At 46.8% G+C, this 283,942-nt stretch overlaps 2 protein-coding genes, 3 long non-coding RNA genes, 38 other non-coding genes and 8 pseudogenes across 93 annotated transcripts; 49 read left to right on the forward strand and 2 right to left on the reverse strand.

The window, feature by feature from the left end:
• Window positions 1–3,710: 3,710 nt before the first annotated feature.
• Window positions 3,711–27,119, reverse strand: RTL1 (retrotransposon Gag like 1). 2 transcript variants are annotated; one of them, XM_035261507.3, is made up of 3 exons: window positions 27,042–27,119; window positions 17,333–17,394; window positions 3,711–8,795 (listed from the first exon to the last, which is right to left on the reverse strand). In XM_035261507.3, exon 3 carries the CDS (start codon window positions 8,708–8,710, stop codon window positions 4,631–4,633), a length of 4,080 nt encoding a protein of 1,359 aa, XP_035117398.1. In that variant the 5' UTR covers window positions 8,711–8,795; window positions 17,333–17,394; window positions 27,042–27,119; the 3' UTR covers window positions 3,711–4,630. The 2 variants fall into 2 exon arrangements, with proteins under 2 accessions (XP_035117398.1, XP_009004805.2); XM_009006557.5 differs by lacking the exons at window positions 17,333–17,394; window positions 27,042–27,119 and adding an exon at window positions 14,140–14,292.
• LOC103795936 (uncharacterized) lies at window positions 7,602–13,743 on the forward strand. Its single transcript, XR_013521596.1, has 3 exons — window positions 7,602–7,732; window positions 8,171–8,290; window positions 13,608–13,743. It is a non-coding gene; the product is annotated as an uncharacterized LOC103795936 (long non-coding RNA).
• On the forward strand, window positions 14,252–23,518 carry LOC144577478 (uncharacterized). The gene is made up of 3 exons (XR_013521594.1): window positions 14,252–18,589; window positions 18,691–18,857; window positions 22,788–23,518. It is a non-coding gene; the product is annotated as an uncharacterized LOC144577478 (long non-coding RNA).
• Window positions 21,752–21,828, forward strand: LOC118145414 (small nucleolar RNA SNORD112). The gene has a single exon (XR_004730529.1). It is a non-coding gene; the product is annotated as a small nucleolar RNA SNORD112 (small nucleolar RNA).
• On the forward strand, window positions 26,479–35,009 carry LOC144577479 (uncharacterized). Its single transcript, XR_013521595.1, has 4 exons — window positions 26,479–26,626; window positions 29,832–29,897; window positions 30,669–30,864; window positions 33,841–35,009. It is a non-coding gene; the product is annotated as an uncharacterized LOC144577479 (long non-coding RNA).
• A 5,432-nt stretch (window positions 35,010–40,441) lies between these two features.
• On the forward strand, window positions 40,442–158,317 carry LOC144577477 (uncharacterized). Of its 50 annotated transcripts, none has more exons than XR_013521547.1 (46): window positions 58,323–58,423; window positions 65,139–65,248; window positions 65,481–65,655; window positions 68,495–68,567; window positions 69,972–70,058; window positions 72,657–72,722; window positions 74,675–74,739; window positions 76,885–76,941; window positions 77,667–77,728; window positions 78,026–78,107; window positions 79,197–79,281; window positions 80,969–81,054; window positions 81,938–82,020; window positions 83,026–83,080; window positions 84,708–84,896; window positions 85,018–85,101; window positions 86,057–86,130; window positions 92,082–92,235; window positions 93,512–93,910; window positions 97,766–97,913; window positions 98,787–98,863; window positions 99,606–99,701; window positions 101,190–101,323; window positions 102,705–102,789; window positions 103,615–103,698; window positions 104,585–104,663; window positions 105,874–105,938; window positions 106,520–106,561; window positions 106,827–106,913; window positions 108,367–108,450; window positions 108,767–108,977; window positions 110,566–110,652; window positions 111,487–111,568; window positions 114,431–114,516; window positions 115,383–115,470; window positions 116,581–116,667; window positions 118,722–118,807; window positions 121,326–121,366; window positions 122,372–122,443; window positions 126,873–126,924; window positions 127,395–127,474; window positions 130,377–130,544; window positions 132,053–132,170; window positions 133,698–133,848; window positions 138,724–138,944; window positions 139,837–143,676. It is a non-coding gene; the product is annotated as an uncharacterized LOC144577477 (transcript). The 50 variants fall into 50 exon arrangements; XR_013521548.1 differs by lacking the exon at window positions 58,323–58,423 and adding an exon at window positions 58,904–59,106; XR_013521545.1 differs by lacking the exons at window positions 58,323–58,423; window positions 65,139–65,248; window positions 65,481–65,655 and adding exons at window positions 65,847–66,708; window positions 156,046–156,115; window positions 157,816–158,317 and having other exon boundaries at window positions 139,837–139,924.
• On the forward strand, window positions 47,872–47,943 carry LOC118145368 (small nucleolar RNA SNORD113/SNORD114 family). Its single transcript, XR_004730486.1, has one exon. It is a non-coding gene; the product is annotated as a small nucleolar RNA SNORD113/SNORD114 family (small nucleolar RNA).
• Window positions 52,423–52,494, forward strand: LOC118145362 (small nucleolar RNA SNORD113/SNORD114 family). The gene has a single exon (XR_004730481.1). It is a non-coding gene; the product is annotated as a small nucleolar RNA SNORD113/SNORD114 family (small nucleolar RNA).
• On the forward strand, window positions 58,321–58,392 carry LOC118145359 (small nucleolar RNA SNORD113/SNORD114 family). Its single transcript, XR_004730479.1, has one exon. It is a non-coding gene; the product is annotated as a small nucleolar RNA SNORD113/SNORD114 family (small nucleolar RNA).
• LOC118145353 (small nucleolar RNA SNORD113/SNORD114 family) lies at window positions 65,845–65,919 on the forward strand. Its single transcript, XR_004730473.1, has one exon. It is a non-coding gene; the product is annotated as a small nucleolar RNA SNORD113/SNORD114 family (small nucleolar RNA).
• Window positions 67,801–67,877, forward strand: LOC118145364 (small nucleolar RNA SNORD113/SNORD114 family; annotated as a pseudogene).
• LOC118145357 (small nucleolar RNA SNORD113/SNORD114 family) lies at window positions 69,164–69,238 on the forward strand. The gene has a single exon (XR_004730478.1). It is a non-coding gene; the product is annotated as a small nucleolar RNA SNORD113/SNORD114 family (small nucleolar RNA).
• On the forward strand, window positions 71,023–71,099 carry LOC118145348 (small nucleolar RNA SNORD113/SNORD114 family; annotated as a pseudogene).
• On the forward strand, window positions 73,343–73,416 carry LOC118145352 (small nucleolar RNA SNORD113/SNORD114 family). The gene has a single exon (XR_004730472.1). It is a non-coding gene; the product is annotated as a small nucleolar RNA SNORD113/SNORD114 family (small nucleolar RNA).
• On the forward strand, window positions 75,504–75,575 carry LOC118145355 (small nucleolar RNA SNORD113/SNORD114 family). Its single transcript, XR_004730475.1, has one exon. It is a non-coding gene; the product is annotated as a small nucleolar RNA SNORD113/SNORD114 family (small nucleolar RNA).
• LOC118145331 (small nucleolar RNA SNORD113/SNORD114 family) lies at window positions 78,339–78,410 on the forward strand. The gene has a single exon (XR_004730453.1). It is a non-coding gene; the product is annotated as a small nucleolar RNA SNORD113/SNORD114 family (small nucleolar RNA).
• On the forward strand, window positions 80,484–80,558 carry LOC118145338 (small nucleolar RNA SNORD113/SNORD114 family). Its single transcript, XR_004730460.1, has one exon. It is a non-coding gene; the product is annotated as a small nucleolar RNA SNORD113/SNORD114 family (small nucleolar RNA).
• LOC118145330 (small nucleolar RNA SNORD113/SNORD114 family) lies at window positions 82,343–82,414 on the forward strand. The gene has a single exon (XR_004730452.1). It is a non-coding gene; the product is annotated as a small nucleolar RNA SNORD113/SNORD114 family (small nucleolar RNA).
• Window positions 84,038–84,112, forward strand: LOC144577581 (small nucleolar RNA SNORD113/SNORD114 family). Its single transcript, XR_013521757.1, has one exon. It is a non-coding gene; the product is annotated as a small nucleolar RNA SNORD113/SNORD114 family (small nucleolar RNA).
• LOC118145347 (small nucleolar RNA SNORD113/SNORD114 family) lies at window positions 85,519–85,593 on the forward strand. Its single transcript, XR_004730468.1, has one exon. It is a non-coding gene; the product is annotated as a small nucleolar RNA SNORD113/SNORD114 family (small nucleolar RNA).
• Window positions 86,464–86,538, forward strand: LOC118145333 (small nucleolar RNA SNORD113/SNORD114 family). The gene has a single exon (XR_004730455.3). It is a non-coding gene; the product is annotated as a small nucleolar RNA SNORD113/SNORD114 family (small nucleolar RNA).
• Window positions 87,686–87,760, forward strand: LOC118145350 (small nucleolar RNA SNORD113/SNORD114 family). The gene has a single exon (XR_004730470.1). It is a non-coding gene; the product is annotated as a small nucleolar RNA SNORD113/SNORD114 family (small nucleolar RNA).
• Window positions 88,604–88,678, forward strand: LOC118145370 (small nucleolar RNA SNORD113/SNORD114 family). The gene has a single exon (XR_004730488.1). It is a non-coding gene; the product is annotated as a small nucleolar RNA SNORD113/SNORD114 family (small nucleolar RNA).
• Window positions 90,448–90,523, forward strand: LOC118145372 (small nucleolar RNA SNORD113/SNORD114 family; annotated as a pseudogene).
• LOC118145356 (small nucleolar RNA SNORD113/SNORD114 family) lies at window positions 92,984–93,055 on the forward strand. The gene has a single exon (XR_004730477.1). It is a non-coding gene; the product is annotated as a small nucleolar RNA SNORD113/SNORD114 family (small nucleolar RNA).
• On the reverse strand, window positions 93,977–95,560 carry LOC108593612 (large ribosomal subunit protein uL30 pseudogene; annotated as a pseudogene).
• On the forward strand, window positions 96,162–96,229 carry LOC118145361 (small nucleolar RNA SNORD113/SNORD114 family; annotated as a pseudogene).
• Window positions 97,173–97,245, forward strand: LOC118145366 (small nucleolar RNA SNORD113/SNORD114 family). Its single transcript, XR_004730484.1, has one exon. It is a non-coding gene; the product is annotated as a small nucleolar RNA SNORD113/SNORD114 family (small nucleolar RNA).
• Window positions 98,252–98,326, forward strand: LOC118145365 (small nucleolar RNA SNORD113/SNORD114 family). Its single transcript, XR_004730483.1, has one exon. It is a non-coding gene; the product is annotated as a small nucleolar RNA SNORD113/SNORD114 family (small nucleolar RNA).
• On the forward strand, window positions 99,110–99,184 carry LOC118145342 (small nucleolar RNA SNORD113/SNORD114 family). The gene has a single exon (XR_004730463.1). It is a non-coding gene; the product is annotated as a small nucleolar RNA SNORD113/SNORD114 family (small nucleolar RNA).
• On the forward strand, window positions 100,027–100,101 carry LOC118145337 (small nucleolar RNA SNORD113/SNORD114 family). Its single transcript, XR_004730459.1, has one exon. It is a non-coding gene; the product is annotated as a small nucleolar RNA SNORD113/SNORD114 family (small nucleolar RNA).
• On the forward strand, window positions 102,553–102,621 carry LOC118145363 (small nucleolar RNA SNORD113/SNORD114 family). Its single transcript, XR_004730482.1, has one exon. It is a non-coding gene; the product is annotated as a small nucleolar RNA SNORD113/SNORD114 family (small nucleolar RNA).
• LOC118145332 (small nucleolar RNA SNORD113/SNORD114 family) lies at window positions 103,121–103,192 on the forward strand. Its single transcript, XR_004730454.1, has one exon. It is a non-coding gene; the product is annotated as a small nucleolar RNA SNORD113/SNORD114 family (small nucleolar RNA).
• On the forward strand, window positions 104,040–104,115 carry LOC118145341 (small nucleolar RNA SNORD113/SNORD114 family; annotated as a pseudogene).
• Window positions 105,253–105,324, forward strand: LOC118145339 (small nucleolar RNA SNORD113/SNORD114 family). Its single transcript, XR_004730461.1, has one exon. It is a non-coding gene; the product is annotated as a small nucleolar RNA SNORD113/SNORD114 family (small nucleolar RNA).
• Window positions 106,264–106,335, forward strand: LOC118145336 (small nucleolar RNA SNORD113/SNORD114 family). Its single transcript, XR_004730458.3, has one exon. It is a non-coding gene; the product is annotated as a small nucleolar RNA SNORD113/SNORD114 family (small nucleolar RNA).
• On the forward strand, window positions 107,225–107,299 carry LOC118145349 (small nucleolar RNA SNORD113/SNORD114 family). Its single transcript, XR_004730469.1, has one exon. It is a non-coding gene; the product is annotated as a small nucleolar RNA SNORD113/SNORD114 family (small nucleolar RNA).
• Window positions 109,207–109,283, forward strand: LOC118145358 (small nucleolar RNA SNORD113/SNORD114 family; annotated as a pseudogene).
• Window positions 109,996–110,066, forward strand: LOC118145369 (small nucleolar RNA SNORD113/SNORD114 family). Its single transcript, XR_004730487.2, has one exon. It is a non-coding gene; the product is annotated as a small nucleolar RNA SNORD113/SNORD114 family (small nucleolar RNA).
• LOC118145345 (small nucleolar RNA SNORD113/SNORD114 family) lies at window positions 110,956–111,027 on the forward strand. Its single transcript, XR_004730466.2, has one exon. It is a non-coding gene; the product is annotated as a small nucleolar RNA SNORD113/SNORD114 family (small nucleolar RNA).
• Window positions 111,904–111,975, forward strand: LOC118145334 (small nucleolar RNA SNORD113/SNORD114 family). The gene has a single exon (XR_004730456.1). It is a non-coding gene; the product is annotated as a small nucleolar RNA SNORD113/SNORD114 family (small nucleolar RNA).
• LOC118145354 (small nucleolar RNA SNORD113/SNORD114 family) lies at window positions 113,131–113,201 on the forward strand. The gene has a single exon (XR_004730474.1). It is a non-coding gene; the product is annotated as a small nucleolar RNA SNORD113/SNORD114 family (small nucleolar RNA).
• LOC118145344 (small nucleolar RNA SNORD113/SNORD114 family) lies at window positions 113,591–113,662 on the forward strand. Its single transcript, XR_004730465.2, has one exon. It is a non-coding gene; the product is annotated as a small nucleolar RNA SNORD113/SNORD114 family (small nucleolar RNA).
• Window positions 114,832–114,903, forward strand: LOC118145335 (small nucleolar RNA SNORD113/SNORD114 family). The gene has a single exon (XR_004730457.1). It is a non-coding gene; the product is annotated as a small nucleolar RNA SNORD113/SNORD114 family (small nucleolar RNA).
• On the forward strand, window positions 115,809–115,880 carry LOC118145340 (small nucleolar RNA SNORD113/SNORD114 family). The gene has a single exon (XR_004730462.1). It is a non-coding gene; the product is annotated as a small nucleolar RNA SNORD113/SNORD114 family (small nucleolar RNA).
• On the forward strand, window positions 117,443–117,512 carry LOC118145351 (small nucleolar RNA SNORD113/SNORD114 family). The gene has a single exon (XR_004730471.2). It is a non-coding gene; the product is annotated as a small nucleolar RNA SNORD113/SNORD114 family (small nucleolar RNA).
• On the forward strand, window positions 118,272–118,349 carry LOC118145371 (small nucleolar RNA SNORD113/SNORD114 family; annotated as a pseudogene).
• On the forward strand, window positions 119,112–119,183 carry LOC118145346 (small nucleolar RNA SNORD113/SNORD114 family). The gene has a single exon (XR_004730467.1). It is a non-coding gene; the product is annotated as a small nucleolar RNA SNORD113/SNORD114 family (small nucleolar RNA).
• On the forward strand, window positions 120,487–120,558 carry LOC118145360 (small nucleolar RNA SNORD113/SNORD114 family). The gene has a single exon (XR_004730480.1). It is a non-coding gene; the product is annotated as a small nucleolar RNA SNORD113/SNORD114 family (small nucleolar RNA).
• On the forward strand, window positions 121,783–121,857 carry LOC118145343 (small nucleolar RNA SNORD113/SNORD114 family). The gene has a single exon (XR_004730464.1). It is a non-coding gene; the product is annotated as a small nucleolar RNA SNORD113/SNORD114 family (small nucleolar RNA).
• Window positions 158,318–160,274: 1,957 nt separating the features above from the next.
• On the forward strand, window positions 160,275–162,831 carry LOC144577476 (uncharacterized). Its single transcript, XM_078335766.1, has one exon. It carries the CDS (start codon window positions 160,412–160,414, stop codon window positions 162,704–162,706), a length of 2,295 nt encoding a protein of 764 aa, XP_078191892.1. The 5' UTR covers window positions 160,275–160,411; the 3' UTR covers window positions 162,707–162,831.
• Window positions 162,832–283,942: the final 121,111 nt, after the last annotated feature.

Below are 283,942 nucleotides of genomic sequence, written 5' to 3' on the forward strand. Positions count from 1 at the left end.
GGCCCACAGTGGGATGAGCGAGTCCCAGCCTGAGTGGTGAGTAGCCCTCAGTTCCCGAAGCTGGCCCTGGGTGCACCAGCCCTGGAGGCTGGCACGCTGGGGATCTCATGAGGGTGGGTTGGGCTGGGAAGAGGAGTTGATGGCCAAGGACTCAGCAGGGTGGAGCCCAGGCTCCTCCATCCTGCACCAGCCACCTGGGGGTGGGCAGAGGAGGTGGGAGCTGGGTGCGTTTGGTTGTGGCCCGCCGGGGCCCGTGGGCCTGTGTGCCAGTGTATACGCCAGGCAGTCTGCTGGGCAGTCTGCTGTTCCGAGGACAGTTTTCACCTTTTTTTGTGGTGGCCGTGATGTCACAACCTAGCAAGTCATTTAACGTTAACCTTCCTTTTTCTTTCCCCAGGAGAAAGGTTTGTATTATTTTTCTTTCAAATCTTTTATTTTCATAGGATTTGGGGGATGGTTGCAGTTTGGTTATGTGAGTTACGTTCTTCAGTGGCGATTTGTGAGCTATTAGTGCAGCATACACCGTACCCAGTTTGTAGTCTTTTACCCTCATCCGCCTCCTCACCCTTTCCCCCGAGTCCCCAGAGTCCATTCTATCACTTCATCTGTACTTCTCCCCTGGGCCTGGGGACTGCCCCTCTTCTCTGTAAACTAAGCCCGCTCTGGCTGCAGGGGGCGGGAGAGCCAGTGAGGCCAGTTTATCGCTGTCTGTTGGCTTGGGGGGCCAGGGCCACTCTAGTGCTGGGAGCCCCCTCGTCAATATGTGTGTGTGCATGTGCATGCATGTGTGTTAACTGTGGAGAAGTATGCCCACCTTAGTGTGTGTCTGGATTCCCCACTGTAGGGCAGGGGTGATGGTTGCTGGTCCATTCTCTGTTTGGCCTCACCCTGCAAGGTGGTCTCGTTCGCCCCTACACCTTTGATGGCCCAGCAGGAAAGGAAGGTCCTGGCTGCAGGGACACCGGGGTTGCCAATCCACCCCACATTCGCCCGGGGAGCCCCTGCCAAGCAGGAATAGAAGCTTGCCCTTGAAGATCAGCCTCTGGGACCCTCTAGGAGTGGCCTCCAGGTGGCCTGATCTGGGGACCCTCTGTTTTGACCCCTGGCTCTAGCCCAAGGTAGTTTACTTTGAAGGACCTGGGAACCCCAAGAAGAATATCATCTGGGAACAGTGGGGGTTGTAGGAAGCAGTGGCCTTTGGAGAGGGGGTCTGGTTATTCTTGAAATGGCCCTACCTCTCACTACATTCTCCATCTGATGATGGGAAAACAGGCTGGAAGATGGACGGCCACTACCTGAGGTCGCCCAGCGAGTCAAGGCTGGGGCCTTCCAGGCCAGGTCACTAAGGGGCATCTGCACCTCTTGCAGCCAAGCCCCTGGCCTTGACCGATGGCATCCTGTCTTAGGCTGCCATCAGAGGCAGAGTGCGAGGGGACAGACGAGCAGATGAGCTCCTGGAGCTGCTGTGGGGTTCATCCCATCAGCTGCCATCAGAGGCAGAGTGCCAGGGGACAGACGAGCAGACAAGGTGTCCTTGAGCTCCTGGAGCTGCTGTGGGGTTCATCCCATCAGCCTTGTGACCGGAGGCAGAGTGCGAGGGGACAGACGAGCAGACAAGGTGCCCTTGAGCTCCTGGAGCTGCTGTGGGGTTCATCCCATCAGCCTTGTGACCGGAGGCAGAGTGCGAGGGGACAGACGAGCAGACAAGGTGCCCTTGAGCTCCTGGAGCTGCTGTGGGGTTCATCCCATCAGCCTTGTGACCGGAGGCAGAGTGCGAGGGGACAGACGAGCAGACAAGGTGCCCTTGAGCTCCTGTGGGGTTCATCCCATCAGCCTCGTGACCGGAGGCAGAGTGCGAGGGGACAGACGAGCAGACAAGGTGCCCTTGAGCTCCTGTGGGGTTCATCCCATCAGCCTCGTGACCGGAGGCAGAGTGCGAGGGGACAGACGAGCAGACAAGGTGTCCTTGAGCTCCTGGAGCTGCTGTGGGGTTCATCCCATCAGCCTCGTGACCGGAGGCAGAGTGCGAGGGGACAGACGAGCAGACAAGGTGTCCTTGAGCTCCTGGAGCTGCTGTGGGGTTCATCCCATCAGCCTCGTGACCGGAGGCAGAGTGCGAGGGGACAGACGAGCAGACAAGGTGCCCTTGAGCTCCCGGAGCTGCTGTGGGGTTCATCCCATCAGCCTTGTGACCGGAGGCAGAGTGGGTGGAGTAGTCCAAGTGAGAGGGCAAAGACCAGCCACCAGGAAGGGGCTTCCATCCTGGCTCTTTTCCTCAGCTCCTCTGAAGCCCATTCTGGGCCTTGATTTCCCCACGTTTATCCTGGGAAAGTGACAAAAGAAGTCTGTGGCGAGGGCTGGGAGCTCTGAGTGCCAGCTGTGCCCAGTGCTTTATTCCTAACTCAATCCTCACAGCAGCCTTGATGGGTTGGAGTGACAGATGAGGAAACTGAAGCTGGGGGAGGCCTTTCTGCAGCCCGCCAGTGGAGGTAGAGAGAGGCCCAGAGGTGTAGCCCCTGCCTTTGAACCTGGGGATCCTGACCATGATCTCCTGGTGCTGCTATCAGGGGTAGATTCTTCAGACAGGTGGATGGTGGGTGACAGCTAGGCACCCCTGGGGATCCGTGAAGGTATCAGGAGCCAGTGTGGGGCTGGGGAGTGCAGGGAAGGAACAAGGCCAAGCTTGCAGTGCCAGCCCTGGGCTCCTTTGGGATGTGTCCTTGGGCAGGGGCTCCTGCTCTGTGCCCAGTGGCCCTGGTCCTCATGGGGTAGGAGCAGGAGGCAGAGCCATGCTGCCTAGGGACTTCCATGCTCCCTTGCCTCCTCTCGGGGACAGAGTAGGGTCCCTTCCATGTGGGAGCTGAGAACTCTGGGGCTAGGTGGAAATGGCTTCCCTAGGGGATGGGGCTGCTCCAACTCAGGCGAGCTGGGCCCCTACAGTGGGGCGGGGTGCACTGGGAGGCTGGAGGCCACTCCTGGAAAGGAGTCACCCATGGCCAGGAAAAGGGGTCAGTGTGTGCTTGCCTGTAAAGTGGGAGCCCAGAGTGTGTGAGTGCCACCTGCCCTGCCTCCCCGACTCCCTGTGGGACCCCCGGCACCCCTACCCAGGGCAGTGCACCCTCACTCTCACAGCAGCCATTTTGCCACTTTGGGGACAGCATGACCCTTCAGGATGGGACCTTTTCCCTCTTGAGGGGAGAGGTTAGGGACTGCTTGGGGCCAGGGCTTGTGGGCCCTGCAATATGGGGCTCAGACCACACCTCATTTTCCATATGGCAAGGAGGCCAAGGCCAGAGGCGGGATTTGGGTTTCGAGGGTCCCTTTTCTGGAACCCTAAGGAGAGACAGCCCCCACTCCCCCGCCTCCCACTGCCCCGAGACACCTTTTTTGTCTGCTCCTCTCTTTGAGATGAGCTTGTGGGCGGTGCGCATCCCTGGTGACCTCAGTGAGGGTGGGTTCCCTCCCACAGCAGGAAGAAGTGCCCTGCGTCCTGGTGGGGGTGACTTCAGGAAGGTGGGGGAGGCCTGCTGCCATGTGCCAGGCCCCCATGGGGCTGTTTCAAGGGAAAGCCTTTCCCACTCCCACCCCTCCCACCCAGCCCTCTTGCCCCCTCCTCCAACCGCCTGCCCCCTCCCTCCTCCCATGCCTGTCCCCTCCCCTCCCTATCCACCCATCACCCCCAGTTTTAGGACAAATCCCACAGTCAGACAGTCTTTTATTTTGCTTTATTTGAGGAGTGCAAAAAGATTAGGGGGTGAGAAAGTTCAGGGGGCGGGGAAGGGTCTTCTCCCCCTGCAAAGCAGTATGGCCAGAGTCTCTCTGTGACTCTGACTCGGCAGGGTCCCCTGCGTGTCTGTGTGCTTTCTGGGACCCCCTCCCTTTATGGGGGCCCCGATACCCCTGCACTGTCAGTGTTCGATGTTGGGAGGAGGAGGCGCTCGCTCACCGCGTAGGTCTGGTAAGCGACACTGGTACATCGGGACACCCCAAAGAGCGGCTTTGTCCAGGTAAGTCCGGAGCTCAGGGCCAGAGGAAGGCAGGGTCTAGAGAGCTGGCGTGGTCGTGGTGGGGTGGGCTTGCTTGCAGGGTGGGATGGGGGTGAGGGAGGCACTACATCATCAGATGTTGGGAGGTTGGGGGGTGGGGGTGAGGGGAGCAGGAGCACCGGCAGTGGAGGTAGAAGAAGTCAGTGGAGCACCCGAGGTCAGTGTCCCAGGACGGCACAGGGTGGCCGTCACCAGGCCGGGTGGGGGCCCCCGCATCTGCTTGCTTGGCTGCGCCTGCTATGCCTGCTTCTTCATCTGGCCGTGGGTCATAAGGTCACCTCCTGTTCGCCACTGCTTTCTCCCTCATGGATGTCACCCCCAGGCACAGGCCGGGGACCTGGAGAACTGAGTACTGGCAGCCCAGGGCTGGCGCCAGGCCTCTGAGGACTGGTTAGTCTGTTGGCACACTGGCATTGCTGGTTGATGAGTCAGAGTTCTTGCCCTTCACTAGCGGGTTCCTCTTGGGTCAGGAGCGGCAGGAAGGGAAGCGAAGCAGCCTGAGGCATGGGGAGGCCAGGGGGCTTCGGAAGGCATTGGGGCCAGAGAAACAGAGGGGACTCTCTGATGGAGATGGGGAGGCGTCTTCAGTCGAGGTCAGCATCTTCGTCCTCGTCAGGCAGCTCTTCCAGCCTGGCCTGCTCACTGGGCTGGCTCCCCCAGGCAGGGACGGGCAGGGCCTGCCTGTAGATCAGGGTCAGGAACCGGCTCAGGGCCCTGGCGGCCTGCTCCCGGCTGAGCAGGTGCAGCTGGCCGTCCGCACTGCGGATGTGGAGCAGGCGGCTACTGAGGAACTCCAGGACCTGGGGGTCCATGAGGTGGCGTGGGCGGAGCGGGTGGGCCGCAGCCGCGTGGCTGGGCGGGGCCTCCTGCACGTCGTTGTCCTGCTTGTCCTGCGAGGTGTCTTGCAGGCCGTCATGCAGGCCACACTGACGGTAACGTTGCAGGTCGTCTTGCAGGGCTTCTCGCAAGACGACATCCTCATCGCCAACGACGTGCAGCTCCAGGTAGCGGTTCTCACGCAGGACGGGGAGGCCGCCCTCCCGGGGGGTGACTCTCACACCGAAGAACTCACACAGTGTCAGCCAGAACCCAGGGGTGAACTGTAGGCCTTGGTGGGTCTGGGGCTGCAGTGCGTTTCGCTGCCAGCGGCCAGGGCCCAGGAATAGCTCGGCCAGCTCCTGCGCTGGGATGGTGTTTGCGCCTATGAGGGCGGGCATCTGGGTGAGCAGCTGGGTGATGGCTGTCGTGATGCCACTGCCCGCGACGAGGGAGGAGTCCAGGAAGAGTCGTAGGGAGCGCCGGGGCTGGGGCCGAGCCACCTGCATGGTGGGTGCTGGCAGCAGTGGGAGGCGACGCCTCACCCGCAGTAGCACGAGGATGGACGCCAGGGCCAGCACGTTTTTCCAGTACAGGAGGCCTCGGAAGAATTGCAGAATCACGGCCCTGATCTGGGCCATGCTGAAGTGGGCGAGGAAGCTGTTGAGGAGCTGGCTGATGGGGATCACAGCCAGCAGCTCTTGCCGTAGGGCCTGTTCATTGGCGTCATCCTGGTCTTCATTCTCTTCTTCCCCGGATTCCGTTGACGGATCCATGGGGAACCCCCTTGAGGCCAGCAGCAGGGTCTGCCTGGCGGCTGTCCTCCTCCGGAAGGCTCTCCTCCACCGGAGGTTTCTCACGGGTGGCAGGGCTCGGCTGCCATTTTGTTCTGGCAGCTCCATGATGTCAAAGTTGAAGTGGGAGAAGAAGAAGACCCAGTGGCCGGGGAGAAGTACGGTGAGCCTGTCATTATTCAGAGAGGCTAGATCCTCTGTGTTGAGAAGGATCATGATGGGCTCCTCGGTGTTCTCCAGGTAGCGGCACCACACCATGAAGGCAGCCCGTATTGGAAGGATCTTCATCTCCACTTGCGAGTACTCGACCTCGATGGGGGAGATGCTGCGGGAGTAGAAGGCACAGCAGGCCCTCCTGCCGGTCTGCTCGTCAATTTGGATCAGGGAGGCGTACAGGCCCGTGCTGGTGACGCCGGTTTCCAAGTAGAATTGGTTCTGGGGCTTGGGGTGGTGGAGGAGGGGCGCCTTGCGGAAGGCCCTCTTGAGGCACTCGAAGGCCTCCTGCTCCTCGGCCCCCCAGTAGAACTGGTAGGAGCTCAGCAGCTGCCGCACCAGGGGCTCGGCGATGATGCAGAAGCGCTCCACGAAGTGCCGGTAGGGGAAGACGAATTCCATGAAGTTCTGCAGAGAGAGCCTGGAGCCAGGGGTAGGGTACCCTGTTATGATGGTCATGACGTTCTTGTTCAGTTTCACCCCTTTGGGGGTGACGACGAAGCCCAGGAATTCCACGGTTTGGCGGTGGAACTGGCTCTTGTCCAGGGAGCAGTAGACGTTGTGATGGCGGAAGCGGACCAGGACTTGGCGCACGTGGTGGAGGTGCTCCTCCTGGCTCATTGAGTAGATCAGGACTTCCTGGCCGTAGGAAAGCACGAGGAAGCCTAGCATGTCCTTTAGGATGAAGTGAATGACGTTCTGAGGGATGATAGGGTCTGGGGAGAGTGCGAACGGCTGGTAGCTCTTCATCTCTTGAAGCTCCAAACCAAACGCTGCTTTCCACACATCTTCGGTGCCGTGCACGTTCACGCTTTCCTCCACGATGGTCCCACGCAGCTCCAGTTTTGTGAACCACGCGGCTCCGTGTAACTGGTCAAACAGTTCCGGAATCATCTGTATGTAGTCCTGTCTGTCGGTCAGCATGTCCTGCAGGTCCCAGTATCCCTCCTGCAGCCTGGCTCTTCCTTGCATCCTGGCACGCACAGGTTCCCAAGGCGCGGTGGAGGGACATTCGGAAAAGGTCTCACTGTGATCACTGTCTCCAGCCTGCTGAAGCTCAGAGGGCTCTGATTCAGAAAGATCATCGGATCCGTCTGAGCTTGGCTGGTCGGAAGTCTCATCATCTGCTTCCTTCGGGTTAAACACGTCGGCCAGGTCTGAGTATGGGTGTGGCAGTCCGGGTAGCAGGCTCATGCCGTGTCTCTCCAGGGCAATGCATGGCGGGGGTGGGCGGAAGCAGTTCTTCAGGCAGTAGGGAGAGTGGAAGGTGCAGCGCCCTTTGATCCAGTCGACCTCTGGGGCATGGACTCGGAGCCAGCGGATGCCCAGGACCACGGAGAAGTTTGGTGAAGGTACGATGTCAAATTCGATGGACTCCTGGTGGTTCTGGTGGATGCACACCAGGGGCTCCGTGTAGAGCCAGACAGGCTCGTTGCCAATCAGCGAGCCGTCCACGGAATGGATCGGCTGAGGGTAAGGTTTCTCGTAGAGCTCCACGTAGTGCTCTTGGGCGAACTTCTCATCCATGAAGTTGCCGTCGGCTCCTGAATCTACCAGGGCCTGGACGGCAACGCTGTGGTAGGGGTTCACTCTCACCATGAGCAGCAGGAAGAGGTGGGCACGGTTGATACCCGGATGGACTTCGCTGGGCAGCCAGCTGCTGACGCTCCACCTCTCTGGAGCAGGTGAGTCGATCCAGGTCAGGTTCCGGGGGCGGGCCTCGGGGGGCAGCCTGAGCATGGCTCTTCTCTCTGCCAGCTTCTCTTCTATTTGCAGGATGAGCATGATCAGACTGTCCAGGGATTCCGGCTGAGGGACCCGGAATAGATAGTGCCTGATCTCCTCGTTGAGCCCCTGGCACAGGTGGGCCTGCAGGACTTCGTCTGGCCAGCCCAAGATGGGTACCAGGCTCTGGAACTCATCGATGTACTCGGTGGCCGAGCGGCCACCCTGCCTGATACTGAACATGGCGTCTTCTGCCACACGCAGTGCTTGGCGGTACTCAAACACCTCTGACATGGCCTCCAGGAAGGCCGGGAAGTCTCCGACCAGGGGGCTGTCTTCCTGCACTAGAGCTCTGGCCCATTCTAAGGCCAAGCCGGAGAGGTGGTTGATGACATAGCCGACGCGCAGACGGTCGTTACAGAACTTTCTTGGGTAGCTCTGTAGGGTCAGTTGGCAGAGCACGATGAACTCGTGGAATTCTCTGCGATCCCCGGAGAAGTGCCTTGGGGCGGGCAGTTGGCCTGCAGTGATCCCTTTGATCAAGATCTCCTCTGCTACTCTTTGTTGCTCTTTGAGGTCTTGCATTCGGAAGTACAGCGTGATGATGGACCTCACCATGGCCATAAGCTCCGCGGTAGAGTGCTCGGTCTGGTTTTGCCCTTCTTGAGGAGCCTCCTCCCTTCCCGATTCCTTCAGGTCAGTGTGAGCCTCTTGCTCTTCTTGGGCTCCCGTTGGGTTGACTGATGCTTCGTTCATCCTATCAGATGCTCCACTGAGTGGATCCCCCCTTGCCTGGTGTGAAGCGTTGCATGACTCCTCCAGGTCTTGGAGTAGGTCATTGGGTGGATCCTCTATTTCCTTATGTGGGCCACTGGATGGCTCCTCCATGTCTTGGAGTAGATCAGTGGGCATCTCTTCCCTTTCCTGGAGTGGGCCCCTGGGAGGCTCCTTCATTTTCTGGGCGGGGCCGCTGGCCGGCCCCGCCTCTCCCCACACGCCACTGCCCGATGCCGCCTCGGTGGTGCTGGATGAGCCCTCGGAGGACTCCATTTGTTTTGATGATGGATTCTTATGCTCCATCATCGTCTCAAATGAGTCTTCAGAGGGTTCTATCATTTCGTCGGATGACAAGGAGTGTGTTCTGAAGATGGGTAAGGCCGTGATGGCGTCCAGTCAGCCGCTGGGACTGTGGAGATGGAACCTGGTGGTGGAGGGGGGTGGGGAGTAGAGTAAAGGCAGTAGTTTAGGATCTCGCGAGGTGGCAGTGCCAGGTTCTCAAGGACAAATGAGATGCCCAACGCATCAGAGCAGAGAGAAACTGGGGAAGGCCTTCTTATATTCAAACCAGCCTCCTTGGCTGGTCATTTGGGGCACCCCCAGGGAGGGAAGATCTGTCAACCCCTGACCTGCCTCCCAGGCTTAGTCAGTCTGCTTGTCCTGTCCATTTCCCTCAATAGATGTTGGAAATTCACAGCCCATAAATTCTGTGGAGTGACCAGCGGGGCAGCCGCTGTGGCAGGCGGGCAGCTGGCAGGGTGCACAGGCTGCTCCGTTTTACCCTGGCACACGCACCTGGTCACCCCTCCTTTCCTGCTTTGCTCAACTGAGAATCACAGAGGTCACCTCTCAGCGCCATCCAAAGCCACCCCTGGCAGGCTCAGGGCTCTGGAGCAAGCCCAGCCACCTTGGTTGTGGAGTGGGAATCTCCAGCACAGATGCCTACTGTTCACCAGTGCAGTGGAAGAGGAGAAAACGGGCACTTGGCTGCTATCCCGTCAGTTGGGTCAGCAGCTCAAAATCGCTCTTATTTCCTTCCCCACGTTCAAAGTGGAAATTTTAGGGGGAGTGTAGAGGTCTGGATTCTTTTTTTTTTTCATAAAGTTTATGACATACCTACTATGTGCTGGATAATTGCATAATTGTTACTTGGTTCCAACTCAGACTTTTGTCCAATTTCTCTTTCTTGATTTGGTCTCCTTCCAATGCTATGTTCTCCCAAGTTCTGGGCTGATGAGGAGATCTTCAGATAATCTCCCTCTCTTCCTGCAATCTCCACTCTCCCAGGACTGCTCTCTTTGTGAGGCTTCCGGACTTTCCCACATCTGGCCTCAATTTCCCAGTGCAAGCGTGTTTGCATGCCTCTCCCATCTTATCCTCCCGGGTCCCCTTCTTCACTCCGGTGGGGCTGGTCCCCTCATTCTAGCAAGTATCTTTTTCTCTCTGTTGCTGGTTGCCTCTCCCAATATAGACACCTATCTGGCAGAGTTGGGACATTGAGTGTGGGCTGGGGGAGCATGCAACATCTTTGGAATCTGACGGTCCCGGAGTGAATTTTTAAAAATCTGATGTTGGGTGGTTTTAGCGGGCTGAGACAGAATTGAAAGAGGATGTCTTGGTTGGGGTTATTTGCACATTTCTTCTCTGCTTGGGAAGAGCAAATCTGAGTTTTGATGATCTGATAGATTAGCTGTATAGTTACTGCTCTTTATAATAAATTAAATGCCTTTTGTCACTTGTTAGTTTTCTTCTTAGCCACTGGACCCATCTGTAAAAAAAACATGCGTTTCCCCCTTCCATGAAACTCATTGGCTAAAATTCAAGCTTTCCAACAGAATACAAAATTCAGATCTGCTGTTTCTCAAAATGAAGCACACCCTCGTTAGCATGACACTTCAATCTGATCATGCGGTCTCTCTGATTAAAGCCTTCCACTGTTTATTTACTGTCTGCAATATTAAATCCAAACCTTCTAGCGTAAATGTATCTGACATGTAAACTCTTCAAAACCATTCTCTGGCTAAAATGTAATGGCCTTAACATAATATAAAATTCTTATTTTGTCATTCCTCAAGATAGAGATCACATTTTTTTAAAAGCATAGTATATAAATTAGCCTGGTATAAGAATTAGAGCCGTCGTCACGGTCATCATCACTACCACCACAGCAACATATACACAGCACACTGCGTAAATTAACTCATTTCCCTTCATTAAATTCCTCTGAGGTATGCATTAGCCCTGCAAAATTCCAAACCTCTAATATAAAATTCCGATTGAAATACAAAATTTAACTAAGTAATTCATCTGCAGACTCATCCATCAGGAGTAAAAAATCTCAGCATGTCTCTCACTTAAAACCCTTTATTGGTAAAAATTTAAATTTCTTACCAAGATGATTTAAAAACGAGATTATGCACCTTCTTAATATAAAGTCTACAGTCCTTAACATATTTACAAATTCAACCATGTGAATGATGGAATCCTTCAGTGTTCCTGTCTTCAACTCAAAATCTGATATCCTTGGCATGTTAGAAAAAGCTTGACTTCTTAACATTGAAGTTTAAACTGTTAGCAAGATGAATAAAGGTTATCTCATAATTTCTCTTTAAAACATACAAAAATTCATTTTTATTGCCTATAATGTAATGCTCCAACCACTTAGCATAAAATACAAATTTTCACCATGTCATTTACTTGCCAACTGATTGATATGAACCCCCAAATTTCATCAGGTCGCTCCTAGAACCCTGTATTAGCTTAATTCCAAACCTCTTAGCAGGATATAAAATTCTGACTGTGTCATTCTCAAAATAAAAAGGTCACACTTCCTTGCAAGATACACACATTTACTCTTACAACATCTGCTTAAAGCTTTATTCTATCTCTTAATTACCTATGACATAGGGTCTAATTATTTTTTAGCATAGAACAATACATTTTACCAGACAATTTCTCTGACTACTCTACCCAACACGAAATTTCATGTTACTCCCTTAAAATTTTCTTAATGGGCCAGGCATGGTGGCTCACATGGGCCTGGTGTGGTGGCTCACATGGGCCAGGCATGGTGGCTCACATGGGCCTGGTGTGGTGGCTCACAGCTGTACTCCCAGCACTTTGGGAGGCCAAGGCAGGTGGATCACTTGAGGTCAGGGGTTCTAGACCGGCCTAGCCAACATGGTGAAATCCTGTCTATTAAAAATACAAATATTTGCCAGGAGTGGTGGCTCATGCCTGTAATCGCAGCTACTTGGAGGCTGAGGCGAGACAATCATTTGCACCCGGGAGATTGCAGTGAACCGAGGTGGCGCCACTGCACTCCAGCCTGGCAACAGAGGGAGACTCCTCAAAAAAAAAAAAACAAACAAAACTTAATGGCTCAAATCCAAATTCCTTAGCATGGCATAAAAATGTGATCCTGTCATCCCTCAAAATAGTGTCCAGTCTTCTTAGCATACTATGTACATTTAAACATATAACTCCTCTTTTTAAAACCTGCTGTCTGTAAATGACCCAACTCCTCAGCATGGAGCCCTGCCTGGGTGCCCCGGTACCCAGGGGACGGACGCCTCTGCTGAGGAGTGGTCCGATGGTTATTCATTATCTGGTTCATCAAATCCAGACACCTTAACTTAAAATATGTTTACAATCCAGTATCTCTGGAGACAAAACTCTCATCAATTTACTCCTTAAAACTCTTTACTGGCTAACATCCAAATGCCTCTGTGTAAGAATTCAACAACGAGCTCATCCCCCACTCCAAATAGAACACTTGAATGCCTCCAGCTCTCACATAAAACCACATCTCCTTAGCATGTGGGAAAAATCTGATCAGATCATCTTTATCATAGAAATCCTGTCTTTTAGCTCTGCCAAAATGCAGGTGTTGGAGCCTGTAACTTCTCAACCGAAAACTTTTCAAAGTTTCTTCATTGCCTGTAGCATAAAGTCCCAAGTACTCATCACAAAGTGGAACAGTTTACCATGTAATTTTTCTTCAGTAGAGTCTATTAAAAATCCAAAATCTCATTCTGTTAATGCTTGAAGCCCTTTATTGGCTTAAATCCAAAGTTGTAAATATGATATAAAACTTTGATCATGCCATCCCTTAAAACAAAATTCACACTTCCTAGGACAATATATAACATTTGATCTTACAACTCATCTTTAAAATCTTAGTGTCTCTTAATTGTAAACGGAAGAAAAGTCAAAACTCTTAGCATAAAATATGCATTTTATTTCGTAATTTACTGCATATTATTTATCAAATGCAAAAAACTCACCAGGTCACTCTGCTAGAACGTTTTATTGGCGAAATCAAATTCCTAGGCATATGCAAAAGTCTAATCATGTTGGAGCCTCAAAATAAATTCCAAACTTCTTTTCATATTTGCAATATTGATCATGTAACTCCTCTGATTAAAATCTTTCAGCTTTGGTGTCAACATTAATCTCATGTCCTAGGCAAGCTCTACAGGTTGGAATTGGTACCCCCCCAAGATAGAAAGGCAGAAGGTTTGCGCATGACTGTTAAATTGGCGGCCGTGACTTTTGTTTTACGATTTCCAGTGTTTCCTTCTTGCTTGTAATATGAATCCCAGAGCCATTATCTGTGAAATATATTTTATCATGTTTTTCTGCACACTGATCTTCCACAAGCAAAAATCTCATCATCACATTTCTTAAAACCCTTTGGCAAAAATCCAGACTCCTTAGCATGATATAAAACTTCGATCCTGTCATCTCTCAAAGTCCAGATTTCTTCCCAGGAAACTCAAATCATGAAACTCTCGCTTAAAATCTCAACGGGTTTTCATCACTACAAAAAGCCTCACCATCTTAGCAAGGCACCCACTTTTAATCAAGGCAGTCCCAGCTTCAAACCTGTCAAATTCCATGTCTACTGCATCAAATCCAAATGCCTCAGCATGAAATGAAAATGAGACCAAGTATTTCTCACACTGAAAATCGTTAGATTGCTCTTCTTAAACCATAAAGCTTGAGTTCCTTTCGCACGAAACCAAAACTTTTTCACCATCTACAGTTTCCAGCTTCTATTTCCTGTTCCTCTTGCTTCCCTCTGAAAAGACTGAGTTTCCCATTTTCCAGCCTCCAAGCACATTTCGACTTTACTGTTCGAGGAGGTTCCTTCCTTTCTTTCTTTTAACCAAGTCCCTCTCACAGAATTCATTAATTCATACAGCAGCATGTCCTGATTCTTTTTCTGGGCCAGGCACAGTGTTGGATCCCCATGGAGGGAAATGGAGGCAGACCCACCTTGCAGATCATTACCTGGGAGGAGATGAGGCCCCGCCCTGGAGACGAATACCCTGATGGAGGTGAGTGGGGGCCTTGGAAGCAGGGCGAGGGCTTCCCTCCAGCCCTGCTGATCACTTGTCTCTCTGGGAGGTTTTGGGCATTGTTGGGGCCTGTCAGTCCTCCCAGTTTTGGCTTTAGGTGGGCACTACGGGCTTCCCATCTGGCTCCAACTGCCCACCAGCTGGCCTGCCAAAGCCTGGGCCCTGCCTCTTCTCTGGACTTTGCAGAAACCATATTCTCAGTCTTTCAAATGTGACTCAATTCGTGTTCTTCTCAAATCTCATGACAGTTTCTTTAAGAAATGTCTACTGATTTGGAAATTCCCACCTTATTTAAAATAAAAGCCCAGAATTTAGTGCACCTGGTTTGGGGTCAGAACTGCCTTTGAGGTCTTCGAGTGGGACCCTCTTCCCCCCAACACTCAGAGACAGACACCCCAGCCTCACCGCCGTTAGTGCCCAGCGCCTTGGTCGGGTCAGCTCCTTGCTTGCCTCTCAGCCAGTGGCCCATTGGGTCAGGGCTGCCAACGTGTGTCTATGAAGGGTTGGGTGTGGGGGGGGGTATGGGGGGGACAAATCCCTCAGCGAATACCTCTCTCTGTCAGCTCGCCTGTACAGTAAAGGAAATCTGATTTTAAAAATAGAGCTTGGAAGAGGAGATGAGAGGATATTTAGGAGCAGAGTTGAGCCTGGGGTGGGGGGCAGGGGTGGAAGAACTAGGGGAGAGGTGAGGACAGGGGAGAAGGGTGGGAGGCCGGGGGGCTATGGAGGAAGGTGAAGCTGGTGAGAATCGGGGAGGCTATGAGGATGGAATGGGGAATAAGGGAGATGTGGATTCTCTGGAATGCTGGCCATGCCCCCTCTCGTGGCCTCCAGAAATGAGCCCAGTCACACCTGGGGCGCCTGCCTGTCTGGGCTGCCAGGATGGGTGTCAGGCGAAGACCCCTGTCCATCTTGGCCTCCCTTAGGTGATGCTCAGAGCTCCTGCGGTTTGAGGGACATAGCTACGGGTCTTAGGGGTGAAGTGGCCTCAAAATGAATATCCCCCAGCAACTCCCTCTGCTACCTGGCCTGCCCTGGCCCCCTGTGGATGGAACGCGTAGCGTCATAGTGAGGGTGGGCAGGCAAGGACCCTGGGATGGTTTGTTATTATTGATTGATTGTTGTTATTTATTGATTTTGTTGAACTCATGTTAAGGTTAAGATGTGTCCATGGCAACGTGGGAGCCTTCCTGTTCATACCTGTTGCCTGGTATGAATAAGTGTCAAGGACAGGTCATTCCTCTGGTGCCACTTGCTAGGTGGGAGTGGGTGAGGAGGATGGTGAGATTCTTGGAGGCTTCCTGAGGTCCTCATGAGGAGCTTGGGTTGGGTCCTGGGGGACCTAGTGGACTGTGGAGTCTGCAGGGGCAGCAGCCTGGCATAGCTCATGTTAGAGTCCCTACCCCCGGGGACCCTTCAACCCTGCACACTCCTGCCTTGTGGCTAAAGACGACATGAGCCTTATGGGGTGGGAGGGCAGATGCCACTGGCATCTCGGCTCAGGGCAGCCCAGATTCGGACACTCCCCCTCTACCCCTATGGTCTGAACTGAAGTGCTTGAATGCCAGGCCCCATGGGCCTTGAACATCATTGCGGTGATGGGGAAACTGAGTCTTTGGAAGGAGGAATAGGGAGTTACAGTAGAACTAGGATGTCCCCAGGGCATCTCTAAATCCCAGACCACCCAGCAGGGTGGGGTCTTCTGCAGAGGGACCCCCAGCCCCTCACCTTCCTAAGCCATCGAGGTGACAGGCAGTGCCCGGGCCCCACAGTGCTCTTGCACTGTGTCCCTGCCCCCTCCATGCTTGACTGGCAGCTCCAGGGGCAGCTGGATCACTCTGCCCAGAATAACCCTGGGAAGGGGACTGTGCCGCCTGTGGGAGGGGCTGTGTGAGGGGTCACGGTGAGCTTGTCCTTGTCTTGCCCAAATCAGTGGGGCCAATCAGCTGCTCCTTAGCCTGATCTTGCCTTTCAAGGCAAGTGGGCAGGGACAGGCCTGCACCAGCTTCCTAGTCTAGACGGGCATCGACTGTCAGCGTGAGCTTCCTCTCCCAGGTCCTCAGTTTCCCCATGTCTGCAGGGAGGGTTTGGGTGGTGGTCTTCTCACTGTGCTCCTGTAGCTCTGGGGTTCCTTAGAGGTGCCTGTGGGGGACCGCTGGGAAACAGTAATGAGGGGAGATGGCTGGCCCAATCGGTGGAGCTCAGGGACATGCATTCCTGCCTCAGTTCTACCAGCTGCTCCTCTAAATTGGGGTCATTGTATTATTTCATTTAAACAGAGGTTGCCATATCCGAGCAATGGTTGAAAGCACAGACTGTGGTCTCTTCTGATGCTTGTCTTGATAGGGGTCTAAGAGTGGAATGCGCTCATCTCGGGTGGGCCCTCTACTCTCCCAGGAGGCTGTAGGCCTAGGAGTGAGGCTGCTCTTAGAGCGGGAGGGTGGAGGCTGCAAGGCAAACAAGGAGGGCCCCGCTGTGGGGCCTGGTGGAACGAAGCAGGAGGCAGATGAGATGCCGGCTCACCTCACAGAGCCTCGGTTTCCCGACTCACAGAGAGGAGCACCTCCTTTGGAGGGAAGATGGGCATGTTAAGCCCTTTGTAAACCGTAAATGCCGTAAGTCAGGGATTGCCGCTGGCGTTAGGGTTCTTCTCATTACTTACAGAACACCCGCTGTAATTGTAATGGTCAAGATTTGGACAGCATTTCATGCACGGTGTCAACTTAAATCTTCCCATTAATCCCACGAGGGGACGATGCCCTGCTTCCAGAGTGAGCAAAGCAGAGTCCCGGGGTGAAGCGACTCCTCTGGAGCCGTAATTATCAGCAACAACAGTGCTCGGACCCAGGCCATGGACACCCCCCCCCGGCAGGGGAGGCTGGTGGCTGGAGTTGGTGAGAGGTATGTGCAGAGATGGAATGTGACCCCGGTGGGCCGATTACATGTATTTATTAAGTACATCCTAGTGAGTCTCTGAGTGTCTGCTCCGTGTCAGGCATGGTTCTAGCCACTCACCCCTGAAACTGACTTCGCTCCTTATGGGTTGGGGGATGTGCCGCTGTCTTACAGAGTTAACTGGGATTCGGATGGCAAGGTGCTGGCACAAGGCCCCAGAGAAACAGAGGCAGGGTTTAAAGCCAGGTTTCTCGTCTCTCGCCTAGTAGACGGTGAGGGCAGGCACAGATACCCAGAGTGCGGTTGGCAGTTGCCATCTGGGGACCTGTTGGGCCAGAGATGCCGGCTTCATTCCATGGCATTGATACGGCCAGCCTCGTGGTCTGAGAGGTGTCCACACCACAAGAGTGGGGGTCTCAGTGTCTGCCTCCATCTACCCCAGAGGTGCGTGCTGTCACTCCCAACTCATTCTGGCTTATTTGGTGTTGGAGGAGGGAGAGGACAGCTGGCCCAGGACAGCTGCTGAAGTGTGTGAATCGAGGCCTTGAGTGCCCACCACCGTGTCATGGTTTTTTCTTACAGACAAATGAATCCTTTAACCCTTCTCCTGAGCGCCAGCCCATCCCGTCACTGCCCCCGCTCCCCTGCCCACCCGCCCACGCTTTGGGGGTGGTCGACATGGGACCTCCGCCCCACATCTTACCTTGGCTGCAGGCGCTCAAGTGGATCTTCTCCGGTCCTGTGTGGCTTGAACCTCGCTGCTTTCTGAAAAGTTATTGAATACATTTGTTTCTTTAATTACGAAAGTCCAGTCTTTTGACATGCATACATTTTCCACAGTGGCAGCCACAGTGCACACACAGCCTTCCAACCTGCTCTGCTTGCCTGCCTCTCTGTCGTGAGCTTCTTTTTTCCACGTGGCTACCTTGGGGACCCCCGTGATGTTTCCTGAGTGCTTACTATATGCCAAGGGCTCCTCGCAGCGTTTTACAGGTTTTCACTCATTCAGTCCTTCTGAGAAGCTGTGAGGGCCCTCCTTTCATGGTCCCCATTTTTCAGAAGAGGAATCCAAGGCCCTGGGTCATACATCCACCCACCTGGGCCCACACTCGCTGAGGCAAGGCCTCAGTCCAGCCAGAGCATCAGTTCTCTGGTGTCCTCACTGGCCTTGGCCCTGCAGCTTGCTTCTCAGCTCCTGGAAGCCTCCTGCTCTTGATGGATAACCATTTTGCTCTCTAGCAAATGGATGGAAATATTTCTGTGAGTCTGGCTTGGTGGGGTGGCTCATGTCTGTAATCCCAGCATGTTGGGAGGCCGAGGTGGGCAGATCATTTGAGTTTGAGACCAGCCTGGCTTATAGGGTAAAACTCTATCTCTACTAAAAATACAAGAATTAGCCAGGCATGGTGGCATGTGCCTGTAATCCCAGCTACTCGGGAGGCTAGGGTAGGAGAATTGCTTGAATCTGAGAGATGGAGCCTTCAGTGAGCTGAGATTTTGCCACTGAACTCCAGCCTGGCCAACAGAATGAAACTCCATCTCAAAGAAAAAAAGGTTTCTGTGAGTCTGGGCCCAGGTTGTGCTGGACGCTGAGTAAATCTCTCAGCTGCCTGAGCTGTAACTCCTTACCCTGACCCCGCCACCTGCATGGGCCATTCTAAGAGGCTGTGTCCCAGGGTGGTCGTCCCTTCCCACTGATCGTCCCAACCCCGGGGGTTTTTGTCCTGCTCCCTCATAGTAATCTGCAGTGGTGACTCCTTTGTCTCATCCTCCCTTGGCACACAGTAGGGCTGCTGGCAGCAGATGAGGCCTGGGACAAGGACTCAGAGAATCAGGATGCTCTTTGGCCATGACACTAAATGACCAGTTTCTCTTCTTGCCCTCCCAGGTGGTGTGAAGGGGAGATGGCTGCCTTCTCCTGGGAAGGGAGCAGATGCTTGGCCCAGGACCAAATCAGAAGGTCTGAAAAATGATATTTCTTTTCCTAATGTGTAAATTTACACAAATAGCAAATTTGTAGATTCCTTAGAATGGAACTAACTGGAGCCCTTCATTCTGCAGCTGAGGCTCACTGCCCCCAGTGGGCAGTGGGTCAGGGTGTTTCTGAGGCCAGGTCGTGGCCCAGCCCTGCTGCCCCCAGGATGGCCCCTGGCTTGGAGGGGTGTGGGGCCCTGTTAGTCTGACATTGAAGAAGACCAGCCTTCCAGTCTCGCTTGGTGGCCTGCCAGGTATGTGTGCTCTTTTCTCTTCCACCCAACATCCCCTTTTGGTAGGCGGGGTCTGAGAGGAGTTGGGGGTCATATAACCTTAACGTAGTATATTATCCCAAAATCCAATACCCCTGTTACTCTTGTCTGTCTGCTATGTGAAACCAAGGGCAGTGTTAAAGTTTATCACCATGATATACAGATGTGTGTGGGGACATCTGGGATGGGCTCAGGGGTCCACCTGGGGGTCAGAGAGGGCAGACTCTGCTTAGCAAAGATGGATGACTGCGGACGTGTGGCTGTAAATCATCCTCCGCCTCTCACAGAGGGTGGGGATGGGAACTTTCAAGAGTTGCCTGGATTGATACCTTAAAGGAAATAAAATATCAAATGCTTGGCACATAGCAATGCTCAACACAAGCAGAAAAGGCACTTAATTTAGGTGGGTCTGCCCCTAAATGGCCCTTTTGCAAGCCCTTCTCGTTTTTTGGAATCCAAAGGGAAGATGAGGGGAACGGGGTCAGGGCAGAGGGGCAGGGCGCCGTTAGGCTGCACGGGGCCTATTCTCGAGGCAGCAGCACGTCTTTCATGGGCACTGCCTGGGTTTCTGTAGGCTTTGAGAGGAATGGAGTATGGGATGCAGGTAACCTCAGTCTGGGCACTGCATTTTTGTTTACCTACCATTAAAATATTTTGTGTTTTCCGGGCGCGGTGGCTCACACCTGTAATCCCAGCACTTTGGGAGGCTGAGGCGGGTGGATCACGAGGTCAAAAGATCGAGACCATCCTGGTCAACATGGTGAAACCCTGTCTCTACTAAAAATACAAAAAATTAGCTGGGCATGGTGGTGCGTGCCTGTAATCCCAGCTGCTCGGGAGGCTGAGGCAGGAGAATTGCCTGAGCCCAGGAGGTGGAGGTTGCGGTGAGCCGAGATTGCACCATTGCACTCCAGCCTGGGTAACAAGAGCGAAACTCCGTCTCAAAAAAAAAAAAAAAAAGATACAAAAAATTAACTGGGTGTGATGGCACCCACCTGTAGTCCCAGCTACTTGGGAAGCTGAGACGGGAATCGCTTGAACCCAGGAGGTGGAAGTTGCAGTGAGCTGAGATCGTGCCACTGCACTCTAGCCTGGGTGACAGAGAGAGACTTTGTCTCAAAAAAAAAAAAAATTTTTTTTTTTTTTTTTAATATTTGCAAAACCATGACAATCACCCCAAGGTTTTCACAGGAACCAAACCCAGTCCAGAATAAAATAGCGGAGCCTCGAGTGCAGGAAAGGCGATTGAGAGCGAGGCCCGGCGGGCGAGGGCTGGTTAACCTGTCTCACATTTCTTCCGCACAAAGTCATGGTTGAAAGTAGGACTCTGCCTGGCAGAGGAGAAAGAAGTTCTGGAAGGCCCCTGTCTGCATTAGCTCCGTGAGAAGGGAGACATTGAACTCATGAACCAATAAGTGGTCTGTGCAGATGGAGACAGAATGAGCAGGATGGGGAGCCGACTGATCGGGGTAAAGGCGGCTGAGTTTTGCGTTCTTGGTATCTCACAGCCTCAGTGCCTCCCTATGTAGGCAGAGTATGCTTGTCACATCCTTGTCGAATGTGTAACTCGTACCTGTTTGAGGATTCTGAGAGCCTGTGACAGCTGCAGGGGACCTGAAGCTTAGTGTGCAAGCAGGAGTGGGGGACGGTGGGGGGTTCTGACTGGGAGCCAGGGTGCCTCCTCCAGACATGGGGGTGGGCAAGGGTGGGCAAGGTTGCTTCCGGTTTCCCTGGAGCTGGAAGGTTAGAAACGGCAGTGCCGTTTAGCCACAGTCCCTGTGGGTTAGAGTCAGGAGGAAACATGGTAGTCGTGTGTTTTGCACAGGAATCAAGCTGTCAGGGGTGCAGGGAGGCCCTAAGCTCTGTGCCAGCAAGCGTACTTGGCTGTGAACGCGAGCCGCCGGCCGCAGCTCTCCAGAGCTCCTCGTCCCCACGCCCGGCCCCATCTCATGTCACATTCCCCCGAGGTCTCATTCCACTCGGCTAATCTCCAAGAACTCCGGCCAGGGCATTGGCTTTCGGGTCCTCTTAAAGACCGAAGAGGAGAGCGCTCCCCTGTGGGTGCCAGGCAGCTTGGGAGGGATTTGGGGCCGTAGGTGGTGAAATCACAGCCCCAGGCACACACCTGCTGGCCCCATGTCACTGACAGTCTGCTCAGAGGCTCAGGGCTCCAGTTAGAGCACATGAATATTTTTTTAAAAAGATACTTGAGATAAAATAAATCCCCTGTGTGCTGCAGAACTCGCTCTGGGCACATGTACCCACTACCATCCGTCAGCAACCACACTCTTTGCTTTGTATTTGTAAAAACAAACAAAAACAGCCCACAAGTGAACAAACAACCCCCCACACAAAATGCTCATTCTAGTTATGCAAGGAATGCATTGATAATTAACACACTCACCGGTAAAACTCAGACACCTCAGATAAGGCTGACCTAAGGCTTCCCTCGGCCCCTCCCCAGCACCCCCAGCAAATTAACTGCTCTTCTCAGTCTCAGGTGTCTGCTTCCAGATATTTTCTCTGTGCATTTGCATATGTGGATGCATATACCTCTAAAATCTATTACTTTGTTTATTTTTTACATAAACTCTATCATAGCGTATATTTCCTCTCCAAGCAGCTTGTGTTTCTTCCTTCATGAATCTGCTTAGACATAATAAAGATCACTATTCCTTCTAACAGCACCCCAGTGTCCTTACTGCTGGCATAAAAGCCTCAGGTCCTTTTCCCCAGTGGGGGGGCAACTTGTGGAGGCAGGTGTAAGTAATTTCCGAGATTTGGGTTTGGGGAGTGGGCTCATGAGGGTGTATGACATTATGGCAGATGAATACATGATACAGTGCATACATTAGCAAAATCAAAGGGGGCCTTTCTGGACCAATGATGAGACAGTGTTTATGAACAAAGCATAATGATTAATCCAGTTTTACACAAAACACTGAGGTCCATTAGAAGACAATAGGTCTCGGCTGTTCATTCTTTTTAAGAGCTGTTTAATATTCCATGGTATGTATACAGCATTGTTGATTTCACCCTCTTCTGCTGTTGAAAATCCCAGCTGAAAGTGCTCCGGGGGAGGAGAATGAGCAGATAGAAGCTTCGGTCACGGTCTGAGCCGTCAGAGTGGGTCACCGATTCGTAGGTGTTCATTAAGGCATTTGTTTAGAAAAGAATACATGAAATAAAAATGGTCTTTATGCAGATCAGTGAGGGAGCGTGTCACAAATTGAGGTTTTAATTAATACGATTCTGCTCGACTGATGCCTGACAAAAGGGATCTAAGCTGTTCCCACTGTTGTTGCTGCCGGTGGCACTGCTGTGAGCATGCTTGCAGCTAAACCTGTAAACACGTCCTCCACTGTTCCTTCTCCCCGGCTTCTTAGCGATGGTGTGGTGGGTTAAAATTGTTTGCAAAAGTTTATTTTCATGGAGTGATCTTTCTACAACGGCATTCTGACCTTGTTCCTGTCTTGCTTTGGAGCCTCCATCTGACTTCCCGGAGTTCCCAGGATGGAGTCCAAAAAATAAGGCCTGATCCTGGCATGGAAGACCCTGTAGGGTCTGGCTTGGAACTCGCCAGCCTCAGCCCCTGCCCACTCCCGTTCCCTCTAGGTGCACCTCGCCTCCACAGAGCTACCTGCTCCTCTCAGGCTCCCTTGCTTCTTACGCTTCACGCGGTCATGCCTTTTTAGGCAGCTTCTTCAAGCCTTAAAGAGCAGGCTTGAAGTATTCCTGTCGGGGAGCCCAAAGTTACCTGTGGCCCCAAAACACCATGTTCAAAAGCACAGCAAAGCCCTGTCCCTGGAATTGGGATGCCTCATTGACATGTTCTTCCCAGTTAAAGGGAATGTTTTGCATTTTTCTAGAATTGATGAAAATTTAATCACCCCTTCCTTTGTCCCTTTCTAGAAGCCCTGGGCACCCCAGTGTTGCCTGGATCTGACTCTGCCTCCGTGAAAACTGCCTCGAATTCTCTCTTGCACCGAGATGGGCAGATGGGCAGTGTCCGAGGAGCATGTGGTCTGCCCTGTGGCGCGGGGTAAGTCTGCAGTGAGGTGGGGCCCAGGCTGGCATCCCCCCACTGCCTCAGCCTGCTCCATGCCAGCTTCCCCTGCCTGCTGTGTGCAGGGCCCCAGAACCCAGGGTTGTGGGGTCCACGGGCAGGAGTTGCATCTCAGTGTTGTGAGTTCTGAGGATGACGTTTGGGCTTGATTACAGCTGGGAAATGGCTGATTGCCATTATGGCTCCTCCTTGCCAGGGGTCTGGACCCAGAACAGGAGAAGGACATGTGATGACTAGAGTAACGGTGAGGGCTCTGGGGTAAGACAGGGCTGAGAGGGAGCGTGTGGACCTCTGGGACAGAGTCATAATTCCAGAAAGAGCACAGGCTTTGAGGGAGAGGGGCTATGAAGCCAAGGCAGCATCCCCGTTGGGAGCTTGTCAGGAGTAGCAGGAGCCACTGTCAGTGTTCTGGGCTTTTGGTCCCTTTTTTTCTCTCCCAGGGGAGGGGAGAAGAGGCATTGCAGGGAGCGAGCCACCCTGAGCACAGACCCAGCTACGAACAGACATTGGGTTGCTTGTCCTTGGCAAATCCCCAAGTGTTTCTGTGCCTTGGTTTCCTGATATTTAAAAAAAAAAAGACTCATAATCTCTCTCTCACAGGGCTATTGAGATCTCAATGAGGAAATAGCGCAAATAAATCATCCAGCAGGGTAGCCAACACACAGTACCCGGCAAAACTCGGTGGCTCTCTGCATGTTATCACGTCACAAAATGCTTAACCCCTCCTGGAGACAGGCAGCCGCTCCCTTTCAGGGCAGGGAGACCCAACAGAGGAAAACAAAAGCTCCAGAGAGAACGCCAGGGGGAAATAAAAGCTGGTGCTTCACCCCCTCCCAGACACCTTCCCAGGGAAACAAACATGTACCTTCCCCAACACCTGGGGGCCAGGGAAGGGGTATCCCACCGCTTTTCATTCGGCTTTCCCAAAAAGTTTGGGGAGAGTTTATTTTTACGTAAATAGCATAAAAAAGTCAGAGTCCTCCTTGGGCAGACTTTCCGAGCCTCATATTTTATGGACTTTGGCAAGGATCGCTCGGAAGGAACAGTGGTTACAGTCTCCAGAGGCTCATAATTCCTGGAAGAACTTCTGCTTAAACCTGACTTCTCCTAAACTTCACAGAAAATTCTCCCTGGGCTGGGCTCAGCCTAAATGAGCTTTTTGTGCATTGGTCCAGCCTCACCTAGTGGGAGTATGACTTGCACGTTGTCTTTACACAAAAGCGAACCTCCTCGGCCACTGTGCACAAAGGCGCCACTCTCCGAAACGTTTGATTTATTTACTTGGGAGCGTGAGCCTGGTCAGGCACGTCTGACACGGGGGATACTTCTCTGTGGCTCTGTGTACGGCTGCCCAGGTCTCTGCAGTTTCTTCCTGCGCTTCAGGCAGAAACCCATGCCCTGACTTCCTCCAGCACAGGGCAAGGGACCCAGAGCAGAAAGTGGGGTAGGGACACTGTCCCCTCCCTGGCCGGCAAGGGCTAAAGAGCTTGCTACCCCATGGCGGTTGCCTCTAATAGGGATTTGGGTGGGTGGCTTTTCATATCTATGCCAAAGCTCTTCAGAACCATTTCTGCACCACCAGCTATCCTGAACCAGAAATCCCTGTTCACAGAATTTCCCAGGTGGGTGCCTCTCATTCTGCACACCCTCCCCCATTTATGTAAACGTCACTCTCCCAAACATTTTCACATCTGCAGCTTCAGATTGACCCTTTCATAGGTTAAAACAGCAGCACCAATAAAACCAACATAAACGGAGGCTCTGAGAAACAGTTTTTCCTCAAGGGCTTGCAGTGCCCAACCGAGCTGCCAGGGCCGTCTGTCTGTCTGTTCCCAGGAAGGCAAACCAGCCTGCACGCTCCACCAGCAACGCGATGCTGCCCCCCCACGGCGGGTTGGGGCAGCTGTGGTGACCCCAGGGCTGATAGATTGGGTTGTCAGGAGCGGGACAATGAGGCGGCAGTGAGGAAGGGCTCCATCCTTTAATGACTCTGCCCTCCCTGAAATTTTTCTGCCCCACAGAGGTGCATCTCTGCTCCTGGGGACCCTGGGCATTTTACAGACAAGGAGCCCTGGCTGGCCTCACAGCCATCCTCCGTATGCTCACACACACACACGCACATAGGCACACACACATAGCTGAGTGCCTGTGCTGGGAACAAAGGCAAAAAAAACTCCTTTAGAAACTGCAGAACAGAGGCTTGTCTAGCAGAGGTCCCCTGATAAAGGCTCTGTCCACCCACAGTTCCTGGGAACTGAACCCCTGTGAATGGGCCAGAAAAGGTAGCTCCTGACCACAGTGTGGGCTGCATTCATCAGCAGGCAGGCCCCCCAGCCCTGCTGCTGTGTGAGGAGCTTTCACGAGTCCCCAGAACATGCAAGTCACAGTCTGGCAGCTGGTTGCCTGTGTGGCTGCTGTTCAGCCTCCAGAAAAGGGCTCCTCAAACTGCCAGACTCCCTCCCTCTACTCATTCCATCACTCTGCCAGCCTGTTGTCCCAGAGGGGACAGAGGCCAGCTCTGTGGGCCCAGGAGCCAGGGAAGGTGCTTGGCCACTCTAGGTGCCCTGGCCCTCGAGAGGGGAGTTGGCTGCAGGACAGTCCCCATCTCCCCCCACCAGCTCTGGGCACTCACCCCCATTCTCTGCTCTTCTCCCCCATTGCCTCAATGGGACAGAGCCACCCCGCCAACCATCTCTGTGCCTTTGCCATTTAGCCCAGGGCAAGCTACTTGGGAGAGGCTGCACAGCCTTGCACTGACCCCCCTACCTGGTCCCCTTTGGCCACCTCGCTCACTCGCCCGCTCGCCTGCCCGAGAGTTGGTGCTACGGGAGCTTCTTAAAGGCCTAAACATGTGGGCTGCCAGCCCGGGCAGGAAGCCATGCTGCAGCCTCCTTGGCCGTGCACCGGCCTGCCTGTCTCGGCTCGGATGCCTCCTGTAACAGGGAGCTCCCTCTTCCCCCAAGCAGCCTGCTCAGGGCTCGCATACGGAGCTGCTTTGCCGAGCCCTCCCCTGCCTTTTGCATCTGACTTCTTGACTGTGCAGCAGTCCCCTAGCCCTCTCTGCCCTCCGATCTCTGCAGGCTGCAGGCTCCCTCTCTTTTCAGTCCTCTCCTTTCTGTGCTGAATGGCAAAACCCCCCACCAATGGTGGAAATAGGTTTGGGGGCCTCTGGACCTGTGCTAACACCTCTGCCTCTGCTCCTCTAGACCTGGGACAGAGCTCTTTGCCCTGCTGTTCTGCAAGAAGCCCAGGGGAGGGCGCGGTGCTCCCCTCCTGTGGCCAGCTACTCCATGTCTATCTGTTCAGCAGCTTCTGAGCCCTCTCGGGTTGTTGTATGGCCCCTTTTCCAGTTGCCAGGGAGAACGCTCTCTATGCAGCCCCCTGCCTTTCCTGCAGGAGCAGCTGGACTCCCGGCTAGCCTGGTCAGCCCTGTAGCAGAAGCAGGAGCAGCAGCAGGCAGGGCTAGGGTCCCCTGAGCCCAACAGACCGACTTGACTCCCTGCTCTCTAGCTGCCAGACAATTCCCTTTACTTTTCAGAGTCTCAGCTTTTCCCCTGTGAAATGGAGATGAGAGTTTCTCTGTCACCGGCTTGAAGTGAGGACTAAATGAGATAAGTGAGCCTTGCACACATCAGACACTTCATCAGTGCTTGTGCAGTAGACGGTGGGACCCAGGGGGAGCGAGGTATGTAACAAGTGTTGCAAGAGAGAAAACAGCCTGGCCTTTCAATACCCTGCTCCGAATACAGACGGGGACCTCTCCTGGCAGAGTCCCCTCTGCTGGCTTAATCGCACAAATCAAGTCAGCCGGAGGCAGCCCCTGGCCTAAGGAACTCACAGAAGATGCAGCAGGCGGCAGAAATGACAGGCAGAGCACACATCTGCATTTAATAGACCGAGAATTTGCATTGTATCTAACAGCACGAGGGGTAAAGCATGAAGGCATAAAGGAACATTTTTCCCAGCAGCTTCCTTGAAGGGCCAGTTTAGACAGGGAGGGGTCTGGGGAAGAGAAACCCAGCGGGGTCCAGGCATCCCATAGACTATGGAATAGACATCCATCCACACACTCATCCCCCAAGCCAGCGCAGTGTGCCTACCTTCCCCGGGCCCAGTCCCGAGCGTGAGGCTGGGATGAAGTGATGCCGGTGGCTTCCTGTCCTTGAAGCTCAGTCGGTCTGGTGGGGGAAAGAAACAGGGACTAAGTCGAGGCGACCAAGAGGGGATGAAGGCGTGGAGATTTACGGAGCCCCATCTTGGAACCAAGTCCAGAACTGGGTTGTCTGAAAAGAACTCACTAGGGCAATAACCCTGCACACTGGTCTCATGGGCTCCATTACATTGATGAGGAAACTGAGGCACAGAAAGGCAAAGTCCTATACTCACCGTCTCTCAGCTGGTCTGAGGCCGGGCCAGGATGGAACCCCAGATTCTCCGAGGCTCCCCACCACACCCTGCTGCTGAAGGCTGCTCAGCGAGCCTGTGCCGAGTGCTGGGGGGGTGTGGGTGGGCAGGGGACGGATTGATTAGTTATAAGCACCTCCCAGCGGTGCTTGAGATCCCAGCTCCTCTGTGGCCCAATCCGTTTGAAGGGCAGATTCAAAATTAGGTGGTAGCACCTATGGGCAGAGGCTTATGAAAATGGCATTATTAACCTGATGTGGAGAGGGCCCTGCCTGTCTGCAAGTAGATTGCAGATAGAGACAGAGGGGGCTGGGCTTGTTTGTGTGGACAGTGAGTTAGAGAGGACGCAGAACATCCAGGGGCCCTCCGGGGCTTCCGGACAGGGAGAACCAGATCTGGAGGGGCTGGGGCTGGGCAAGTGGGAGAGGGAAGAGGGGGCACAGCTTAAGGGTGCCCCAGCACCTCAGGGAAATGCCCCAGGCTGGACTTGGAGGAGGCTCTGCAGCCTTGAGTCTGACACAGACAGGGACTATGGCCCTCCCCGCACCTCGGTTTCCCATTTGGGAGATAAGAGATGGAAACCAAACACCATTTCGAGAAAAGCCCCCGTTCCCACCACCTTCCCGGCCCCCCTCTTCCCCCACCACCACGATCGCGGTTGCCAGACACCTGTCTGCTTGTCAGAGCAATATTCAACAGGAGAGTTCCTTCCGTTCCTTCCTGGAGGGAGAAGGGAGAGGTGTGGACGGGGAAAGGGGAGGGGAGAGGTGCCCCCCCACTCAGAGAGGCCGCTGAGCGGAGTTCTGCATGGGTAGGAGTTGGGCCACCGAAGATTTGTGCCAACTCACGGTGCGGTGGAATCAGACAGTCTGAATTCTTCAGACACCAGCCAGGCGTCTGTGGCGCCCCCACGTGCCACAAGGGGGCTGCCTGGGCCACATTTTTGAGTCCGAAAAGTGAGGAGGGGGACAGGCAAGAGGGGCCGGCGCTTTTGCTCAGGCAGCGGCGCTTTTAACTGCGACAGATGCGTGCGGTCCAGGGGAGCCGGGGAGCCGGGGAGCCGGGGAGCCCGGGCCCGGGTTGGGGGCCGGGGGCTGCCGGGCGGCGGTGGTCGCGGCGGGGGGCGGGGGCTGCAGGGCGCGCCCCTCCCTCACGGGCGGCTGCGCTGCAATGCAGCAGCCGGAGAGGTCCTGTCCGGTGTCTTTCCAAAGTGGGGAATGAGACGAGGGAGGGAGGGAGCGCTGGCTTCCAGGCGCTGCGTGGTGGCCGGGCGCCCAGGAAGCCGAGGGGCCAGAAAGAGAAGAGTGGGGGAGGAGGCAGGGCGTGGCGGCTGGACCAAGGGGCAGAGGGAGGTGGGTGTGGATCCGGGGTCGGCGCTTGTCAGCTTGCACCCACGAAGGACGGAAAGGAGGGCTCGCTCCAGAGATACGGGGAAGAGTGGGGCCGAGCACAGCCAGAGCGGCTTGGCACACAGTTTTAGGGCAAAAGCATCAACTCCTATCTTTCAAAAAAATAAAAATAAAAATAAAAAAAGTAAAAGCCAGAAGAAAGACAAAGAAAAAAACAAAAAAGAAAGCATTTGAGAAAGCTAGACAGCTGAATCCTTCCCGGCATGACTGAGCCGGCCACCCGAGTCTTCCTTCAAAGCTTGTCTAATGGGACACTGCGTTGTCCCAGTAACCAAAGTGGGACCAGGGTCCCAGGGAAGGGCGACTCAGGCACCGCTCTGCCTTGAAGAGAGGTACCCTCAGGCCCTTTTCCAGCCAGGGAGGGGTCTTGGGGTCAGGGAGGGAACTGGAGGGCTTGGGGAGGTGGGCTGGGAGTGAGGGTGGCGTGAGGAGCACTGGGTGGGGGGTTCAGGGCTCTCTGGGCTTCTGCAGCACTCTGCACCCTGGTACATGGTCCTCAGTCCACTGAACGTGGAATGATTCTCTTCTCTCTGGATGCAGCCCCTCTAGTTCCCTTTTCACTTTGAGGGATTTGCCTCTGTGAATCAGTTCCTACTACCCGGCAAGATTTCTCTCCTACCCCAGGCCCCTTTGCTCTTGTGACTGGCACCCTCCACCCCCAGCCCTTTATCTCCCGCACTGTATGTTCACTTGTTGATTTAGAACTCCCTTTATTATAGGAAATTTCAAACAACACAAAAGTGGAGACGATAGTGCATATTCTTACACAGTTCGCTCAGTGCTCATATTGTCATCACCCAGAAACAGTGTTCATCAAACCCTGGCCCCTCTTGTTTCATCTAAACCCTAAACTCTGCCTCTGCTCCCACGCCTCAACTCCTACCCCTGGACTACTTCCAAGTAAATTTCAGACACCATATTGTTTCCTCTGAGCATTTTTTGTTTATATTTATAAATAAGAAATTTTCTTTCTTAAAAATATAACCACAATACCATTATCACAGATAAAAAATCAGTAGCATTTCCATAACACCGTCCGGCAAACACTCTCGATCGACTCCTACATTTCTTTTACAGTTGGCTTGGTCAAGTCAGTGTTGAAAGGATCTCCTGCTCTTTCAAGGGGATCTGGGGCTCTCAAAGGTAAGTAGGGACACAAATTTAGGGATTGAATATCTGCCTGGACCTTAAATGAGAAACCCAATCTCAGCAAACCTCAGTGTTTTCACTGCAAAATGGGGTAAATTCTGGGTCTCTGCTTGGGTCCTCGGGAGGGTTAGAACATTAACCCCTGAAGCCCCCAGCCTCACGTCTAATACGTTAGAGACACTCAGCAAACAGTAGCTGCTAGAGTAGTTCTTTTTCCCAGAAATCTTTAAAGGGGAGTTGGGCAGGGGCAGGAGGCATAACACAGCTGGCTATCGTCCATAAAACAAAGGTCCTGGCAGCCCAGGCTCCCTGAGTGATTAAAACAGCACTCCCACCCATCCCAAAAAGGGCAGCCTAGAGTGGGGGGCGTCTGGGTTCGCTTGGACCTCCTGGCTCACCGTTCAGCTGCCTGACCTCAGCAGTTGTGACCTGGGACCAACAGGGGACCCCGGCAGGTGCCTATCCACTAGATGGCACTCTCTACTCTGAGTCTGTGGGGGACCACCACCCCAAACCACCTTGACCACTGCCCAGCCCTGGGTGCCGCCAGAGAAACCACTGAAACATCGCAGATAATTTCTAAAAAGCACTTCTCAACATGTCATGCAAGATGTGGTGGCCTTTTTTTCCTTGCATAATTCCCAGCCAGATTGCAGAAGCAGAGGGAATGAACATTTAATGACTTTGCTGAGGCCAGACACGGGTATGTGTCCACTCTCTTTAAATCCTCACCCTGGCAACATCTGATTTCCCTTTATTTTACAGACTAGAGGACTTTGAGAGGTTCGTAACTTGCCCAAAGTCGGCTGGGAAGCAAGACTCAGGATTCCAACTCAGGTCTGTGTGATTTCTCTGCAAAATGGAGAGGTGGAAGGATGGATGTGAGGTCTGGTGGAGGGAGGATGACTGCATCCAGATACATGCATAGATGGAGAGATGGCTGGCTACCTGATGGAAGCTGGTAAGACGGATGAGTGGACTGAAGCACAGGTGGTGGAAGGAGAGAGGAATGAGAGAGAATAGTCAATTTCTCACCAAGATCAAAGGCTTACTTATCTTCGAAGAGAGGTTCCCTCTGAGTGGAGCTTGCTGGTGAAGCTCCTGCCTTCTGTTCTGCCTCTGAGCACACTGGCTGGCTCAGGTGGCTGTGGGACAACAGGTGGGATGGCAGCTTACAGGGATCAAGTCCCAGCCGTGGTGCTCCGTGAGCTGCTCAGTGGCAACTCCCTGTCTCTGCTGTTTTTACGCAGCGCTGAGGAAGAGCAGGCATCTGCCTTTCCACTTGCTCTCCTGGATGACTAAGCCCTAAGCCCCAACCGCATGCACAGCCCTTCATTGGCACTTGGCATAATTTTATCTCCTCTAAATCATCACAGCCAGCCTCCATGATAGCAATTTCCATTCTTAATTAAGCAAAAGGAAACCAGAGTTTAGGAGTGGTAAGTGACTTACCCCAAATCAGAGGGAGCCAGTGCAGACCCAGGATTTGAACTCTAGTCTTCTTTCCTTCCAAACTTATCCCCTCAACCTGTTTATTTCCTTTTCTTTGACCATGTCTGAAAAGCTCCGCATGCCTTGGGGTTCACTCATGTTGGACTCACTCTCTTGCTCTGTCAGTTAACTGAACTTCTCATCCAATCAAATCCAAGTTTATTTCCCACGTAATATCTCTAGTGTGTTGTATTTGTAATGATCACACAAAGGCCACACATATCACTGCAGTACACTTAATCAAGTCAAATTAGATTCCTGGCATCTCGTATTCTGACTGAATGCTAATGGTAGCGTTTGTAAAAGTGACCCCTGTGCCAGACGAGGAGGGTGAGGACGGGACGGAGGTCTGAGTGGCAATCAGGGAGCCTCGCTGCACATCTGGCTTAATGTTAGCACACGGGTTTTGAGAACCTATTCAGAATGTGTGGGCCCTGCCTCACACATTCCAGGTGCTAAGGTTTCGAACTCAGCTGCGCCTGTGAGTTTGGACAACGTATTTTATTTCTGTGCCTCAGTTTCTTCAGTCGTACCAGTGGTACCTTACTAATAGTGATAGTACCTTACAAGTTAGTCCTTGAGGATTAAATCAGGCAAACATATAAATTCCTTAAAAGAGAGCATTCCAGACTGGGCGTGGTGGCTCATGCCTGTAATCCCAGCACTTTGGGAGGCTGACGTGGGAGGATCACTTGAGCCCAGGAGTTTGAAAACAGCCTGAGAAACATAGGGAGACCCTCCCCAATCTCTACAGAAAAGCTAAAAAATTATCTGGGTGTAGTGGTGCACATCTGTGGTCCTAGTTACTTGGGAGGCTGAGAGGAGAAGATTGCTGGAAAGTCAAGGCTGTGCCACTGCGCTCAGCCTGGGCGACAGAGGGAAACCCTGTCTCCCCCACCCCCCGAGAAAAGAAGGCTTCCAGGTGATGAGCATTCAACAAGTATTTACCTACAGTGAAAATGACAGTCGTTATAAGTATTGTTATTGAGGCGTCATTTGATATCATTGTCAGATAAGAATCAATAGCTGAAGGGGTGCTCAGAGACGCCTGTGAGCTTGTCTTTGGAGAGAGAATCAATGGAATTGAAACAGAAATACTAATTTAAAACTAGAAGTTCTAGTGATGGAAGTAAGAGTTCCATCAGCAAAGGGACATGATCCATCTAAGGAAAGATTAAGCCCTAGGAGAGGCGAAACTCCTGTGGAGGACTTTCCTTGCCATATAGGGAGTTACACAGGGGTTGGATGGGAGCTGGTGAGAAGCTGAGTCGGTAAAAGGCAAGGTAAATCGTTAAAAGTCTCTTAATTAAAGCTTCTGAGGTTGAATGAAATTCGTTAACCTTCATGGTTTCTCACAGTAGTGGACAAGGTTTTCCAGTTCTCATGTATGATTTCATTAAACTTCTTTCCCTACCTGTTTTTTTGGGGGATAAAATAGTTATTTTAGAAACATTTCTTGACTTGTTCTTTTGGAGGCTGCCAGCTGGAAAAATTCTGAGACTCTTACCATGTGGGGCTTGAGGACCGGGTGGCCTCCTCCCATTCCCGGTACATCATGTCTGTAACCTGAGCCCAGGTGGCATGTGGCTGTGTGTGGGGTGGCTCTGGGGGGGCATCAGATACCCTAACATCTAGGTGGGAGGATATGGGTTTAGCATGTTGAGTTTCGCTGTGATCCCAGCATTGCCTGACTCCAGAGTCTGGGCGCGTCCTGTGAGAACTGTAACCCCTGCAGCTCCTCCGAGAAGGACAGTTGATTCACTCATTCAGGTCTAATGGTACAGCCTGGGAATTCCCTCTGCTTTGGGGGCTGCCTGTGTGGGAGAAACCTTCACAGCTCCTCATGATTTACTCTCACACTCAAGTTGCGGGCTGGCTGCAGGAGTTTGCTGCCAAAATGAGGCATGGGGAAGCAGTGGAAAGGGTGGCTCCGGAGCCACGCTGCCCGTGTTTGCCTCCTGGCTCAGCATCGCTTTGCTGGGGGGCCACTTACAAGTCATCTAACTCCCCCGAGTCTGTTTCCTTAGGTATAAAACAGAACTAGTAATGTCATTGCTCAGTCATCGTCATCGCAGTGACTTCCTCCCTCGTGCCACTGCCTGCCCCTTCCTGCTTTATTTTCCTCCCCAGTTCTCACAATCTTTGATCCCATGCATTATACTCACCTTTTCTGATGGTTTTCTGCTCCTATCCACCCACCAGGATGCGAATTCTCATAGGGTGGGGATCTGTCCGTTTTGCCCATTGCTGTATTCCCAGCACCCAGACCCAGTACCAGTACAAAGTGCATGCTCAAAAATTGCCGGGGGGAAATTTATAAGATACTGTGGAATTGTATCCACCCCAGAGGAGTGTCAATGTATGCAAAGTAGGCAGCGTGGTGCTTGGTACAGAGTATGCATTCAATAAATATTGGCTAATTATGATTATTATGTCTAATCCGCAGGGCTGTCGTGAGAATCAAATGAGATAATGTATGCTGAGGCATGCTGTGAACACTACGTGCTGGGTACAGGAGGTACAATATTAATGATCCTTGCTGCTTGGAGGGAACCTGTACTTAAAGTGTGATGCTTTTCATTTTCACACCACTTGGGAGGGAGGAAAGGCTGGTGGGAAGATTGCCACCTGAGGCTCGGGGAGGGGACAGGCCTTCCTCAAGGGACCCCACGGTATGAAGAAGGCAGGAGCCAGTCTCCACACTGGTGGTCTTCCCATGACTCCCTTGTGAAAGTCCCCAATGGACAGATTGATGTATATATGACAATATCCACGTACACCATAACTATACATAATATATAGAATTATTTTTAGGTCCCTGAGTTGCTCTGAGAACAGTTGTGCCAGGTGGTGCCCACCCAGGACAGGCGGGGAGGGTAAGAGGGAAACTGGCTGTGTATGGGTGGTGGGGCCCATAGTGAAGCCTCCTTTGGTTTCTTGGAATCAAGTTGGACATCAAGAATCTCATGGCGTAGACTTCCCCAAAGGCAGTCCCATTTCACAAAGTGAATTTTCATTTTCCAAAGCTCATCCCTTAGTTGGATTTCTGTTCTTCAGGGCACTTGTTTTAGCTCTGATGGCATGTCCAAAAAAGAACAGACCCCAACAATTTCCTGCCCGAGTCCCATCCTTCCCCCAAACCCTTGGCTTGACCTGAGCATTGAGCTAATTCATTTCTTTGATCAAACTGGGGACTGTCTGAGCAGTGGGGTGGGCGGCATGGGACAGGGATAGGGTGGGTGTGCACAGGTGTGCAAGGCGGGCTACTTGAGGGCTGGGCGATAGTTCAGGTCACCCTCCGGTTGGACCCACGAGGGCGCTGCGTTCCTCATTCTACAAATCGTACAAGTCGGGGCACAAGACAGAGAAGCCAGGTCACGTCTCTGCAGTTACACAGCTCACGAGTGCCTGCTGGGGTGGAACCTGGTCTGTCTGTCTGTCTAACACCAGAGCTGCTGCAGAGGGAGCCAAGATTTGGGTGAGGGAGGGACTCAGAGGTGGGGTGGAGGGTTTGTTTTTTTTTTAACCTGGTTGCCATTGGTGTATAATAAGGTAACTCTGCTTGGGGACTAGTGCTGTGACTGTCTTGCCTGAGGAGGAAACAGGCACAGAGAGGTTAGTTTGCTTTCCTGATGTTGCCCAGCTAGTTGTGGGTTGAGGTTGGATTTGGGGGGCACTGAGGTGTGAGCATATGTGCTGCAACCACTGCGCTCACTGGCTCGTGACATGAGCATAGGGGTTGAAGCCTCTGCCATCTTTGTTTGAGGATTTTTGCCAATTCCCCAGTGGTAGGTGTGCTCTGAAGTCAAGCTTGTGTATTTCACACTCTCCCTTGACCCTTCTTTTTAGCCTTCAGTTGAAAAATTCTGCAAGCCACTGATCCATGGAAAATATTTACGAATACATATATTACATATATGTTTTAAATTTATTTACATATATATAAACATATATTTGGAAAGGGATTGTATCCAGGAGATTTGGGAGTGATTGTTTAAGGTAGAAGGAGGCAGGGGCATGAGAGGGGGAGGGATGGAGGTGGAGACATCAGTGGTAATTGTCAAGGGTGGTTTTTTTTAATGTTTAAAGATGTTTATTAAAGTGTTATTATTTTTTTTTAAAGTGTTATTTTTTAAAAAATTTATTTATTTTACTTTAAGGGTGGTTTTAACAATCAATACACTAAGAGAGAGGCATGCTGGCAGCAAGGACAGGAGTGGGATGTAAACCAGGAATGGTGATTAATTCTCCACAATTGAGGGACATTAAAAAAGAGATCAGAAGGGTTTGTGGCTATTAATTTTGTTATTAAAAATAATCAAGGAATAAAGAAACAAGGTAATAAAGACCCCAAATGGGACAATTTTGAGAATGTGTTTTAGGCAAAGGATTATAACTAATCCAGGTCTGGTAACCTGACATTAACAAACAGAAAAGGCCTCACAGGCTATTTTCTTTCTTCTAATGGGCTTTATGTTCCATAGAATGGGCACGCTGGGGTTTCCGTGCCAGAGAAGGTGACTATGGGCAAATAAAACCTGGCTGCATGGGTGTTGATTGAACAGTTAAAAATGAATGAGTGCGTTAACAGTCAGGCATGGACCAGTGATGGCAATGTGTTCCCCACTCCTCAGCTTTATCATAGATCACGGATGAATAACGATTGTATGTATTTGCATTGTATGTATTTACGTTGCACAGTGTGACATTTTGATAGACACATATATTGTGACGTGATTACCTTAATCAAGCGAATTAACGTATCCATCACCTCATGCAGTTCCCTTTGTCTGTGTGTGCAGTGAGAATACGTAAGGTCTGGTAAGCACCTTTCTATTCTCTGCTTCCGTGAGGTATTACAGAACAAAACCCGGGTTCCAGGCTGTTGAGGCTGTGGGTGGGAAGTGTGTCAACAAGTATACAGAAGAGTCACTGGTCTTGGGCTGAATGGTGACCTGAAGCGTAGTGGCTGCGTAGTTAAAAATGAATTACACGAGTACAGAAGTGACGAAGTGAGAGTGCCAAGAACGGACCACAAAGACCGTGTTTTACCAGCTGAAGACTGAGATTTATCCGTTCATGTACAATTGTGGACTATTTAAAATAAAACAATACCTTTACCTTGGTGGATAGAGGTATTTGGATGTACTAATCGATATTTTCATTCTAGTTCAGTGGTGGATTCATCTGTGTTTGTATTTTAAAAAAATATGTGAAAACACTGAAAAGGGCGAAGATGATTGCTGCTCCAAGTCTGCGTCATCTGCATCCGTTATTCAGGAAGAATACCTGCGTTGGTCCCTTCTTGGGTAAGACTCAGAGGGATGTATGTTTGTGATAGTCATAATTCTTGTTTTTGATTAGAATGGTAAATACACTCATCGTAAGAATAAAAATTAATAAATGAACGATTACATGCAACGAGAGGTATGCTTGGACCAGTGGTGGGACTGTCATGGAACACAGATGATAATTAATCCTGTGCTTCTCACCTGATGGCCATTAAAAAATATCTAGGTTTTAAAATTCTTTTCAGTGTCAGCCTTGTGTTCCACAGAATGGAGGCTCCAGAGTGAAATTAATGATACTTTGTCAATGAAGGTCTTGACTGTGAACTCTATGGGAAATGAGCCGTGAGCCAACCAATGTAAGTAGTGTTTAGTGTTGGTGTTTTGAAGCTGGGCGGTTGGTTGATGGTTGTTGATTGCATTATTAAATGTGAATGGACACATACATAAAGGCAAAGATGACTCGCGTGATGAGAATGTCATGAACCAAGGGTGATTAATTTCATTTAGTGTAACTGTCACCAAATAAAAATAATATTACCGAGCTGTTCTCTGTAACAAATGAGCAAAGAAAAGGAACACACACGTCTCCTACATATATATCACACACATCATGTGTTATGTTTATACATGTATCTTGTATGTATCACTTACGTAATATGTGTTGTTTATTTTTCATATTTTCAGGCTGGGGTGGGCTTATATATATATTTATGGGGTAATTAAACATAAATAGATGCGTGTATAAAGAAGATCAAGAGAGTCAAGCATGAACTATTGAAGACAATGTACTGTGACCTAAGATTTATGATTACACAGCTCTACAAAGTTGTGAGACATTAAAACACGAATATTTATGCTGTTTCATTCATTTCAGCAGCATTCTGCTGTTAATTTATGTGCCGCACTTTTGCATCAACACTTCCCTAATGAAGAAGTTTGAGGCGTTAAGTCAGTGGCAGAGGGCCACATAACGAAGTGAGGTCTTGGTAGTTTTCTGTTGATTGAGTAGAATTCGTGAATGTTCTTTCATGATTTTTGTTTAAAGGGATAAGTAAAATTTAAAAGGGCCAAGCATAGATAATGAGGATGATATTTCATAGAAAGTGAGGCTTATTAATTAAATTCTACAGAAATAAAGGCCATTAAAAATGATCCAGGGTGTTCATTTGTCTAATAGTTGCTGTCTGTTGCACGGAATGGACAAATCATAGTTTATGTAGTCATGCAATATTTATGAGAATTTTCACTCTTATTTGGGTAGATAAGGTACTCAAGGAAAATGTAATTAATAGTTGATGTTCTTCAGTCTTGCCTGGACAGTTATTCAAGGGTGTTCATAAATAAGCAAGTGAATGAATGAACAACCACATGAATAAAACAAGAGAGGGCAAACATGGGACAAAGGTGACTGTATCTCATTTTACATGTAGTAAATTCTTTTTATTGTATGTAGCTTCAGCATCCGTTTTGAACCCAAGTTTAACGTTCTAATTCCAGAAGCAGGCTTACTCACCCTTGACACAATTTGCAGTTCTTCGAGTCCCCCCAGTTCTTAATGTGACAGATCCAGATATAACTACCTTGTACAGCCACTTCCAGGATACTGCCTCCCTAAGGAACAGCTAGACGCAGCCCACTTGACTTTCCTCACTGACCCCACAGCCTATGTGGACCACACAGATATAGTGGCTTGCTCTAAACTCACCAGTGAGAACTCTGAAGGAAGCCTGCTTGGGAGATGCCCTAGACCACAGGGCAGGCTTTCCCCTTCCTGGTGGCTGTGTGAGGCACACGGGACCTGTAAGTAATAAACCGCTTCTGTTGTCTCATTTCATGTGTTTTGTTGAGTTGCTTCCTGTGTGTCTCACCTGACCAATACACTTAAATCAAACTTCTTTCCTGGTTGGAGATCTCCTAGAGAGTGGCTGGTAGACTGGACATGGATCAGACAAGAATCATAAGGGGACTGCCAGTGTAAACGAGTTTCCTTTGAGAGGGACACCTGGTAATGGGTTAGGATACTTGGGTGTTACACTGTTTGCCAGGATAAAGACGTATCCCATAAAAAATACACTGTAAACACCCATGACCACCTCTCCTGGATCTCCATCAGGGCAGACCTAGAATTTATATTCACTCTCTTGAGACAGACCTCAAGACCATGTGGGAGGAAAGCACAATACTCATTATCCTCGAATTATGATTATTCCAATTCAGTTCATTGAAGGGCCTTTTAAAAATGCATTGTTTAGGCACTGAGTGTGGTGGTTCATACCTGTAATCCCAGCACTTTGGGAGGCTGAGGCGGGTGGATCACGAGGTCAGGAATTCGAGACCGGCCTGACCAACTTGGTGAAACACCGTCTCTACTAAAAATGCAAAAATTAGCTGGGTGTGGTGGTACATGCCTGTAATCCCAGCTACTCCGCAGCCTGAGGCAGGAGAATCGCTTGAACCTGGGAGGTGGAGGTTACAGTGAGCCAAGAGCCACTGCACTCCAGCCTGGGCAACAGAGCAAGACTCCATCTGAAAAAAAAATGTAAATGCATTGGTTAAAGAGTTAGTTAATATTCTGGTTTTTGCATGGGGACATGTTGGATGTTGATTTTAGTACTATAAATAAATAAATAATTACATAAATGTATGAAATAAAACAAAGGCCAAAACATGGACTCATGATGAGAATGGTCCAAGAATGAAAGGATTATAGTTAATTAAATTCTGACTGCCGTACAAATAATCTACCCTGTTTCACTCCCTTTGCCAGCTGTTTTGTATTTCATTTAGCCCATGTGCATAGTTTATTTACACGTTTGCCCATAAATAGAAATCTGGGCTATTCACTCTGAGTAAGGAGCACACGAAGAGATGAAAGATGATGTGAGCATTCTATTAGAGAGAGATTGGATTTATGGTTGCTCATTAAAACTTCTTTAGAAACTATCAAATTAAATCGAAGAGTGTTAGCATAAACCAACGATGGTGTTTCATGGAGTGGGGATTATGATTAATTCAATTAGGTTCATTAGAAAAAGTTCCAGACTATAACCACCCCCCCTTTTTTTTGCCTTGAGACAGGGTTTCATTCTGTTTCCCAGGCTAGACTTCCCTGGGCTCAGGTGATCTTCACACCTCAGCCTCCTGAGTAGATGGTATACTACAGCTGTGCACCACCATGCCCAGCTAATTTTTGTATTTTTTGTAGAGATGGGGTTTCCCCATGTTGCCCACGCTGGTCTCAAACTCCTGGGCTCAAGCAACCCCCTGGCCTTGGCCTCCCAAAGTGCTGGGATTGCGGGTGTGAACCACCATTCATGGCCGCAATAGAACTTTCTGCAGTGATGGAAATGTTCTGTAACGTGTTCTGTACAATAGGGTAGCTACTAGTCACGTGTGATTATTGAGTCCTTGAAATGTGGCTGGTGTTCATGAGTAACTGAATTTTTTATGTGACTTAATTTTGATTACTTTAAATTTAAATAGTCACATGTGGCTACTGTATCAGTCACTTGTGTCAGGTGTTTGGTTCATGGCAGTTTTTTGAATATTAAATATGAATACATCAATACAAAAATTAAATAAAAGTGGATTATGAGCCAGTTATTAGTTTGTTTTCACACTGCTGATAAAGGCATACCCAAGTCTGGGAAGAAAAAGAGGTGGAGGTAAGAGAAAATGAGGAAGATGCAAAAGCAGAAACCCGGGTTAAATCATCAGAACTTATGAAACTTATTCACTACCGTGAGAACAGAATGGGGGAAATCGCCCCCAAGAGATGAGATTTGAGGGGGGACACAGAGCCAAACCACATCATCCTGCCCCTGGCCCCTCCAAATCTCATGTCTTCCCATTTCAAAACCAATCATGCCTTCCCAACAGTTTCCCAGAGTCTTAACTCATTTCAGCATTAACCCAGAAGTCCACAGTCCAGAGTCTCATCTGAGACAAGGCAAGTCCCTTCGGCTTATGAGTCTGTAAAATCAAAAGCAAACTACTCTCTAGGTACAATGAGGGTACAGATACTGGGTAAATACGGCCATTCCAAATGGGAGAAATTGGCCGAAACAAAGTGGTTGCAGGGCCCATGCAAGTCCAAAATCCAGCGGGGCAGTTGAATTTTAATGCTCCAAGATGATCTCCTTTGACTCCAGGTCTCACATCCAGGTCATGCTGATGCAAGGGGTGAGTTCCCGTGGCCTTGGGCATCTCTGGCCCTGTGGCTTTGCATGGTACAGCCTCCCTCCTGGCTGCTTTCACAGCCTGGCGTTGAGTGTCTGTGGCTTTTCCAGGTGCATGGTGGTAGAAGCTTATGGATCTACCATTCTGGGGTCTGGAGGATGGTGGCCCTCTTCTCAGAGTTCCACTAGGCGGTGCCCCAGTAGGGACTCTGTGTTGGGCCATCAACCCCACATTTCCCTTCCACTGCCCTGGCATAGGTTCTCCATGAGAGCCTCACCTCTGCAGCAAACTTTTGCCCAGGCATCCAGGTGTTTCCATACGTCTTCTGAAATCCAGGTGGAGGTTCCCAAACCTCCATTACTGATTTCTGTGCACTTGCAGGCTCGATACCAGGTGGAAGCTGCCAAGGTTTGGGGCTTGCACCCTTTGAAACCATGGGCTGAACTTTACCTTGGCCCTTTTTAGCAATGGCTGAGGTGGCTGGGACTCAGAGTACCAAGTCCCTAGGTTGCACACAGCATGGGGACCCTTGGCCCAGCCCATCAACCCATTTTTTCCTCCTTGACTTCTGGGTCTGTGATGTAGGGGAGCTGCCATGAAGACCTGTGACAGGCCCTGGACACATTTTCCCCATTGTCTTGGGGATTAACATTCAGCTCCTTGTTACTTATGCAAATATCTGCAGCCAGATTGAATTTCTTCTCAGAAAACGGGTTTTTCTTTTCTACATCACCAGGCTGCAAATTTTCTGAACTTTTATGCTGTTTCCCTTTTAAAATGGAATGCTTTTAATAGCACCCAAGCCCCCCTTTGAATGCTTTGCTGCTTAGAAATTTCTTCCTCCAGATACCCTAAATCATCTCTCTCAAGTTCAAAGTTCCAAAAATCTCTAGGGCAGGAGCAAAATGCTGCCATCCTCTTTGCTAAAATATAACAAGAATCACCTTTGCTCCAGTTCCCAAGAAGTTCCTCATCTCCATCTGAGACCACCTCAGCCTGGACCTTATTGTTTATATCACTATCAGCATTTTTGTCAAAGCCATTCAACAAGTCTCTAGGAGGTTCCAAACTTTCCCACCTTTTTCTGTCTTCTTCTCAGCCCTCCAAACTGTTCCAACCTCTGTCTGTTACCCGTTCCAAAGTCACTCATACATTTTTGGGTATCTTTTCAGCAATAAACCCCACTCCTGGTACCAATTTACTGTACTAGTCTGTTTTCACACTGCTGATAAAGACATACCCAAGACTGGGAAGAAAAAGAGATTTAGTTGGACTTACAGTTCCACATGGCTGGGGAGGCCTCAGAATCATGGCAGGAGAAGAAGACACTTCTTACATGGTGGTGGCAAAAGAAAATGAGGAAAATGTAAAAGCAGAAACCCCTGATAAAGCCATCAGTTCTCATGAGACTTATTCACTACCATGAGAACAGTATGGGGGAAACTGCTCCATGATTCAAATTATCTCCCACCAGGATTTATGGGAGTATAATTCAAGATGAGATTTGGGTAGAGGCACAGAGCCAAACCATATCAGCCAATGATGGGAATGTTTTTTGAAACAAATATGATTAATCCAGTTCTGTACAATTGAGGTTCACTGGCAAAAAAAGTCATTCATGAAAAAACAACATAGGCTTATTCGTTTATTTGATAACTATTGAGTATTACATGAATGTGTACCCCATAGTTTCCATGAACATTTCTCTAATGTTGAAGGTCTATGTATCTTGATGGTAAAGGATCAAAAACTTACCGTCAAAGTCATAGCGTGTTGAATAGAAGCTTTGTGAATATTCATCATATGAAATTATTTACTTTAAAAATGATTGATAAACACTAGAGATTCCATTGCATAGGGCAAGGATCATAACGTAACATAGACCAGGGTTTGTGATGTTTAAGTCAATGCGAGTGTATTCCATAAATAAGAGATCTCTTGTGTTACACTTGTTAGTGAGGAACGTGTAGACAGATGCACCTCGTTGTCATTGTGTGTAAAGAAGGCTGAGCTTTGACCAATGATGAAAGTGTGTCATGATTCAAATATATCCATACGTTTCTGAACAGGTGAAGCCCATTATATAAAGATTTCTATTTCTCCAGTAATGGAGAAAAAAAATCTAAAAAACTAAAGATTATCTATCTATCTATCTAGTGTACTACTGTTTTTCTTGGTTTTAATGGTAGACTTTTGGTGTTTTCATTGATTATATTATAAAAATCAATAAGCGAATAGATTTTTAAAACTCAAAGATCTTAAATAGGTTATCTGTCTCATATGGTAAATTTTCTATAGACACAAAGGCCACAAGAACCACTTCCACTTACAAAAAGAATAGGAGGCACTGAGCAGTGCCACCTCACAGCAACTCCACAGTCCTGCTGGCCAGATGATGTGGGCTCTCCCTACCTGGCCTGTCACTCACATAAGAGGGGCACATAGACGGGTTCATCATGGTCCTCAATCTCCTTTTTATTTTAGGTGATCCACTCGATGATGTTCATTAAATTAATAATTAAAATAATCAATTGATTAAGTCAATTAAGAATGAAGTGAGTCAGTGTCGAGAAAGAGGGCCAACCAGGGGCCAATGTTGAGGATGTGGCGCAAGCCAAGGATTATGCTTAATCTAGGATCCTACAATTTTAATATTTAAAAAGTTTAAATCCAGTGTCTTTCACACCTGCTTTCTCTTCTACAGAATGAGTGCACTGCAGGCGATCTGCTGTTCCGTAATGATGAGGGCTGGGCTGCTTTCTCTGTGGGCAAGGAGCATGGAGGCTGATGAAAGGTCAGTGAGAGTCCTTGTTCTTGGTTTGGATGATTTGTTCATGGATGTTGTATTATTATCTAAAAGAAATAAAAGAAATATGTTATTTAAAAGAATTAAAAAGAAATAAAAAGCTCCGCATATTAAAATATTACAGAACATGCATGGACCAATGACGAGAATGATCCATGAATCAGCGTTCGTGATTAATCCAACTCAACGCCACTTCCATTAAAAATACAGTCAGGCTATTTTATTTGTGTTGCTGGACATTTAATATTTGTGTACATTCTACACCACTGTTGATTTAAGCAGCCCTCCATTGATAAAGACCTGTGTCATCAGCTGCAGAAGAGGGCAGCACATAGGAAGATTGGAAGTGATTATCAGTATTCTATTGGGCAAGAAGCTGGTGGGTTTATAGTAACTCATCGTGTCATCTTTGAAATATAGACGAATTAAAAGAAAAAAGGGCTGGGGGAAATAGGGGAGGGAGAGCGGAGGGTGGGGAGTTGGGGAGAGATAGCACGGGGAGAAATGCCAGATATAGGTGAAGGGGAGGAAGGCAGCAAATCACACTGCCACGTGTGTACCTATGCAACAATCTTGCATGTTCTTCACATGTACCCCAAAACCTAAAATGCAATAAAAAAATAAAGAAAGAAAAAGGGCTAGGTATGGGCAAGTGATGACTGCAGCATTGCCACGTATGAAGAATGTTGATCGAGCCATTGATCCATATGTCATGCTTAGATGCATTACAGGATGATATATAGTGTATTCTTTCTGTGGGAAATTAGGTTGTAGACATGCACTGTCTGATACCATCACTGCTAGCCACAGGGGCCATTGTGCACTTGGAATGTGACTAGTCTAATTGACATGTGATCTACATGGAAAATTATACTGGGTTTAGAAGCCTCAATATAAAAAGGGTAAAATATTTATAGAATTATTTATATTGATTAAATGTTACAGTGATAGTATATATTGGGCTAAATAAAATGTGCAATTATACAATTGATTTCACCTTTTTCCTTTTTAAAACTGTAGCTTCTAGAAAATTTACAAGTGTTTGTGTGGCTTGCATTATATGTTTTACTGCTCAGCACTGCTGTAATCCGATGAGAGGAATATTCAGTTTTCTGTTTTTCTAATCCATGGGTATTGATTGTATTATTATTGGCTAATCAATGATGAATCAATGACAAGTGAGAAAGCAATGGTAGCAGCTCACGCTAAGCATTAAAGTGTAGACTGGAACAAGGATTATTTTCCCTTCTTTTTTTTGAGACAGAGTCTTACTCTGTTACCCAAGCTGCGGTGCAGTGGTGCAGTCACAATTTACCTCAACCTCAATCTCCAGGCTTAAGCAATGCTCCTGCCTCAGCCTCCCTAGGATATAGGACCACAGCCACATGCCACCATGCCTGGCTGGTTTTTTTTTTTTTTTTGGTCTTTTTTGTAGAGACAAGGTTTCATCATGTTGGCCTAGGCTGGTCTCAAACTCCTGGGCTCAAGCTATCCACCCGCCATGGCCTCCCAAAGTGCATGAGCCATGTGTCTGGCCTATTATAAGTAGATTTTATTAAGCACCAAAACCCATAAAAATAATGGCTGTGGTTTAATGGTTAATTCTTTTAGGTAAGGGAGGCTAGTTCATTGAGGTAAGGAAGATAGGAAAAGATCATGTAGTAGTAATCGATGCTGTTCTGTTTTGTTGGTGGTGTCTTGCTAGTCTTCAGTTTTTTTGTTTCAAAGAAAATTACGAACATTAACAAATACCTGATTAAGTAGCTGACCAAATGGAAGAGGGTTAAGCATGGTGAGTGCTGAGTGAGGGCAGGATTAACCGACGTAGGGCCCCACTGAAGTCCACTGTAAGAGACACCCAGTCTCTCACCTTTATAGATGGGCCTGTAGTTAGGGAATAGGAACTGCAGAGTCTTGATCTTAACCTTTTATAGCTCACGGCATTGATTACATTAGTATTAATAAGTGAATTGATCAGTAAATCACTAAACAAATGGAACAAATGTATAAACAAACTTATTAAACAAATGCATAAGTGACTAAAAAAAGAAAGCAAAGCATGAACCAATGGAATATTATGTTTTTGAAGCATTGATGTCAATACAGTGCACACAAGCACAGGGGTGGATGGCGGCTCTTACTGAGAAGGGAGAGATTTTTATATAAATAAGAAAATGGAAGAGGACCAGTGCTGAGAATGTGTCAGGTGCTAAGAATTACTCTTAATCGGTTCCAGTCATTGAGTTCATTGAACAACAATGAGAAGGAAGATCTAGTCGCTTATCTCTGGGTAATGGGCAGATTGACAGATGTGACTGTTTTTTTCTTTTTTTTTTTTGCCACAGACTTTTAATGTGTAAAAAACAAAGTATTTTACAGCTCACTTTGTGTCTTTGTGTCACATTTTGGTAATTGATGCAATATTTCAAATGCTCTCGTTATTGTTCCATCAGTGATCTGTAGTCAGTCATGTTTATTTGTTTTGCGAGGACTTTTCAGAATTTTCTTTCTGTTTCCTTTTCTTTTGAGATGAAGTTTCACTCTTGTTGCTTAGGCTGGGGTGCAATGGCGTGATGTTAGTTTTATTCAGAGTTTTCTTTTTTTTTTTTTTGAGACGGAGTTTCGCTCTTGTTACCCAGGCTGGAGTGCAATGGTGCGATCTCGGCTCACTGCAACCTCTGCCTTCTGGGTTCAGGCAATTCTCCTGCCTCAGCCTCCCGAGTAGCTGGGATTACAGGCACGCGCCACCATGCCCAGCTAATTTTTGTATTTTTAGTAGAGACTGGGTTTCACCATGTTGACCAGGATGGTCTCGATCTCTCGACCTCGTGATCCACCCGCCTCGGCCTCCCAAAGTGCTGGGATCACAGGCGTGAGCCGCCACGCCCGGCCTTATTCAGAGCTTTTAACAGTTTCTTTGAATTCTCAGCTATGGATTGTAAGGGAACGAATGAGTAAGTTCATGTCATAATTAGTTAAAAGAGAACAAATGACAGACCAGTGATGGATATAAATTATAAAGTTTTAGGATAAAGTAATTTCTATACAGCTGATGTCCATGTAAAAGATATAATATCTAGGCTCCTAACTGCTTAATGTTCACAGATGGATTCATGTTATATTAAGTTTTGGATGCTTGCAGATTTATCCTTAATTTTTTTTCAGAAGATGGGTATAAGGTTAAATTAATCTATTACTAACTAGTAAATAAGCAAATAGATGAATACATAAAGAGGGTCAAGAATGATTTGTCAAACAAAATTTTATTTTATTTTAAAAATAAATAAAACTTAAAAAAGAATGAACATTGGTGAAAATATACCCTGAAGTAAAGTTTAAGATCAATATAATTCCGAACGAGTGGGTTCCATAAAAAATGGAAGAGGGTGCTTCATTCAGTTTACATTTGTTTAATATTTCATTTTTTACCACTCTTAATGTATACATTCTGCCATTGATAAAGATTTAGGTTTCTAAGCTATCGACAGAGAAAACACAAGGAAGGGGAAAAAAGTATTGTCAGTGAAGTAAAACAAGAGGTTCCTTTATGTTCTTTATTAAATATTTAAAATTTGACAAAGTTGAGGAAAGGCTAAAGAGAGAGGACCCTACATGGGCCACATCGAGCATGGGGCTGACGTCGAGCATGGGGCTGACGTCGAGCGTGGGGCTGACGTCAGAGCGTGGGGCTGACGTCGAGCGTGGGGCTGACGTCGAGCATGGGGCTGCCATCGAGCATGGGGCTGACGTCAGAGCGTGGGGCTGACGTCGAGCGTGGGGCTGACGTCGAGCGTGGGGCTGACGTCGAGCGTGGGGCTGACGTCGAGCTTGGGGCTGACGGCGAGCGTGGGGCTGACGGCGAGCGTGGGGCTGACGGCGAGCGTGGGGCTGACGTCGAGCGTGGGGCTGACGTCGAGCGTGGGGCTGACGGCGAGCTTGGGGCTGATGTCGAGCATGGGGCTGAGGTCGAGCATGGGACTGCATAAGGATGTCGGTTGCTCCATATGTGCAACAGGGAGCTCCACTGTAGAGGGAGAGTCAGTGGATTAGCTCTTGGAGAAATTAGCCTACATATCCCAGTTATAATATTCATATATCTTATTTTTGATTTGTTGCGATTCATGAATATTCATAGTGATTTTTAGTCAATTAATGAATTAAATCAATAAGCAAATGTATAAATAAATAAAAGTCTCAAAACTAAACCATTGATAAGTACTCTAGGGTGCTTGAATCAAGGATGTTGATTAAACTATATGACTCTGAGGTCCATTATAAAAACAAATCTAACTCACTGCCTCAGTGGGACATGAGCTTTTAGCTGCAGTGAGGAATGTAAGCATCTTGTGCTTGGGATTTTGCAGCTCTGATATGAATCCTATTATTAGTAGTAAATCAGTGCATGAGTAAATAAAGACACGCACCAATGAATCCAGCTAAGAGGGCTGGATATGCACCAGTTATGGGAGAACGTAATGAGATACATATTATTATTAAATATTTCTGAGAAGCTGAGTTCTCGTAAGTAAATAGTAAAAGGCTGTTACCACATTGGTTAGGAATGTGTGGACAGATGTATGTTTCTGGGTTGGCAGCTGTAAATCTTGTTCCGTATTTTAATATGAAAAGGGAAAAAAAGGAAACATAATTAATTGCTTACAAAACCGCCTACCTGAAAGATCAAGCAGGGGCCATCCGTTGAGCTTATGGGCAGATGTTAGTGTTATTTCGAGCTCTCATTCGGAGTATGCAGGTTCACAATTTTTGTTGTGAACACTTTTTTATCATCTGTAGCATCAGCAACGCTTCCATCATAGCAATGACAGAATGATAAGTATAATAATAAAATGATAAAAATGTCAGTGATGTAGCTAACGATTATTGTACTATATATTTAATCACTGCGATTTTAAAATTTTCTATTTTTATTTCAATAATTTTGGGGGAACAGGTGGGTTTTGATTACATGGGTAAGTTCTTCAGGGGTGATTTCAAAGATTGCGGTGCACCTGTTACCTGGGCAGTGTACACCGGACCCAATGTAGAGTCTTTTATTCCTCACCCCTACAAACCTTTCCCCCAAGTTCTCAAAGTTCATCATGTCGTTATTATGCCTAGGCAGCCTCATAGCTTAGCTCCCACTTATAAGTAAGAACAGATGATGTTTGGTTTTATTCCCAAGTTAATTCACGTGGAACAATGGCCTTCGGCTCCATCTGGGTAGCTGTGAATGCCATTATTTTGTTCCTTTTTATGGCAGAGTAATATTGTGCAGTATATATTTATACACACACATGTATTTGTATATACACAACACATTTTCTGCACATATATATACATACGCAATATATACATGCATACATACAACACATTTTCCTTATCCACTCGTGGGCTCATGGGCATGTAGGCTGGTTCCATATCCTTGCAGTTGTGAATCGTGCTGCTATGAACATGCACGTGCCAGTGTCTTTTTCGTAGAATGACTTCCTTTCCTCTGGGTGGACACCCAGTAGTGGGATTGCTGGGTTAAATGGTAGTTTTGCTTTGAACTCTTTAAGGAATCTTCATACTGTTTTCCATAGTGGTTGTACTGCTTTCCATTCCCAGCAGCAGTGTGGAAGTGTCTCCTTTGCACCACATCCATGCCAACATTGGTTACTTTTTAATTTTTTAATTATGGCCATTTTTGCGGGAGTAAGGTGGCATCCCATCGTGGTTTTAATTTGCATTTCTCTGATAATTAGCATTTTTTCATGTTTGCTGGCCATTTGTATATCTTTTTTGCGGAATTGTCTATTCATGTCCTTTACCCACTTTTTGATAGATTATTTCTAATTTTTTGCTGATTTGTTTGGGTTCCTTGTAGATTCTGAATATTAGTCCTTTGTCAGATCATGGTTTGCAAATATTTTCTCCTACTCTGAGGGGTGTCTGCTTACCTTGCTGATTACTTTTTTGCTGTGCTGAAGCGTTTCAGTTTCACTAGGTCCCATCTATTTATTTTTGTTTTTGTTGCATTTGCTTTGCATTCTTGGTCATAAACTCTTTGCCTAAGCCAATATCTAGAAGAGTTTTTCCAATGTTATATTGTAGAGTTTTTATGATTTCTGGTCTTAGATTTTAAGTCTTTGATCCCTTTTGAGTTGACTTTTGTTTAAGGTGTAAGAGATGACGATCCAGTTTTATTTTTCTACATGTGGCTTGCCAATTATCCCAGCAGCATTTGTTGAATAGGGTGTCCTTTCCCCACTTTATGTTTTTGTTTTGCTTTGTTGAATATCAGTTGACTGTAAATATTTGGCTTTATTTCTGGGTTCTCTATTCTTTTCCATTGGTCTACATGCCTATTTTTATGAGTATCATGCTATTTTGGTGACTATAGCCTTGTACTATAGTTTGACGTTGGGCAATGTAATACCTCCAGATTTGTTCTTTATGCTTAGTATTGCTTTGGCTATGTGGCCTCTTTTTTGATTTCATATGAATTTTAGGATTGTTTTTTCTAGTTCTGCGAAGAATGATGATGGTATTTGGGTGGGAATTGCATTGAATCTGTAGATTGTTTTTGGCATTATGGTCATTTTCACAATATTGACTCTATCTATGAACATGGGATGTGTTTCCATTTGCCTGTGTCATCTATGATTCCTTTCAGCAGTGTTTTGTAGGTTTCCCTGTAGAGATCTTTCACCTCTTTGGTTAGGTATATTCCTAAGCATTTTTGTTGTTGTTGCAGTTGCTATATAAGAATCAAAAGTTCTTGATTTCATTCTTAGCTTGGTTGTTGGAGTATAGCAGTTCTACTGATTGTGTGAAAGGGATTATTTAAATGAAGACAAACATAGATGAATAAGGTTACTTTATCATTTCAAATGTCCATATAAATAAAAGGGTAATGGGGTTCTGCTCACTGTGGATAAATAGCATGGAGTCAGTTACTTGTAATAATATTTTAGGCCATTTTGCATTTTTTTTGAAGAAAATAAAAATACTAATAAATTATTCCATTAGTGAATATAACACAAACAAAGAAATGAATAGGTTCATAAGTTAAGATCAATCACAGACCGTTGGTGAAAATGTGTTAAGAAGTGGGAACATAAATATATCCAATTCTAATCAAGAAAGACCGATAAAAAAGATCACCTTGGTTCTCACCTGGGTGGGTGGGCTTCAGTGACAGGATTTGGAATATGCATAGACTTTATTATTTTCTTAGGTGTAGGTTCAGGAATTTCACTCTATTTGCCTACATTAGTGATCAACAAAGACAATAAATCAACTCAGTGGCATTCTTGGGCTGATGGTGGGAATTTGACTAAAGCTGGAGTTTTTTAAAAATTTGGCACAACAGGATTTAGGTCCCTTTAAAAAAAATCTAAATCTGTGCTGCTTCTTGACTTTTCTAAAATCTGGTTTTTACCCCACATATTCAATATGCCAGATCTGACTTATTCGTAATACAGCGATGGAGATGTTGGCTGACGTGTAAGTGGATAAGGAGCAGAGAGGCACGTGTAAGTAGCAGAGTTCTTGTTCTTGCTTTGAAGGGGGCTGTTCATGTTGTCCATGGAATTAATTCAAAGGAATGAATAGCTACCACAAACAAAAATAGAATTGAACATGCTGGCTGGGCGCGGTGGCTCGCGCCTGTAATCCCAGCACTTTGGGAAGCTGAGACCGGTGGATCACGAGGTCAGGCATTCAAGACCAGCCTGGCCAACATAGCAAAAACCCATCTCTACTAAAAATACAAAAAATTAGCCAGGCATGGTGGTGGGCACCTGTAATTCCAGCTACTTGGGAGGCTGAGACAGGAGGATTGCTTGAACCCAGGAGGTAGAGGTTGCATTGAGCTGAGATCTCACCACTGCACTTCAGCCCGGGTGACAGTGTGAGACTCCATAGCAAAAAAAAAAACAAAAAACAAAATGCTGAGAGAATGGATGTTAAGTGTTCTCACCACAAAAACGACAACTATGGGAGGTAATGGGTATATTAATCAGCTAGCAATCCAACAATGTATATACTTCAACACATCATGTCGTACATGATAAATACACATAATTTGATCTGTCAATTAAAAAAATGCAGTAATAAAATCAAAACAAATGAAAGAATGCCATGCATGGAGCAATATTGGGAATATGTAATGAACCATGGGTTAAGATGAATTCATTTTAGTACAACTGAAATTGGGAATATGTAATGAACCATGGGTTAAGATGAATTCATTTTAGTACAACTGAAATCCCTTACAAACAAAATCGGAGGGGGTTGTATTCATTTTCACAGTTGATTTATAGTCTACTCTATTGTGCACCATATTTTAAGAAGATTCCTCTCTTGCTAAAGATCTAAGCTTTTAAATTGCTGAGGAGGGAGCACCTACAAATGTGGGACAAATTGCAAGTGTTCTGGTCTTGGAATGAGATGATAGGCTGTTCATTGAACTGCCTTTAAGTTACAAGGAAATTAAGTGAAAGATGAGTGAGGAAAGAGCAGGACACACGGGATGGGTAGGAAGCAAGGTTACTGATTAATCTACAGGTACAATCTGAGGCCCAATTAAAAAGAGATCTTATGTACCAGCTCTGTGGGAAATGAGCCTGGAATAGCAGTCAAAGGTCTTGTTCTTGGATGTTTATGATTCATAGATATTAAATTATTTTGTTGGTGAAACCATAAATGAAATAATATGTATAATCAGTAAACAGTGTAAAATTAAATACATGAGGAAAAATGTCAAGCTTGGATCAATGATGAGTAATTCTGAGGCATATAAGTCATTCATTTTGATTAAATCCTAAACTCTAAAGTCCATCAAAAAGAGACCTAGTTATTCTCTCTAAGGGAATGAAGTTTGGAGTAGAAGTTCAGGTTCTTGGGCTTCGATGGTTCCTGGGTAGGGACTGTAAGTGAATCAATGAATGCAATAATAAAGAAATGTGTAAGTGAAGGTAAAGGTTGTCATATGTGGGCCCTTTATGACAGCATGTCATGAAACAAGTATTATCAGTAATATATTTGTGTAATGTGTAATTTCAATATAATACGTAGGCAAAAGCTGTCATTTGGAGTACATAGGCGCTCCGGACACATAGAAGCACATAGGCAGACGTGTTCTGGATCCACAAGAGGTTGCTTGTTGTCAGCTTATTAAGAAGGGAAAGTATTTACAAAAACAAAAGATTACATGACTGTAATAGAAAAGGAGCAAGCATGTGCCGAGTTGAGGATGTGTTACATGACACCAGCTATGACTGATCTAATCATATCCATTTAATTTTATAAAAAACAACAAAAAATGGCAAGGGATAGAGTCAGTTATTTCTATGGGTAATGGGCATGTGGGTTGTTTTGTCTTGTTCTGTGTTCACATGTAGAGTCTAGGATCTGTGGTAATTACATATTGTTTTTTAAGTTGAATGAATATGATTATATCTCAAGGGCCGACTCTGGACAGTGTGGAGCATGTGATGTGGAATAAAGCTAATGACTAATCCCGCTCTACCCTGCTGATGGCCATATAGAGAAAGTGGGATCTAGGTGCTTCCGTCTTGGGTTAACTTGGGTTAAGTTCATAGACAGATCATAGAACATTCCAGTTCTGGGCTGCTGGTGGGTTTACTGTATATTTTACTGAGAGAGGGCCAAACATGAGGCAATATGGAGAATGTGTCATATGACCAGGGTTATAATTAATCCAACATTATTTAGTGAGTTTTATTTATTTATTTATTTATTGCATTTTCGGTTTTGGGGTACATGTGAAGAACATGCAAGATAGTTGCATAGATACACACATGGCAGTGTGATTTGCTGCCTCCCTATCCATCACCTATATCTGGCATTTCTCCCTGTGCTATCTCTCCCCAACTCCCCGCCCCCTGCTGTCCCTCCGCTATTGCCCCACGACAGACCCCAGTGTGTGATGCTCCCCTCCCTGTGTCCATATGTTCTCATTGTTCAACACCTGCCTATGAGTGAGAACATGCGGTGTTTGATTTTCTGCTCTTGTGTCAGTTTGCTGAGAATGGTGGTTTCCAGGTGCATCCATGTCCCTACAAAGGACACAAACTCATCGTTTTTTATGGCTGCATAGTATTCCATGGTGTATATGTGCTATATTTTCCCTGTCCAGTCTATCATCGATGGGCATTTGGGTTGGTTCCAAGTCTTTGCTATTGTAAACAGTGCTGCAATGAACATTTGTGTGCATGTGTCCTTATAGTAGAATGGTTTATAGTCCTTTGGATACATACCTAGTAATGGGATTGCTGGGTCAAATGGAATTTCTGTTTCTAGGTCCTTGAGGAATCGCCACACTTTCTTCCACAATGGTTGAACTAATTTACACTCCCACCAGCAGTGTAAAAGTGTTGCTATTTCTCCACATCCTCTCCAGCATCTGTTGTCTCCAGATTTTTTAATGATGGCCATTCTAACTGGCATGAGATGGTATCTCAGTGTGGTTTTGATTTGCATTTCTCTAATGACCAGTGATGGTGAGCATTTTTCATATGTTTCTTGGTCTCATGTATGTCTTGTTTTGTGAAGTGTCTGTTCATATCCTTTGCCCACTTTTGAATGGGCTTGTTTTTTTTTTCTTGTAAATCTTTTTAAGAAAATAAAAAGAGGATTTTGTTGGCTGTGGTTATGGTCTATGAATGAACGTGTAGACAGATATCGACAGTTCTTCTCCTGTGTCTTGGAGTTCGTTGTCATTGAGATGCTGTTCTAAGAGAATAAAGGAGGTTATTTATATCTAGATCAATTATTTAAGAGAAGGCCGAGCATGGGCCAATGAAGAACACGTGTTAGGAACCAAAGGTAATGATTACTCCGGTTATCCTCCAATGTTGTCCAGATACACAGAGCTCCAGGTTGCCCCTCCTTTGGGTAAAGCACACTGAAATTTCCATGGAGTAAGTCTTTAGAAAAACAGATATGTAATCTATTCCACGCTTAATTATATACATGAATTAATAAGTGAATCACTAGACAAGTAAATCCGAAAGATTTTGCATAAAATACCATAAAACAAAGGTTTACATCTATCGAATTTTACACAAGTGAGATCCACTGTAAGTGATCACCTATCTGTTGAATTTATGGATAGGGAGTGTGTAGACAGATATTTGTGGTAGATATAACTCTTATTCTCATGTGGACATTCACTGTACTATTTAAAAGCCAAAAGTACCCAAGTCAATAAATAAGGAGTGCCGCTTTTGGGCAATGATGAGGTGGCGCAAGTTTAAGATGAATCTAATACTGCAAAACAGGTTTTCATTAAAAATATCTAACTGCAGGGTCTTCCCTTCCTTTGGAAGTGTGTGTTTTACTTGACCAAGTGAGCACACCACGGTGAAGAACTGATGTAGTCATTCTCTAATGATAAAGATCTTGGCTTGTACCTCCGTGGGTAAGGACAGAAGACACTAATGTAAGTAGCAGCTACCGTTTACCGTTCCTGGACTGGGAAGTTGCCCGAATAACTGGATATATTCCTAAAGAAAACGAGGTAACACCAGCATGGACCAGGGATGAGGGTATGTTCAGAACTGGGATTTACGGTTAATATGACTCAGTACCAGTAAACTTCAGTGAAAAAGACGCAGGCTGTTTCATTCGTTTCCAGAGATGATTCAAACTCTGCTTTGTTTCTGTGTTGTGACTCAAGTCCCTCTCCATTGATAAAGATGTAGGCTTCTAGCTCCTTGAGCGGGGAGCACATAGGAAGATGGACAATATTGTCAGTGTTCTAGATGAGCAGTAAGGTTATGATTCCTTGGTGATTTATTGCACCATCTTTGTTACCTGAAAGAGGGCCAGGTGTGGGCCAGTGAGTAGCATGGAGCTGACATGAAACAAGGATGCTGATTAGTTTATATGTGCAAAAAGTGCATATATAGATATGTATCTGTGTCTGTATACATATATGCATATACCCACACATATACTCACGTATGTGTGTGTGTGTGTGTGTGTGCACGTGTCTGTCTCTGTGGTCAGTGGACATATGGACAACTATTAGTATTCCACATGTTCTTGAGCTTCTGGACTCATGAGGATTGATTATAATATTATTAATGACTCAATGAATATAGAAATAATGCATAAAGTGTTTTGAGTATAGCCAGTCATTAGTATTCTGAGCTGTAGGAATAAAAGATTTTGATTAGATTCTGTAGAGGTTTATTAGAAAAAAGAAACTAGTTATTTCTTCTGTGGGGAACGGGCTTACAGTAAAAGTTAGGAAAAGCCAAAGATCTGGTTCTCAGTTCTTCCTGTTGGCGAATTGCCTGAAAGTGAAGCAATGCAAGAGGAAATAAAGATGGAGAAATTAATGACAGCTAATTACGCAAGCCTGTAACGAAACAAGGATTATTATTAATTACTGTTATTTTCGGAGGCACTGAGTTTTATAACATAGGTTAAGTCTACCTTACTGTTTTTCATAAAAGACACATCTAATTTCATGACAGTCCCTGTTGTAATTTTGGATTGATGTTGGGTAGCTGGTTGTCAGTTTAATTTAGAAAAGAAACAAATCATTTACATGAAAAGTAATTGTTCCAATAATTGCCTAATTGAAAGAAGGCCAGGTGTGGACTAATACTGAGAATATGATCATAGGTGTTGTTAATGTAATTCTGTTCGCTGAATATTATTTAAGAAAACAATAATGATCTAGCCATTTACATCTTCGGACAGTGAACATACAAACAGGTATTAGTCAGTGTTCTCGTCCAGTGTTGTGGCTTTTATTCATTTTGATGTATTGCAAAAAGTGAATGAATAAATGAGTTTGTGTTTCAATTATTTAAGAAAATATGGAGGATTGGCCAGTGTGTCATCAAGCAAAGATAACAACCTACTTTTACAGATTAAAAAAAAAAAAAAAGAAATCTACGTGGATCCCACTTTGGATAAAGTGCATGTCAACAGTTGCATGAAATGGTATTTTACTTTTGGATTACTGTTTGGTTTTATTCTCTTTTTAAAAAAATGAGCAAATGATCAAGTTATTTTGGGGGTAAATAAAAGAAAGAACATACGTGAGTCAGTAAATGCTTAAATTAAGGTAAATCTTGGATCACTGTTTCTTGACACACTCTCAGCAATGCTCAAATATGGTCCCTTAAGAAAGATAAATGAGGTTTGGGTGTGTATGTGGCTAGGCTCTATACAGATGGAGAGTGGTAATGGTTGCACTTATTACTTCTGCATTGGATGGATTTAAGGGTTCATATGTTAAAAATTAAACAGTAAATCCATACATAACAGGTATGGTTACCCTTGAGTCAATAAGGAGAATGTGTAAGGAACCCAGGTTTATCATTAATCTAATCCCTCATGACTCAGGTCCGTTAAAAGAAGTTAAGTCTTTGCTGTTTGATTCTTTCTAAAATATATATTTTCCTTGACACAATGAGCATGCTACAGCTAATTATTCAATAACAATAAAGATACTGGTGTTTTACCTCTGTGGGTAAGGAGGTCAGAGACCGTTGTAGATAATAGTCAAAATTCATGTCCTGGGTTTCTGTGGCTTGTTCATCACTAAATTATATGAGAAGAATAAACGGGTAAATATATACATACATAAAAAGCAAACCGTGGAAGGACCAATAATGGAGATGAACCAAAGTTTATGATTCGTCTAATTCAGCCTAACTGAAGCCCATTGCAAATGATGGAGGGCGTTTATTTACTTTGCATTTTATTTCGTGCCATGGTTGATTTACACACATTTTCTTTAATGTAAAAGATCAAGGCTCTTCACTCCTGTAGGCAGATAGGAAGAGGAAGATGGTGTCAGTTAAGATGGGGGTTCACAGTTGTTATTCTATTCTATGATTATCTGTTGCTGTGTAATGAATTGTTGAACAATTTAATGGCTTAAAACAAGAATAATCGTTTGTTACTTCTCATGGTTTCTATGTGGCAGGAATCCAGGAGAGGCTTACTGGGGGCAGTTTTGGCTTGGGGTCTCTTGTGAAGTTCCAGGACAGATGTCAGGTGGAGTTGCAGTTATCTTAAAGCTTGACTCTACTAGAGGGTCTGCTCCACTCACATGGCTGCACAGTCGGTGTCTTCACAAATGAACTCTTCCTTCCTTAGGACTGCTTGAGTATCCTCACAACATGGCAGCTGACATCCCCTAGTGTAATCAATCTAAGACAGAGAAAGGTGGAACCTTCAATGTATTTTATAATCTAGCTCTGAAGTCACACACCATCATTTTCACATTATTCTATTGGTAATATCGGTGATCATGATTTAATATGGAAAGAAGCTACACAAGACTATGCATGCCAGGAGGTATGGGCCTTGGGAGGCATTTCGGAGGCTGGCTACCTCATACTATCTTTAAAATATGAACAAATTAAAGGAAGTGTGGATGAAATGCTAACATGAGATTGGTATGAAGCAAGGAAGTGTACTTAATTGTATAACGCTGAGCTTCATTCTAAAAAATGTAGTATCACTTCTATGGAGAATAAGCTTATAGATCTCAATAATATTCAAGGATCTTGTTCTTAGATTTTTTTGATTTGTGTCTATTGGCTTTATTATTAGTGACTCAATGAGTGAAGCAAATAAAGGTATGAATGAATGAATAAAAAAGGAATGCTAGGACTAGACCAATGATGAGTATTCTGGGGTGTCTGAGTCAATGATTTTGATTAAACCCCATAACTCTGAGGTCCATTATAAGAAGAGACCTAGTTAACACATATATGGTAAATGATATTACAGTAGAAGTTAGAATTATTTGGGGTTTTGTTCTTAAGCTTTTGAGGTTCATAGGTATGGATTGTATTACTAGAAGAGAATTAATAAATGAATCATGAAACCAATATGTAAATAAGGAAAGACAAGTAGAGCCATATGTGGCCTAATTATGAAAATGTATAACGTATTTATTATTAATATGCTTCTGAAGCACTCAGTTTCAACATAAATTGATGAAATCTGATACCTATATGAGTAAGGAATGTATATAGAGATAAGTACCTAGAAATTGAGGTTTGTCCTGCATTATTTAGGTGGTGCTGTTTGTTACTGAGCAAAAGAAAATATGACCTAGTCTGGGAGTAATGAGCAAGGGACAGCTGTTAGTGCCATTCAGATTTCTGATGCAGTCCGTGTGTTAACAGATACTGATGATCTCATGAGTGAATGTATTCAATTGCTTGAGGAAGGTAAAGCAGTGTTTGTTGATTTGGGGTAATTCTCTATGGTGCAGGGTTGTCTTTTTATTGCAGGATGTGAAGTAACTTCATTGGCTTCTACTCAGTAGATGCCAGTATTGACCCTCCTCCTAGTGTGACAAACGTTTCTGTAGACTTGGACAAATTTCATCTGTAGGGGCAACATTGTCCCTAGTTGAGAACCACTGAGGAACAACATGGACTGAAGAGGGGTGTGTGTTAAAAAAAGTGTGAATTATTTATCCTGTTGTATCTTACTGATACTAAGATAAAGAAAAACAAAAGACCTAAAACTAGGCTCTTCCCACATGGCGTCAGGTTTGTGTGTGTGGTTGCGTTTAACTGTATTACAGTTCTGGGTTGTTGATGGGTTGATCATATCGTGTTTTCTCTGAAAAAACAAATAATTATTCATGAATACTTAATAAATGAATAAGTAAAACAACAAAAGGATAAAGAAATACATAAAGGAGAGTCTATCATGGACTATGGTAAAAATTTGCCGTAAAAAGTGATTAAATTTACCTAATTCCGTACAGTATGAATGAGATCCATTATTGGGGAAAAGGTTCTAGATTTTTACCATGTGGGTAGAAAACACATAGATGGATACTTGTGGTAGCTTTTATTCTTGTTTTGGGTGCCAGATAAATCAGTAAATAATATTCCAGGCTATTTTGGGCCACTGGTTACAGTGTGGTATGAATGAGAGTTTATGATTAATCTAGGACAGTTCCACAGATGTCCCCTGAATGATTTAAATGCATGTAGGCTGTTCTTTCTTAAATCTGCTCTTAGTTTACACAACAGATGCACCATATCTGATTGAATTATTCTTCAGTGGTGAAAGTTATGGCTCGCTCTTCTGTGGGTAAAAGTGTAGGAATGGATTTAAGTTAATTTTTATATTCTTGATTTGTGGGGGATTGTTCTTGTTTTTCATTATTTTAGAGAAATAAATAGGCACATATTGAAATAAAGTAGAAAAGCCCTGTGCATTGCCCAGTTATAGAAATGTTTTGTAAACAAAAACAAAATTATATTCTTTGAAAGCATTAAAGAAAAGAAGTTAGAGGGTATTTAAATGACATTTAGAGATGAGGACTCTTGCATTTGATTTTTGCACTACAGCTAATTCGTATTTCCTTAAGTGACCTAATCTCTTGAATCTTTAAGGGCGGCACGTGAGAAAACGGTTTATACTGTCAGTGTTCCTATCGTGGGGTAAGATGGTGTGTTCACGGTCATTTACTGTGCCACATTTAAAATATGGACAAATTAGGCCAGTCATGGTGGCTCACACCTGTAATCCTAGCACTTTGGGAGGTCAAGAGTTTGAGACCAGCCTGGCCAACATGGTGAAACCCTGTCTCTACTAAAAATACAAACATTAGCTGGGTGTGGGGCAGGCAAATCGCTTGAATCTGGGAGGCAGAGACTGTAGTGAGCTGAGATTGTGCTGCTGTACTCCAGCCTGGGCAAGACTCTGTATCAAAAAAATAGAAATTAAATAAATTAAAATAAAATCTGGATAAATAAAATGTAAAGGAGCAAGAACGAATCAGTGATGAGTATAGGATTGCTAAGAAGCAGTGAATCCATGTGTTTGATGTTTGGATTCACTGTAAAATGATAATCTGTAAACTTTGTTTATCTTAGAAATGTCATGATTTTTATTGTTGCTGTCACCCCGGCTGGAGTGCAGTGGTGCAATCTCAACTCACTGCAACCTCCACCTCTAGGGTTCAAGTGATTCTCCTGCCTCAGCCTCCCAAGTAGCTGGGACTACAGGGGCTCAGCAACACACCCAGCCAATTTTTGTATTTTAATAGAGATGGGGTCTTACTGTGTTGGCCAGGATGGTCTCGATCTCTTGCCTTTGTGACCCACCCGCCTTGGCCTCCCAAAGCACTGGAATTACAGGCATGAGTCACTGTGCCCAGTCTATTGTTGAGTTTTAGGAGTCCTTTTATATTTTGTATAATAGTCCTGTATCTGGTATGTCTTTTGAAAATAGTGTCTCCTAATTTGCTGCTTGCCTTTTCATTTTCTTGACAGTTTCTTTATGGAGCACAAATTTTTAAAGTTCAAAGATCAGTTGATAATATTTACATGATTCTATTTATGGGCTATGCTGTTCCGTTGATCTGTTTTTCTGTTCTTTTGCCAGTAGCACACTGTCTATTACTATAGCTTTGTAGTAAGTTTTGAATATGGGTAATGCCAGTCCTCCAACTTCGTTCTTCCCTTCAATGTTGTGTTGGCTACTTTAGGAGAGTTCGGTCAACATCCACAAAGTAACTTGCTGGGGTTTTTTATTGGGATTGCATTGAATCAAACTGGGAAGAAATGGTAACTCTTCTTTGATTATATTCATTAGCGTTTTGTAGGTTTCTTCATATAGGTATTGTAATGTTTTGCTAGATTTATTCCTTTATTTTATCATATTGTATTTTGTCTTCCTATTACGTAGTAATGTATACTAATATATAATAGAATATTTACACATGTTATTTATTACAATTATACCTGTTTTATATTTTCGGTTGTACTCATGCAAATAGTATTGTTTTTAATTTAAAATTTCCCTTGTTCATCACTGGCATATTGGAGAGCACTGACTTTTGAATATCAGCCTTGTCTCCTGCCGTTTTACTGTGATCACTTATTAGTCCCGTGAAGTTTTTTATTGTTGTTAGTTCTTTCCTCGATTTTATTTTCTGCATAGGTGATCACGTCACCTGCAGAGACAGTCTCATTGCTTCTTTCTCTATCAGTATGCTTCTAATTTCCTTTTCTTGTCTTATTGCGTCAGCCAGAACTTCCAGTATGATATTCAAAGGCAGTAGGGAGAGAACATCTTTGCCTTCTTCTTGATCTTAATGGGAAAAATTTGAGTTTCTTACCATTAAATATAATGTTAGTTGTAGATTTTTTGTATGTATTTTTTTGATTAAGGAAATTTTTCATGATTCCTAGCTTACTGAGGGTTTATTTATTTTATTTTTTATTTTTTGAGACAGAGTCTCACTCTGTCACCCAGGCTGGAGTGCAGTGGTGTGATCTCAGCTCACTGCAACCTCCACCTCCCAGGTTCAAACGATTCTCCTGCCTAAGCCTTTCAAGTACCTGGGATTACAGGCCTGTGCCACCATGCCCAACTCATTTTTGTATTTTTAGAACAGATGAGGTTTTGCCCTGTCGGCCAGTCTGGTCTCAAACTCCTGGCCTCAAGTGATCTACCCACCTTGATCTTGCAAAGTGCTGAGATTACAGGTGTGAGCCACTGCACTTGGCCTTATTTTTTAATCATAAATGGATGTTGAATTTTTGTCAAATGCTTTTTTATATTTATTGATATGCTCATGTGGTATTTTTTCCTTTGTTGATGTAATAGATTAAATTAATTGATTTTGAAATGTTGAGCCAAACTTGCATATATGTTACAAATTCTACCTGGTTGTGGTGGTAGTATTTTTTTGAGAATTTTAACATATATGCTCATGAGAAATATTGGCCTATAGTTTTTTTTTCTTTGAATTTTTTTTAATGGTTTTGGTATTAGGGTAAAGCTGGCCTTTGGGAATGAGTTAGAAAGTAGATCTATCTTCTGAAAGAGGGTACAGAATTGATATAATTTCTTCCTGGGTGTTTGGAAGAATTAACCAGTAAATCCATCTGTGTCTGGTGTTCACTGTTTTGGAACGATAATTATTGATTAAATTTCTTTAATAGATATAGGACTATTCAAATCGTTTTTCTTCTTGTACGAGTTTTGGCAGATTGTGTCTTTCAAGGAACTGGTACATTTCTTTCATCAAATCTGTGGGCGTGGAGTTGCTTATATTATTCCTTTTAATGTCCATGGAGTCTGTAGTGATGTTCCTTCTTTCTGATGTTAGCAATCTGTGACTTTTCCTTTTTTCTTAGTTAGCTACCTAGAGGTTTTTTGATTTTGTTGAGCTTTCCAAAGAACCCATTTTTTTGGTTGTTGTTGATTGCTCTTTATTGATTTCCTGTTTTCAGTCTCATTGATTTCTGCTCTAGTTTTTGTTATTTCCTCCTTCTGCTTACTTTGGACTTAATTTACTCTTTTTGTCTACGGTGGAGGCTTGCATTAGTAATTTTAGATCTTTTCTTTTTGAAAGTTAATATCAACATTATTTTAAATGAAAAAATATAATTTTATGTATCTATGGGGCACAATGGTATGTTTTGATATGTATGTATGATGTAAAATCATTAAATCAAGCTAATTAACATACCCATCAACTTTGTTGTTTGCCCATCATTTTACTGTGAGACATCTGAAATTTACTCTGAGTTATTTTGAAATACACAAATATAGTCAATGAAATATCATTGACTATATTCACCCTGCTTTGGGGCAGATGTCAAACTTACTCCTCCTGTCTACCAGAGACTTTGTACTTTTTGATCAACAACTCCCCATTCTCCCTTATTCCCACCCCATTCTCTGTTAACCATCATCCTAATCACTACTTCTATGTGTTCACCTCAGAGAATATGTGATATTTGTCCTTGTGTGCCTGGCTTATTTCACTCAGCATTATGTCCTCCAGGTTCATCTACACAGTCACAAACGACAGAATTTTCTTCTTTTAGAAGGATGAATAGTATTCCGTTATGTGTATGGTCCACATTTTCTTTGTTCATTCATCCCTTCCTGGACGTTATTTTGTTCCATATCTTGGAGACTGTGAATAATGGTGCAGTGACATAGGAGTGCAGATATCCCCTTGACATCTTGATTTCAGTTTCTTTGGGCGGGATTGCTGGATAATATGGTAATTCTATTTTTATTATTTTTTGAGGACCCTCCATAACTTTTACCACAATGGCTATACTAAATTACATTCCTACCAGCAATATAGAGGAGTTCCCTTTTCTCTGCATCCTTGGCCTCATTCGTTACCTTTCATCTTTTTGATGAAAGCTATTCTAAAAGATGTGAGATGGTGTCTCATTGTGGTTGTAATTTGTGTTTCTCTAGTGATTAGAGTGACTGAGAATTTTTTTTATATATCTGTCTGCCATTAGTATGTCTTCTTTGGGAAAATATCTATCCACATCCTGTTTCTATTTTTAAATTGGATGTTCTTGCTATTAGTTTGTCTGTGCTCCTTACATATTTTGCATATTAAGTCCTATCAGATATATAGTTTGCAGGTTCTTTTTCCTGATCTGGAAGTGGTCTCCTCATTTCCTTAATTGTTTCCTTTGCTGTGCAGAAGGTTTCTAATTTGATGACATTCTATTTGTCCATTTTTACTTTTGTTCTCTGTGTTTTGGGATCATATTAAAAATTCATTGTCTAGACCAATGTTTTGGAGCTTTTCCTCTGGTGGTTTTACAGTTTCAGGTTTTAGGTTGAAGTTTTTAATCTATTTTGAGTTGATTTTTGTATATGGGGTGAGATAAGGATCTAATTTCATTCTGCCTGTTGATAACCCAACACCATTTATTGACTAAATGGTCCTTTTCCCATTGTGTGCTCTTGGCACCATTGTCCCAAATCAATTGATTGTAAATGTGTGAGTTTTTGAAAGAACTTTTAATTCTGCTCCATTGGCTGATGTGTCTGTTTTTAGGCCGATATTATGCTGTTTTGATTATAATCATTTTATAATATATTGTAAAGTCAAGGATTGGAATTCCTCGAGCTTTCTTCTTTTGCTCAATATTTCTTTTGTGTGTATGTATGTGGCTATTCAGTATCATTTGTGGTTCTATATGGATTTAAGGATTTTCCCTCATCTTTCTATGAAAAATGACATTGGCATTTTAATGGGAATTGAATTGCACATGTAGATGGATTTAGGTAGTGTAGACATTTTAACAGCCTTAATTCTTTCAACCCATAAACACAAGGTATCTTTCCATTTATCTGTGTTTTCTTCAATTTCTTTCAACTAGCGTTCTATAGTTTTCAGTGTACAGGTATTTTACTGTCTTGGTTAAATTTAGACAGTATTTTTGGTGCTATTGTAAATGGGTTTATTTTCTTCATTTCCTTTTAAATTAATGACCTATTATCGTATAGAGTCATTACTGAATTTTTTTGATGATCTTGTATCCTGCAATTTTGCTGAAATCATTTATCAATTCTAACTTTTTTTGTGAGGTAGTTTGGATATTCTGTATATAAAATCATATCATCAGCAAGTGGAGACAATCTCACTTCTTTTCCTATAAAGATGCCTTTTATTTCTTCTTCTTCTAGGATAAGTCTACTTTACTTCCACGTAACAGCCACAGGATAGATGAAATTAATTTTCTAAGAAACAAAATCTTGGCAGTTAGTTCCATGGGGTAAAGAATATAGATACTAATGTAAGTAACACCTCAAGTGCATGTCCTTGGTTTGATTGCTTTGCTCAAGAGTGTTTAGTGGTATTTCATAGGAATCAATGTCTATAACAGCAATTAAAATCACAGGCGTGGACCAAATGTCTTCTGAAAATATGTTTAATATAATTTGACACAACTGAAGTGATAAGAAATATAGTAGTTAGACCATTCATATTCACAACTGTTTAACATTGTATCTTATTTTCTACCACAGATGATTTAATCTTTTCCGAATTGGTAGGATCCTGGCTGATAACTCTTTGTGTGGCAGCCTGAGAGAATACGGAAGACGTTGTCGGTGTTGGAAGATGGTGGTTTCATCGCTTTTCATTGCACTATCTTTAAAACATGGGCAAATTGAATAAAAGAAGACTACAGAAGAAATAATGGTGAATGAGGGTTTGCTATGAAGCATGGATGTCAATGAATCATCCATGTTGTCTGCTGTAGAAGGAGATCTAGTCGTTAGGGAGAGAGCCACTAATGGGAGATCTTATTCCTAGAATTGTGTGGTTAAATTATTATTCATGAACCAATGAATAATAAATGATGAAGATATAAAGGAAGAAAAACGTGCTTGGACCAATGATGAGTACCATGGGGTATCTGAAACAGGATTTTTGATTAAACCCATATGCAACTCTGAGGTCCATTACAAAGAGACACGTAATTATTCCTTTTCTGGGAAGTCGAGACTGTGGTGCCCTGTCCTTGGGCTTTGTGGTTCTTGGGGATGGATTGTATTTGTGTTATAAAATCAGTCCGTGAATAAAAAATTTATCAATGAGTGACACAAAAAGCGTAAGTCATGTACTTATCAATGAGTATAATGAAACATGGACTATTATTAAAACTTATCTGAGGCTCCTAATAAATTTATATCCAAGGCTTGTACCTTCTGGTAAAAGGCATACGGTCATTTGTATGCAAGAGTCAAAGGTTTTGTTTTGGTGGTGGGTTGCTGTTTTATTAAGAAAACGAAGCATCTTTAGTCATGTAAATAATTGGTTAAATAATTATTTGAGACCAAGAAGAGACCAAGGATGAGAGTATTAATCTAATTTTTTTTTGAGACGGAGTTTCGCGCTTGTTACCCAGGCTGGAGTGCAATGGCGCGATCTCGGCTCACCGCAACCTCCGCCTCCTGGGTTCAGGCAATTCTCCTGCCTCAGCCTCCTGAGTAGCTGGGATTGCAGGCATGTGCCACCATGCTCAGCTAATTTTTTTTTTTTTTGTATTTTTAGTAGAGATGGGGTTTCACCATGTTGACCAGGATGGTCTCAATCTCTTGACCTTGTGATCCACCCGTCTCAGCCTCCCAAAGTGCCGGGATTACAGCCACCGCGCCCAGCCCCCTAATCTAATTTTTAATGGACTTTTACTAAACAAATAAAATAAGAAACTTAGTCTGTTCTTCCGGAGGGCAGTGACTCTAGACAGATGTAAGTATTCTTCAGTGTTCTGGTCCGGTGCTGTGACAGCACAGATACTGGTGCCTTTTGTCTATGAGGGACCAGGTGTGCTTTTACGTCTCTGTTTGTATTTTACAGTCAGCAAACCATGGACCAATTAGGGGCAAATGTTACGATATGAGAATGCCACTTCATGTTTTTTTCCATGATGGATATTCTCGGAAAAACTCCAGGCTCTTTCATTGTTTTTCGAATACATACATGGGCCTTTCCAAGTTGTAGTAATTTCGTTTCTTAGAAAAATGATAACATGTTTTTAAAGAGGCTTTATTTGTGTCTATAGAATGAAAACCATGTAGCTGGTGTTATTATTCTCTAATCATGAAGACCATTATTGTTATTTGTGGTCTAATGAGCAGAAAGACTGATGTAAGTAAACATCAAGTTCATGTTTTGGGCTAGGTCGGTGCTCATTGATGGGAGCCCACTACATTATTTCGATAAAACAGATTGTTAAATCGCACCTCAAAGAAGGAAATGCCGGTCACAGACCTATGATTTTAATGTGTCACGAACAAAAACTTAGGATTAATTCAACCCAACCCAACTGAAGACGATTGGTAAATAAATGAGGCGCATGCCGTACATTGTCAGAGTAACTTAAACTCCCATTTAACGCTTAATAATAGTTGCTTAATATATTCCGTCACTGACAGACATTTAAGTTGTTGACTTTTTGAGGTAGAGTTACCTTGGAAGATGTTAGATGTTAATTTGCTCAATTGTGGGCTTACATGGTAGGTCCATGGTTTGCATCCAAATTAATAAGTAGACAAATCAAGTGGAAGAGAAGCTGGTAGACCCCAATCATAAGTATGATATTTAAATGAAGCAAAGGCTCTGATGAATCTCTATGTGTGAACGTGAGGTTCATCGCAAAATATGATCTAGTTCATTTCCTCTGCGTGAAAGGGAGTAATGAACAGATCTTGGTCCTGTTAAAGCCTTTTGTTCTCAGTTTTGTGTCATTAAAGGGTATTGATCATATAATTATTATTCCTGAAGCCATGAATGTTTCAGTTGAAGAAGGTATAAATGAATGAGGAAATGGACTGCCTAGCCTGGATCAATGATGAGTACTGGTGGAGGTGTCTGAATCAACACTTTTGATTAAGCCCTCTGTTAACTCTGAGATCAGTTATTGAATGAGAATCAGCCAGAATTCTCTGTAGAAATTACCTAACAGAAGTTAGGAAAATTCAATAAAACTTGTTCTTGAACTTTTGTGGTTCAAAGACATGAAATGTACTATTTGAAGTGAATTCAATGCATAAATAGAGACATGTATACAGGAGACAAGATGAACAGGCCTACTCATGGAACTATTCTTTGAGAAAAATGAAAAAGTACTATAAATATTAATACTGGCAATCAAACAAGTATCATTATTAATCTGAGGTAAAATCCTGTTATATGGAACATACTGTATCTGCAGTTGAGACAATTTTTAAATTTTTATCATTTGATTTTTTAATTAAGAAAAGGGAAAGTGTTAGCATCAGCCAGAAATCCATTAAGTAACATCTACTTAACAGATCTTTATAATACACAAATATTCATAATCATTATAGATCTTATTCTTGGGCTACGTCATGAACTCAATAGTGTCTGTTATACTATTTAAAACTAAAAGTTCAATACTGGCCTGAAAAAAGGTTGCATTTTGGAGCCAAGGATTATTGTTATCTAGTTCTGCTTGACTAACATCCGTTTAAGAAAACCTAAATCTATTCTAAATCTGCCCTTTTCTCTCCAGAGTGGATATAGGCCAGTTGATTCAATCATGTAAAAAAGAATTATTATCCTGAGTAAGGAGCATAGAGACAAATGTAAGTAAGTTCCTTGTTTCGTGTTCGTCCTTTGAATGGTTTGCTCTTGAGTGTTAGCTAAAGGATTTCAAAGAAATCAATGTCTACACACACGAAATAAACAAAACACCCCAAACGGACCAATGATGGGAATGTGTAATGAACCATGAATTACATTTATTCTAGATTGTCACAACTGAAGTGATTATAAAAGAAGACAAAAGTTCATGTATTCTCAGAGCAGCTCAACACTATTTTTTATGCCATGGTTATTTTACACATTCCCTTATGGGTAGAGATCCTGCTGGCATCTGTTTTGGGGCAGTCCATAAGAATATATAATATGGCAATTTCATTGTTATTCATCTATTTTTTTGGCAATAGATGAATTAAATAGAAGTGGGCTATATGAAAACAGATGCTAAATGTGAATTGGTAGCATTCGGGGATGTTGATCAATTCGCATGTACACTTTTAAGTGTCACTGTCCTAGAAATGTAGTCTGTAGCTCTATGGACCAAGAGCCAAAAATTTAATGATCCTGTTTTGGGGATTTTTGATTGCATCATTATTTGTGAGTCAATAGGTTAATCAATAGATGACAAAAACGCACATGATGGACCAGTGATGAATGTCATGGGGTTTCTGAAAGAACGATTTTGATTAAACCCGTCTGCAACTCTGAGGTCCATCACAGAAAGTCACCTCTTTATTCTTCGCCGGAAATGAGTCTACAGAACTTTGTTCATGGGCCTTTGTGGTTTGAGGGTACGAATTACATTATTATAATGCATGAATACAGAATTTTATCAATGAATGAAGAATAAGAAAGGTGTGCATACACTTACCTCTTAGGGCATGTAATGCAACATGGGTTATTATTAAAACCATTTTGCGATTCTTAGTCCCAGTAAATTAGTAGTGATTAAGGCCCTTATCACTTTGGTAAGGAGCATATGGTCATCTGTGCATGAGACTGTTTTTGTTCTGTGTTGAGGCAGGTTGCTGATTGCTCATTTTATTAAGGAAAATGAAATACATTCACATAAATGAATAATTTCTTGAGTAACTGTAATTGAGAGAAGGCGAGCGTGGAGCAACGATGAGATCTGTATTGAGACACACTCATGATTAATTCAATCTTTCATGGAATTTTACTTCAGTAAACAAACATTAAACAAGTTTGGTACTAGATTCACTAGTGATTATTATATTATCTAAAACACAAAAATTCATGGTGAGAGATACTTCATCTTGACAAAAACAATTTCTGTAAGATAATAAATAGAAAGAAGTGTTTCCTCGAGTGTTCAGAATAGAGCACAGAACAAGGCTGATGGCTGTTTACTACACAACTCTGATTGATTTTAAAGAGCTAATCATAGAGTGTTTGATTCTTTTTAAAATTTGCTTTTTATACTGCAGAATGAACACAGTCTACCTGATTTAATTATAGTCTTCTGGTGAAGATCTTGCCTTTTATCTCTGTGAATCAGGAGAGAAGAGATTGATGTAAGTAAAAATCAAACTTTATGTCCTTGCTTGGGAAACATGATCATGTTTATTTGTTGAATTATTTCTTTTTTTTTTTTTTTTTTTTTGAGACAGAGTCTCACTCTTATCACCCAGGCTGGAGTGCAGTGGTGCAATCTCAGCTCACTGCAGCCTCTGCCTCCCGGTTCAAGGGATTCTCCTGCCTCAGCCTCCGGAGTAGCTGGGACTAAAGGCACATGCCACCACAGCAGCTAATTTTTGCATTTTTAGTAGAGGCAGGGTTTCACCCTGTTGGCCAGGATGATCTTGATCTCTTGACCTTGTGATCTGCCTGCCTCAGCCTCCCAAAGTGCTAGGATTGCAGGCGTGAGCCACCTCACCTGGCCTCATTGAATTATTTCAAAGGAATAAATGGCTACATACATAAATGAGTCAAAAGTGGTTATGCATGGACCAATGGTAGAAATGTGTTATGAATTAAGAATTATGATTAATCCATTTCAGCACAACCAAATTCATTAGGACAAAAAGTTGAAAGGTCTTTCTGTGATTTTTAGAATGCCTTACTACGCCGTTTTTGTACCATAGTGGATTTAAACACTTTCCCATTGGTATTGTTATTGACTGTTAACTAACTGAGAGAAGAACATAAGAAAATGGAAAATTTTGCCTATAGCTGTGGTATAATCATGGTGCCGTCTTAAAGAAATGGACGTTAAATGAGAAAAACCCAACCGTAGTAATGGCTGATATGGAATTGAGGTGGTGCAGTTTGTGGAAATGAATTAATTCACCTTTGCAATGCTGAGGCTCACTACAGAGGCAGACAGTCCTTGAGTCTTAAGGAACATGAATCTTACATACATAGTTACATCTTCAAGGATCTTTATGCCCTCTAATTCTTGGATAGTGATTTTACTGTTAGTGAATGAATGTGTAACTCAAGATCAGCATAACTGAATGAAGCACAGAATTCCAAGTCTGGATCAATGATGAGTATGCGTGGGGCATCTGAATCAAATATTCTGATTAAACCCTGTCTGTATCTCTGAGGTCCATTGCATGCATGGGAAATGTGCTTGGAGAGAAACTTAGGCGTGTTCAAGGAATGTGTTCTTGGTTCTTTTTGGTTAGTGGGCATAGATTGTATTATAAGTAAATCAATGAATGAATAAAGAAAAATACAGATAAAGACAAGGAAGGCTACATCTCATTCAGTTATGAAAGGAGCTAATTATGTTTTGAGTTCAAATAAAATAAAATAATTCTGCTCCTCCTTTGAGAACATATAGATAAATATTCACACAATGCTCCAAGTTAGTAGCAAGTTTCTGGTTGCATATCTTGTTTGATTTAGAAAGGGATAAGACATAAATAAATGATGTATTTAGTTTGATAATACTTAATATAATAAATAATAGCTAATATAATTAATATTCATATTCAACAATAATATTATAAATCATGCCAAATATATTAACATAAAATTGTTTTAATAAAAACCAATTTAACACATTAATAACCATTAAAATACTAATGATTAGGTTGAAAATGTGGAAAAAGTCTAAGAATGAACATTGAAAATTTGAATATAGTAGCTAAAAGTCCTCTCATGATTGCTGATTTTTATTTAAAAAGAAAAATGCAAATGTATTTTTGATGACTTTTATGAGTAGTAAGTGAATAAGTAGACGTTAGTGTAATGAAGGGCTTTTGTCCAGTGTCCTTTGAGTTCATGAATATTGGCACTATTATTATGAGAAAAAGAATCATTTTATATCTCCACCCCTTATTTAAAAGAGGGCAAACCATGGACTAGAGAGAAACTTATGTAGTGCATGAAGGGGTGTGGTTAATCTTGTCTGTCCTCTTGAAGTCCACCTAAATGGAAAAGGTCCAGGACCCTCCTTCCTTAAGGAGGGCTGTAGAGACCCATTCTCTAGACATATTTTGCTATTGACATTTGAATGAAAATTAATAAAAAATAAAAATTCAGTTCTTCAATCGCACTAGCCACACCCCAAGCCACATGTAGCAAGTGGCCGCCGTTTCAAAATTGCTGATATACAACATTCACCAAGGAACGTTCCCATAGCACAGATGGGGCTAACATGAACTGTTGCAGGTAACGGTATTCAGTTTTAGGTAGCGGGTGGCTTCACTATTTTGAGTTTTCTTTAGAAAAAAAGAGTAGATAATTGAATTATTTTTTGAGTCATTAAATAGATGAGTAAATAAACACATAAGTAAATAGCTTGAATTAAAATAACTGTGACCCACTGGTCAGATTGCGTTATAAAACAACAATTTCAATTCATCTTATAGTGCAAAAGTTTTCCTCATTAACAATGTGTCTTCCCTTTATGCTGGAAATACTTCGGCAGATACTGAAAACTGCTCTTCTTATGTTGTGTGGTAGATTCGAAAATGTTCACGATATTATTTCATGCTAAGAATAAGTTAACAGATGAAAAAGAACTACTGTTGGGTTGATGGTGAAAATTTGATACAACCAATGTTTATGATCCATCTAGTAATAGAAACCTAACTTCTACTTAAAAACAGATTTCAAAAGTTGCACTTTTGATTCTTTACAAAATCTGCCTTTTCCTGCAGAATGAGCAGAGCACACTGGATTTGGTCATTTCCCCAAGGTGAAGCGCATGACGTTTTCTTCTGTGGGTAAGGAGCAATGTTAGTAATAGAATTTCTGTTGGTGTTTTATATGGTTGGTTCACGTGTGATCATTGAAGAAAGGAGCAAAAGGCCGGATACACAAAAATAAAAGCATCGGCTAACAGCCGACAATAGGAGTGTGCTGTAGGCCAGGGAGGAGGACTGACTCTTTTTAGCACAATAGAGACTTCTTTTTTAAAAAGCTAGAAGGAATTTAATTTCCGAATGTTTGACATTTTGTAGTATTTCTGCACCGTACTTGATTTAAACATTCCCGTATTGGAAGAGATTCAGGCTGTTGACCGTTGAGGAGAAGCTCTTGTAAGGTGAAGCGTGCTGCCTGTGTTCTGGTTGGGGACACCATTGCAGGTTTTGATCGTTCACTATATCACCTTTAAAATTAGACAAATTGAACACAGCCCCACCATTGGCCATCCATATTGATGGTACTGGTATGAAGCAAGGTTTATTGACGCTTCCACATGTGGTACTGAGATCTAGTCTGACAGCGTTGTGGAAATTGAGCCTGGAGACAGGTTGTAGTGGTAGCCAGGATCTTGTTCTCGGAATTCGTGATTCATGGGAAAATGAAGGTATACATGAATGAAGAAAAAGAGTGCCAAGCCTGGACCAATGATGAGATTGGAGGGTGTCTGAATCAAAACTTTTGATTAAAGCCATCTGTAACTCTGAGGTCCATTTTAAAAAGTGGCCTCCATTTTTCCCTCTATGGAAATAAGGTTATAGCACAGGTTCACAATATTCAGGTATCTTGATCACAGGTATTCACAGTTTATGGGTATAGATTCCATTTTATAAGTGACTCAATGCATACATGTTGCATAAATGGGTAAATAGAAGGACAGCTTGGCATTGACCAATTCTGAGAGTGTGGATTATTATCATACACGTCTATAGCACTGAATCCCAGTGATAAGTATTGATAAAGACTTTTGCTTTGTTTTGGAAGGAGTATGTGGACAGATGTATGCAGGACACAAAATAATTGTTTGATGTTGGTAGTTGTTTATTGATTGAAGGGAAAATTAAATAAATAATAGGTTTAACAGTTATTTAATTGGAAATAAATGAGCACATTTCAACTGAGTTTTATTAAATACAATTTAATGAGTTTTATTAACAACTAAAAAAAGCGTCTAGTTTTTCAATCTCCCTGAATAGCATCATGGACGTGTGGAGATGTAATATTATTCAAGCTTCTTCTATAATGTTAGTAAATTCCTATATATTGAATTGTCATTGTGAATAGAATACGTCCTTATCACAGTTAAACTTTTTAAAAGAGGGCATAACACAGTTGGGTAAGAATTGTCTATACTGCTGATGCTCTCTTCCTAGTTAGGTATGGGACTATAGACATTGAACATGAAAAGCATTTCTGCTCTGGGTTCTTCATGAGTTTACTGCAGTGTGTGTGTGTGTGTGTGTGTGTGTGTGTGTGTGTGTGTCAGTATTTGTGAATGTATAATAGAATATTCCATGAGTCATAACATAAATGAAGAAATCAAAACAATAAATGATCGAATTAATATATAAGTAGGGTCAAGCATTTACCGTTGGTGAGAATATGCCATGAATCATGAATTTAAATTCATCCATTTCTATACACGTTGAGACGGTTGAATAGAAGGATGATCTAAGCCGTTGTCTACGTGGGTAGGTGTCCATGGACAGACGAATATCATAGTTTAGTTTTTGTTTTGGGTGTTGAATTTAACAGCGTTTATTGTATTATTTAAACACTATTAACTATTTCAACTATTATTATTTAATAGTTAAATCAAGAAAGAAAAATAAGCTCAGTTCTTGGGTCAGTGATAAAAATGGGATTTGAATCAACTTTATGACTAGTTATTATCACACAACGAACGTCTTTTAAGTCAGTCTGAATCTGTACTGTTCGTTCTTTTGAAAATTTGCATTAACAAACTCCACAGAATGAAGACTGTGGCTGGTTTAATCTGTCTCTGCTGATGAAGATCTTGGCTGTTACCTTTTTCGGGTAAGGAAGCTAAAGACTTAAGTAAATAACAGTCAAAAAACTTGTCACTGAGGGTAAAGTCTTCGTGAATGTTCACTGAGTTATTTCGGGCAAGCTCTATGTAGATCAGGGATATGAATGTGTTACAAACTAAGGTATGGTTAGTCCAATTCAGCACAACTTTGGTTAATAAGGTGAAATACATTTCATTCATTTTTATATCTGGTTAATAATTCGTCCTATTTTTTACTGTGTTTAAGATTTATTCAGTAATGAAGTCTGTGGCTGGACTGTTCAATGTTGTTTCCTCCATCTCCACGTGGTTGTTTATACTTGAAATGGTTAAAGATACAGGCACTTTTAAATTTAATTTCTTGGTTGCATTAAACACGTTTCTAGTACTCAGTAGCTATATGTGGCCGTTGGTGACTGTATTGGAGAATCCAATTACAGTACATTTACATTATGTGCAAACTCCTGTTAGACAGCTCCTACTGCAGGAGGAATGCACGGAAAGGGGGAAAATAAGTGGAATGAGGTGGTGAGGAAGCGAGGACATTCATTGATCTATGCTTGCTTCACTGTGGGCCACTACAAAAGGAGATCTAGTCTACTGAGAAAAGGGCTAGTCTGTGCGAAAAGAGCCTGCAAACAGATGTTGGCAATATTCAAGGATATTGTTCTTGGGTGTTAAAATAGCAATGGGTATTGGTTTTATTACTGCTGCTGAATCCATGGATGGATCAATAAACAAACGTATAAATGAAGCAGAAGATTGCTTATCCTGGATCAGTGATGAGTACCCTGGGGTGTCTGAATCTCGGATTTTGATTAAACCCTGTGACTCTGAGGTCCATTACAAAGAGTGCTTTTCATTATCTCTATGGGAAATGAGCTTATTCCAAAAGCTAATAATAATCAGCATTTAGTTCTTGGGCTTCCGAGTATGGACTGTATTATTTTTAGTAAAGGAGTACATGGATAAACCAAGAAAATTGCTGTGTAAGTCGATTAAAAGGTGGTTAGTCCTGCCTGAATGTGAGAGTACAGAAAACAACAAGAATCGTTACTGATACAGTTCAGAAGCACTCAGTCCCAGCGAAGTAGATTAGTCAGAGCTTACCCTTTGGGTAAGGAGCATATAGATAAATGGACGGTAGAGTCCAGGTTGTTGTTCTGGGTTAGGGTGTTCATTTTTTTTGTCTTTTTTAAAAGAAAAGTCAAAATATTTACTTACATTAATTATTGATTAAATCACTTCCTAATCGAGAGAGGTTTTACACATGGATCTGTCTTGAGAATATGTCAAATGACCAATTATAATGAGTTCTAATACTCTTCATTGTATTTAAATTCAGTTCCTTGGTTTAATTTACAAAAACAAGGAAGATGATCTGAATTTTCTGTTTAATGAGCATGTGGACACAAGCATTGATATTGTCCAGTTTCTGTGGAGTCACGGATATAATGATTTTATTACAAATGTAAAAAGAATAAATCAATGTCTCAACCAATTATTTAAAGTGAGTCCAAATCATGAACCAATGAGGGCCAGGTATTGTGGAACAAAAAGAGGCATTAATCCAGTTCCACACAACTGCTCATCAGAATCATTGTTTCCATAAACGAAATTGACATAGCTCTTGCGTTTTTGGAATGCTGAATGTATTTCTACATTTGCATAGTATTTCCCTTTCAGTCTTGTTGGTGCAGTTTCCTTTAGACATGGAATAGACAAATGACTCCATGTGTAACTATTTAACTTCGTATGTATTATGCATGCATGCACAATGCACAGTTGATGAGAACGTACGTGAATCTAGGATTTAGATGAATTTAATTCTTTCTAGCCAGATTCATGCAGAAAGGAGGTTTAACTCTTTCGTGGTTGGGTTGAAGGCAGATAAACAGACAGACAAGTTTAATAGTCACAGTTCTTACTCTTTTGTCTGGTGTTGCCGATAGTAGTTAAATTTAATACATGAGTCCATAAATCAGTGAATCAATGGATATGTCATTCATCTTTCAAATATATGATGATGCCAGGGTTTATTCCTAATCAATAATTGATGAACTGAATTTTAAAAAATCTAAATCTGGGCTGATCCGTTTCTCTCTCTCTCTCTCTGTCATCTACCTATTTTATATTCACTTCATACTCCACAGAATGGGTGTGCAACAAGTCCGCTATTCTCCAGCAGGAAGGTCATGGCCGTTGTCTGTGTGAGTAATGAATGAGTGTAGAAACATATGTAAGTAACGAAGGGATTCCTTTTGCTTTAAGGGCTATCCTGAGAGTTAACTCGTACTGGAAAGGAATAAATGGCTATGTATACAGTTAAATGAATGACATCTATGTGTGAATGATTCCGCACATCTATGGTCAGTGAAGGAGAAAAAAGCAGGACCATCTTAATCATTTTAAATTGTTAATCAGTTAATTAATGTAAAAATTAATTATTCAATTTTATTTGAGTCGCAGTTGATTTTAAGCTCCCTCTGTAAAGACAGCTTAGTCACATTCCAAGATGGAGGACGCTGTCGGTGTGAAGTAAAATGTTAGGTTCCTAGTAGTTTATTGTCACATCCTTGAAATATGGACAAGGTCAATGAAAGATGATGAAGCCTTGACCAGTTAAGTGTATGGGATTAATATGAAGCAGGTATGGTTATTTAAAGGTAAACTTAAATTATTATCTATGTGAGAGGGGCATAGAGACCTGTTCATTAGGGACGTAGCTCTTTTTCTTGTATTTAGGAATGAGGTTTATCATACTCTTAGTCTATTAAAACTTAACTTTAAGCTAGTCATAGGCCAATCATAAGTGAGTGATAAAAGTCTGTTACCTATCCAAAATTTCAATTAATCCAGTACCACATGACACCCATAAACAGAAAGAAAAATCACAGTGGTTTCATTTTTTCTAACATTTGTTTTGTACTTCCAGAATGGAGGCATGATGGCTGATCCAATCATTTTCCTCTGATGATGGTTTTGATGGCTACCTATGTGAGTATGGAGGACACATGCTGCTGTTAGTAATTGTGTTAAGTTCTTAAGTCTAATATCAAGGATTTTGTTAGTAAATTTTGATTTTATTATATAACCAAGTAGAAAAGAAGATTGAAGCATTGTTCAACTATGAATAAATGTGATTAGGCAAGAAACACTACTAAGAGAAATGGAAAACACTAAAGTCTCAAGAAATATGTGGATCAAGCATGTTACTTCTTTGTTTAAGGGTCCTAAGACACTGCATATAAGAAATAGTCAATATTATTGACTGGTCTGCTTTGTACTCCTCAGAATGAACAGCCCCATCTGATTTAAGCACTGCGCCGTGACCATGAACTCTACGGTTACCTCTGTGTGTCACAGGAAGACTCTTGTGAGTAGTCGTCAAAATTCTTGTTTTGTTTTAAGGGTATTCTCTGTATTCTTAAAAAGTCTAAAATATAATCGAATGAAGTCAAGCACTTTTATTATTCACTACTTACATATAAATTTATTCTTAAGATTTCCCTGTTCATAGCTATGTATTTGATTATTACAGCACTATTAATGAATTGATTGATCAATAAACGCTGTACACGTGAATGAAGACAAATAGAGTCAATCTTGGACCAATGATGATGACTGGTGGCGTATGAGTCATGGACGATGAATACAGGTCTGGAAGTCTGAGGTCCAATATGATAAAAAATCTAGTCTTTACCTTCTGATCCAAAGGGTAGACTTTAGGAATATTCCAAGATGTTGTTTTTGGTCTTTGTGTTCATGCCTTTTCCCTCTATTTTTATAATTGGTTCAATGAATCAATAAACAAATATGTAACTGCATAAAGATAAAAAAAGTGAGGCATTGTCCAATTGTGGAAATATATAGTGAAATAAGAAATACTATTCATATATATTAAAAACACTGAGGTCTTCTTTCTATTAAGAAATAAATGACTCAAAGGTATTATTCCCTTGCTGGAGGATGGCATCATCAGGAGCAATAAGAGCTTATGGCAGGTCATTTGGTCAGGGCCACGTTCATTGTTGTTTGTTTTCTCAAGAAAAAATACAGTTTCACACACACTGACATGACTAATAAAAGGAAAGGAGAAGGCCGGGCGCGGTGGCTCACGCTTGTAATCCCAGCACTTTGGGAGGCCGAGGGGGGTGGATCACGAGGTCAAGAGATCGAGACCATCCTGGTCAACATGGTGAAACCCCCTCTCTACTAAAAATACAAAAAAAATTAGCTGGGCATGGTGGCGCGTGCCTGTAATCCCAGCTACTCAGGAGGCTGAGGCAGGAGAATTGCCTGAACTCAGGAGGTGGAGGTTGCGGTGAGCCGAGATCGCGCCATTGCACTCCAGCCTGGGTAACAAGAGGGAAACTCCGTCTCAAAAAAAAAAAAAGGAAAGGAAAGGAGAAGTGTATGGAAAGAACATTTCAATCTTTTCATCTTTTTTGCTTTGTACTCTCAGAACGAATGCTCCCAAGTTGACCTAAGCAGTGTTCCACAGTCACCAGGTTTCTGGTTGCCTCTGTGTTGGAAGCTTGGAGACCAATGTGAGTATAGTCAAAGTTCTCGCCGTGGTTCTAGGGTTTTTAAAGGGTATTCATTGTTTTACTAAAAGCATTACAGATAATCCAAAAGGTTAACCGCGGTCCAGTGATAAATATGGCATTACCACGAAGCATGCTAATTATCTAATATTTACAAAATTAAAAATAATTCATGATGAAATCACTGTGACAGATGATCCTGTAGATAGCTATAAAGTATTTCTTATTCTTAAGTTTTTGCAACGTTATTTGATTATTATATTATGTGTTTGAAACTCAGTGGTCCCACACAGGGATAATCTAGTCCTCTGGTTCTATTGGACATGATTCTATAGACAGATGGTACATATATGTAAGGATCATATTCTTGATTTTTGTGTTCACAGATTTTGATTCTGTTGTTATAACTGGGTATATTAAAATTATAAAAATTATCAACAAGCAAATATAAATAAATACAGCAGGTGAAGCATCATCCAGTTATTAAAATATGTTACGAGGCAATAAAACCTATTAATATATATTAGAAGATAATAGATTAAGCAAGACATGGTTTAAAGGTGTAACTTCTTTGACTAACAATTAAGTAGTAAGTACAAATAATAAGTACTATTACTATAGATCATTGGAATAATCAATAAACAAGTACAAGTAAATCAATAGAAGTAAAATATGACCTAATTATGCATAGTAACAATTCCTAAATGATGGAGTAAATAAACAAAATGTGGAAAGTGAGACCAACGCAGATGTCTCTATGTTAAAAATCCCCTCGTTTGCTTTGTGCTCCTGGGAATGGGCGCCTTTGAAAGGATTGCGCTTGCCCTGTGTGTTCGGCCCACTGATACCGACGTGAGTAATAACGGTTAAAGTGTCATCTTGTTTGAATACGCTATTTTTAAGGGTATTCACTCCATATTTAAAAAGTGTGAAATGTCACCACGGAAAGCCATCTGAGGCAAGATGATCTACATGGAACTATTATGCACTGCAATCTTATATTGACTAAGCTGTATATGAAACCTTGAGAATGATTAGTGAAACCTTATGGAAGTGGCGAGTTAGTTGGTAAGAGAGAGGTAGGATATTTAAGTGTCTTGGCCTTGAGTTTGTGATGCAAGAGTATTTGTTTTAGTATCGTCAGGGAATTAATGAATTGGTCCGTAACAAAAGCAGATAAGAATGAAGAAAGAGAGTCCCAAACCCGGACCGATGATGACGACTGGTGGCGTTTGAGTCATGGCTGATGAATAATACGTGTCTGGAAGTCTGAGGTCTGGCAATAAGGAACCTAGCTCGTTGCCATTATTGGGAGTGATGCTGTGGACAGACATTAGGGATAAAAAAAATCATGGTCTTGGCCTGTTGTTCATAGATTTTGATTTTATTATTATAAACAAGCATAAATAAATAGAATAAGTACTATCCAATTACAACAATTGTATGAATAGATAAAAGAACTATTCATATATATTGAAAACAGTGGGGTCTATTATGAAATAGCAGTCACTATACAGAGCAGCGTTCTTGATTTGTGTCAGTGGCAAGATCAATGTTGTTAGTTTTCTAAAAATAACTAATGTTAACTCAAAATTATAAATACCTAAATGACGGGCTAAATGAAAGGTGACATGCATAGATCAGGGGAAACTATGTCTCCGTTTCTATTTTCTTTCTGTGCCCCGCTTAGTACTTCTCAGAGCGGGCAGAGCCACGCCTTCTGCGGAGATCCCTCTCTGCGGTTGCCTCCGGGTGGGAGCCTGGACACTAATGGAGGTAACAGTCAATCTTCTTGTCATATTTTTGTATTTGTTTAGGGTAGGTTTTTAAAGATTCACTATAACATTTTAAAATAACCAAAGAAAGCCACCCGTGACCCAATGGTAGATATGTGGTGGACATGAAAACTGTTGATTAATTAATATCACTGTGGATGTTTAATAATAACAAAAAAAGCATCTTGTTCTCAAGGGTTTTGGGATTTTGTTTATAAGTGTTTCAGGTATGTAGATATTTACTTTAATATGATTAGTTTACTGATAAATTAACTGGTAAAGAAATGTAGAGATGAATGAGGTAAAAGAGGCCCAAGCCTGGAGAATGACTGTAGGGGACGAGTAGTCAATGAGGAGGAATGATGGTTTGTGTCTGGACATCTGAGGTCCAACACTAAAACGTTTAGTTTAATTACTCTAATTACTCTGATGGAAATCCAAAATAAAAGAGCAAAATCTTTGTCTATTCCTAATACGTATTTGATAGTATTCTTATAAGTAAATCAATCATGGAAGCATTAAATTAATATATAAATCAGTAAGTCTGATATATTATACTATAGGTGGTGAAGCTTTGTTCAATTATCAATGTATGTGGTCAGGCAAGAAATATTATTAATAAATGTTGAAAAATTATTCCCATTAAGAAATAAGTGGATCAAAGTGTTACCTTTAATTATCCTATGGACACTGATAAATAATGGTCAACTTGATTACTCTGGTTCAAAGCAAGTGAAGGCCGTATGTTCTGCCCAGAAAGCACATGAACTAGAAAAGGTTAATCAACACCTAAGTGAGCAAGTAAATTAAATACAGGGAGCGGGATTTGGTGAAGATAAAGTCCTCATGTTCTTTTAACCAGTGCTCTGCTTTGTACTCCTTAGGATGGCCCTGGAGCTGATTTCAGGATTCTTTGGTAGTCACAGACATACAGCTGCCTCTGCATGTTGGGCACGTGAAGACCGATGTGAGTTTTTGTGAACGTATACTCCTTATTTGAAAAGTTTGAAATATCATCAAAGAAAGCCAACCATGGCCCAGTGATAAATATGGAATTCGTATGAAACATCGTATTGATTAATCATCTTTGAGGATGATTAATTAAAGAGATAAAGTGATTCTATACAGAGATGTAGCACTATTTCAGGCTCACTCATGTTCTAGGTTTAGGTGCTTCGTGGTGATTTACTTTGTTATCAGATAATTGATGAATTAATTAGTAAACAAAGGTAGAGGAGAGTGAAAAAAAAAAACCCAGATAAGCAAAGAACGAAAATAAGGCCCAAGCCTGGATCGATGATGACTGCTGGTGGCGTATGAGTCATGTATGATGAATACGTGTCTGGAACTCTGAGGTCCAGCATAAAAAGAAAATCAGTTTATTGGCTCTGGTGAAAATGACCTTATAGGCAGATCTAAGATTTTACAAGGATCTTGCTTGGCATCTATTATAATTAGAATCCAAATCCATGGATAGTTAGAACTAGAATCATTATAATTAGAATCCACGAATTTGGACTCTAATTATAATAAGTAGGTCAATAAAATTATCCATGTCCAATAAACAGATCGTGTTATTCACCTCAAATATATACAATTAACCCTTTTAATGAAAAAGAATTAATGTACAGTTATAATAAGTGAAGATGAAGAGCGCAAAGTATTGTTCAGCCGTGAAGAAATGAGTGAGGCAAGAGGGACTAACGGCATGGAAAACACTAAGCTAGTTATGTCGTACACAGCTCCAGCGTGTTGCCTCTCGCTAATGAGGATACGGATAACATCAGCAACGGTCAATATTCTTGTTTCGTGTTAGTGGAAGTTTGATGTTGTTTGTTTTTAAGAGCATGTGAAATATTTAGAAAGCTAACTTGGATAAGCCTAAAAGACTGAATAATGGATTCTAGATGCAAGGATTCATGGAGAGAGTATTTCAATCATGTTCCCATCTGGTCTGTTTTCTACTTCTTAGAATGGACATGCCCAGGTGGATTTAAGACTTGGTCACTGATCTCATGGAGACCCATGTGAGTAACGGTCCATTGTTGTCATCTTGGTTTGAGTAGTTTGTTTAGAGTATCCGCTGTCATGTCAAAAGAAGTATGAAATATAAGAAGAAAGACCGGCCAGGCGCAGTGGCTCATGCCTGTAATCCCAGCACCTTGGGAGGCTGAGGCGGGTGGGTCACCTGAGCTCAGGAGTTCGAGACCAGCCTGCCCAACATGGTAACATGGTGAAACCCCATTGTACTAAAAATACAAAAAAATTGGCTGGGCATGGTGGTGCATGCCTGTAATCCCAGATATTGGGGAGGCTGAGACAGGAGAATCACTTGAACCTGCGAGGCGGAGCTTGCAGTGAGCCAAGATCGAGCCATTGCGCTCCAGCCTGGGCAACAAGAGTGAAACTCAGCCTCAAAACAAACAAACAAAAAAACAAATAAAGAAGGCCAACCATTCCCCAGTGATAAATATGAAGTTGACATGAAATGTTATTTTGATTAATCAATATTTGCAGCAATGAGAATAATTAATGAAAGAAGTGTAGTCATCGAGGCATGTGAATCTCCAGAATAATGTGAAGGATCGTCTTTTGAGGTTTTTTTTCTTTGAGATGCAGTTTTGCTCTTGTTGCCCAGGCTGGAGTGCAGTTGTGCAATCTCGGTACACTGCAACCTCCGCCTCCCAGGTTCAAGCAATTCTCCTGCTTCAGCCTCCCAAGTAGCTGCAGCTGAGATTACAGGTGCCCACCACCATGCCCTGCTAATTTTTGTATTTTTTAGTAGAGATGGGGTTTCACCATGTTGGCCAGGCTGGTCTTGAACTCCTGACCTCAGGTGATCCGCCCACCTCAGCCTCCTAAAGTGCTGGGATTACAGGGGTGGTTTTTTTTTTTGAGTTTTAATCACTAATACGTCTTTATTTTATTATTATATTAACATAATAACAAAAGTAGTTGAGAAAAAAGAAAAAGAAGACCCAAGCTAGGTCAAAGGATGATGACTGGCAGCGTGTGAATCAAGGGCCATGAAACTATGTGTCTGGAATGCTGAGGTCCAACATGAAATGAAATATAGTCTATTGCTTCTGTTTGAAGTGATCTTATCTACGTATTCTAGGATGTAAAATAACTATTTTCTTGGATTGTTTTTATGAAGTTGGATTTTATTATTATAAATTGATCAATGTAACGATCACTGTAGAAAAACAAGTAAAGATGAAGAGTGTGAAGCATGCCCACATGTCCACAGGTACATAGTGGGCGTATGTATTTGTGGGGTACATGAGATGGTTTGACACAGGCATGCAATGGCAAGTGAGCATATCATGGAGAATGGGATCTCCATCCCGTTAAGAATTTATCCTTTGTGTTCTGAACAATCCAGTTACACTCAGTTATTTTCAAATATACAATTAAGTTATTATTCACAGTAGTCATCCTGTTGCTATCAAATACTAGGTCTTATTCGTTCTAACTATATTTTTTTGCACCCATGAACCATGCCCATCTCCTGCCCAGCCCCTCACTACCCTTCCCAGATTCTCGTAACCAACCTTCTACCGTCTATGTCCATGGAGTTCAATTGTTTTGATTTTATATCCTACGAATAAGTGAGATGTTTGTCTTTCTGTGCCTGGCTTGTTTACTTAACAGAATGATCTCCAGTTCCATCCATGAAATTGCAAATGACAGGATCGTCCTCTTTTCTATGGCTGCATAGTACTCCATTGTGTGTACGTACCATATTTGCTTCATCCGTCCACCTGCTATGATGAATAGATAAAGTTGGTATTATGGATCAATGGCAATTCGATATTCTTAATTTTCTTAAGAGAAAAATTCGTAAGTATTACTCCAAATTAAATGAATATATACTTACACAATTGACTTACTGAGATTTGGATGTACTCAACAATGCTAAAAACATTTAATCTTATCATCTGCTCTGATTTGAGCTTCTCAGAGTGGCACACCAGAACGTGCTTAAGCATCCTGCCATGTTTCCGAGCTCCGGGGTTGCCTCTCTGTGTATGAGCCTCAGTCCTCTGTGAGTAGTCAGATTCTTGTCTTGGTTTGGGTGGTTTGTTTAGGGCATCCACTGTAATATTTTTAAAAAATTAAATATATTCAAAAAGAGTTATCCGTGGCCTAATGACCAATGTGGAATCGACATGAAACATGATGTTGATTAATTTACAACAACAAGGATGATCAGTGAAAGAGCTATATATTCAGTGCAGTAAGTGAGTCCATATAGTTGTTAGGGATACCTGAAGATCTTGTTCTTGAGTTTTTGATTCATAGATATTTATTGTATTATTTTAGTGAATTAATAAATTGATCAGTAACCGCATGTATATGAGAATGAAGAAAAAGAGTCCTAGGTCTGAACCAGTATTCTAGGTGAATTAATGAGTTAATCAGTATGTAATATAGAAATGAATGAGGAGAAAGTGGTCCTTCTTGGACCAATGGTGACAACTGCCAGCATATGTGTCTCACATGATGAATGATACATGTCTGAAACTCTGAGGTCCGAACCTGAAGGAGTCTAGACCATGCCCTCTGTTTAGATGACCCCATAGAAAAATGTCAGGAGAGCAACATGGCCTATTCTTGTCTCTATGTTAATTTTTAAAAATATTTTAATTAAAATAGCAATGGCAGAGTCAATAAACATGTATAAATAAATAAAGTTGACACATAAATTACTGTTTGATGTTAAAATGTCTAAGAACAAATCATACTAACATAAATTGAAATCGATAGTAAGTAGATCAGCATATTACATCTTTCACTAAGGACCATGTAGACAGTGATAAGTAATAGTTATTGCTCTAAATCAGTTGCAAGTTTAACATTTGTTGTATTAAGAGAAAAATGAATAAGTATCACCATAAATTAATAAATACCTAAATAACTATGCAAATGAACAGTGGAAAGTACGGACCAATGGAGAGAACGTCTCAGTATTTTTACCGTCTCTGCCTTGCACTCTTCAGAATGGATGCACTGAGCTGACTTCAGCTCTCTTCCTTCGTCACAGTTAAGTGTCCTGCATATGAAAGAGACCAACGTAAGTAACAGTCAAAACGTCTTCTTTTTCTCTGGGCCTTTTGTTTCAGGCTATTAGTGATACTGTTAAAAGGTGTTAAAACATATTTAAATAGCTAACTATGACCCAGTTATAAATATGATACAAAATATTATTTTGATTAACTGTTAATGTACATTGAGGTCAATTAATGAAAGATATATACTCTATGTGGGAAATGGTTCCATAGACTAATGTTAGGAATTGCCAAGGATCTTGTCTTGGGCTTTGTAAATCATATGCTTACTTAGTTACTATTAATGAATTAATGAGTTATTCAAACAAATGTAGAAATGAAGAAAAGGGACCCAAACACGGACCATTGATGACCGCTGGTGGCGTTTGAGTCATGGACAATGAATACTACGTGTCTGAAACTCTGAGGTCCAGCACAAAACATAATTAGATAGATATCAGAAATGTGCAAATATCATATTCTTGCTTTGGATTAATAGATGTAGATTTATCATTGATAGATCAATGATAGAATAATTAAACAAGGATAGAGGGTGAATCGTTGTTCAATTATGAATATATGTGATGCTATAAGAAATATTGGCCGGGTGCGGTGGCTCACGCCTATAATCCCAGCACTTTGGGAGGCCGGGGCGGGTGGATCACGAGGTCAAGAGATCGAGACCATCCTGGTCAGCATGGTGAAACCCTGTCTCTACTAAAAATACAAAAATTACCTGGGCATGGTGATGCGTGTCTGTAATCCCAGCTACTCAGGAAGCTGAGGTAGGAGAATTGCTTGAACCCAGGAGGTGGAGGTTGCAGTGAGCTGAGATCGAGCCACTGCACTCCAGCCTGGGTAACAACAGCGAAACTTCGTCTCAAAAAAAAAAAAAAAAAAAAGAAATATTATCTCTAAAAATTTTAAACACTGATGCCCCTTAAATAGATCACGAGTATCACCTCTTTGGCTAAGGTTCATAGACTCTAGTAAGTAAGAGTCAGTTTCATTTTCTGGTTCAGTCTCATTTGAGATTGTTCCTTTTGTTATGAGAAAAAACATTTCCATTCTGAAAAATTAATAAATATAAAAACAACTGAATAATGGAAATGTGGAAAGGACCAGTGGAGATAAGGTTTGCATTTTTTTTAATTGCCTCTCTGTATTCAGCAGAATGGATGCACTTGGGCTGACCTCAGCATTCATGGTCAAGAGATTTGTGGTTGCCACTGTTGCTTAGGAGCTCAGACATCAGTGTGAATAATAAATTCATGTCTTTCTTTAAGAGACTTTTTAAAGGGTATTTATAATGTCACGAAAGTGTGAAAAATCATCCAAAAGGCCAGCCTCAGCCAATGATAAATATGAGATTGGTTAAAACATGGGATTTACTAACTCATTTATGACACATCGAGGATAATTCATGAAAGAGGTATCACACTGACAGACTATCCAGAAAGTTCTAGAATATTCAATGCTCTTATTCTTTGGATATTATATTTACATGGATTATAAAGTTAATATTAATGAAATAATGCATAAATACATGTAGATGAGGATTACGCTAAAGAGTCCTAAGCCTGAACCAGTGATGAAAACTGGTGGCATAGAAGTCAAGGATGCTGAATAATGTGTGTCCAGATCTCTGAGGTTCCATAGAGGAGAAGATGTAGTCTATTGCTTTTGAAGTGATCCTATAGACAGATTTTGGAAATACAAAAGGCCCATTTTCTTGGATTCTTTTTGTGAATTTTGATTCTTCTTTAAAATAAATTTGTCGACATGATAATCAGTGTACACATATAAAAAAGTAAAGATGAGGAGTGTGAAGTATGCCCACTCAGTGTAAATGGTGAGACAGCAGAAATCATTACAACGTATTGAAAATACGAATACCATTTAAAAAAACAAGTAATTTAAGCGTCTTCTTTGACTAAGGATGACATTGGCAGTACAGTCAGGTTTCTTATTTTGCATTAGAACAAGTGTGGTATTGTTCATTTTTTTTTTTTTTTTTTGAGACGGAGTTTCGCTCTTGTTACCCAGGCTGGAGTGCAGTGGCGCAATCTTGGCTCACTGCAACCTCCGCCTCCTGGGTTCAGGGAATTCTCCTGCCTCAGCCCCCTGAGTAGCTGGGCATGGTGGCACGTGCCTGTAGTCCCAGCTACTCCAGAGGCTGAGGCAGGAGAATTGCTTGAACCCGGGAGGTGGAGGTTGCAGTGAGCCGAGGTCGCCCCACTGCACTCCAGCCTGGCGTTTGGTGACAGATTTGAGACACTGTCTCAAAAAATAAAAAATAGTCTTCTCTGCTTTGCACTGATGAAATGTGAAATGATGAATGTAAGTGATTCATCACTGAATAGGTAGATGTTTGGGATATAAGAACCTCATTTCTTTGAGAATTTGTGATTCACAGACAATTATTTTATTATGTTTGATGAATTCAGAATTAATCAATGAGCAAAAATAGGGTAATATGAGGAAAAAGACATGTAAACCTGAATCAGTAATGATGATTGATGGTTTAGGAGTCATGGGTGATAAATAATACGTGTCTGGAACTGAAAGGTCTGCAGAAAACAAAATCTAATCTATTTCCTAGGGTCATTTGAAAATGACCATCAGTGTTTGGAATGATAGATTGATGTTAAGAATATGTAAGGGTCTAGTCCTGTTATTTTGGATTCATGGATTTATATATTACTATTTACATATTATTATTATTTTAATTGACCCATGATCAAAATATTAAACAAATATATAATTTGACAAATATGAAGATGGAGAGGTGGACTTCAACCATGTGGTGATTCAAGATATACTATCAACATAAAATGAAACACTAGCTCCCATCATGGAGAAACCCTGTCTCTATTACAAATACAAAAAATTAGCCAGATGTGGTGGCACACACCTGTAATCCCAGTTATTCGGGAGGCTGAGACAGGAGAATTGCTTGAACCCGGGAGATGGAGGTTGTGGTGAGCCAAGATCGTGCCACTGCACTCCAGCCTGGGCAACAAGTACAAAACTCAGAAAAAAAAAAGAAGGAAGGAAGGAAGGGAGGTGGCAGGGGAGGAAGGAAGGAAGGAAGGAAGGAAGGAGGGGGGGAGGGAAGGAAGGAAGGAAGGAGGGAGGGAGGGAAGGAGGGAAGGAAGGAAGGAAGCAGGGAGGAAGGGAGGGAGGGAGGGAGGAAGGAAGGAAGAAAGAAGGGTAAGAAGGAAGGAAGGAGGGAAGGAAGGAAGGAAGGAAGGAAGGGAGGAAGGAAGGAGGGAAGGAAGGGGGGAAGGAGGGAGGAAGGAAGGAGGGAAGGAAGGAAGGGAAGGAAGGAAGGAGGGAAGGAAGGGAAGGAGGGAGGGAAGGAAGGAGGGAAGGAGGGAAGGAAGGAAGGAGGGAAGGAAGGAAGGAGGGAAGGAGGGAAGGAAGGAGGGAAGGAGGGAAGGAGGGAAGGAGGGAAGGAAGGAAGGAGGGAAGGAGGGAAGGAAGGAGGGAAGGAGGGAAGGAAGGAGGGAAGGAGGGAAGGAGGGAAGGAAGGAAGGAGGGAAGGAGGGAAGGAAGGAAGGAAGGAGGGAAGGAAGGAAGGAGGGAAGGAAAAGAGGGAAGGAAGGAAGGGAGGGAAGGAAGGAAGGAAGCAGGAGGAAGGGAGGAGGGAGGGAGGAAGGAAGGAAGGAGGGAAAGAAGGAAGGAAGGAGGGAAGGAAGGAAGGAAAAAATGGACCCATTGGTGTTACCTTTTTTTGACTAGTGATTATGTAGATGCTGGGAAATAGGAGTCAATTTTATTGCTTGGATCAGTCCATTTGAAGTTGCTTGTTTTGTCCAGAATGAACATGTATGTTATGAAAAAATTATTAATAGCTAAACAACTAGTTTGGAATAAAATATGGAAAGCAAAGTTCGACAAAGAACCTTAGTTTTTAAAATCAGCTGCTTTGCTTTGTACTTCTTCAAAGGGATGCACCAGCACTGATTTAAGGATTCTCTCATAGTCACAAGGCGTATGGTTGCCCCTGTGTAGGTGCGTGGGGACCAATGTGAGTACGAGTCAATATTCTTGTCCTGGTTTGAGTATTTTTTAAGAGGTATCACTGTATTATTATACATTTTGGCATATAATCAGTTAATATCTCAAGAATGGAATTGATGTTAATCTGTACATGAAACACTGCATTAATTAATAAAATAGAAATAATGTCTATGGGAAATAATTTTATAGACAGATATTGGATATTCAAGAATCTTGCTCTTGAATTTTTCTGACTCTTTGGTAGTTACTTATTAGTGAGTTGATGAATTAATCTATCAATAGATGAAGATACGAATAAAGAAGAAGAGCCCCAAGTCTGGACCAAAGATGAAGTGTGTGGTGATGTATGAATTACGGACGATAAACACCTGTTTCTGGAACTGTGCGGTCTAACATGAAAACTAGTTTACTGCCCAGGATGTCATTGATCCTATGTACATATATTAGGAATAGCAACGATCTGATTGTGTTTCATAGCTATTGATTGTAACTTCATATGTTGATTAATGCACAAATAACCAAAGAAATGTATGAATACCTGAAGAAAAATGGAATCAAGTATGGACTGAGTATGTCCTCTGTAACATTGCTCTTATAGAGAAACAAATCCTTGGATTTTACGAGTTTTATTCAGATTGGTAGGCAGATATTAAAGTAGCGCTTCTGTTCTACATTTCTGAAAATAAAACAATAAATACCTAAATGACTGGACAAATGAAAGGGGGAAGGCATGTATCATTGGAAAGAAGATCTTGGCTTCTTCCTATTTGCATTGCTTGTATTTCTCAGAATGAAAGCTCCTAGCTGATTTAAGCATTCTGCCGTGGCCATGAACTCTATGTGTTAGGAGCATAGAGACCAATGTCAGAGTCAAAGCACTTGTCTTAGTATGAGTGGCTTGTTCAAAAGTATTTACTGTATTATTTACACAGAGTGTTAAGTCAAAGCTGACTATGGTGTGCTGTGGGACTGATGTGAAGTACAAGTTCGTTACTGGATATGTACAACACAGGTTAATTAGTGCAGGATACGGTGTTGAGTGACTTTACTCTGTAGACAGTTGTTACGGATACTTAAGAATGTTCCATGGAATTGGTGACTCAGGTAAATTTATTGATTATAATTTATTGAAAAACTAATAAATCAACAAATATAGGAAAAGGATGTCAAATCCTAAACCAGTGGTGATGGCTGGTGGCATATTTAGTCATGGATGATGAATAGGTGCTGGAAACTGAGATGAGTACCTAGAGAGAGATCTGGCCTGTGACTTTTGGTGGATGTAGTCCTGTAGAACGATTAAATCCATGTTAAGGTGACGTTCTTGGACTCTCGTGGGTATGAATTTTGATTGTATTGTTCCAAAACAATCAATGGCAAAGTTTCTACAATTCAATGAAGATGAAGAGGGTGAAGCACTGTCCAATTATGAAAATGAGAGGTGAGGCCTGAAGTGCTATTAATAGAATTTGAAAGTCCTAAGGTCAATGAGTACCTAAGTGGGGCAAGGGTGTCACCTCTTTGGCGCAGTATCATAGATCAGCGGTCCCTAACCTCAGGGCTGTGGACCAGGACCTGTGCAAGGCAGATAGGAACCAGGCCACACAGCAGGAGGCGAGCGGTGGGTGAGCGAGCGTTGCCACCTGAGCTCCGCCTCTTGTCAGATCAGTAGTGATATTAGATTCTTACAGGAGCAGAACCTGTTGTGAACTGTGCATGCCAGGGATCTAGGTCACATGCTTCTTATGAGAATCTAATGCCTGATGATCTAAGGTCGAACAGTTTCATCCCAAAACCACCCCTCCCTGCCCTGGTCCGTAGGAAGATTGTCTTCTTCAAAACCCATCCTGGGTGCTGAACACGTTGGGGACTGTCGGTATAGACAATGAGAAGTAACAGCCGGTGCTAGTGTTCTGCATCAGTGGCAAGTACCATTCTGTCCTATTTTTAGGAGAAAAGACAAATAACAGCATCAGCTCGTAAATATCTACGTGACTGAAGAAATGACAGCTGGAAAGCCGTTGTTAGTGGAGAGAATGTCTCCACCTTTTGATCATCGGCTTCTCCTTTGCATTCCTGTCAGCAGTAGGAGCATGGAGACCAGTGTGAGTAACAATCACATTTTATGTCTCGGTTTGCATGATTTATCTAAGGGCATTCCTTATGTCATGGCATATGAAATAGAATCAAAGAGGGCCGAATGCACCCCAGTAATGAAGTTGGGATTGATGTAGATTACCTTCTTTCAGATATAAAACATCGAGGCTTTCTGTGTCAATCGAGTTTTACTTTCTGGCTTGGTTACAAGTTTGACATGGTCCCTGTTATTGAGACAGAGAGAAAAAACAGGTTTATAATGAAAAATTAATAAATAAGTAAATGAAATTTGGAAAGGAAGGATAAATGCAGATAAGGTCTTAAGTTTTTCCACCACGTGTTCTGCTAGGATGTAAGCCACTGCCATGGTCACAAGCCCTGTGGTTGCCACGGGGCATTAGAAGCGTGGAGACCAATGTGAGTAATAATCAAAGTCGGCGTCTTTGTGTGGGTGGTTTGCTTAAGGGTCTTCACTCACTATATATTGAAAAGAGTGAAATATAATCAAAAAAGACCAGCGGTTGGCCAGTGACAGCAGTTGGACAAAATTGACATGAAGCACTATGTAAATTAATAGATATATGAAAAACTGGAGACAATAAAGGGGATACATTGATGTAAGATGACTTTAGATACAGACCAGAAATATCAAGGCTGTTCTTGGGTTTTGAGAATGTAGTAGGCCTTTAAAATTATTAGTGAACTAATTAACCAATAGATAACGTGGAAGTGAGTGGAGAAAAAGAGACCCAACCCTGGATCGATGCTGACCACCGGTGGCGTGTGCGTCTTAGGCAATGATCACGTGTCTGAAACTCGGAGGTCTGTTAGAGAAGACGCGTGGTCCGTTCTCTCTGCTTCTAACGATGCCATCGAAATATTTCAGAAATATTTTGCTTTGTGATATTTTCATTCGATTTTTATAATTGGATCAATGTAAGAATCAATAAATACATAAGTAAAGATAAAATGGGTGAAGCAATGTTCCGGCACTTCAGGATATATTATTAACAAGTATTGAAAACAGTGAAGTCCAACGAGAGATAAACGGCACATGTCTGTTACCTCTTTGGCCAATGATGACATAGATAGTATAATTATAAACAACATTCAGTTTTTTGGTTAGTGGCAAGTTCAAAATTGTCCATCTTGTTGAGAAAATTAAATAAATGCAGTCCAAATAATTACTGCCTAAATGACTAACTAAATGAAAGGTGAAAGGCAAAGATCAATGGTGACAATGTCTCAAATTTGTTATCATCTTCTCTGCTCTGTACTCCTCAGAAAGGACATGCTGTACTGTTTTAAGAATTCTTCCATGGCCGGGTGCGGTGGCTGAAGCCTGTAATCCCAGCACTTTGGGAGGCTGAGGCGGGTGGATCACGAGGTCAAGAGATCGAGACCATCCTGGTCAACATGGTGAAACCCCATCTCTACTAAAAAAAAATACAAAAAATTAGCTGGGCATGGTGGTGCGTGCCTGTAATCCCAGCTACTCAGGAGGCCGAGGCAGGAGAATTGCCTGAACCCAGGAGGTGGAGGTTGCGGTGAGCCGAGATCGTGCCATTGCACTCCAGCCTGGGTAACAAGAGCAAAACTCCATCTCAAAAAAAACAAACAAAAAAAGAATTCTTCCATGGTCCTCTGTTTGCACTGTGCTTAGGAAGGAGTGTGCAGACTCACGTGAGTAATGATCAAAGCTCTTGTCTTGGTGGTTTGTTGAAGACTGTGTCATGTATTATAAAATAGTTTTTTTTTAAGAGCAGGTACTGTTTATTAACTAACCAGCTTAGAAGAATAATCACAGGAGACACCGTAGTCCATTCTTCTAATAAACCTGTTGATCCGATCCTCCCTGTTGCCAGCATCTCCACCTTCTATAAAATGGGTGGTCTTTTCCTTCATTCTGCCCCGTGGGGAAGATAATTTAAAGGGCCACAGGAAGTTATTTGCTTCTTTGAAGCGTTTTCCAACAGTATAGATCTCATGAATCAGATCCTCCATGCAGATGATGCCATATTTTCCAAGAGACTGAGCAATCAGAGCGTTATCTGTCATAGCAATTCGCTTCTTTTTGATTTTGCCGTAACCACGTTTGTAGATTACTTCATTTACTGACTTCAGATTTGGGTACCCCCTGCAATATATGGCTCTGCAGTCCTCAGCATGTTAATTGAAGCCTTGTTGAGCTTCACAGAGGTTCCATTGAAGATTTGATGAAGGCGAAGAAGCTGCAACAGCTTTCGGACCTTCGGGCTCACACCATCGATACCTCTGGTCCTGATGACAGACGCCAGTTTGGGTTCTGCAGGTGCACAGAAGCTGCCAGCTTTCCCTGCCATCCTCGCCATTCGAATTTCAGTTCTGTACACCTGCCTATATTCCTTGTGATGATGCTTCACTTTTTCTTTCTTTTTTTTTTTTTTTTTATCTCAGCAAGGACCTCAAGCGATAGCTATTTTTTTTTTTTTTAAAAGTGAAGAAGAGGAAAAAAGAGGAAGAAAAAGAGGGAGAGAGAATGGGAATGTTGCTTTATTCTAAAAATGGGTATTAATAATGGCCGATCAATATTTTGTGTATTTAAGGTGGAGAATGTATATTTAGTGTGTTTAAAGTGGAGAGCTCTATAAATATTTATTGAGTTTACTTGTTCCGGATCTGAGTTCAAGTCCTGGATTTCCTTATTAATTTTCTGTCTCGTTGAGTCTAAATCTCTTTATGAGTCTTATGTATCTGGGTGTTAGGATCGTTAGCTCTTGTTGTTGCATTGATCCTTTTACCACTATATCTTTGTTGCTCTGAAATCTATTTTATCAGATGCGAGAATTGCAACTCCTGCTTTTTATTTATTTATTATTTATTTTTGCTCTCCATTTGGTTGGTAAATCTTTCTCCATCCCTTTGTTTTGAGTCTTTGTGTATCCTTGCATGTGAAATGGGTCTGGATGTAACATACCGTTGGGTTTTGGCTGGATCTTTTGATTGGGGGATTTAGTCGATTTACATTTAGGGTTACTGCCATTTGATGTTAACTGGCTGTTTTATCCATTCGTTGATGTAAATTCTTCTTTATGTTGATGCTCTTTACTTTTTGGTATATTTTTAGAAAGGCTAATACTGGTTGTTCCTTTCTACGTGTAATGCTTCTTTCAGAAGCTCTTGAAAAAAAAAAAAGCTTCGCCTTTTCATAGACAACTTCCTCCTTGCCTCTCGAAGCATCTTTTGGGCAAACTTCTTTCTCAGGCGCTTGATCTTCGGCTCTGCGAAATTCCTTTGCTTTTTCTTAAGGGTTTCCGGCACAGCAGGAACCTCCTTCACTTCTGCACCCTCCATGGTTCCAGCTGGAAAAAGAGGAAGTCCTATAAAATAGTTTTTAATAGGCCAGGTGTGGTGGCTCAAGCCTGTAATCCTAGCACTTTGAGGAGGCTGAGGTGGGTGAATCACCAGAGGTCAGGAGTTTGACACCAGCCTGGCCAGCATGGTGAAACCCTGTCTCTACTAAAAATACAAAAATCAGCTGGATATGGTGGTGGGTGCCTATAATCCCAGCTACTTGGGAGGTTGAGGCAGGAGAACCACCTGAACCTGGGAGGTGAAGGTTGCAGTGAGCCGAGATTGCACCACTGCCCTCAAGCCTGCACAACAGAGTGAGACTCCATCTCAAAAAAAAAAAAGTGTATGATACGAAGATGGCCAATGTTATCCCTATGACAGATATGAGACTTATATAAAGTATTATATTGGTAATGCATGGATGAAAAACTGAGGGCAATTAACAAAACAGACATATCCGTGTTAGAATGATTCCAGATACGGAGATGGAATATCCAGGTTTTCTTGGGGTTTTTTTGAATCATAGGGACTTACTAGTAAGTTAACGAGTCAGTCAATAGACAAGAAAGAGTGAGTGGAGAAAGAGATGATCAATCCTACATGGATGACGACTGCTGGTGGTGGATGAGTCTTATACAATGAATATGTGTCTGGAACTCCGAGGTCCATCACAAAAGAAATTGAGCTCATTCTGTATGTTTGAAATGATCCTATCCATATAGATGTCAGAGATACAGGATGTATTTGTTTTTGATCTTTGTGTTTACTTATTTTCATTATATTTTTATAGTTGCTCAATGTGAGAGCCTATATATATAATATATATAAAAAGATAAGTAATGTTAATAATTTTCCAATTATAAAAATCTGTAGTGAGGCATGAAGTCCAAAGAGCAATAAATGGCACATGCCTGTCACCTCTTTGGCCAATGATAATACAGCCAGTATAATTATAGACAATGTTCAAATTCTTGGCCAGTAGCAAGATTGAAATTGTTCATTTTCTTAACAGAGAATGATATTTCTATGATTAATGAAATTTTCTTTACAGAAAATGAAACTAGTATGAAATCCAGTTTCATTTATACAATAAAATAATGATTGTATAAATGACTAACTAATTATAGGTGAAAAGCAAGGATCAATGGTGACAGTGTCTCAGATTTGTTATCATCTTCTTCGCTCTGTACTCATCAGAATGGATGTCCTTGTTCAGATCCGAGGATCAGAACATCCTCCAAGGTCATGTTCTCTGTTTGCACCCTGCTTAGGAAGGAGCTGCAGACCAATGTGAACAATGGTCAAAGCCCTTACTTTGCTTTGGGTGGTTTAAGAGTACTCAATGTATTATTTAAAAGTGTGAAACACACTCAAAGATGGCCAATGTTATCCTAATTATATGGAAGTGACATGAAATACTATATTGATGATGTGTATATATAAAACAGGATAGTTAATAAAACACACCTAATGTTTCAGTGATTCTGCATACTGATATGGAATATCAGCAGCGTTATTGGATTTTGTGAATTATGAGCCTTGAAAGTTATTAATGAATAAATGACTTAATCAACAGACAAGGTAGAAACGAACAGCAAAATAGAGATCAACCCTCATCAATGATGACTACTTGGTGGCGTATGAGCCAGATACAACAAATACGTGTCTGGGACTCCGAGGTCCATCACAAGTGAAATCTGGCCCGTTCCTTCTGATTCAGATGATCTTATGAATATACGATATGTTTGTTTTTGGTCTTTGGGTTTGTTCATTTCATTCTGTTATTACAATTGGATAAATGAAATAATTTATACATACACGTGTACGTATATGAAGGGGATGAAGTATTGTCCAGTGATAGCATAAGTGGTGAGGCAAGATGTATTATTATTATATTAAAGCTTTTATTTATTAAATAGAACATAATATTAATCAATTAATATATAATTTAACGTAACATTTAACATGTTAAATATAATAATATATTAAAATATTATAATAAACATTGAGGTCTCAAGACAAATCAAGGTTACACCACTGTAACTTCTTTGGCGTTGGTATTTATGATACCAAAGGATGATACATTTGGTATTTATGCATAAAAGTCAACATCTGGGTGAAGGAAAATTGCAAGATATTCATTTCCTCAAGAGAAAATAAAATAAGTGTCCTTCAAATAATGACTTCTCAAATGTTTTCCTCAAGGGAAGATGACAAATACGGATCAGCGAGGACGGTCTCATCTGTTTGTAATCTGCTCTGCTCTGTGAGCCTCGGCTTGGATGTCTGCCAGCTGATCCCATGGTTACAAGCTCTGCGGCGTCGTCTATGCCTTCGGAGCATGAAGACCAATGTGCGTCATAGTCAATGCTCCTTCTTGTTTTGAAAGAGCGTCAACTATTTGCTATATTATTTGCATTGTTATTTGCTGTATTCTAAGAAGTATTAAACACAACAAGAAGGTGAAGAACGCAATATTTAAACATTAAAAACTTTACGTTAATTAATGCGTATGTAAAACATTGAGCTCAGTTAATGAAAGACATTTAGTCTTTGTGGAAATGATTATATGGATGGATGTTAGGGATATTCAAGAATCTCATTCTTTTTTTGAAGACTTGTGTGTATTTCCTTGTTAGTGGATTAGTCAACAAACAAATTTAGATGGTAACAGAGAAAGAGGGCTGATCCTGGCCCAGCGATGGCGACTGGGGGTGTGTGAGTCATGCACAGTGAATGTCATGTTCCTGGAACGCTGAGGTTCCATACAATGGGATCTAGTCCATTCCCCGTATCAACAGATGTCAAGATACAGGATATAGAAGGATCTTCTTCATGATCTTCCTGCTCATGAATTAAAAATATATTCTTGTAAAAGAGTCAAGGGCAGGATGAATAAATAAATGTATAAATGAAGAAGATTAGGAGGTGAAGCATTATTTATTACTTAAATATGTATTATGTAAGATTAATTTTAATTTAAATTGGGATGGATAATATATGTGTGGATGAAAGGTGTTATATCTTGGACCAAAAATGATATAGATTGTGATAGGTTATAGTTACTACTTTCAATTACTTGCAACCTTAAATTCTATTTTATTAATAACTATTACCATCAGTTAATAAAAGCCAAAGTGACAATGTAAATGAATGGTGAAATGTATGGATTGATAGAAAGAATGTCTCAATATTTTTATCATCTTCTCTGCTTTGGACTCTTTAGAATGGATGCACTGAGCTGATTACGAATTTAGCCCTGACCAAGACCCGTGCTGTTGTGCTTATGTGAAAGATTTCAGTGTGAGTAATAGTCAAGTTCTTGTGTGGTTTGGGCTGTTTGTTTAAGGGTATTTACTGTTTTATTGAAAATAAAAAAATAGTCAACTAATGTGTGTGTGTGTGTGTGTGTGTGTGTTTGTATATATAATGAATATCAACGATAGATGTCAATTATGTGAACCATGAATGTTTATAATTATTACACATGAATTACTGAATTAATCAACAAATACTGTAGATTTGGATGAAAAGAAAGTGGGCCCTTCCTGGACCAAGGATGACAAATACCGGCGTATGAGTCTTGGATGGTGAATAATACGTGTCTGGAACTCTGAGGTCCAATGCAAAAGAAAGCCAGTCCTTTCTGCTCATGTATTTTCCTTCTATTATTGTAATTGGATCAATACAAGAATCAATGAACAAATATATAACTAAATAAAGATGACTCATGTGAAGTATTGTCCAATTATAAAAATAGATGGTGTGGCAAGAAATAATATTGGCATATGCTGGAAACTCTGAGGTCCAAAGAGAAATAAATGGTACATGATTGTCAAATCTTTGGCTAAGTATGATGTTGACAGTAATAGATAAATATTTGAATTCATTTTCTGGGTCAGTGGCAAGATTGACTTTGTTAGCCTGCATAGGAGAAAAATAAGCATTATTACAAATTATTAATTGTATATGACTAACGGAAAGAGAAATTGAAGGCCAGTGGAAAGAATGTTATGACCTTTTAAAAATCATCTGCTCTGCTCAGTAATCCTCAGAACGAACGCACTTGAGTTGATTCAAGAACTCTGCCACGGTCATGAGCTCTGTGGTCGCATGTGTGCATCAGGAGCTGCAGACCAATGTGAGTAGCAGTCCGTGTTCTTATACCAAATCGAGCGGTTTTTAGAATGCTATTTGCTGTATTGTTTGAAAGTATTAGATATAATCAAACAAGGGAAATCCGTCCATGTTAAATATCAGATTGATATGAAGCATTATACTGAGTAACGTGTCTATGCAACAGCTCAGTTAATGAAATAAATTCAGTCTCTGTGGAAAGGATTATATATATGGATGTTAGATAAGAATCTAATTCTTATTTTTCTTTCTAGATTTTTGGGTATTTCTCAGTTCATACATTAATCAATAAACAAATTTAGATAGGACTAGAGAAAGAGGGCTGATTCTGGACCACTGATGACCACCGGTGGCGTGTGAGTCATGCACAGTGAATGCCCCGTGTCTGGAACTCCGAGGTCCAACACAAATGGGATCCCGTCTGTTCCTCCTTTGTGAAGGGAGCCAACAGACAGATATCAGGATATGCAAGGTTCTTTTTCAGGATATTTATGTTAGTATTTGAAAACTATTATTGTAAATGAATCAAGGGCAGGATAAATAAACGAATGTATAAATGAATAGAAGAGAGTGAAGCATTTTTTTCTTGCTAAAATACGTAACAAAGAAAATGGATTAGGCTGGGCTCGGTGGCTCACGCCTGTAATCCCAGCACTTTGGGAAGCTGAGATGGGAGGATAACGAGGTCAGGAGTTCGAGAGCAGCCTGGCCAATATGGTGAAACCCCATCTCTACTAAAAAATACAAAAATTAGCCAGGCATGGTGGCACACACCTGTAGTCCCAGCTACTCGGGAGGCTGAGGTAGGAGAATCGTTGGAACCCAGGAGACTGCAGTGAGTTGAGATCATGCCACTGCACTCCAGCCTGGGTGACAGAGGGAGACTCTGCCTCAACAGTAACAACAAAAAAACCCCAAAAATGGATTATTAGTATAAGTTACAACGGATAATACATAGAACAAGTTTGTTATGTCTTGGGCTAAAGATGACATCAACTGTGACGGATAATAATTATTATTCTCAGTCAGTTACAAATTTGAAGTTCGTTTTATTAAGAGAAAAACAAAGAAATATATCCATAAATTATTATTATTATTTTGAGATGGAGTTTCTCTCTTGTTGCCCAGGTTGAAATGCAGTGGCACAATCTTGGCTCACTGTACCCTCTGCCTCCTGGGTTCAAGTGATTCTCCTGCCTCAGCCTCCCAAGTGGCTGGGATTACAGGCACCTGCCACCAGGGCCAGCTAATTTTTGTATTTTTAGTAGAGGCGGGGTTTCACCACGTTGGCCAGGCTGATCTTAAACTCCTGACTTCAGGTGATCCACCCACCTTGACCTCCCAAAGTGCTGGGATTATAGGTATGAGCCCCTGCGCCCAGCCCCATAAATTATTAAAAGCCAAAAAGATGACACAAACAGATAATGGAATATATCAGTCAGTGGAGAGAATTTCTCATTTCTTTTTATCATCTCCTCTGCTTTGTATGAAGATGGATCAGAATGGACGCACTGAGTGGACTTGGCGTTCTACTGCGATGGAAACCTGTATTGCTGTTGTAGCTGGAAAGCAACTAATGCAGGGAATAGCCAGAAGTTTTGTCTTCCTTTGGGTACTTGGTTAAAGGTATTCACAGTATTATTAAAAAATTTAAATTACTCAAAATTTAACCATGGCCTAATGGCAAACATAATAGGGAACATGTATTTGTTAATCAATAATGTGTCACGTAGAGGTGGATTAATGAGAGCGACAGTGTCACGTGGAAAAGGATTCTCTAGACAGGTGTTTGTTACATCAGGCACCGTGTTTGTAGATTTTTGTGGATCATGTTCTTATTTTACTCGTAGAAATTGATTAATGATTCATTCAAAACAAAAGTAGAAATTATGAAAATTGAGACCAGTGATGGCATGAGCCACATACAATGAGTAAAACATGTCTGGGCTTCGATGTTCGACACAAAAGACGTGTCGTCCGCGTTCTTGAGATAAGGTGCTGACTAGGCCCATGTTGGGACTATCCAAAGATCTTGGGCTTGATCTTTGTGTTCATATATTTTCCTTCTATTGTTATCATTGGGTCAATGAAAGAACCAATCAATATGTAAATTAATGAAGTATTGTTCAAATTAAAAATATATGGTGAGCAAAGAAACACTACTAACATGTTAGAAAAACACTCACCTTCAATTTGAAATAACTTTCACGACTCTTACGTCCTTAGCTGAGAATGGTGTAGGTTACAGACAATATTCATGTTCTGGATAGATGGCAATTTTGAATTTGTTCATTCTCTTAAGAGAAAATACTCTAAATTTATGATTACTTAAATGACTGACTAAAGGTAAAAAGCAAGAATCAATGGAGAGAATGTCTCAGGTGTCTCTTCTCCTTCTTCTTTTTAAAATCGTCTGTTCTGCCCTGTGTTTCTCACACGGACCCATCTGAGCTGATTTAAGAATTCTCCCCATGGTTCTGACCGGACAGTTGAATCTCTATTAAGAGCCTGGAGACCAACATGAGCAAGAATGAACGTTTTTGTCATGGGTTGGGTGGTTTGTTTAAGGAAGTTCACCGTATTATTAAAAAGTGTGAAATACAATCACAGAAGGCCTAATGGAAACATCATCGTTTGGGATGAACATGAATCATTATACTGATTAACGCATATATGAAAAACCGAGATAAATGATAAAAGTTATATACTGATGTGTGAATAAGGATGGATACCTAACAAGTAGGTAGGCTTTTGTTGGAGGTTTGTGAATCGTAGGCTTTAAGAAATATTGTCAGTGAATTAATGAATTAATCAATAAAGAATGTGGTGAAGAATGAAGAGAAAGCGGGCCTTCCTGGACCACTGATGACAGCTGTGGGGGTGTAAGCGTTAGGTTACTACGTCTCTGGAACTCTGAGGTCCAACACACAAAACACCTCAATAAGCAAGGGTCAGTGGAGGAATATCTAATTTTGAGAAATCATCTTCTCTTTTTTGTACTCTTCAGAGTGATAATCTCGAGGTGATGTATGCCTTCGTCCATGGCCGCCAGCCCTGTGGTTGCACCTCCGTGTCAGAGCTTAGAGATCAGTGTGAGTAACAGTCAGAGTTCTTGCTGTGGTTTAGGCGGTTTAAGATACTCACTGCATTGCCAAAAATTGTGAAAAATAATCACATAAGGCCCACTGTTAGAAATGACGAATATGAAATTAATACGAAGCATATTGATTAATACATGTGTGAAAAGCTGAGAATAATTAATGCAGAAGATATACTGAGATAAGGTGATAGTATATACAGATTAAGAACATTGAGGCTGTTCTTGGGGTTTTGTGAATCACGGGGTTTTGATTTACTGTTAGTGAACTGATGATTAAGTCAACAGGCAGTATAGAAAAGAATGGAGAAAAGGGGGCCCAATCCTGGATCAATGATGACCACTGGTGGCGCATGAGTCATACATGATGAATGTGTGTCTGGAACTCTGAGGTCCTTCACAAAAGAAATTGGGTCTCTTTGTTCATGCATCGTTGCCTTATTATTATGATTGGGTCAATGAAACAATCAGTAAACAAATATATAAATAAATAAAGGGAAAATGGGGGAAACATTGTCTATAAAAATTTGTAATGAGACGAGGGATTTTGTTAATGTATCCAGAAAACACTGAAATGCAAAGAGAGGTAAATGGTGCATAGCTGTTCATTTTGGCAAAGGATGATATGGACGGTATTAATTAGATAATGTCTTTGTTCTGGGTCAGTGGCAGGTTCAAAATTGTTCATTTTAAGAGAAAAGGAAACAAATATACTCCAAGTAATGTTATCTGAATTGATGACTAAATGGAAGATGCTAAGCAAGGATCAATAGAGGAATGTCTCATTTTTTAATCATCTTTTTTGTTCCGTACTCCTCAGAATAGCTGCTTTTGAGGTGATTCGATCTCATCTCTGCTCACCAGCATGTTGGCTGCATCTCTGTGTTAGAGTATGAAGACCAATGTGAGTAATAGTCAATGCTCTTGTCTTTGTTGGGGTAGATTTTTTACACAGAGCTATTTCCTATATTATTAAAATGTACTAAACATGACCAAGAGGCCCAAACATGCCAATTTTACTATCGGATCGACAGACGTATTATAACAATTGGTCAATATATGTACCAGAGAAGATCATTGCTACAGAAGACAGGAATGAAGAGATTTAGTCTGTGGAAATGAATCTCTAGATGAATGTTAGCAATCTTTATGAATATTATTCTTACATTTTCTGACTGATGTGCATTTCTTATTAATGAATTAATTAATAGATACATTTGTATTAGTGTGAAATCAAAGAGATCCTGGACCAGTGATGATGACCTGGTGGCGTGTGAGTCATGCACAGTGAACACCACGTGTCTGGAACTCCGAGGTCCAACACAAATGGGATCTAATCTGTTCCCCATTTCGAAGGGAACTTAGGCACAGATGTCAGAATCCATGAGGGTTGTGTTCTTGGTGTTTGTGTTCACGAATTTAAAAATAGGATTGTAAATGAATCAAGGGCAGAATAAACAAACACATGTATAAATTAATAGGGATGCGGACGGTGACGCATTATTCCTAAACTTCATAGTGAGGACAGTGAGTATTAGTACAAATGGAATGGGTAATGAATTGATCAAGGATGTCAGGTCTTGTTCCACCAGCGACATAGACCGTAACGGGTGATAGTTCTTGTTCTCATTCAGTTGCAAGTTTTGAAGTTTATTAAGTGAAAAATACATAAATATTCCATAAATTAATAAAAGCCTAAAAGGCAGTGTCAACAAATGGCAGACAACGTGAATCAATGGAGAGAACATCTCGGTGTTTTTAAATCCTCTTCTGTGCTTTCTGCTCTTCAGAATGGATACAGCGAGCTGTTTCAAGCATTCTGTTGGGACCAAAATTTCTGTGTTGGCTCCGTGTTTGAAAGAGACCAAGGTGAGTAATAGTCAAAGTTCTTATCTTGGTTTCGGTAATTTGTTTGAGGATATTCTTGTATTATAATAAAATGTATTAAATTGTTCAGAGAGGAGAAATAAGTTCAGAGAAGTGTTATACAACGTGGCGACTATAGTTAATGTTATCCATCGTATTCTTGAAAAATGCTAGAGAGTTGATGTTAAGTGTTCTCACCACAAAATGATCGCTATGAGATGTAATACATATGTCAATTAGATAGATTTAGTTATTCCACAATGTATGTATATTTCAGAACATCACATTGTGCGTGGTAAATACATACAATTTTCTCTGTCAATCAAAAAATTAAGAAGTATTAAATGAATACAAAGTTAACTCCAGCTCAGTGATGAGCATGACATGAAACAGATGTTATTTAATTTATCCTGTGCAACATTGAGGTCAATCAATGAAAGCAATCTAGTCTATGTTGAAAATGACTCTGTAGATGTTACAGATATTCAAAAAACTTGTTGTTGGCTTTGTCTGAACCATGTATTAATGTCAATAATATGATCATTTAGTTGATAAAAATGTAGAAACCCATGAAGGAGAGGAGACCCAGTCATGGACCAGTGATGACAAATGGTGGCGTTGGAGTTAAGGACGATGAATATGTGTCTGAAACTCTGAGGTCCAACACAACACATAGTTAGTCTGTTCCCTCTGTTGAAATTGACTTACAGAGAAATATCAGGAATATATAGATAATATCCATGTATTGATTCCATAGATTATTTATTATTATCAATGGATCAATGATAGATTCATTAAACTAACACAAATTAATTTATAAAGGACAAGAGGGTCAAGCATCATCCAACTGTGAACATATGTGTGGAGGCAAGAAATATTATTAATCAAAATTTAAAGCACTTACATTCATTTTCAAGTAAATGAATAAAAGATATTACTACTTTTGGTAAGAATCATAGAGATTGATAGGTAAGAGTTGATTTTATTGTTCTCGGTTATTCTCGTGATAGATGTATTCATTTGCACACACACACACACACACACACACATGTATATATGTATATACCCACACACAGAGCAAACAAATAGTAGATACCTATTGTTTAATAGGTATCTAAGTTACCTAGTAAATGAAATGCAGAAAGCAAGAATCAAGAATCAATGGTGAAAATGTCTTAATTTTTTTATCATTTGCTCTGCTTCATACTCTTAGAATGGATACTATCATGGCCACAAGTTCTGTGCTTGCCTCTCTATATTAAGAGCACAGAGACTAAAGTGAGTAATGGCTGACATTCTTTTCTTGGTTTTAATATTTCTTTTATCTTAAGATTATTCACTATATTATTAAAAAGCGTGAAATATAATGAATGCGATTATAACTCAGTGATAAATATGGGATGTATGAAATATTATATCGATTAATGCATATATGAAAACTAAGAGAATGAAACTGATATGAATATGTGAGAATAACTCTATGTAGCAATTTGGGATACAAGGACTCTTCTTGAGTTTTTGTGAATAATAACATTATCATTTTATGATTTAGTGAATTAATCAATAAACAAATGTGGGTGACAATAGACAAAAGGGCCAATCCTGGATTGTTGATGACTATTGGTGGCGTATGAGTCATAGATGATGAATACGCGTCTGGAACTCTGAGGTCTGATGTGAAAGATCTGTAACTCATTCACTCGGGTTGGATGGCCCCGCAGTTACCGGGAGTACACAAGGATCTTGGTTTTGGTCTTTGTGCTCATGCCTTTTCATTCTATGCAGAGAATGTCTCAGTTTTTTAAAAAATCTTTTTACCCTGTTCTCTGATTTCTTTTTTTTTTTTAATTGCATTTTAGGTTTTGGGGTACATGTGCAGAACATGCAAGATAGTTGCATAGGTACACACATGGCAGTGTGTTTTGCTGCCTTCCTCCTCCCCTTCACCCACATTTGGCATTTCTCCCCAGGCTATCCCTCCCCAGCTCCGCCCCCCGCTGTCCCTCCCCTATTTCCCCCAATAGACCCCATTGTGTAGTACTCCCTTCCCTGTGTCCATGTGTTCTCATTTTTCCTCACCCACCTATGAGTGAGAATATGCGGTATTTCATTTTCTGTTCTTGTGTCAGTTTGTTCTATTTCTGAGAATGATTTTCTATTTCTCAGAATGGATCCCACTCAAGCTGACTTAAGAGTTCCTCCTTGGTCACAGCTCTTTAGTTGCATGTCTGCATTAGGAGCCGAGAGAACACTGTGAGTAACAGCTGAAGTTCCTGACTTGTTTGCATGGTCTGTATCATTAGAAAGTGTGAGCTATCATAAAGAGGGTGAGCTGTATCTCAGTGATACGCACAGGATTACTGTGACATATTACATTGTTTAGTGCATACGTGAAATACTCTAATTGTTATTACCATGAGAGATATTGAAGTGAGAAGGATTCTAAGTACATGTTTGGGATATAAATCTCTTGGATTTTTGTGAATCACAGAGTTTTAAAATTATAATTCCTAAATCGATGAATAAATAACTTGGAAATGAATTGAGGAAAAGTCGGCCCTTCCTGGATCAATGGTGAAAATTGCCAGCGTATGAGTCTTGGATGATGAATTACATGTGCGTGGAACTCTGACGTCCAACACAAAAGAAAAGTGATGTTTCGTTTCATGAACGTTCATTCTGTTATAATCGGATTGATAAAAGAATCAATGAACAAATATAAAAGTAAATTGAGATAAAATAGATGAAGCATTGTCCAAATATAGAAATTTGTGGCAAGGCAAGAAATACTATTACTGTATGTTGAAAACATGGAATTCAATGAGAACTTAATGGTATGTGACTTTTACCTCTAATGATGACACAGGCGGTTTAAATTATAGACACTGTTCATGCTCTGAGTCTGTGGCAAATTTGAAGTTGTTCATTTGTAGAGAAAATGTAATATCCTCCCAATTAATGATTGCCCTAATTACTGGTTAAATGTTAGACACAAAGCAGGGAACAATGGCTATGAGGTCTCAAATTTTTTGTCAACAGTCCTACTTTGTGCACCTCAGAGTGGTCTCACTTGAGTTGTCTCAAGCACCCCTTCATGCCCTTGGGCCATGTGGTGGCATCTGTGTGTTAGGAGCTTGGAGGCCATTATAAGTAATCGTCAATGTTCTTGGCTTGAGTGCTGTTTTGAAGGATAGTTACAATGTATTAAAAATCATGCAATATATTAAAGAAGGCCAACTGCAGCCCAGTGACAAACATGAAATTGACATGAATTAGTCAACTGATGAATTCATTCAATTAATTCATTTAAGAAAACTGAGGATATTTGGTAAAGGAGTTACATCGATCTGAGAATGATGCTATACACATTTTAGGGATATCAAGGGTTTTTTCAGGTTTTGCACCTTGTAGCACTTTAAACATGTTATTAGTAAATTACTGAATTAACCGATAGACAACGTAGAAAAAAATGAAGAAAAGACGAGCATTCCTGGATTAATATGAAGAGTGGTGGTGTAAGGGTCGAAGCTGATGAATAATGAGAGTCTTTGTTAGGGCCAAGTTCAGAGTTGTTTGTTTGAACAGACCATGACATAAATATATTCCAGATAATGATGATTTAAGTGACTAAATGAGAGATGAAAAGCAAGGGGCGTTGGAGAAACGCTTGAATTTTGAAATCATCTGTCCTGTTGCTACTCCTCAGAGTGGACCCACTGCAGCTGATGGAAGCATTCTTCCATGGCCTGTGCTCTGCGGCTGCCCCAGTGTGAGGGGCATGCAGACCACGGTGAGTGTGCAGACCATGTCCTCTCTTTACAAGCTCCACTAAGTTGGTGTCAGTGATGTACGATAATCTTGGTGTTCATGCCTTCTTAAAAGTCATAAGGAATCACTGATAGAGTAGATAAATACAAAATGAATAAACATCGGGTGGTAAAGCATGCTCATTGTTAAACTATGCAGGAGGGAAAATACTACTGATTTAAGTTGGAATGAATACATTGGAACAAGTGTGTTTTGTCTTAGACTAACGGTGATCACAGAAAGCGACAAGTGACTTTTTTATCTGATTAACTTGTGTATTTCATGTTTGATTTATTAAGAGAAAAAGAAATACATATTGATAAGAATTCACGAAAGCCTGAATGACTCTATAAAAGGCTGAAGGAATCTGTGGGTCAGTGAAGAGGACATGTCATCATCTCCCGTGCTCTGACTGGCGCAGTCTTCCATGCTCACAAACTGTGCGTTGGGAGCACAGAGATCAGCATCAGCAATGGTAGAAGTTGCCTTGGTTTGAGTGAGTCAAAGGAGGTCAGTCATGCTGATGTTTTGTTTTAGATTGATAGGAAGCATTACGTTTATTAATGCCTGTGTAAAAAACTTAATTCGCTTGGAGAAGGGGATTTAAGACCTTTGTGGTAGTATAGATAATTGTGAGTGATATCGAAGAGCTTTTTTTTGTGGTTTATGTGTATGTCTTTATTAATGAATTACTCAGTAAACAAGTGTAGATAAGAATGAGGAAAGAGAAGGCCAATCCTGGACCATCGAATGACAACTGGTGGCTTATGTGGTCGTATATGAAGAACAGTATGTATCGGCAACTTTGAGGTCCAACACAAATAGAATCTAGTCTATTCCCATGTTTAAAGTGATATGATAGACAGACACCTGAAATATACAAGGGGTTTGTAGTTAGTCTTGTGTGCATGAGTTTTAAGAATATGGTCAAAGTAGCAATGGCAGAACAAGCAAATAAATGTACAAATAAAATAAATAAAACGAAGAGGACAAAGCATTGTTCATTGCTAAAATGTGCAGTAAGGAAAATACTGTTGGTGTACATTGGAATGGATAGTAAGTGGATACTATTTCTGACTAAAAATGATATCGACTCTGTTTTGTCTTCATCAGAATGGGTGCACTTGAGCCGACTGGAATATCCTTCCTTCATCATGTGTTCTATGCTTGCATCTAGTTGTTAGTAGCATAGAGTAATCATTAAAATTCTTCTCTTGGTTTGAGTGGTTATTTCAAAATATTCAATGAATTACTAAAAAAGTATATCATATAACCAAAGATGGCCAGTGATAGTCTAGCAATAAATATGAGAGCCGTGTGAAGCATTATATTGATAATACATCTATGAAAACTGAGGATAATGAATGAAACAGCCATATCCATATTAGAATGACTCATTGTAGGGATTAGGAATCTCTAGGCTCTCGTTGGGATTTCATGAGCCAGGATTTTAAAATTTATGGTTAGTGGATTAATACATCATGAATAAGCAGTTAGAAGTGAGTGGAGAGAAAGAGCACCTGTCCTGTGCACGGTGACAACTACTGGTGGCATGTGAGTCATCCTCAGTGAATCCACGTCTGGAGCTCTAAGGTGCATCATGAGAGAAATCTAGCCCATTTCCTGTTTGATACAATTCTTCAGGCGGATATCACGAACACAGAGTGGGTTTGTTTTTGGTCTTTGTGCTCATACATTTTTCTTCTATTTTTATTATTGGGTTAATGTGAGAATCCATAAACAAATATAAACAGAAATAAAGATATGTTAGGTGAAGCGCTGCCCAATTATAGAAATAGGTAGTGAGTCAAGAAACACTCTGAATACGTGCTGGAAATAGTGACCGTCAAAGAGACTTGAATGGGACATGTCTGTCACTCTTTGGCTAATAATGATACAGACAGGATAACTGTGGACAGTGTTCATGTTCTGAGTCAGTGGCAAGTTCAAAATTGTTCATCTTCTTCAGAGAAAGTGAAATCAATATGCTGTACTCTAAATAGTGGTAGCCTGCATGACTAAAGAAATGTAAAAAGCAAGGATCGATGGTGACAGTGTCTCAAATTTGTTATCATCTTCTCTGCTCTGTACTCCTCAGAATGGATGTCCTTGTTGTGTCTTGAGAATTCCCCTATGGTCACACGCTCTGTTTGCACCATGCTTAGAAAGGAGCCTGTAGGCCAATGTGAGTAATGGTCAAAATCCTCATTGTGGTTTGGGTGGTTTGTTTAAGAGTAATCAATATATTATTAAAAAGTGTGAAATACAGTCAAAGATGGCCGGTGTTATCCCAACGGTAGACGTGGCAGTGACATGAAGTATTTTATTGATAATGCATATATGAAAAACTGAGGATAAAGTACAGATCAGAAATATCAAGTCTGCTCTTGGAGTTTTTTGAATCGTAGGCTTTGAAATTGTTATTAGTGAATTAATGAAGCAACCATCGGACAAGGTAAAACTGAATGGAGAAAAGGAGGGCCAATTCTGGGTCGATGATGACCACCGGTGGCGTATGAGTCATATGTGATGAATACGTGTCTGGAGCTCTGAGATCCGTCACAAAAGACTCCTAGTCCATTCCCTCTGTTATATGTGATTCTGTAGACTGATGTCAGGAAGACAGAAGGAAGTCGATTTGGTTTTATATTCACTCTAATGCAAGAATCAATAAGCATATAAATAAAGATAAAATGGGTGAGCATTTTATGACTATAAAAATATGTGGTGAGGCTAGAAATACTATGAATTATATTGAAATTGGTGAAGTGCAGAGAGATACTGTACATACCTGTTACCTCTTTGGCTTATAATAATATAGACAGAATAAATATTAGATAATGTTCAAATTCTTACTCACTTGCAAATCAAATTGTTCTTTTTCTTAGGAGAAAATGAAATAAATATTAGTTCACCTAATGAATGCCTAAAGGACAGACTAAAGGAAAGGTGAAAAGCAAGGATCATTATTAGTGAGAATGTCTCGGCTTTGTTACTGTCTCTGCTCTGTATTCCTCAGAATGGATGGCTTGTGCTGACTGAAGGATTCTTCCCTGGTGACCTGCTGTGGCTGTCTCTTGATTGGGAGCACGCAGACCAATGTGAGTAATCAAGTTCTGGTCTTAGTTTGGGTGGTTTAGTTAGGAGGACTTGTTGTATTATTAGAAGTTCTGTTCAATCAAAAACGGCCAGCTGCAGCCCAGTGCTAGAAATGAGAGTAACATGAAGCGTTACATTGACAACATGTACTTGAAAAACTGAGGATAGTTAACGAAGCATGGGCCAATGTGGGAATGATTCTATATGCAGATAAAGAACACTAATGTTCATGCTGTTCAGAGGTGTTTGTGAGCCAAAGGTTTTTAAATGATTATTAGCGATTTAATGAATTAATCAATAGACAAGGTAAAAGTCTACAGAGGAAAATGACACATTCTGGATCGATGATGACTACCAGTGGCATATGAGTCATATATGATGAATACGTGTCTGGAACTCCGAGGTCCATCACAGGTAAAATCTGCCTCATTCTCTGTTTCAAATGATGTTACAGGCAGATTAAAAAAAGATAGAATGTGCTTTTTTTCTGTGTGATTATGTGCTTTTCTTCTATTTTTACAATTGGATCAATGTGAGAATCAGGAAATAAATATGTAATAAATAAAAAATGATTGAAACACTGCCCAAGTCTAAAAACTTGTAAGGCAAGAAGTGGTATTAACATATGTTAAAATCAGTGAAGCCTTGTAATCCCAGCACTTTGGGAGGCCGAGGCGGGTGGATCACGAGGCCAAGAGATCAAGACCATCGTGGTCAACAAGGTGAAACCCCATCTCTACTAAAAATACAAAAAATTAGCTGGGCACAGTGGCGCGTGCCTGTAATCCCAGCTACTCAGGAGGCTGAGGCAGGAGATTGCCTGAACCCAAGAGGCGGAGGTTGTGGTGAGCCGAGATTGCGCCATTGCACTCCAGCCTGGGTAACAAGAGCGAAATTCCGTCTCAAAAAAAAAAAAAAAAAATCAGTGAAGCCTAAAAAGAAATAAATGGTGGATGACATAGATGGTATAAATTATGAACAATGTTCATATTCAGAGTTAGTAATCTTGAAGTTATTTATTTTATTAAGAGAAAATAAATAAAGCAAATACAATCCAAATAGTGATTGCCAAAATGACTAATAGGTGAAAATCAAGGATCAATACTGAGAGTGTCTCAATTTTGTTATCGTCTCTGCTTTCTATTCTTTCAGAAAGGATGTGCTTGTTATGATTTGAGAATTCCTCCATGGTCACTTGCTTCGTTTCTCTATGGTTGGGAGCCTGTAGACCAATGGGAGTTGTAATCAACATTCTCAGTTTGCTTTGAATGGTTTAAGAGGACTCAGGGATATTACCAAAAAGCCTATAATATAATCAAAATGGTCAACTGTATGTAAGTGATAGATATTGGGGTGATATGAAGCATCATACTGATAGTGCATATATGAAAAATTGAGGATAATGAAACAGATACATCAACATTAGAAGGATTCCATGTACAGATTGGGAATATCAAGACTCTTCTCGGAGCTCCTTGAATCAGAAGGTTTAATGTTATTATTAGTGAGCTAATAAATCAATCACAAAAATATAGGAATGCATGGAGGAAAGGAAGACCAGTCCTGGATTGATGATGACCACTGGTGGCGTACAGGTCGTAGACAATGGTATGTGTCTGGAGCTCTGAGGTCCGTCACAGTGGAAACGCATGCATTCCTTCTGTTTCAAATGATGTTGTAGGCAGATTTCAGATTACAGAATGTACTTATTTTTCTCGGTGGTTATGTATTTTTACAATTAGATCAATGAGAGTATCAATACAATAAATAAGAAAAATGGCTCATAGTTGAATTATAAAAATACCTGGAGAAGAAGGATTCTATTAATTTATTATTATATTATTAATATACTGTATTATATTGTATTATGTAAATATTGTATATTAATATATACATATTAGTTATATGTATACAGGTCTCCATAGGGTTTTGTAACTCATGGAGCTTAACAATTATTAGCAGTGAATTAATGAAGTAATCAATAAATGAGGCAGAATTAAATGAAAAAAACAGATGATCAATTCTGGATCGATGATGACCACTGGTGGCATATGAGTCATATACGATGAATACATGCCTGCAACTCTGAGGTTTGTCCCAGAAGAAATCTGGCCTATCTTATAGACGGAGTTCAGAAATATAGAACATTATTTTTTGGCTTTTGTGCTTATGTATTTTCATTCCGTGTTTATAACTGGTCAATGCAAGTTTCAATAAACACATATAGATACAGCTGAAAAAGTTGAAGCATTGGCCAAGTATAACAATATGTGATAAGGCAAGAAGCACTCTTTTTTTTTTGAGATGGAGCCTCGCTCTGTTGCTCAGGCTGGAGTGTAGTGGCGTGATGTTGGCTCACTGCAACCTCCTCCTCCCAGGTTCAAGCGATTCTCCTGCCTCAGCCTTCTAAGTAGCTGGGATTACAGGCACATGCCACCACACCTGGCAAATTTTGTATTTTTAGTAGAGATGGGGTTTCACCATGTTGGCCAGGCTGGTCTCGAACTCCTGACATCAAGTGATCCACCCACCTTGGCCTCCCAAAGTGCTGGGATTACAGGCGTGAGCCACTGTACCCACCCAGAAGCACTCTCAATATCTTTTGACACAACAAAGTCCACAGAGATATAAATGGTATCTTCCAGGGACCTCTGTGGCTAATGATGGTATAGACAGTACAAAGTATAGACAGCGTTCTGTTTCTGGGTCAATGGCAATTTCAGAATTGTTCATTTGTTTAGATAAAATGAATATACTGCAAATAATGATTGCCAAAATGACTAAGTAATGATAGGTGATAAGAAAGGGTCAGTAGTGACAATATCCCATTTTTGTTATCCTCTTCTCTGCTCTGTATTCCCTAGAACGGTTGTATTTTGTGGATTTAAGGATTCCTCCAAGGTCACGTGCTCCACTTGCACCATTTTTAGGATGGAGCCTGGAGATCTATGTAAGTAATAGTGGAAGTCCTCACCTTGCTTTGGGTGTTTGTTCAGGAAAGTTCAATGTATTATAAAAAGAAGTATATTATAATCAAAGATGAGCAACTGTATTCAAATAAACATGGGCATGATGTCAGGATTGTATTGAAGACGCACACCTGAGAAACTGAGGATAATTAATGACATAAATATTCCTACACATTAGGAATACCAAGGCTATTCTTGTGGCATTGTAAATCATACGGCTTAAAATTATGATTAGTGAATTAACAAATGAGTCAACAGACAAGGTGGAAATAAATCCACATATAGGAGGTCAGTCCTGGATCGATGATGACTGCTGGTGGCGTATGAGTCTTATACGATGAATACGTGTCTAGAACTCTGAGGTCCGTCACAAACAGAATCTAACCTGTTCTGTATGTTTGAAATTATTTTATAGACAGCTGTCAGGAATTTAGAATATATATGTTTTTTTGTTCATATTTACATGTTTTGATTCTATTTTTATAACTGATCCACGTGAGAATTAGTAAACAAATATACAGATGGATAAATTCAAGCATTGTCCAATTATAAAACTAAGGGACAAGATAAGAAACATGATTAGTGTATATGAAACAGTGACATCCACAGAGAAAGGCACATTCCTGTGGCTTCTTTGACTAATGAAGGTAATGACCGAATAAAGTGTAGGTAATGTCCGACTTCTGGGTCAGTGGCAATTTCAAAATTATTCACTTTATTTTCAGAAAATAAATTAAATATATTCCAAATAATGATTGCATGAGTGACTATTGTTAGGTGAAAAGCAAATGTCAATATTGAAAATGTCTCAGTTTTGTCATTATCTTCTCTGGTCTGTATTCCTCAGAATGAACAGCTTGTGCTATATTGAGGATTCCTCCATGATCACGCGCCCCGTTTATACACCATGCTCGGAAAGGAGTGTGCAGGCCAATGTGAGTAATAGTCAAAATTCCTGTGTCGGTTTGTCTGGTTTGCTGAAGAGGCCTCAATGCATCATGAAAAAGTATAATACAGTCAACGATGGCCATGTATGTCCCAGTGATATTTATAGGAGTGATATGAAATATTTATTGTTAATGCATGTATGAAAGACTGAGAAGAACTAAACAGATGTTGTATCTATGTTAGAATGATTCTGTATAAAGATAGAGAATATCCAGTGTGGGTTCTTAGTGTTTTGTGAATCACAGAGTTTAAAATTATTATTAGTGAATTACTAAGTTAATCTAAAGACAACATAGAAATGAATGGAGAAAAAGAGGGTCAATCCTGGATCGATGATGAGCACTGGTGGAGTACGAGTCACTTACGATGAATACATGTCTGGAACTCTGAGGTCCGTCACAGAAGTCACTTCCCTCTGTTCCCAGTAATTCTATAGACAGATGTCAAGAAGATAGAATGAGCACTTTGGGAGGCCGAGGCGGGTGGATCACGAAGTCAAGAGATTGAGACCATCCTGGTCAACATGGTGAAATCCCGTCTCTACTAAAAATACAAAAATTAGCTGGGCATGGTGGTGTGCGCCTGTAGTCCCAGCTACTTGGGAAGCTGAGGCAGGAGAATTGCTTGAACCCAGGAGGCGGAGGTTGCGGTGAGCCGAGATCACGCCATTGCATTCCAGCCTGGGTAACAAGAGCGAAACTCCGTCTCAAAAAAAAAAGAAGATAGAATGAATTTTTTGTTCATGAGTTTTTGTTTTATAATTGGTTCAATGAAAGAGTAAAACATACATGGATAAACAAAATAAATAAGTTAAGCATTGTCCAATTATAAAAATGTATGGTGAGGCAAGTACTATTGATATGTATTTAAATTGATGAAAGCCAAAAAGGAATCTTATATACCTAACCTTTTTGGCCAGTAATGAAGAGATAGTATAAATTATATACCACATTCATGTTGTGGTTTAGCGGCAAGTTCAAAGTTGTTCATACTTGAAACAATGATTGCCTAAACGTTTAACTAACGATTGGTGAAAAGGAAAGATCAACCACGAAAAATCAGTTGTGTTGTTCTTTTCTCTGCTCTGCACTTGTCAGAACGGATGTACTTGTGATGATTTGAAGATGCCTCTGAGGTCACATGCTCTGTCTGCACCGTGCTTAGGAAGGAGCATACACGTCAATGTGAGTCATGGTCAAAGCTGTTGTCTTGGTTTGAGGGGTTTGTTTACAAGGAATCGGGCTGGGCGCGGTGGCTCACGCCTGTAATCCCAGCACTCTGGGAGGCCGAGGTGGGTGGATCACAAGGTCAAGAGATCGAGACCATCCTGGTCAACATGGTGAAACCCCATCTCTACTAAAAATACAAAAAATTAGCTGGGCATGGTGGTGTGTGCCTGTAATCCCAGCTACTCAGGAGGCTGAGGCAGGAGAATTGCCTGAACCCAGGAGGCGGAGGTTGCGGTGAGCCGAGATCACGCCATTGCACTCCAGCCTGGGTAACAAGAGCGAAACTCCATCTCAAAAAAAAAAAAGAAAAAAAAAGAGGAATTGATGCATTGTAAGAAGGTATAATACGTTATAGGAATATAATATACTGTAGGAATATATTATATATTTCTATAATGTAATGTATTATAAAAAGGTATACCTTTTCATACTATAAAAAGGCATAATACATTATAGGAATAGAATATATTACAGGAATATGATGAAAGATGGCCAAGTCTGTCCATATCACATATCCGTATAGATATGAAGTACTGTATTGAAAATGCATATATGAAAAATGGAGAACGATTAATGAAAATAGCTATCGTTATAACGATTCTTTGTAGGGATTAGGAATATCAAAGCTCTTAAGTTTTTAAAAACCAAAGATTTTAAAGTTATTATCAGTGAATGAATGAGTTCATTATTAGACAAAGTAAAAATGCATACACAAAAATAGGAAGAATCCTCGATCGATGGTGACCACTGGTGACATATAAGTCATGTGATGAATATGTGTCTGGAACTCTGAGGTCCATCATGAAATCAGTTTCCTCTGTTTCATGTGATTCTATAGGTATGAAGTCAGCAATATAGACTCAGTTTGTTTTTGGTCTTTCTGTTTTAACATTTTAATTTTATTTTATAATTGGACCAATGAGAGAATCAATAAGCAACTATTTGGATAAATAAAGATGAATAAGGTTAAGCGTTGTATTTGTGAGTGGCAAGTTCAAAATTGCTTATTTTCCTAAGAGAAAATGAAATAAACTTCAAATAATGCTGGCCTAGATGAGTCACTAAATGAAGGTGAATCATGAGTGAGAGAGAGTCCCACTGTATGCTGCGAACTCCGCTGCGCTCTGTGCTCTGCAGAATGGATGAACTGTGCCCCTTGAAAAATTCTCCCACGGTCACACGCTGTGCCTGCATCGTGGTTAGACTCAGCCAGACTAATGTGAGGAAGAGTCAACATTTTTGACTTCATTCTGGTGCCTGATTAAGAGGACTCAATGTATTATAAAAAGCGTATGACATTATCAAAGATATCCAGTTACATCCCAGTGAAAGACATGGAAGTGATAAGAAGCGTTGTATTCATGATGCATATATAAAAACCTGAGGATCGTTCATTAAAGAGGTGTATCAATGTTGGAATGATTCTGTATACAAATTAGGCATATTAAAGTTATTCTTGGGATTTTTTTGAACCATACAGACTTAAAATTACTATTAGTGAATTAATGAATCAGTCAATAGACAAGGTAGAGATGAACGGAGCAAGAGACGAGCAATCCTGGATTGATGATGACTGCTGGTGGCGTATGGGTCATATGCGCTGAATTGGTGTTTGTGTTTACATGTTTTGATTCTGTTTCTATAATTGGCCAATATAAAAACCAGTAACTATGTGTGGATAAGGATGAGTAAGTTAATCGTTGCCCAGTTATAAAAAATATGCGGTGAGGCAAGAAACACTAATAATATGTATTGAGAATAGTGGAATCTGAAGAGAAGGAAATGTGCATGTCTGTCCCCTCTTTGGCTTGTGGTGATATAGACAGGATAATTATAGACAGTGTTCAAATTCTTGGTTAATCGTAAGTTGGAAATTGCTCATTCTTTAAAGAGAAAATGAAATAAGTATACTCCAGATAGCGATGGCATAGATGACTAGTGGTGGGTGAGAAGCAAGGATCAACAGTCCATGTGCCCTCTTATCACCTTCTTTTCTCTGTACTCCTCAGAATGGACGTGCTTGTTCTGATTCGAAGACTCCTCACGACCACGTGTTCTGTTTGCAGCACGCTTAGGAAGGAGCATGTGTACCAGTGTGAGTAACGGTCAGACTTCTTGTATTCCTTTGGGTGGTTTATGTAAGAGTACTATAAATACACGTGTCATGTACTATATATACATATGTAATATAATCGAAGATGGTGAATTGTATCTAGTGAGAGATATGGGAGTCAAAAGAAGTATTACACTGACAATTCACATATGAAAAACAGGGTAATAATGAAACATATATTAACGTCAGAATGATTAGGAATATCTTTTTGGGGTTTTGTGAATCATAGGTTTAAAGTTATTATTCCGACGATGTAGAAAATAATGGAGGGAAGAAGGGCCCATCCTGGGTCGACGATGACCACTGGTGGCGTATGAGTCATGAACGATGGATATGTGTCTGGAGCTCTGAGGTCCGTCTCAAAAGACACCTAGTCCATTCCCTGTTTCAAATGATCCTACAGACGATGGCAAAAAAATAGAAACTATATGTGTTTGATTTTCATGTTCATGAATTTTTATTTTATATTTATAATTGGACCAATGAGATAATCAATAAATATACAAATAAAGATGAATAAGGACTACCTGTAATCTCAGCACTTTGGGAGGCCAAGGTCGTTGGATCACTTGAGGTCAGGAGTTCAAGACCAGCCTGGCCAACGTGGTGAAACCCCATCTCTACTAAAAATGCAAAGATTAGCCAGGTGTGGTGGCATGCGCCTGTAAGCCCAGCTACTTCGGTGGCTGAGGCATGTGAAATGCTTGAACCCAGGAGGTTGCAGTGAACTGAGATCATGTCACTGCAGCTTGGGTGATAGAGCAAGATTCTGCCTCAAAGGAAAAAGAAAACATGAATAAGGTTAAGCATTGTCCAGTTATAAAAATATGTGGAAAGACAAAATATACTATTAACATATACTGAAATTGGTAACAACTAAAGAGCAACCTTGAATACCTGTTACCTCTTTGAATGAGAAAGACAGTGTAAATTATTGACCATATTCGAGTTATGGGTCAAGAACGAGTCCAAAGTTTCACCATGTTGCCCAGGCTGGTCTTTAACTCCTGACCTCAAGTGATCCACCTGCCTTGGCCTCCCAAAGTGCTGGGATTACAGGCACGAGCCACCACACCTGGCCAGTGGTTTATTAAAAATGAAATGTACCTCAAATTAATGAATGTATAAATGAGTATAAATGTATACGCGTTCATTAATTTGAGGTATATTTGAAAAGCAAGGATCGATGGAGAGAAGGTCTCATGTCCGTTGTCATCTCTTCTGCTCTGTACTCAGAATGGAAGCACAGAAGCTGGTGTCACTGGCTAAGAGCTGTATGGTCCATCTCTGTGCTGGAAGCTACAGACCAGTGAGAGTAATAATCAAAGTTCTTGTCCCATCTTGGGTATTTTGTTTAAAGGTTTATAGTGTATGAACAAAAAATATGACATAGAATCCCATAAGGCCGCGAGTAGCCCAGGGATAAGTATGGAATGAATGTGGAGTGTTATCCTGATGGACGCTTGTATGTAAAGCATGTCCTGCATTATTACGAAAGAGAACGAGGGGATATGGAATTGTGAGGATGAGTGTATATACGAATTAGAGATATCGACGCTCCTCTTGGGGTTTTGTGAGTGATAGTGTTTAAAACTTATTGATGGTGAATTCATGAAGTAATAAGTAATGTAACAGTGAATGAAGAGCACCAGAGCTAATCCTGGATTAATCATGACCCCTGGTAATGGACGGGTTTTAGACAGTGAATACCTATCTGGAACTCTGAGGTCCTTCAGAAGAGAAATACAGTTTCTTCCCCTTTTTGGAAGTGATCCTATAGACAGTTGTCAGGAATATGCGAGGGTCGTGTTTTTGCTCTTTGTGAGCACAAGTTTTCGATCTATTATTATAATTGGATCAATGAAGGAACCATTGAACAAATATACAAATAAATTATGTTGGATGAGACTAAGCATTGTCCAATTATAAACATAGTTTGTGATGCAAGAAAAACTATGATACGGCCGGGCACAGTGGCTCCTACTCATAATCCCAGCACTGTGGGAGGCCGAGGCAGGTGGATCACCTGAGGTCGGGAGTTTGAGACCAGCCTGGGCAACATGGTAAAACCCCATCTCTGCTAAAAACACAAAGTTAGCTGGGCGTGGTGGTGCATGCCTGTGATCCCAGCTCCTTGGGAGGCTAAGGCAGGAGAATTGCTTGAACCTGGGAGGTGGAGGATGCAGTGAGCCGAGATCACACCACTGCACTTCAACCTGGGCAATAGAGTGGGAAGAAAACCTATGATATATATTGAAAACACCAATACCATTAGGGAATGAGTGGTATAACTTTTTATTTCTTTAGTTAGGGATGTTGTAGACAGTGATAAATAATAATGAATGTTTATGTTTATGTCAGTGGCGTGAGTGATACTGTCTAGCTGTGTAGAGTAAGTAAAATAAATTACTACATGACTGAAGAAATGGAAGAATGAATGCAGAGAACAGTGCAGGTAATGTTTAGTCTTTTCTGGTCATCTCTGCTCTGTATTCCACAGAATAAATGCACTCCAGCTGATCTTATCATTCCTTTTTCACGGTAAGCTCTGTGGTTGCGTCTGTGTGTCATACGGTGTATGGAGACCACTGTGAGTGACAGTCGATGATCTTAGCTTCAGTGTTTTTTAAAAAAGGTATTTGTGGCAGTATTAAGAAGTATTAAATATAATCATTGAAGGTAAACTTTGGCCCATTGGTAGAAATGGAATTAATATAAAGCATTATGTTGTTTAATGAATATATATAACATTGGATTTAATTAATGCAAACATTGGATTTAATTAATGAAAGAGGTGTAGTGCTGTTAGTAATAATGACATAGACAGATATTAGAGCTATTTAAGGATTTTACTCTCAAGTTGTTGTGGCCCTTAGGTAATTATTTTATTGTTCGTGAACTGGTAAATTAATCAATAAAAACACGTAGACATGAATTAAGAAAATGAGGTCCAAGCTTGAACCAGTGACGACAGCTGGTGGCATTTGAGTCGTGGATGATGAATATGAAGTGTCTGGAACTCTGAGATTCAACATAATAGAAATCGAATTCATTCCTCTGCTGAAAAAATCCATTAGATAGATATTAGAGATATCAAGAGTTATTTGCTGCCAATTTTACGGTTCATGAATTGTGATTATATTAATATCAATGAATCAATGAAAGAATCAAAGATTTATATGATTAAACATGAAGAGAGAGAGGCATATTCTAATTGTTAACACATGTGGCAGGGAAAGAAATACTGTTAATTAATTTGGAATGGGTAATACATGGGCCAGTGGTTTTAACTCTCTGGCTAAGAATCATATAACAATTGATAGAGCAGTAACACTGATTAGTTATCAATGGCTACGTGATTTTTAGGTCCATTCTCAGGTCAGATGGGCCAATTGTAAGTCTAATACTTATTTTATTAAGGGGAAAATAGCAAATATTAACATAAATCAATAAATACCAACTGACAGAGCAAATGGAAGGTAGCATGAAAGAACTAATGAGGAAAAGTCTCAAATTGTGTCTTCTGCTCTTCCTTGGAATCCTCAGAACAGTCACTCCCTGCACTGATCCTGCCATGGCCACTGCTCTATTGTCATTTTAAGGAACATACAGACAAATGTGAGTAATCATCAAAGTGCTTGTCTTTGTTTGGGCCATTTAAGAGTGGTCAATGCGGCCGGGCACGGTGGCTCACGCCTATAATCCCAGCACTTTGGGAGGCCGAGGCGGGCGGATCACGAGGTCAAGAGATCGAGACCATCCTGGCCAACGTGGTGAAACCCCATCTCTACTAAAAAAATACAAAAATTAGCTGGGCATGGTGGCACAAGCCTGTAGTCCCAGTTACTCGGGAGGCTGAGGCAGGACAATTGCTTGAATCCAGGAGGCAGAGGTTGCAGTGAGCCGAGATCACGCACTGCCCTCCAGCCTGGCGCCTGGCGACAAAGCAAGACTCTGTCAAAAAAAAAAAAAAAAAGTGGTCAATGCATTATTAAAATATAATCAAAGAAGACTAACCGTGGCCCAAAAATGAACACAGGGATGATATGAAGCATTACGCTGAGTAATGCGTATTTAAAACAATGAAGTCAGTTCAAGAAACAGGTCTAATTTCTGTGGGAACTGATCTATAGGTAGCAGGACTATTATAGTTTTCATCCTATTTGTTCTGATCGATTTCTTTTTCTTTATTATGAAGTAGGAAATTAATAAATAAATGAAACAGACAAAGTCTAAATGAAGAAAAAGATTGATAGCCTGTGGCCTTGTCCAGGGCGTGAGTAGAGGATGATGAGTAGTAGAAGTCAGGAAGTTTGGGCTCCGATATAAAAGAAACCTCGTCTATTGCTTACTTGGAAATGATCCTGTAGACAGTAGTTAAAAATACTCAGTTATCGGCTGGGTGAGGTGGCTCAAACCTGTAATCCCGGCACTTTGGGAGATCGAGGCAGGTGGATCACAAGGTCAGGAGTTCGAGACCAGCCTGACCAACATGGTGAAACCCCATCTCTACTAAAAATACAAGAATTGGCCGGGCGCGGTGGTTCAAGCCTGTAATCCCAGCACTTTGGGAGGCTGAGGCGGGTGAATCACGAGGTCGAGAGATCGAGACCATCCGGGTCAACATGCCCCGTCTCTACTAAAAATACAAAAAATTAGCTGGGCATGGTGGCGCGTGCCTGTTATCCTAGCTACTCGGGAGGCTGAGGCAGGAGAATTGCCTGAACCCAGGAGGCGGAGGTTGTGGTGAGCCGAGATCGCGCCATTGCACTCCAGCCTGGGTAACAAGAGCGAAACTCCATCTCAAAAAAAAAAATAAAAAAAATACAAGAATTAGCTGGGAGTGGTGGTGAGTGCCTGTAATCCCAGCTACTTGGGACGCTGAGGCATGAGAATTGCTTGAACCCAGGAGGCGGAGTTGCAGTAGCCGAGGTCATGCCACTGCACTCCAGCCCGGGAAACAAAGTGAGACCTTGTCTCAAGGAAAAAAAAATTCAGTTACCCTATTCTCGTGCTTTTGTGATTCATGGATAATGATTATGTTACTACAAGTGAATTAATGCATGCAGAACCCAAGTAAAAGAAATGAGTGAATAAAAGCACGGCCATACCTGGACCAACTATAACATGTGTACTGAAGCAAGTCACAGTACTGCTCTACTGCCCAGGAAGTGGGAATCGCGTTGTTTTTTTTTTTAAATTGCATTTTAGGTTTTGGGGTACATGTGCAGAACATGCAAGATAGTTGCATAGGTACGAACATGGCAGTGTGTTTTGCTGCCTTCCTCCCCTTCACCCACATTTGACACTTCTCCCCAGGCTATCCCTCCCCAGCTCCCCCCGCCCGCTGTCCCTCCCCTATTCCCCCCAATAGACCCCAGTGTGTCCCTTCCCAGTACTCCCTTCCCTGTGTCCATGTGTTCTCATTTTTAATCTATCAGAATGAGAAACATGTAGACAAATGTATGAGTTGTCCGTGTTTATGTTGAGTTGTCTTTGGTTTCCTGGTTGTTTGCTTTATTCCTAAAAAGGGTTGCTGTTTATATAAATAAAAGACTAATTTTAAAGAGGGCTAGTGGCCAGAATTTGTTTTATAACAAGAGCTATTGTTCTCACTAAATTCCGTTACAAAGTGATGTCATCTGCTATTACTTTGGTAATGAGCAACTGCGCGTGCGCTGTGATTGTCCATGCTGTAGTCTAGATCATGTACAAGGACACTGATTTTATCTTAATAATGAACAAACGCGTAAGTTAATAATAATCAGTTAGCTAAAAGGATAAAGCAAGGGCCAGTAGCAAATGTGTCTGGAAATACGGGTTGTGATGTAACTGCTTTCTGAGAGTGTCTTCTTCTTAAGGCAAATATTTCGGCTCTTACAAGTTTTTGTATAAGGAGGATATGCATAGCTGCACATTGTCAGACATGTTCTGGGTTTCTGAGAGTTTACACATTCTTCTGTTTCTTTGCAAAGAATGAATAATTGGCCAGACTGGCTTGTGAATGGATGAATTAAGTGGTATCAAGCACTGTTCATTGGTATGAAATTGCTTTGAAACAAGTGTTGAGATGAATCTAATTCTGCATATGGGAAGTCCAAAGATTTAGGTTGTTGAGTGCATTGGGGGAGGCATTGAAGCTGACTTGTTTTGTAGAGAGCTCTCATTCTTGATTCAGCTGGTGGATTCAAAGGCATCAATTTATTTTGTTTTATTTTATTCTGGGGTACATGTGCAGGATGTGCATGCTTGTTACATAGGTGAACGTGTGCCATGGTGGTTTCCTGCAGCTGTGGACGCATCACCTAGGTATCAAGCCCGGCATGCATTAGCAATTCTTCCTGATGCTCTTCCCACCCTCCCTTGACAGGTGCCAGTGTGTGTTGTTCCCCTCCCTGTATCCACGTGTTCTCGTTGTTCAGGCCCCACTTATAAGTGAGAACGTGCGGTGTTTGGTTTTCTGTTCCTGCATTAGTTTGCTGAGGATAATGACTTCCAGCTTCATCCATGTCCCTGCAAAACAGATGTTCTTGTCCCTTTGATGGCTGCATAGTTTTCCATAGTGCGTATATATCACATTTTCTTTATCCGGTCTGTCATTGATGGACATTTGGGTTGATCCCATGTCTTTGCTATTGTGAATAGTGCTGCAGTGAACATATGTGTGCATGTATCTTTATAACAGAATGATTTACATTCCTTTGGGTATATACCCAATGATGGGATTGCTGGGTCAGATGGTATTTCTGCTTCTGAATCTTTGAGGAATCAGCACAACGTCTTTCACAGTGGTTGAACTAATTTATTTACATTTCCACCAAGAGTGTAAAAGTGTTCTTATCCATGTGCAACCTGGTCAGCATGGTTTTTCTTGACCGTTTAATAATCACAGTTCTGACTGGTGTGAGCCGGCACCTCCCTGTGGTTTTGACTCGCATTTCTCTGATCATCAATGATGTTGAGCTTTTTTCTTGTTTGTTGGCTGCATGTATGTCTTCTTTTGGCAACTGTCTGTTCATGTCCTTTGCCCACTTTTTAATGGGGTTGTTTGTTTTCTTCTTGTAAATTTGATTAAGTTCCTTGTAGATTCTGGATATTAGACCTTTGTCAGATGAATAGAGTGCAAAATTTTTCTCCCATTCTGTAGGTTGTGCATTCACTCTGATGATAGTTTCTTTTGCTATACAGAAACTCTTTAATTAGATTTCATATGTCAATTTTTGCTTTTGTTGCAATTGAAAAGACATCCATTTTAAATGCAAAATTAATAATTGAATTAGTGTGACAAAAAAGAGGGACTTTTCTGGCCAATTGTAAAAAGAACATGACCCAATTTTAAAGAATCAGTCTAAACTTGCTTACGTTGCATCCATTGGAGTATTAGAGCACAGTCAAAATTCAGGATGTTTCACTCTTTTTACCATTTGCTTTCTACCCTCCAGAAATGATTATCATTGGTAAAGACTGTGGCTGCTAAGTCTCTGGGAAAAAAGGCTACAGACCTATACAAGTAATGCACAGTGTTCTTGCTCCTGGGTGGGGTGGGGTGTTTAGTCGTAGGTATTCATTGTATGATAAAAGAATGAATAAATGACTATATCTGTACACAAAATTAAAGCAGATCAGGGATGAGAATATGTTACACACCAATAATCAGAATGAGTTTAATAAGAACATTTTTAATATCCCAAAACACTGAGTTTTATGAATTAAATGAATAAATCAGGAGTGTTTCTTCTTTGCTTGAGGATCATATAGACAAAGAATGGTAAGAGTCAATGTTTCTGCCGTGGGAGAGTGGTGAGTTCCAGTTCATCTACTTTGTTAAGAGAAACAAATAAATGATTTCACAAATTTACCAATACCTAATTATAAATAGCTAAGCAAATCAAGGAGGGAAGCATAGGATCAGTTGAGAGAATTTGGATATTTCCACTCCTTTTTTGGTAACAGATACTCCTGCATGTTTTGCGTATAAGTTTTTAAAGGTATAAAAGAATGCATATTTATTTTTCCTTTTTTTTGCCATCTGCTTTCAACTCCGTAGAATGAACACACTCAAGCCAACAATGGATCTGTAATGATGAAGATGGTCCAGTGTGAGTAACGATGCAGATTCTGGTCATTGTCGGGGTGGTCTGTTTAGGGCATTTAGTATCTGATAAAAAATGCAGAATATAATCCATGACGGCTATGTAAGGACCAACGATAAGATTGTATTATAAATCAAGGTTCATGGTTACTACACTTTTGCACAACAGAGGCCTTTTCAAAAGAGGAGCTCTACATTTTTAGCTCTGTGGGTATGGAATATGGAGTCAGCTGTGTTTAACTCTGATAGTTTTTATGTCAGGTGGTTCATTTAAGGGTATTCCTAATAGTATTAAAATGAATAATATGTTAATTAATAAGATGGAGCTCCATTCAAGAGCTGGAGATAAAAATGTGGAATAAATCACTGTTTGTGATCGATTTCTACGACAGTTACTTCCTGTTCACGAAATTGAAACCTAAATCTAGGTCTTTTCATTTGGTAATATCCTTTTTCCTTTGGTAATATCATCTACAGGATGGATAGACCGGAGCTGATTTAATTATTCCGTGTGATGAGGAACTTTAGCCCTCTGAGTAAGGAGAATGTCTTGCAATGTAAGTAATAAAGTTCTTGGCTTGGGTTGTTAGTTCACGATTTCAACTGTCATTTAAAAAGATAATTAAATTTTAAAAGGCCATGCGTAGGCCTATGATGAGAACGTGTTATGAACTGAAATTAATCCAACTTAGCACAAACGCAGAATGAGAAAAAAACTTAGCTTTTCCATTCATTTTCAGTAGTTAAATGTCACATTGTATGTTTGTCTCATTGATGATTAAAGACTCCCCTCTCGATAAAGGCTGTTACTCATTTACAGAGTCAGTATTCTGGTTGCTGAGTAAGATGGTGGTTCCTTCTTGTTCATTGTGGTGTCTAAAAGTTGTTCAAATTAAATGTAGAGGGGCCGTGTCTGGACCAGTGATGTGAATGGAATGCATCTGAATGAAAATTATGGTCAATCATTTTGTGAACAACTGAGGTCCATTGCAAAAGAAAGAACTAGTATGTAAAGCTTTGTGGGAATAATGTCAGGAAAATTTGAGAATGTAGTACTGGAGCTTGAGAGGGTTCACAGATACTAATTTTATATGATTAGCGGATAAGCGAATGGTTCAACAAACAGGTATATTCATGAGTAAAGAAAAAGAGGTTAAGACATGGACCAATTCTGAGGGTATGTTGTAAAGCAGGGAATATAATGAATTCAGTTCTGAAATACCTTGGTCCGTCAAGAAAAAGAAAATAGATTAAATTTGCCACCACTTTGCGTAAGAAGCATCTAGATAGAGACATTTAATAGTCGATGTTCTGGTCTTAGTTTGCTGTGGGTTCCTGGATGTTTGATTCATTAAGGCAAAAAACATTAAAATTAAACAAATACGTGGTTAACTAAATAAGTAAGTGCCAAGTATGAACCAATATAAGGGTATTTCATTATTTTCTGTATCTGGTTTTTACCCCCACGAACGGGCGTAACTTGGCTGTTTTAATAATTATCTGAAGGATGAAGATCTTGACTATCATCCATGTGGTCAAGGAGTGTGTCGAACAGGGCAAGTCAGGTTAAGATTTTATTCTCAGTTTGGCCTTTTTGTTACAGATGATGATGATTTATTATTTTAAAAGAAGCAATGACTTCATGTAACCATTAAATCCAAAAAGACCGTGCCTGAACCAGTGATAAGAAATTACCTGCCAAGTGTCATGGATAAATCGTTTTGCAAAATGAGATCCATTTAAAAAGAGGCTTGGTTTGCTACCTCTTAGATTAAGGAGCTAATAGACAGATTCTAGCCTTCGTCAAAGATCTTGTTCTTGGGCTAGTCGTGGTTCTCTTGAGTTTTATTATTTTGTTACAAATAATAAATAGGTAAACAAGTACTAAGTATTTATGCTAGTAAAATTACAATGGCCACTCAAGGCCAATTGGGAGATTATATTATAAAACGAAGATTTGTTTAACTTGAGTTAACTGTTTTACCACTGCTTAAGGGGGTAGCAGAAAGACTTGAAGAATAGTCAATTTCTCCCCTCTTCCTTGGGAGTAGATCCTTTGTTGTTGACTTATGAGAAACTAACATGAACAACAAAAAAACTAGAATGGCCAACAATATTTAAATGATAACCTTTCACGAACAAGAATTATGATCAACACAATTTTGCTTCTCTGAAATCCATTTAACAGAAAAGATTCAATCTGTTGTCTCCGTATAATGAGGTCAGAGACAGGTGTTAAAATGTTCAGTGTTCTTGTTTTTGTATTTTGGTTCATGGAGTTGATTATTATGATTGAGAAAATAAATCTATGAAAAAGTAAATTAGAAGAGGGCAAATAATGAACCAGTGATTAAAATGTGTTTTGAAACAAAGATCATTAGTATTTCAGTTCTGCACCGTGAACGTTTATGAAACGAAAGCTTAATCTTTTATATCTTTATTTTAATAGTATATAGTACCATTCTGCATGTACTGTGGATATATTTTAGACATTTTTGCATGCTACTTAACATTGATTTTTTTTTTCACTATCTCAGTTACAAATTCTAGCGAGTTGATTTATTTGGAGGTGGTGGTAGGAGACCCCTTATACCCCATATTTTACTATTTTCTGGCAGCTAATATCTGAGAGAGTATTAAAATAACTAATATTAAGGCATTCATTTCAGCTCAACATCTATGATGCTAGTTCCTGTCGGCCCTCATGTCAGGAGTGGCATGTACATATGACTTTAGTCTAGTTCCACTCACCAAGTGGCTCTGTGAGATTAGATGGAGACCTTCTTCTTCTTCTTCTCCTCCTCCTCCTCTTTATTATTATTATTATTATTATTATTATTATTATTATTATGTTGAGATGGAGTCTTGCTCTGTCACCAGGCTGGAGTGCAGTGGTGTGATCTTGGCTCACTGCAACCTCTGCCCCCCGGGTTCAAGCGATTCTTCTGCCTCAGCCTCCTGAGTAGCTGCGACTACAGGCATGTGCCACCACGCCCAGCTGATTTTTGTATTTTTTTTTCAGTAGAAATGGGGTTTCACCATGTTGGCCAAGATGATCTCGATCTCTTGACCTTGTGATCTGCCTGCCTCAGCCTCCCAAAGTGCTGGGATTACAGGTGTAAGCCGCTGTGCCTGGCCCGAGACCCACTTATAAATTCAGCCATTCAATAGAATAGGGCAGGTAGATGGGCTCTCTATGAGATTAGATGGAGACCCACTTATAAATACAGCAATTTTATAAAATAGGGCAGGTCGATGGGCTTTCAAGAAGCACAGAAGGTGTGCCTTTAGCTTAATCTTTGTGTCAGGTGAGTTGTGGAAGAGATGGCTCCTGAGCCAGTGACAGGCTCATTATTCTGCAGCTCCGCAAAGCTGGGGACCACACTCCTCTCCTTCGCTGCTCTGCCCCTTGTGCCTGACATGGAGAGCACATGCAGTAATCATCTGTTGAATGAATAGGTGAATACATGGTGAATAAAAGAATGGAGGAGTGAAGCAGTACATGAACAAGTGAGTCTCGGAGTAAATAAAGGAATGAATAAATGAACTAACGAAAATGTGAAGGAGTACACAAATGAGCGAGTGGATCATAAATAACGGAATCAGCGATCAGTGGATAAATGCATGGTGAGTTAATGAGTGGGTGAGCTCATGTGCAAGTGAAAATGTCACAAAGTGAGTGAGTGGATGATGAAAGACTGCCAGTGAGTGAATGAATGGAAGACTGGTCAGGGAGTTAAGAAATGAAAGACCAATGTGTGAATGGCTGAGTGAGTCACTGGATCCATGGATTCCTGAGTGAATTTATGAATTAACAGATAAATGAAAGCCAATTAGTGATGAGGAAATAAATGAATGGGTGAGCCAACATATGAATCAATCAATGAGTTAATGACTCAATGAAGAACCAAATGAATGAATGAGTAAGTCTAGGACAGAGTGAGTTTACAAATGAATACATTAAAGAGAGAGGAAACAATGGAATAAATTAACTGGGTAAATAAATGAGTCAGTGAATGAAACAATTACTGAGTGAATAAATAGAGGGAGAGATGAGTGACGGATATATTACAGTTCATAAAAAAGTGAATTAGTGAATGAGCAGATGAGTCAGTGAATGAGTGTGTCATCAAGGAGTAAATGAGCTGTGGGAACGAGGAAGTGAATAAGTGAATGAGTCAATAAATTAGTGAGTCAGCTTATTCAAGTGTGAGGCAGTCCATGGGTGAACTCATACTAGGACTCTTTCCCCGACTGTTCCACAGAGAGTAGTCGTGCCCCAACTTCACACCGTGGCACAAATAACTCAATCAGAGCACCCGCCCTCCATGTGGGCGTTTGTTTACATGTCATAATTAAACTGATGTGCCGCAGGGGCCAGGAACTGGGTCAAATTATTCTCTGTATCCCTGATGCCTGCCAGCTCTGTGCCTCGGAAGCGCCCAGTAAATTGTTGCTGAGTGCATGAACGAGTAACTAAAAATACACATGCTCATTCGGAACCAGGACGGCCTGTCTGAGAATGGCCTGGGAGCTGTTCTTTGGGGAGGTGTGCTGTGTGTCTGGTGGTTTGCAGTGGCCTCCTGCACAAGTCCAGGCTCTGCCTTGAGTCCAGCTTCCTGTGTCCAGTGCCAGTGAGACAGGATACTGGCAGTTCCGACTGCCCTGGACATCGGCCCATCCTTGGGCAATGCTGGCTTGGCATGGTGGAATGGAAGCCCCAGGTCTTCCCGAAAGCTGCCCTTGCCTCTGCCAAGACAGGAGATCGAAAATAACCCCGTCTTGTTTTTATGCCTCCAGTGAGTGGGCCCACTCCATGCCTTTCCAAGCAAACCACATTCCTCCTTGCTGTGGGTGTGGGACTGTGGGTAGGACCACCCCTTGACTTTCGGCCTCAGCTTCGTCTGGTAGATGAGAATAACAATACCTGCCCGCCTGAGTGGATGTGATGTTTCACAGGAGCTTATTTAATACATGTCACGTACATAGCATGGTACTTGGGAGGAAATAAATGCCTCAGAAATGTCACTTGCCAATTTCCGTCATCCTCACCCAAAGTAGCTGTATTTTCTGATTTCAGAGGCATTAATTTAAAAGCTCTCAAATGGATGTGATACTCAAATCCCCTCTTTCAGGAGATTGGAGAGTTCAACTAGGTTGTAGGAGGAACGCCGGTCTGGATGGTATCCCAGGCCAGTCCCAACCTTCAGGATGGCGCAGCGTGTTCCTACCAGGAAACAGACAACCAGAAAAGTGAGTTGGTGACACCCACGCTCTGTGTAGGACACGTGCACAAGACCCACCCTTCACCCCTCTGTCCTTCCCTCCCTTCTCCATTCCACAAATAGGTATTCAGGCCCACTCTATGCCTCACTCTGATCATTTCTCTTCTCCTCTTGCCTTGGCTGGCTCCTGACCCTGGATTTCATCTCTCACTGCTGTTCTGACATCCTTCCTTTGAACTTGGCAATGGGTTCTTGGTCATCAGGTGTGGATACCGCCCTCTCCTTCGTGAGGACTTGATATGGGCTTCCTACGTCAGGGCACATCAGATAGACTCCCCTTTCTTAATTTTGGGCACCTGGGACCCCTATTCTGACTCTTCTAGGTCAGCCGTTTTCCATCTGGGCGAGCTCCAGCCCCTTATAGGAGGAGCTTTGACTGTGCTGGTGGCAGGGAAACCTCCGAATGCCGAGGTTGGGCAGCAGCGTCAGTATAGACGGCTTCAGGTTAGACCCTGAGATTTGCCTGGTGCCGGCAAGCTGATACAGGAGCTAGGAGTTAGGTTGTCACTGACACCCCCCACCCCTGCCCACGGAATTCCGTGGTTGATGAGGCAAAACAACCTGACAGCATTCAGCAACTTACACTTATTCTAGTTTTCACACCCCTCCCACTGGCCACTCAGCCTGTGCTGGGTCTGACACAAAGGTCACCCCCTCTCCCTCCTTCTCAGCCCCCTGCCCTCTCCCTTAGCTTCCTACAGTCCTCTGTTCGCATTTGTCCCTTCCCACTCCTCCATACTGACGCCTGAGCCACATCACACCATCTGCCATGCGCTTCTGAGGACAAGGTCTTCTTTTTATGCCATTATAGCCCACCGGAAGGTCTAGACCTCAGGAAACGTTAGGTTAGTTAGGTGTTCACCCAGCCATTCATTTATTCAAAAAGTACTGGGTTCTTTCTATGTGCCACAGGCTGGGTGATAGACAGCAAGAAGGCAGACGGATACCACCTCTGCCCTTGTGGAGCTCCAAGTCTTGGGTGAGAGATTTTAATCAAATGTTTCTGGCTAAAGTATTTAACTACACTCGTGATAGGTGCTATGAAGCCAAGACCCTGGGGGCCGTCATTAGCTGGGCCAGCTGGGCTGGTCCTGACGCTCACAGGAAGGTCTCCTTGCTTCTCTCCCTGGCTTTGAGGAGGGCCTGGGAGGACAGCACTCTGGCCATGGGCAGAGATGGCCAGTGGCTTTGGCTCCCTGGGCCCAGGTCCGTGGAGTGTTTGGACATCTAAGAGGAAAGAGAAGTGACTGGACCTGCGGGTTTATTCTTGGCTGTCGCTCGAGTTCTACTTGATAATGATCTGGGTGGTTGTGAACTTCGAACCCTGCTCTTCACTCAAGCACCACACGTGTTGACAAAGTCTCTGCTGAGTGTCAGGGTTTGGTCTTCCCTGGTCGACGTTCAAGTATTTCTCTTCGATGTTTTGCCAAATGACAAACTAAAGGTAGGCTGGAATGAGCTGACCTTTTCTTTTTCCTCCACTGCTTTCTCTCAGTTTCTTAAAGTGGTTGCCTGAGAAACAGTGATATCCCGCAGGCAGCCGAGCCATCGGGCAAGCGCTGTTCCAAGCATCATCCCTGCTGCCTCCTTCCGCCTTTGCCGTTCAGTCTCCAGCAAAGCACCCATCCCTCCTCTGTGCATCCCTGGTGAGCCCGCGAGTCCCCACTTCTCATCTGAGCTACCACCATGCTGTGCAGGTTTCCCTCATCTTGGGCTGGTCTTTCTGTCCCCACCTCCCCTCTGTTCTCTTTGGGGAGCTGGGGTTAGAGCCATCTCTCCAGAATGCATGCCCCGGAGTCCCTGCTCCTGACAGCCTGCTCGAGGCCCCCATCGACCCCAGGATAGAGTCCCAGCTCACTAGCCTCCTGCCACACCTCCCACTACATGCTCCCTGGCCTCGTGTGCGGCCTTGCAGAGCCTCCCCGGGTCTCTGGGTGTGTGTGCCTCTGTGCCTTTGCCCCTGGCCCTCTCCATAGCCACCCTCGCACTGCTCCACAGATGCAAGACTTCGCTTGCTTCCCTCCCCAAGGTGGGCTATGTTGCCCTGCACTCTGAATGTTAGATGGCCATGAATTTGACCTTCATCCATAACTTCTGTTGCTTGGTCATGATTTGTTTAGGCGTCTGCTTCCCTAACCAGAGCTTCAGCTCCCTGGCTGTAGGTGCTCTGTCCTGGGCACCTCAGACCCTCCACCGACCAGTATAGAACCCAGTGCAGAGGCGCTCAGTAAGAATGCTAGTTGAATGAAAAAATGAGTGAATGCACAAAAGGAGAATTGTACAGTCATACGGGGCACAAATTATATCCCTGGCAGAGAACCAGGGTCCCTGGCATGGGGGAATAGCACCTCCTCTTCCAGCCAACTCCACTTTGCCCTCCGCCTGCGACTCATTAAGACATATGTAACCTTAATCCTTGAAATTGCTGGGATGGAGCATGTGTTCGCTCAATAGCATGAATGTGGGGATCTGATTTCTTTCTTAAATAAATCTCTCTCCCCCAGGAAGCTTGGACAGGATGTGGGCAATCGAACGAGTGCTTGAAACTGAACGTTTTGCAAAAGGCCCCTTTCGAAATTTGAAACCCCATGGCCACCGGCCAGAGCTGAGTCTGGCTTGTGGGGGTCGCTGTGGCCTCCTCTCAAAGAAGGGAAGAGGGGAAGATTGAAAATAAACCTAGGCTGATGGTTTGCTAGACAGAATTCCCAGGTTTGGTTTTGATTCTCTGATGAAACTTCAGTGAGCTCGGCCATCCTCTTTAGCTCTTCTACCGAGCCTTTGGCTGAAGGCTCCAACCCTCCCAAGGCCGGAAGAGAGCTTGATTTGGTCCTGAAATGGATGGGACAAGTGTGCAGGCACTCGGTGGAATGGGAGCTTTGGCCTAGGTTGGGAGGTGAGGGAGCTCAGGGCCAGGGCCAGTGCAGTCCTGCTCAGAGGGCGGAGCGGCTGGCGGCTGACCCTCCTCCCAGGGAGTAGGCGCTGGGTGGCCCCTGACGGCGAGAATGGAAGGAAAGTTACATCATGCTTTTGTGTCCCAGGCAGAGTCAACAGTTCCCCTTCCATCCGGGCCATGTCCTGGGTGGGTGATGTTACTTTCTCACTATGCAGACAAGGAAACTGAGGCCTGGGGCCCATCACACCCACAATCAGGACCCAGGCAGCTCTGACTCAACGTTCAGTGCTCTCTGCAAGCATCCTGGCATTTGCCATGCAGAGCAGTGACGGAGGATCACAGATGCAGTGGGCTGGGGGGACGGCAGAAAAGAAAGGGGTAGGTTGCCTGGATGCCAGATTCACAGTGCTGCTGTCCTCACGACTGGCTGTCCCCTGCCCCTGCTGTCCTCTGTGGGTGGACACAACCTGGACCAGCCCCTGGGACAGGAGGATTCAGGGTGTCTTAGTCTCTTCTGATTTCTTTTTTCTGTTCTCTGCCAGGAAAGATACTGGCTTCTGTCTTCTTTGGGTTAAATTGCCAGAACCATGTAAATTTCGTGCCCCTCCGCTGTAAAGGGAAGTACATTTCATTAGTTTGTTCTGTAAACTCTTGGTGTGTGCTGTGGCCGTGCACTGATGGCAAGCGCATGTGTGTGTCCCCTGCCCTGGTGGAGCGCATGCACATTCTGCCAGCCAGAGACTGCGCTGGCAGAACGCAGGGGCTCACTCCCGGTCCGAGGTGAGCATCACCCTCTGCTCGCATGAAGGCATCTCACAAAACCCAGAATGTCCCGCAGCCCCGCACATGGAAGGAATTGCTCTCCTCCACGTGAGGTGAGCCACGCTTGTCTGTGGCATTCACATGTCCCCTCCACCTGCTTCTCCAGCCTGAAGGGGACCTCAGTGTCCTCCCGTGACCTTCATGAAGAGACATTTCCTCTCTGTCTTCATTGGAGCCTTTAGCTGGAGCCAGTGACAGCCTAGCTCAGGCTGTTTCCCATCTGTGAAATGGGAAGAGGGAGGACGGCAAGAATCCCTTGCCCTCCCCGAACTGGGCCCTAGAGAGAGGACAGATGTCTCCACTATGATCCCCATTCACCTCCACACCCCATTCACCTCCACCCCATCCCATTCACTTCCACCCTCCATTCACCTCCACCCCCTCCCCATTCACCTCTACCCGCTCCGGATTCACCTCCACCCCATCCGAATTCACCTCCACCCCCATTCACCTTCACCCTGCCCCATTCACTTCCATCCCCCATTCACCTCCACCCCGTCCCCATTCACCTCCACCCCCTCCCCATTCACCTCCACCCCCTCCCCATTCACCTCCACCCCCTCCCCATTCACCTCTACCCGCTCCGGATTCACCTCCACCCCATCCGAATTCACCTCCACCCCCATTCACCTTCACCCTGCCCCATTCACTTCCATCCCCCATTCACCTCCACCCCGTCCCCATTCACCTCCACCCCATCCCCATTCGCCTCCACCCTGTCCCCATTCGCCTCCACCCCGTCCCCATTCACCTCCACCCCGTCCCCATTCACCTCCACCCTGCCTCCATTCACCTCCACCCCGTCCGCATTCACCACCCTGTCTGCATTCGCCTCCACCCCGTCCATTGGAGCTCCTGATCCTCGTAATTTCGGGGCTATTTGGTGATATGTTCTATGTTCTTGGATTTGAGGCTTCTCCTACCAGCAAGTGGTTTTCAACATGGTGAAATAAAAGACAGCCCTGCTACTCTGGCAGGCCCAGACCCCGTCCCGACAGATGCTTCTGGTATTGGCAGCAGTCAGTGACCCCAGCTAGCCCCTGCCGGCCGGGGCTGCTGGCGGCCACCCAGAGGGGACAAAGGCTGTCCTGCTGCAGCATCTCTTGCCCCAGCTGCCCCCGCACTGCCCCCGCCCCCGTGCTCTGGGCTCCTGGCTTCATTTATTGATGGACTCTCCTGTGAGGTTCTCAGGGGAACCCCAGGCCAGAGTTCAGACTTCGTAAAGGGCTGCTTAACTGACTCCCTCTGTCCAGGGGTTCCCTGTCTTCTGCGACCCTGGCCCCTCACCCCTCTCATTCACACCCAGCTGTCCTATACATTCCCTTTGCCCCTGCAACCCCCTGCTCTCTGCAAAACCCCACTGCTCGGCAGGTCGCAAATCCAAAGATTTAATGCCCCAGTTGGCCCAGCTGTTTATTCAGCTGGTGGGTGCTCATCAGAGTTGGAGAAGCCATGTTGGAGAGGAGGGTCCCAAAGGTAGCAGCGACCCCTCTAAAGCCATGGAGTTGGATGTCCCATGCTGCTGTGTTAAAGGCCCCCTGGCTTCTCCTCTCAGGCTTTCTCCTTGCCACCCTTTCTCGGGGACTGTGGCTGTGTGGCCTGGGTTTGGATTTGTACCGTGAGGAACAGGAGACAGAGTGGGGTGTGCGACAAAGGCTGGATTGAGCAGGAAAATCAAGCCTTGCTAGGGATTGAGCTTTAAGAAGTGAGGTTTGTGAGGGCCAGGTGTGGTGGCTCATGCCTGTAATCTCAGTGCTTTGGGACACCCAGGTGGGAAGATAGTTTGAGGCCAAGACACCAACCTGGGCAACATAGCAAGACCCCATCTCTACAAAAAAGAAAAAGATGAGCTGGGTGTGGTGGTGCATGCCTGTGGCCCCAGCTACTCAGGAGGCTGAGGTGGGAGGATCTCTGGGGCCCTTGGATGCCCATCCCCCCTTTTCTAGCATGGCTTTGTGCCCTTGCACTGCAGCCTGGGTGACAGAGCAAGGTCCTGTCTCTAAGAAAAGAAAAAAATGAGGCTTGTGAGCTGGAAACAAGGGAGGCAGAGGTCCTTCCAGTTCTGCAGCCCAATGCTGTAGGCCCCCAGGGAGCTGTCCCTCCCTCTCTGCTTCCCGGACTTGGGTGGAGTCTGTGCTACCACACTGGCCACTTTGCTGAAGCCTCCCAGTGCTGAAACTGAGGCTCAGGTGAGTGCAGACAGCCTAGGCCTGCATCAAGTCTGGGGTGCATCTCACGTCCCCACACCTGCCCCCAGTACTGCTCACCGTACCTGGGATGCACAGGTAGGGGTTCAAAGCAGAAGCCAGCAGTGGCTCTGACCCCAGAGGCTGGTTGCCTTGTCTCCCATCTGTGAGCCTGCGTCAGGGCCTCTTTCACGTGAGAGGTTTCCATCCTGAGCGCACTGTAGCACATGTTTATGGTTTGCTCATCAGGACAAAAGAGCTTACCAAACTTTCCCGGCCAAGTTTACCAATTTGGTAATTTTTCACGAAGCCCTGCAGCAAAGCATCTTCAAAACTCCCGTCCTGGTCCTGACAGTTACCCCGAACAGCTTGTTTCCAAATCCACACAACATGAGGGCTGCAGAGCTCAGAGCATGCTCCTGGCCCAGCCAGCAGGATGTCCTCTTCCTTCTCTGGCATGGGTGCAGGGGCTGCTTTCAGCTGCCCGGGCTTGCCCTCAACCCTAGAGCCTTGCCTTTGGTACCCACTCACTTGCCTCCAAGTTCCTGCTTCCATGACCTCGGGGACAGTCCCCATTGGGTGCTCATTTCTTACTAATACCAGCCCATTTTTTTTCCCAGCAAGGACAGCCTGGCTGAGTCAGTTCCTGGGCCGAGATTGGTGTGGAAGGAACTCTACTGCTATGAGCAAGGCAGTGGCCATGCAAAGCACAGCTCCTGAATCCAGGATCGGATCATAGCCAGTGGCTATCAGAGCCTCAGCAGGAAGAGCCAGCGGGAAACACCAGGCCCAAGGGGCTGTATGGGACATTGACCCGGCACAGGGAGGAGAACAAGTGGATGTAAGTGACAGTTACTCTTCTCGTTGCGGGTTGGAGGGTGGGCTTATGTGTGGACACTGAATCCTTAACAAGCTAAATGAAGACACTAAAATAGAGCCCTTGTGGGCTCATGTTGGTGGGTGTCGGAATAAAGACTGTAGGTAATCCGATTGTGTGTATTTTTGAATTTGAGGACAGTGATAGTAATAATAATGGCAGCAGTGACTTGACAGTTGTAAGCCTCAATGCATTGCTCTACTTGGTCAAACCTCTGTGCACTCCCCACCCCCACGCTCCTTTATCTCAATGAATGGCCTCAGTAATCCTGAAACTGAGGTTGGCTGCATCTTCTTCCTCCCCTGCACTGTCCAGGAGCAATCCGTCACCAAGTCCCATCAGCGCGGCGCCCTGCGTGTCTCTCCTCGCTTCCTTCCAGTTGCCCGCTGGCTGGCCAGCCCTCATCTTCCCTCTCTGGCCCAGCTGGATGCCCTCTGCTTGCTTGCCTCGTCTCTGGCAGCATCCTGTGGGTGACGTGCCCACTTACCCGACGCCACTTAAACCCCTCTGTGAGCCCAGCTCGTGGTTCACCAACCCACTCTATCCCATCGGTCCCGTGTCCTTTCCTTTTCCTCTCTTGCTCCAGCCTTACTTGTAATTCCTCAATTCATACCTCCCATCATGTCTATCAGTCTCGACATCTCCCGACACCCCCAGCCCTTCTCCAGACCCATTCAGGTGACTCCCCATGTGCATTTCACATTGACTTCCATGCCCCTGGAGGGCAGGAGCCAGCCCTGACCCAGGCTTGCCATTCCCAGAATACCTTCTCAGTGAATGTGGACAGGTCCTCCTGCCTTGTTAATCAGTCATGTGCTTGAGTAGGTTGTGTGACTCGCCCCTCTTGTCTTGGAAGGTCCTCCTGCCCGGAGCCTGTGAAGGTGCAGTGGCTGAGCCGGGCTTCCAGAGGACGATGGTGATGGGCTCAGCGTGTGTGTCGTTGGGTGAGTTCTGCTTTTCCTGGTTACGCTCTGAAATACCTGTGACTAAGGACCAAACTCAGACTAGATGATAGGCAATCAAAGATGGGCTTTGTGACAGGCTGGAGTGCCTGTGATGGCCTCAGAGAGGGGCCGGAATGCATGTGCTTCTCACCAAGAACATTAGCAAGCAGAGGCTAGGTCATTGCTCACAGCTGCTTCTCTGCGTGGAGGGCAGGGCTGGCTAGCGAAGTCCCTTATCTCTGGTCCCACCTAAGTGACCGGAGGCGTGTTGACTTTGCAGCTGACCAGATGCCAGCTTGAGATGGGGCTCAGGGTGACGTTCACACTCCTGCCCGAAGGCTCTTTTAAAAATTATGTAGCTAATTGCATTCTATTAATTCATTACCGTAATGGAAAGTGTGATAAGCAGGGATCACGTACGTTTTCGCCATAAAACAACCTAAGCTAATGGCTAACATTTATTGCACATAATTTTAAAAAATATTTTTCCCATTAAAAAAGGAATACATGTTTATTATAAAAAGCTTGAAAAATATTGAAATACCGAACAAGTGTAAGAGCAAGAATCTCTCTAGTTCCCCCACTCAGAGACCACCATTGCCAACATATTGGTGGCCAGCCTCTGCCTTTTGTTTTCTTCTATAAATTAGGTGTGTATGTGGCTGTACGTGCTTAATTGAGTTCATCATTGCCATCCTGTCTTTTATTTCCACTAATTATATATCCTGAACATCTCCCATGCCATTAAGCAATTTCTTATCTTGTGCTTTTTAATGGTTACATAGGATTCTAGCAAATGGCTATATTGTAATTAATTTAATTGGTTTGCTTTTATTGAGTATTTAGATCCATTTAGAAGTTAGATTGTGTAAGTTGGGGCAGACATCTGTTTATTCATTGTCACGTACATGTCTGATTCATTTTCTGCAGTTCATTCTAAATGTGAAATGTCGTGTCAAAAGCTGTGAACGTTTTATGGCCAAATTGCCCTCTTAACGCTTGTATCAACTTACGTTCTCAGAATTAGTTTAAGAAGTACCTGTTTCTCTGGGAATTATCAAGGTTGATTACCTTTGTCAATTTGTCAAAACACAGCATTTCGTTCTTTTCATTGGCAATTGTTTTATTACCTGTGATAAAGAACATTTCCCCCTATCTTTTTTGGTTATCCGTATCTGAATTGCCAGTTCAGGTTCTTTTCATTTTTCATTTAGTTTTTATTTTGGTCAAAGTCATGCATATGCATCGTTTTAAGAGTCAAAGAGTTCTACAGGATCCTTGTAGAACATGAGGATCGGGCCTCCAGCCCCCGCAGCTCCACCCGAATTTCTGCTTAGTGGAACCAATAGTTTCTAACTCCTTTAACTGACTCTCTTGACATTTACATCTGTATATCTAAGTCACATTGTTTTTCTCTTCTACTTCTTGATTTTCTTTTTCGTTTTTGAGGCTTAGGCATTATCTTGACTTTGTGACTGTAGAAGATGAGGATTTGACTCCTTGGTCTCACTGCCCCCTCCTTTCTTCTTTCTGTGCACCGTCCTCAATATATTTAGTATATGGTTTGGGTTTGATCCAAATTCAGAGTTCACCTTTTTATGAGAGTGTAAGCACTGCTGAAATCTGAGCAACACAGCACTACGATTTTCCTTTCTTTCATGACTATTTTTCTTTTGGAGTTAATAATTATCTTGTATTTTTTTTTCTCTTTGATTGGTTGATTAGTTTTTTATAAGCCTAGCTGATTTATTCCTAGCCTTTCAATATATTCAAACACATTATTTTTAATTTTTTTTTTTAATGTGTTTTATCCTACCCAGAAATATCTTCCTAGAGCCTTCTGGCTGGTTTTGTTATGAACTGGGTAATCTTTAGGCTTCTGGACACCATCTTAGACTCTCTTTGACATTTTCCGTTTGAGGATTCCTTTGAGCCTGTCTCCTTAGCTGAATTTTGTAGATTACTTGCTTTTGTAGATTCTGTGTTATCATCCTTTTTGGCTCACTCCCTTGTTTTGCTAGAGCATATCCTCTAGCAGTTTCTGTAGAAATGCTTAATGGAAGGTAAATTTTTAGAAACCTTTCACCTCTAAAAAAGAAAATGTCTAGTCCACATTGACATTGAAAGTTTGGCTGGGTATAGAATTCGAAGTTGGAAACCTTCTTTTATTTTGGCTCAGACTTTGAAAGCGCAAATCATTATCTTGTTGCTTTCAATGCTGTTAGTGAGAGGTCTTAAGTCTTAATGATTCCTCATCCTTTCTATGTGATTTGTTTTCTTCCTTTCTGGAACTTGTAGAACTTTCTCATTGTCTTCCAATGTTTTAAAATTTCACGCGTTTTTGTCTTGATGTAGATCTATGTTTATCCATTTTTCCAGGTTCTTTTAATCTGAAGACACTTGTCCTTCAGTTGTAGAAACTTGTCTTGAACAACTGGTTGGATAATTTCCTCACATTTGTTTTCTCTTCCTGGCATTTCCTTTTTTCTTTTTCTTTTTCTTCTTTTTTACTTTTTTTTTTTTTTGAGTTGGAGTTTCACTCTGTTGCCCAGGCTGAAGTGCAGTGGCACAATCTCAGCTCACTGCAACCTCTGCCTCCCAGGCTCAAGCAATTCTCCTGCCTCAGTCTCCCAAGTAACTAGGATTACAGGTGTGTGCCACTGCACCTGGCTAATTTTTGTATTTTTGGTAGAGATGGGGTTTCACCATGTTGGCCAGAGGGTCACCATGTTGGTCTTGAACTCCTGACCTGAAGTGATCTACCCACCTTGGTCTCCCAAAGTGCTGGGGTTACAGGTGTGAGCCACTGAGCCCAGCCTCTCTTCCTAGCATTTCTATTTTTCATATGTTGGAACTACTTGACTAGTTTTCTAATATTCCCATACTGTTCCTTTGATTTTCAATTTTAAATATTCTTGTTCTGTTTCTAAAGGGATTTCCCTATCTTTATGTTTTAACTATTTTCATTTCTGCTTTCATATTTCTAATTTTTTATTTTAAAATTATATTCTAAATATTACATTTGTTTTATGAAGGTAATTGCTTCTTTAATCTCTCTGATAATAATAATAGGTTTTTTGAACTGTTTTTTCCCTGCAGAGTAGCCAAGCTTCATTCAGTTTACCACTTTGAACTGGAAGTTGTTTACCCATTTTGCGCTATTGGTGTGTTCATTTTTTAATTTTGATTTTGTAAGGCCTTTTTAACAAGAATGGTGACTCTTTTCTATCATATATTACCAGGCTCCCCCACTTTTTCATTTGCCATTCCATTTTGTTCATATTTTTTTATTTTAAAAATTAGTATGTTCTAAAAATTTATCATTAATTTTTCCTTATAGTTTCTTCATTTGCATTTTTCTTTTAGCTCAGAAAGGCCTTTCCCAAACTGAACTTTAATTTTTTTGAGTTATTTTATGATTTCGTCTGTTATATTTAAATCTCTACTTACCAACTTAATTATTGTGAGAAATAACTTTGTTCCACCAACATTTACTACATGCTAGATACTTTTACAGTTTGGGTTCTTGTTCTATTTTTTGATTATCCACTGGTTTGTCATTGCCTTGTTTTAATATATCGCATTGTTAAAATGTGTTATTACTCAGTAGCAATAGTCTTCCCTAATTCTCATTTTTCAAGATTTTCTGTATTAGTCTTATTTGTATATTCTTTCAGATGAACTGTAGTGATGTTGTGAGGTTAAAACACTCTTTATGGATACCATGTGAAACTTTATAAAACTGTCAATTTTAAGGAGAGTTGGTATTTTTTGAAACGGGCTTTGCATGATACTTTGTGGTTTTATGTACATAGATATTCGTAAATTGTCAAATTTGACAAATTCAAGATTTGTTGTTCTCATTTCAAGGAATGAAATATGGCTTCTATTGTGAATTTGATCCATTTTCTTTATATTTTCTAACTGGTTGTTATTGGTGTGTAGGAAAGTGTCTATATATTCATAGTTACTGTTCATCGTACGGAATTCTCTAATTTGTTCTGTAAGTTTCTAGTTAACTGTTTTGGAGTTTCTAGGTAAAGAGTCATTCATGGCCAGGCGCGATGGCTCACTCCTGTAATCCCAGCACTTTGGGAGGCTAAGGTGGGTGGATCACCTGAGGTCAGGAGTTTGAGACCAGCCTGACCAACATGGCGAAACCCCATCTCTACAAAAAAAAAAAAAAAAAAGAGGCTGGGTATGGTGACGGGCACCTGTAGTCCCAGCTACTCGAGAGGCTGAGGCAGGAGAATCTCTGGAACCCAGAAGGTGGAGTTTGCAGTGAGCTGAGATTGTGCCACTGGACTCCAGCCTGGGCAACAAGAGTGAAAGTCCGTCTCAAAAAAAAAAAAAAAAAAAAAAAAACCAGTTCATATCTATATAACGCAATTTTCACCTGTCGTTTACTCTCATCTATGTCTTTTCCTTGTCGTATAGCATTGGCTAGATCTTCTAAAACATTCTATTACGGATAACAGAAATCTTGTCTTTTTCTGGTTCACTTACGCATGGTTGCAAATTATTTTTTAGTTCAGATTTTTTAAATAAATGAAGTATTCCGAGTTTATATAAGACTTTAAATAAGACTTTGAAATCAGTATTGGCGTTAGAATTTTATGAAATGCTTCTTTGACATCTGTAGAGATATTCGTGTTGTTTTTCTCTGCTGATCTGTTGATACAATAAACTAAAATAGTGTTTCCTAACTTTGAAACGTGTTTGGATTGAATTCTACTTTATCATGGTGTGTTGTTGTTTCAATACGCGGCAAGATTTGCTAGGCTAATATTCCATTTAGAGTTTTCCAGAGCTATTTGTTGTTGAATTTTGGTGTCAAAGTTATGCGGACTTTGTAAAATGAATTAGGGAACATTCCATCTTTTCCTGTGTTCTGTACCATATATGCATTATTTGAATGTTTCAGTCCATGAAAGCTTGAAAGAACTCGCCTATGTAACTATCCTGGGATAAGTCTTAGGCAACGCCTCTTATTTCTTCTGTATTTATTGAATTATTTAGGTTTTCTACATCTTCAGAATTTTTGCTTCTTTTTCTAACATAGCTCAGTGTTTAAATGTGCAGGTGCTGGAATCAGACAAATCGAGTTTAAGATTTGGGCTCTCTCGTTTTCTACATGAGGAAACTGTGTCTCTTCCCTAGGTGTTAGTTTTCTCATTTGTTAAGTGATTAAAACAAAAGCCTACAAGAGCCCTAAGAGGACCTGTGTGAGGATTAAGAGAGTAACTTGCACTGGTTCTGGCACAGGATTTTAGATATTATTTATCCTAGAAAAGAATCCATTTTTCTGAAATTTAAACATTTATTCACATAGGGTTGTAAATAGTATTTTTATACTAGAATTTTAATTTCTTTCTTTCTTTTTTTTTTTTTGAGACAGAGTTTTGCTCTTGTTGCCCAGGCTGGAGTGCAATGGTGCGATCTCGGCTCACCGCAACCCCCGCCTCCTGGGTTCAGGCAATTCTCCTGCCTCAGCCTCCTGAGCAGCTGGGATTACAGGCACGCGCCACCATGCCCAGCTAATTTTTTGTATTTTTAGTAGAGACGGGGTTTCACCATGTTGACCAGGATGGTCTCGATCTCTTGACCTCGTGATCCACCTGCCTCAGCCTCCCAAAGTGCTGGGATTATAGGCGTGAGCCACTGCGCCCGGCCTGAATTTTAAATTTCTAAGATTAAATCACTTATGCCATTCTTAATTTTGTATATGCATACTTTATTTCTCTGTTATTAGATGAGCTAGAAGAATTTCTATTTTAGAGGTTTTTCAAATAATCTGTTCTTGGGATAACTTGTCAGTTCAACCAGTTTTTGTGTGCCTATGTTCAAATTAAATAATATCTGTCTTTACTGATTTCTTTCTTCTGCTTTCCTTAAGTTTGTTGTATGGATTTGTCCATATATGCCCTATTGTTATTCTTCTTTAATAATGAAAATATGAACTTGCTTCTGTTTGCAATTTTGACTGCATTTTCACGTGTTTTAATATGTAGTCTTCAGTACCTTAAAATATGTGTTATAAGGCTTCTTATTTCTTCTTGCTATTGGAAGAAATAATTATCTGAGTTAAATGTGCAAAAGTAGAGCTGATTTAAAAAACTCATTTCTAATATTTTCAAGTTGTACATTGTTTACACTTTTAATTCAATCGTGGTTATCTTTTCTTGTGGCTTGAGAATGTGGACACATAAATTCTACTCTGGGGGACTTTCTTGATGTCTTTTTCGTGCATAATATAATTGATTTTGTAAATGTTTTTTGTGGGCCTTTAAAAGTAAGATGTACACCTTGATTATAAGGTATGGATTTTGATGTAAAGACATTTAGTTTTATTAGCTTTTCAGTGTTTATTTGGATTTTCTTAGTAATCTATAAGCAACCGTATTTTGAATCTCAATCTAAGAGTTTATGAGACTTATCCGGGTTTTGCTTGTTTCATTACATTGGTTAGAATCTTTTGGACAGTGTGACCCAATGTTGATGAGGTGGGCTCTGCCCCGTTTTTATCATTTTCCGTTAAGCTCATTGTTGCTTCTAGATTTGAGGTATTTTTTTTATCATTTACTTTTTACCTATTTGACGTTTTTAGGACTGAAAGAGTTTTGGAAACCGTGTCTCTTATTTCTCCTTTCTGGGTGTCATTTTATTTCTAATGCAAATGTTCGTGAGCGCTCTGTCATTGTTGTAGATTATCCCTTCCCTTTCCGAGAGGGGTTTAATGACTTGAAATCACAGAGGCACATCTGTCTTCTTTTCATTTCACGAGAAACCTCACTTTCTCGTGTCATTGTTTCTGGAACCCTGTAATGAAGGCAAAGTGTTGCTTGAAACTTGAACCTGAGAACTGCCTGTTCCAAAGAGCTTTGCCCCTGGAGAGCTCAGCGTTCCAGGCCATTGCCACCGTTCCGTGCATGCGCTTTGCTTTTGTTCTTTGCAAACATGCAGTCGACTGCCTTAAATTTAATGATTGGGGCCGAAGACTAGCCACGTTGGGTCCGCCTAACGATTTCCATGTTTATCCTAATTTCCTAAGTATAAAGGAGACCTGTGCTCTTACCACAGCGCTCAGCAACCTTGTTTTTCCATTTTCCACGTAGTTCTAAAACAATGGGAACGAAGTGTAATTAAATACTGGTTTTCAAAGGCAGCCAGACCCTTTATTCAGACCTAATATTACCCAGAAGTCCAGTAAGTAATAGAGATTAAGTCAGGGCGGCCTCGTTGCGACTGTGCAGTGACCCCGAGCTGTTGGTGCTGCTCACCCTCCTTAAAATGCTCTGGGGGACCCCAAATGTCCTTGAGAATGCCCACTGAGAGCCTCTGCAAAGAAATATTTAAATAATGGCACAAGCAAACTGAAAAACAAAGGCTATGGATGCAAAACTGGGGGTGCCACTGACTGCTGGCTGGCAGTCAGCTGCGGTCTGCATTCCGTGGTTTTGGGGGTGTCAGTGCATGATTGCGTGGGCTGCCTTTGAATTTTCTTGAGTTCCTTTATTTAAATTGTGTCTCTGATACACAACATATAGTTTCAGTTTGAGTCTTCTGACCCACAGCGAGCGTTCTTGTTAACGGGTATGTCACCCATTTTACATCTTGTCCTTCACTGTCACGTTTGTGCTTTAAAAAAAAATCGTACTAGGCGCTTGTTTCATTTTCTTTTCATCCTTGCTTCCCTGCTATCTTTTGTTATATCACGGAGACTACGTTTTCTTCACTTTTAATTTTCTCTGTGATTCAGAAAGTACGTAACCAGCTTCTGTGTGTGTTGGTGCTAACATTTCCATTTTTTAAAGGACTACACTTAACATCCATTATTTCTCTATGGTAACAAATGAAATCGTATTCTCTGACTTTGCCCCGTGTGGAATAATGAAGTTTAATATTCATCTGCTTCCTCCCTTTCCTCCCACTGTTACGCCCTCCCAAATGCTACGTGAGGTGTCGTGGGTTTCATCCCTGCCTGCTCTACTCACCATCCCCCCAGTCCTGTGCCATGTGCTTTGGGGGGCACAAACGGCCTCTCTCTGCCTCTGTGGTCTGCCCCCCCCCACACACACAATAGATGGAGCTCCTTACTCTTTCTGGACTATAGATTGTGTAGACCTTGAATCCGACTACTTTGTGCACTTCTGAATTCACGGATCAGCCGTCGTGTGGGTTGAGTATCTGTTTTTCCCCTATCCAGCCCGTGAAGCCCCTGAGCACTGAGTCAACCTCAGCCTCTGCACAGGGCAAATGCTAGAAAATGCATCCATGGTTGAGTATCCAAGAGAACACCTGGGCGAGCCAGTGAGAGGATGCGTAGCTGAGGAGGGGATGACCCTGCAAAGGTTTCCTGAGAGAGAGGAGGGTGTGGAGGAGTGGATGAATCTGCACCTTTGCAAGAATGGATGGATGGGGAGTGGAACAGTGACCAGGGCCTGGGGAGTGACACGGGCTGCCAGCCACCTGCGGTCAGCAGGAGCTTCCAGGCCCAAGTTTGCTGTGTTGAGAGGCTGGGTGGGAAGGTGGGTCTGCTCACTTCTCTAGGCACACAGGAAGCTAGTGGGGACCCAGGCCACTTTCTCCAGGAGGACACGGATGCTTTTGGGGTCTGTATCTTGTACTCCTTCCTTCCTCACCATGCTGTCGTGGGCACTGCCTGTGCTGGGCATTGGAGGTACCAAGCTGAGGCCAGTGCAGCCCCTTCCTGCCCCCAAGGAGTTCTCATACCGAGGGGTGACCTGAGTTCCTTCCCTCCCACTGGAGCCTCCGCCTTGGCTCTTACCACGTTCTCATTGCTTTATGTTTGCAGACCTCAGGAATCCACTTTAGCTGTCCACACCTAGCTGCCATCTGCTCAGTGGCTTCTCTGTGTCTCACTCTGTGTGGCTTCCAACCCTGCCACTCCACCCAGAGACTTAGGCACACATCAGCGGGGCTCCAGCAACTGCCGCTCAGAACCTCTGCGAGGATTTCCTGGCAGCCCTTGAACCTCAGCACACTGCATGTGCCCGCCAGCACTTGGTCCTGATCTGGTGACCCCCTTCCTCGACATTCTGAAACGTGGCAGTCCATGCCCTGTCCAGTCCACACCCCATCTGGTCCACACCTTATCCAGTCCACCCTCCATCCGGTCCACACCTTATCCAGTCCACACCCCATCCGGTCCACACCTTATCCAGTCCACACCCCATCCGGTCCACACCTTATCCAGTCCACACCCCTTCCGGTCCACACCTTATCCAGTCCACCCTCCATCCGGTCCACACCTTATCCAGTCCACACCCCATCCGGTCCACACCTTATCCAGTCCACACCCCATCCGGTCCACACATTATCCCGTCCACACTCCATCTGGTCCACACCTTATCCAGTCCACACCCCATCCGGTCCACACATTATCCAGTCCATGCCCCATCTAAACCACACCCCATCCAGTTCACACTCCATCCAGACCACTACTCCTTCCAGTCCATACCCCATCCAGTCCACATTCCCCATGCAGACTGTAACCCACCCAGAGCATGCTCCAACCAATCCACGCCCCACCCCGACCACTACTCCATCCAGTTCACACTCCGTCCAGTTCACACTCCATCCAGTCCACTCTCCACCCCAACCATGTTCATCTGACCTGTGTTCCATCTGGTCCAGGCTCCATCTGCTCCTCTGCTTTTACTCTACATTGTCCATTCTTGTCCTCTCTCTTCACGGCTTAGTCCCCTCATCATCTTCTAATCTAAACTTCTGAGAAGTTACCCCTGATTGGCAAGAGCCTCTTGTTAAATGCTCTCTGCTCCTTCACAACACTTTGGCCTCCTCGAATTTTAAAACGAATTTTCTGCAATAACTGTTTTATGTTGGTTTCCCCTACTATGCTGGAAGCTACAGACAGACTGTGTCTTATTTACTGGTCTAGCTCCAGCACCTGACAGGTGTTTGGTGAACACAAGTTTATTTCTATGAGTGGCCACATGGAAAATGTGAGTGGACTGGAGGAGCATGCAGGCAGGGTGCTGCAGAGTGTCAGCGATGCAAAGGCCTGAGTTGGCTGAGGGGCTCTTGGAGGAACTGCCATTTGGTTGGGCTTGAGAGATGTGTAAGCAGATGTGAACTCTGGGGGGGAGGAGTAGTGCCAGCAAAGACATGTGGACAATACATGGCTGTGGAGCGCAATCTGTGAGACTGGACTAGCTCACACGTGGAGGGAGCAGCGGAGGACGATGCCTTGGATGACATCCTAAGGAGTTGGGACTTCAACAACTGGGTTACAGGACCCAGTCCACACTGGGCCTCAGGGCTGCAGAGGACAACTGTGCCCTCCTGCAGGGCTGCTGAGGGGCCTGCGCTTGCGCCTTCCCTGGAGGCTAACCAATCCTTGCTTTGCACCACATTCACATGCGATAGTTATGCCGTGAAAGGGGATGGAGAAAATCAAGGAAGATCTCCTGGAGGGGGTGCAGAGGTTGATCGGGAGTTGGAGGAATGCACTACTCACTCAGCTCTGTGGTTTGAGTCTCCAAGAGTGGTCCAGGGCATGGTGAGGACCATCAGAACGTGGTGAGCTTGGGAATTCGTGTGATGGACTGTGCTCTTAGAGTGTATCATTTAGCACAAAGCACTGCCCTTTATCTTGACGAAGAGGTGGTTGCCCACATAATGGCCAAAGCGTGGTCAGCACTGCACAGTTTGCCTTGGCGCAGTCTTTCCAAGTTGGCATGGCCTTCCTGGAGGAATTACCACTTAGGGTAGAGGCACCCTTCCGCCATCGATGCCATTCCCCCACATTTGAGGAGGGGTTATGTTCACCATGTGCCTGCTTCCATTGCCAAATCAGGCCTCAGAAAGCTTTCTGCAAGTGACGCCAACATCAGGGGCAAGGCCCTGGTTCTGGGGTCGGCACCATTCCATGGTTCCTGAAGAGATGGTAGACTATGGAACGTAGGCGTTATGGTTTCTGACCTATGTAACATGGTCCACTAACTCTCAGTATCCAATCCATCCTCGGAGGGCATCCTGGAGGTGTTGTCAACCTCAGGGAAGAGAACACTGGGCTTAGCTTCAGCACTGCTCCACAGTAACTGCTGTGCCCCATGGTTGACGCCTGACTTGTGCAGCAAGGCCTGTCTCTTCTGGGAACTAAATACACTCTCTGGGGAGTTTTCTGGAAGTGACGTAACTTGGGGCCAAGATGCCCCATGTTCCAGCCTCAGCCGTGGTTCTGGAAGAGATGGTTTGCCGTGTGGCCCATGTGGAAGGACGGATTTGTGTGACATGGGCTGCCACTTCCCAGTAGCCTGGCCAGCTTTGGCGGGCTCTGTGGAGCCAGTACCACCTTCAGGGGGCCCCACCGGTCCGTCCTTCATTCCACCGTGTGGCATTGAAGAGTCGCCTTCCATGTTGAAGTTTTCTGTTTATACTGACGCCCACCTCCGATCCGTCTTACGTTCCATCTCAAAGGGTTTTCCAGAGGCAGGGCCAAGTCTGGGAATGAGACGCTGGTTCTAACCGTGGGGAGGCGGTTGACTGAAACAACTGCTTTGTTCATGAAGATGACTCGGTGGCTACTGCTCAGGATCTAATCCAACCTAAGAGGACCTCCTAGAAATGCCCTTGATACTGAGGCAGATATGGCCTTATGGCACTTTTTTTAAATGCCCAAGACTGGAGCTCACTAATAGGTAAGACTGGGCCTCAGGGGCCCTGGTACTGTCTGCTCGGGCTGGCCCGTGTAACTAGACACGTTCTTCGGTTGCACCTGGGGCGTTTTGTATTTCTGATTTTCTCCCCACTCCCCCGACCAGCTCTGTTAGCCGCGTGCCATGTCTTCCCTCCCACCTGCCCACCCCTTCAGACCCAGCACAGTGCCTGGTGCGTGGCAGGCACCGAATCAGCATTGACGGAATGATGAAATCCATCGCATCGTCCACTTCTTCTCAGTGGGACTTTCAGCCTTGGAGGGCTTCCTGGAGGAGTTGCCAGTTTTGGGGAAGAGCCACTGTTCCGAACATCCGTGTCAACCCCTGACCGTGAAGATGAGACTCCTGGCCTGTGTGTGCTTGTCGCATGATGCATGTGTTGTGCTCGACCTGCCTTCTGGTTCCACCCAGCTCAAGGCCTCGGAGGGCTTTCTGGATGTGTCCTGAGCGTTTGTCCTCGGCGTCTCTGTGTGGTACTTAGAGAGATAGTAGACCGTATAGCGTACGCTTTATCTGTGACGTATGTAACACGGTCCACTAACCCTCAGTATCAAATCCATCCCCGAGGCTACTGGGAACAGCGCTGTCTTCGGGGAGGCACCGTGGGATCCACCATCGGGCTTCTCCACGATGCCGGAAGAGGTGGCTTTCTGTATGGCATGTGTTTCTCTGCATGATGCAAAATGGCATCATCGAGCTCCTCTTAAACCAAGTTCTGCCTTGGGAAATCTCGCCATTTCTGGGGAGGAGACCTTGATTCTGTCTGGAATAAGAGCCATTCCAAGGCGTTCGATGACGTGGTTGACTATGCAGCGCTTACTCAGTAGGCACCGCGACCGGCTTCTTGCCAGCGTCACATGCAGCCTGGACGAGGTGCCTTCATCAGGCAGCTTTGTGGACAGGAGCTTTCCTACAGCCATGACCACCTCCGTGCGGTACTTGAAGAAATGGTTTACCGTCCCACATACATTTTGCATATGTATGTGGGACGGTAAACCGCTTCTTGGTATCCAGCCCAGCCATCCAGACCTCCCTGGAGCAAGCCCGGAGTTAGAGGACAGCCACGGGTCTAGGCATTCTCCCCACGCCATGGTGCTTGGCGGAATGGTAGACTCTTAGATATGTGCTTTCTCTGTCAATGCTTGTGACACAGTCTTCTCCTCAGTGCCAAACGCAGCTTTCAGTGGCTTCCTCAGGACAAGGACGACCTCCAGGAAGGCGTCCTGCTGCCCACGTGGCACATCCCTCCGGAGTACTGGGAGAAACGCTGGCTGGTGCCGCAAACGCTCAGCAATGAGGGATGTGAAATAGGCCACCTCTCATCCTCAGAGCTATCCTCAGATGCCTTCAGGACAGCACGCCCGAGTAGGAGCATGGGTGCAGGAGACGGTGCCACTCCAGGTACTTGAAGACGCACTGAGTCTTTCTGTCTTTGCTGATGCGTGTACAGTCTTTTTCCCATATCAAGTCTAGCCAGCTCCAGGGAAGACGCCCCAGCTCTGGACTCGGCACTGATCCTCAGGAAGATCTGATTGACCCCACCGTGTATGCTTACAGATGAAGCCCCTCTGCGGCCCACTCCTCCCCATCTCCAGTCCGGAGCACTTGCTTGGAGAAGAAGCTGCCAGCCTCAGGGACAGATCACTGGTTCTGGCCTCTTCGCTGACCTCACGGTATCTCAGAAAGGTTCAGCCACACTGCATGTCTTTTTCCAGTGGCATGTGTAGCATGGTCTACTTCTTCTCAAGTACCAAATTCAGCCTGGAATGTCTCCAGGGAGGTGCTGTTACACTCAGGGGATGGGGCACCGGCTCTGGCACCAGTCCTGCCTCGGCGTACTTAGTAGAAGTTGGCCATGCTTCATATGTTTTACTTACAATGCATGTGATTTGGTCCACTTTTCTATAACAGCGTGCACCTCGGGGGCTTTCCGTAGGCAGTCAGGAGTGTCAGGCATAGCACTAGTTCCCGTGTCATCTCCACTCTTGAGGGATTCCTTTGTGCTGAGTCCACTGCTCTGCAGCAGACATTGCATGGTGGCCTCTTCTCAATACTGCATCAAGCCTCAGAGGGCTTCCTGGAGGTGATGCTAGTGAGAGGAAAGAGACACTGGCTCTGACATCAGCCCTGCCCAAGGTACCTGAAAAGATGGTTGACCATAGAACATGCGCTGTCTCTGTGCCGTATGTAATATGGTCCACGTCTTCTCAATATCAAATTCAGTCACAGAGGGCTTCCCAGAGACAGGCAAAGTCAGCTTCGTGGGAGACACGCTGATCTGGCTTCAGCACCATTCCACAGTCCTTGGAGAGATGGTAGACCATGAAGCGTACGCACTGTTTATGACAGACGTAGCTTACTCCACTCATTCTCAGCATCTGCCCGCCCTGGGGATTCCTGGAGGCCATGCCGACTTGAGAGCCAGGCCTGCGTGGTGGGCGCTGTGCAGTGCAGGTCACTGGGTGGTCGGCTGCAGACGCTGCCCTTTATTTATGACATTGGCCACGTGGTCCACCAGCCAATAGCACCAGCACCAGCCCCAGCCTTACAGGGCATCCTGGTAGTGGCATTGGATGTGGGTTTGTGGTCGTTGCCACGTTACCAAAGGCTGCTAGTTCATGATGCACATTGTCAGGGCTTTCTGGAGGTGATAGCAGGTGAAAGAAAGAGAGCCAGGGGTCAGCATCACTTCCTGGTATTTGAAGATGCGGTTGACCATGGTGTGTACGCTTTATTTATGACGTAGGACACATGGTCTACTTCTTCTCAATATCACATCTCGCCTCGGAAGACTTCCAGGAGGTGATACCAGCTTTGAGGAAGAGCCACTGTCCTGGTGTCAGTACGGCTGCTGCTCGGTACTTGGAGAGAGGTGGTCCGTGGCGCGTTCGCTTTATTTATGGCGCACATTACACGGTCGACCTCTTTGCAGTATCTAATCCCGCCTTGCAAGCTTTCCTGGAGCTCACATCAACTGCGGGGCGGGGCACTTGCAACCCAGCGGGTTTGTGATGTGTCTGTCTTGTGTGTGACAATAACTCTCGCGTGGCAGCCTTCTCAGCACACTGCTCCGGCTTGGCCACGGGGTCGATTTGCGGACGAGGAGTGTGGCGTCAGCACGTGCCTGGATACATGAGATGGTTGACCAGAGAGCACACGCTTTATTTGTGCCGTTTGTGACCTGGTCCACTAACCCTCAGTATCTAATGCTCCCTTGGAGAACTTCCTGGAAGAGGTGTCAACTTTCGGGGAAAGAGACACTAACCCGGGGCCAGCTGCACCCTGCTAGACTCCGAAGAGAGCATCTGCGACGCGTGTGCCAAATGTGCTGAGCGGGACTGATTCTCACTCCGCTTTCTTTCCTTGGAGAGCTTCCTAGACATGGAGCTCTCCAAGTTCAAGGGAAGGGGCATGTTGGCTGCACCATCCCAAAGTACTCGAGTCATCAGCTGACCAGAGCGTGAGCACTTATACTGACAGCCAAGGTCACCTGGCCTGCCACCCTCCGTATCCACTGAGTCCTTAGCAGGACCTCTGGTGGAGTCAGCCTTCGTTTGGGGCATCTGTGCCTCTCTTGAGTAACTGAGAAAAGGTGGCACTGGGGGTTAACCCTAAATGCAACAGCTCCTGTGACCAGCCTTTCTACGGCGTAAGCACCTCTGGTTATGATGTCAACTTCAAGAGGTGCCGAGGGGTCTGCCCCGTGGGGGTACTTGGGTGGGTGTTTGGCAAGCAGCATGCCTCCAGCCCTTGGCTGCCTCTAGCAAATTAATAACTAACGCTCAGTGTGCAATCCGTGTTTAACAGGACTTCCAGGCCTGCATGTCAAATCTGGGGAAGAGTCAGTGGTGTTCTTGTCAGTGTCACTTTGTGGTACCTGAAGAGAGGTTTTCTGGGGTTCTGTTTCTTTAATGAGGATGAAACACACCTGGTTAACCTCTTTTCCAGTATCAAATCCCATCTTGGAGGCCTCAGCTTCAGGGAAGGGCGTTCCTCTCAGCTCCAGTCCACTGGACAGAAATCTCTGGTTAACCACAAAGCCTGTGCCATATTAATTTGACTGATGTCACCTGTGCTGCTAGCTCCCGTGTCCAATCCGTGTTTAACAGAACTTCCAGGACTGAATGTCAAGTGTGGGGAAGGAAGCAGTGGTGTTCTTGTCAGTGTCACTTGGCGGTACCTGAAGAGAGGTTTTCTGGGGTTCTGTTTCCTTATTGAGGAGGAAACACACCCGGTTAACCTGTTTTCCAGTATCAGTCCCCGCCTTGGAGGGCTTCTGGTCCAGACCTCAGCTTTAGGGAAGGGGCGCTGTGGACGGGAATAAGTAGACGTGAACAAATGGCTGAGCACTAAGCGTGTCCCTTGTTTCTGAATTTCGCTGTCGATTGCACTGACCCTCAATGTCTTATCCCTTCTTAGGAGGACTTTGCAATGTGATGGCAGCCTGGGGGAACACAGCGTCACCACAACAGTGTTACGGGACATGCAGGTGGGTGTTCTGTGGTTGCCCTCGTGGTGCTCCCAGTGATCGTGTGTGTAGCTCGGGCCCTTTGGCATCTGGCCCTGCTGTTGGGGGTGCCTGGTCCTTGCCACGCTCAGTGAGGGGCTTGAATGAGCCCAGCACAGCAGGTGAATGCCAGCTTCATGGGAATTGTGCCCTGGACAGACAGTGCAGGTGTCCTGCCCGCCAGCCCCCAGCCTGCAGTTTGTCCTGGATGCAATGACATCTTAGGGAAGCAAAGCTGATTCTGAGGTCAAGAGGAGACCGTGGGGTCCCTGGAATTGGCCCAGGTTGGGACCTGTTTATTTCTAACAGGAATTGTGGAGTTGACTTATTTTAAATCTGGAGGAATCCTTGATGTCATGATGGCTTGAGGGGAGGGTATGTCATTAGCCCTGACCCAGGGGACGGGAGTGGGTGGCCTACCACGGGGCATGTACCTCCCCAGGTACACACCTGCTCTACTGACCAGCACATCCGACCCATCCTCAGGCTGTGTTTCTGCGGATAGTTCTTTGGGGTACTCAGGGAGAGGCTTCCTTTGGTGTATCTGTATCTTTTATTCAAATCTTTTCTGTGGACCACTCTTTGGTATCAAACACCAGCTCAGAAGGCTTCAGGCTAAAACAGTAGTTGTCAGGCCCAGGCCAGGGTGAATGGGCTGAGATGGAGCTTCCCCTGTTCTGAACACGGTGTCTGGCAGTAATGCGTGGTGCCCGGTCCTTTCCAGGAGGACTTCCTGGAGGTGATGCTGGCCTCTGGGGAACAAAGTGGCTCCCTGCCAGCTCTAAAACCAAGGCACAGAAGTAGGTTGCAGGTGGTGCATTTGTCTTGATGGCCCTTGGTTGTGACTGTGGGTCCTGGGCTCATCTGTGGCATTTGGGGAGGGGACTTGTGAGGGAGGAGGGCATGGGATTCTGAAGAAGGGCCAGGTCTTTCCACCTCAACCCTGCTTTTTATGACCAGAACAGAATATATGCGGTAGTACCAATGACTGCTGTTGTCAACTCTTCCTGTGAGCTGATTCCCAAACACCATTCCTTCCAGACGAAAAGAGCCCTCATAAAGAGAGGGCAAAGAGAGAGAATGCCAAGGCTGCTGTGTTTCCACCTGTAGATCACTGACCAGAACAAGTTATAAGTTGCCTCTGGGGTATCCAGGGCAAGCAGCTGCTGAGCCCGTGCAGACTGGGCGCTCTGCTGGCTACACAGGCATCAAAGGACAGGTGGCAAACGCACGGAGACACAGCCTGGCCTGGGATCCTCTTCCTGGCCTTCTGCTCCTTTGGGGGAAGAGAGGGCACAATTGTACAGCTTTGTAAGAGGAAACCTGAGGTTTCTGACTGCTGACTCTCTCCAGCCCTGACAGGGTTGCTCTAACTATTGAAATGAGAGTCTGGAGGTACTAGTATTCCCCAAGCACAGAAACAATTATTGTCAAAGGAGTTTTAGAGCAAACAGAAAATCCAGCCCAGAATTGGCGAAAACATCTGGGGAGTTCACATCGGGAAACGAATTTCGTTTTTGTTTCTGAATTGGATTGAAGGCAGCAGGAGGTATTAGGTGGGATTCGACCTGCAGGAGGGGCCCTGGCCATGCTCCTGGCTTCCCTGACCCTCCCTCCCCAGATGTGTGTAGTGGGCACTCACTTTGCTTACAATTTACTCGGTACCATGCATCTGTTTTTAGAGTCACCGCTTGCTTGGAAGACTGCTTGGCTCCATGGCCAGTGCCACCCGGGGGCCTGGGCGCCAGCTGACTGCAGACCTGGCCACCTGCTTCTTGACCACAGAATTCGAGATTTATTCGTGAACTCTCCTGATGCGCTGACTTCGGGATGTAAACCATTATTCCTGGGGGTACTTCCCGTGACCTGGACTTCCACAGGGAAGCCCTGGTTCCACCATCGGGAGCGCGCCGATGCCTGGAAAGAGGTTGTATCTAAAACGTTCTCCGTGTTGGGAAATATTTCATGGGCAACCTCTTTTCATTGTCAAGGCTTAAAGGACTCCCAGAACCAGCCTGGGACACTGGAGTGTAAGCCCTCTGACGTCTGGTCTGCCCGGTGCCACGTGGACTCGGGGATCTTCCTGGAGGTGACGCCAGCATCGGCGAAGATTCAGCAGTCTTGTTTTGGTTGTTTTTGTTTGTTTTGTGATCAGTGCTAATCTTGGATACTCGAAGGAGAGGTTATCCGTGTTGTCTTCTCTTTATTTATGATGAAACATACACGGGAAACCTCTTTTTTAGTATCAAATCCCACCCTGGGGGCACTTCCTGTCCCTGATGCAGCCTTCAGGGAGGGACGTTGCCAGCTCTACTCTCGGGAGGCGCAAGCGAGGCTGACGGCGTGACGCGCGTCGTGGGTGTGTGGCTCTCAGGCCCCAGCCCTCCCTGGAGGGCCCTGGGAGGGGGGCTGAGTCTGGAGAAGGGTCCGTGCTTCCGAGGTTGAGGGCAGTTACTCATTGTGGTGATGGTCTGTTTGCCTCTCACGGTGGGTGGGCCTCTTCAGTGTGAGGTCTCGCTCGGATGGCCTTCTGCACACGCCAGGAATGTCATTGAAGGGGCGATAGTGCCATCTGCTCTCCAGGGTAGCTGAGGGGATGGTAGACCGGTGACGTGCACTTCATTTATGATGTAGGTCACCCGTTTGACTATCCACCAGTGCCCGGTCCAGCTGTGGGATGACATCTTGGTGCACATGGCAACTTCGGAGAAGATGTGGGAGGACGTGGGGCCGTGGGACTCTGCAGGACTTCAGGAGGGATTTCCCTTGGGGGCCCCTCCTCCTACCTCCTTCAAGTAAAGCCAAGCAGTCATTAGGGAATAACCTCTCTTTCGGTTTCAAATCCTGCCCAGGAAGGCTGAGAGCCTGACCACTGCCAGTGACAGGACCTCAGAGGCCTTCAGTGCCCCACCAGGGAAAGGCCCGCTCCACAGCACATGCCAAGTGCAGGGTGTGGTGTATCCTGGTGAGGGTCTGAGGAGTGCTGTGTGTGCAGGGTACGGCACGTGTCGGGACAGCTGTGCTTGTGATGGCTGCTTTATTCTGTGTTGCACGAAGAGCGGCTGTCTGACAGCCTTGCCGTGTGCTTGATGAATGCTACATGGTCCATCTCTTTTCCATAGGAGGATTCCTGGACATGAGGCTAGATTCCGGCAGGGCCCTTGGTGCCAGCAATGCTCCTGGTGAGTCGTGGATGGGGCTGAGGAGCTGGCAGCATGATTAAGATGAGCTTCTCCTGAGTCGGGACCACCCAGAAGCCAGCCGCTCTCCGGACAGCATCCAGTCCACGCTCCTTGCCTGGGGAACCGGCTGATCTCTGTCTGTTGTCCAGCTCTGCCTGACCTATGAGGACCCAGACGCCCCAGATGCTCACAGTGTCAGACCCTGCAGAAGAAGTGTCCTGGCTGTGACATGACCTTCAGGGGAGGGATGCCGGAGTCTGGTTGGTGGAGAGTTGGGGAGTGGGCATCTTGTCTGAGGGTGGTCCTGCTATTTCGGATTCGTGTGTCCTGGTCGGTTCATCCCCGTCTCCCTCCCATCCCTAGGATGACTTGTGGGGAGAACGCCTGCTCTGGGGGCTGAAGGTGGGACCCACCTCTCTCACCCGCCTCTTGGTATGCCCCACGGCTACGGCAGCGGCACAGGAAAGTGAGTAGAAATGCAGAAACTCCTTCGGTTGAGGCTGGGAACTGCTGTATTTCCACCCATAGATCACTGACCAGAACAAATTACGTGGCTGAGCCCAAGACAAGGGGCGGGGAGGTCCAGCCCACCGTGAGCAGGTTGCGGTGAGGTGTGAATGCACAAACCGGCAAGGATTTGCCACCATCAAGTCAGTTGTCCACGTGAACCAGCTGAGAACTTGGGTTCCATTTCATTGTTTATTCAGCTTCCTGCCTGCCGTGGGGGCACTTCCCAGGCTCAGGCTGGGGACAGTGGCGATGCTGTGTCAGGGCCCTGGTCTTTCCATGGGTTGAGGCAAACGTTAAAACATCCCTTGCAGAAGCCATTCTAAGAGGACCTCCTCAGCCCAGACGCTCCATCGGGGCAGGCGCTTGGCTGTGTGCCCTGAGATGGTAGGTGGTAGATCTCATCCATCGTATCCACGGAGTTAGTGTGACTCTCCTGGTCCCTCCTCGTCTGTCCTCAGAAGGACTTTTAGGATGCAAAAATCAGTGTTTCTGTGTCATTGTCATTCTGTGATGCTGAAGGAGACTTTTTTTATTGATGACTTGAACACACCCTGCCCAGAAGCACCTCCAGGACACAGTGGCGCCTATGCGGAGAGGGACGGTGTCCTCCAGGACACAGTGGCGCCTGTGCGGAGAGGGACGGTGTCCTCCAGGACACAGTGGCGCCTGTGCGGAGAGGGACGGTGTCCTCCAGGACACAGTGGCGCCTGTGCGGAGAGGGACGGTGTCCTCCAGGACTCCGGGACACAGTGGCACCTGTGCGGAGGGGGACGGTGTCCTCCAGGACTCCGGGACACAGTGGCACCTGTGCGGAGGGGGACGGTGTCCTCCAGGACACAGTGGTGCCTGTGCGGAGGGGGACGGTGTCCTCCAGGACACAGTGGCGCCTGTGCGGAGAGGGACGGTGTCCTCCAGGACTCCGGGACACAGTGGCGCCTGTGCGGAGAGGGACGGTGTCCTCCAGGACTCCGGGACACAGTGGCGCCTGTGCGGAGAGGGACGGTGTCCTCCAGGACTCCGGGACACAGTGGCACCTGTGCGGAGGGGGACGGTGTCCTCCAGGACACAGTGGTGCCTGTGCGGAGGGGGACGGTGTCCTCCAGGACACAGTGGCGCCTGTGCGGAGAGGGACGGTGTCCTCCAGGACTCCGGGACACAGTGGCGCCTGTGCGGAGAGGGACGGTGTCCTCCAGGACACAGTGGCACCTGTGCGGAGAGGGACGGTGTCCTCCAGGACTCCGGGACGCAGTGGCGCCTGTGCGGAGGGGGACGGTGTCCTCCAGGACTCCGGGACACAGTGGCACCTGTGCGGAGGGGGACGGTGTCCTCCAGGACACAGTGGCGCCTGTGCGGAGAGGGACGGTGTCCTCCAGGACTCCGGGACACAGTGGCGCCTGTGCGGAGAGGGACGGTGTCCTCCAGGACACAGTGGCGCCTGTGCGGAGAGGGACGGTGTCCTCCAGGACTCCGGGACACAGTGGCGCCTGTGCGGAGAGGGACGGTGTCCTCCAGGACTCCGGGACGCAGTGGCGCCTGTGCGGAGGGGGACGGTGTCCTCCAGGACTCCGGGACGCAGTGGCACCTGTGCGGAGGGGGACGGTGTCCTCCAGGACTCCGGGACACAGTGGCACCTGTGCGGAGGGGGACGGTGTCCTCCAGGACTCCGGGACACAGTGGCACCTGTGCGGAGAGGGACGGTGTCCTCCAGGACTCCGGGACACAGTGGCACCTGTGCGGAGGGGGACGGTGTCCTCCAGGACACAGTGGCGCCTGTGCGGAGAGGGACGGTGTCCTCCAGGACTCCGGGACACAGTGGCGCCTGTGCGGAGAGGGACGGTGTCCTCCAGGACACAGTGGCGCCTGTGCGGAGAGGGACGGTGTCCTCCAGGACTCCGGGACGCAGTGGCGCCTGTGCGGAGAGGGACGGTGTCCTCCAGGACTCCGGGACGCAGTGGCGCCTGTGCGGAGAGGGACGGTGTCCTCCAGGACACAGTGGCACCTGTGCGGAGAGGGACGGTGTCCTCCAGGACTCCGGGACACAGTGGCACCTGTGCGGAGGGGGACGGTGTCCTCCAGGACTCCGGGACGCAGTGGCGCCTGTGCGGAGAGGGACGGTGTCCTCCAGGACACAGTGGCGCCTGTGCGGAGAGGGACGGTGTCCTCCAGGACTCCGGGACACAGTGGCGCCTGTGCGGAGAGGGACGGTGTCCTCCAGGACACAGTGGCGCCTGTGCGGAGAGGGACGGTGTCCTCCAGGACTCCGGGACGCAGTGGCGCCTGTGCGGAGAGGGACGGTGTCCTCCAGGACTCCGGGACGCAGTGGCGCCTGTGCGGAGAGGGACGGTGTCCTCCAGGACACAGTGGCACCTGTGCGGAGAGGGACGGTGTCCTCCAGGACTCCGGGACGCAGTGGCGCCTGTGCGGAGGGGGACGGTGTCCTCCAGGACTCCGGGACACAGTGGCACCTGTGCGGAGAGGGACGGTGTCCTCCAGGACTCCGGGACACAGTGGCGCCTGTGCGGAGAGGGACGGTGTCCTCCAGGACTCCGGGACACAGTGGCGCCTGTGCGGAGAGGGACGGTGTCCTCCAGGACACAGTGGCACCTGTGCGGAGAGGGACGGTGTCCTCCAGGACACAGTGGCGCCTGTGCGGAGAGGGACGGTGTCCTCCAGGACGCAGTGGCGCCTGTGCGGAGGGGGACGGTGTCCTCCAGGACTCCGGGACGCAGTGGCGCCTGTGAGAAGCCTCCAAAGTCTCGAGAATGTGGTACGTAGGGCCGTATCTTTGCTACTCGTTGCCCAGTGGTGCTCAGGACCACGTGCCCTCAGGAAGTCCGGCCAAGTGACGCTGGCCGAGAAGCAGTGCTGCCGACGGTGCTGACGTGCGGTACTTAATGAGAAGTTGCCCGTGTTGTTTTCGCTTTATTTGTGACGAAACATTCGCGGTGCACTTCTTTTTCAGTATCCTATTCCGCCTGGAAGACGTCTTGGTTCGGGTGCCAAGTTCAGGCAAGGCACATGGGCCCCTGCAGTACATGCTGGTCAGGACTTCCCCACCCCGTGTCTTTTCTCCCTCCCTCAATTTTCCCTGGTTTTTCTTGTGAAAGCTCCCTCTCCCTGCCGTGGGCTTAGCTTGCATTGACCCTTCCCCACTTCCTCCACCAGCCCGGGCTTTAGTGAATCTCTTGATCTCTTCTTTGCCACTGTAATTGCTTCGAGGAGGGGCCCTTGATACCACCGGGCCAGTGAGATGCAAGGAGATGTTTGCTGGAGCTTCTGGGAAAGAAACTCTCTGTCCCTTTCCTATGATAGCTTCAGCTGGGAATAGAGGGAGCTTCAATGGAAGTTTTGAAGGTCCCGCAGCCATCTAAGGACTAAGAGGAGCCCGCTTGGTGCCACACAGACAAGGAAGACGGAGTCTGCAGCATGAAAGACATCTCGGAGAGCTGCAGGAGAGTCTGGATGATATCATTTGAGTCCCTAGATCAAACCGTGCCTGAAGCTTGCTCTGCCTCTGTACTTTTCAGTTATGTAAGTCTATACATCCCTTACTTTTTAAAGCCAGTTTGAGTTAGATTTTACCTTATTTGCCATACAAACAGATGACACCACAGTGTGTTTTCCAGCATGACTGGGAAAACCTGCATTTTTTTGATGATGTGTTTCTCATGGTTTGCCTGTCTATCTTCAGCTTCCAGTTTAAGGCAGGGTCTCAGTGAAAGGTGACTTTTCTTGCTGGCTGGGCGTGGTGGCTCACGCCTTTAATCCCAGCACTTTGGGAGACCGAGGCGGGTAAATCATGAGGTCAAGAGTTCAAGATTAGCCTGGCCAACATGGTGAAACCTGTCTCTGCTAAAAAAATACAAAAAAATTAGCTGGGAATGGTAGCGCAATACCTGTAGTCCCAGCTACTTGGGAGGCTGAGGCAGGAGAATCACTTGAACACAGGAGGTGGAGGTTGCAAGGAGCCAAGATCGCGACATTGCACTCCAGCTTGGGCAGCAGAGTGAGACTTCATCTCAGGGGGGTAAAAAGGTGCCTTTCCTTATGGATGTCTGCTTTCAAAACTTGTCCTGGTGATTTGATTTATGGTTGACAAATGATGCAGAATTACTGTGTTTCTGTGTTTTGTATCCAGTGACGGGTCATGGGGTCCTCTCCAGCGGCCTGAAGGATGGTGGGCCCCGAAACTTCTGTGCTGCTTTACTCCCTCGAACCCACCTCCTCCTGGGAGGCCACCCTGCAAGTGATGGGAACTTGGGGAAGCTATTGTCCTTTCCTGGTCCCTGCTGTGGCTTTGCTATATTTGTCACAGCTTACACACAACTGTCAGTGCTTTAGAACCAAGCCATGCCTCCAGGGAACCAGGAGCACTTGAGGGAGGGGACATGGGGTCAGGGTCATGCAAGGTGCACAGACAGTTGGGTCCACAGAGAGTCGGTGCGGCTCGGTGATTCGTTTCTCCTAATTTGCTACCCTCCTGTTCGCATCTCTGAAGAGGAGGGCTTCCCGGAACTACCGTTTTTGGGTCCAGGACCATCCCGTTTTCTCTGAAGTGATGCTCTCCACGAGCATTGCGGGATTGATAGTGGATGTTCTGAAACCCGTCTGCTCCGATTATTGAATTCTGCCCATGGAGACTTCCTGGGGCTCTGAAGGAGAGGGAATCTGGGATGGGTTTGCTTTATCCATGATGACTGTTCGCCTCTGCTCAGGGTCAGGCCAGCCCTTCCCACATGCCCCCACCTCCTCCAGGGGCACCCACATCTGATGCTTTCAGGCTTAATTGAGCATAAGTTTGATTGGCAGTGTCTTCCTGGCCCTGCCCTCATGCCCTGACCCTCAGTGTCCCTTCACGCCCAGGTGTGCTGCTGGCGGGGAGGACGTGCTCGTCTCTGGTACCTGAAAAGAAGTTGCCCATGTTATTTTCGCTTTATATGTGACGAAACAAACATGGTGCACTTCTTTTTCGGTATCAAATCTCTCCTTGAAGAGCCCCCATCCCTGATGGGACCCCTGAGCATGGGACCTGGGGTTCCCACCTCTCTTGGTACGTACATGGAGAATTTGTCCCGGCAGCCCCTCGGTGACTCTGCATGTTGCTGGGCACAGGGACCATGCTCAGTCCTCGGTCCACGCCCACCTCTCAGAACAGTGCAGTTGGTGAGGCCTCAGTCACATGCCAGCTCTGCTGCCAGGGAGGCTGGGGAGTTGGCAAATGCTGTGTTCCCCCAGCATTTGAGAAGAGTTCAGATCATAGCAGCTGAGAAAATAAATAAATAAATAGGGGCTGGGCACAGTGGCTCACGCCTGTAATCCCAGCACTTTGGGAGGCCTAGGTGGGAGGATCACCTGAGGTCTGGAGTTGGAGACCAGCCTGATCAACATGGAGAAACCCCATCTCTGCCAAAAATACAAAATTAGCCGGGCATGGTGGCGCACGCCTGTAATCCCAGCTACTTGGGAGGCTGAGGCAGGAGAATCGCTTGAACCTGGGAGGCGGAGGTTGCAGTGAGCCGAGATCACGCCATTGCACTCCAGCCTGGGTAACAAGAGCGAAACTGTCTCAAAAAAAATTATATAAATAAATAAATAAAAGGAAGCAGCTGCCACAACAAGAAAAACAGAGAAGCAGCAAAGATCACCCACCCGATGCACGGAGGGGACGTGAGGGCGGGCCACCTGCTGGACTGCCGCCCGAACCCCCACAGGAGGACTGACTGGGGCAGCAACAGAGGCAGGAGGCGGTGGGCAGGAGGCGGTGGGAGAGGATTTATCAGAGTGGTGATTGGCTGGAGGCGAATCCTTCCAGCTCTACTCTTTCCAAGTGCCAATGCTGCTGTGAGACACGTGCTCCTTGGTCACCAACAGCAGAGAGACGTCGGTGTCTGCCTCCAGTTAGCAGCAGTGAACAGTGGCAGATGGCAGAACGCACGCCTCCTCGAAGACACGGCTGTCCGGGTGTCCGGTCCCCACGTCCAGTTGGTCCTTGGGCCATCTTCCTGGAGGAGGGGCCTTGGTCCTGGAAGAGAAGAGATGTTTTCCCAGTGTATTCGTTGTGTTTGTGACGGGCCACTCTTGGCCACGCTCTTTTCTGTATTAAATTCCACTTGATGGCAGAGGCTGTTTGAGCTGGGAGCTTTAGTCCGCAGCTCTCTGGGGTGGCTGATGGGTGTTGCCCAGAGAGCCTGCATGGCAGCTCCATGGCCACCTGGTCCTCTGAGCCTCAACATCCCTCTCCCCTAGGAGGGTTTCCTGGAGCTCTGCCAGCCGGAATTAGAGGCTGTGGGATTGCTGTCTGGGCTACACTTTGGTAAGAGGGAGAGGTTGTCTGTGGTTCTTCCCTTTATTTACAATGAAAAATGTGGCGCACTTCTATTTGAGAATCAGGTGCCATCAGCAAAGCCCAGATCCCACTTCTGGGAGGTGATGGTAACGGTGGTCCATTGGTGGCACTGAGACTGTGCTGGCCTCAGCAGATGCCCTTTGGACAGCGGGCGGCTGTTCCACCCACCCCCTGGGCTCTATCCTCCCTCCAGAGATCCTTCCGGTGGCAGAAACACCTTTGGAGAAGCAGCGGCAGTATTCATGTCAGGAAATTTCATCGAGAAAGGTGGTCCAAGCTGTGGCCTGCACAGGCAACCCATTTTACTGATTTGAATGCCACCCTTCTAAAAGATGGGGTGCCCACATCAGGGAAGATGTAGCTGTGGGAGCAGAAGGCAGGCCACACAGTCTGTACACACAGGCTCATGGACCCTGAGCCTGAGGACCTCTGGAGGGGCCACTGGTCCTGAGTCCCCCGTGGAAGGGGAAGCATAGTTGTCCGATGACATGACATGGACAGTTCTCTTTCCACCAGAGCCTCGTCTCCCCTTGAGGAGGGCCTCTGCTCTCTGCTGCTTATGTCAGGGGAGAGTCACTGTTGCCTCCACCAGCTCAGGTACGTGAGAGGGGGGCCTCGAGGAGAGGTTGAGTCTCCGGTGGTGCCTGTCTCTGTGTGTTAGTCCTTTCCGGCTGTTCCCTTCCAGGAGGACCCCACGGCTCCCAGAAGAGAGACAGGACTGCAGAAGCTGGCCAGGAAGGGTTGGAGGAGGCTGCTGGTGATAGGTTCACTCGGCGTGTGGCAGATAGCCCGCAGTGGGTCTCCTAAAGCACTGAAGGCCTCCTTGAGGGACTCGCCGTACATGGTGTCAAGTTCAGGAACGCGACGTGGGTGTCTGGCAGCCCCTCACCGAGGGTCTGTGCGCAGATGGTGGAACAGATGGCCAGCACTTGCCTTTATTTCTTCTTTTGAGAACTGAGAAGTTATTGAATGAATCACCATATAATCCTGTTTCCTAAGGTAAATCTATACGTAAAACGTCAGGTCCTACACCACCATTTTCTTCTTAAGAAGTGAACACAGAAGTGTGACACAGTTTTCGGGTTTTTAGAAGAATGTCAAAATAGACAGTCTTGTCTCTTGATTCCCAAAGCTTAAACTCTAAAAGAATAGGGAAAACACCGGAAAGAAAATTGGCCACTATGTGAGGAGGGTGGGAGGTTTTATGAATACATGGTAGGCATGCTGACGTTTTAGTATGTAACTTATTTTAATATGTTTATTCTAACATCAATTTACTTAAAAAATAACGGCCAAGGCTGGGCGTGGTGGCTCACGCCTGTAATCCCAGCACTTTGGGAGGCCAAGGCAGGTGGATCACCTGGTCAGGAGTTCGAGACCAGCCAGACCAACATGGTGAAACCCTGTCTCTACCAAAAATACAAAATTAGCCGGGCACAGTGGCGCATGCCTGTAATCCCAGCTACTTAGGAGGCTGAGGCCCAAGAATTGCTTGAACCTGGGAGGCGGAGGTTGCAGTGAGTTGAGATGGCGCCACTGCACTCCAGTATCTCAAAACAAACCAACAACAGCAAAGAAATGGCAAATGTCTGTTGGCTTGGGAAAGTTAGAATTTCTGGATTTTCCCAGAAAGGGAGACTGCAGGTCTCTGATCAGCCTTCAGACCTGGCGTCCCGTCTCCTGCCTGATGGGTGCGGAGTTCCCCAGACTCCCCAGGGCGTGATGCCTGGCTTAGCTTTATCTTTCTTTTTCTGACAGAGTTTTTGCTCTTGTTGCCCAGCCTGGGTACCCTAGCCAGGCCCCTCAGGGAGGAACGGCAGCCCCTCAGAAGACACAGCGTGTGGGCTGACCTTTCTCCCAGCACGTGGCAAGCAGAGTTCCGTAACTGGCTGCTGCACCTATCCCAGCTCTTCCAGGCTGCCTGTGTTTCAATGACCAAAGTAAGACCCCCAAGCCCTGCCAGGAGCTGCTCTTCAACCGCGTGTCCTCCTCATTCAGGGCCATCCCAGCGAGGTCTACTCCTGGGGACGTGAATGATGTCTGGTCACAAAGAATATATGTTTATGACTCAGACCGTCCAATTCCCTAACCAGCCACGTCCCACTGGTTCTCAACAGGGCCTCGTAGAGGCAGCCCCCACCTGGGGGAAGTGGCCTTGCTCCGGCTGGCACGTGCTTGTCCATATAGATTGTCTATATAGATTCGCCGTATTTATGACAAATTGTGCTTGGGGGCTTCGGGGGAGGCTCAGCAAGCTGTGACTGCAGGGGACGGACTGGCTGATGGCACACAGTGGTGTTATCTGGGCCGCTCGTGATTCGCTTGCCCATAGGAGGAATGCCTAACTCTGCAAGTGTGAGAGGTCGTGCTTTTCAAGTCCGAGATTTTTTTGAAGCAATACCAGCTTTAGAGAATTGAGACTGGTGTAGGTGTGTGGAGTGTGGATGGGGGGTTGGCCGTGGCGCATACACTTTCCTTGTGGAGAATGTCACCCGGTCCTCAGTACTGAATCTGTTTTTGGGGGCTCCCTGGAGTGATGGCATCCCTGTGGGAAAGGGTTTGAGTCTGGGTCATCAGGGGTTTGCTTTTTGCTTTGGGAGGTATGTCACTATCTAGTAAGCCTCTACATCCAGCCCACCCCAAAAATGATTTTTCTGGAAGCTGCCATAATTGTTTTTGGAGGGTGGCAGTGGTAGGGGCTGGTGGACACCGTTTTGCTGTCTCTCTGTTGTATTTAAAGAGACATTGTTTTTCACCTGTTTGCCTATTCCTCAGTCTGTCACACCGACATGATCAGTTCTGCTGATTGAAAGTTCCTGAACACAAGCTTCACTTTCTAGAAGATTCTTGGAGATCCTCCTCCCTCCAAGGTATGTGAAGGATGCTCCAGCATACACTGCTGCATGGTGTTGGCCATCAGGTGCCTTGGGAGGGCTTCATGGAGGCGGTGCTCACTTTAGGAACCTGGCAGGCTTTTTCTCTTTTTGATGTATTTGGAATTTGAAGCATAGAACCCCTACTTCGCCTGCATTACTGCAAATTTTTGATGTACATTCACTTTTTTATTTTTCAGAAATAAATACTACTTTGGAAATGCTCTTGACCGTGAAATCTCCATTAGGGAAGAGACATTAGGGTTACCTCCACCAGGGCGAGTGACAGCAGGCAGACCCCAAAGCTGCTGTGCCTGCGTAGGAGGTCCATCTCTGGATGTGAAGAAGCCGGGGCGGGCCCTGCGCTTCCCACACGAGACTCACAACGTGTTCACCTGCTTCCGTCACTTTCTGTCTTCGGTGAATTGTGTTTGGGTTTGTGCTCTCCAGGTGTGCTCCAACTTTTCGCCTCTAAAAGGTGGATGTTCCTTCTATGCTTACAGGATTGATGGTTAATCATAGAGGAAAATCCGCATTTTCAGAATCTAAAGTTGCTTTGAAAACATTTCTGAACATTTCTGAGAGAAAGGTTAGCTCCCACCCCCCACCCCTGCAGAGAGTGATGGAAGGTGAATCCCAGAACCTAAGCTCTTGTTAACAAAGTCTGTCCTGGGACACGGGTCCTCCGCAGGGCTCATGTCACTGCCACCAACCCAGGAGGCCCCTGCCGACTGCACCTGTCCTGTGCTGTCTTTAATCTTGATAGATGGTGCTTAGGTTCATGCTTTCCAGGACTCAATCCTTCTTTGGTATTTAAAAGGTGGATATTCCTTCTATGTTTATGTTGTTTGTGGTTAAACATAGAGGAAATTCCACGTTTTCAGTATCAAATGCTGCTTGGAAACATTCCTGGACTGAAACCACCATCAGGGAAGAGACAGTAAAGTTACCCCCCTCCAGGGTAAGTGGAAAGTCAGTGGACCCCAGAACATGTGCTGAATTTGTGCCATGTCTGTGGACCACCCGCCTGTCTTGAGGAGACCCCTGTCACGAGCCGCCCGCCCAGCCGAGCGGCTGAGCTCTGTCATCAGTCTCTCCATGGCGGCCAAACGCTCTGTCGTCAGCCTCTCCATGGCGGCCAAATGCTCTGTCGTCAGCCTCTCCATGGCGGCCAGATGCTCTCCTCTGTGCTATGACTTTGTGTGTACATAGGTTCGTGCTTTCTGGGATGAGAACTTCTTTGGTATTTAAAAGGTAGATTTTCCTTCTATGGTTACGTGTTTGGTGGTTAATCATAGAGGAAAATCCACGTTTTCAGTATCAAATGCTGCCTTGGGAACATGGCTGGACTGAAATCACCATCAGGGAAGCGAGGCGGGGCTGAGCCCTCCTGGGTAAGTGGAAAGGTGGTGGACCGCAGAACATGTGCTGAGTTCGTGCCATATGTCTGCTGACCATCACCTTTAGAAGCCCCCTTTCGCTGAGGAGCCAGCTTGGCGCACAGGCCGTGGAGCGCTGTGACGGCCACGCCACGGGACTGAGAACGAGTTGCTTTGCTGTCTTGCTTCCATTTTCCATGAACTGCTCTCAGATGTGTCCTTTCCAGAGCCCAGTCCTTCTTTGGTATTTAAAACGTGGATATTCCTTCTATGTTTACGTGATTCTTGGTTAATCATAGAGGAAAATCCATGTTTTCAGTATCAAATGCTGCTTTGGAAGTGTTTCCTGAAGAAACTGTAGGGCCTGAGTGGGTGCAGAGATGGTGGGCTGCACGACCCGCCCAGAACCATCTTGAGACACCAGCGAACATGGTGAAGATGAAATTGTGGGTCCTGCGGTTCCAGTTCTTTCGTGGAAGCTCGTCTGCCCCATGGGACTTCACTTCTGATGACTCAAGCACAGGTGTGCGTTTTCCTGGATGGAAGCCTTCTTTGGTATTTAAAAGGTAGATTCTCCTTCTATGAGTACATTATTTATGATTAATCATAGAGGAAAATCCACGTTTTCAGTATCAAATGCTGCTTTGAAAACCTCGGAGGACGTGAAGTTGCCATGGAAGAGGGGACGCTCTCTGTACCCCTCCCGGGGACAGGACGGACGGGCACAGAACTGTACTTTGTGTGAAATGCGCCGTCAGCTTCTCTGCTGTTCCCTCTCAACCCTCAACACATACATAATGTGTTGTTACAAGACTGTGTTCTCAGTATCACCTCGCTGACCTTGAACAAAGTATGTTCTCTGTGTGTTTAACCATGTTTGCGATGCGTTTTCTGGAACGAACCTCTTTTTCTGTGACTAGTTGTGCCTTAGAGAATACCCGAGTGGGCTGTCAGTTTCAGGAAGGGGCACAGCTTCAGGGGCTATGGAAAGAATAGATGTGCCGTTCACACCCTGGTGTGCGCTCCCACCCTGCGATCCCCTCTGTGTATCTCAGGCTTGCTCCTGGAGCTGGTGCCAACTTAGTCACAGTGAAGATGGCTCTCCTGTCACGGCCGTCATTTGCTGCTTGAGGAGAGGTAATCCCTCATGCATTTGCTTGACTTGCAATGGTTATACAAGGGCAAACTCTCTCTGGGGAGCAAATCCTGCCTGGGAAGGCTTTTTGGGAACAAGGCTGACTCTGGCAGTCAACAGAACTCACTCCTCTGTCCTACAGAGACCGCTGCCACTGTTGATGAGAATAAGAAAGCTCTGTTTTTTTTCTAAAAAAAAAAAAAAAAAAAAAAGATGGCCAGGATAGCCCTGGGGTGCGGATGGCTGACCGCAGGGCATGTGCCTCTTTCTTGCTGTTTGTGACCTGGTTCTCTGACCCTCCTCATCTCATGCGTCCTTCCAAGAACTTTCTGGAAGAGATGGTGACTTTGGAGCTGATGTAGGGTTTTCTTTTCAGAGTACCCATTCTGCTCAGAAAAAAGGGCCTCCCTTGGCCGGGCACGGTGGCTCATGCTTATAATCGTAGCACTTTGGGAGGCTGAGACTGTGGATTGCTTAAGCCTGGGAGTTCAAAAGTAGCCTGGGCAACTTGGAAAAACCCGGTCTCTGCAAAAAAATACAAACATTAGCCAGGCGTCATGGTGTGCGCCTGTGATTCCTGTACTCAGGAGGCTGAGGCTGGAGGATCACTTGAGTCTGGGAGTCAGGAGGTAGCAGTAAGCTGAGATCATGCCACTGCACTTCAGCCTGGCTGACAGAGTGAGACCCCTGTCTCAAGAAATAGATAAAAAAAAAAACAAGCAAGAACAAAGGGCCTCCCTTGATGGGCCCTGCTCATCACAAAGCACCCGTGGGCTGCTGCTCTGGCAGGTCTGCCGAGGCATGAGGCCAGCCTCTGGGAAGAGGTCTTGGGGCTAGTGCCTCTCCCAGACACAGGAAAGAATGGTCATCGGCCAAGTCAGTGCAGAGTTTAGGTGTGGGTCATCTGGTCTACCCACTCTCTGTACCCAGCCCATCCTTGGAGGGACTTTTGGACCTCACTGTCCAGTTGAGGGAAGACCAGTCCACAGGAAGGAGGCCCCAGAGCGCCCAGTGTGGCTGCAGGACCTGCTGCTGGGACCTCTAAGCCTCACTGCTCTCTCTGCATGGGTGTTCTTTAGGGACCCCTGCCGATGGGAAGACCCTTGGATTCCCGATGTTAGTATCTGTTCACTCAGAAAGCGTTGGCCCCTGAGAGTCTCATTTTCTTTTGGAAAATCTTGCCCTAGATGAAAACTTTTGAGTGATGAGTAGCTGCTCAGGTGGCTTTCTGAATACAGTGCCAAATTCAGGAGAAAGGACACCTGTCATAGTGCTGTCTTGTGATTTGCAAATGGGTGGCTGATCACGGAGCGTGTTGGACTTCTGTTTCTCCTTTTTCTATAATGATGCATGTTATTGCATCTTCTAACCTCCCTTAGCCAGTGTTCACCAGGAGGACTTCCTGGAGGCAATGGCTTTGGGCAGAGGCAGAGGTTGTTCTCCCAGGGTGTTTCTGCAGGCCCTAAAGGGATTTCGGCTGTTTTACATTTACGTTATTTCAAATGGTACAGGATTGCCTGTTTTTGGTAGCCAATCCTGTCGAAAAGACATGCTGGGAAATAAAGCCAACTGTATGGCTGAAACACCAGCGTGCAAGGTGCAGGGCCCAGCTCTAGGTCAGCCGGATAAGGCTGGTCACTGGGCCCTCCCTCGCGGTCTCAGGCCTCGCAGGAGGACATGCCCACTCTGGCGAAGACCCGGCGCGGTCCTTCCCTGCTCTTTGAACAACTGTCTGAGCCACTCTTTGGTACTTGAAGAGAGGATACCCTTGTGTGTTCACTTGATTAATGGCGAATATACGGGGGAGACTCTTCTTTGCGTATCAAACTCTGTCGGGGAAGGCGCTTGGACCCCGCTCGTCTGCAGGACAAAGCCGCGAATCTCAGCTCCTCTCAGGTACGGCCTGGCTTCCCTGTCCGGGAACGTGAGCTTGGCTGTGATCCTGGCTCTTGGGTTCTGCCTCCGCCCTCAGTGCTGGTTCTTCTTGTGGACTCCCTGGAGGCAGTGGGAGAGGAGGGTTTTTCTGTGCACACCGACTTTATGGTGGTTTGCTTACTTAAGGATAAAACACACGTGGATCTGCCTCTCCTCGACACCAAGTCATACCCGGGAGGCTCCCTGCTTCCAGCACACACCTTGTACCTCTCTGGACACGTGGATGGGTGGTGGATGGTGGAGCACCGAGCTGTGCTGAGCTGATGCCGCTACTCACTTGCTGCTCCCCCGAGCTACCACTCCCTGGCAGTCTCCATCCCTGAGAGAGTGTCAGCCTTGAGGGAGGGACGTGGATGTCAGGCTGTTCTAAGGCAAGTGACTGGCAGAGCTTCTTTCCTGTGTCCTCTGGGACTGTCGCTGAACTCCAGCGGCCAGTCCTTGGAGCACATTGTCCGGTGGAGGCGCACCTGAGTGTGCCTCGGGTGGGTGGCAGTGTTTGGTCTTCAGGACTGCTTTGTCCCTAGAGTCTGACACTGGGGCCCTCTTTTTGTCTGTTTCGAGGCAGGTACGGGGACATATTCTTGGATCTGGTCATCTCGGAGACCACCAGCCTCAGAGGAGAGACAGTGTCTCAGCACTCTTCAGCTCTGGGAATGCCTGCAGATGCCTTCTTCTCTGGCAAGTCCATGTCTTCTGGGCTAAGCCCTCGCAGCCTGTGCCCCCACGGAGGTGATGGCTCCACTGTCCATGCAGCCTGTGGGTATTTGAAGCAGGTTCACCCATGCATGCTGAGTGCATTGATGGTCATGCCCACTCGCTCCCTTGTTTAGAAGCCAATCTCGCCTGCAGGGAATCCTGGATGTGCCACCTCTCAGGGCCAGGCCACAGCGTGCAAGGTGCAGGGCCCAGCTCTAGGTCAGCCGGATGAGGCTGGTCACCGGGCCCCTCCCTCACGGTCTCAGGCCTCGCAGGAGGACATGCCCACTCTGGCGAAGACCCGGCGCAGTCCTTCCCTGCTCTTTGAACAACTGTCTGAGCCACTCTTTGGTACTTGAAGAGAGGATACCCTTGTGTGTTCACTTGATTAATGGCGAATATACGGGGGAGACTCTTCTTTGCGTATCAAACTCTGTCGGGGAAGGCGCTCAGACCCCGCTCGTCTGCAGGACAAAGCCGTGGATCTCAGCTCCTCTCAGGTATGGCCTGGCTTCCCTGTCCGGAACGTGAACTTGGCTGTGACGCTGCTCCTGGGTTTTGCCTCCGCCCTCAGTGCTGGTTCTTCTTGTGGACTCCCTGGAGACACTGGGAGAGGAGGGATTATTTCGTGTGCACCGAGTTTAATCGTGGTTTGCTTTGCTAAGGATAAATCACATGTGGATCTGCCTCTTGTGGGCACCAGGTCATATCCAGGAGGCTTTCTTATCCTCAGCCTTAGAAGGAGACCTGGCTTTAGCACCATTTCAAGGGTAACACAGGAGTGGGGGTGGACCACAGAGCACTGGCTTTGTCTATGCTGTTTTTGATCCTGGTAGGCCATCTCCAGGAGGGCTTCCTGGGGGTGGTGTTGACCTTGGGGAAGGGGCTGAGGTGTGCTCATCGGTGCTCATCATGATGCTTGAGTGTTCATGGTCCAGCTTGCAGTTCCCAGGCTGAAACTGTAAGAGTGGTTTGTTTCTGTTTGTCATTTGTGATCACCCATGAAGGCACCGCTGGGGATGAGCCCTAGGAGCTGTCAGCCCTGCACCAGGTGCGTGAATGTGGGAGGTCAGAGGGCACCTCCTTCTGCCTCCATGTCTGTGCCCTCCCCTCTGACTGCTGGATTTCTGCTCACACCTAGGATGGCAGCCTGGGAAAGGGGCTGTGGTTCTGTGTTTGTGGAGACACTCCCTGGGGCGAGGGCTGCCAGCTTTTTACACCCTGATTGCCATGGGGGTCATCTGGAACCGAGGCCAGTTTCAGGAAGGGCCTTCGCAGAAGCCTCAGCCCTAGAAAAGTGAATGCCCTGCTGGAGACAGGTGAGCACCATGCCTGGGTAATGAGTCCCACCACCTGCCACCTGGACCAGGTGGCTCCCACTCCTCCCCACTTCTAGAGGGAGAGGCCACTGAGGGGAAAGGACTGTGGGTTGGCTTCCTCAGTTACTCAGGGGTACATGGTTTTGATGAATGTTGACCATGAGCTCTTTCTTAGCCTGGCTTCAGGACAGGGTGCCAGCCTCTGGCAAGGGTGGGGCAAGGGCTGGCATGGGGAGTGACACTGGTGTCAACGCCTCTGTGAGATGGGTGAAGGAATGGTGACCACAGGGTCTTTGCTTCATCAGGGGCATAAATTCATCCAATCTCTGGACCTCGGTGCTGAGTGCATCTGTAGGAAAACTTCCTGGAGAGGTGCCCACACTGGGGAGGAGATCGTAGTCCCACCCCAGGGAGTTCCCGTAGAAAGTGAGAAGCTGAGTTCTGTGTGTGCCCAGGAAGGCCCGTGGGATGGCTCTCCTTTTCAGGAACAAGTCCTAATCTGGAGTGATGCCTGGAAATGAGGCTGATTCTAGTGAAGGGGGGCTGGCATCTGCCCCTTCCTAGACCCCCTGGGATGGAGAGCTGACCGGTGGGCACACAGCCAGCAGGCGGTGTTTGCCACCTGGTCTGCTGATCCTGCGTCTCCCACCTCCCCCACCCAGGATGAACCCCGGGAGACAAGGCCGGCCCCGTGAATGATAGCAAGGAACCTGCCCAGTGCTCTTGTTTGGTACTTAAAGCGAGGTTGCCCTTTGTATATTCGGTTTATTGACATGCAATATACAAGGGCAAGCTCTCTGTGAGTATCAAACCTTGTCTTGGACCCAGCCCACACTCAGCAAGGGATGCGGTATGTGTGTGCATGACCGTGTGTATCCGTTTTGTGTGTGGCAAATCGCTCACGGGTCCCCACGTCACAGAGAGGACTTCACAGGCACATGAGAGACTTTAGGGAAGGCAGTGGCCTCTGGGACATCTCCTTTCCTGGTTAAGTGTGGGTGGGCTGAAAGCATGTACGACATGTGTGGTCTGGGTCCCTGCTTCCTGAGCGGGCAGTCACCAGCCTGGGCTGATGGCCGGGGTGGTGCCGGTGCAGGCAGTGGCTTTGCGGTCCCCGCTGGTACTCGGTATGTGAGTGTGCATGTTCTGCTTGGGGTGTGTGACCCGGTCCACTAACCCTCAGCATCTAATTCATCCCCAGGACCGTGCCTTGAAGACATACCAAGTCCACCCAAGGCAGCGGCTTTCCTTTCCGTGCTAACCTTTGGTACTTGGAGAGTGGTTATCCCTGTCCTGTTCGTTTTGCTCATGTCGAATCGTACAGGGTCATCCACTTTTTCAGTATCAAGAGCGCAGACTCTGGAGCCCGATTTCCTGTGTTTGGATCCCACCTCTGACATTTACTAACCGTGCGACCTTGGGCAAGGATCTCATCGTGCGGTGCCTGTGGTCTCACATGTCAAGGGGAGTCACATCGGCGTCTACCTCATGGGGCTGCCGGGGCTGAACCAGTTAAGACTTGTACATGGCTGGGAGCAGAGCCCGGTGGTCAGCGCTTCGCAGGCGTAGCCAGACCCTTGTGTGCTGTGACACTGTCATTGGTGGTGGTGGTGGTGGTCTGACCACTAAAATCTCTCCTTGAGGTGTTGGAACAATGTCAAGACAGGGAGGTCAAGTCCTTCGTCCGGTGTGGAACGGACTGTGAAGCCCCGAGCGTGCACCGTGTTGATGATGGGCATGGTGACACTCTTGATGCTTGGCAGCTAAGCTGTTCTCATGATGGCTTTCGAAACACAATGCCACATGCAGTCGGGGTCAGCAGGGGTGCCGAGAGCATTTTCTCTGTTTAAGAGAGACAGTCCCTGGATTCTTGACCTCGGCCGCTATCCACATGTTTAAGGACTCTTGAGCGAGGATGCCAAGCTGAATGAGGATTCTCTGACATCTTGCTTCCCTGGTGCTTAAAGAGAAGGTCACACGTGGTGCACGCATTGTGCCTGCCTGTGTGTGTGTGCGCACGTGCTGTGTGTGCATGAGCGCATGCGTGACTGGGTTTGCCACGTAGCAGTCACCATCCAACCTTGAGCCGAAGACCTGGAGGTGCTGGTGTTCCCGTCCGTGCCGCTGTTTCATACCTGAGGAGAAATTATCCTTGATGTGTTCGCTTTATTTATGATGAATCATACAAGGACAATTTCTCTTTGAGTATCAAATCCTGCCTCGGCAGACTTCCTGGACGCCATGACAAGTCTCTAAAGGGATGCACGCATCAGCCCTTCCCAGGGATCCACGCGTGGGTGGGGATGAGGGTGCGTGCAGTTGGTTTGCGCTGGGGACACTTGTGCCCTAACCTCAGAACCTCGGAGGCGGGACCAGCTTGGCAAGCGGCCACCGGGCTCCTTGGTGCTGCCAGGGATTTGTATTGGCCATGGGTGTGTGTTGTGGGTGACCCAGCGTTCAGGCGACTTATCAAATCCTGCTTCTTGGAGGCACTTCTTGGACATGAAGCCAAGCTTAGGGGCCGATCATTGGGGCCAGACCCCCTTTCCCTGCCTGAGAGTGTGCCCGACCCCCAGGCGTGGGCTTGACTCTCAGTGTGTGAAGCTGACCTGCTAATCCTCATTGTCTGGACTACCTGAGAAGAACTTTCTGGAAGAGACGCCAACTTTGGAGAATATGCCCAGCTCTTCTTGAAGGCGCTGTTCTTTGGTGCTTAAAGAATGGCTGTCCGTGGTATGGTCTCTCTATTTATGATGATTAATATCGGACAACCATTGTTTTAGTATCCAAATTTGCTTCAGAAATTTTTGAAAGCACAGTGCTGACTTCAGCGAGGGGACGTCGGTGCCTGCCCCACCATGGAGTGTGACTGTATTGCTGACCTGTAATCATGAATCCGGTGACCCCAGAATGCAAGCCACCAGTGTGTTTCCTTGGACTAATGCTAGCTTTGGGGTGGAGATGCCACTTAGGGGCTTGGTGCCATATCGTTTTATTGGAAGATGTTCACAATTATTTCATCTGTCTTTCTCTTCTTGTTATTAAATCTTAGCCAAGAGGAATTCCTTGGAGAGATGCCAGGGTCAAACATCTTTCTAGATGGATGGTGGACCTGGGCATCTAGGTCCAGTCTCTCCCATCTTTAGCCTTCATTCTGAGCGTGAGAGACTTCCTGTAGGGGATGCAAACGTTAGTAAAAACGCAGGACTTTTCCTGTTACTGCTACTGCTTTTTGGTAGCTCCTAAGCAGCTGCCTGTTGGGTGTTGGGATTATTCTTGGCGGATGGCTTCGTGACTTCCTTGGGAGCTGCCATATCTTAGACAGACTCTCATGGAGTAAGTTGTGATGGACAGCACCTCTGGCGTGTGTGTGTGTGTGTGTGTGCGCGCGCACAGGCGTGCATATGAATTGTTGGCTAGAGTAGTGTTTCTCAGACTTTAAAAATGCTCCTAAGATTTTCATCACCTAGGGATCTTGTTAAAAAGCAGATTCTGATTCAGGGACCAAGATTCTGCATTTTTAGCAAGTTCTCAAGTGATGCTAATGCCGCCGGTCTGTGGACTTCCCTCGCAGCGGTTCAGGGCTGGAGAGCAGGCGCTTCCCTTGTGAGGCGTGTCCCCTGTCTCCCCACACGCCATATGCCGTCCTTCACGAGAGCATGGCTCAGCATCAACCTGCCGCGCTTCTGTTTGTGAACAAAGGTTATCTGTGACGGGCTCACCTTCACATGCATAAGTATCATGAGATGATTCTTTTTTAAAATCAAATCATGCCTCAAAGGGCTTCCTGGATACAGGACCTGCCTCAGGGAGGGGCCGATGGTGTCGACCTACTGCAGGGAGTGTCGGGTGTGAGTCAACAGTGAGCTTAGCATTATTGATGTCCTGGGAATCCTGTGACCCTCCACTTCCAGGCAGTCCTCGGGAGGAAATTCCAGGAACTGAGACCATCTTTGAGGTAGGGACCCTGTCTTCAGGGATCAGTGACACCCCGTTTTATCGGAAGCAGAATTCTTCATGATGGCCCTGCTGTCTCTGACGTGTGTTTGTCTGCTGCCTTCTCGTCATCGAATCCCATCTTTCGGGAACCCCTGGAGGCGGCTTTTCTATCGTTTTAACAGAACCTGCCTTAGAAGTCTTTCTGAGCATGGTTCCAATGGCAGACTTTGGATTTCGGTGTCGGAGCCGTCCGGGCTCTGAGACTGACGTGTGGGAAGGGATGGCTGACGCCAGCTCCTGTGCTTTCTCTGCAGGATGCGAGCACCTCCCTCCCAACCCTGGGATTCAGCTCATCCTGAGAAGAATCTCCTGGAGGCAAAGACAGCGGTGGGGAAGAGGCCCTGGTTTCGTTTGAGAACTATTCGAGGATATTTGAGGAGAGGTTATCCGTGTTATGTTCGCTTCATTCGTCATGAATAATACATGGTTAACCTCTTTTTGAATATCAGACTCTGCCTCGGAGGCCACCCCACAGGAGACGTGAGAGTGTGTGCCTTGTGTGAGCTGAGAGCCCCCGCCCCGGCTCCGCGCTCCGGCAGGGAAGCTTCCTGGAAGTGAGGCCGGTGGGGGGAAGAGCCCTGGGTTGCTTTGCTGTGTTTGCTGTGAACGCGATGTGCTTTCGCTATTTAAATGAGGTGGCCTCCTCTTTGCCAACCTGTGCCTACCCCCAGCAGCTGGGCCTGCAGCCTAGCTACAGGGCTAGGTCCCGCCTTGGGATGGACCCTCTGGACCCAGTGCTTTCAGGGTGGCTTTCTGGGGTGAGGACAGGGTTTACTGCTCCACTGGGACACCTGTGGAGAGGTGACTTCCTCCATGTGGACTCCTCTGAGGACAGTCTGTTTTCCAGGCTTGGATCTGGCCCGGGGTGGCTCCCTGGGTGAAGCTAACACCTCCGCAGGTGTGCGCAGGGCAGGCTGACTTGGGCTCTGTTCCTGCTCCTCACCCAGGTTACTGGCCCAGTGCCCACTTCCTCCTCAAGTCAGCTTCCTGAGGCTCTGCCAGCCGGCCTGGTGGGGTCTCCTGTTCCTCTGCTTGGCGCTCAAAGACACTGGCACAGTGCCAGGTTCCCTTTGCTCCCTCCTGAGGGAGACCACGCAGCTAATGACTCTGGCTCTGTGCTGCTGCCTCGGAGGGCTTCCTGCACTCAGCACCCAGTTTGGGAGGAGAACATGGACTCTAGCATATCCCCCGGTGATGGAGAAGGGAGGCTGTCCCTGATCCCCAGTGTGGTGGATGATATGGTTTGGCGATGTCCCCACCCAAATCTCGTCTTGAATTCCCATGTGTTGTGGGAGGGTCCTGGTGGGAGGTAATTGAATCATGGGAGCGGGTCTCTCCCGTGATAGTGAATAAGTCTCACGCGATCTGATGGTTTATAAGGGGGAGTTTCCCTGCACAAGCTCTCTCTCTGCCTGCTGCCATCACGTAAGCCTGACTTGCTCCTCCTCACCTTCTGCCATGACTGAGGCCTCCCCAACCACGTGGAACTGTGAGTCTGATTAAACCTCTTTCTTTTGTAAATTACCCCATCTCGGGTATGTCTTTATCAGCAGCATGAAAACGGTCTAAGAAAGTGGAGGACCGTGGCGCCAGGCTCCGGCCCCTTCAGGATGTGGTCCCTGTGTGGGACAGCCTCCCGGAGCGGCTATAAAACCTTACTGCCCTCTGCCTCGATGGCTTTGTCCTACCTGAGGAGGCCAGCGTGCTGGGGTCCCTGCGTGGAGTCAGTTCAGGATGGATGCCGCAGGTGCTAGCTTTACAGTAAGAAAACTGTCAGCTTCGCCTGACGTATATGCACAGAGGTGACGCAGGGACGTGAACTTTGTGAATGAATGTGCTCCCTGCACCACTGACCCAGAGAATTCATCCCGCCCTCAGGAGAAGCCCGGGAGGTGCTGCAGGCTCTGGCCGGGGGCGGAGGCCGCTGTCCTTAGTGTCGTGGCGTAGGGCTTGCTGAGGAACCGACAGAGTGCTCCTGTGTTGTTTGTGACTAAGACCACACATTCCTGTGCGGTGGGAGAATGTGTGGGGGTGTCCCACAGCCAGAGTGGAGACTTGTGTCGGCACCATGATGAGGTACCTGGGAAGGGTCTGCTGACGATGCCCAGTGTCTGCTGGTCTGAGCAGCTCGTCCTCGGAGGACTTCTGGGCAAGACTATTTCAGTGCTCAGCCCCACTCCGTGTCCCAGGAAGAGGGAGGGCTGGATTGATGATACCTATTAAATGGCCCATAAGTTCTCATCATCCATGCAGCCTGCCTGTGAGGGCCCCCACAGAAGGGAGGGCAACTCCAGGGAAGGGATCCTGCCATCAGCTCCAGGTCACAGTCCAGGAGGTGCTGCTGGGCCAGAGGCCAAAGGGCAAACTGTCGAGCCAGGTCACAGGCTTCCCTTGTCCTTGACCCTCAGTATCCAGGCTACTTACAAGAGGAGGCAGGGGGACTCCTCTGCCTCACCTGGAGAGGTCTTGTCCACAGCAGGTTCCCTCAACAATGCTTCCTCTGTTACAAATGCAACTCAGCATCTCCTTCCTGGACATAATTGCAAGGAATTATTAAAGGGGACATTGGTGTCAGTGCCTCCCCAAATACTTGAAAGAATGGCCCATGGCAGAGCCTGTGCTTTCATTAGGAGTAAGCCTCACAGTCCCCCAAGCTGTGGCCTCCAGGTTCTGGAGGCCTCGGGGGCAGAGCAGCGCCGAGGCTGACCTTGGGGCCTTGCCTGGGTTTGTGGCTCATCATGTTGGACTGCTGTTTTTCAGGACAGACTTCCTGGACAGGTTCCTCAGCAGGACTCTGACCTAGGGACAGGGCCCTGTACGTGATAGGGGAATGGATGGTTGATCAGAGAACGTGCATTTTACAAACGATGCATGTCAACTGATCCACAGTCCCTACCTATCCAGTGACTTCTCTGGAGGCCACATCAGCCCGGAAGAAGAGGTGGTGGTTTCCTGGGTGGTACTGTTATCTGGCACTTGCAAGGACCTTCTCCTTGCTGGGTTTGCTTTCTCTGTGCTGAGTCTCATGAGGGAGGGCAGGTGCCTTTTTTGCATATGGATCTTGCTGGGGAAGCTTTCTGGAAGGCATTCTTGCCCTTTGCCCCTCTCTAGGGGTAGGAATGCATGGTTGGCTTGACTGACAGTGTGCACCCCTCGACTCTCCTAACCTGTCCCCAATTCATCCTCAGGCAGACTAGCTGGAGGGAAGGCGGACTCTGGTGAAGATGTGGGCCGTCAGCATCGGGCTTCGGTACTTGAAGAGTGGTTATCCCTGCTGTGTTCGCTTTATTTATGACGAATCATACAGGGACATCCAGTTTTTCAGTATCAAATACTGCTTTGGAGGGCCTCCCGGACAGCGTCCCGCCTTCAGGGAGGAGGTCCTGGCTTCACTTCCCACCCAAGGTATGTATGTGAACCTCCCATCGCAGTGCACGAGCTTCCTCACGTGCCACACCTGTGACCAGAGTCGATTCTCTGAGCAAGGTGGCTGCTTCCAAGGCTGTGATTTTCTGGAAGGGGCGTTGGTGTCTGCACCACATTTTGGGGGAGGTTGACCAGTGAGAAGCCCATTCACACAAGACGTCTGTTGCCTGCTCCAAGTGATGCTCACCCTTGATAAGACGAGTCCCTGGAGACATGCTGGTGACGCAGTGTGATTGTCACCAGCAGGACTGACTGATACTGAATGGGTCATCGTTATTGCATTTGTTCTAGGGCAGACTTCTTGAGTGTCGTGTCTTGGCGGGGAAGGGTTTCTGGAAGTAGCCCCAACCTCTGGGGAGACGTGGCATCCACGTCTTTTCGAGTCTGTGGAGAGTTCGTTGAGCAGTCCGAGCTTTGTTCCGAGGCATCTTCCTCTGGTCACTCTCCCACAGGAGTCCCGTGTCCTGCCTGGGGCCAGAACTGCTGTTGAGAGGGTTGGCTGCTTTGACCACCATGGTTTTTTTTAATAAGACTCTCTTTAAAAAAAAAAATCCGATTCTTTTGTTTTTAGCATAACCGCGTGGTTCATGGATGGATCAAATAGCAAGGAACGCCTCGGCCATTCCATAAACTGAGGGAGCGCACGCTCTACTCCAGGCGATTCTGGACCTTAGCACAGAGCAGTGCATGAATCAAGTCCTTGCTCACATGGACTTTACATGCTGGTGGAAGAGACGGTTGATAACATGAATTAGGAAACCTGATTTTGTCCACTGCTAGATTTATGGAGAATGGGAAGGCGGGGTACAGTGACAGAAAGAGGTAAAAGCAGGTGGACATTTGTGTTAAATATGGGGGTCTGGAAAGCTCTCTCTGAGGATGGGGATGGGAATGCAGTGGAGTGGACCAGAGGAAGATCTGGGGTAGGAGCACTTCAGAAGGAGGGCAGGGCCCATGAAGAGGCCCCTGGCATCTTTAAGAAAAAGCAAGAAGGCCAGTGTGATTGAACTGAGTGAGCTGTTGGGAGTTGCTGGATCTGAGCTGGGAGAGGCACGACTCCAGGTTTTATTCTGAGTGGGATGGGGGATATGAAAGGGTTTTGAGCAGCGGGGGGATACATGGTCTGTGTTGGAAGGATCACTCTGACCACAAGGGTGTTGATAGAGACTCCACCAAGGGCAGTGACAGGGAACCCACCAGGGGGCTGGCGTGCCTGAGCCAGGCAGTCTCTCCAGGGGCACCTGCAGTGGCAAAAGGGGGCTGTCTCTGGACCTCCCCAGTTCCGTGGGCCCTGCGGGAGCTTGGCCAGCACCTTGATGTGTCTGATGGATAATTGAGAGTGCTCTGTTGAGAAGTCCAAGCCCTGTTCAGAAACCCCGGGGTCCACACACCACAGAGTGCTCCTGGCCTGCGACAAGTGGCCTCCCTCTTCTCATTTCTAAACCTTGCGCGTGTGGATTCAACTCCAGGGAAGGGAGCCTGTGCCAGCACCCCTCCAGGGGAGGTGAGTGGAGGGTTGCCCAGACTCCAGGGTGTTCCTGGGTCATCTGCCAGCTGCCTCACTAATGCTCGGTGTCCACTCTGTCCACAGGATGTGGTTGGCAGCCACGGCCCTTGGAGATGTGGAAGGGGACCGCTGTCTGTCTTGTCTCTGCTTTGCCGTGGTACTTGAAGAGAAGTTGTTCGTGGTGGATTCGCTTTACTTATGACGAATCATTCACGGACAACACTTTTTTCAGTACCAAATGCTACCTCTAAGGACTTCCTGGACACAATGGCAGCTTCAAGAAAAATAGTTTTTGTGTCAACCATGTGGAAAAGCCAAGAATGGATGGCGGGCCACGGACAGTGCACTGACCTAGCTGTAAGTCACCTGGCCCGATTACCCGAGCATCCCATGCGCCTGTAGGAGGCCTTTCCGTGGGTCTCGCCACCACTGGGGAATCAGCTGTGCTTCTGTCACCAGCGTCACCTCACAAGACTTTGAAGAGAGGCTCCCCAGGCCCCAGACCGACTTCCAGAAGAGATGTTGGTGTCAGCACCGTCCAGGGTGTGTGACTGGTTGACCAGAGGGGCGTGCACTGTGTTCACCCTGTGGGCCACCTAGTCACCAACCCTCAGCATCACTCCCACCCCAGGAAGACTTTCCAGAGCACCCACCAACTCTGGGGAAGTGGCCATGGACTTGCCGTGGCTGCTTGGAGCACCGGGATGACACGTGCTCTTGGGGGTGTGCATTTAGTTCAAATGCAATGAGTCAGCCCTGTAGCTTCTTCACCACTGCCACAGCCTCCTTGAAGCAGTGACTTCTGACGATATTGGATGCCATGTTATCTTCTGTTGAGGGACCTGATGCTGGCCAGCTTTTCTCCCGGGTGTGTGACTGGACCCTTCTTCCCACAGCATGTGCTGGTGTATTGGGTCTGTCACCTCGCCCTCTAATACCCAGCATCCTGTCTCTCCCTAGGAGGCTCCATGGAGGGGATGTGGCTGTGGGAAGCAGCCATGATTCTCCTGTCGAGAGCTAGCGAGCTATGCAATGGCTTCCTCTCTTGACCGGGAGGACGAACTCCACCCTCACTGCTGGGGAGAAGGCAGCGCCCTCCGTACGCCCTTCAGGTAAGTGCGCCTCGGGTGAGCATGCACTTAATGTGGGTGTATGTCACTCGGCTCGGCCCACTACCCAACGCTGTCCCACCCGTTCCTAACAGGACTCCTGACAGGGGCGGCCACCTCTGCACGACAGGCAATGGATTTCTCACCAGTGCTCACTATGGTACTTGGAGAGAGGCTGGCCGTGATGAATTCGATCCTTCAAAGCGAGTCATACACGGCTCTCCTCTCTTTTAGTGTCAGATTCTGCCTCGGAGGGCTTCCTGCGCCAGTGCTGCCTCCCAGGTAGGTTTCTGGATGTCTGAACCTGAGGCAGGTGCTTTTCCTGAGGATGCATGTGACTAACCTACTAACTTGAGAGTCCAGGCTGACCCTAAGACAACTTCCTGGGGCACTCCCAACTTCAGGAAAATTGAGAGAGGTTGTTGGGATGCTCTAACTTTTATTTAAAAGTTAAGATTGAAATACGCATGGCTGACTTCTTTTTTATTCCTATCAAATTCAACCTTGGAGTTAAATTTTGGGCATCTAGAAGCATCTTTTATTAGCCCTTGGGATACAGAAGACAACAGAAACAGGACTGTGACCCCTGGTTTACTAACCCATAGCAGCCCCACACCCTCCAGAGAATTCCTTTAAGGGGATCCCAGGTTTGCTAAGGAGGCTGTGCTCAGCCTGCTTTTGCAAATGAGTGTGGTTTGCCTCATTTCTAAGGACTCATGTGCCGCTGACATCTTTGAATTATTAAGTGTTACCTGCATGGCTAGCTGAGCACAGGAAGTTGTGTTTCTGTGCATACTCATCCCAGGTTGGTGAACCTGGGCTTGGCCGGAGAGCCTGGGTTTGAGCCACCTGGTCCACTCATCCTCAGGATCCCGTCCACCCTCAGAGGCCACTCCCAAGCTTCTCAGTTTGTGCAGAAGGTGCAGGGATGCTGTGAGCAGCGCCACCTCATGGTATTCGGAGGGAGGTTGTCCGTGGTGAGTTCGCATTACTTAATGATGCCCAATACACGGTCGACCTCTCTTCGGTATCAAATCTCACCAGCTGTCTTCTTGGACCTGATGCCAATGTAGGGGACACCATATTCATGTTGGTTCCACACCAGTGCACCTGAACATGTGTGTGCCCCTGGAACTAATGGCTAGGTGCTGCTAGCAACCCAAATCCTCATCCAGTGCATTCCTGGGGAGGAAGCATGTGACCTGTGCTCAAGACCTCCATGACTGAGGAAGTGGTGGTGCCCATGATGCTTCTGGGGTTTTGTATTTTTTTAAAGAAAAACAATAGATAGTTCTCTCCTTTTTCACTATTAAATCTTGTCGTAGAGGAAGGACTTCCTAGATGTGCTGACAAATTCAGGGAAGGGGCATAACTATTTAAGCATTTGTGGAGACTCACTAAAAGGGCAATTCACCACATATGTTGATCCAGAGGCCACACAAATTCAACGAGAGAGGACAGTTGCATTTTCAATTTCTTGTTTTTCTTTTCAAAATGGATAATTTTCTACCTTATTACCATATTTATAAAAATGACACATGCTTATGATAAAATTCAAGTGATGTGGAAACATCTAAATGAAAAAGAGGGAAAATTTCCCAATTCTCTGTGCACCCAGAAATAACCATTAAGGACTTTGGAAATTTCATACACCTGTCTGAGCATACATGGAATTAGAAAAGACAGACATAGAGAGAAAATATTTTACAGATATGAGAGCTCACTGTACCTAATCATTTTATTAAAACTGCTAACCATGGGCCAGGTGTGGTGGCTCATGCCTATAATCCCAGCACTTTGGGAGACTGAGTCAGGCAGATCACAAGGTCAGAAGTTTGTAGACCAGCCTGGCCAATATGGTGAAACCCCGTCTCTACTAAAAGCACACCCACAAAAAAATTAGCTGAGTGTCATGGTGGGCACCTGTAATCCCAGCTACTTGGGTGGCTGAGGCAGGAGAATTGCTTGAACCCAGGGGCTGGAGGTTGCAGTGAGCTGAGATTGTGCCACTGCGCTTCAGCCTGGGTGACAGAGTGAGACTCCCATCTCCAAAAAAGATATATATATGTATGAACTATAATTTTCCTTGAATTTCTCTAAAGAACAAGCTAAAGGAGATTGAAATGATTGATATATGTTTCTTGCTTTACCACCAGATGTAGCAACTCCTGAAAGATCCCTATAAAATTAAGAAAAATGAGTGTGTAAAAATTAAGTGATTGGGATTGTTATGTTTTTTAACTATTTCAATTTCAACCCTAGTTCAGAAAGATAAAGAAGTCAGCATTCTTATCACTTACTACCTCTTGCTTTTTTCAGTTATACATTTTAGTTTTACGGTATAAATATCTGCAATTTATCTAGATCTATAATTCTTGCAGGTGTTTAGCCATAGTTCTATGTTTAAGTGAATTCATTTCTGACCACAGGTTTTTTGTTTGTTTTTTAAACTGAGGTTTCTCCATTCTTTAGTTTTTAACTTTAATTTATCTCTCTATGGAATTGTCTTATGGTTTCTGTGAGAATAGCTCATAGACACTACTCTTGAGTTATGTGCATTTGAGAATATGTATCTCTTCCTTTTATACACAAGGGACAGCTTAGCTAGGTATAAAAGTCTCAGCCTACTTGGTTTTTCTCAGAAATTTATTAGATATTGTCCACTGTCTTTTGCACTGAGGTTTTCACTAGCTGTTTTAATGTGGTTTCTCCATGTAGCCTTTACAGCCCCTGCCAGGCTGAACTATTTCATCTAATGATCTTCACAAACCTTTTTGGAAAGACTTTGGGGTACTATACTCCATGAGGTCTTTCAGCTCTGAGAATGTCTGACCATTGCTTTTACATCTTTTCTCATCTGTCAATTTTTTTTTTCATTCTGTTCTATTTGGCCTTTATGATTTCAAATTCTTTTTAATTTATTTAGTCACTTTAAAGATATTTATTGTGTACTTTCTCTCAGCTTTAAAGATACAAGCCCCTTTCTTTGTTGAATTTATTGACTCTCATGATGGTGCTTTTCTTCATGGTTTTTGTAACTTTGTGTTGTGAGGTTACATCAGTTGAGCACTAAGGTGTTTTTGTTTTGTTTTAATCTCTAGGCACATGAGTTTGCATTTGGTGCTGCCTAGCACCCCAACAAATTTATCAGTTGGTACCACTTTTCAACTCATTTTGTTGGCTTAAGGAGTCCCAGATGTATGGCTGACATAAATCCTCATCATATCTTTGTCTAGAGCTTTGTTATCTCACAGGAGACCTCATTCTATCCACCTCCTAGAAGTGACAAACCCTCTCATCATTCCTAGCCATTATAAAATGTTCTGGTTCCCTTTCCATTCCTGGATCGACCTCTCCTGGACCCAAAGTTGTGTCTTTTCATCCTGCTTATACTTGAAGTTGACTACAGACCCTAGCAGCCTTTAGCCAGCACAGCACCCCCTAGGTTCCTCAGTAGCAGGTTGCACACATGTTGCTCTGAACTGATTCTTTTCATTAACACCTGAGGATTTTGCCTTGCAGCTGCATGTTTATTTGGCAATTGATTTTGGTCGTGGTTGCATTTTATCCAATACTTCTCAACATCTGTCCAAGAGAGGGTTCCCTATCAGCTCTTGTTGCTGGGGTGGAGCCTTTGAGATGAATGATCGGTAAACTTGGCATGACATTCTTGGCCCCTAGTTCCTTCCCTCAGAACTTTGTAAACTTTGCTCCACTGGTTTCTGGTGTTAAACCACTGCTGTGGACAAGTGTGTGGACAGCTGCTTTCCCCTTGGATGGGTAAATTATTTTTTTTCTGCTTAGATTTCCTAATTCTTTCTTTAGTCTTGAATGTTGGTGACTTTACCAGTCACTATTTTTATTCATTAGTTTTTCTGAATCATATTATGCCTTCTTGATGAGTAGATTTAATTGTTCCTTTGTTTCAAGGATTTCCTCTATTTTTTGAGCACTTTTCTACTCCAGGTGTTGGTCTTTTTTTTTTTGTTGAAATAATCTGCTTTGTTCATTTCATGATGCATTGAAGGAGCAGAAAGTCTGTCATCTGGCCCCCTTGCTGCCATCTCTGTCTGCAAGTCAGCCTGTTGTCATTTGCACTGTGCATTTGTCTATTTAAAACAATCCTACCCAGATACTTCCTCCTCGGTGTCAGCTTCCACCCTGGCAGGATGCCTCATTGGCAATGCCCACTTCTGAGGTGGTCATGGGAGTCAGCACCACTGGCCAGGTATGTGAATTTGCTGTTAGCAATGGAAGATTTTTAGAAACCATATACACTGTATCATTAATCTCAAGCATGCAATCTATCCTTAGGAAGGTTCCTGGACATTATGCCCACCTTTGGGGATGAGGCCATGATTCTGAGGTCAGTGCCATGACATAGTCTAATACAGTTTGCATTTAATGCTGTTTCTTTATGATCAATATTGTAAAGTCAATCTCTTTGTCGTGGACTCAGCTTTGGAGGGCTTCCTGGAAACAAGGCCTGTGTAAGGAAAGGATCGTTACTGTCAGCCTTGATGCTAATGTGAGATGAGGGAATGTGTCCTGCTACTATCAGAATGCTGAGTTTCTGTGCACTTGGCCCCTCCACCGTCCGGCTCCCTGACAGTGCTGCTTAGATATGCACCCACCTCCACAAAGGTGTTGAGGTCCAGTTGGCTGCAGGGTGCGGGATGGAATGGTTGACTACGGGACGTGTGCTTTCTTCTCAACCCTCTTGCAGTCAGTCTGCTAACCCTCAATGTTCCCTGTCTCCTAGGGGGACTTCCTGGAGGAGGCCAGCTTTGGAGAAGAGACACTGACACCGAGTCTGTGCTAGCATGTGGTACTTGAAGATAGGTTATCCGTGTTGCCTTCGCTTTACTTGTGACGAATCATACGCGGTTGACCTATTTTCCAGTGCCAAATCCTGCCTTGGAGGGCTTCCTGGAGCGGAGTCACACTTCAGGGCGTGGCCTTGGTGTCAGCTCCTCTCCAGGGTAAGCAAAGGGACCGTTGACCATAGCTGACCCAGCAGAGAATGTGCTTTCCTAAGGCTGCGTGCCCCGGCCCTAACCCTGTGTGTGTCTCATCCTTGGGGGGCTGGGGGGTGGTTCTAGAGATGGTGCCAGCTTTGGGGAAGAAGTGAGAAGGGGGGCTTTTTCTATCTGAGCTACTCTGTGTTCCTGGCGGAGAGGTCTTCCATGATGTATCCAACTTATTTTGTGACCAATCCTACACAGTGGACCCTTTCTAAGGCATTAATTCTAGCCTTAAAGCATCCTCGGGTGGTGCCGAGTTTAGGAGCCAGAACTGGTGTCTGAACACCTGAACGGATGGCAAAGCTGACAGCGTGCACATGCCCCTCGGCGGGTCGTGCACCTGCAGGCATCCTGCTTGCTCGTCCTGATGGTTTCCTCAGAAGTGCCAGCAGTCCCCTTGTCGGCTCACTGTGTGCTTGACAAGATGCTGTCCTGCTCTCTTCCCTGCTGCCCTCTCTTCACATATCACAGATGGTGCTCTGCAGACGATCTGCTGTGGCACGTCCCTTCCTGAATGGCTTCCTGCGAGAGGTGCTAATTGCAAGTACGGGATGCAGTACGGCCCGGGCTGCAGAGCATGTTTCAGGGGTGGCGTGTAACCGCCTTCCTGACTCGCGGTAACCCGCCCGCCCTCAGGGCTGCTACTGGGATGCACTGGAAGCGAGCGCCCAAGTCAGGTACTCGAATGGAGGTTGTCCATGGTGTGTTCATTTTATTTATGATGAGTATTACATGGCCAATCTCCTTTCGGTACTAAATTCTTCTTGGGAAACGTCACAGCCGGCACCTGAGCAGGGTAAGGAAGCGGGTCACCTCCACGCGGCAAGCGCTCTCTGTGTGACTTACATCCCTTGGCACACGTCCTGGCCATCATTAGGAGGAATTCCCAGAATTGATGCTGACATTTTAGGTGACACCGTGGTCTTTTAGTCTCTTCCTTGAAGACTCGTTAGTGAATAAACCACATTTAGTCAACGTTTTTAGGTAGGGCGGCACATTTTAGGGAAAGGAACTCCTTGCTGAATGGAAGGCATCCACGTTACCCACTCAAATAGCCTAACCTTTGGGTGACCTTTGGGAAGCGGCAGGTGGAGGGTTTCCTCGGCAGTGAGAATGTTGCTGTTTAAAGACACGTTTCCGTGGCACGACTCGGTTATTCTGAGTGCAAGACGAGAATTGTTCATGGCATTCATTACTACCTTAGGTTGCCAGCTGTGCGCCCTGGGCCAGCCCCTTCACCTGTCAGCTCTCTGGGCCTCAGCTTCTTCCTCTGTAAAGCAGGGTTAACGGCGGGGGTGGGGGGGGTGGAACCGTGCTCCATGAGAAGCAACTAGACAGCGTCTGGCAGGTAGCAGAGCAGGATAAGCATTGTTTCTGAGGATGGTCATTATATGAATCTTACGTCATCTTCACTCATTGTCCTCTCCCGGTAGAATGGAAGCTCCCTGAGGGCAGAGTCCTTGTCTGTCTTGCCTGGCGCTGTGTCCCCAGGTGTGCACAGCAGGTGTGATGCCGAATGAATGAATGAATGGATGGCAGTGTGACCGGTTTCCTTGGTTGAACTCTCTTTGAGGCCTCCTGGAATGGAGTACATGGAAGACAGTCACCTGAACCTATGCTCTCCTTGTGACACAGCCCCACCCACCCTCTGAGGATGCTGCACTGGAAGAGGAGTTACCAGCCTTCAGGTCGGGTCCTCCTCCAACCCTCTGAAGGCTGGACTGACCATGGTCACGTGATTTATCAGCAGCACCCCCCTTTCTCTGTGTGAAATCCCACTGTAGGGACTTCCAGAGGAGATACCAGCCCTGGAGCTGAACCTGGGTGTCCCTGCTTCTTTAGGGTAAGTGACCAGCGGCTGGCCCGAGCCTGGGCAGACCCACGATACAAGTGCGTTTGGCCTCGCCCACGCTGCTTGCTCCAGGGCTATAGGGGCTGGTCCCTGACCAACCGTGTTCGGATCGCCTGGGGGGCTCCTTAGAGGTAGTGCCAGTCAAGAGGGAAAGAGAGAGAGAGCAAGAGGGGAGAGAGTGAGCCAGCGAGCATGCAGCTGGAGTCAGCAGGGAGGCCGCGGAGGCAATGCCACTTTGGTGAAGAGGCATCTTGGTGTTCTTGCCCGTGCTGACGTTTGACCCTTGAGCAGAGGTTGCCCTTGGTGAATTCGCTTTATTTATGTTGAATCACACAAAGGCAACTTTTGTTTGAGTATCAAATCCTGCTTGGGATGGCTTCCGGGACCCAGCGGCAAGCTCAGGGGCATCTACACCCCTCCCGTGAGCAAGAATGGAGGGGGTAGACGTGGGTGGTCTGCCCTCTGCGGTGGATGAGAACAGATGTCCATCAGAGAACACAAGCTTCATTCATGATGGGGGCGGGGCCCCACGGCCCAGGGAGGATGCTTCCCATCCACAGGGCTTGAGGATGGTCAGCTTCAGCTCTTACCCTGGACCCTCTCTCTTTACATCACCATTTTAGCTGTGTTAATCCCAAAGACATTTCAACGGCACCAGTTTTTTTCGAAAGATATTTGACCTTGTAGATAAACAAAGAGCTCACACTTGACAGTGTCTGTGACAAGGCAGCAGCCCCAGACCTCCGTCGGGCTCACAAGCACTGCGTTTTTTTCCATGCCTTTCCTCATCTCTATTTTTCTCTTTCTATCCCCCAACCAAATATTGTTCCCAGTTTTCTCCTGGGTTATGAAACAAACAGAGGCGATCAGGATCTCATCCCATTTGTATTAAATAATAGTGATAAAAATAATCAACACAAAATAAAATGAAAAACAGCTGAAACAGCACAGTGCTAAATGTGTTCAATTCACTACAAATTGGCAGAAGAATCCAGTTTTCTTGACAACATTGCGGCTGCGACATTTGACCTGGGGAAACAGAAAGCGACGTGGCAGCCACGGGAGGAAATTCACGCGGGCGGCAGCAGCAATCAACAGGAGTATTTGATACAGACGAGGGTACACTGAGGCAACCCAGTCTTCATTCAGATTTTCAAATGGAAAAGAATTGATCCTAATGAAAATGATTTGGGGAAAATAACAAGGGAAATAAAAGAAATGAAAACAGCTCAGCAGCACAGTCGAAGCTAAACAGGGAATTGGATTAGTGTCATGGAATTCGCTCTGAAAAACACGTTTCCATGAAAATCAACGTTGGTATAGTTCTGGTGAAGATGATTGAATTTGTGTGTGTTCACAGTGGAGTGGGTGGGGTCAGGAGGAACCTAGGGTCAAAAAATGGGATACAGTCCCCCTTTATGCAGGTGACCTTTTTTTGGTGCCCCCAAACCTTTCCGAGAGCCTCCTGGAGAGGCATGCTGACTTCAAGCACGACATGCTGGCTGGTAAGGCGTCCCCCCGGGGATCTGGGTGCACACTGTCTCCAGAGCATTCACTGCGTTAGGGACATGCCTCACCTGGTCCAGTCTCTCCCGGTGTCCCTCCATTCCCACGGAGGGTTCTAGGCGGGATGCTGACTCTGGAGGGAAGCAGAAGGACCACTTGGTGGGGCTGGGTCTTTCAGGACAGTCACTTCTGTGAACCTAGAAAGTCTGAGACAGCTCTCCCTTAATTTAGAATGTTTATTTTGCCAAGGTTGAGGCTACACCCGTGACATGGAAGTCTTGTGGTCAAGGGACAGCTTGGTTTTATACATTTTAGGGAGACATGAGGCATCATTCCGTGTATGTACGAAGTCCCTTGGTTTGGTCTGCAAAGGTGGGACAAGTTGAAGGAAAGGCAGAAGGAGGGAGGGGGCTTCCGGGCCGCAGCGAGTCAGCGTCCCGCCTAGAACCCTCCGTGGGAATGGAGGGACACCGGGAGAGACTGGATCAGGTGAGGCATGTCCCTAACGCAGTGAATGCTCTGGAGACAATGTGCACATCCTATGGGACAAATGATCCCATCCTATGGTGTTTCTGATGAGCCTTTCCAAAGGAAGCAAATCAGATCTACAGCTATCTCAGTGTGCAGAGGAGTGACTGAGTGCAATGAGAGGCTGCTTTATCCTAAGCAGTTTCCAGCTTGACTTTTCCTTAGTGATTTTTGGGGATCCAAGATACTTCTCTTTGACACGTCCAAGGTGACTGCTTGGAAGCCAGGAACATTCCGGGGTTTAGTCCTTCCTCAGACTCTGCCGTGGCCACCTCTCATGGCTCCAGACTGGCCCCAAGGACATGCCTTTCCTTGGTGCTGTATGTCACTGGGTCACGGTGGCTGAGCCTTGTGTGGGAAGTCATTCCGGAGGTGATGTTTCCAAGGTTGAAACCCTCGCCGGGGATGTGGAAAGGGCTTGTTTGCTGGCGTGCTTTGTTTGTGACCAGCATTGCACATGGGTCTCTTTTCAGATCAAAACCTACCTGGAGAATTTCTGGAAGCCGCAGCACCCTCAGGAGGTAGCCAGCAGCCGGAGCCCTCTCCAGGGTAGGTGCGTGGGGGACTCCCACGGGACAGGCCTGATGGTATTCATGGCGCCTGTCATCTGTTCCACTCCTGCTCACGTCCAGGGCATCCTCGGGACCGCTGTGGGAGGTGCTGCCCGCCTGGGGAAGGAGGCTCTGATGCAGGCCAGTGCCTGTGGCTCCTGCAGCGAAGTTGTCAGTGGCATCTTTTCTTTCTTTAGGGCAGGCCTCGCATGACTGGCCTCTTGCTCCACTTGTAGCAAGATGCAGAGAGTTCTCCGAACTCACGCCAACGTCAGGGAAAGGATTCTGCTGTCGGTCCCACTCCAAAGTTCACAGAATGGGTGGTGGGCACAGAATCCGGACTCTGCTGGTGGCATCCGTCGTCCGGCCCGACGTTCGCTGGCTGCCTGCTCCAGGAGGCACCCTGGAGCCTCCAGGAGTGTGTCCCAAGTCTGGGGAAGGGTGGGTTCTGAGGTCAGGGCTGCCACGACCCTGGTGAAGACAGGACATCTGTGACTCACCTGCTTTCTTCTGCTGCATCTATCCCTGTAGTCCCTTATGTTTCAGGTCTCATTTTCTTTCTGAGGCTAATCAGAGGGTCAGCCGGCTGGTGATAACTGTGAAGCCAGCCTTTGGGGGGTGCCGGGTCATGCCTCTGTGGGCTGGAGATGGTGCTGATGAGACCACAAGGATGCAGGTCTGGGGTCGGCGTTGTGCCCCCAGAGCTCCTGCCAAAGGCATCCTCTGCCAGGAGGGAGGTTCTCTGCATGTGCAGGGTCCCTAGGGTCACCCCCTCTCAGGGTCTGGGAATGAAAAGTGGGTGCGAGCAGGGTTTCGTCTTCATCTTGGGCAAGGTGCCCTCTTTTCAGTATAGGATCTTGCCTGCGTCTTGCATTCAACTCCTGGGGAGAGTCTCCAGCTTCATTCTGGAAGGGGTGGGCATGGTTGGACTTGGCAATTGGGAATGTCCTTGGAGACCGTGAGGCTCTAGTCCCTGAATGCCCAGACCTTGTGCTGCCCTCGGGGGAGGATATTCCGCAAGGACGGCCGCCTGCAAGCATCCACCTTCGTCCGAGCATCTGAGCCTCTCCATGGTACTTGGGGAGAGGTTACCCGAGCAACTTTGCATCTAGACGACGAATGTTGCTCGGTGAACCCCTTTTCGGTATCAAATTCCACCAGGGAGGCCGTCTTGGAGGCCGGGGCACCTCAGGGAAGGACACCGGCATCAGCACCGTTCTGGGGTAGGGGATGGATGGTCGACCAGTTGGAAAGTAATTGTTTCTAATGTACTTCACCTGGTCCACTAGCCGTCCGTACCCGCTGCAGCCCGCGGGGCCTGCGTGCCAGGAGCCGACCGCGCTTCAGCTCAGCGCCTTTCCTGGTACTTGAAGAGAGATCGACCGTGTTATATTCGCTTTGTTGATTTCGAATAATACATGGTTGATCTTTTCTCAGTATCAAATCTCACCTTGGAGGACCTGTTGGAGACAAGCCCTTTTGAGGGTGGGAGCAGGACGGGTGCTTTGGTGTCGCGGCCTCAGTGGGGGCCTGTCTGGGCAGGGCGGGGGTTGGCTTCCTGTCTCTCTGTCTTCTCACCTTTGGTGTCCCGTCCATCCTCAGGACAGCTTCCCGGGGGCGACGCTGGCACCATGGGACACAGCAGCTATGTTCTTGAGCCAACGGCACTCTGGGTACCTGAGGAGAGGTTGTCTGTGATGAGTTCGCTTTTATTAATGACGAATATAACACAGATGGCCTGTTTTCAGTACCGCTACCGCCCGGTGGTGTGGGCGCCGTGCTTGAGGCGACCTCTCCCGGGTACGTGAATGCATGGGCTGGCATGACATTTCTCATCCTCTCCCCAACCCCCGGCATCAAACCATTTGGGGAGAGCTTTCTGGGGCCATATGGACTTCGGGGAAGATGCTGGGGATGTGCACTGGGGTGGGGGACGGTCATGAAGTTGAGGAGCATGAGTGACGGGTGACGGGGCTCAGTCTGTTTTTCTTGGCTAGTGTCATTGGGGCAGAGGACTCCGGGGAGCTAGTCCCACTGGAAGGCATCTAGCTAGAAGGGCAACTACCCCTCACCAGGGTGCTGGGGACAGCTGCATGCATTTCCTGCACCGGGGCTGCCTTCCCCTTGTCCCAGTGCTGTGAGACCCTGGGTGGGAGCCGGTGCCTCAGGTGGCCGTGTGTGCACGTGCTGCTCCCCGTGGTGCGTGAGGGGAGGTGGCCTGTGGTGCGTTTGCAGAAATCATAACACATAAGACGTGATCGACCTCTGTTCAGTATCAGATCCTGGCTGCATGACTCCTGTGCCTGCTGGTGTCGGGGAGGGCCGGATGCACGCCCTGTGGGCTTCCAGGAGCATGGCTGGCAGCTGAGCGTGCACCTGACTTCCACCTGGAGGTGGGTGGCTGGCAACAGGGCTCGTCACTGAGGAAGAAGCCTCCTTCCTGGAGTCGGCACTGCTCAGCGGTTCCTGAAATAGGTTGGCTGTGAGGTGTTCACTTTCTATATGATGAATATTATACAGTCAGCCTCTTTCCGGCATCCAATCCCACCTGGGACGCTTTCCTCCTTGCTGCCGGCTCCAGGCAGCGGCTGCCTCTGTGCTGGTGGACCCTATGGACTTTGTCGGGACCTGTCAGCTCCACTCTGTTCTGGAGGGCTTTGGATGTGCCCCAGTTCCAGTGTCAGCAGGAGCACCTGCCACACTCTCGCTTCTGGCTGGCGCTTCCCCCAGGCTGGGCTGGCCTTCAGCTACCTGATGCTCATATTTGTACCCCCGGCCTGCCCAGATTATGGCAAGATGACCAAGGCCTGTTTGCAGCTGACCTGGAAACTTAGTGACTCCAGCACATGCTGCTCATGCCCAGGGGAATGGAGGAGTACCCTCGGCTGAAGGTACGGGCACCTCAGGAGCACCTCCAAGGGGTGAGCTAAGGCTGTCCTTCATCACGGGCCATTTGTCAGTGAGCTCCTAGGCTCGGGAGGTCCTCATCGATCCCTGGCTGAGACGTCGCTGCCTTGGAAGTGGCAGCCCTGGGCCTGCCTTCCGCTTTCTGGGTTCCTCCTCTGGACCGCTCCTCTCTGTCCAGCATGGGAGTGGGGATCCCCGGCACCGTCCCTCTGGGCTGCCTGCTCCCACTCTCCCTTGGCACCCCTCTTCTCCAGCCCCTCTGGCCACTTGGGTCTCCCTCCAGGGCCCCCTCCTTCTGCCAGGGACAGCATTTCCAAGTGCAGAGTCCAGCTGCTGCTCAGCCGCACTGCCCAGAGCGCCTCCCTGGGCCCCTTCCCTCGGGCTTGGTGCCAAAATGGTCCGAGGACTCCCCGCCCCCCTCCTCTTTTGGAGCCACAGCCTATGCCCTGTGTTTCCATCGTTCGTTCTGGCCCTGCACACACCCCTCCTTCCGGAGCTGGGTCCTGGGCAGCCCTGCTCTGCCCTCGGCGGCCTCCTGTCCCGGCTCCGGCCCTTCCTTCCTCAGAGGCCCACATCCTTTGCATTTTCCTTTCCCAGGGGTTCACGATTCCCGAGGGGATGCAATGTCTCCTGCTCAGCAGGTCACCCCTCCACCAGCTGCCCATTACCGTTTTCTTCCTCGCTTACGGCTCTCTGAAATTGCCTAATGTTAATTTCTCGGTGACCTAGACTGAGATTTCTCATGGCATAATTTTCTCTCTCTCTCTCTCTCTTATCCTCTGCTGAAACAGTAGCCAAACAGTGAGTGTTTGCTGATTGACTAATGGAGTCCTCAAAGGCAGCGACCGGATCAGGTGACTCCCCAGGCAGGTGCTGTGCACAAAGCTGGCGGTCAATAAGATGCGGCGACTGAGTACATGACTATGTTAATCGATCTTTAGAAATTCGTCCCATTTGTTCAAAGCCATTTGGTTTTCCAGCCTTTTCTGCCCTTCCAGGATGTCATTTGAGAGGCTGAAGTTTGTTGCAGGAGGCAAGAGTCAGCTGGGTCTGGGTTCTGCCTTCCACTTTTCAGGGGATGGGGGCACCAAAGCCCCAGAGGAAGTGACAGGCCCCGTGTCTCCCTGGAGACGTGGGCTGAGCGCGACCCAGCCCCTCCAGCAAACGCCACGGTGCTGAGAGCCAGATGCTCCAGGGACCTCCATCCGCAACAGGCTGGAGTGTGGTGTTAGGGCTCATATTTTATGCATGGGACTGGCTAAATGGGAACGTTTGGAGATGAAAATTGCTGTTAATGCATCTACACATCTTTGGAATATATTAAATGTGTGTATGGGGGGGAGTGACATTAGCCTCATTTAATAGCTTCAATGCAGCCATCCGCACAGAGCCGCATTAACAGGCACGGTCACCCCGCCCCGGGGCTCCAAGGCCACCACTCAGGGAGAGTACTGGGTGCATTACTGGCCACTTGAGAATCATGCCTGAGTCTGGTGTCAGCCTGACTTTCGGCAAAGTGCATGTTCCCTGCTCATTTCAGACCCAAGCACAGCGACCCTGTGCCACTTGAAGCAGGATTTCATTAAAAGCAAAATGATTTCTCTATTGTTTGTGGAAAAGAAAAAATAAGCAAAGGGACTTTCTCATCTGATCAGCCAAATGAGAACGTGTGTCCCCCAGGTGGCCAGGGTGGAAGTCTCTGTGGACCCCTCAGCCAGAGGGTCAGTGACTTGTTCCGTCTCCAAGGCGGTGTGTAAGCCCTGCCGCCGGTCCAGGTTCACAAGGCGCACTCTTTTTTCCACCTCGAGGGCTGGTTTATCCCAGCTGTGTCTCCTAGACGTGGTTGGGAAATTGCATTCCCCTTTCCTTATTGTTTTCAGAGGGAGACAGGAGGAAATGTCAGAGCTTTCCTGACTGGGGGCTTGCCTTGGTCCCGGGCCCCAACAGGGGCTGTGAGGGGACAGTTTCTGTTCCGTAGTCAAGGAAATGGAGCACAGGCAGGTTGAGTGACTGGACCAAGGCCACCCAGCCAGAGGTGGGCAGGTCTGGCTCCAGGCGGTGTGCTCTCACTCACCCTGCTTGCAGGAGCTTAAGGAAGACAGATCACTCATCAAAAGGGCCTGTTTTCTTTGTACTACCTGATGAGGTAGGCTCTCTTTCCCCAAGACTTGGCTTGTCAGAATATTCGTGGTTTTTTCTTTGTACCCACCCAGCGTCTCTCCAACGTGGTGCTATCACCTATGAAATGGGATGCTTCGGTACCTGTCTGGCCTGGGGAGAGGGCTGCTTGATTTGTCAGAAGACTCAGAGCATGATGGCTCCTGAAATACCAAAGACCCATGTTGACCTGTGTTTTTCGATCCACTTGATGGCAGTTAGGGCTGAATTCACTACCTTGGTTGCATGTAGTGAACAAGACCCAGTGAAGGTGGATGGAGCACTGAGACCATCTGGCTGATCTTCCCTGGGTGGGCCCAGGTGCTCCCCACACTGCCCCCACTCTGTCTGTGTACCATCCCCCTGCACAGACACATTGGCTGGTACAGTCCTGGAGACCCAAGGAGCCCACGGCCTTCAGGGGTCCTCAAGGATTCAGAGAACCCCGAATGTCAGGGCTGCTCCCTTCTTGTCCCGCCTCTCTGCTCATACCCTTGGATAGGTAAGAACACAGGTCCACAGAAGGGAGGGTGCATTGCTGGGGCTTTTCTTCTGAGCACTGTCTCCCCAACTTTGGGGTTGAGACTCTGGGGTCTAGACCCACCTCTGATAAACAAGCAGCTTCTTTCTTTGTAAAAATTGAGGTGACCCAGACCAAGAAAGGCTGCAAAACACCAAGTGGGGACCTGAGTACCCAAGGGGCTAGGGTTTCAGCCACCCCATAGGGGAGCTTTTGGAAGCCAGGGCCCTTGGCTCTGCGGTGCTGGCTCATGGTAGGTGCTCGGTTCATGCCCATCTCCCTGGATGGAATCTGACCACAGACATCAGCGCAAAGCAGCTGTTTGACACAGGAGTATGTTCAGGAGCTGATCTTTCTATCACCAGGAGGAAGCACACAGGAGGCACTCAGAGAACGTTTGTGGAATGAATAAATAAAAGCATATTCTCTGAGGGAATGAAGAAGCGGAAAAACGAAGAAGAATCCGGGGAAGATGGGTATAAATCTCCACCAAGTGCTGCCAAGGCTTCCCAGCTGAGGCTGCTTAAAAGGCCCTGTGGAGGTAGAGGGACCATTTGTCATGGACAGGAATGGGCTTGAGGGCCAGGAAGCAGGGTGATGGAGCCTCGTTCATCATTTTCCCATTATCCCAGCAAAGGGTATCGGTGCAGCTGCACTGCCTGCCCGGAGGCCATAGGCCCTGGGCTCTGTGAGCGCCAGGCTGGGGACTGGGAATGGAAGGGACATCAGGGAAGGACAAGCTGGGTTCTCGGAGGCTACCTCCTGCAGGAAGTCTTCCCTGATTCATCCTCCACAGGTACAGCATCTGAATTTGCAGTCATATATGCATTGTTCTGATTCTTAGATGAGCAGGTATCTCCCTACTCAGACTGCAAGCTCTGCGGGGGCAGGGGCTGTTTCCGATCTGTGCATAGTGGCATCCTGGTACCTGGCACAGGACCAAGTCCAGATGCTGGTTGGCCTTGTCTCCCCTCTGCGGGCAGCACTGGACAGGGCCCCCAACAGGTCCTCAGGGTTTGGACGTCCCATGGCAGAGCCTGTGGTTGATCCCAACCATGAATGAAGGCCTGGGGCAGGGGCGGTCACATCAGGCCACTTCTTCCCTGAGAGATGCTGCTGGGAGCTGGGAGCCTGGCTGGCCCTCGGAGGCATTCCTTCGGACTGCATCTGTCAGCAGGTCTGCTGGTGGTCTCTCTTTGGGCCTGGAGCAGGGATGGGATTTTTCCAAGGTACCTGGGGTCTAGGGGAGACCCAGTCCTGTTATTAGGGTTGGTCTCGAGAAGGCAGAGATCATGCCACCACTTTATTTGGTGTAGCTCCCCACCCCATCAGTGTGTGTTGAGTGAATGAATGAGTCAGGGACTCCTGATTCCTGCCCAGAGCCCCCTCCGCACCCCACACAGCCTTGCTCGAAGATAGAGGGGTCAAAGCCAACAGAACACTGCCACAGTGGGGAGCCTTGACCAGGCCGGGCCCTCGACGGGGGGATAGGCGGACAGGCGCCTGTGCAAGGGAGCAAGCTTGCAGGTTTCTAGAGTGCAAAGGCCCTGGTCTTCCTGGGGCGAGAGGCTGCTGAGAAGGGGCACAGAGCTTGGGCGCAGGAAACCATCCAGAATGCTGCTTCCCGCCATCTGTGAGATCTTCGTTTTCTCTAACACTCAAAAATAGATGTTTCTGTTATGCTGTGTCGTTGGCAGGGGAGCGGCGGGGCCTGCCAAGGCCTGGGGGAGCCCGCCAGCCTGCTGAGTTTTACTGTACAAACAGTTGGGGAGGGGGGGCTGTCTCTGTTAACTTGAAACTCCCCGATCAGTAAACATGCCAATTTAAAGTGTAATTAACTCAGGCCGGAAAAAATTTAGATTTGGACTGCTTTTCACAGTTGAGGTTGTTTTTCTTTTATTTATTTATCTCTTTCCGGGTGTGGTGGTATCTGTGGCTGGTTTTAGCCAGGAAAAATAGAAGGGGGGACCGGGTGGGGAGGGGGCTGATTGGGAGAGGAAAGGCTGGAAGGAAAGGGAGAGAGGGGCGGATGGCGTGACACCCAGCTGCCGGGTGTCTGCAAGCTGTCTGTCCTGGGAGGCGGCTGTCAGGGTGATCCTCGCCTGCAGAGAGGGGCTCATTCTGTGAGGATGGGCTGCAGACCCCCATGCCAGCGGGCCTGGTGATTCAGAAATCATGGGGCACAGTGGAGAGACCCCAGGAAAACACCCAGTGCTGCTTCCGACACTCTCTCTTCCTTCTCCCCTTTCAGTGGCTGCTCTGCCTGGATAAACCCATCTTGACAGTCTCAGTCCTTGCCTTGCCACCATCTCCTCTGATCTCCTTTCCTGCTTCAAAAGACTCCAGACCCGTCCCGGTTCTCGGAGAAGACTGACTCCGCCTACAACCCAGCGGGCACATCTTGTGCCAAGATTGTTTACATTCTGGTCCTGGGAGCCACGGGTCATGGCCTGGTCCTCACACAGACCCACTCCTCAGCAGCGCCCATCTGCGGCTTCTCCCACCTCACCAGGGAAGAAGGAGAGCCCTGGGGACATGGAGAAGCCCCCAGCTCTCCCCGCCTCTTACAGAACCTCCACTGAGTCCCTGGAGGCACATCGGTCAGCAGGGCAGGAGCAGCCTTTGCCGTGGCATGGGGCGGGCTGTGCTGGGGATGAGTGCCGAGTGGCTGTGGACTAAGTGGAGGAGCAGATGCCCCTACCCTTCTCCCAGCTGGACGGCGGGACCGGGCAGGAACAGTGGGATTCCTGCTCTTCGTTTTCAGACACTTGCTGTCAAGCAATTTGAATAATAAATACACATTATAAAGATGTAAATATGTTTGTGTGTCTGTATGTTCAGAGACGATGTTTGTGAATCGGGAAGTTTAACCACAAAGGCCATCTGCCTCCATCAGGGATTCACACAGAACGTCACTGGCCTTCGCCCAATGAGCACTTTGCTGGGAGCAACCTCCTGAAGTAGGGGCTCACTCCTGGGCCCCTCCATGGCATGGGAGCCCCACGTCCCAAGGCAGGAGCCAGGGCCACAAAAAGATATGCTTCTTCATCAATCCGAGGCCTCAGACTGCTCCCCTTCCCCACTGCCTGCCCTTTCCGGACCTGGGGCTGACAGCCTGGGCCCCATGAGGGGCAGAGGCCAGAGCCCAGGGGCAGAGCCCGTGCCCACGCCTCGGTGCTGCCAGCCTCCGCTTGGTCACGACACAGCCTGGCTGACTCAGACACGGCCCTGAGCGGGAGCCTCATAAATGACATCATTACCTATGAAACCTGCCACGGCGTGGGGAAGGACGCACTCTGGCCGCCGGTGACTCACTGTTTTCCCCGGAGCCGCCCTGCTCCACCACCTGGGTCTGGGTTGGCTGGGCAGGGGGAGGGGGCACCCCACTTGACCTCACTCCCTGTTCTGCTGTAAATGCAAAGCCGGTAGCCAGGCAGCCACTGTCTCGCTGAGGGCTGTAGGGGGAGGGGCACCATCTCTCCAGCCTCCCTCTGCAGCCCCCGTGGCACCCCACATGGACGGTCGGTTGCCTATGACAGAGGAGGAAACTGAGGCCTGGAGAGGCCCCTTGCCTGGCATCATACACCCCACAGGGGAGAGTGGCTTTGGCTCGTGGTGGAAACCTGCAGGGAGACCCTCAGGGGAGCCCAGCGCTGGGCAAAGCCTCACAGCCTCTGGTACTCCTGCTGGTCCTGAGACCAGCTTCTCCTGAGCTCCTTTGGTGCGGCCAACTCCTCCCGCTGTAAAACACTTCTACTCTTGAAAGTGGTGGCCTTGCCAACCCAAGGTGCCCACACCAGGTCGGGGGTGTGGCAGGGGAATGCTAGTTTTTTGTTTTTGGGGTTTTTTTAAAAATTCAATTAAAAAGTAAAGCAAGTAAAATGGGATCTGTTGGGTATGGCCTTCAGAGTGGGGGGACCTGGGTTAAGATTGGCCTTTGTCATTTTCCTGTCCTGTGGCTTTCTTGTCTCTGGCCTCCTCCTCCTAGGCAGGATTAGAGTGCCTGTTAGGTTCACATTAAACTGGGGCTCCCCTCAGTGAGCCATGGCTGTGGAGGACCCCCACCCATCCTGAAGTCACAGTGCACCTGCAGCCCGGATGTCACCCTAGCCGAGGGACCTGCCCTGATGCTCTAGCCTGCACACGCTGCTGGCTCTGGGCATGCCCTCCTGATCCCCCAACCGAAACAGGAACCTCAAGCAGCACCAGTCTGTTTTCACTCTTAGAAAGCTCAGAGCAGCAGCCTGTGCCAACGTCGTTCATGCTCTGGTCCCCAGAGCCACAGGTCACAAGCTAAACCTTACCCAGACCCGTTCCTCAGCAGCCTCCATCCTTGACCCTGGGAATCTGCTCTGCTGTGTTCTGAGCTGTGGGAGCTGTAAGGGAGAGGCGTGGGCCACAGGCTTGCATGGGAGGGTACAGAAGTAGAAATTCAAGTCAGGGCCACCGAGCTGAGTGTTCAGAGCTGGGGACGTGACCTGTGCTCACCACAGAGCTGGTTGCCTGGGAAGAGCAGGGAGGGAGACGGGGGTCACTGGGGCTGGGCATCCTCAGACACATCTTAGGCAAATGAGCTCGGGGTCACAGGGCAGGCTATGTAGTGCTGAGGAGCATTGGCCAGCTCTCTGTGTTGTGACCCAGGCTGGCCTGGGGTACAGTGGGGGTCCCGGGACTGGCAGGCCCCACACAGCAGCCTTCCCTGAGTCTGTCTGAGCCGAAAATCCCAGCAAAGGGCCTTGTGACCCAACGCCACTTTCACCCTGGTAGCTGCACCTCACTTTCCACTTTCACTCTGATAGCTGCACCCCACTTTCTACTTTCACTCTAGTAGCTGCACCCCACCTTCCACTGACACTCTAGTAGCTGCACCCCACTTTCTACTTTCACCTGGTAGCTTTACCCCACTTTCCACTTTCACTCTGGTAGCTGCACCCCGCCTTCCACTTTCACCCTGGTAGCTGCACCCCACTTTCTACTTTCACCTGGTAGCTTTACCCCACTTTCCACTTTCACTCTGGTAGCTGCACCCCGCCTTCCACTGACACTCTAGTAGCTGCACCCCACTTTCTACTTTCACCTGGTAGCTTTACCCCACTTTCCACTTTCACTCTGGTAGCTGCACCCCGCCTTCCACTTTCACTCTGGTAGCTGCACCCCGCCTTCCACTTTCACCTGGTAGCTTTACCCCACTTTCCACTTTCACTCTGGTAGCTGCACCCCGCCTTCCACTTTCACTCTGGTAGCTGCACCCCGCCTTCCACTTTCACCTGGTAGCTTTACCCCACTTTCCACTTTCACTCTGGTAGCTGTGCCCCACTTTCCACTTTCACTCTGGTAGCTGTGCCCCACTTTCCACTTTCACTCTGGTAGCTGCACCCCGCCTTCCACTTTCACTCTGGTAGCTGCACCCCACTTTCCACTTTCACTCTGGTAGCTGCACCCCACTTTCCACTTTCACTCTGGTAGCTGCACCCCACTTTCCACTTTCACTCTGTTAGCTGCACCCCACTTTCCACTTTCACTCTGGTAGCTGCGCCCCGCCTTTCGCTTTGCCACCAATTCACAGCTCTCCTGACATGACTTCCAATGGGTTAAGGCATATGCACATTTCTAAATGACTGCACGCACCCCGTCACATGCTTGTGCACACACTCTGACACGCATTTGAGGAGTGGGGGCATTCTGTGTGCCAGAGCCGAGGTCAGGGCCCCTGGATGTGGTAAAAGAGTTGAGGGAGTCGGGCAGCAGAAGCACGTACTGGTAGAAACAGCAAGGGGCCCTGGATTGCTGGTGGGTGAGTGCTGTATCCGTTCCTGGGCTAGAAGAAAGGCTTGAGGTCAGAGTGGACCCGACTCTCTTTGAAGCACAGATTTCCTGTGGTTCTTTCTAAGACCAAAGCCACTGAGACCTGTGCAGCTGTCCCTGGGTCACTTTGATATCACACAGCCACAGGACTCTCTATGTCTGTCCTGATCACTACTAAAGGTGACCCGGCCCTCTCCCTGCAGTGATGAGCCCTCTCACTCACACCCAAGTCCCCTCATGGCCACACTTATTTGTCTGGGGACTGTTCGGCTGGCCACACCCCCTCTTTGGTGGGTAGCAGAGAAAGTGACACATCTGACTAAAAAGGCTGGGGTCACACTACCCAATAATTTGAGTGGAGTTTTTTGCACAGAAAGAGAGTTTGTATTCCAAAAGACAAAGACGTTTCCAAGCCTCAAGAAGGGATGCCGAGAAGTCAGTGAATTTCTGAAGCTGCCCGGGTTTCAGCCCCAGAGAGACAACAGCCCCACCTGACACAGCCAGGAGCCTTCGGGGAAGCGGCAGGCAGCCCCCACTTCCTGGGCACTCAAGACGCCCTGTGCCCAGGGACGGCCCACGGCCCTCCCAGGGCTCTGCCCACTCCTGCCAGCTCATTAGGGAAGAGGCCTGGGTTTCACCCCCAACTTGGGCACTAACCCTGAGGATGGGAGTGGGGGCAAAGGTGGCTTCAGTGCTGCCAGGGCCCCACCCTCCAACACTGAGTCACTGGCCCAGCTCTCCCATGCCTGTGACCTTGAGGCAGTCACCTGAAGCCCTCTGGGCTTCAATATCCTCCTAAGAGGACCTGGGTTCTTGAGAGAGACACTAGAGCCTGCCAGAGCAGAGCCCGGCAGCTGACTGGTCCTCCATCACCCCGGCCTCTCCGCCAGCCTTCTCTGCCTCTCCCACTTCAGCCCCACAACCGGTTTGGACTCTCGGGGGTGCTGGCTGCATGGAACAGATCACCTGCGTTTGGGCCACGGCATCTTCCCTAATGAGGGAGGAAGGAGTGGGCAGAGCCCTGGGAGGGCCGTGGGCAGTCCCGGGGCACAGGGCTTCTTGAGTGCCCAGGAAGTGGGGGCTGCCTGCCGCTTCCCTGAAGGCTCCTGGCTGTGTCAGGTGGGGCTGTTGTTTCTCTGCTCTCTGCTGTCATCTTCCCTTTGCCATTTCCCTCAAGGCGCTGACATTTTCCTGGCGGGTCCAGGGGGAAGGGGGGCGGCAGCTGCAGAGAGCCCGGGTGAGGGGGGTGCCTAGCTTTTACTGAGGCTGCATCTTCCCAGGGCTTGGGGAAAACAGCAGGTGCAGACTGCCCCTTCCATGGAGGGGTCACTTCATTGGTTCCCCCAGAAAACCCCAACAGCTGCCATGTGGTTTCCACCTGCCCTGCCTGTGCCCGGCACAGAGCGGCCTAAAAGGCGGGTCACCTAAAAGGCGGGCAACAGTCCCTTTGTCTCCAACATCCTCCCTCTCCAGGATTCTTGGAGCGCTTGTAATGGCAGCAAACAGCCTGAGCAAGGGGCTTGCTGGCCCTCCGAGGCTCCTGGGCTCTTGGTAATGTACCACGAGACAAGAACTGTGAGGGTGTATTCAGATTTCATGCATTCAGCTTCTATTGAACTAACAGTCCCTGAGAACCCATGCTCACCCCACAGAGCGAGGCCCGCCTCTCCCCAACTGCCTGGCAGGGCACCAGGCTGCAGAGACGAAGGAATGAGACCTTTAGAAGCCTGGGCCAGTTACTGACACTGGGCGACCACCTCTGGTACGTCTGGGGTGGGGAATATGCCGCATGCCCAGTGCAGCCCCAAGATGCTTCCCAGCCAGGAGGACCCCATTTGCCAAGGCCTGTTCCACCCCTTGCCTCCCCCAACGCCCCTTCCTGGCGGCCAACCGTGCTTCCACCTTTCCCTTTTCCAGCTGAAAAGTAAATGCAGGCCAGAGAAGCCACCTGCCTGGTTCCCACAGCCCGAGGGGGAGGAGGAGGGGGAGGGGGTGCTGCCACTTCAACTCGGGCGCCCCCACCCCACTGCCTGGCTCAGAACAGAGAAGAAGAAACCCACCCTTGGGGCCAGGGCCAGGCTGACTTGGAGATGGGGGTGGGGGGGCGAATGCAGATGGGAGGTATGAAGGCTGTGGGGATGAGAGGGTTTGGGGGCAGGGGAAGGCCGGGGGAGGGGTACGAAGGCCAGAACAGCAGCTGGGCCAGGGGTCCCCGGAGGTCTCTGCCCCGTGGTTCTTTGGGCTTCACAGATTGGAAACGTTGGTACCCTTCTGAGGGTGGGTGGGGGCGGCGGCAGAGGCAGAACAAAGCCCCCTCCCCTTGAGCCGGGCGGCTCAGCAGAATTATGGAGAACGAGGCCGCTGGTTGCTAATGGGTTTGCGGAAAATGGGATGCAATTTCGCGGTGTTTTTCAGGCCCAGAGCTATTGAATAAATGAAGTGCGTGCGGACGGCCGGGCGTAGTCAATAACGCACTGGGCGGCTCCTGGCAGGTGGGGCGGGTGGGGGCTGTGGGGCTAGCGGCGTGGGGGGTGGGAAGCACCGGGATGCCGGAGGGAGGGGCTATGGGGGGAGGGACTGCCGATTCCACACTGATCTGGAAGGGAGGGGCGGATGGGGCTTGCTGGAGAACTTGACCCTGCTTCGCTCCCCTCAAGGGGCAGCTGCTGGGGGACCAAGAGCCACTGGCTGGCAATCAGGGCCCCAGGCCTGGAGGCTTCTGGACAGGCGGGACCCAGCCGACCATGACGGCTTGGGTGCGGGGAGCAGGTGTCTGAGCCTTTGATGTCAATCTCCTGCGCCCCCACTGCATGGCTCAGGGGGAGGGGCGGCGCAGGGAGGAGTGGGGATTTGCAAGAGCTGCACATCCACCAGACATCACAGCCATGCCTCTGCTGAGCTGGGGGCTGAGCGGGGGGCTGCTCGGGGGTTGGAGCCTGCAGCTCGAAGAGCCCCTGTGACACTGTCCCACTGGCAGTGTCCAGAGGAGGATGGAGGACTGGCTCAGGTCTGGGGTGGGGTGAGGAGCTGCCATGGGCTCCAGGAAGGACCCCCTGTGGGCCCCCCTGAGGGGACAGCAGACCACCTTGGTCTCTGCCTGGTTCCTCCGGGTGTTTGCTGGGTGACCCTGGGCAGGCTCCTGGTTTCTCTGGGCCTCCAGTTTCCAGATGGAAAATGGAACATGCACCCAGTGGGTCCTCCTGGCTGGCTCCAGCTGTTCACCTCCGTGCTCATGCAGACACGCACTCCACTCTGTTGGCCCATGATTTCCAGAGCTCCCAGTGTCGACTTTGGACCCTTGTTCAAAAAAGCCCCAAGTTCTGAGTAGCTAGGCTCCTCTCACACCTTCTAGAACACATAGCCAAGACAAGGGACAGGTGCTTCCCCAACGTCTCCCTCCCAGCCCCAGTGAGGTTCATGCTGATCCTCCTCTTTCTCCCTCTCAGTACCCCCACTCATTTCACTCCTGGGGACCTTCCCCTTCTTCCGAAGCCCTGGCCCCATTCCTCCAGGAAGCTGCAGGAAGGCACAGGGAGCTGTACAAGCCTGGACCAAAAGAAGGGTAAAAACGCCTGAAAAATTTGTATCTCAGGGCCCTGGCCTTCTGAAGCCAAAACCTGGTACAAAAGATATCGTGGAGTGACAGCAGATCTGAGATGGTGGCTTAGTGGGGCTTGGCACAGGGTACCCTGAGATGAATGCTTGATTCTGAGAACCACCAAGCCCACCTGCTTGCCCACAAGTCCTGAATGTCTCTGGGGAGACCCCCACCTCCCCTGCTGGGCACTGTGCCAAAAGCTGTGTCCCCAGGGAAAATGCTTCTGAACTGCAGTTTCTACAAATGCAAAATGAGGACCAAAGGCTGCATATCTGCTCTGCAGCACTGGCGTGCCAGGTGCCTGTGCTGGGGGATCCTTGATGGGCAGGGCCTGCTGTGCAGGGTGCTCACCCTTGCCTTCCTTGAGCGCAGGGCAGAGCACTAGGAGGTGTTCTCACCCAAGGCTCTTCCCCCTGGGCGGTCGGCCAGTCCAATGCGTCCCCATTGGTGGGAAACTTGGGGAGGGGGCGGGGAGGCGCCTCTGTGCTCTGATGCCCCACAGGCCTCATCTCATCATTCCCAGGCATCTCATCTCACTTCCAGATAAGCCCAGATTTGTGAAGTCTTGTGCCCAGAGTGCCACTGCTGGGATCGAAGCCCTTCAGTCCCCTAGAATGAGTTAGAGAAGATTTCTTCCTCTTTGATTAATACTCGAGTATTAATATTGGTTTTTTGTATGTTTGGCAGGAGTTGGCTGTGAATCCATCCAGTCCTGGACTTTTCTTTGTTGGGAGACTTTTTATTACTGATTCAATCTTGCTACCTGATATTGGGCTTTTCAGGTTTTCTGTTTCTTCCTAATTCAATCTTGGTAGGTGGCATGTTTCCAGGAATTCATTCATTCCCTCAAAGCTTCCCAGGGTTACACTGATACGGAAACCAGGCAAAAACACAACAAAAACTAATAATAAAACTACAAGCAGTGTTCCTGAAAAACACAGACACCAAGATCCTCAACGAAGTACTAGCAAAGCAAACCCAACAACACATCATAAACATAATATACCATGACCACGTGGGGTTTATACCGGCTATAAATGCAAGGAGGTTTGACACATGTAAATCCATGCATGTGCTACATCACATCAACAGAATGAAGGACAAAAACCATATAATCATCTTAATAGACTCAGGAAAATCATTTAATAAAATTCAACACCCCTGCATGATAAAAAGTCTCAACAAACTAGGGATAGAAGGAACGTACCTCAGAATAATAAAGGTCATCTACAACAAGCCCACAGTTGCATCATACTGAATGGGGAAAAGTTGAAAGCTCTTCCTCTGGGCACTGGAGGAAGGCGAGGATGCGCCCCTCACCAGGCCTGTTCAGCACAGTACCGGAAGTTGTAGCCAGAGCAATCGAGCAAGAGAACCCAGTAAAAGACGTCCAGATTAGAAAAGAGGAAGGCGAATTGTCCCTCTTTGCTTATAATATGAACTTACAGCTAGAAACATCTAAAGGCTCCTCCAAGAAAACACAGATTTGATCATGAATTTAGTGAGGAGGATACAAAATCAATGTACGAAAATCAGTAGTTTTTTATACACCAGTGATGATTTGGTTGAGAAAGAAATTAAGAAGCAATCCCATGTACAACAGCTGCTAAAACTAAATAAAAATAAATACTAACCCAGGAATCACTTTGGCTATGGAAGTGAAAGATCTCTGCAAGGAAAATCAAAAAGCACTGATGAAAGAAATTGGAGATTACACAAATAAACAGAAAAACATCCCATGTGTATGGATCAGAAGAATTAACGGAATCAAAATGACCATATTGCCCAAAGCCTTCTACACATTCCATGCATTCCTCATCAAAATACTAATGTCATTCTTCACAGAATTAGGCAAAACAATCCTAAAATTCTTATGGAACCAAAAAAAGAGCTCAGATAACCAAAGCAATCCTGAGCAAAAAGAAAGCTACGGGCACCACATTGCCTGATTCTGAAATACATTAAAGAGCCAGAGTAACCAAAACAGCATGGTACTGGTATAAAAATAGACACATTTAGAGCAATGTAGCAAAACGCAGAACCCAGATCTAAGGCTGCATATTTACGGCCAGCCGATCTTTGACACACTCCACAAGAACTTACCTCAGAATGCTCAGAAGATGGCATAGCCACATGCAGAAGAATGAAGCTGGACCCTACCTCTCACCATGTACAAAAAACAACTTAAAATGGATTAAAGAATTAAACATAAAACCTGAAACTATACAAATACTAAAAGAAAATCTAGAGAAAGCTCTTCGGGACGTCGGTCTAAGCAAAGAATTTATGAGTAAAACCTCAAAAGCACACGCAACAAAAACAAAAATGGACAAACGGGGCTTAATTAAACTACAAAGCTTCTTCGCAGCGAAAGAAATAATCAACAGGGTGAAGAGACAACCTGATGAATGGGAGAAACTATTTGCAAACTATTCAGCTGAAAGGGGACTAATAGTCAGAATATACAAGGAACTCAAACAGCTTGACAGGAGAAAAAATAATTCCCCTAAAACGTAGGCAAAGGAGAAATAGATGTTTCTCTAAAGAAGATACACAAAGGGCCAACAGGTATGTGAAAAAATGCTCAACATCACTAATCATCAGAGAAATGCAAATCAAAACCACAATGAGACATCATCCTACCCTAGTCAGAATGGCTATGAATAAAAAGAGAAGAAATAACAGATGCTGGCGAGGATGCGGAGACAAGGGAGCTTGGACACTGCTGGTGAGAACGCAAACCGTGCAGCCACCGCAGTGAGCAGTGTGGAGATTTCTCAAAACACAGAAAAGAGAACTACCATTTGCTCCAAGAATCCCACTACTGGGGATCTATCCAGAGGAAGAGAAATCAGTATTTCAAATAGGCCCCTGCCCCCACATGTCCATGCAGCACTGTTCACCCAGCAAAGATACGGGATCAACCTAAGTGTCTATCAGTAGAGAATGGATGGAGAAATCGTGGTTTGTATACACAACGGATCACCGTTCGATCATAGAAAAGAATGAAACTACGTCATTCGCAGCAACACAGATGGAACTGGAGGTCATTAAGTGAAATAAGCCAGGCACAGAAAGACACATATCAGCTGTTCTCACTTACACGTGGGAGCTAAACAATCTGATCACGTGAAGGTAGAGAGTGCAAAGATAGACAACAGAGGCTGGGAAGGAGAGGAGAAGGAGGGAGAGGACGAAGAGAAGTGAGTTAAAGTTACAACGTGCAGCCAGAGAGGAGGATACGTTCGACGTTTGACAGCAGAGTAGGATGACCACACTAAATGAATGTGTTGTGCTTGGACAATGGACACCCCAAATACCCTGACTTGATGACTCTGCATTACATACATAGAAAAGATTATGTACGCCATAAATTTGTACAAAGAAAACAGACAGCAAAGCCCTCCAGACAGAGCCCACTGGGACCCACTCGTGCTGAGCAGTCTGAGCTCATTAATCATTGCAGAGAGGGAGCACATGCACTGTGGGCAAGTGCCAGGTGTGCCGTCAGGGGTTAGAAGGAACTTGTGCACACACTGGGCCAGAGCTGGAGGCTTGGGGAGGATGTAAAGAAGGAGGAGTTCCCTCAAGTGCGGATGCTGTCAGAACTCAGGGTGGTCTTATGATCAGGTGGTTCAACAAAGCTCATTTGTGGTGGGCAGAGCAGAATGGAGAAGGTGCTGGAACGCAAAGCAGCTGCTGCCACTCATTTTTGCCAACAGAGAGGCTGGCTTGCATTTTGAGGGTGGCACAGTGACCCTGCTTTTGTCTGTGCTTGGACAAAGTTAAGAGTGGCCTTGCCTTATCTTATTCTGTCACCGTCTCAGAGACACCTCGTCTGAGGTTGGTTCCTGTGAGATGGCTCCTGTCCAACAGCAGGATCACTCGTCCCAGATTGGCTGCCAGTGCTTCACGGGGGCAGAGGCAGTTGCGTTTTCTCTTCCTTGCTAGTAAAGAGTGAGGTCAGGCTTCAACTGAGTAGTGACAGTTGTCACTAAGAGCACGTCCTATGCCCGGCACGGTTCTAAGCATCTTATGAATGTAGCTTCATGGAATCCTCATCATAGCCCCACGGGGGCTGTGGGGTGTTATTGTCATCTCCTCTTTATTTATGAGCAAATAGAGGCCAGAGGGGTTAGGTAACTTGCCCAGGTCACACAGCTGCAAAGTGACAAGTCAGGATTTGCACTCAGGCCCTCCAGCTCCAGAGTCTCAGCCCTCTGCGAGGACGAGAGACCTGGTGGGTGGGGTGGGGGTGCTGGCAAGGACTGGGGATCCCTCCTTAGTGCAGCGCCGGGTAGCTGGAGGTGGAGACGTGAGACTGTGTTTGGAGCACAGATTAGAGGATGCTGCTTTACAGGACTAAAGGGGCTTTGCCCGTGTGCCTAAGTTAAGGATCTTGTGACTGGTGTATGATCCTGGATTATCTGAGTGGGCTCAGTGTAATCACAGCATCCTTAAAAGAGGGAGGCCGGAAGGTGAGAGACACAGAAGGGGATTGAAGTCAAGAGACAGACTGGACGATGCTGTGCTGCTGGCTTAGAAGATGGAGGAGGGGGCCGTGAACCAAGGAATACAGGTGGCCTCTTGCCGAAAAGGCAAGAAAAGGAATTCTATTCTAGGCCTCCGGAAGGAATGCAGGCCTGCCAATGCCTTGGTTTTAACCCAGTGAGAACCATTTTGAACTTCTGACCTCCAGATCTGAGAGAGAATAAATTCGTGTTGTTTTAAAGCCACTAAATCTGTGGTAAGTTTTAGAGAAGCAGACGGAAAGTTACACAGCAGGTTTTAAATCCCCAGGACTGAGGACCACTCCGGGTACCCCCTTCCTGATGGATCTACTACCCCCCAAAGCTAAGTGAAAGGTAGGACTGGGAACACCCTCCTGTCCCATCCCCCGACCAAGGCCGCCAGGGTCATAGGATCGGGGGCTGCAAGTCCAAGCCCGGGTGCCATCCAGAATGCACTATCGACAGCCACATGGGGGGTGCTGGAAGCTGCCAGTCTGAGTGCCTTGTGCCAGGCGCTGTCTCGCCAAGTCATCCATCATCCACCCTGCCTTCTGGGGCAGGAACTGCAATCAAACCAGTTGTCGGAGGGCTTCCCTGGCATGCCCAGAGTGGCATGGCTGGTGGCTGGACTGGGCCCCAGGCTTGTCTCATTGGCTTGAGCCCATGCTTTAAACCACAGCTGCATGTGGGCCCCTCGGGCTGAGCGCTTGCCTGTGTCCGGTGAGCTGGAGGGCTTACCTGCTTCCTCCCCAACTCAGCAAATGGTGACTGTCCCCAGTCCTCCTCTGTGCCGGGCTCGGGGCTGGGTCCTCGGCAGAAGCTTGGCAGGTAGTGCAGGCAGGTGCTGAGAGGGAGGGAGAGTCCACCCCAAACCAGGAATGGTGCCAGGAGAGGCACAGCTTCAGCAGACACCAGGGTGGAGAGTGGCTTCCTCTGCAGGAGGAAGAGTGAATGCGGAGGGGCTGATCTGCGTAATGGCACAGCCTCTGTGAGGAGCTGGGGCGTGTCTGGAAGGACCGGAGCTCACGTTTTGGGGAGGGAGAAGCTTGAGGCTGGACACAGACCCAGGGCCACTTGTCATCACAAATATATGGCCAATGCTGGGCCCGCAGACTGGTAAGGTTCCCTTTAGACCATCTGACTTACTCAGACGCCCCATTTTGTGGAGCCCAGAGAGGTGATCAGGAACAAAAGCCTGCTCTCAGGGGAATCAACTCCTCACTCTGTCTGGGAGCTCCCACAGACCAACCCACCTCCACAGAGCCTTCCTGTCTGGACCGGGCCGGCAGACATGAGCCTTCTCACCCTTCTGCTTGCTTGGTTTTCACTCATAAATAAATACCGGCTATATTTACCAAGTACAGCATGTTGCTTGGATGTAGCTATAATTGTGGAATGGCTAAGTCAACTAATCAACAGATGCATTACCTCACAGCCTTGTTTTTTCGCAGTGAGAACACTTAATGTCTACTTTCTCCCCAATTGTCAATAACGCAATGTGTTGTTATTAACGACAAGCACCATGTTGTATAACGGATCTCTTGACTTACTCCTACAGTCTAAATGAAATTTCGTGTTTTCTGATGAGCATCTTCTAAATACTTCCACCACCCACCTGGGGGAACCACCATTTTGCCCTCTGCTTCTGTGAGTCTGACTTTTTCAGATTCCACATATAAGTGAGATCGTGCGGGTCTTGCCTCCCCGCGCCTGGCTTATTTCACTTCATGGGACGTCCTCCAGGTTCATCCGTGTTGTTCACAGTGACAGGATCCCTTTCTTTTTTGGGGCTGAATTACTTCATGGTGTCTATGTGCTATGTGCCACACTTTCTTTCTTGTCCACTGATAGATACTGAGGTGGATTCTATAGCTTGACTATTGCGAATCGTGCTTCAATCCACACGAGCATCTCTCTGACATCCTGATTTTTGGATATATACACAAAAATGGGATTGCTGGATCCTGTGGTGCTATGGTTGAATGTGTTCCCAAAAGTTCACATTTTGTGCCGAATGCAACAATGTTGACAGATAGGACTTTTAATGTGATCACGTCATTGGGTGCAGTGTAATCCTATTACAGTGCCTGTAATCCCAGCACTTTGGGAGGCCAAGGTGGGTGGATCACCTGAGGTCAGGAGTTTGAGACCAGCATGACCAACATGGTGAAACAAGCCGTGGTGACAGGCACCTGCAATCCCAGCTACCCGTGAGGCCTAGGCATGGGAATCACTGGGACCCGGAGGCGGAGGTTGCAGTGAGCTGAGATTGCACCATTGCACTCCAGCCGGGGCAACAGAGTGAGACTCCATCTCAAAAAAAAAAAAAAAGAGGCAATTAGGTCACGAGAGGTCTATGCTTGTAAATGGCTGAACGTGATTATCTCAGGAGTGGGTTTGTTAGAAAGGGAGCTCTGGCCCTGCCTGTTCTCTCACGGACGCTCTCTTGTGCTTTCTCCCTCTTCCACCTTCTGCCTTCCACCACAGGATGACCCAGCAAGAAAGCCCTTGCCAGACACGGGCACCCGACCTTCCACTGTAGGAACTAAATCTCTATTCTTTATAAGTCACCCAGGTGCAGGCATTCTGTGACAGCAGCACAGACCATCTGAGATGTGCAGTCATTTTGTCTTCAGTCTTTGAAGCGCCTCCCTAGGTTTTCCACCATGGCTGTGCCTGTCTACATTCCCACCACCATGGCCGTGCCATGCTACATTCCCACCACCATGGCCGTGCCAGTCTACATTCCCACCACCATGGCTGTGCCAGTCTATATTCCCACCACCATGCTGTGCCTGTCTATATTCCCACCACCATGGCTGTGCCTGTCTACATTCCCACCACCATGGCTGTGCCTGTCTACATTCCCACCACCATGCCGTGCCATGCTACATTCCCACCACCATGGCTGTGCCAGTCTATATTCCCACCACCATGCTGTGCCTGTCTATATTCCCACCACCATGGCTGTGCCTGTCTACATTCCCACCACCATGGCTGTGCCTGTCTACATTCCCACCACCATGCCGTGCCATGCTACATTCCCACCACCATGGCTGTGCCAGTCTACATTCCCACCACCATGGCTGTGCCTGTCTATATTCCCACCACCATGCTGTGCCTGTCTACATTCCCACCACCATGGCTGTGTCTGTCTACATTCCCACCACCATGGCCGTGCCAGTCTACATTCCCACCGCCATGGCTGTGCCTGTCTACATTCCCACCACCATGGCTGTGCCTGTCTACATTCCCACCACCATGCTGTTCCTGTCTACATTCCCACCACCATGCTGTGCCAGTCTACATTCCCACCACCATGGCTGTGCCAGTCTACATTCCCACCACCATGCTGTGCCAGTCTACATTCCCACCACCATGCTGTGCCTGTCTACATTCCCACCATCATGGCTGTGCCTGTCTACATTCCCACCACCATGCTGTGCCAGTCTATATTCCCACCATCATGGCTGTGCCTGTCTACATTCCCACCATCATGGCTGTGCCAGTCTACATTCCCACCACCATGCTGTGCCAGTCTACATTCCCACCATCATGGCTGTGCCAGTCTACATTCCCACCACCATGCTGTGCCAGTCTACATTCCCACCATCATGGCTGTGCCAGTCTACATTCCCACCACCATGCTGTGCCAGTCTACATTCCCACCACCATGGCTGTGCCAGTCTACATTCCCACCACCATGCTGTGCCAGTCTACATTCCCACCACCATGCTGTGCCTGTCTACATTCCCACCACCATGGCTGTTCCTGTCTACATTCCCACCACCATGGCTGTGCCACGCTACATTCCCACCACCATGGCTGTGCCAGTCTACATTCCCACCACCATGGCTGTGCCAGTCTACATTCCCACCACCATGCTGTGCCAGTCTACATTCCCACCACCATGGCTGTGCCACGCTACATTCCCACCACCATGCTGTGCCAGTCTACATTCCCACCACCATGCTGTGCCAGTCTACATTCCTACCACCATGGCTGTGCCACGCTACATTCCCACCACCATGACTGTGCCACGCTATGTTCCCACCACCATGCTGTGCCAGTCTACATTCCCACCATCATGACTGTGCCTGTCTACATTCCCGCTACATTCCCACCGCCATGGCTGTGCCATGCTACATTCCCACCGTCATGACTGTGCCTGTCTATATTCCCACCACCATGGCTGTGCCATGCTACATTCCCACCGTCATGACTGTGCCTGTCTATATTCCCACCACCATGGCTGTGCCATGCTACATTCCCACCGCCATGGCTGTGCCCCGCTACATTCCCACCGTCATGACTGTGCCTGTCTATATTCCCACCGCTATGGCTGTGCCATGCTACATTCCCACCATCATGGCTATGCCATGCTACATTCCCACCGTCATGACTGTGCCTGTCTATATTCCCACCGCTATGGCTGTGCCCCGCTACATTCCCACCGCCATGGCTGTGCCCCGCTACATTCCCATGAAGAGGGTGCAAGGCTTCTCTTTCCATGTCCTCAGCAAAACTTGTTCTTTCATCTTTTTGCTAATAGTCATTCGAGCAGATGTGACGTAGTGGCTCATCATGGTTCTAATTTGCCTTTCATTGATGATTAGTGGCACTTTTTCATATTTCTGTTGGTCTTATATATATGTATGTCTTCTTTTGAGAAATGTCTATTCAGATCCTTTGCCCATCTTTGAATCGGGTTGTTTGTTTTCTTGCTGTTGACTTGAGTTCTTCATCTATTTCAGGTATTAACGTAAGGTTTGCAGATATATTCTCCAGTTCCTAGATCGTCTCTTCAATCTGTTGATTGTTTCCTTTGCTGTGCAGAAGCTTTATAATTCAATATAATCCTATTTGTCTATTTTAATTTTTGTTCCTGTTGTTTTGGGGTCACAGCCAAAAAATTATTGCCCAGATCAAAGTCATAGAGCTTTTCTCTACATTTTCTTCTAGTTGTTTTACAGTTTTATGGTTATGTGAAAGTCTTTAACCTATTTTGAGTTGATTTTTATATATGGTGTGAGGCGAGGTCTAACCTCATTCTTCTGCATATTGGATATCCAATTTTCCTAATGCCATTTGTTGAAGAAACTATCATTTCCCTGTGGATTATTGGCATCTTTGTCAAAATTCAATTGACCATAAATGTGTGAATTTATTTCTGGGGTAACCATTCCCATTCTGAGGGTTACATCTGCAAAGGGGCTTCAGGGCCGGGCGCGGTGGCTCAAGCCTGTAATCCCAGCACTTTGGGAGGCCGAGGCTGGTGGATCACGAGGTCAACAGATCGAGACCATCCTGGTCAACATGGTGAAACCCCGTCTCTACTAAAAATTACAAAAAATTAGCTGGGCACGGTGGCGCGTGCCTGTAATCCCAGCTACTCAGGAGGCTGAGGCAGGAGAATTGCCTGAACCCAGGGGGCGGAGGTTGCAGTGAGATGAGATTGCGCCATTGCACTGCAGCCTGGGTAACAAGAGCGGAACTCCGTCTCAAAAAAAAAAAAAAAGGGGGGGCTTCAGGACAGACGCTGGAGCCCTGGGATTCAGGCAGCCCTCTCTTCCCATGCAGTGCCATGGCTGGAGATGTCCTGGACTCCAGAAGACTGTGGAACTAGTGGGTCAGCATGGAATGGGTGTGGGTAGTTCCTGGGCTGGTGGATCCACAGCAGGTGCTGAGGGGGAACTTCAGGGACCCTGGCACTCATCTGCCCACTGAAGTGACTGCCAAGGAGTTGGGTCAGCTGGTTGGTAAACTTTCTTGGTCAGGGCAGGACTGTGAGGCTTTCTGGACCATTTTGGGACAGGGAAATTGTGCTCATAGCAGCTAGGGCTGGAGAGGTGGGTAGGGTTCAAGAGCTTCTGGGAACCAAAAAGGACCATGACATACATTGGCTTTCCCACCCAGGAGTTCACTCTGGATGCTGTTGGGGTGTGTGTGTGTGTGTGTGTGTGTGTGTGTGTGTGTGTGTGTTGTGGGGGTGAGGATGGGTGATGGGGCAGCAGAGAGTCCACACATGATTCTGGCCTGGTCCAGGTAGAGATGGAGTGACTGGATCCAGGAGATGGAAAGAAGCTGGCGGATCCATGGACTATTGGGATAAGAGGAAGAATCCACCTGAAGTGGAGACTGAGGGCCTTGGGGGAGGAACGTAGGGCAGACGGCTGGCTCCTGGCTTGGTCTGTAAGTGCACTTTGGAGCTACTGGTGACAGGAGAAAGCAGGAGGAGGGATAGGTGTGGAGAGTTGACAATTAACTTGTGGCCCTACTTGTTCAGCAGGTGTCAGAAGGCCTCAAGGCCAGAAGCCCTTCCCCTGGGGTTGCCTCTGCAAACCTAGTCCAGTCCCTTGCAATTAGGTCCCCTAGTGCAGAGATGGTGGCAGTGGCCATGCAGCCTGGATGTGGGCTGGGGGTCAGAGTGGAAGTACTGGGCTGAATGATGCTCCTATTCACGGTCACATCAATGTTAAAGAGTTGTTTGCTCAAATAAACTCTTTAACAGTGGGGGGCCGGCCGGGCGTGGTGGCTCAGCCTGTAATCCCAGCACTTTGGGAGGCCGAGGCAGGTGGATCACGAGGTCAGGAGATCCAGACCATCCTGGTCAACGTGGTGAAACACCATCTCTACTAAAAATACAAAAAAATTAGCTGGGCATGGTGGCACGTGCCTGTGTAATCCCAGCTACTCAGGAGGCTGCGGCAGGAGAATTGCCTGAACCCAGGAGGCGGAGGTTGTGGTGAGCCGAGATCGCGCCATTGCACTCCAGCCTGGGTAACAAGAGCGAAACTCTGTCTCAAAAAAAAAACACCAAAAAACAAAAAAACAGTGGGAGTCCATAAAGCACCATCGTACATGGCTTTGACCCTGGAGCAACGCTCACGAGGCAGTGTGGACAGCAAATCTGGCTCTCAGGCTCAGCCCTGAAGGCAGGAGGCTCAGCCCCGAAGGCAGGAGGCCCAGCCCTGGACACACGCTGTGGGCTTCCAGCACTGCGGCCTTCGGAGACCTGTTTGGCACCCATCAAAAACCACAGGAAAATTGCCAGTGGTAAAACATCGCATAAACATTGCTTCTTGCAAAATACTGGCAATAACAACCCGGCATTACCAAGCAGTGAAACGAGGCCTGCGTGCGGTGCCGGGGAGCCCGGCTTGGCCGGGTGGCAGGTCTTGCCAGCCTTGGAGCTCCTGCCCTCTGTGGCCAGAATCCTCAATGGCCACTTGGAGCAGTGAAGGGAAACAGAGACTGGGGAACTCAGGGGACAGGAGACTCTTTCCCTTTCTGCCAGCGGGAAGTGTTTATGGCCCAGAACTGACCTGAGCCTGGTGAGCTCACGAGCTGCTGTGGCCAGGAGGCCGTGGCCTCTGGGGAGGAAACCGTGCTCAGAATCTGCTGGGTGATGGGCACCAGGCTCAAGGATGGGCCCTTGTGAGCAGAGGCCCAGAGGCCCTGGCCTGGGCGGGCACAGAGCCTGCTGCATCTCAGGCATCCCTGGAGCTTTACGTGGAGAGTGCTCTGACGCAGAGCCAAGGGAGTCCAGCACAGGCATTTCTCCATTTGTCTAGCTCAGGTGAAAATGGCACCCGTTCAGAGGTGAAGGTTCTTGTCCAGGGCCACAGAGCAAATGGGGGGCTCCTATCCTGCATTCTTAGTGTCCATCAACCCCTCACTGCACTTTGTGCATTTTAGGGGGCATGACTAGGGGATTCTGGAAGCTGCACGTGGCGGAAATTCTCTACCATGAAACAGAACCAACTGCTAAGTGGTGCTTGCAGAGAAATTAGAAGCCATGGTGAAGGAAAACTAGAAGCACGTTTAAGAATTAAATCGTTTTGAAACCGGCCCCTCCCTGTCTGCTTCTTCCTCCCAGCACTCAGCAACATTCTTGGCTAAGGTGAATTTACAGACACATTTTTTTTCAATTGACAAGTACGAATTGTATAATTTATGGGTTATGACATGTTAACGTAATTTAAAACGGAGACTGGGTCTGAAGAATTCCTGAGCAAACGAAACCACTCAGGTCTCTTGAGTCACCTGAACCTTGCTGGGTTTGCAAACATAAGCAAAGCTTAAGCTGCTTCTTGAAAACGTTTGTATCAAAGGACAATAGATGCCTATAACTCCGGCATTTCGGGAGGCCAAAGCGGGTGGATCACCTGAGGTTGGGAGTTCAAGACCAGCCTGGCCAACATGGTGAAACCCTGTCTCTACCAAAAATTGAAAAATTAGCCAGGTGTGGTGGCGCACGTCTGTAATCCCAGCTACTCGGGAGGCTGAGGCAGGAGAATCGCTTGAACTTGGGGGGATGGAGGTTGAAGTGAGCTGAGATCATGCCTCTGCACTCCAGCCTGGGTGACAAAGTGAGACTCTATCTCAAAAAAAAAAAAAAAAAAAAGACAAAGAATAACAGAATTTAAGCTCAACCAATTAGAAGTAGCCAGTAAACTAACAATTACATAACTAGGGACTTTCCAACAGGATGGAACAAACATGGCAACTGTATAAGGGTGACCAGTGAAATACTTGCTGACCTTCTGTGTCCATCCTGTGAAAGCCTCCCTTTTGCATTTCCTCAGTGGAGCTCCTAAACCACCCCTGGTTTGGAGCTGCCTGATTCATGAATTGTTGTTTGCGCAAATAAACTCTTTAAAATTTTATTGTGCCTCAGTTTACCATTTTAAAAGTTTGGTGTCAGAAGTGGGATCTACAGGAGTCCCCTGAAAACTCCCAGGGGCAATGAATAACCAGGTGCAGGCACCTGCTGGGCCTGCCGTGGTGATCACAGGGAGCCCCTCTCAGACGTCCAGCTTTGCAACTTGCATCCTGTGTCGTCGGACTTCATTTGAACAACTTTTATTCTGGAGGTTAAACTGGGTCTGATGGGGACTGGACTAGGTCCAGGGTAGTGCTTTGTTCCTGGGATAGGCCTGGAATCCAGGTTGGAATCTGGAGGTCAAGCTAAGTGTTCAACAAAAGCGGATTGGATCCGACTGAAGGCCGCAGGTGGCAAAGTTTTAGAAAAACAAAGTGTCATGCGTTTCACCAGCGTCTGAGAAGCCTAGGAGTCCTCCGTTTGGAACTCCAGCTAATTTTGTGTTTGAAACCATCTACGGACCCAGCATCTGTGCCTTTCTAGAGAAACTTTTATTGTTAGGAACTTTTATTGTTAGAAATAATATTGAAAGAAGTCTGTTTAGTTTGTCTAAAAAAAGATAAGTTCATGTATGAAACTCAGGCAGATAGCCGAGACTGGCAGTGACCACATCAGGGAAACTTTTGTTCTAGATGAAATTATTCATCTATGGGCATGTTTTTAAAAAGTGATCCCGCCGGGTGTGGTGGCTCAAGCCTGTAATCCCAGCACTTTGGGAGGCTGAGGCGGGTGGATCATGAGGTCAAGAAATCGAGACCATCCTGGTCAACATGGTGAAACCCCGTCTCTATTAAAGATACAAAAAATTAGCTGGGCACGGTGGCGCGTGCCTGTAATCCCAGCTACTCAGGAGGCTGAGGCAGGAGAATTGCCTGAATCCAGGAGGCGGAGGTTGTGGTGAGCCGAGATCGCGCCATTGCACTCCAGCCTGGGTAACAAGAGTGAAACTCTGTCTGAAAAAAAAAACAAAAAGACAAAAAAAGTGATCCCAAATGCCTCAGAAACAATGAGATATATTTTTTGATTGGTGTACAGAAGTTCCCAAAAGACAGAATGACTTAAAAAGTAATCTCTCTAAAGGAATCTCTAGAGCACACTAATAAAAAATTATTCTGAATCTAATAACGTCTTTAATGTCTTGCTTTTTCCCTGTGAATCTCCACAGCACTAACTCCTTTAAAAAGTTAGATCTGCAGATGAACCAGGTGTACCTGCAACCACTAAATTTAATTCTTGGTCTTGCACACAACACTGAGCTACTATAAACGTGACCACCTAAGACTAAAACAGATACTGACTAATTGGAAATAGACTGGTCTCCTTGGTTACCCACCTGAAATTCAGCCTCCAGTCTTACTGAGACTGACTCCTGATAATAGAGAAATGGGCCCCAAAGTTCCTTCTTAGAGAAAACTTCACATCCCATTCCTCTGCCTTCGAGACATCCAAATCTTTGAAATGCAGACTTCAGAGAAATGACTCATCAGAAGGGAAATATAAAGAGAAACTTTTTAGAAATAAATTGGTAAATGAAAAATCTTAAAAGTCCTTTTCGCAAATATGAATAAAAGGCTTTAGCCACCTGAGCAAGTAACTTTAACTGCCAGAGACACGATTTGGATCCAACTAGTGAGTTTTATGTTATTATACCTAAAATGTGGCTAAAATTACAGAACAGACTCCAAGAATCTCTGTTGGCATCTGTCTGTATCTTTATGTATGTATATATATATATATACACACACACACACACACGCACGCACACACACAGGATATATGTATACATGAAAATCAGCAGTATTTTCATTGTTTAAAGACTAAAGTTATTAAGAACTTATATAAATTATATGTGGCTATATACTTATATATATACACACGTATGTATATATGTGTATATATGTATATAGCCACATATAATTTATATGTATATATATATATAAATTACATAGGCACATATATAATTTATATGTATATATTCACATATATAGCCACACATATATGTATATAATTTATGTTATATTATTCTACATAAAACGATATTATATGTGGATGTTATTAGAAATGCTATATCTGGGTGGTATTGTTAGAAACAATATTGAAAGAAGTCTGTTTAGTTTGTCTAAAGAAAAAATAAGTTCATGTATAAAACAAGTATTTTCTCAGAAGAGAAAGGAACTAACCCCAATGATTTTCAAGTTTCTAATGACTTTAATCTTTAATAAATAAAAATATTTGTGATTTAGTTAAAAAAGGATATTCTATCTAGCTTTACTAGTTGAAAAGCTCATGTCATCTTTTTTACAAAATTTGTCAACAAGAAAAAGCCATGAGATGACAGTTGCTTTTATTTAGTGTTATAAATATGTCTGTCTAAAGACCATTTCCAACATCTTTTTGATAACTTAAAACCTTAAGACTATACTAAGTTAAATTAAGTGACAAGTATTCATTAAATATCTAGACGATTTCCAAATAATATAAACTACTAAAACGTTAACTTCTGAACATAAGTTTAAGCTTATACACTTTGGTTTCTTATTAAGAGGAATTAGAGGTATCAGGGTTTATTGGTAAGCCCGTCCTGTACTCTGAGGAAACACATGTCATTTAAAAGGATGAAATCACGCACTATCTGATTTTCACTACAGCTTAACGTTAGTAAGCGTTGAGTTTTAATTAATGTGTGTAATTAAAACTACTATGAATAATAAGGATGAAGGAAATGAGCGTATATAAAAATATACACATAAAATAGATGCTTTCATAATATGTTAAAATGATTTAATAAGGAAAAGTATGCGAGGTATGTGTTTTCATGAAGGGAAAAAGAATAATTTTGTCTTAAAGCAGGTGACTCTTCTGGAAGGAAAAGAAAGAAAATGAGTGGGGAAAACTAAACAGATACAGAAAGCTGTAGGTCTGTGAAAAGGGAGCTTTACTAGGGTTAGATCAATTTTATTTCCAAGGGTTAAAAAAAAGCTAAGTACATACTAAAACAAAGCTAGAACTGGATTCTGTCTGTGCTAAAATGATGAAGTTTCCTTGGAATATTGGTCAGTCATTGATTATGAAATGGTTTTTCTTTTCCCTTTAAGTAATTGGCTTAGAACACATCTTGTGTTTTATCAAATAATTTCTTATGCCACATGTTGTCTTTTATTAGGTCTTAGATTGTTTCAGAAAAGTGAGTCTTTTTATTAAAAGAGCTGTTTTTTGTTTTTACAATTATGTAGTTTTCTTGTATTTGCCTTTAAAATTTTTGCCATTTTGGTATTGTTTCACAGTGACCTATGATCCTATTCAATCAAATATTTTACATTTTCTGACATTTTTGATCACTTCCCAAAAATCAAATTCTGAATTAAGTCTTTTGACCTTGAATTAGCTTTGGGAGTTTCCAGAAGCGTCTCTAAAATATCTCAAAAGAATTGCTTGGGTAAGCATGGTGACTCACGCTTGCGATCCCAGCACTTTGGGAGGCTGAAGTGGGCAGATTGCTTGTGCCCAGGAGTTCAAGACTAGCCTGGGCAATATGAAGAAAACCAATCTCTACAAACAATACTAAAATGAGCAGGGCATGGTGGCATGTGCCTGTAGTCCTAAGTAAGATGGGAGAATTGCTTCAGCTTGGGAGGTCAAGGCTGCAGTGAGTAGTGATGGCACCAGTGCTCTCTGACCTGGGTGGCAGAATGAAATCCTGTCTCAAAAATAATAATAATAAATTTTCTCCTTTATAAAAATAAATATTAAAGTAATTAGGCTTGTTTGGTGTTAAACTGTATGAGAGGCACTGCTAAGAAATAGGCAATGCTAAACCTTCTTAAATTTATGTTTTAATTTATATCAATTTGTTGATGAGTATTACAGAAATTGTATGGAATTGCCAAATATCTGATATGTCCTAGGATAATGTTATCTATTACAATTGTGATTAGTGTCATAAAATGTTGGATGTCACCAAAACAACCACATTTCCTTGTCAGTTGCATGATATAAAACTGCAAGAGAGTCATAAAAAAGACTGACAAGTACAAGTTTCTGATAATGTTAAGATCATACTATTGGACTGGGTAAGAATTTCCAGAATGGTAACGGTAAACTGATGGATTCATAAAGCTACTAACCCAATACCAAACCAAACGAAAGTCAACCCCATGGGGCCAAGTTAACTGAAGATGATTATAATTTCTATGACCGTTTGTTGGAAACATTGCTTGTTCTTCTGTGTCTTGTATTTTAGATTTAACAAGCTCCTTTTCTCTTAAGCCATCTATGAATTATAGCTGTGGTGACATACGCTTTTTGTAAACAAAAATGGAGCGTTTATCTTTTTGTCCACTCCTGACTCCTCCAGAATTGGGGGAACTCATACTTAATATTGCATTTTCATGGCAATATGGTGCTTGCTTAGGTTCAATATGAATCTGTGCTCCTTGAGGCCAGGGGCAGTGGCTCACTCCTGTAATCCCAGCACTTTGGGAGGCTGAGGAGGGTGGATCACCTGAGGTCAGGAGGTCAAGACCAGCCTGGCCAACATGGTGAACCCCGTCTCTACTAAAAATACAAAAATTTTTAGTAGAAATTTTACGCCTGTAATCTCGGCTACTGGGGGTGGGGGTGCTGTTGGCTGAACCAATCACTTGAACCTGGGAGGCAGAGGCTGCAGTGAGCTAAGATTCATTGCACTCCAGCTTGGGTGACAGAGCAAGACTCCATCTAAAAAAAAAGCAACGAAAGAAAGACAAAAGAATCCATGCTCCTTATTACGGAGCATAATTGGGAAAGTCTTTGGCTGACTTCTTGGCTTAGAGAGGTTTTTAAAGGTTAATGTGACATTTCTCCTCACCAGATATTTAAAAAAGCGAAAGTTGACTGATACAAAGTCAATCAAGTTCCTTGAATATGTAAAGGAAAATGAAATTCAGTGTCCCCCAACCAACCGAATGGGTGATCCTATTGGCCAAGGAAAACCCAAAAAAACCTGAAAAAAGAGTTCAGGTCACGATGGGAAGCTGGGGGGTCAGACTTGCCTTGTCACGCCCTCCTCCCTTTGGGGTTCAGACACGGCTGGCCAGCATTGACGTTAAAATCGAGCTCATAAGGCTGACAAAACAGACTCTTCCCAGCAACAGAATGTCTAACTCCAACCCGACTCTGGTATAGTGTCCTATGACAGACAGTCGGCTCTGTAGAAAATAAGGGTATTTTACCGCCCAACTTTATTTTCTTTGAAATATTTTGAAGTGGCCCTGCAAAGCATCTCAGGGGGCGAATCTGCATTCTGCAGAGAATCTTCTTCCCCTAATAGCTCTTTTTCAGAGTCCACTCCTTTTAAGGTCATTCATGGTAGCTTTTAGGGTGAATGCCATAAGCGGCATTTGCCATCTGTTCTCTCTGAAACCTGTTACTTAGTGGCTGCCTCTAGATAACAAGAACCTTGAGCTCCACAGCCCTACCTATCTGAACGTAAGCATTTCTTTACGCTGACCTCAGCTCTTCAGACACGTCGGTGAACCCTTTGAACCAACTGGCAATCAGAAAACCTCTGAATCCACCTGTGATCTGGCGTCCCTCCCGTGTTTCCCGGCTGAACCACTGACACGCGAACCATTGATTCACGTCTTTGCCTGTAACTTCTGTCTCTCTGAAGTGTCTAAAATCAAGTTGTAAGTCAACTACATTGGGCACATGTTCTCGGGACCTCCCGAGGTTGTGTTGCTGGCCATGGCCACTCATATTTGGCTCAGAAAAGGTCTCTAAATATTTTATAGGGTTTGGCTTTGTCAACAGACTACCAAAGCTCTGACTAAAATATTAGATTTGTGAAAACATACAGAATGCCTGTTCTTGTTACACAAATAATGAAGTCAAGTTAATTGAAACTAGATCTATTTTATTTGAAAAGAATCTTACTGTAATTATCTTTGGTAAAAATGGGAGTGTCTATTCAAAAGATTTGACTTTAACAGACACCTGTGGGGCAGCTATAGCCAAGTCCTCGCCCTGGTCATTTTCTCTGGGGTTTATTACCCATCTGTAAACTGGATTGAATTCTGAATTCTTCTGGTTTAACAAAAAGCGAAAACTTCCTTTTCCCGAAGCTCTGCAAGCTGAAGCTGGATGACTTTAAACTTCAGAAAAATCACTATAACAGAACATCTATGGGCAATGTTCATGCCTGCTGCTATATGGGTCACTTGGAGAGTTCGCCAGAAGAGCACCTGATGACACAACCAGAGCGATTCCAGCTGGGAATCTGGAAGATGCATTAGATTACAGCTGCCACACTCATTCACCCTCCAAAGACGTTTCAAACCCAAATCTAGAAACCTCCGCTAGCTGTCCTTCTGACTCCAACGCTAAGATCAAAACCTACTCCAAATATTAATCTCTGTTTTTGTTTTGCTCTCATAGAATGACAGTTTGAGTTCCCTTCCAGCAATCCAATCCGAGATGAACGATTTAGCTTCCACAGGCTAACCTCCACAGCAGTTCCTGCTCTGGTAAGAAGAAGGAGTTTGTGTTCTTCTTAATAAAAAATGTTGCTTCTGTGTCAATAAATTAGAAATCGTTGCCTCAAATTAAAATGTTTTTCAGAAACAAAGATATTTCTCATCAAATAGGTACTGCTTTCTTGTTTGATTTCTTCAGTTGGTTAAATCTTGACTCCCGGGATCGGTGCTCCAGGGACTTTTTCGGCCAATAGTAATTGGCTTTTCTCTTCCTTGGTCATCGTGTTCATTGTCCTCAGCCACCGTATCCATTTCCCTGCAGCCCTTGTACCCTTAGAGGGTTTCCGATGCTTTCCAGTGACCCCTCACACCTCAAATGATTGCCATCAGGATTAGACAATTTAGAGACCTGAACAACCTGACCACTCGAGTCTACGGTGAATGTCCAATTTTGGATAATAATGACTGTGCGACCCGACATCCCAGTGTAGCTACTGGTGATGAGAACGCCTATGTGACTGTTCCAGTGACTGTATCAATAGTGTTAATGAGAGTGATGCTTTCTCCACCCTCTCAGCATGCTGAGAATTCCTGAGAAGACAAAATCAGTGAATAAGTGACCTCAACCTTGCTTTATTTGCAAACATGAGCAAAACTGAAGCTCTTTCTTTTAAACACCTGTTTGTTTTTAGAGAACTTAAGCTCAACCAATTAGAAGTAGCCAACAAACTTATATAACTTGGGACTTTCCAACAAGATAGACCAAAAAAGCCAACCGCATAGCTGGGATTAATCAAATATTTTCTTTGCTTTTTGTCTATGCTCACTCTGTAAAAGCCTCACCCTTGCATTCCCTCGGAGGAGCTGCTGACCTCCTGCTTTGGGGCCGCCCAATTCATGAATCATTGCTTGCTCAAATAAACTCTTCAAACTTTTATGTGCCTCAGTTTACTTTTTAGACAACGACAATGTTTCTATACACACACACACACATGAAACAATCAAATCAAGCTAATTCACAAATCCATCACCTCACATACTTATTTTTTATGGTGAGACCATTTAAAATAAACCCTTCCAGCAATTTTGGAATGCTTATTATTAACGACAGACACCATGCTGTGCAGTAGATCTCCAAAACTTCTTCCTTATGTCTCACGGAACCGTCACACCTTCGGAACACCATCTCCAGGTTTCCCACTTCCACCACTCCAGCCCCTGGCAACCACCATTCCACCCTCTACTCCTGTGAGTTTCGCTTTTCTAGATTCCACATGGAAGTGAGAACATGAAGTATCTGTCTTTCTGTGCTTGCGTTATTTCACTTAACATAATGTCCTCCAGGCTCATCCATTTCATAAATGACAGGATTTCCTTCTTCTATCAGCTGAACGTATTCCGCTGTGTATATGTTGTTGTCAGTCATGATATTGACTGGAGCCGACGTTGCAGGCAGTGAAAGAATTTACAGCAGAACAGAGAGGGGCCGGAGGGAAGTTTTATAAGGTCGGGCTGCTGGGGCTCTGTGCGTGCGGAGAGCTATTTGGGAACAGGATGTGCCAGTGGGTTGTCTCTGATTAGTCTCCCAGAACAATTGTTCTCCCTGTCTCCTGGGGCCTCTTCCTCATTGTTGCTTAGTTATCTTTTTCGGACTCCACATATATGTCACATTTTGTTTAGCCATTATCCACTGATGAATACTCAGGCTGATTTCACATCTTGGCTATTGTGGAGAGTGTGGCAATGCATTTCTTTGACATATTATTTTGTGTCCTTTGGATGCACACCCAGAAGTGAGGTTCCTGGATCGTACGGTAGTTCTATTTTTAGTTTTTTGAAGAACCATATTGTGTTCCAAAAGGCTGCGTGACGCTGCAATGCCACCAGAGTGTGTAAGCCTTTCCTTCTCTCCACATCCTCATCAACACTTTAGATAACAGCCATTTTAACAGGCGTGAGGGAGCAGCTCATTGTGGTTTTAATTTACATTTCCCTGATGATTTAGTGACATTAGCATTGTTTTATATACCTGCTGGCCATTCGTATGTCTTCTTTTGAGAAATGTTTCTTCAGGTCCTTTGTCCATTTTTAATCAGGTTGATTTCTTGCCATTGGGTTGTTTGAGTTCCTTATCTATTAACCTCTTATCAGATGTAAGGTTTGCAAATATGATCTCTCGTTTTTTAGGTTGTCTCTCCACCCTTTTGATTGTTTCCTCTGCTGTGCGGAAGCTTTGCAGTTTGGTGTAACCTCACTTGCCTATTTTTGCTTTTCTTACCTGCGGTTTTGGGGTCACAACCAAAAAAATCATTACATAGACCAATGTCATGAAGCTTTTCTCTCATGTTTATTTCTTGTAGTTTCGCAGTTTTCGGTCTTATATTGAAATCTGTAATCCATTCTGAGTTGATCTTTCTATAATTAAGGGAGACCTGTGGGGATCACTCCCATGTGAGGCCCCTAGGAAATGGGCCTTGCCATACGGTAAGCTTGAGCCCGGACAGAGATCCCTGGTTGGGGGAGTCGAGCTGAGGGAAAGCAGGAACCGAGAGAGGGACTATGTTATTCTAAATAGTTAACAGACATTACTTTATGGATATGAGGACTTGGGAGGCATTGTGTCTACTTTCAGCTTTTTATGGTTTATTGCTTGATTGTGTTCATTTTGGACCCTTGTTACCTTCGTTGTAAAATATTAACTTAAGTATTTACACTTGGTAACTTACCGTGACTTACTGGACGTAACTGTAACTTACTTACCATAGCTTACAGGGCATGGCTGTAACTTACTTACCATAGCTTACAGGGTGTAACTGTAACTTACTTACCATAGCTTACAGGGCATGGCTGTAACTTACTTACCATAGCTTACAGGGTGTAACTGTAACTTACTTACCATAGCTTACAGGGCGTGGCTGTAACTTACTTACCATAGCTTACAGGGCATAACTGTAACTTATTTACCATAGCTTACAGGGCGTAACTGTAACTTACTTACCATAGCTTACAGGGTGTAACTGTAACTTACTTACCATAGCTTACAGGGCATGGCTGTAACTTACTTACCATAGCTTACAGGGTGTAACTGTAACTTACTTACCATAGCTTACAGGGCGTAACTGTAACTTACTTACCATAGCTTACAGGGCGTAACTGTAACTTACTTACCATAGCTTACAGGGCGTAACTGTAACTTACTTACCATAGCTTACAGGGCGTAACTGTAACTTACTTACCATAGTTTACAGGGCGTAACTGTAACTTACTTACCATAGCTTACAGGACATAACTGTAACTTACTTACCATAGCTTACAGGGCGTAACTGTAACTTACTTACCATAGCTTACAGGGCATGACTGTAACTTACTTACCATAGCTTACAGGGTGTAACTGTAACTTACTTACCATAGCTTACAGGGCGTGGCTGTAACTTACTTACCATAGCTTACAGGGCATAACTGTAACTTATTTACCATAGCTTACAGGGCGTAACTGTAACTTACTTACCATAGCTTACAGGGTGTAACTGTAACTTACTTACCATAGCTTACAGGGCATGGCTGTAACTTACTTACCATAGCTTACAGGGCATGGCTATAACTTAATTACCATAGCTTACAGGGCATAACTGTAACTTATTTACCATAGCTTACAGGGCATAACTGTAACTTATTTACCATAGCTTACAGGGCATGGCTGTAACTTGCTTACAGGGTGTAACTGTAACTTACTTACCATAGCTTACAGGGTGTAACTGTAACTTACTTACCATAGCTTACAGGGTGTAACTATAACTTACTTACCATAGCTTACAGGGCATAACTGTAACTTACTTACCATAGCTTACAGGGCATAACTGTAACTTACTTACCATAGCTTACAGGGCGTAACTGTAACTTACTTACCATAGCTTACAGGGTGTAACTGTAACTTACTTACCATAGCTTACAGGGCATGGCTGTAACTTACTTACCATAGCTTACAGGGCATGGCTATAACTTAATTACCATAGCTTACAGGGCATAACTGTAACTTATTTACCATAGCTTACAGGGCATAACTGTAACTTATTTACCATAGCTTACAGGGCATGGCTGTAACTTGCTTACAGGGTGTAACTGTAACTTACTTACCATAGCTTACAGGGTGTAACTGTAACTTACTTACCATAGCTTACAGGGCATGGCTGTAACTTACTTACCATAGCTTACAGGGCGTAACTGTAACTTACTTACCATAGCTTACAGGGTGTAACTGTAACTTACTTACCATAGCTTACAGGGCATGGCTGTAACTTACTTACCATAGCTTACAGGGTGTAACTGTAACTTACTTACCATAGCTTACAGGGCGTAACTGTAACTTACTTACCATAGCTTACAGGGCGTAACTGTAACTTACTTACCATAGCTTACAGGGCGTAACTGTAACTTACTTACCATAGTTTACAGGGCGTAACTGTAACTTACTTACCATAGCTTACAGGGTGTAACTGTAACTTACTTACCATAGCTTACAGGACGTAACTGTAACTTATTTACCATAGCTTACAGGGCATAACTGTAACTTACTTACCATAGCTTACAGGGCATGGCTGTAACTTACTTACCATAGCTTACAGGGTGTAACTGTAACTTACTTACCATAGCTTACAGGGCATAACTGTAACTTACTTACCATAGCTTACAGGGCATAACTGTAACTTACTTACCATAGCTTACAGGGCATAACTGTAACTTACTTACCATAGCTTACAGGGCATGGCTGTAATTTACTTACCATAGCTTACAGGGTGTAACTGTAACTTACTTACCATAGCTTACAGGGTGTAACTGTAACTTACTTACCATAGCTTACAGGGCGTAACTGTAACTTACTTACCATAGCTTACAGGGCATGGCTGTAACTTACTTACCATAGCTTACAGGGTGTAACTGTAACTTACTTACCATAGCTTACAGGGTGTAACTGTAACTTACTTACCATAGCTTACAGGGCGTAACTGTAACTTACTTACCATAGCTTACAGGGCATGGCTGTAACTTACTTACCATAGCTTACAGGGCGTAACTGTAACTTACTTACCATAGCTTACAGGACATAACTGTAACTTACTTACCATAGCTTACAGGGCGTAACTGTAACTTACTTACCATAGCTTACAGGGCATGGCTGTAACTTGCTTACAGGGTGTAACTATAACTTACTTACCATAGCTTACAGGGCGTGGCTGTAACTTACTTACCATAGCTTACAGGGTGTAACTGTAACTTACTTACCATAGCTTACAGGGCATGGCTGTAACTTACTTACCATAGCTTACAGGGCATGGCTGTAACTTGCTTACAGGGTGTAACTGTAACTTACTTACCATAGCTTACAGGGCATGGCTGTAACTTACTTACCATAGCTTACAGGGTGTAACTGTAACTTACTTACCATAGCTTACAGGGCATGGCTGTAACTTACTTACCATAGCTTACAGGGTATAACTGTAACTTACTTACCATAGCTTACAGGGTGTAACTGTAACTTACTTACCATAGCTTACAGGGCGTAACTATAACTTACTTACCATAGCTTACAGGGTGTAACTGTAACTTACTTACCATAGCTTACAGGGTGTAACTATAACTTACTTACCATAGCTTACAGGGCATAACTGTAACTTACTTACCATAGCTTACAGGGCATGGCTGTAACTTACTTACCATAGCTTACAGGGTGTAACTGTAACTTACTTACCATAGCTTACAGGGTGTAACTGTAACTTACTTACCATAGCTTACAGGGCATGGCTGTAACTTACTTACCATAGCTTACAGGGTGTAACTGTAACTTACTTACCATAGCTTACAGGGCATGGCTGTAACTTACTTACCATGGCTTACAGGGCATGGCTGTAAATTGGGCGTAACCTACTTACTGGGCTTAACCTACTTACTGGGCTTAACTTACTTACTGGGCGTAACTTAGTGGGCGTAACTTAACTTACTGTAACTTAAGTACGTTGATCTGGTGTAAACAACTTTGACTTCAGAAAAGTATATAATGAAACATATTGCAAAAATAAAATTGCTGCATGGGCATAGTGCATGTAGCCCTCCAGACCTCGTTCTTTTCTATCTCCTTTTTTTCCTGTGCACGCTCTCTTCCAGGTTTGGGACCCTCTCGCTGGACGAGATTCCCGGGCTCGCGTTCAGTTCACAACATATAATAAGTGGTATGAGATGAGGGTCTAATTTCATCTTTCTGTATGTGGATATCCAGTTTTCCTAAGACAATTTATTAAAGAGACTGTCATTTTCCCATCATGCGTTCTTTACATCTTTGTTGAAAATAAATGGACTGTAAATGCATGGCTCTGCACGGCTATTTCTAGGCTCTCCATTCTGTTCCATTGGTCTATGTGTCTTTTTTTGTGCCAGTATCACACTATTTTGATTACTGTAGCTTTGTAGTAGATTTTGAAATTAGATAGTGTGATGCCTTTGAGTTTGTTCCTTTTGGTCAAGATTACTTTGGCTATTTGAGGTCTTCTGTGATTCCATGTAAATTGTAGGATTATCTTTTCTGTTTCTTTGAAAATTGATATTGGAATTTTCATATGGAATACATTGAATCTGTGGATCACTTTGAGTAGTATGGGAATTTTAACAATATTGATTTTCAATCGATGAATACAGGATTTAAAACGTTTTTTCTTTTGTCTTCTTTGACTGCTTTTCCTCAATATTTTCTAGTTTTCAGTGCATGTACCTTTCACCTTCTTGGTCAAGTATACTCTTCAATATTTTATTTTTATAGCCATTGCAAATGGAATTGACTTCTTAATTTCTTTTCCAGATAATTTGTTGTTAGTTTATGGAAATACTACTAACTTTTGCATGTTGTATCCTGCAACTTTACTGAATTTGTCTATTAGTTCTAATCATTTTTGGCTGAGTGTTCAAGGTGGTGAATATATAAGATGATTTAACCAGCCAGTGTATTTTCACTTCTTCCCTTCTTGTGTGTCTGCCTTCTACTTCTTTTTCTTGCTTAATTGCTCTGGCTAGAACTTCTAGCAGTCATTGAATAGGAGGGGGCACCACATTTCTAACTCAGTGATTTAAAGGGGCTGTCCAGGGCCTGAGACTACACTGAAGAAACCCAGGCTGGCTCTCCTTTCCAGACTTGGTCCTGAGCTCCCTACCAAGAGCCAAGCATTTGCCACACGCTGTGAGCTGTGGTTATCGTCCCATTTCTCTGATCTGCAAACTGAACTTGAGCTGTTGAAGGCCTGACCTCTCAGAGGGCAGACACTGCAGAGTTGAGACTTCCCAGGTAGGTCTGACCCCCAGTCTGGGCTAACCTCTTGTCATGTTGCCCCCACTCAGATTGTTCCATGTGCATGGAACTGAGTTCTGCACTGGCCCTTCCTGGCTCTTCCCTAGCTCACAGCCTCGCTCTGCCCTTCTGCTCCCACTCTCTTCTGTCCCCAGGCTCATCATGGCTTCCCTTTATACACCTGTGGTCACCTGAGCACCCATGGGCTTCTGAGTCTGTTGAGAAATGTCATGGGTTAGCTTGCACTGTCCAAATTCATATGTAGAAATCCTAAGTCTTAGTATCTTAGACTGACCTCATTTGGAATTCAGAGATGGGGTCTTTACAGGGAAAATGAAATTAACATGAGGTCATTAGGGTGGGCCCTAGTCCAGTGTAAGTGGGTCCTTACAAGAAGGGGTAATCTCAAAGACTTAGTTCTGGTATTTGACAGTACAGTAGGGAAATTATAGTTAATAATAATTTGTGTATATTGTTCAAGAGAACTAGAAGAGAAGGTTTGTAATGCTCCCAACATAAAGGGAAAGATGAACATTTGAGAGGATGGATATCTTAGTAATCCTGATTTACTCACTGTTTCCCAGAAAGGTATCAAGATATCATGTGCACTTTCAAAATGTGTACAACTGTTTTGTGCAAAATATGTACAACTCATAAAAATACATGAATAAATGTCACCAAAGGCCAAGAGAAAAAGAAGAGGAAAGGAGAAATTTGGACACAGATACATACACATATGGGGAATGCCAAAGACTGCCAGTGCACCACCAGAAGCTGGAGAGGACCTGGCTGGCACAGGACCTAGCTCACAGCCCACAGAAATGTCCCCACCTGCTGACACCTTGGCATCTCATGCTCAGCTTCCAGAACTGTGAGGCGACGCATTTCTGCGGCCTAAGCCATTCAGTGTGTGGTACTCTGTCATGGTTGCCCAGGCAAACTGATCTGGGAGACTGGCCTGAGAGCCAGCCCCTCCATAGCCACCTGCTTGCCTGCCCACACCCAAGGGCATGCTGCCTTTCCCCTCTTTGCCCATACAGTGCCTCTCCCCAGCTTGCCATTCTTGTCATCCATGAGGGGCCTCTCATGGGTGGCTGGAGAGCTGCTGATGTGAGGGACGGTGGCCCTGACTTGGGGAAAGGGGCTCCGAGTGGACTAGGAGCCTGGGTGTGTTGGAGTCTGTGGCTCTCATACTGAAGAAGGAGACCCTTAATCCTCTTAAAAAGCCCTTCCCCTAGACTTCCACACTGCATTTCAATAGCAGAAGTTAGAAGTCAGCCACAGGAGGAATCCGTTGGCTCCACCAGCCAGGTTAAGGATAAGTCCTTTACTGCTAACCACAATCCCATCTGCAGATCATGGATATGGTACAGAGAAACCTTTCTGGAAGGCATTGTCTTTACTTAAACATGACCAAACCCCCACCTAAGCCACATACCACTTCACGGATCAGGCCCCTTTCACATGTGATTTCTAGAGCTGTAAGCCCAGGCCCCTTTCACATGTGATTTCTAGAGCTGTAAGCCCAGGCCCCTTTCACATGTGATTTCTAGAGCTGTAAGCCCAGGCCCCTTTCACATGTGATTTCTAGAGTTCTAAGGCCAGGCCCCTTTCACATGTGATTTCTAGAGCTGTAAGCCCAGGCCCCTTTCACATGTGATTTCTAGAGCTGTAAGCCCAGGCCCCTTTCACATGTGATTTCTAGAGCTGTAAGCCCAGGCCCCTTTCACATGTGATTTCTAGAGCTGTAAGCCCAGGCCCCTTTCACATGTGATTTCTAGAGTTCTAAGCCCAGGCCCCTTTCACATGTGATTTCTAGAGCTGTAAGCCCAGGCCCCTTTCACATGTGATTTCTGGAGCTGTAAGCCCAGGCCCCTTTCACATGTGATTTCTAGAGCTGTAAGCCCAGGCCCCTTTCACATGTGATTTCTAGAGCTGTAAGCCCAGGCCCCTTTCACATGTGATTTCTAGAGTTCTAAGCGCAGGCCCCTTTCACATGTGATTTCTAGAGCTGTAAGCCCAGGCCCCTTTCACATGTGATTTCTAGAGCTGTAAGCCCAGGCCCCTTTCACATGTGATTTCTAGAGCTGTAAGCCCAGGCCCCTTTCACATGTGATTTCTAGAGCTGTAAGCCCAGGCCCCTTTCACATGTGATTTCTAGAGTTCTAAGCCCAGGCCCCTTTCACATGTGATTTCTAGAGCTGTAAGCCCAGGCCCCTTTCACATGTGATTTCTAGAGCTGTAAGCCCAGGCCCCTTTCACATGTGATTTCTAGAGCTGTAAGCCCAGGCCCCTTTCACATGTGATTTCTAGAGCTGTAAGCCCAGGCCCCTTTCACATGTGATTTCTAGAGCTGTAAGCCCAGGCCCCTTTCACATGTGATTTCTAGAGCTGTAAGCCCAGGCCCCTTTCACATGTGATTTCTAGAGCTGTAAGCCCAGGCCCCTTTCACATGTGATTTCTAGAGCTGTAAGCCCAGGCCCCTTTCACATGTGATTTCTAGAGTTCTAAGCCCAGGCCCCTTTCACATGTGATTTCTAGAGCTGTAAGCCCAGGCCCCTTTCACATGTGATTTCTAGATCTGTAAGCCCAGGCCCCTTTCACATGTGATTTCTAGAGCTGTAAGCCCAGGCCCCTTTCACATGTGATTTCTAGAGCTGTAAGCCCAGGCCCCTTTCACATGTGATTTCTAGAGCTGTAAGCCCAGGCCCCTTTCACATGTGATTTCTAGAGCTGTAAGCCCAGGCCCCTTTCACATGTGATTTCTAGAGCTGTAAGCCCAGGCCCCTTTCACATGTGATTTCTAGAGCTGTAAGCCCAGGCCCCTTTCACATGTGATTTCTAGAGCTGTAAGCCTTTTAAAGGGCAGGGATTGTCTGTTGGGGAGCTCCGCTTTAGGCAACGGTGCAGCCACTGCTCCCGGGCGAATAAATCACCCCTTCCCTCCCAGTCCAGGGCTCGAGAGATTTGTTTTTCGGCCTTTCCTGATACAGTTCGGCCTCTCTGCCCACACTAAGGGGAGCTTCCTGCCACCCTGGGAATGTCCCCAAAGAGACGTGAGACTCTGCTTCGGGGTATTTGTGAGCTTGGGCTTTGCAACCTGGAGTGTTTGGACCCAGCTGTCTCTTGTAGAACAGCCATTCACACAATAACTGTAAATAAATCAGAAACACATATTCGATTTTTCTTGACTTGTAAACGGGGGGTTTGTAAATGTTAGCGGGTTAGCTCAGGCCTCTGAATCCCATGCGGCTGGTGACTGGGAGCCAAGGCTGCTGCCCACATTCCCTCCGGAGCCCTCCCGGCAGCCTCACGGTGGACCCAGCCCACTTTACAGATGGAAAGACTAAGATGCAGACTGGACAAGGCCCTGGCCTGGGAAGAGGCACAGCCAGGGTCCAGCTTGCTTTCCCTGGCTCCGGGCCCTGAGCCGCTTTTATAGCAGGAGGGTTTCAGGAGCCCCAGGGAGCTATGGGGGTTGAGGGCAGCTCGAGAGAGGAGGCAGTGCTGGAGCAGAGCGTCAGGCAAGGGCGGGAGCTCCGAGGCCAGTGTCGGGGGTGGCAAGGAATGCTGAGTCCCTCTCTGGGGATATACTCCCATGGATTACAGGGCACCAGATGGGCTGCAGGCAGCCAGCGGGCACCCGGAGTCTCGGCTGTGGTCTGGACACGCTGGGACGTGGGTGGTGACAACCTGGGCCAGCGCCAGGCCTGCTGTCCAGAGACTCTCCCTGGAGTCCTGTCTGCCAGTGGGCCTTGCTGTGGGTCATCTGAGGCCAATTCCTCTAAAGGGGGATGGTGGGCTCTGAGTGGACCAGGAGCCTGGCTGTGTTGGAACCTGTGGCTCTCATACTGCCTCTCTGCCCATCATAAGGGGAGCTTCCTGCCACCCTGGGAGTGTCCCTAAAGGGAGGTGAGACTCTGCCTAGGGATGTTTGCGACCTTGGGTATTTGCGTCTCGGGGCAAGGGTTATGGGGTCTGCGTCCCACCAGTTGAGTTGAGCTGGGACAGCGTGAGGCAAAACGTTGCCGGGACACCCTCACCGATGCTGGATGGGAGGGGCTGAGGCTGCAGGCCCAGGCTGTTGGTGCAGACTCAGCCTGGCCCTCCCTGTAGGAACTTCAAACATGTCACTGATGCTTCCCCCACACTGCAGCTGGCTCCCTCAGCAGCCAGCCTCTCTCCCTCAGCCAGCCATTCCCTTCGGACCAAGTGTCCTTCCACTTCACAGCCCCCTCAACTATTGCCCTCACCACAGAGCCTGACCAGCCCACTGAGGTGCTCCCTGCCTCCTGCCAGCTCAGGCTGCATGCCGGGCATGTGGAAGGCACCATCTTCCCACTCAGGGGTGAGGATGACATTACCATTCCCCTCCCCAACACACTACAGCTTGAAACCAGCCTGGCCCTGACCCTTCTTGCCCCACACCCCGCAGGACCCAAAGCTGTTGGCACTAAGTTACTGATGTCCCTCCACCTCCCAGAGGCAGCAGAGCAGCTTGGAGAGGGCCGGCGGCTGATCTATGGCTCAGTTCCCCCTGCTGCCTGCACCATCTCCAGAAAGCCTTGAGGCTCGTGCCTCAGTCTCCACCATATGTGGGGACAGTCAGGTACAGTCACAGGAATGGCTCATTCTAAAAGGCTGCCTAGTAAAAAGTTCACCATTGTGATTGGCTGTCATTCCAGCCCCACCCTAGGTCCTGCCTCCTCCTCTCCCATGGGCAGGTTAAGCAGGAGCCTGACCCGGAGGCGGGATAGCTATGGGTCTGTGTGGAACCCCCTGTCCATCCCATGACGCAGTATGGGCTGTGGGGACCCTGATGGGCAGGGCTTTGCAGTGACTGAGGAGCTCAGAATTTGAGCTGGGGCTGCAATATGTCCTTACCTATCAATGATTACCTTAAATGTAAATGGATTAAATTTGCCAATTGAAAGATACAGAGTGACTAAATGCATTATATATATATGTTTTTTAAAGCCCTAACTAGATTCTGCCTGTGAGAGACACTTCACATTTAAGGACACGCACAGATTGGAACTAAAGGAATGGAAAAATATATTCCATGAAAATGGAAACCGAAAGAGAGCAAGCATAGCTGTCTTGTACCAGACTCTTAAGCAATAATGAAAAAGAGGCTGGGTGTGGTGGCTTGTGCCTGAAATCCCAGCATTTTGGGAGGCTGAGGTGGGTAGATCCACTTGAGGACAGGAGTTCAAGACCAGCCTGGCCAAATGACAAAACCCGGCCTCTACTAAAAATGTAAAAATTAGCCCAGCATGGTGGTGCATGCCTGTAATTCCAGCTACTCAGGTGACTGAGGCTCAAGAATCGCTTGAACCCAGGAGGTGGAAGTTGCAGTGAGCCCAAATTGTGCCACTGCACTGCAGCCTGGGTGACAGAGCGAGACTCTGTCTCAACAAAACAAAACAAAACCAAAAAACGGTAAAATGAGACAAAGAAGGTCACTGTATCATGGTAAAGAGGTCAACTCATCAACAAGGCATAAGAATTGTCAATAAATATGCAGCCAACACAAAAGCCCTTAAATATATAGAGCGCATTTTAACAGACCCGACGGGAGAGAGACTGCAGTCCAATAGCAGCAGGGGCCTTCAAAACCCACTTCCACAATCAGAAGCTCATCTAGCGAGAAAGGAAAAAAGGAAACGTTGGACTTGAACTGCATTTTAGGCCAAATGGACGTAGCAGACAGACACAGAACGGTCCATGTAACAGCAGCAGCACACACGGAATGTCCCCCAGGAGAGATCCTATGTCAGGCTGCAAAACAAGTCTTAGCAAATATAAGATGACTGAAATTATATCAGGTGATTATTCTGACCACAATGGTATGAAGCTAGAAATCAAGAACTGGAGTCGTTCTGGAAAAGTCACCAATGTGTGGAAATTAAAATAACATCTTTCTGAACAGTCAGTAGATCAAAGAAGAAATTAAAAGGTAAATGTAAAAATATCTGGAGACAATAATGGAAACAGAACACACCAAAGCTTGCTGGATGCAGCAAAAGAAGTTCTAAGGGGGAGGTTTTTGCAATAAACACCTACATCAAAAAATAAGAAAGATCTCAGATAAACGACTCAACTATGCCTCAAGGAACAAGAAAAAGAAGAAAACATTGGCCAGTTGCAATGGCTCATGTCTGCAATCCCAGCACTTTGGAAGGCCAATGCAGGTGAATCACCTGAGGTCAGGAGTTCAAGACCAGCCTGATCAACATGGAGAAACCCTGTCTCTACTAAACATATGGAAAAAAAAAAAAAAATAGCCAGGTGTGGTGGCACGTGCCTGTAATCCCAGCTACTTGGGAGGTTGAGGCAGGAGAATCCCTTGAATCTGGGAGGCGGAGGTTGTGGTGAGATGAGATCATGCCATTGCACTCCAGTCTGGGCAACAAGAGCAGAACTCTGTCTCAAAAATAAGAAAAAGAAAAAAAAAATTAAGCTCAAAGTTAATAGAAGGAACAAAATAATAAAAATCAGAGCAGAAATAAGTGAAATAGACTAGAAAAACAATAGAAAAGATTAAAAAACTAAGAATTGGGTTTTCAAAAAAATAAATAAATAGGCCAGGCGCGGTGGCTCACACCTGTAATCCCAGCACTTTGGGAGGCCGAGGCGGGTGGAGCACGAGGTCAAGAGATCGAGACCATCCTGGTCAACATGGTGAAACCCCGTCTCTACTAAAAAATACAAAAAATTAGCTGGGCATGGTGGTGCGTGCCTGTAATCCCAGCTACTCAGGAGGCTGAGGCAGGAGAATTGCCTGAACCCAGGAGGCGGAGGTTGCGGTGAGCCGAGATCGCGCCATTGCACTGCAGCCTGGGTAACAAGAGCGAAACTCCGCCTCAAAATAAATAAATAAATAAATAAAACTGACAAACCTTTAGCTAGATTAAGAAAAAGGAGTGAAGACTCAAAATCAGAAAGAAAGAGGAGACATTGCAACTGATTACACAAAAGCACAAAGGACTGTAAGACATTACTGTGAACAACTGTAGATCAACACGTTGAATAAACTAGAAGAAAGAGACAAATTCCTAGATACATACCATGACGAAGAGTAAATCACGAAGAAACAGAAAAGGTGAACTAATAATTAGTAAAGAGACTGAATCAGTAGTTAAAAGTCTCTCCGCAAAGAAAAGCCCCAGATCTGATGGCTTCACTGCTGAATTCTGCCAAATATTTAAAGAACAATGAATACTAATCCTTCTCAAACTCTTGCAAAAAATGAAAGGGAGCTGGGCTTGGTGGCTCACGCCTGTAATCCCAGCACTTTGGGAGGCCGAGGCGGGTGGATCACGAGGTCAAGAGATCGAGACCATCCTGGTCAACATGGTGAAACCCCGTCTTTACTAAAAATACAAAAAATTAGCTGGGCACGGTGGCGTGTGCCTGTAATCCCGGCTACTCGGGAGGCTGAGGCAGGAGAATTGCCTGAACCCAGGAGGCGGAGGTTGCAGTGAGCCAAGATCGCGCCATTGCACTCCAGCCTGGGTAACAAGAGCAAAACTCCGTCTCAAAAAAAAAAAAAAGAAAGGGAAGGGAATAATCTCCACACACATTTTATTACACACATTTTGAAATCAGCATTACTCTGATTTCAAAGCCAGAGAAGGGCACTACAAGAAAAGAAAATTTCAGGCTAATATCTCTGACAAACACTCTAAAAAAATACTGAAAAATCAAATTCAACAGCAGATGAAAAGGATCACCCACCATGAGCAGGTGGGATTTATCCCTGGGATGCAAGGATAGTTCAGCATTTATAAATCAGCAAATGTAATGTAGCACATTACCAGAATGAAAGACAAAAACCATATCTCAACAGATGCATATAAATCACTCAGTAAAATCCAACACTTTTTCATGATAAAAAACTCTCAACAAATTAGGTAGAGAAGGCGATATGCTTTGGCTGCGTCCCCACCTAAATCTCATCTTGAACTGTAGCTCCCATAATTCCTTCATGCTGTGGGAGGGACCCACTGGAAGATAACTGAATCATGGGGGTGGTTTCCCCCATACTGTTCTTGTGGTAGTGAATATGTCTCACAAGACCTGATGGTTTTATAAGGGGAAATCCCTCTTGCTTGGCTCTCTCATTCTCTCTTGCTGCCATGTAAGATGTGCTTTCGCCTTCTCCCATGATTTTGAGGCTTTCCCAGCCATGTGGAACTGTGAGTCCATTCAACCTTATTTTCTTTGTAAATTACCCAGTCTCGAGTATGTCTTTATCAGCAGCATGAAAACAAACTCATACAGAAGGAATGTACCTCAACACAATAAAGCCATACACAAGAATCCCAGAGCTAATATTATACACAACTGTGGAAAGTTGAAGTCTTTTCCTTTATAATCCGGAACAAGAAAGGGATGCCCACTCTCACCACTTCTATTCTACACAGTACTAAAATCCTAGTCAGAGCGATAAGGAAAGACAGAGAAATGAAACACATCCAAGTTGGAAAGGAAGACGTAAAGTTGTCTCTGCAGACCTGTTCTACATAGAAAACCTTCAAGAATTCACCAAAAAAGCTGCTAAACCAAAACACAAATTCAGGAACGTGGCAGGACACCATCACCAACATACAAAACCAGCAGCATTTCTACACACTGGTAACAAACCATCTGGAAAAAATCAAGAGGAGAATCCCATTTACAATCGCTGCAAAGATAGTAAAATACTTAGAAACAGACTGAATCAAGTAGGTGAAAGGTTTTCATATTAGTCTGTTTTCAGACTGCTATACAGAAATACCGAGACTGGGTAATTTATAAACAAAAGAGGTGTAATTGGCTCACAGTTCCACGTGGCTGGCAGGCCTCAGGAAACTTACAAGCCTGGTGGAAGCATGCACTTTCTTCACAAAGTGACAGGAGAGAGAGAGGAGAGCAAGGGAAGTTGCTGTTTATAAGACCGTCAGATCTCCTGGGAACTCACTCACTCTCAGGAGAACAACACTGGAGGAAACTACCCCCACTGTCTGATCACCTCCTGCCAGGTCCCTCCCTCGACATCTGGGGATTACAATTCGAGGTGAGATTTGAGTGGGGACACAGAGCCAACCCACATCATTCTGTACACTGAAAACTGGGAAATATTGATGAAGGAAATTGAAGAAGACCCAAAGAAATGGAACAATAGCTCTTGTTCATAGATTGGAACACTTAATCCTGTTAAAATGTGTATACTATCCAAAGCAATCTACAGGTTCAATGCATTACCATCTTAAAATTCCAACGTCATTTTGCACACAAAGAGAAAAAATAATTCTAATATCTGTATGGAATCACAGAAAAAGCCACAGTAAGCTTGACCAAAAGGAACAAACACAGAGGCATCATACTACCTCATTTTAAAATCTGCTACAAAGCTATAGTAATTAAAACAGCATAGTACTGGCATACACAAAAGGATACATAGACAAAAAGAGTGAAACAAAATAAAGAGCCTAGAAATAAATCCACATAGTTACAGTCAATTCATTTCAACAAAGATGTTAGGAACCACAGTGAGGAATTAACAATCTCTTCAACAAAGGGTGCTGGGAAAATTGATTATCCATGTGCAGAAGAAGGAAATTAGAGCCGCATCTTCCAGCGTATCCAAAAATGTCCTGGACTAGCCACATGCGGTGTGATACTCTCTCCCAACACAGGCCAGCGATAGGGAAGCGAAGCCTCCAGTCAGCCATGCAGTCACGAGGTTAAATGACCAATACTCTACTGGGTGCCGTGTCGCCAGCGTTTGCAGGATAATAATGAAAAGAGGAAACAAACCGTGTTGTCAAAACTTGCTGTCTTCCTGTGGAACACTTATGCCTGGTAAGCCATCAACAAGTGTGGATGCCCCAGAACCTTCCTCCAGCTCATCTCGAGCCCCATCAGAAGAGAGAGAAATGGATGATCCTGTGGCTGCGGCATCCCCACCATGCAGCAACGAATTGCAGTTCCATGATCCCCACATTCCTCAGGCCCAGTGTGCACGTTTCAGCTGTGTACGTCCGTGGAGGAGCCATGCCACCATTCTGTTGGTCACGTTCAGCACAGCCTTCCGTAAATTCCCTGAGATGTGGGACGCTTTCCAACGCGATGGGCTGTGGGCCAACGTGAGTGTTCAGAGCGTGTTTGAGGCAGGCGAGGCTGACCTGCGAGGTTTGGTAGGTGAGGGGTGTTAAATGCATTTTTATCGGTGGTGTTTTCAGCTTACAATGTTTTCAACTCTCAACTTACAATCAGTATGAACGTTCATCCGGCAAAACACGTCGGACACCAGAACTGCCATTTGTTTCGGGCAGTCAAAAATCATACATCAGTACACGAACAAATGAAGGGATCCTGCCGCCAGGAGGGAAGATGACCCTGTCAGTGAGGGACCTTGGGTGGGCTGCCCTCCTCCTTAGGCCTCAGCCTACCCACCCGTGGGTGAATTAGTCTCGTTCTCCCTGGCTGATGGGTTGGTCACTGCCACGGCTAGAAGGGGATGGTGAGACGCCCCTGGATGAGGCAGAGGCTTGCCTCAAACTCACCCTCCGGCCAACCACCAGACAGCGCTGCTGGAGGACCGACCCAGAGCCTGTTCTCACCTCCAATAACTGCAAGACTAGCTTCCCTGTCGCACAGCATGGTGGGGTGGGCAGACGCTGGGATGGGATTCTGATTCTTGCTTCTCAAGAGACTCAGGGCCTTACTCCTCAGTTTCCTCATCTGTACAATGGGTTGACACTGGGATTTCAGCATCATCACTGTGAGCATGGAATGCAAGCACCATCCATGGGCCAAGCCAGACACCCACCCAGGGTGCCCCTTGGGCTCCCAGGAAACAAAGGAAGGCAAGCACCAGCTCAACATCCATGTGCAGGGAGCACCCCCAAAGGTCACTCCCTCCATCCTCACCCTGGTCAGCCAGTCTGAGCTCAGGGCTGGGTAGGACAGCTCGCTCCCAGAGCATGGGCTCCCTGGCCTGGGCCACGCCTCATCCATTCCAGCAGCTGCCCGGCCTCAGGGCTGCCCAGCCTCAAGAGCGGCGTTGTGGCATCTCCCCACTCTCTCTGAGTCCTTGTGATGGTGGTAGTTGCTTCCCCTAGAGCTGGTGGTGGAGCTGCTGGTTCCCTGCTGTGGTCCGGACATGCCTGTCTAGACCATCTCCTCTATGAGAAAGTGGAGAAAGTTGTTTCCTGTGCCTCGGGATGGACAGTGTCACAGCCTCCCATCTGCTCTGCCATTCCTCGGCCCCTGCTCAGGTCCTGGAGATAGGCCAGTGTGCCAAGAGAGGCCCACGCACTTGGGACCTGCCAGGCTCTCCTGCCAGGGTCAGGGTCACATTTGCCCAGCCTAGTGGGGACAGGCACATTGGTCTTCCAGAAAGAAAGAATCCTGGGAAACCAGAGGTTGGCAGATGTGTGCTGGGTGCTCTTGAGGCCGAGGAATGAGGCACTTTGGAGCAAATGTTCCTCCCAAGTCTCCCCTCCTACTTTGCTGAGATCCTCATGAAGGATTTGAGGGTCAGGGAAGGGGACGAGGGAACGGCGTGCCCTCGGCCCCTCCTGCTGGGAACGTCACACGCACTTAGTCCTTGCCGAGTAGGAGAAGGTTGACGCTACACCGGATTTTCCAGATGAAGAAACGGAGGCTCACAGATGGGAAGTGAGTGGCAGCTGGTCCGAGAGAGCTGGACATCGCCTAACACGAGCTTCGGAGGTGGGGCTGGTTCCCTGCCTGGGGCCAGGGGCTGGAAACCACCATTTTTTGACCTAAGAACCCTGCAGGACCTCAGGCCATGATAAATTCTGGATGTTCCCACTCTGCTCATCTCACCTCTGAAGGCACCCTCGGGAGGGAGCGGCTGGAGCAAAGGCTTGGAGGTGGAAGGACCCTGTTTGTTCTGGAACCAGCAGAGATGAGGCCGCTGGAGTGGGGAGCCCCGAGCAGCCGTGGGGACTGGAATGTTTTCAGAAGCCACCTGGCTGTGCTAGAGGAAGGTGATGAGGCAGGTCAGAAGAGGAGCCGCAGTAGCGGGGGAGGGGCCTGAGTGTGATGCGGAGAACACAGCTTCTTCGGTGGGGCACCAAGGGTCTCCAGTGCTGCTGTGACCAGTAAGAGGAGGCGGGAGAAGGTGCTGGCAGGACCTTGATGACAGTGGTGTCAGTACAGTGCAGAGGGTGACAATGGCCTGGTGGACACACAGGAGACCAGAGGCAGCAGGAGGTGGACCCGGGGTCAGCGGCAGGCTTGGGGACAGGGACTGAGTGTGCTCAGGGCTGCGGGGGAGGCTCCAGCCCTAGTGCCCATTTCTCAGAAGAGAACAATGAGGCTCAAACCCAGGGCCCGGGAGGAGGCCATGAGCCCTCAGGTGTCAAACCTGTGGCTGAGACACTTTTCTGGGACCCTTTCGTAGGAAGGCAGGAGCTGCTGTCTTTCTCCCTGCCCCAGCAGGTCTGGGTGGGGCCTGGAATGAGCATTTCTAAGAAGTTCACAGCAGGGAACCATTTTGGGTAGAACACACATGCACACACACACACACACACACACACACACACACAGATACATAGACAGAAAAACACAGAAAGAGGTGGAAAAAGAGAGGGGAACGGGCACAGAGGGAGACAGAGGGCACCTCAGTGTATAGAGCCCGGCTGGTGCCTCTGCTGGTACCTATTTTTGGCCTGGCTGTGAATCAGGGAGTGATGAGAAGCAGGAAGGCTGGGGACACCAGGGGCTGCCAGTCAGGGCCTGTGACTGGCGTGAAGAGAAGGTACTGCCCCATGCCACATCCCAGGGGCTCACCTTCCGGACTTGGGCCAGTCAGTGTGGCTGCAGGGGACATCGGCTGGTGGCCAACGAGCTCCCTGCCACCCACCGTGCTCAGGACAGCTGCTGGGTGGCCAAGGAAAGCCAAGGATGTGCTCTTGGCAGGCCCAAAAAGGGCGCTTTGTGGTGCTGCTCCCTGCCCGTGAGAGGCCCCGCTGGGCCCAGCAGCCTCAGGGCCACCAGGGCAGGGCAGTTTGCCCACAGGAGCCGCTTCCACCGCCCTCCCGCCTCTGTCACCAGGTCTACAGCGCATGGAGGACAGGCCCTCAACAGAGCAGTGGGAGCTCTGGGCCTCACCCTGGCGACACTTTCCCAGGCTGACTCCGGTGGCCCAGGGCCCTGCAGGTGGGCAGCAGTGACCCCAGACCACCCTGGGGAGGGGCGCAGTCACATCTCCCATGCGGACCAGTACCCCCTGCTTGGTGTCTATAATTGGCAGGGCCACAAGGAAGGTTTTGTTAACCCCTCCATGAGGGCACATGGAAGGCGACGGCCCCTTTCATCTTCCAGGCCCCCAATTACCCTTTCTCTGACCTGGACCAAGATGCCTTTAAATAGCAACAGTCAAGGGGCCTGAGGGGGGCTGAGGGGGCTGAGGGGGGCTGAGGGGGCCTGAGGGGGGCCAAGGGGGGCCGAGGGGGGCCGAGGGGGCCTGAGGGTGGCCGAGGGGGGCCGAGGGGGCCTGAGGGGGGCTGAGGGGGCCTGAGGGGGGCCGAGGGGGCCTGAGGGGGGCTGAGGGGGGCTGAGGGGGGGCCGAGGGGGGCCGAGGGGGCCTGAGGGGGGCTGAGGGGGGGCCGAGGGGGGCCGAGGGGGCCTGAGGGGGGCTGAGGGGGGCCGAGGGGGGCTGAGGAAGGCTGAGGGGGGCTGAGGGGGGTCAAGGGCGGCCGAGGGGGGCTGAGGGACACAGGACCTCTGAGGCCGCTCACAAAGGAGTGAACATTTGCTCCTAGAGATGAAAGAGCTGGGACCCAAAAACAGACTGAGAGGTTCCAGCCTTGCCACCTGGCCCGGGACACCCTGAGCCTCCTCTGAGTGTGTAGCCCCTCTGTGCCCTCACCCCTCCTCAGGCAGGCATTGACCCAGGGACATTCTGGAAAAGCCCGCTCAGCCCCGGGGCAATGGCAGCTGTGCAGTAAGCGTTGGCTGGCAAGGACCCCTCCTCACTCTTGCCCTCGCCTGTGCCTCTGCCACCTCCCAGGCCTGGACCACCTCCTGCCTCCCCTTCTCCTTCACCGAGGAGCCCATCTGAGTCTTTCCAGGGCTGGCTCTGGTGCCACCTGCCGAAGCCCTCCTTCACCACCCAGGTCGAGCTGGGGCTGGGGCCTCTGCCTTGCCGTTGCCCGGGGGCCACGCCCTGTGTCTGTCAAGTCTCCCTCCAGCCTGGCACTCCTGGATGGCAGGGCTGTCGTCTTTGAGCTCTTGGCCCCAGCACAGTGCCTGGCACTCAGAGAGGGAGGGAGGGAATAAAAGGGATCCCATCCCTAAACCCAGCACCCCATGCCCGGCCTCACCATTCTCTTTCCCTCTATGCTGGCCCCTCCACAGGTCTGCCCCTCTTCCTCAGCCCTGTCTGTGCCCCCACTTCAATATGTGGTGTGCAGTCCCTACCCTTGGGGATGGGGACACTTCCAGGGCTCATGGGGGCCCATTCTGGAGCTTGCACGGCGTCTGCTGTGGCTGTGATGAAGGTGGCCTCGGGGAGAACCCACCCCTCCAGGCCTGTGCCCCTCATAGTACTTGCACAGGGTTAGCAGCTGTGACCGTGTCCCCTCAGGCTCCTCTTCAGGGAGCAGGGAGAGCATGTGGACAGGGACAGGCCTTTCAGGACCGTAGGGGCCCCAGGAGACCACTTGGGAGCACGTCCTGGAAGGGGGGCCCCCAGGGCATTTGTTCCTTGAAGCGGCACAGTCCCTGTGGCCCATGCTTGTCGGCAGGCTGAGAGAATGTGCAGGTGCCGGACATGCCATGTGCTGGGTTCTCAGGCCACAGCCGCCAAGCGGGCACCACCACCATGGTGGGCTCTGGGGCCAGTGGATCTGGCTGACAGTGTAGGCAGCTGAGGCCCCCTCAGCCTGGTACAGGGCCCTAGTGACAGGGTAATGAAAGTCCCGAGGTCCTGCAGGGACAGGCCAAAAAGCAAGAAGGGCATGGGCACTGCAGGGCCTGTGGGTCCAGGCGGGTGGGCGAGGGGGCTGCTCTGCTCGCCCGCGAGAGTGGTGTGTGGACAGAGATGAGGACGGTGGGGCTGCAGGCCCCTAAAAGCAGGCACTGAGCCAAGCAGAGGTGGCAGCTATCCACGGACACCCTCCAGGTCCTTCGGGACTGACCCCTGCCAGGAGCTGGATTTGGGGAGGTGGGGGCAGGGCCGTGCCTCAGTCTCCTGCAGGCCTCGGTGGTCCTGGAGGTTGATCTGGTGGGGACAGATAAGTTCATGGCCGAAGCTCAGGGCTGGGTGGGTGGGACCACAGCTCCCCAGAGCCTCCATGTCCTCCATCCTTGGTATCGCTAGTGGCAGCAGAATAAACGTCCCCAACCATGTCTACACCCTTGTCCCTAGGACCTGTGCTGGTGCCACCTCAAGTGTGAAAACAGACTCTCTAGGCGGGGCTCACAGTCAGGATCCTGACATGGGAGATCATCCTGGGTCATCCAGGTGGCCCCATGTCACCACCAGGGTCCTTCTGAGGGGTCAGAGGAGGAGATGTGATGGGGGAGGCAGAGGTCCAAGGGATGAGGCCACTGGCCAAGGAGCCCAGGCAGCCTCTACAAGCTGAAGAAGGGGAGGAAAAGGACTCTCCCCTGCAGCCTCCCGGATGCACCAGCCCTGCCCGCACCTGGAATGCAGCCCGGGGAGAGCCATTTTGGACATCTGACCTCAGAAGTCTAAGGTAATAAATCTGTGTTGTTTTAAGTCACCAAGTTTGTAGCAATTTGTTACAGCAGCCACTGGAAAGTCACTCATCATCCCTCAGACCCACCCAGGCCTTTCCAGGACACCAAACTCCCCGTCTCGGTCCCCCGGTGAAGCTACCTGCATAGCCACCCTTGAAGGCCAGCGCTTTGGTCTCCCCATGGCGAGGCCAAGATTCCCAGCTCTGGACGCTGGGGCCATTATCCCCTGCAGGGCAGAGCTGGAGGAGCCTTGGGCGCCTCTCCTGGCAGCTCCTGGCAGGGCTCCACCCACATGGGCTGGAGGGTGTTGTGGGTGCCTGAGATGTGCAGTGCAGCCAGCTCAGCGACGGTGCCTGTGCCCGCCGACCGTATTCTTCAGGCCATCAATCACAGGAGAGGTGATGACAGCGTTCTTGGGGCCCTTTCAAGCCCTAAACCACCAAAACGCAAACAACACCGGCCTCCAGAGTCCACCCTGAGGTCAGGCTGCCACCACTGCCTGGAGCCCCCAGGCTCCGGAGGCCAGCTCCACCAGGAACCTCAGTGGGAGCCTTCCCAGGCAGACGCAGACACACTTTGGGCCTGGCCACTGTCCCCTCCAGGAGGCCTGGAACCTGGCCATTGGCTTCCTTCTAGAGCTCTGGCCTCCAACCATAAGACTCAAGAGAAATTCGGAGAATCCCCCAGAGAGGTCCTTGGGGAATAAACGTGGCCCCAGATACATTTTGGGCAGAACAGTGAATTTGGGAGGAGGCAGTCAGGATCCAGGAAGGCCCAGCTTCAACTGGCAATGACCTTCTAAGAGAACAGAGCCTCTGACTGGACCCGGGCATCTGCTTCTGCAGGTGACGTCTGCCAGGTGGTAGGAGGCTTCATCCTGCGGTGTGGAGTCTGGGGCAGTGCCGCAGGTCACGTCACCCCAGCACCTGCTGGGCAGTTCACAGGGTGATCTGGGACTGGCTTCTGCCTCAACCCTCCTGACTGCTGGACAGAGCCATGCACCCGCTTTCCATCTCTCAACGGTTTGGGGCTCAGTGGAGAAAGCATGGTTGGGGTGGGAGGTGGCACAGTGTGTTCCAGCCTTGGCTCCCTCCGGGCACCAGGGAGCTCATCACCCACCCCTCACTACATCCTTCTCAAACTCCAGGCTGCAGCCAACACCCAGCTTTGCTGACCAGAGCCCCTGCCTCCTTTCAGGCCCCAGAAACACTTGCCATGCCTCATCCCCCAACCCATCGTCCCCACTGGGTTGTTCCTATGGCTGGGCACGGCTCACAGTCCCCACTGAGTGGTGAGGGTCTTGCATCACTGTCCACACTGGGTCCCTTCCCTTCCCTGCTCAATGTCCTGTCCTCATGCCCTTCTGCGTTCAGGATCAATGCAGGTCTGGTGTCCAGGCTCCCCCAAGCGCCCTGGAGCCTCTCTATCCCACGCCTCCTCCTGCTGTCATCCTGCGGCCACCTGGCCGCCCATCTAGTCCAGAGCCAGCTGCCTCCCAGTCTCAGGCCTTTGTCCCCCCCACTGTCCCTCCTGCTGGAACCGCATTGCCCACATTTTCCTGGCAAGACTGCCCGGAAGTCTCCTTCTGCGTCTCGTGCTGACTGGGCGGAAGCATGGCTCCTGTCTAAGGCTCTGCGCACACGGGGCTCGGGCAGGTTTCGCTCGTGGCACACTCACGCCTTTTGCAGCAACGTGGATGGAACTGAAGGCCATTATCTTGAGTGAAGTATTGCAGATGCAGAAGCTCAAAGAGCGCATGTTCTCACTTATGGGGGGAGTAAATAACACATACACATGGACGCATGGCGTGGAGTGGGAGGCACTGGAGACTCGAAAGGGTGGGAGGGGACGTGGGACAAGAAGCTGGGGAATGGGTGCAGATATACACTGCTCGGGTGACGGCTGCGTAGCGGCACAGACCTCGCCACTGTGCAGTGTACCCCTTAATGGAATGCACCGGGGCCCTAAATCTGTTTTTAAAGTGCAATGGCTTTTTATGTCTTCTGGTTCCCCTATGTGTTCCCTCCCTGGAGAGAGTGTCATTCTCAAGGGAAGAAATACCCCAGTTTGCCCCCGCCTGTCTCGTTGGTGCCCGGTGCCCCTGGGTGAGAGGTGGGTGTCCAGGCAGTGAGTGGAATGGGGGGCCATGGAGGAAGAGGCAGTGAGAGCGCGGACACTGGGCCCCCAGCTGGGGACCCTCACAAACACCCCTAGGGAGCACCACAGTCTGGCAAACTAAAATAGTTACTGAATTAGCCCAAATCAGGACCTGAGCTGTCTGTAGTAGAGTGCAGATAATTTGGTGGACAGGGGAAAATTTAAGATGATTTCAAAACAGTCCCTAGAGGAGAGGAAAGGGCCGGCCTCTGCCTCCAGGGCCTGTTCCACCATGAGGGCGTGTCCCTTCTCATCCTGGGGCTGCAGGAGGCCATGAAGGAGGCGAGGGGGCAGCGGTGTCGTCCTGGTCTCCCTCCTAGCTCTCAGCGCCCGGTGGCTCCTTAAGCTGCTGGGGGCGAGGGCGTTTGGAGGTTTTGTTTATTGCATGGCAGCTGGTCAGTTCCAGAGATCTGTAGAAGGGATTTCAGAGCTGCTTCCTGGGATCACAAACTCTTTGGAGTTCAGGCGTGCAGAGGCATCTAACATGTGGGAGCCCTGCGGACTTCCAAGAGTTTCTTTTCTCAGCAAAGGAGCACGACAGCTGGAGACATGGATGGATGAGAAATGGCAGGAGTTGAGCCCTGGGGGTCTGTGCAAGATCAATTTCTATCTGTCACTCACGGACCCGGAGTGACCCTTAAGCCCCCCTCCCTTCCCACTCCGAGCACACTAAGCTCAGGACACTCGAATCGCTGGTGGAATTGAAGTCACATTTTCAGAAGAGTCGCAGATTTTGATGCTGATGACTGGTGCTTTAGGTCTGTGCTGCTGCCGCCACTGTGCGAAAACCTCCGGATCTCAAACCTCTCAGGACAGGCTTGCGGCACTGCCCGACTCGACCATGAACAGCACCGGCTCCTCACCCGCCTGGCCTCCAGGGGTGGGAAATTCACAGGCCTGGAACGCTCCAGAGCTCTGCGTCTCAGGCAAGCCTTCCCATACCCTCCCACATGGTCAGGCACCTTCTTTCCTACCAGACTGCACAAAAGGAAGCTGAGTCCGGTGTGCCACCCACCACCCTGGGCCTCCAGCAAGCTCGGCTTCCTGAGGGCAGAGATGGGACTTGCTGGGGCAGAGGAGCCAGAAGGCTTGACTCTCCAGGATCAAGTTCTGTCTGTCACTAGCAGTCTGACCTTGGACAAACCTTTGCTCTCTGAGTCCCGATTCCCCTGTAGGATAAGCGGGATGATGCTCAGCTCTAAGTGGCTGTAAGGGTTAAATGACCGTGTGGACATGTTTTTGCAAATTGGGAAGGAATATAAAAATGATCATTATGGTTGTTCTTGTAGTGACTGCTTCTCAAAAGCACACAGAGATTACCTTAGAGATTAAATTTCCTTCCCTTTTATTCGTGCATGATTTTAGAGGACTGAAAAAATTCAAAGCCAGAAGAATCTGGGCTAAAACCTTGACAGGTTGTGGTTCTAAAATTGCCAGCCAGTGACCAGGCTTGCTCTCCCTCTATCTCCCTTTCTCCCTATCTTCATCCACACCTCCCTGCATTCATGTCTTCACCCATCCATTTGTCCAACCATCCATCTCACCATCATTCATCCATCCATGTCTCCATCATTCCTCCATCCATCTCTCCATGTTTCCATCCATCCATCTCCATCATTCATCCATCCATCTATCCATTATTTATCCATCCATCTATCCATCATTCATCCATCCATCTCTCCATGTTTCCATCCATCAATCTCTCCATCATTCATCCATCCATCTATCCATTATTTATCCATCCAACTCTCCATGTGTCCATCCATCCATCTCTCCATCATTCATCCATCCATCTATCCATTATTTATCCATCCATCTATCCATCATTCATCCATCTATCTCTCCATGTGTCCATCCATCCATTTCTCCAGCATTCATCCAACCATCTCTCCAGCATTCATCCATCCATCTCTCCATCATTCATCCATCCATCTATCCATTATTTATCCATCCATCTCTCCATGTGTCCGTCTATCCATCTCTCCATGTGTCCATCCATCCACCCACCCATTCATCTGCCTCTTTCTCCCTCCATTATTCCAGTCGTCCATTTAACCTTCCATATATCTATGTATTCCTCCATTGGTCAATCCACTATTCCATTCATCCATCTGCCCACCCATCCACCCATCCATCCATCTTTCCATTTATCCACCTCCCTCCACCTCTTTTTCCACCACTCACAAAGACTGCCTTCACGTTTGGCACAGGAAACCCAGACTTAGATCCACTCCCACCAGAGCCTGGACAGACATGGGGCATAGACCTCAAATGACATGAAATCTCAGGATGGGGAGTGGGTGTGGAGGAACCTACAGGGGTTCAGCGAGGAATGTTAGCGCCAGCCAGGGAAGTGCTCTGGTCCTCCAAGAGTTAACTCCACTCTTCTCCAGCTACCTAAAGAGCTAGAGAATCTGAGCACGTCCCTCCTCCCTCGTCCCTGGCCCACCTTGACGTCTTTCTGCTCTGCCGAGGCGAAAGCCGCCTTCACTCTGCAATTTAATCCCGGTTCCCGTAGTGCTCAAGTTTCCTAGACTCAAAGACAAAGATAAAACCTTCATAATAACCACAGTGAGACAAAAAATAATAACAAAAAATAATAATCCAGTGCTGAAAAAAATGAGATGCTGTCGCTTACATCTCGATAAACTGTAAAACTTATCTCCTTGTGCTGATCTTCCCTCTCTATTTCATTTACAGTGGATTTTTAATAAAAAAGTTGATAAAGATCAAAGCAACATAATCAAAATAGAAAAGTTTGACATTTATAGATGTTGTTTATTACTACAGTGTTTTAAAGTATCAAAAAGGCACACCAAAATTAGTTTCTTATCAAATGTCAAACGTTCGTCAAGTTCTCGCCTACAAACTATTTAAACTTTGTTCTTTGGAACAAAGTTGAGCGTCTCCACAAGGATGTGGGGGAGAGTCCCTGAAGGCTCACAGTGCTGCTTTTCCCCGCGTCATTGCGCCAGTAAAAAAATCAGCCCGTCATGCTGTCTTCCTAACAAGCTTTAAGAAGGAGTTTGTTTTTCTTGTTCTTTCCTCTGGCTTTAGAGGCAGATCTGTTGCTGTTTTTGTGTATCTTATACGCTGGAGGAAATTGCAGTGATGTAAAGGTCTTCTGACCTTGACCCCATCCAGATCTGTCCCAAATGACCCCATCTTGACTCCGAACCAGCCCATCCCTTCCGCATGTACAGCTGTGCAAAGAAAGACGCTCTCTCCGTGGGTCCGGCAGCAGCCCTGGGTGGTGCCAGGGGTGAGGGGCTCAGGTTGGAGTTTGATTACTTGTAACAGAGATCAGCTTTGATCAGCTTGAGCAAGGAGGGAGGAGGCCCTGGGCAAAAACCAGGCTGGGGGCACAGTGAACATAGGGCATCTGGGAGCCAAGTGTGACCCCAGGAGCATAAGGATGGTTGGGCATGGCTGTGATGTGTCGGGGCTGGGTTTTCCCTTCTTAAAGCTGAGGCAGGAGGCCAGGGCTGCCATCCTTCTTGAACATACCCACGGCCACCGTGAGTGTGTGGTCAGGGGCAGAGCGGCACAGACAGAGGAGCTGGGGTTTGCATCCATCGTGAGCCACTCCGTTTGCGTCCTGGGCCAGATCACTTTCCCTGCTGAGTCTTACTTTTCCAGTGACCTGAACTCCCTTGGCCTCAGTGTCCACATCTGTCAAATGAACAGAATGATGCTTTGGCCCGAGACGGGTTCAAGCACCAGGTGTTCATTCTTCCTGTACCTCTGCTCTCCTCTGCTTTGGGGATCTGCAGGCCCGTGGTTGAGCAGGATGTGAACCCCTTGCCCCCAAAGGAGTCTTTCTTGTCCCCCCGCCTCCCGCTCCCCTGTCTTGCTCTGCAGGCAGTGTCCAGTTGCAGAGGTGAGGCCCAGGACAGAGCTGCACGTCCTGCTTCTCTCTTTCCCACACCGCGCTTCCCCTCAACCTCCCGGCCCCACAGAGAGGCAGATTCTACATTTCAGAGCCTTTTGCAGGGGGCTGTGTCCTTCCAGAGCCAGCTCTCTTGAGAGTGCTCCGAGCTGGACAGCTGGTGGGTGGAAGACAGGCAAGACAGCGGTGCCAAGAGACACAGCATTTCCAGATGATTAGAGGAAAAGAAGCGCGGGATGCTGCTCCTCTCGGAAAAATCTGTGCGAACAGCCATCAGGGAGGCAGCTTCCCATGAAAGGCCCCTGAATTAAAAACAAGAGGGATGAAGAGTCCACTGAGGCCAGCACAGACAGGAGGAGCGCCCTACCCCACCTCTGAACAGCCACCGCGGGATGACCTGCGCTGGGCCTGAGGACTCAGCGATGGCCAGACCGGCCCTGACCCTGGGCGACCACCCTGTGCGGCTCAGGGCGACAGTGCTCAAGCTGCAGGGGACCCACAGGTGGGTGGCATCCAGAAGGGAAAGCCATGTACTGCGGAGGTTTCAAGGAGGTAGGAATAAACTCTGCGACTTTGGGTTTAGAAAACACAATTGCATTCAGGGACAGCCAGAGATGATTTATCCCAGGTCGAGTTAGGGAACTTAGGACAGCATCGAACAAGCAGAATGTCCACATTTCGGTGGCTTCGTGCCACACTGTTCATTTTTGCGCCCTGAACAGCCTGGTGGGGCACTTCTGTCGGGCAGGTGGTACTCCTCCTGGCTGATTCAGGGACCCCTGTGGCGCTGCATTTTAGGGGGAGTCAGAAGCATCCGTGTGCAGCTGGCTGATGAGGAAAGTGGCCGGGGGATGGCCCAGCCCTGTCTCTGAAACCCCAGCCTGGAAGTGGCCCACGTCCCTTCCACTCACAGTCCTTTTGAGAATGAGCTTGTGCCCGTGCCTGGAAGAGACGGGTGGGTGCCCTGGCAATGGGGCCCTGCTGGTAAGCCCTGTGTCTGCAGAACTTTGTCCCAGGGGGTCAGAGGGGCACAGATCTGTGCAGCTCTCTGATGCTGGAGCATTTCTGGGCCTGGGATGGCCCCATGCCCCCCTGGACCATGCACTTCCTGGTGACCCTCTGAGACAACTTCCTGGGCAGTGCTGATCATGGGGGAGTCCATGCAAGTCTGGGGACAGCGGCTGGGAACTGCACCCCTCCCGCCCACTGGTCAGCGCCATCCTCCCCGGTGCTCAGGGAAGGGCAGATGAGAAGCCAGGAGATCCGCAGAGCAGGCGGCCCACGGGAGGCTCGAGCCGGGGCCACCCAGAGGAATGGGCCCTGGCTGGGGGCAGAAGCCTCAGCTCCCTGCTGGTGTGGTCCCTGCGTTTTCTTCCCCTTTGTCCCCCTGCTGTTAAGTGAGTTTGAGGAAGCCTCAGGGATACCTCAGCTGTGCTAGGGGGGTCAACAAGGGCCACTGCACTGAAGCCAGCGGGGAGTCCCAGAGTGGGTTCAGGACGAGGGGCCCTCGGTGCCGCTGATGGGGACTCCCTTCTGCTGACGGGGACTCTCTCCCTAGCGGCCATTCACTTGGGCCCCTCTGGGCTCTGCTCCCCACCACGGCCTGCTGAACTCAGTTTTAGCAAAGGATCCTGCTAAGTGAGCTGGTTGAGAACCGCCCCCTCCTTGATAAATGATTGAACTCCAGGTTCTCATTTTCCATCCACGGCCCCTCCCTTGGCCCATGGGCTGTCAATCCCCAGAGGGCCCCACTGCATTCAGAGCTGAGTCCCTCTCTGCCCCTGCTGTCAAACTCTCAGTCAAGTCTTCCTCACTATTCATAGCTGGTCCAGATACTGCAACATACACAGGAAGTACATATGTCTTAAGAGTAGCTGGGTGCATCTCACAGGCACATACACTCCAGAAACCTGGTCTGGCCCCAGAACACTGCCACACCCGAGAGGGTCCCCTCACCCCTCCAGTCAGCACCCCAGAAACAGCAGCAATGAAGGGGACAGTCCCTTTTGTGTCCCCACCACAGCCTCTTCCTGGATGACAGACAGTGGGAAGGGTTGTTACCGTCAGGGACAGATGCTATCGCCATTGTCTCCGGCAAGGATCCTTAGTCATAAGTAATATTGTGTGGGGGACACCAGTGGCCCAGCCCAAGAAGCACTGGCCAAACTGGGTCCCAGGAAGACCTTCCAGGATGAGCTGAAAGAAGCTCGACCTGCTCATCTGGACAGACATGCTCCAGCCTCAGCCCCTGGGCACCCAGGTGTCGTGGGACTGACACCCCCTTCCCAGACACACAACACACCCGCAGGCATGCCCGCAGGCACACACACACTCACATGCTGGTACACACACATTCACAGATACAAACACACACCCTTACAGACAGACACTCAGGCACACACTCAGAATGCTTCATTTCAGAATGTTCTCAGGTACCCCACCGAGACTCGGAGACAATTCTTCCCATCTAGAACGTTCCTTCCAGGCCCAGGACTGGTCTTGCCTGCTGGGGTATAGGGGTTGCCAGGAGGGGCTTTGCCAGCGCGGGCAGTGGTATGGGAGCTTGGGCTGACCCTGGTGGATGGAGGGCAGGCATTCTGGGGTGGGAATGGCACTCACCCAGGGCTCCTTCCGCCGGGCCGGGCCCCTTCTGCCTCTGCCAGGACCGGGTGCAAGAACCCGGGTCTGCGCCCAGCTGCTCAGGGCAGAGTGGGGCAGGGCAGCGTCCCTGGGAGGCAGGCCCCTGGGCCTCGGCCTGAGAGTGCTTCAGGGGCACCTGGGCACCCTTCTGTGAAGGTTCTTTCTGTTTTGAAGCCTCTTTTAAGCCGCCCAAGTGCCAGCTGAGGCTATTTTGGGATCAGCCATTCATCCCAGGGCCGTCTGACCCTTCAGCAAACTCTCATTAAATTCTTCATTGACAGAAACCAAATACTTGGTCCCAGGGCCTCCGGGCTTCCCTTATGTGTGGCCTCCTAGAGTCCTTGCCCGGGATGCTGAGGGGGAACCTGGCTGGCCACCAAGTTCTTGTAAGTATCTTCTCCCTCAGAAATCCAAGTCTGTCTTCCAAACCCCCCACTCCCGCCACCGCGTTCATGAATATCCCCTCTGTGGACACACACTGCCTGCCCACTACCTGAGGGAGGGACGGCTTCCAGTAAGTAATTACTGCATACAGGACCCCAGGGCACGACCTCGGAATGGGGGTGCGGAGGCCTTTGTTGGTTCGGAACGAAGCGGGGAGTTCCCAGGGCTGCAGAACTCGGGCGGCCCCTCCAACAGCTCTGCCTCCTCGGGCTCCCATGAGCTCAGCCTCTCAAGCACAAGTGTTGTCCAGAAATCTCTGGAATAGGATGAGAGGCGATGAGAGGCGATTCCAGGGCCTTCCTCCCCCGAGACCCTGAAGGGGCCAAGGGAGCCTGCTGTGGGACTGGGCCCTGGATCAGGGCTGGCTCTGGGAAGGAGTGGGCTTGTTCCCAGGAGGCCTTCAGGGCTGTCCACCTGTCGGCACCCCTGGGCCTCTCCCTGCAGCTCTCGTGCCTTGATCTTCCAGGTGGGGGCCCTGCGGTAAGGAGTCCCCCAGTCTGGGTGGGTTTCCTCCACCTTGACACTGTGAGCCTCAGTTTCCGCTAGCTTGGGAGGATGGACAGAGGCTGTGGTCAGCAGGAGAATGGGAAGCAGAAGGCAGAGGAAGAAGCTTGCCTTCTGTGGGCACCAAGGGGGCTGGGAGCCCAGGAGAGCCCTGGCCCACTACTGTAACATGTGCAGTAAATCCCATCATATTCATGCAAAGAATGCTAAGCAGCAAGACAAAGGAAAGCGCTGTTGGCACTCCACACACAGGTGGGTCTCTCAGACCTGCTGCTGAGCTCAGAAAGGCCGCCACACAAACGCACATGCTGCGTGGCGCTGCTTCTATCTGCCCAGGATTGGCCAGGACCCATCTATGCCAAGGGCTTCATTGCTGCTGTTTCCGGGGGTGCTGTTTGGAGGGGTGAGGGGCGTGGAAGTGTTCTGCGGTCAGAAGGAGGTTTCCTGCATGTCTGTGCCTGTGAAATGCCTCCACCTGCACACCTAAGATGTGTGCATTTTACTGCATATGTCATGCCTCGATTTTTAAAAGTCTTTAAATATTTAATCCTCAACAGCCCGACGAAACAAACAATAAAACCGCTGGAGCGTCCTGATGTCTTGCCCAGGTCACCCACTACCCCAGGCCCCTCCAGAAGGCAACATCTGGACGCCGATGCCGGTTTCCACTCCACACCTCGAAACCACCACCCAAGCAGGGGCTGGGAGGCACCTCTCTGGCCAACATTGGCGCCTGCTTTGAGCTGCCCGAGCCTGCTTCCTACGCAGGGTGCTTTAAATCTTCCAGATCACTGAGCCTTCATTTCAGAATGCTTTACTGCTCATCTTCCCACCACGCTGGGCTGCCGCCTGTGTCAGTTCGTGCCAAGGGAGGAAAATAATTATATCCCACAGTGTCAGTTACATAGAAGTGTAGAGAGGCACCAGGCGCCTTCCCCTTCAGGATGTGCAGAGCCAAGGGGCTTTCGAAACCTGGGGCCTCTGCATCACGACGCTAACCGTCCGCACATCTGGATGTCACCTCCTGGCCATTACCTCATGTCTTCCTTGGCAGGCTCCAGGGCTGGGGTCCTGAGATCTGCAGATGCTGCCTGCAGGTCAGGATCCAAGGGGAGCTTGGACATGGCTGTGGCCCAGACAGAGCTCAGAGTCTACAAAAGCCCCGCAGAGCCCACCTGTGACCTGTGACCAGGCAATGGGGTTATGCTGGCCCCACATCCTCTGAATGCATCTGTGCCTGAGCCCCTTTGGCTGCCTCCCACCCTCCGCCTCTGGACTCTGCCTCCCGATGCCCTGCCCTAGATGCTTCTGTTGGGGGACCCCAACAGTGTGGCAAATGTGGCTGGCCCAGGCTCCTACTCTAATGAGAGGACTCCAGTGAAAGCACTCACCTGCTCCCGGCAGGGTCGTGTAACCCACATTCCAAAAAACCTCTAGAAAATCTAATAGGCCCATCCTAGTGGGCCTCCGCAGCGCTTGTGGTCCAGCCCCAGTCCCCTTTGTGTCCCCACCACAGCCTCCTCCTGGATGACAGACAGTGGGAAGGGTTGTTACCGTCAGGGACAGATGCTACCACCACTGTCTTCGGCAAGGATCCTTAGTCATAAGTAATATTGTGTGGGGGACACCAGTGGCCCAGCCCAAGAAGCACTGGTCACACTGGGTCCCAGGAAGACCTTCCAGGATGAGCTGAAGGAAGCTCGACCTGCTCATCTGGACAGACACGCTCCAGCCTCAGCCCCTGGGAACCCGGGTGTCGTGGGACTGACACCCCCTTCCCAGACACACAGACATACCTGCAGCACACCCACAGGCACACACACACTCACACATGCTCGTATACACACATTCCCAGATAGAAACACACACCCTTACAGACAGACACTCAGACACACACTCAGAGTCCCGCACATGTGCACACACACGGGTACAAGTGCACACATGCTCACCACACCCACATACACACTCCCCTGGTGCACACACGTACGTACACACATGCACAGCTATGCAGTACACGCAGTGGTTTGGGGTTCAGGCTAGCTTCTGTAACCTGGATCCAGTGACAATCTCCTGTCAGTCTGCAGAGGCGAAGTCACAGCCGCCCTCCTGAACAGAATGTCGTCAGCCTCAACGTCGGCTTTGGGGCTCCCTCCTTACACAGGGGTCCCCCCTTTTTGGTGGGAGATACGTTCTGAGACCCCCAGCGGATGTCTGAACTTCGGGTAGAACTGAGCGCATGATTTTCCTCTCTATGCGCATCTGTGACCAAGTTTAACTACCAGTCCCGGTCATTAACGACAATGGTTAATAATCAACTGCTACTCCACATGTTGGGGCCCGAATGAGGTGAAATCAGGGTTGACCTGACCACCAGCACAGTGACTCCGTGACGGTCCGCCTGGTCACTGAGAGTGACTGACAGAGAGGGAAGGCGCGGACGGGGCAGAGATGCTGGACAAAAGCGGCGTGCGTCCAGGGTGGGGAGTGAGAGGTTTCATCAGGCCATGCAGAGTCACGTGCAATAGGAAACTTAGGGACCGTTTCTTTCTGGGATTTCTGTTTAGTACTTTTGGACCTCAGTCGACCATGGGGAGGGGACTCATGCCCTGGCATGGGAGGACAGCCCTGTCTAGGGGGTGGCGTGGCCTGAGGGGTGGGCTGGGGCTTGTGACCCTGCTGTGCATCCCCTCTGCCCACCCTCCTCCTGAACTGGCTTCGGGCCCAGTTGCTGGTTCCCAAGGCAAACCTCTCTAAAGCCGTGGCCAGTGACGCCATGGTGCCCCGCCGGGCCTCATCCTGCCATCTCCCTGCCCTCTGTCCAGGGACCCATGGGTCCTCCCCAGCTGCCCCACAGCACCCAGGTCCGGGGCACATTGGCTGTCCTCGAGGCCTCTTGTGACTCCTCTGACCTCTGGGCGTCACTGCCGCTCCAGCCCAGGCTGGTGCTGGGTCCTGTGCGATGGTGACCGTGGAGACAAACTATCAAGCAACTACCATCCCTCCATGTCCAGCATGGGCCAGGGCCGCCGGAGCAGGCAGCACCACGCCTCATGCAGGGGGAAGAGCGGCAGTGAGGGCCTCACGTGGGGCTCAGAGGCAGTGGCCCTGGAGGGCTGAGTGCCCGCCACACCTGTTCTGTTCCTCTGCAGCCATGCCCCACTCCTAGGCGTCAGCCCCTCCACTCACCCCACCCCTGCAGAGGCCCAATCTCCCACCTACCACAGCCAGTGCTAGAAACCAGGTACTCAGCGGGGAGGGAAGGAGCCCAGGGTCCAGGGGTCTGGCAGGAGGAGGAGAGAGGTGGCCCCAAGTCACACCCACCTGGTTCGTTGGACCCATGGGGCATCTTCTGTGAGACTTCCTGTTCCTCCCCCTTCACTCAGGGAGTCCCAACAGGTGCCAGGGCTGAGGGGCTGGGCTGAACCTTGGCCCCAAGAAGAAAGTCCACCTCTGACACCCCAGCCCGCAGATGCAACCCTATTTGGAAATGAGGTCTTTGAAGATGTAATTGAGGATCTCAGGATGAGACATCCTGGAGTGAGGGCAGGCCCTGAGCCAATGATGCATGTTCTTAGAAGAGACAGAAGAGGGAGGTGACACATGCTCACACACATGCACTATACATGCACACACACACGCACACAAACACTAGACATGCACACACACTAGATGTGCACACACACTAGACGTGCACACACACAGACATGCACACACACTAGACATGCACACACACACTAGACATGCACACACATGCATTAGACATGCACACACACATGCACCCTAGACGTGCACACATACATAGACAAGCACACACACACTAGACATGCACACACATCCTATACATGCACACACATGCACACACACATGCCCCCTAGACGTGCACACACACGCACTAGACATGCACATACACACTAGACATGCACACATACACTAGACGTGCACATACACACTAGACATGCACACACACCTTAGACATGCACACACACTAGATATGCACACACACCCTAGACATGCACACACATACACTAGACATGCACACACATGCGCTAGACATGCACACACACCCTAGACATGCACACACATGCACACACACATGCACCCTAGACGTGCACACACACGCACTAGACATGCACGTACACAATAGACATGCACACATACATTAGACATGCATACACACTAGACGTGCACACACATGCACTAGACATGCACACACACCCTAGAAGTGCACATACACACACTAGACAGGCACACACACTAGTAGTGCACACACACACCCTAGATGTGCACACACACCCTAGATGTGTGCATACACATGCACTAGACATGCACTCACACCGTAGGCATGCACACACACACACTAGACATGCACACACACACTAGATGTGCACATACACACACACCAGACATGCACACACACCCTAGACATGCACACACATGCACACACATACAATACACGCACACTACACATGCATACATGCACTACAAATGCACACACTATACATGCACACACATACACACACAAAATACAGGCCCACACACTATACATGCGCACACATTACAAATGCACACACATGTGCAATACATGCACGCACATATTCACATGCACACACTACACAATACATGCACACACACTATGCATGCACACATGTGAAGGCACACACACAATACACACACATACACGCATACAGAGACACATGCATACACAGACACATGAACACGCACACACATGTGCACACACATGCACACACACATGCACACAGGAGGAGGCCATGTGAAGACAGGCAGAGATGGGGGGCTGTCACAAGCCAAGGAACGCTGCAGCCCCCAGAGTCTGGGAGAGGGGACCGGAAGGGCGGCCCCTGGAGTCTTTGGCAGGGAGCGCTCGTGTCCAGATTTCTGGCCTCTGGGATAGTGAAGGAAAAGGTTCCCTGAGGCAGCCCAGGAAACAAATACAGGGGATGGCGGCTCTGATTCAGACCAGGGGCTGACAGCAACTCTCGTGTGAACCTGGGGGGATCGTTCTGCCTCTCTGAGTCTATTTCCTCAGCAGAACTCAGGGGAATGGTGTCTCCTCCGTCACCCTCCTAGAGGCTGAGGAAGAAACAAGACCCTGGTGTCTGCAGCGTCTCGGAACCTGGTTCTGCGGCTCCCAGCAGAGCTCCGCCCGGGGCCTCAGGTGAGCAGAGGCCGCCGCGGCCCATGCTGTGTGCCTAGTGCCAAGCCGGGCAGAGATGGAGGCTGTGCTGGTGCCCTCGGGGTTGGGGGGGCAGATCCTGTCCAGGAGGGGGACTGACTTTGGCCCCAGATCGGGCGCTTCCTCCCAGCTCTGGCTGGGGTCCGCGCGGCGTCGGACAGCCTCACGGGAAGATGGTTCCAGATGGCTGAAGTCACGTTTACTGTAGACGTGCCATAGATACTGTCCTGTGCTCAATTAGCCGCTGACGCAGGGAGGAGAATGAGAAGAGACAGGGCCTCCTTGGTTTCCAGCTTGGCCCTGAGACCCTGGATTTTCGCTCTGGAAAGCAAAGGCCACTTGTGATCCTGGAGGGCTGGTCTTCAAGCCCTCTTGCCCACGCACGTGCGGTGCAGGGATCAGCCAGCAACCCACGTTCCAGACAGTTCCTTGAGCACCGCAGGCTTGAGGGAGCCCCGCTGCTCTGTGGAATCTGAGCAGAAGAGAGTGAAGAGGCCCTGGGAGCTTCTCGTGCACCCCTCGTGTCTCAGACCACGAACAGGCCCAGAAGAAAGGGGCTTGTAGGAGGGTGCACTGGGGGTCCCTGCCTGGGCTCTTAGCCTCCACAGCGCCCCCACTGCTTCCAGGCCAGGGCGCTGAGGCGTCACCACCAGGCTGCAGGTTCTGGGATGGGGAGCTCACCCTTTGGCAAGGCTGCCTGCCCTGTCCACTTCAGGGAGAAGAACTCCAGGTGACAGGAAGTCCTTCGTTACACCAGCCAAGGCCCCCTTGCCCTGGAGCCCTACCTCTGCTCAGTTCTGCAGAGCCAAGTGCTTTTCGGTTCTCCACCACTCCTCCAGGAACCCCGAATGACACCCTGGAGACAGTGATCTCAGCCCTGGGGGCCCCCATCAGCCAAGAGCGGCACGCCCCCAGGCCGCAGGCCTGGGCCCCAGTCCTTGGACACGCTGGGTCACCTCCTATGACTGCTGGGTGTGGACCCTCCACAAATCCCACAGTGGGGGGAAAACTCCTCTGAACCATGGCCCTAGACTGCGAGGAGGATCTCATAAGCTGAGGTCATCCTCCAATCAAATAAGAGAAGAGCTGGGGAAACGCTTCCCAAGCTGTAAAGAGGTTACGGCTGTTTATTAGATTGTATAAGTCCCGCCAGATGTCCACAGGAATGCTCACCGTCGGATCTTATGTAACTAATCTCGTCCGTAACCATGTCCAGACTCCCGCCCTCCCTAACCAGTCCCACATGTCAGATGTACACACACTGGTAACGAGAGCTGACAGATAGGGAGCCCTCAGCCCGCTGTCAGTGTTCACTTATTTAATGTCCACGACACCCCCAGGCAGGAATTGCTGGGGTTCGTGTTCCCTAAGGCAAACACTGAGGTATGCGGACACTGTTCATTTTCTTTGAACACACACACTGGCACACACACACAGTGCACAACCTTGTCAGACAAACTGCTGATGAGAGGCCAAAAGGCACAGAGTTGTTGCATGCAGATAAGCACACATTTGTGTACAAATTTGCTCCTTCGTTTACTTATTTCAGAGAAGGATTTCAGGAAAGGTATGCTCAAGGTGACCTAAGATGCACAAGGTCCCTGCTGATGATTTCTCTGTCCTCATCTCCTTCCTGTCTCCTCTGGCTGGCTTCAGCCATACAAACCTCCTTGTTATTTCCAGAACACTCATGGTCCTTTCCAGGCATGAGGCTCTGCCACCTCCCCCCACCACATCCAGCTCCTTTTCAATAATCAACTGTCAGCTAACATGTTGCCTCCTCAGGGAGCTCCTCTTCGCTGTCCACACTTCACCGCTATGAGAGCGCAGTTCTCGGCCAAGCCAGTTACTACCCTGTGCTCCTGTTTTAGTCTCATCCCAGCGTTTTCGGTCTTGTGTGTTGACTTGTTGCTTGTAAATGTCGCTAGATTATAAGCCCCCCGAGCACCTTGCACTTGGGTGTTGCTGTGATCCCAGCCCCTTGCCCAGTGCCTGGTATGACGGGGTGCTCAGGAAGGGAATGAATGAATGAGTTACAGGAGAATAAGATGAGTAGACAAGGAAGTAAGGCATGGACCACAACCACGAATGGAGCCGGACCTGAGGTCAGGCTTACAAAGTGCCTGTCTTGAAATCCTGTTTACTGAGCTCCCCAGTAGCCACAATGAAGAAAGAAATAAGGACAGGTGGATATGCCACACTAGTGGGTCAGGAGGCATGTGGCTCTTTTTGATTTGGAGGCCAGATGTCTGTTTTCCCAAGAGTCCTCCCAAAGGGACAGCAGCCATGATCTCACAGCCACGTGCCCCCAGCCTCCTCGTGGTGCACACAGGCACACTCGGGGTGTGGCTGACTTTCAACACTGCCTCCTGATGGCTCTTCTTACAGGAGAGTGGAGACAAGGAAGCTGCTTTCGTGCCTGGCCCCACTGCGGGTGACGGTGCTGGTGGGAGAGGCAGCCACAGGGCCCTGAGAGGAGCGGTGGGCGGTGGAGATTTTGGCCAGCACGGGGCTGCAGCCTCTGTGTGGTGTCCCATCGCCCGGGAGTAGCTGTGCGAGAGGCAGGGCACCTCCTGTCCCAACTGCGGCAGGAATCCGTATCTTAGGAAAGACGGTTCCCACGCACCGGGAGATTCCCGGCAGGTAGGATCCCGGGGCAGGCTGCAGGGGCGTCGGACTCGGAGTGCCATTCACTGTGCTCAGATGCTAACTAACCCTCTCCAGAGAGGCAGAGGCGGAGGCGGTCAATACCAGCTGAGCGCAATCTGGAATGTTTTTGACGGGTTTCTCCTCAAGGTGGTGAAAAGTCTAACAGGGTCTGGAGTGTCTTGGCTGTGTTAAAACCCTTCTGCAGAAAGCAAGGGGCTCCTTCAGGGCTCGTGAGTGCCAAGAAGAGCTGTAGCTCCCGGGCTCTGCTCTGCCCATGCAGGTTGGCCGGCCCTGTGGGCTCCTGTTGCTCTCTGCCTCCCTCGGGCCCGATCTGCGTGGCAGGAAGCAGCAGCCAGAGAAGGCATCCAGGCAGAGCGGGGCGCAGGGAGAATCCCACTGAACCCAGAAAGAGTCCCAGTGCAGGCCCTGTCCATGTCTGCAGGAAGCCTCGGGGTGGGTGGATTGTGGATACACAAAGTCCCCTACTATTAAAATGACATTTGAAGCAAGAGACGTGTGTTGATTTACACTTTCGACTCATGGGATTGAAGTCAGAGAAGTGAATTAAAAGGATTGTAATTAATTAGAAGGGAATATAGGAAAGACCGGAAGACATTCTCGCCTCGGCGAATGGGGCCAGGGGAGAACTGTCGTCCGAGAGATAATGAAATCTCATCTTGTGTCTAATCCGTGTTCTCAGCCTCTGCACAGATCAAATGGTATAAAAAATAGCAATTGACAATGGGTCTAAAATTGCTTATTGACGAAACCATGGCATTACGTGATAGAAGGAATCAATTAAGTACTAAGAGGTGAGGCCCCTGTGGAAAGAAGACGCTTGGAAATTAACAAAGGAAATTGAGTTGGGTGGTGAGAAAAGGGCTAGAAATTATCTAGCCAAAGGAAAAGTAAAAATAGAGGCCACTTTGAAAGATTATATCATTAAAAATAATGTATGATGGAAGAGACACTTGAAAATTACATTCACCAGGGAAAGAAGCCTTCTCAAAATAGAAAGAAAACAGGGAATAATTTGCGGACCGAGCTCAAAAGCATCAAAAGCAATAAAAACCCACAGAAAACAACAGCTCAAGGGAGAACATCAGGTCCGCTCTGACGTTTTCCAGATGGGGAAACTGAGGCCCCATGAGGGGCAGGTTCTGTACAGGAGCTGCTTCTCTGCCATCCCTCCGTCCCTCCTTCCTTCCACTCAGGAAGAGAAAGAGATGAGGGAGGAGGTGGCAGGGAGAGAATGAGAGAGAGAAGGACAGACTGAGTGAGAGAGAGAGTGAAAGAGAGAATGACAGAGAGAGAATGAGAGAGAAGGACAGAGAGAGGAGAGAGAATGAGGACAGAGAGAGAAAGAGAGACAGAGAGAAAGACAGAGGAAGAGAGAGAGAGAATGAAAAGGGAATAACAGAGGGAATGAGAGAGAGAATGAGAGAGAAGGACAGACAACAAGAGAGAGACAGAGAAGGAGAGAATGAGAGAGAGACAGAAGGCAACAGGGAGAGAGAGAGAGGGGGAGAGACGCCACAAGGCCGTCGAGAGCCAGGGGTGGGGGCGGCCCAGTTGGTGCTGAGTGTCCAGCGCAGGGGCTGCAATTTGCTGGACTCGAGTCCCATGTCCAGCCCACACACCGGAGGGAGGAGGACCAAATCTCTAAATTCCCAAATCCCCACGTTCCAGACTTGAGAGGACAAGAGCAGAGACCCCTCCACGTGCCTGCTGCTCCCCAGCTTTCTGGCCTCGGCCCCCAGCAGCGCCATCCACCCCCATGCTCAGACCAGAGCCCAGATGCCTCCTGGCCAGCCCCGTCCCTGCCGCCAGCAGCCCTGACTCCAAAGCATGGCCCCTGGCTGGGTGGCTGTGTGGGGCTCTACCCAGCTTAGTCGTCCTCAGCCAGCTGGCCCCCCAGCTGGAGGAACCCGTCCCCACCAGCCCTAGCCACACCCACTCGCCCAGTCCTGGTCTTGTCACAGTTGCAGCACGATTGTGACCTGATGCCACCTAACTTTGTTCATCTGTTTGCTCCCCTCTTGCCTCCCACCCACTACAGTGTCAGCTTCTGGAAGTCAAGTACCTGCCTGCTGCTGCTGCTTGCCTAGAAAGCTTGGTGCATGGAAGACACTCAATCCGTGTTTGTTGAATGAATAGGTGACAGCCTCTGGCCTGAGCCAGATGCCCCTTGTCAGAGCTACCACTGCAGCCTGCACTTGGTCCCCGTCCCCTGCCCTGTGAGTCCTCATCACTCAGAGTGACCCACTCCTGTGAGACTCAAACCCCCCGCCAGGTTGGCCTCGTATCAGAGCTCCAGCACCTGGGACAGAGTAGGTGCCCCAGGGGTTTTGCTGAGTGGCTGATACGCTCAGCTCAGAGCAGGCATTTTCAGCTCAGCTCCTGCATTTTCAGACACAGAAACTGGGATCCACAGAGCACATGGTATGTGCCCCCAGGATCCACAGGGCCGGCTGCATCGGCCAGTGCTGTCTGCTCAGCTGGGCTGGGAGGTGGGCAGCGCTGAGATAAGAAGGCGGTGCAGGCCCCTCAGGATGTAGCATCTCCTCCTCCCTCCTCCTACTTTTGCTCAGGTGAAAATTGGATCTTCCCACCAGGAGGCTCAACCAATTCCTATCCCCTGCAGGTGCTGTTCTGCTAATCATGTTGGCAAGGATGGCCGGTCACAGGCCCAGCCGCTGTCCCCAGGACCTCCTTGTCCAAAGCTCCAGGTATGTAGGCAGCACGCTCTTTCTAAGCCGGAAGGAGACAAGCTTCCTGGGCCAGGGTAGGTACTGCAGGGTCAGGACGCCCCAGGACTCCCCATGCCCCTGATGCGCTGGTCCACATGGAGCCCAGCACTTACTGCCCGCTGCATGCCCGAGAGGGCCTTGTTCATGGGACTTCTGTTCTGGATCAGACCCTGCGCCAGGGCCTGAGGCTGCATGACTGGGATTCAGCCCCTTATGACTGCTTGCCAGGCTCGGGGCGGTTCCCTGCATCCCAGCTGGCATCTTCTGTGGAACCTAAGATAGGCATTTGAGGCCCACGTGGGACCTCTGTAGAGGTCCTCTGGAGTCAAGGCTGAGGTGGGAAACCCCAATCCTCATTGCAGGTCTGTGGAGGGCCTGGGAGGGGTTCCCAGAACCTCAGTCTTCCTGTCTGAAGGGTGGGTGATGGCTTCCAGCTGGAGGTCTCCTAACTGTGCCTGTGACAGCTCTGCCTGCTGTATAGGGTGAGCTCAGACACCACCATCTGGGAGAAGCTTGGATCCCCTGGGCAGCATCTCCCCAGCTCCCTGCACAGTGGGTCTGGTGGAAACAGGTATGTAGGCAGCACGCTCTTTCTGACCCATGACCGCTGGACGCCTCTGTCCTCTCACCTCTCTGGAGACATACCTGGCTTGTGTCTCTCCACAGGGCAGCCCCCCACCCATCTGCTCAGCCAGATGTTCCCTCCAGGCACTGTGCCTCGAAAGCCCACCCAAGGGCCCCCCTACACCCTGTCCTCAGGCGCTGGGGCTGTCACCCATGAAAGGGAGGGGGTGTGAAGCCAGTGGGATAGAATAGCTACATGGAGCAAACGGAAGGGAAGGGGATGTGCGCACCAGCATGGAAGCTCCAGGGCAGTGTGGAATGAATCGCTCCAATTGCTATTTTATGCCATAAGAATGACTGAATTTTATGTGCTCCATAAGAAGGCTGTGTGATCAAACCACCTTCTGGGGTTTACAAAACAAGTTCGTGGTTCTTTCTCATTCAGTGAAAACCATCCAGGGTAGGCACTCTCCCCTCACGGAAAAGGACAGAGATGGACGCCAGAGCTCCAAGGAGAGAAGAGAAACAGCCTTCGGGTCCCCAGCCCACTGGTGTCATATTTGAGGCCTTTGGTTCAGGCCTGGCTGGTCCGGCCTCAGCCAGGGCTCCAGAGGGCCCAACCTCAAAGTCTCTGGAACCTGTATCTGACCAGCAGGTTTCAGACAGGCTTGGGGAGGTGAACTTGGGGCAGAGGAAAGGAGCTTTCATTTCCGATGAAACCCAGGGTCACCGCACCTGGACAGTCCCCTGACCTCTGTAGGTATCTGATGTCTGTAGCCTGGTCCAACAGCCCAAGTTTCTCTGGGGCACAAAGTCAGCACAGTTCCAGAGGGTTTTTTCTTGTTTGTTTTTAATGCTGGGAGATGACATTGACCTAACTCATCTTATAAAGATCACTGTAGCTCACGGAGAGAAGACTGATTCCAAGGACACACTGAGGGACAATTTGCAGTACCTAAGACATTTTAAAACATGGGTATTCCTTAACCAAACAACAGTGTTTCTAAGAATACACTCAGTAAGAATGATCACACAGAAGCACATGTGAAGGCCTGTGATGGAGAATGTTTGCTGTAGCATTACTTGTAAAAGCAAAAATAAAATTTCTTCAGCAGAGAAATCATGAAATAAAAATAGTACTTCACACAATGAAATACTATACAGCCAACAAAAATGTGATGCATCTATCTGTGGCAACCTGACAGTAGGCCCGGGAGTGAAACTAAGTCACCGCAGAACAGTACCAAACCCTTCCGGGGAAACAGCCTCCTATTCCTGTCAATCAAAGAGAAAGGTCTAGAATACAGACCATTCCCACTGATTTCCAAGAGAAACTTTTCTCCTTTTTTGCAACCACAAAGGAAAGAGAAAGCAGCCAACTCTACGTTCCACTTGATGTCGGATGGGCGCCCTCATCTCTGTGACAGAGCCTGGTGCTGAGGGAGCTGGGCCGGGGATGTGCAGTTGAGATACCGTGCGATGCTGTGTGCCTATGTGTGGGCTTTCCTACGACTTACTGACAATTCTAGAAGTGTGCAAGGCAAAGGCAGGTAAGAGAGAAGCTCAAGCTGCCACCCCAAGAAAGTTCTTCTTGAGGAAGCGCCGAGATGGGATGAAGCCCGAGGGTCCATCCCAGTCCTGTCTGCAGCACAGCCCCAAGGGGGCAGGTGCCCGGACAGCTGGCGGCAGGTGCAGAGGAGAACGTGGAGGCGGATGCTTGCAGCTGAAATCTTGCAGACACCTCTGATGATGGGAGGCTGATCAGAAACGGATCTGGGAGCTGTCAGATGAAAGACAGGTCTCGCTTTGCCTTCACATTTGTTGACATTTTTTTTTTCAAGCCGCAATCATAAAGCATGAGCTCATGTGGGCATCTGCCGGGAAGGTGAGAGCGGCCCCGGGAGGCAGGCTTCCGGAAATGGTTGTTTCCGCTGTGCCCTTCAGCACAAGCGCTGGAGGCCGGAGCGCGGCGGGGCGGGCTGGCCCCAGAGGTTGGAATGGATACAATAAATGAAATAGAAAGGAATAGAAGGTATACACTAGAATGGAAACCATAAAACGGGGTGGAATAAATGAACATGGGCTGTTGTGACCCTCACGTTCAACCAGGAGGTTTGCTAAGATAACTGTGAAGAGCCCTCCAACCTGAGGTCCCTGATTCATTCCACGATTACTGAGCAGTTTCCGGAAGCCGAAGGAAACCGTAGAAATATGAATCCGTCCTTCCTGTCTCTACTCACAGTTTTGATCTTTTGTTAATCATGGACATCTTCAAGTTAATTTTGATTTTTAAATGGATTGTGCCAAAATACTATTTATCTCAATTACTGAGATTCTCTATTTTCAATTTTCATCTTTTATCATGGATATCTTTGCATTAATTTTGATTTTTAAATAGATTGTGCAGAAATGTTATTTATCTCACTTACCGAGTTTTTTTGCATGTAAACCCTCAGCCTCCGCCGCCCCCCACTAAAGGTGGTGCCTCCGATAAGTGCTTCACTTGCTTTACCCTAGTCCCGTATTTTTGGTAGGTGCCATGATGACTTCATTCCATAGAAGAAGAAACAGAGGTTCAGAGAGGTTCTCTGACTACAAGATGCCGAGAACACTTATAAGAGGAGCCACTCACTCTATGTGCTCTGTGGACTCACACGTGTGGCTCTTTCTGGGGCTGAGGGTTTCAGGAGATATGGTACTCTACCCGGGGCTAAGAGTGGACAGGCAGCCCCATTGGAAGAAGGACCTGCTCATGCAGAGGGGTGGTGAGTTCAGCTGGAGCACAAGTCAGTGTGACTGAACTGGGGGCTGATGGGAGACCGAGGCGGGAACTTTTGGGGCCAGGTGTGTTCATGCCCAGAGAACCCGCGTCTCCTGCCTGCATGCCCTGGCCAGTGCCACCAGGCATGGGTGGATGACAGAGTGATAGGCAACTGTCAGGCAGCTCTTGGCAGGGGTGGAGGCAAAAGGCCAGAGTGGTGATGAGTGCGCCAGGGAAGCTGCTTTCTGAGCACTTGTGGTCCCCGCCGCTCCGGAAGAAAGATCCTCCCCAGCCGCAGCCTGCAGGCGGGTTTGTCTGAAATGCATGGGATTCACATACATCCTTGCCAAATGCGGAGCACTGTCCAAACAGATTTGAGCCACATGTCCCTGATTCAGATTTGGAAAGAGACTGTGGAGTGATAGTGGGACCTCTGCTTCTGCTCACTCTCCCGCCACTCAGCAGCCTTCAGGGCCAGGCCCCCTCTCAGCCCCTACCTGCGCAGCCAGCCCCTTCCTTCTGGAAACCTTCGAGAATCCTGCAAAGCCACTGCTGTAGGCAGCGGGTGCCAAGATTTGCTTCATGCTGGGGACACAGGACTGGGCTTGTGCCCCTGGGGAGTTCACTGTGCCAAAGGCCTGGCCCCTGTCCTGAGAGAATTGCAAGTCCAAAAGGAGCTCACAGCCCCAGCTCCTGTCTGGAGTTTGCCCAGAGCTGGAAGCCGGGACCCATCTGCGGGAGCTCATGGCCCCACGGCCCTGAGGCCCCGGTCTATCTGGTATTGTTCTGGGGCAGCTCCCACCACCACAGTTGTGATAATCCTCTCCTTAGAGCAGTTACAGCACTAAAACCATGACCCTGTCCTGAGGGAGCCCGTGGCCTTAAGCCGTGGACCTGCCTTAAAACCTGGCCTCATCCAGAAGGAGTTCAGCATCCCAAAGACTTCGTCCTGTCCTGCTGGAGAACACAGCCCTGTGACATGGCCACGAAAGACTGAATATATCAACAGATGACGGCCAGACGACAGCCAGGCCATGGGTGAAAACAGAACCCTGATATACAGCTTGCCCAGGAAACCAACACAGATCTACAACAGCAGCACAGGAAGCAAACGCGGGGAGTTAGACTTGCAGGAGGCCACATGGCCATCTTCAGCAATGATCCGTATACCGTGGCTTCTGTGACAGTTGGCCCCGACTGACCTGGACTTCACGGGTAACTGACAGCCTCCCTGATTTGGCATGGGCATTAATGAATCCCTATGTCCCCAGACCCTTCAATTTTCCTTCCTTCCTTCCTTCCTTCCTTCCTTCCTTCCTTCCTTCCTTCCTTCCTTCCTTCCCTCCCTCCCTCCCTCCCTCCCTCCCTCCCTCCCTCCCTCCCTCCCTCCCTCCCTCCCTCCCTCCCTCCCTCCCTCCCTCCCTCCTCTCTCTCTCTCTCTCTCTCTCTCTTTCTTTCTTTCTTTCTTTCTTTCTTTCTTTCTTTCTTTCTTTCTTTCTTTCTTTCTTTCTTTCTTTCTTTCTTCTTTCTTTCTTTCTTGACAGTCTCACACTGTTGCCCAGGCTGGAGTGTGGTGGCATAATCTCAGGTCACCACAACCTCTGCCTCCCGGGTTCAAGCTATTCTCCTGCCTCGGCCTCCCTAGTAGCTGGGAATACAGGTGCGCACCACCACACACAGCTAATTTTTTGTGTTTTTAGTAGAGACAGGGTTTCACTATGTTGGCCGGGCTGGTCTTGAACTCCTGACCTCTTGATCAGCCCACCTCGGCCTCCCAAAGTGCTGGGATTACAGGGTGAGCCACCTCGCCTGGCCCCTTCAATCTTAAGAGGCAAAAGCCTTGGGCTGCTGGTGGAGGGGTGGTGAAATCTGCAACCCTCGGGCACAGGCTAAAGTCTGTTCTTCCTGGAGAGAACGGCACAAGAAAAAGCACTTTGCCCTTGAAATAAAGCGAAAACACACCTTGGGCTGTGCTGGATCTGACCCTGATACTAAACAGAAGTTGTAACTGCTTGGGAGGTGCAGGGAACTCCCTGACAGAGCAACCACGGACAGGAGGCAGGCAGGTGAGTCTCGCTCCTGAGACCAGGTGCAAAGAACCTGCCCCAGACTGAGACTGGATCGGGACAACAGAGGCGTCCTCAGACTTCCAGCCACAAACAGGAGCAGTGTATGTGTATGGTGTGAGGTAAGGGCCCAAGAGCATTTGTTTGCATGGATATCCAGTTCTCCCAGCACCATTTGTTGGACAGGTTTTGGTAATGAATTGTCTTAGCATCTTTGTTAAAAGTCAGTTGACCATAAATATAGGGATGTATATCTGGACTCTCAAATTCTGTTCTGCTGATCTATATGTCTATCTTTATGACAGTGTCTTATTGCCTTGACAGGTGCAGATTTACAGTAAGTTGTGAAGTTGGGATGTGACACCTTCTGTAGTAGATTGGTGGCCTCCAAGAAGATATGTCCACACCCGAATCCCTGGAAACTGTGGATTCAATCTTATTTGGAAAAAGGTTCTTTGCAGATGCAAATAAGTAAGGGATTTTAAGATGAGATGGTGCTGGACTGTCAGAGTGGGCTCTAAAATCTAATAACAAGTGTTCCTATAAGAGACGCACAGAGGAGAGAGCAGAGGAGAAGAGCATGCCAAGCTGTAGGTAGAGAGAAGGGAGATGTGGCCACAGCCAAGGAATGCCAAGAGGCACGAGAAGCCCAGAAGCAGGAAGGGAACAGAGACAGAATCTCCACTGAGCCCCTGATAGGAGTGCAGCCCTGCAGACATCTGAATTCCAGACTTCTTCAAAACTGTGGGAGAACACATTTCTGTTGTTTTTTAAGTCACCTAGCCTGGGATATTTTGTTAGGGAAGCCCTAGCTGACTAACACAGTATCCTCCAACTCTGTTCTCACTCAGGATTGCTGTGGTCGGGTGCAGTGGCTCACACCTGTAATCCCAGCACTTTGGGAGATCAAGGTGTGTGGATCACTTGAGACCAGGAGTTCAAGACCAGCCTGGTCAACATGGCAAAACCGAGTCTCTACTAAAAATACAAAAATTGGCCGGGCGTGGTGGCACATGTCTCTAATCCCGGCCACTTGGGAGGCCAAGGCAGGAGAATTGCTTGAACTCAGGAGGCAGAGGTTGCAGTGAGCCATGATTGCACCAGTGCACTTCAGCCTGGGCAAAAGAGCAAAATTCCATCTCAAAACAAAAACAAACAACCAAAAGAAGCAAGCAAGGATTGCTGTGGTCATTCTGAGTCTTCTGTATTTCCATATAATTTTTAAGATCAGCTTCCCAGTTTCTAGAGAAAAAAATTCTTTCGGAATTGTGATAAGAATTCTGTTAAACCCATAGATAAATTTGGGGAGAATCGCCATCTTAACAATATTGAGTCCTCCAATTCCCGAACAAGGAACATACCTCCATTTATACAGTTCTTCAATGCCCATAAACAGTGTTTTTTCATTTTCAGCATATGAAACCTTGTAGTTCTTTGTTAGATTTACTCTGCAGTATTTTATGTTTTTGATGATAACGTGAAAGTATTGTATTCTTAAATTTTTATTTCAGATTATTTATTGCTAGTGTATAGAAATAAAACTGACTTTTGTATGTTGACTCTGTAACTTTGCTGAATTTGTTTATTAGTTCTAATAGGATTTTTTTGTGGATTCTTTAGGGTCATCTATGCAAAAGATTGTGTCACCTGCAAACAGAGATAATTTTACCTCTTCCTTTGCAATTTGGATGTCTTTTATTTCTTGTCGGTACTGCCTTTCTCTGGCTAGAACCTCCAAGACAATATTGGGTAGACGTGAAGAAAGCAAGCATTCTTGTCTCATTACCTGACCTCACGGGGAAAACATATGATTTTTCACCATTAAGTTCGATCTTTGCTATAGTTTTTTCCTAGCTACTCTTTATCACGTTGGGAAAGTTTCTATTCCAATTATATTGGAAGTGTTTTCTTTTTAATCATGAAAAGTATTGGATTTTGTCATATGCTTTTTCAGCATCGATTGAGATGATTGTATGATTTTCACCCTTTCTTCTATTGATATGATATGTGTTATTAATTTACTTTTGGTTAACCAGCCTTTCCTGGAATAAATCCCACTTGGTCATGGTGTGTAGTTATTTTTATTTATATGCCACTGGATTCAGTTTGCTAGCATTTTGTTGACAATTTTTGCAACTATAGTCACAAGGAATACTGGTTTCCTTTTCTTTTGCTGTCTTTGTGTGATCTGGTTTCAGGACAACGTTGGCTGCATAGCGTGAGCTGGAAAGTGTTCTCATGTCTTCACTTTTTTGGTTTTCTTTGGACTAGTGTTAACTCTTTTCCAAACTTTGTTACAATTCACCAATGAGACCGGCTGGCTGTTGGCTTTTCTTTGCGGGAAGTTTCCAGATGACTAACGAAGTCTCTCTGCTTATCATAGGCATTGACATATTCAGATTTTCTATTTCTTCAGTTTTAGTCATTTGTGTCTTTATAGAAAATAATTTAATCTAGATTATCTAATTTCTTGGTCACCATGGTCTCTTATAATACATGTTATTTCTATAAGATGGGTAGTAATGTCTCCTTTCTCCCGATTTTAGTAATTTCAGTTTTCTCTTTTGCTCTTAGTCTACAAAAGGTATGTCCATTTGTTAATCTTTTCAAAGAACTGACTTTGTCTTTTTAATCTTCCCTTGTTTTTCTATTATTTTTTGCTAATTCCCACTTTACACTCTCCTTTTACTGGTCTGGGTTTAGTTTGCATTGTTTTTTCTAGTTTTTTAAGGTGGAGGTGTAGGCTGTGGATTTGAAATTTTTCTTCTTTTCTGAATGCAGGCATTTTTAAAGTAGGCATGCATTTTTCCCTGAGCTCTACTTCCGTGCATACCACACTTTCGGCATCTTGTGTTTCTCTTAGCAATCCCATCCACCTAGCTTCTAATTTCCCCTGGGGTTTACTCCTTGACCCACCGTTACGTAGGAGTATGCCGCTTAATTCCACATATGTGTAAACTTCCCAAATTTCCTTCTGTCGTTGACTTCTAAGTCCATCCTATGTGGTCAGAGAACAATACTTCGATGATCTCGGTCTTTTCACATTTACTGAGACTGGCTTCCTGGCCTAACGTAAGGTCGATCCTGGAGGAAAGTCCTGTGTGCCCTCGAGAAGAATGCACATTCTGCTGCTGTTGAGTGGACTGTTCTATAGATTTCCATTGGGTCAACTGGTACAATGTGTTGTTCTAGTCTTCTTTTTCCTTGTTTTGTGTACCTGTTCCAGACGTTGTTGAAAGTGAGGCACTGACATCTCTATTTTAGTTGAATTGCCTATTTTGATCTTTAATTTTGAGTTTTGTCTTTATGTCTCTTAGGACTATGTTGTTAGGTGCACATACGTTTGTGATCGCTATTTCCTCTTGATGGATTGACTCTTTTATTATTGTAAAATGTCATCTCTGTTTCTAGTAATGTTTTGTCTTAAAATGCATTTTGTCTGATACTAATGCAGCCACTCTTAACTCTCTGTTTATTTTCACGGTATACCTGTTTGTGTCTTTGCATCTACATTGTTTCTCTTATAGACTGCATACAGCTGGATCATACTTTTTATTCATTCTGCCAATCCTTGCATTTTAATTAAAGTTTTAATCCAATTGATATGATATGTCAAGTCATTATTATTACTATTTTCTTGAATTTTTATTTTAAGTTTGGGGCACACGTGCAGGAAGTACAGGTTTGTTATGTAGGTAATCATGTGCCGTGGTGGTTTGCTGCATGGGTCGTGTCATTATTGATAAGGTAGGGTTTGTTCATCATTTTGCTGTCTGTTTCCTACATCTTATGCCCTTTCTTATTTTCCACCATTGCTGCCTTATTTTGTTTTAAATGGATATTTTCTGATGTACGATTTTGAGTTATTTTCTTCAGGGTTGTATGGAGATTACAATGATTATCTTTACTTATAACAATTTAGTCCAGATCAATACAAAGTTCATTTTAATACTACACAAAATCTTGGCTTTCCTATAGGTCTATGTCTTCTCCACTCTTTTATGCTCTTATTGTCATACAAAATACAAGCATATACATATTGCTTTCTAATCAACATAGATTTATAATTATTACTTTGTAAAGTTTTCTTTTAAATTAGAGAGGAGAAAAAAAATACAGAGATACATTTATATTGTTTTTTGGATTTACCTATATAGTCACATTTACTGCTGTCTTTGTTTCTTTATGCAGATCTGAGTTACTATCTAATACCCTTTCTTTTCAGCCTGAAGAATTCCTATAGTATTTTTCATATGGCTGATATTATGGCTATAGGTTTTTCTCAGTTTTTGTTTATCATTTCTTTATTTTTCGGGATAGTTTTGCTAGATATAAAACTGTTGGTTGAGTCGTTGCTATTAACTCTTTCAGATGTTATGTCATTTTTCCTCTGGTCTCTACCATTTCTGAGGAAAAGTCAATGGTTATTCTTATGTGAAGACCATTGTTCTTCGTGAGTAGTTTTCTCTTGCTGTTTTCAGTATGTTCTCTTTGTCTTTGACGTTTACGAGTTTGACTATAATGTGGTTAAGTGTGGATCTCTTTGAGTTTAATCTACTGAGATTTTGTCAAGTCTCTTGAACATGCATATTAATGCTTTTCATCCAACTTGGGGATCTTTTAGTCATTATTGCTTCAATTTTTTCAACTGCCTCATTCTCTTTTTCATTTGGGCTCCTGTTATGCATATGTTAGTAAACATGATGATTTTTACAGATATCTGAGAATCTGTCCATTTTATCTTTATTTGTTTTTCTTCTGTTCCCTATACTCAATGATCTCTCTATTGATCTATTTTTAAGTTTACGAATTTCCTTTTTCTCTCTCTCTGCTACCACTGAGAGAGAGAGAAAGAGAGAGGAGGGAGAGAGGAAGGAGAGAGAATTTGACTCCAGGCAGTCAAATTTAATGGTCAATACTGTTTTACTTTTCATCTGAGTAGCATTCAAAACAGTTGATCATTCCATCCTTTTTATTTTATTTATTTATTTTTTGCTATACTTTAAGTTCTGGACTACATGTGTAGAATGTGCATCTGTCAAATAGGTATGCAGATGACTTGGTGATTTCCTGCACCCATCAACCCATCATCTACATTAGGTATTTCTCCTAATGCTATCCCTCCCCTAGCCCCCCAACCACCCAAGAGGCCCTGGTGTGTGATGTTCCCCTCCCTGTGTCCATGTATTCTCATTGTTCAATTCCTACGTATAAGTGAGAACATGTGGTGTTTGGTTTTCTGTTCCTGTGTTAGTTTGCTAAGAATGATGGTTTCCAGCTTCATCCATCTTCCTGCAAAGGAAAAGAACTCATTCTTTTTTATGGCTATATAGTATTCCATGGTATATATGTGCCATATTTTCTTTATCCGGTCTATTAGTGATGGGCATTTGGGTTGGTTCCAAGTCTTTGCTATTGTGAACAGTGCTGCAATAAACATATGTGGCCCTGCGTCTTTATAGTAGAATGATTTATAATCCTTTGGGTATATGCTCAATAATGAGATTGCTGGGTCAAATGATATTTCTGGTTCTAGACCCTTGAGGAATCACCACACTGTCACAATGGTTGAACTAATTTACACTCCTGCCAGCAATGTAAAAGCATTCCTATTTCTCTACATCCTCTCCAGCGTCTGTTATT

The sequence above is a fragment of the Callithrix jacchus genome, chromosome 8 (genome assembly GCF_049354715.1).
Source record: "Callithrix jacchus isolate 240 chromosome 8, calJac240_pri, whole genome shotgun sequence".
Classification (NCBI taxonomy): domain Eukaryota; kingdom Metazoa; phylum Chordata; class Mammalia; order Primates; family Cebidae; genus Callithrix; species Callithrix jacchus.

Coding starts and splice junctions, on each gene's coding strand:
- RTL1 (XM_035261507.3), bottom strand. CDS start 8,710: ATGATAGAACCCTCTGAAGACTCATTTGAGACGATGATGGAGCATAAG.
- LOC144577476 (XM_078335766.1), top strand. CDS start 160,412: ATGCGGAGAGGGACGGTGTCCTCCAGGACACAGTGGCGCCTGTGCGGA.